A 224458-nucleotide genomic window follows, 5' to 3' on the forward strand; every position below is an offset into this window, starting at 1 on the left:
CTCCCAGCCTGAAAGGTCCCTCACATTGTGATTCATCCCATTCAAGAACGAGGTGGCATCCCCGAGCCTCATTTGTCCTTCATTTCCCTTCAAAGAGGGAAACGAGAAGCTTCAGCAGACTACTAAAGCGCTGCTTATTTAGCACCTAATCTTACATGCTCGCAAGAAAGACCAAGAAGTCACGGCCATCTTTGTGCCTCAGTCACTCGTACTCCCATCGCTGCTTGCTTCTGGGGCCTGGAGACTCTTTCCCTCTGCCACCCGGACTGACCTGTTTGCATTAGAGATGTAACTTTAGTTTTAATGCGAATAAAGAATAAGCAGGTGCAAAAATAATAGCTAGTTTTAAGGTGAACTAATTATGCATGGGTAGCTCACTACAGTTGTTTTGTGAAAACTGCGGAAGGGTGCTCAGAGTAATTTCTCTAGAGCTTGTGGAGATGACAGTCCCAAAGTGCTGCCTTGGTAGCACAGCAACTGAAAAGCAAATAGTTTTTATATGTCGGATTGTATATATTTCACAATCAAAGTAATGTTAGAAATTTTGAAATTCGTACTCAAAAGCATTTAATGGTTTCAGAATTAAATTGATTTAGGCGTGGCTAATTTGCCTGTCACTTTGCTATTTCAGTGCTTATCTTGTAGTTATATGGTGTGCAATACTTAAATAAACGACAAACATTTACATTTCTAATAGAATACATAAAGCATATATATACTCATCCACGGGACGTACTGTTAAGTTTCAAAAAAGCTGCCTCTTGCCATGACTCACAAAAGGAAAATAAATAATTATTCAATACACTGATATTGTCCACGTCCCCGAATCTGGAGGAAAAGCCTTGATCCGAATTTGTGTGTGCATGTGGTGTCAAGTGGTTTCATGCGTGCACTAGGAACTGTTTCCTTACTTCATGTGCTCAGTGTCTGGACAACTATCAGAAACAAAATCGTTTTTCTTTAAGGGCGTGAGGCTGGTAATGCGTTAATCATACGTTTGGAAAAATAGGTCATGTAAATTCCAGTCTAATGACTGTGTCTTTGTATTTTTAAGGTTGCCAAAAAAGAGGAAGAGAGAGGTTTTCAGTACGCTGGAGTCTGATAGCCTCCATTGAACTGCACTGCTAGTGGGGTGTTGCTGCTGGCACTTGATGCATGAAACTATGTTGTGCTTTGCCAGTTGTACATATTACAGTATTTGACACCACGAAAATGCCAGACTAATTTGGGTACTGGCAGATTTCTCCCTACCACAGTTAACACTTTAAATAGGAGGGATTTTGGTATCTAGATTATAATCACTGTAATAGAGGTTCTTTTGTGTGTCCTTTTTTTGAGTTTTCACACAACTTTTTCAAACATAACACAATAATCACCTATTATCTGCTATTGTTTTGGTTGTTTTTTTTTCTTATTTCATTCCTTTATCTCTCCTTATGTCTACAGTTGGCTTGTTTTTACTTGGAGTGGCTTGAGCATACAGCATGTAATCTGTGCTGTTTGGCTCAAGTGTTTAGTCTGGTCTTCACTGAATGCTGTAACAACAGATTTTCCATTTCAGTTTCTACAATGCTGCCTTCTCAAAGCAAAAACACTTCACTATGTTCTTGCTTATGTTATAACTCACATTAAAATAGTATTATTAGCAGAGTTGGGCCATAAAAACAAGGAAATGTCAGTCCCTTTTAATGTTTCTGATTATATACAGCCTAAGTCTACTCAGCAAATTGTGATTTCCTTTCTTCTATGCTCAAATTGTCTTTGAGGGTCTAAAGTTAAAAGAGATTAGATTTTGATTTGCAAGAACAATTTGCAGCTAAACTTTTGGTTTGAAGAACATTCTGGTATGGCAAGAAAGACATGTTTAACTTTGTCAGTTTTAAAGACTTATTTTTACTTACAGTAACATGTTGAATATACAATAATAAATACTGTAGGAAAATGCCTGAGAAATTAGGGTGCATTAAAAATTCATGCCTGCTGGCAGTAAATCTGAAATAAGTTATCTTTCCAGGAACTTAAGGTATACTTTTTATCATTATTCAGAATTTTACTTTGGACCATTAAAATATACAATCAAAGCCCCGAATTATCGTGGGTTTTTCCATCCTTCAAAAAGGAGAGATGAAAACAGCCCTCATCTAGTTCCTGCAGGAAACATTTTCATAAAAGTTGATTCAGTCCCTCCATGCTACAACCCTTCCTCTTCCTAAGGAGCCTTCCACATTCTGTTGCCAGCGTTAGGTTTCATTTACCATTGGGGGAAATAAAAAGCGTTAGCTTTTCCCTTTTTTATTTTTTCCCCCTAATGGATTTACCTTAATGCTGATTTCAGATGTTTAACTTGGCTTCTTGGAATGTATGTGTCTCCACTTTGTCCATGATCTTGGAGTTTGTGTTTCTACAAAAGATAACTCTTTCCTCAGCCAGAATTTGATTTCCGAAGTAGAAATTTAATTCCTTAAGTAAAAAAAAAAGGGGGGGGGGGGGAGGAGAGAAGCTTTATAAAAATAAATGTTTGCAGAATAAGTCACATAACTGTCTCTTCTCTTCCACTCATCTCCAGATTTAAGTCAAATGCACAGTGAATTGTGGTGCTTTATCTCTGTAAAGGAACTCCACATCTGGCTTCTATACTGGAAGTATAATGATCTTCTGTTCCACGTCGCTATTCATTCCACAGTTAACTGTAGAAACTGTCAGGTTGGTGTCACCACAGCAATGTTAGTTAATTCACATATGCATTTTTTTCATTCCAAATAGTGCATTTTTACTACACCTATATTAAAATAATGCTTTGATTCCCTTTATACAGGGTTCTATTTCAGCATTATTTTAAATGGGGAAAAAATAGTATTTAGAAGCAGCAAAAATCTAGATCATGGGGCAATTTTTGCCGCACTGAAGACAACAGCAAAAATTCTGCTGGTTTCAATAGGATCACATTTTTAGGCGAGCAGGTCACACTAATTCCAGCATTACCACTAATGAATTGAGAAGTTACTTAACAATCAGTACTTTGATTCACCTACCCATCAGTAAACTATCAAATCAGTTTATAAGGTTACTGCTGAAAGTTAATAGTTGTAAATTTTCAAATTCTTGTTTAAAGGCATTCTAAAGCAGTGCATTACTAGTCTCCATTTAAAATACTTATGCTTTAATGATATATTCCAGACATATTGCAGAACAGAAATAAAATTTGTTTATTCTACCTGATATACTAAACATCGCCAGAATATACAAAGATGCATGGGTTTTTGAAAAGGAGATGCAGAGACATGATGACAACAAATGTTGTAATCCAAGAAGTAAAGAATTACACTTAATTGTATCTTCCATTCAAGCAAAGAATGAGGTCATGCTTATATAGCTGACAGAAGCCTCACTGCTACAAGGACCTTCTGAATTTGGAATAAGCTCACACTTCGGTTTTGATTTGTGGTGAATCTAATTCCTGTATTGGATGTTCTCTGCTATGCTGTTTTTATCAATCCGATATGTCAAATTTCATGGGTATCAAAAATCTGTTTAAACTGCAGAAAGGAAAAACAAACGATGCTTAATATGCCTCCTTGGCACATGATAAAAAGTAATAAGCTGACTTTCATTGTAACTGTCATGTTCTTATCTGTTGAATATCACTGCCTTTATTTTTAAAAACTGCATTGATCCTATCCCATAGCAAATTTAATATCAGAGATCTTAGAGATCTTTGTATTTAAGACATGGTCTAAGAACAAGGCTAGCAGTAAAGCTGCATATCTGTATTATTTTTAAAAATCAGATTTAATTTATATCACTGCAGTAATTAGACCAAGCTTAACAGAAAAAAAAAAAAAATAATGTTTGACACTTCTGTAACTTTTACCATCCCCAAAATGTCTTGTAAAAAAACCCCCAAAAACACTATGAGGGATCCACTACATACATCACTTAGCTGAGACCACCTCTCAAACAAAACACAACAGCTGTTTAACTACACCATGGAATACCACAGAGTAGGTTAACAGACATCAATGTACTATCCAGTTGAAATTGTAGGAACTCTGTAAGCAGGCTGCTGTTGTCTGAACTGGAATTTGACCAGGATGTGAAAGTTTACTCACTCGTTTTTACAAAACAATTGTTGTATGCTGATCAAGAAAGAGGATGTTTCCAGGGAGCAGCATCATTAATGGCCTCCATTCATTGCTAAAGCCAGAGCTGTAAGAACAAAACTGCCCCAGGACAGAAAATCTCCAGGTTTCCAATCTGCAAGGTAACTGCCTTCAGGCAGTTGTTGTTAAGAGGACAGCCACAGCTGCAGAAGAAATTGCACCGATTTTGAACTGCGCTTAAGTTTTCTAGGTTAAGACAGAACTAATGTAATTCAGGAATTTGCAGTGAGACTTCAGCATTTTATTTTATTGGGCAGTTGAGCTTCTCCTGGGATATCTTATCCGGAGTCAAGTCCCTAAGATAAGTGATAGCTACTGAATCCGAATCATCCTATGTTGGACTTTGTCTTCACTATGGAAAAAACGGGGCAGAGGCAGAAAGGGAAAGAAGTTTGTTTCTTTTTCTTTTAGCTGGAACGATTATATGTATTAGAGGGTTCAAATAATCTTATGTTCCTACCTGTTTACCTTCACTGCGATAGCATGTAAAAACTACAAACTACCTTGCTCGTATTAGGATTTTATCACATTAAGGTATTCTGTATCACCTAAAGTAACTGTTTCCCTTAGAGCAAGAGAGATGCATTTCCTCAAATATATTAATGCCCAAGTTTACTTAATGTGACCGAGTCATAATGAGATGCAGAATTAAACACTTGAAAACAAACCATTTCTTGAAAAAGTCAATTTGACATTATAAAGAAAGGCAAAAAAAGCTATCAGTTATTGGTTTCTTTTGACTATGTAATATTATTTCAACTAAAATTTTGGCTTCTTTTAGTTTATATATTTTCATATTTTATGGGTTTTGTGATGTTAAAGGTTATCAGTCCATTTCACCTTACTAAAATACTGGAAAAAAAATCATTAAAACTTTTCAGTGATTCTAAATAAAACAGTATTTCCATTCTACTGGAAGTTTTGGGATGTCTATTGTTTGCTCCGATTCGGAAATTTTTAAATGTTAAAACATTAAACCTTGCTGCAGAATGGAATTTCTAAGTAGATCTAATGTTCAGTATGAGCCTGAATTTTAGGCAAGTTTCAATCATCTATTAATGTCACTTGAATGGACAAATGCTTTTACCTGTTAAGACAGACTCTACTCCACTGTCTGTACAATTAATTTACCAGAAGTTAATTGCTCACCAATCATAAGTGATTTATGAATCCGTTTACCTCACAGTGACTGACCTTCAATTAATAGAAGATTAAAAAAAAAAAAAAAAAATTTTATTTCTTTCCCCAAAGAGTTTCATAGAGGCCTTATTTCCAAGTACAGATCCTATCCAGACCGGTGTACAAAATTACAAAATTTTCTGATACCACAACTCAATGGCTTCAAAATTCTAGGATAGCTAAGTATCTTGCAAGGTGTCCTGCTTAGTGTCAATTTTCCTCATTCACCATTTGTTACACAAGAAGTGGCTAGCTACAGCAACCCTTGCGCTTGACCTCTGTTGCGAATGTCTGCAAATTACTCCAACTGCTTATAAAAATAAATTAGGGAACTTGTCATGGTCTAAACCCACTATCACTCATTTATGAATTAAATTTCACTAACTAGTTTCTAAACTTGAATAACTTGTATGCTGCATGTCTTATGCTCGAAACAAGAAGCCGGGAGGATGGGGGAAGGGAGCAGGGAGTGATGTGCATTTAAAAACAGCTGTATAGACTACTATTTTTTTTTAAGGAAATCCTTTGCTTGGTATGTGATTCTTTGTAACTGTCACATGATATAACCTAATTATTTAGATAGGAAGTCGAGTCCATGGCTATTTGGTCCCTGCTGAATGGGGAGCAGGGCCTTCTTTTGCTTTCCTGTAAATTCTGACCTCTTTTTTTGGTTGTTTTGTTTTGTTTTGTTTTGTTTCCTTTAAAATCCACCTATCACTTCTACTTTTTAACATTTCACACCCTCTGTCACTGGAAATGGGGCCACATTCTTTCCCAGTGAGTAACACCAGCAACAAAAGAAACTCAAATTTAGAAAGCCGCAGGCAGCTAAGGACCACCTTAGGGTTTCAGAGACATAAAACGACAGTCATGCCTTGTAACAGGGCAGTCCACAGTTTCCGATTTATTTGAGGACTAGGTAAAAATTAGTTAGCTGGGACATGCCAGTTCCAAGTCCAGAGAACGAGGGAGTCAGATCTTAGGACAAGCTCCACTCCACCCTGCCCTAGCTCATGATATTCAGATTGGTATCTGTAACCAGATTTAGCTCACACACACAATTCAGGATGGAGGAGAGGTGGTGTAATTTGGATCTGGGCCCATCTGTAATAGACAACTTATTAAAAAAAAACCAAAACAAAACAGTTGATAGAACCAGCATGAAAACATGTTTAAGCTTTCTTCAAATAGATGATCAAACACTGAACTCTTTCAATTACTTTATTCCTCTGTTTACATTCCCCAAAACCTGGAAGAAAGAACACATTAACTTAAAAGAACATTGAAACGTGAGTAGTTTATATTTTCTATGTAGTTCTTCAATTTCTGAGCTACGACTTCTTCTTCTGCGCAGTGGTGATGGTTAGGAGAGAACAATGTGTACCTCAAAACCAAGTAAGAATTTTATCTTTACATCAGTGTTTGTGATGAACTTGCCTATTTTCCACATACAAAAAATAAACTACATATACTACACTAGTGAAGAGTAGAAAATTAAAAGGTTAAATACTCAGCAGAAGAAAAAATTGCCAATTTTCCCCTCATCCATACACATGTTGGTAATTATTTTCCTCAGCAGCATTATGCAGTTTGTGATTCTGATGACTCTTAAAGGCAAATGTTTTGGGACTTTCCTAATTGTTGCTGGTTATACATCTACTTTCCAAATTCAGCAGTGATCAAAGGCACATACAAGTAAACCCCTATCTGGATTACATTTAAACCTATTATTGGGACTGAAAGAGAAAACAAACAACACTTCCATGATTTACGCTTGTTTCATTTACCTGTCAACACTCTGCACTGTCAGGTTCCCCACTTTGTGGATGGCAGGTTGTGTCACGCCCAAGTGCGACTGCAGCCACTGTCACGTATAATGTTCTTCCCTGGGCTCAGTGAAAAGACATTTACTAACCATGGCAGCATCAAAAAAGCAGGCAGGACATATGCACGCAGAAACAAAAGCTCCCAATATATTTTGATGTAGCTCTCCAGTTGACCTGGAACTCCCCTTCATATGTAAACAGGGGGCAAAAGAAATCCACGACCATCTCCTTTTTAACTTTGAATTTTAATAGTATGCTCTGTTTTTTAAAAATCTTCTTGCAAGTTTGTTCAGCTAGTTCTAGAAAAGATTATTTTTGTAGCTTCCAAGTATGCAAAGCCAAAATTGAACTTGAAAGGAGCCTTCGTGTCAGGTAAATATGAACTGTAGGTGTAACTAGTTTTAAGATATATAATGGAACATCTAATCATACTGTTCTCAGAATTTGGCTTCTCCAGTTCAGCTTGAATTTGGCAAAATTGTACTTACTGATCACAAATAACGATATTTAAAATGTACTTGCAATTCACTCAGGGTTATTTATTTCACCTTTTATCTCTGCATTTTTTGTTTGCTCACGTGAAACTCCCTAATGCTCGGCCAGCTGCAGATTCTCTGCCACATGTGTTCATCTTTGCTCCTTCCCATTTCTCCTGCTCATTCATACCTTTCCTTGTGTTCCCATTTCTCATATCCGGCAAGGGGCTAAGGGTCAAACCTTTTAGAAAGGAACACAGAGACAAACACCAAAATAAGGGTTTGGTAAGACAGACTAAATATTACTGCAATTTGCCTAAATTCAGGAAACTATAAAGCTCTTGGCTTTATTCATAGATCATGGCAGCATTTGTGTACTTCCTTTAGTGTTGTTTCTTACTTGCTATATGAAGCTGCTTCCTTAGGGGGTTTAAGGACCTATTGCTAGATAAAGTTTTTCTCTCCTGGAAGTAACAAACATTGTTCTGTTCTCTCTTACTATATTCAGAATCTGATAGACTTGTCAACGTATTTTTTCATTTACATCTTTTTTACTATGAAGCTGTGTGAGAGAACCTATTGTTACAGTTTTTGAAGCAAGGGTAAAAGCCTAACAGTGCATCCAGGCAGTGTCAAGCTAAATGATACTGAAAATGGATGAAAAAACTGGTTCACTCACGTTTTCTTCTCCATGTGCTGGATTAGAGGTGGCTCCTGAGCAGATCTTGAAGGAAGTTTAAAAAAATATTGATTAAATATAGATCAATGGCATTCCATAAGCAAAAACTGAGTACATCTAAAGTAGTGACTTAAATGTTCACATGCTGGCTAAAAGTCTTTGTCTGCCTTTTTAATGGTCTCAGATAAAGGAAGTTTACAATTTTAGCATGCACTTCCCTGAAAATATAAATGATTAGGTACAAGTGTGCAGTGTCTGGAAGATAAAAAGAACAGTAGAGAGATATACTTAAGCAAGCATTTATGTGCTTGATACAGTGTAGTTATAGTATATTACACAGAGTACACATGAGCTGCCCTGCCAAATTCAGATAGGATATAAATAGTGGTACTGGATGTTGGTGAAATTGTAAGTGGATACATATCAGTCTACTTTACAAGCAGTAATCCCTCTGCTGGCATTTAATATCATCACCTTCAGCCATCACTCTACTATCATGGACTTTTTTATATTCCATCATGGAGAATTTTTGGTTAGAAATCTGACTATTGTGAACACAGCTTTTGTATTACTAAGCATTCATGTTTGTCAAGAAGATGATTTTCTCATTCCTGTATTTGCTCTTGCCTTGTCTAGCCTACTTCTGGCTTTGTCTACTCAATACCTGATATTCTGTCCTCTCTTTAGACACCAATTCATGTGTGGTTTGTTAAATACCCATTCAAGTACTGGCTCAAATACCCTTAGTTACCTTCTCTGCTGCCACATGTCCTGAATTTATGCAAATCTTCTTCCACTGATACTCAGTATTCCCTGCTGCTGGATCGCTATGTTGTCAGTGTGCTCCTCTGTCATGCTGGCTGATGACCTGCGTGGATGCAAACATCCAGTGCGTTTACTGAACTAGAATCGTAAGGATGAAGTGACCAGAGCTGCACAACCCAAAGAAGTAATTTTATTTTGTAAATTCAAATGCAAATTGTTCTTTACAAGGGTTTGAAATTCCGACTTTCATATTCAAGTTCTGAAATGGTGGAGTGGTGTAACGTTTTAATGATTATCCCCTCAAGCCGTTCACAAAACACATTGATTGAATCATCATTAGTTGCTTTCCTAGCAGCATAAACCTATATGATCAATATATTTCCTGACTTTGTTCAAAGGCAAATTGTAACGATTCTATCGCTCACAAAGCCATGCCGAACACTTTGATGCTTTCCTGAGTTTGATAAATGCAACCCCTTTTTAAGCCTCTGAATAGTACACCACATACCTATCCATCACTGTGAAATGACCCCATCATTACAGTACAGCTCTGAGACTGCACATCCATTCATCAAACATCTTTCTTTGACCATAATGGTAAATTCCAAGTTCATATTCATTTGTAAAGTTTCATATCATCCTTTTCTTTACTGTGAGCAGCAGACTTATCTGTGAAAGAATTAGGAACAGCAGCATCACAAATACAATCGATGATACTTTTCACGAAGGAGGCTCTTAATCAGAATTTGTTAGTACCACACATCTTTTCATTTTTTAACAGAACATAGGACAGTTCTCATCTAATGGGGCACAGGGAGAGACTCTGCTCGTACCGTCTTCCCTCCAGTAGGCAGCCACCATGGGCTAAATATATTACCAAACTCTCCCAGTTTCCTCGGTGGTATTTCCTCTAAGCAGTCCCATACACTCAGAAATTTCCCAAATCTGCCTTGTTATTTGAAAAAATATCAAGCAAACATAAAGAGCCATACGCTACTATGACAACTGCAGGCAACTGCAGATTTCCTTGCAGCCTGGCTGGGGGAAAAAAAAAATCCAGGAAGGACTTTACAAAATGGAAAAGTTGAATTTGAAGTGGACTCCTTTTAAGTGACCTCTGGCTGACGATGTAACTTTCTTTGTCACAACTGCTTCTGCCGTGCGGCAAGTATTAGAGAGCCCATAAAAGGCTAATGAAAAATATAGGCTATTCTTGAATGTGCCATAAATAAAATAACTTTATTTAATTAATAAAAATAGACTATAAGCTAACTTCATGCTTAATGGTCTAGCTACAGAGACTGTTCATAAATTCAGTTACCTGGGATCAAATTTATCCAATCAAAACCTGTCCAATAGAAACTGGAAAAATTTGAAGAATAGTTGATCCATCCATGGCTTCCCTTATAAAAGCCTGAACAAAACATTTAACCTCAAAAAGTAGAAAGATTTGACTGGTGAAATGCTTAATTTTTTTCTGTAGCAACTTATGAATGTGAATTCTGAGAAATTATTGATAGTGACAGGAAGAAAATTGAAGCTTTTGAGATGTGGTGCAAGCGAAGACCCTTGCATGTCTCCTGGGCAGAAAAGATGATAAATGCTCATATTAAATATATTATTGGAGAAAAGTAGACTTGGTTGTCAGAAATGAATAGGTGTAAATGTATGTGCTTTGGACGCATCAGGAGTAGAGATGGAAATAACCTTGAGAATGTAATTACAGAGTGAATGGTGACAAGTCATCATAATAGAGAGCAGCTAGAAAGGAGGTGGGTAGATGGCACGCAGTAGGCTGCTGTGACTTCAGTTTCTGAACGCTCAAAACTAGCAACGGATCAAGGAGGCTTCTAAAAATTCCCCGATGAAATCACCAATATGCAGGTGCCAATAAATTGATTTTACTTCACTTGCAAGCAAAGGGAACAAGCGCAATTGTTCTGTCAAGACAGTACTTTGTAAATTACAAGCGTATACGCTTTTTCACAATGGCTTAAATATATTGACAATGACAATCCTTGTAATTTCTGAATGTGTCTTGATACCACAAAAGGCCGGTGGCGAGTATACCTGCCCTATCTCCAAGTATGACTCGGACTAAGGACATTTTCAGACAGCACCGGAGAAAGCCCTCCTTACCAAAACCAGAGCAAAATAACATTTAGACAGATTATGGCTAGGGACCAGTTTCAAAGGAGTGTACCATCCATACAGTATTTGGTCCTTCCCTTTGTTCAGAACTGGTGGTACTCCATGAAAAGTCAGCGAGTCGTGGGACTCCCTTCTCTTATCCAAGGACGCCCTTTGTGTCTCCAGCTGATGGCCTTCGTGAGACAATACACACAAGTCCTCCACCCTTTTACGGATTTGCTTTGTCAATGTAGATCACGGGAGGCACACGTAAGTCCTTGTTTTCAGGACAAAACACGCTTCTTGGTCTGTTCTTAGCTGGGAGTAATTTCACTGCAAATACCCTCTGGAATGGGATACCTTTTGGAGCTCTTTCATTATGGCAACCCACATCATTGTGAAGAAAGCCACCTTTAACTCAGGTGGGTGTAATCACTGCTCTCAATTTACAGCAGATGTAAAAAACATCAATTCTTTTATAAAAGTAAGTAGTTAAAACAATTAGGTGCTGTTATCAAAGATACCTTACGCTGCAAAGTTTAATTAGAAACCTCAGGGATATCTCTGAAGATCCAGTGCAGCAAACGTAAAGGCTATAATTGTAACTGGAGGAGCTGTGTGCAACTGCACGTGTGAGAGAATCAATAGACGGACAAAGAGGAAAGACAACCGGAAACAAGGACTAGTACCAAAGTCAAAAAGCAAAGAGAGAAAGCTTCTGCGCAAAACTGAGGACAAAAAATTATTTGCCAGGGTTTGATTTTTACTGAGTTCAGAGGAACTGGTGCATTGCAGGAAAAAATGTGTATCATTGAAAAAATAAATAGGTTTCAGCGGGGGGGGGGGAGGCGAAGGGAAGCATTCATTATTAGGAAGCAACCTGCCAGAAAGCAACCTGCTAGATATCAAAAACTGGCTAAATGCTAGAGTTGAAAAAAAGTAATTAAGCTTCCCCCACCCCTTGACCTATTTGACTGTGACTTAAATGATTTCATAGTGAAGGACCACACTCCACCACCTGGTTCTGCAAAGCAGGAGCTTTCAAGAGCATAGCTATTATTAGGAAGACAAGTGCTTTCCTAACCCACCAGATAGGATTTCTTACTTGCCTGCCCAGCTGACTGACAGATATGACTTATTCTGCAGTTCATGACACACTGTTGTCTCTTGATATAACTATTTAGTTCTTGATCATTATTACTATCCATGCTTACTGTACTAACAAAGACCTGAGGACAACCGTTAAGCTGTTCCTGGAAAGATGTGCGCATAGCTTAATTTAATCAACATGAATTAAGGGATTTTCTGCGCTTAAAGTAATCACTCCATACTCTCTTCTGTTTCACCTGAAAGCCATTTTGTTCTGAAAACCTTGTGCTGCGCTATTTCCCCTACCAGTAAAAACACCACATTCTTCTTTTCTTGGTACTTTCCTCTAACGTCTCCTGACGTGATACAGAAAGAGAAGACACAAGACTGCCCCGCCAGAGTGTTCAGCACCCTTTATTTCAGTCTGCTTATAAATTACACTTGCAGTGGCAGTCTAAAATATATTAATAAACAAACAGACAACTAACAGATTGGAGTAAATACATTCCAATAAAAATAATGGGAGTATAAGTAAGTAAATTCCAACATAAATTTGTCCAGGTAGGGAGTCAATAAAATCTGGGTAAAGACTAACGGACTGCGTCTTATTATTAGACTGAGCCATCCATTAAAACCCAAGGGGTCATGTGAACCTGGCTACAGCTGTACAAGAAGCAGAGTCCAAGTCAGTTCTCAGCTGCTTGCTGAAATTAGAAGGGTGAAGGTCAAACAAGCAAAGGCAACAAACCAGACACTAGCAGCTGTAATCATATCTGCGAGCAGATTTCAGGACTATTCAGATTAAGAGTACCACAGGTCAGATTATCTGAAGCTTTTATGTTTGCACATTCTGAAAATGCCATGCATATATTCAAGCTAATTGGCAGTTAAGTGTTCATTCATACCTCCCTTAATTGGGTGTGATATCAGAACCACACGCTTTGTTTTACCCCTTTAGAATTTCAAATGGTGCAGAAGTACAAATCCCGCTGCTTCTCCTCTGAGAAAAGATGGACCATTGCCTAATCATCCCATGATTACAGAATTGCACCTACTCCTCTCTCAACCACTTTGCTGATCGTGATTTTTCTAAGACTCATCCAAAACACCATATATCTGACTAACAGCATCTAAATTAATGGCTATCCTGAGAGCACTCTGACAGTTTTACACTAGCATGCTGGCAAAATACTCCTGCTGTGGACCTAGGGTATGTGCAAGCATACAACACAGCAAGGTTGTGTTGATACCAGAACCTACAGTCAGACAGCAAATTATACCAGGAATGGAAAAAGGCTACTAGTAGAAACTGCACCTGCATTTAGTAGCTAACAACTCCAACATTGACGCTGAGGGGTGGTCAAAATTTTCATACTGCTGACTAATCGTTACCTGTGAAAGCAGAAATCTAGTGTGAACCTCTCCTGGACACTCAGCTTTCTACTGATGTATTTCAGGACTTTTTCTATGTTATATTAAAAGATATGAAATCCTGAGAATTAAAAATCTTTGAACATTACTCCACAGTAATTGCCAGGTTCACTATTTGTCTGAAGTCTGCAAGAAGATAAAGAGATCTTGGTCCACAACCAAGAGTACTCCAGCATAGGGCTTCACAAACAACTTGCTCAAGATGAAACAAAATTTTAATTAAATGAGCAAACTTTGCCTGCCACTGTCAAGCGAAATCTTTGAACTGCCACATCTAACTACATCTTAGTTACAGTGTACATATGCCTTAGAATGCAAGAGTTTATCTTATTCTTCAGCGGAAAATAAAAGTGACTAGAAGTGCATACTAGAGGATCTGCACTGTGTTTGTCCTTAACTCAGACTAAAAACAAGTTGTGGGAGCGTAGCCCTCTACCTTGTCATTCCTATTCCTACTTCATGACTTGTTGTCTAAAAGTTTCTAGGTAAAGATGGTGTCACTTTGTGGAAAAACTTGTAACCACATGATTACAAGAAAATGTTACGACATTGTAGGTCACATTAATGATATACATAAAATACCACTTTTCAGTAACGAGAAAACAATACTTGAAAGTAAACATTAAAACCCAGAAAATTCAGAGACTTAGGTGAAATTTCTAGAATATGACATCCATAATACTTCAATTCTGCCCAAAGAGAAGCCTGCCTAATGTCTTCCTGGCTTTATGCTTGTGTCATAAAAAAACCTCAGCAAATGTCACTTCAAATTTATTTCTTGCATCATTTTTACTCACATTCTCTCTTTTTCTATTTAAATTGAAGACAGCTCATATAGGTTTTTGATACATACTTTCTTTTTTTAGTTACAGAATAATCTTCTAGGATTTGTTTCTGATTTATTGTGTTCATACACGTGTATCAAAAGTAAGGAATCTACACCAAATTAATTGCTTATATTAGTAATTCAATTTGGGAAGCAAAGCACCTAATGTAATTAGGTGTAAGGATACACCTAACGTAACAAATGTAAGAATATAAAACCCAAATTTGTTAAAAGTATAATAGTTCTGACAATACATATTATTTTATTGACAACAAATAAGAGCTGATAACTAGTCTGAGTACTTCAGCTCTAAGGCAAAAATCTAAACAGCCTCTAAAGTTTGGATTAGGAAGAAGATTTAAATGCTTGGTGTTGGCTTTATTCATTTATTAAATCAGTAGAACCTTATTAAAACTGAACCGCGTATCCCATTCTTATGGTCACCTGTCCGTTGTGAATGCCCCAATTCATCGATCCTTAAGCCTGGAGAGAATCATTTTATCTAAGCCTGGATTCGCAGCCAGATTTAAACACCTTGACTGGCGGTACCCATCTAGATTTCCAAATCAGTGTCTGAGATCTCCTAAGTGCTCCTTGCAACTCAGTTATTTTCACTGTAATACTTTTGAGCTGGTTTCACAGAGGCTATGGACATTCAAGGCTTTAGCTCCCCTGGGACAACACTTCAGGGAGACAAGGAACACAGGTGTACGAGAGAAATTTCCTACCCGCGTGCTATTACCCCAGAAGTACTTGAGAGCTCCTCAGTCTTTGTACGTTTCCCTCCCACACCTTGTAAATCTGGAATTTGGCGTACTTCACCATAATCTCACTTAAGTTACCCCCTTCCCACCCCCTCACTCTCCTGCATCTTTCCTGCGTGACTGGCAGGCCACGCCAGCCCCTCTGCTGTGCCCAGCAAGGCCCCTGCGGAGAAACCCGTGCCTCCACGCGGACTGGTCCCAGCCTCCCGCCTTTAATTTGCTCTATAGAAAATGCAGGAGAGATTTTCAAAACTGAGAAGAATGATACTTTTAGCTGGTTCGAGTAACCAAGAACAGTCAGCTAAATTAGTCTTGATCAGTTAAAAGTCATCTCTCAGTTGTCACACACAGGTTCTCTGAGCCGGGCAGGCATCTGGAAAACACCTTCTAGCCACCCATACTTCAGATGTGCAGGGCACGTAATGCAGATTCAAAACAGACAGATATATCCCACTTTGCTACTGACTTTCCAGACATACCCCATCTCTTGGAAATATGAAAGAATATTAAATTACACAGACATTTTGCATGGAAGGATTTCCTGAGTTGGCTGGCAAGGGCTCCTTTGGTCTGCACAGTCAAGTTTCTCTTGAAGATTTGTAACTAAATTAATGTTCGAGAAACTCATCTGCCAGCAACGAGGAAGAGAAATTTGGAGGTCGATGCGTGTATGCTGCTCTTCCCCCCATCTGCCTGAAGAAGGGCTATTGACTCCTACCTGCCACAGCACTCTCTGCGCCACCCCACACACCGTTTCCCCCCATTTTCCTACTCATCCCGCCGCCCAGGCCTCACCGCCGCCACCGGCGGCCTGAGGGAGCGGCCAGGCGAGACCGCGCAGCCATGAGCGGCCCGGCTCCGTCAGGAAGCACGAACATGTCCCTGCCCCTCCCGCGCACGGCGCTGCCGCCCTGCAGCCGGGAACCCGCCGGCCCCCTCCCCGGCGATCCCGGCCGCCGGCCCCACGCCGCCCGGGCCTCGCCCTCGGAGCCGGCCGTTGCCCGCCCGCCGCCCAGGAGACGAGCCCCGCGGGGCCGGGGCCGGGACCCGGCCGGAGAGCGGCCCTCAGGCCGCGGCCCGGCCGCTCCGGGGGTTTTGGCGCCAAGCGGGAGGCAGCGCTGCGGCGGCCGCGCCCGGTACTGCCCGCCGCCGCCGCCCTGCGCGGGGCTCGGCGGGGTACGAGACTTACTGGCCGGCCTCGCCCCTGCCCCGGGGCCGGGGGATCCTGGCTGGGCGGCGCCGCGGGCCCGGCCCCAGGCCCGAGGGCGGGCGGGCAGGGGGAGGGGGGCGGCGCGGAGCCTCCTCCCGGGCTGTTCTTCCCCGGCCGGACGGAGAGCGGCACTGTGTCCCCGCGGCGCACGCTCCGCCGGAGCCTCCCCCTCTCCCCGGCCGCCGCCACCGCCGCTGCCGCCACCGAGCAGCCTCCCCCTCCCCCCACCCCTCCCCGAGCAGGAGCCGCCGCCGCCGCCGCACCGCGGAGCAGGGAGGCGGCGGGAGCAGCCAGCGGGGGTGGCGGCGGAGCGGCGAGGACCACCCGGCACGGAGGCTACTCAATGCTGCACCTTCCGGAGCTGCATGAGGTAAAGGCGGCTCCGGGTCCCGCTTCCCTCCGGCCCCGCTCCCCCCGCCCCGCTGCCCCCCTCCCCGCCGCCGGCGGGGGTGTGTGCGCCGAGCCGGGGGGGGGCTCTTTGTGGGCCCGGCCGGGTGCGGGGCGGCGGGGCGAGGAGGGGCTGCGGGGCGAGGGGCTGAGGGGACGTGAAGTTGCGGGAACAAACGGAAAGTGGAGAGTGGCCTGGCCCCCTCCCCGGGGGGGCTCCCGCCGCCGCGGGGGGGGCGGGCGGGGGGCTCGGCGCCGGGCGGGGGGGCCGGCGGGGGTGTTTTGTTTGCGCTCGCCGCCGCCTCCCTCCCTCCCCCTCTCCTGTTGGTTTCTCTGCCTCCTGATAGTTTTGAGGCCTAACTGTTTAGGCCTCGGCTCCCGGCTCCGGGGCCGGTGCGCCGGCTCCGAGGCCCCCCCCCCGGGGCCGGGAATTGCACCCCCGGCCCCCCTCCTCGGGCCGTAAGGGGCCCTCGGCCCCGGGGCATCCTTCGATCGAGTCCGAAATTTCATTGTAAAATCGTCGGCTCCGAACTAACAGTGTTGGGCTGGAGCAGCCCCGCAATGAAAGGAGGCGCCGGCGGGGAATGGAGGGGCCGGAGTTGCGGGGAGCGGCGGCGGCGGCGGGCCGGGCCTCCCTCCGGCGCCGCCCGGGGCGGCGGGGGCAGCGGCGGGGGGCGCAGCCCGCGGGGTGATAACCGGGGCCTTCTGCGAATTGAGGGTGAGAAATGGAAAAAGAGGGTTAGAAAGTCGTTTCCATTCTGCTGAACTTTTGTTTTCTGACCGATAGAGGCCGGTAGAGGACTGTGGAGAAGGAAAGTTTATAACCAGCAGCGCCAGGATGGACTTCCCTGCTACCCAACCAAAACCTGCTGCCGATGGTAAAATCATCTACTATCCTCCTGGAGTGAAGGAAATTACGGACAAAATCACCAACGATGAGGTGGTTAAACGGTTAAAGGTGAGCAATCCTGACCACCATCCCCTTCCCTGCAACTTTTTCTTCTTAAGGTAAACGTTCATCACGGGAAAGGAGAACTGCCAGAGAACTGCTTCCTTGTCATAGTTGAAAGGTCTCCTTCTTGCCTGCAGACCTTTATGGGAATGCCACTTCCTTGCTTTTCCTTAAAAGAGGAGTCATTTTTGTAATTCGTGACTCTGCTCTTGCGCGTTCTCTCAAAGCTAGAGTCGATACCTTAAACTGCTAATTTGTACGTGAAATACAATACATCCACGGTTTTCCAGAGAGGTCTGAAGTGGAATCATAAGTAATAATAGCAGGATATGGTACCGAAAATTTTTGTTGGTAAGCTAGAAGGTTTTTGTGGGTTCCAGCACTTTGAGCAAGCATAGTTGAGGGGGGGAAGCACGTAGATCTAGTTAAGGGTATTCTTCACTGAAAAGATAGTACTGTTCACAAACAGTGAAGATGAATTTCTGGGATTTGTAGATGGAATTTTGAAATTGTTTCATATGTAGAACCTGCCTCAGATTTTGCAAGTTGATATACATATTGTTTCTTTCCTATTCAGTATAACTGGTGCTTGGCAAAGTTGCTAAATTTTCATAAGCAAAAGGGGCTGTTACAAAAGCATCTTCTCTGCTTGCTTGACAGCATCCTGGGGGACTGTGAGGCTTATCTCTGTTTTCTATTTTTTTAATCCCTTTTTCCACTGGAAACATGAAATACTACTGTGATACAGTAGTGTTATTCTTAACTCTATGCTGAAAATAGAGGAAGAAAGTTGAGCATTGATCAAATATTGGCACAGCTCGTTTGTTAACGCCATAGTCTTTGGACTAGAAAGTTGTCATAACCTGGGATTTGATCCTATGCCCAGGGTGGAGGTGCAGTAATAATTTTTTGGAGATCGGAAATACTCTCTCATCTGATGATCTGTTTCCCATCATAACAGTGACCCCACAAAGACTGAAAAATAGAAATCATGGTCTTGGCTAGGCAGTTAGTACATCGAAAAATGTCTTAACCTATAAATATGAAGAGAATGTAGGCTTTGTGCTTTGCTTTCAGAGCAGCAAGGCACATGTCAGTTATTTCTCTGAAAACGAGCCTTGTTGTCCAATTACAGTTCTGAAAATTATTGAGTGGACAAGTCCAGCCTAATATTTTCAAAACTCCAGTGGAATATTGCAAATTACAGGAGAAGATCCTAGAGTTTTGATTGTTTGGACAGAGACCTCGACTCAAAGTCTGTGGAATGGGGAGGAGTACAGTTTTGGGGTGCTCATTGAAACGGGTATTTTATTTTGTCCCAGGTGGAGAACTTGCAGTGGTGAGCTTGCTATTCCTAGATAACAGGAATAATAGAATTTCAAATTCATGCATATATGTTTTCCTGAATTCACATGTGTGTGTTGGTCAATTTTCAGTCATAATTTTCAGTTGGTCACAATTTTCAGAACGAATACTTTGTTAGTGGACCTACCATCGCTGAAACAACAGAGGAAGAATTTTCTTATCTTATTGGTACTGCTTAATCTGAATTTGAGGCATTTTTTTTGTCAGATATTGGCTTTACTGAAGTATCAAGAAAATTGGAAGCACTGTACACTTTAGAATTAAACCAACAAGTATTTTTTTCCTTATGTTTTTGTATAGATGTATCTATAATCTTTATTTATGAAATCCAAATCTTGATATAAACTTGATTTATAAAAACAAATTCGCTTTGGCATGTGGTATATTATGATGATGCAGTGCTTGGGATGGAAATGCTTGGAAAAGTTTTGTTCAATTAAAAGATAACTTTCCACAACTTTAAATACGATTTAATATTAAAAGCCAGCTTTAGCAGAGTGTATAAATTCAGGCATGAATCAATCCTTGAAACTGTAGGTTTTTTGCCGCCTTCTTGGCCATGCATAATCTAAAGATGCTTGGTGTCTGTTACAGAAGATGCGTGTGTAACTTGGTGTTTTGGCCACCAGGCTTTGGGTCAGTTCCTGCAAATTTTTGTTCTTTTGGCTTATTGAAGTCATGGTCAACTTAATTGGATACAAATTTGTGTCCTTATTAGCAACTTTTCTGATATCACATCTGTATTTTTGTGTCCAGACCTCTTCTCGTAATGAAGGCTTTTCTTATTATTGGAACTTGAGACGTTCTGGGCACCTGTCCCAGAGTGCCTGAGCAGCAGCTTTTGTGCCAAGGACTTTTAAAAAGAATGTTTTCCTATCTTTTCCCTCCTTCTGCCTGGGGTTGTGGGTAATAAAATGTAGGCCAGATTCATTTACAGTGTTTTGATATATCTGTATGATAACATTAGCACTGTCCTGAAAATGGAGGTATTGAGAATTTTAAAATCAGCATGTATCTTCTGAGCAATGTAGAAAGGAAGAGCCTCTGGATTGCATATGTATGACGAATGAAACACCAGTTCAGGTGCTTAAGGCAGTCAAAGGTGTTTTCTGGTGTGTTGGATTACACTGATGGGTTGGTGCCTTCTTGGAGTGGGACAGTATGTGATGTATAATTTCAGCTATTGAAAAAGTGATTTTTAACTGTGGTGTGCTATGGCTGGGGACAAGTGTCCATTTAATAGATCCAATTAAGTTTAACCAAACGAGGCAGCTAGCATGTAGCAGAGAGTTGAGGCTTACTGTACTTTGCCTACAGAATGACTTTTTTTTTTTTTTTTTTTTTTTGCTAATGTTCCTCTTTACAGTGCAGCTGTTCAAGTTATATAGTGATTGGTTTCAGGGCTGTAAGTCAAATGCTTGTCAATTTAGTAAGGCTTGTGAGGAGAGGTGATAACTTTCGTTTAACCAAGCGATAGAAGCAGAAAACAATTCTAAGGCACCCAAGTAGTCCTTCTTCAGTTCCAAAATGGAGCCAGCAACTAAATACCAGTTGAGAACAATTATACTAGCAATATTGTATTTCTTCCCATAAGAGAGTTGAAGGTTGAAAGAAGTTTTAGAAACTCAGCATCTGCTTTGCTGCAAAGCTTCTCTATGACTATTGAAATTTTTTCAAAATTGACTGTATTTTACTGCCTTGTCAAACTCCAGACTTGTATATTGTTGTCAGTAAAGTATTAAATCTCAGATATAACTTTCTTTGGTCACAAGAGAATATTTTGGTGTCATTTATATATAACCTTGTCACCGTTATGACTAAGATTAATAGTAGTATACTTAATTGTCAGATATACTAAAAATAACGCCATCAATCCAAAATGCATAGAGTTTCTGAGAGACTGACTTAAACAGCCTTTGTAGGCAGAGCCAGAACCGCCACTGAAAGAAGCAGCTCTCTCTGCTGCTTGTCCCAGCCGCTGTTCTGTATCCTCTCTACAAACATTTTGTTTTGCCACATGCCAAAACGGATGGGTGAACAGATCTTGGTTAAAACTTAGGAGGAAAAAAAACCCTAAACCTGTGTTAATTTTAGCCTGAATCATTTTCTTGCCTGATTTATCGTGAGAGCTCACAAATGCTTGTTCTGGCATAGGGGGGAAAAGCAACTTCTTTCTGTGGCAATCCTGTCTTAGACCGTTGAAGGAATTTCAGAGTCAATTTAAATGTGAAAGTTTGCAAATGTTATCTTTTGAGATAGTTTTGCAGAAGCAATGCAAAAGTCCCCATCTCTATCTCGCCTGCTGGATTTTTTTTAAGTAAAAGAAGTAATGCACGATGATGAATTCAGATATAGCTTTGTACCAACAACTATACAGTTTGGTAAAGTGTACGACAAGTCTGTAGAAAAAAGGAAAACATTTATAAGGCAGTGTTTTATTTTACCTATAGATATCAGTGCGAGCAATGCTAATTCATAAAATCTGTAAAAAACACATTTAATCAGACACAAAAGTACCAAAAAAAAAAAAGAGGGGACGTTTCTGAAACCTTCCAAAGGAAAAGGAGTGATAAATTAGGTTTCAGCATAGAGATTTTTAACAAAGCTTTAAGGCCGTGTAAAAACCTGTCTTTGTGAAATTAAGAGTTTTATAGGTTAGAATTTATTGAGGGCGATGTAGTTCTTTATCATAGCTGGGGTTAATATTCTGTTTTCTGGGTGGCTTTTTATGTTTGTTTTGGGGAGTGATTCTCCTTTTGTTTTTCAATCAGTCCAGTAGTCTTATTGCTTTTCCCACGGTGGCAGTCTGGCAAGGCATTTTCTGTAAAAATTTCTTTTGATTTCCGCTCCCCACACACACCCTTCCACCCTCTCCCCAATTCTCCCCCTGCCACCCCACCCCAAGGCCTAGCTTGTGATCATCTGGAGAAGTTAGCACTCCTAGTGTGCCTTGAAGTTTTCCTTATCTTGTCCCGTGGCATTTCTTAGTTATCTGATATGTATTTGTGCCAGAGTGAAACAAACACTCCCTCTCCTTCTTCCCATTGTCTTTCTGCATGTTCCTCTGGTTATTAGATGTTGGGCCTCTTTGTTGTTGGGCCTGTTGTGTCTTTATCTTTGGAAGATTATCCTAATATCACTAGAAATAGTTAATGCTAATAATTTATCATATTATGCACAGGTGTGTTTTAGGCATCTGTTACATAATGTTAAAATTGAGAAAGGATGCTTTTTTGCTACTTAAATGTTTTGGAGTAGGCTGGAGGTATGTGAGAGGAAAAAAAAATTGCTCTTTACTCACCCTGATATTTCTGCATAAGTTAATGACCACTCTCTGAGATTGTGTAGTTAAATGGACCTTTGATCTGACCTGGCTATGCTTAGGTAGTTATTTTGAAGGAAACTAAAAAAAAACGTAAATTAGAGTATCACCTGGGAGAAGAAAATCTATTTTATATTTTGTCATACGCTAGAATTTGGTATGCTTGAGGGGAAAAGGTATACGTATTAAGTATGTTGGATTGTATTAGTTAATAAATACAATTTGCTGGCAAGACTTAGATGACGTGGGTATTTTCATGGCTTAGACCTCTGACTTGCGTGTACTTACATGCTTACATTTAAGAATTGTAAGTAGTTTTGTGGATTTTCTATAGCCAGGTTACAGAAATGATCCGCAGTTAATTATTCTAACAATTTTAAAACTTCCATTAATTGTATTTAACTGCAGACTGCAGTTTGCAATGTTCTTGAGCTATTGCTGGCCACATAAGCCTAAAGCCAAATTTCTAATTTGATTTTGCTCATAGTTTAATCTTTTTAATTAGTTTGACTCTGGTAACAATCAAGTTTTTCATTAACTAGGACAGGCCACTAGTCAGAGAAGAAGAAATCTTGTTCTGATTTTTTTTTCCAATGCAATATTAGCTGTTTGCTTTGTAAATGTCCCAATTTAATCAATCCTTAGAGAAATAGACCATGTAGACTCACCCAGTTCACCCAGATGTTACTTAATTTCGAATTGATTGATGATGAGACCCTTTGTTTTTCTATCTGATAATTTTCTTTTGTTACAAGTGCATCACTAATTGATGGCAATTTCACATGTACAATATTATTCTAATGGTTTCCTGGCAACAAGAAGATAAATATATTGTGAAAGAAAAGAAGCCCCAATTTGAAAGGGGGAAAAATAGATGTTGCTGAATTAGAAATGATAACTTCCAATGACTGACCAGCAGAACGGACAGACTAGTTGAGAAGTCCTTATGCCCTCATTTATTCTATTATAAACCTTGAAGAATTATTAATTTTATTCTTGTACTAATGCTTTTTTGTGAGGTGAGGACATGATGTTAATCACAGTTCAAAAGATGGGGAACTGAAGAGCTACTGAAAGGAAAAAAACCAAACCCAAACACAAGAAAAAGACAAGCTGGCTTCATATGTCTGATTTGGCATTTCTAAAATGTGAGTTCTGAAGTGACTGTGCATTCTGTTGCACTTTACATGTTCAAACCACAAGTTCCTTTGATTTCAGTTATATTTCTGAGTGCCTCTAAACCAGGCCTCCTCATCTCTGCTTAAGAACCCGGAAAATGACGAACATTTTCTGTGAAAACTTTGTTATAGGCTGTTTAACAAGCATCGTATAGAAACTTTGTAATAAGTGGGAGGCTAGCATGCAAGTCTTCAGGCTTAACTGTTTTAAAACATGGCATAGAATATTCCTTTCCTGCAATGGTTTCCTTCAGTTATAGTCTTCCAGCTTCAATAAATAACAAAGGTGGCCTTTGGGCAATATGCTCTTCTACCAAACAGCCTTGAATAACTCCAGAGCAAGTCCTTTCTGTGGACTGAACGAAGTAATGGCTTCAAGTTTTTGGTTGGTTTTTTTTAGTTTTGTTTCATTTTTTTAAAGGAAAAAAAAAAAAGAAAGGTATGTAATCACTTACCGAATACCGTATTAACATGAGGATTGAGGAGACTGACTAGAGGTTTGAGAAGTATAGGATTGTGTACCTTGGGAAAGAGATGAATAAGTGTTGTTGTGATAAAAGCATACAAAATAACGAATGACAGATAGTAAACTAGGAGTTTCTGGGTTTGCCCCCCCTCTCCTGAAGAAAAAGCATTCATTGAAATTGAAACTTAAAAAAATGTTGAAGGTTAAATATTTCTTAGGGTTATACTGGAAGGTTGTGGCAGAGCAGAGCTGAACTGATGTTGTATTTAGTATAAGTGACATGCTTTAATCATATAAATCATTTACTTTAGGTGGGTATGCCTGTCAGTATGTATTTTTATGGTATAACGTGGGAGACTTCTTATGTATTCAAATATTTTAAATAAAATTTGGATACAAAATCCTTGACATATCACTGTATTCTTATGAGGAGTTTGTATGCATAAGTTTGCAAAACAGCAGGAGCCTTAGCTATGCTCAAAGACTCATAAACAAAGTGTTAATCTCACAACAGTGCTATGAAGTGAAAGAAAAATTATCCCTTGGTTTGCAGACAGTAATGCAGAGATGATTGATAGGAAGGGAAATCAAACATCATCTGAGGTTACTTTTCTTCCTTGTCTACTTGAATCAATTCATATTATTTTGTCTGCTTAATGCCTATGTGCATCTTTTGCTACCAAAAAGAAAAACAGCAGACAAAATAATTAGCAGATCATTCGTTCACATCATTCGTACATATTATAGATGGTTTGGTAGTTAAAGAAATGAAAATTTTGTCTAGTCCCCAATCTATGTTAAACATTCTTCATATATGAAATTTTTCCAGACTGCAATATCTTCTTAATCACCATTGTTACCTGGAAATGTAAAACACATGCTTATTATTGGTGTCACTCAAAGCAATGTGTGTTTGCTGGCTCTGCAGCTGCAGCAAACTAATGAACTGTATTCCCACTGCTGTGCTGACATCAGAATTTGGCTGTTGCAAAGATGTCTTAAGCATGATGAAGTACTGTTAAAGGTAAACAAAGATAAAATTGGCACAAAGTATGCTCCTGCTTAGAAAGGAAGGTTGAAAACTTTGTAGTACCTAGATAGCATAGGATATCCTAAACATATGTTTTATTTATGTGAGACAGATGATATGTACTTATCTGATGAAGGTGTCAGAGCTTGCAGTGTTAAGATCAGTTTTGCAGCCACAGTGGGGGGAAAAATCCGTTCAAATTTACTGTGAAGACAGGTCAGCATTTTTAATGTCTTAGTTATTCTCCAGTGAGTTCCTGGTTCTTTCTAGTTGTTCAGTAATATTCCCTAGTCTTAATGGTACTCTGTTGTCTTCCACGAATAGAGCCTGTCACCTTTTGCTGAAACACTGTTTGGTGTAGTCATTAGCAATTTTAGGCCTTATGTTTTTAGTGTTGTATTTTAATATCTTATGGTAGAAATTTGACATCTGTCTCCAGGAGATTTATCAAAACTTTCCAAACTGTTGAAACAGAGAGGAAGTTTTGTCCTCGCAAAATACATTTATAAGCATTAAAGAGACATATGTCTTTTCTATTTACAAATAATTTTTGAACTGATACAGACATTGAAGATGAAAGAGAAGGAGAAAGAACATTTTGGAAGGAGTTTGGAGAAATCAAATATTTCTGGAGTCTTCCCCCACCCCCTTCTTTGCTAGCTACAGCACCTGAAAAATGCATATGCTTAAAAAAAAAAAGTAGATACGTTAGTGTTTAGTAGTATTAGCATTTGCTGGCAGTCATTAAAGAATTCTTTCCTCTGCAATTGTAGTCTGTCTTTCTTATGGCTTTTTATGGAAATAACCTGATCAACCATCAGGGAATAGCTTTAGATCTGCAGGTTTACAATATTTTTTTAAAGAATGTGTAACTACTGATCTTTATTTTTATCATTGCATCTAACATGAGAGACCATCGAAAGACCAACTTCAAACTTGTACTTACTATGAAAATGTTATTACTGTAGTTTTAAGTGCCCAAGAATTAGTCTCTCAAAAATGGAAAGAAAGCATAGTTGTGTTTTTCAGCTTACTTTGCATATGTGATAGTGCTTTGTCTGGACAAATGTTTTTATCTTGCTTTTCTAATGAAATAAGGTTTTTATCTGATCAGGCAGTCTGATTTCTTTGTTACTGATCTTCCCTGAAGTTACATTAGTTCAAAACTTGCTGGCAGTTGAGCAAAGGTTTCAGAGATGCAAGATTTGTCAAATTGGTGCTGAGCAGAATAGAGACATCCGAATTCTGTTTATGCAAAGGAACATGGACCAGCACTGTTAAACGTTTCAAAAGGCAGCAGCCTGTGTGCTTGCTGGAATAAATTCAACTAATTCCCACACGGGTGTTTCAAATGTTGTAGGGGGACGTGTGCCCCCACCCCAGCTGTCCAGGCACGGCACCCAGAGGGGAGTGGGCAGGTAGTGCAGGAGGATGAGAGTGAGGGATGCAAAGGGAGTGAGTTGGCAGCCCTCTTGGAGGAGAGTGATGGGGAACAGACCTGTTGGAAACCAGCCATCGTTAATTTTGCTGTTTATGATAAAACTCATTTCTTATAGCAGCAATAAAGGAAATAAACAGCTAAAATAAAGCACAGAAACTTTTTAATACTCTCTTAACCCACAGACTGGTAGAGGGCTGTGCATGGTATTTGAAAATATTACTAATTTTTTAACTTAAAGTGGTGTTCTTTAACAACTAAAAATGATACCTGCGTTCTTTGATCGTCTTGATGAAAACTGTTTATGCGATACGCTATTACAGAAAGGGTAAAGCAAAAATTAAAGAAAAAAACACAAAAAAAACCCCAAAAAACCCCAAACAAACAAACAAACAAAAAACCCCCAACAAACCCAAACCACTTAAAAGGAGCTAAAACTTTCAAATGCCCATTACTAAGTTTAGTTAATGTTTTCTGTAGTATTTTTCTTACATAATTTGTCTTTTCTGTTTATTTTGGCTGCTTGGAATCATGATGGTGCTGCAAATGCAGAAGCAAAATGTGTGTAGTGAAAGTAGAGTTGAACTTAGGAAGTGCTTAATATAAAGAAAATTTGCAGTTTGAGCCTTATGGTGATGCCATAGTGTGGATGTGAAAAGGAGTTTATTAAAATAAGTTGTTCCTTGAAAAAAATAAACTGATTAACTTCACTTGTGTTACCAATTTAATGAAAGGAAAATGCGGTTGTATATTTCCCCTTAAAATTTTTACTCTACCTTCAGACAGAGTAGTCAAAGTCGGGTAAATCCTGTTATTTTAATATTATTTTGTATTTTAACTGTGGTGTTCTTCTTTTACTGTTTGAAAATATATGCATGTACTTAATTATCCAAAACGCAGTAATGGTTCTCCATAATAAACTCATTATTGAAATTTAATCAAACCATAGTCATAATTTAGTAGGGAATTATTTGAAATTAAATTTTGAGGAATATAAAAATTGTTCTTTTCTTGTGGTTTAAGAGTGAAACCTGATACTTGGTCACTTAACTCTCACTGACTGCAGTGCCTTTTGGTTGGCTTTAGTCCTGATGTCAGTTAGAAAGAATACAATTTTTCTTTAAAAACTTCGTTTATGTGAAACAGTGAAGAGGAATCATCCAGAAACTATGCCCCTTTGTTTGCGCAATGGTGCAATGTATTGTAGGATAAGTGAAGGGAAGTTGAATTCTTAAGCTGTTGCAGTAATAAAAGGAAATAAAGTAACCTCAATACTTACTTTTGATGGTAGAAACAGAATTCAGCATTCTGGGGGGAGGTGGAAAAGGTTACCCTATATGTTTGGGTTTTGACAGGTGGTTCTTCCTCAGCACTGAACTGCTGCAGCGTTAACATTCATTCACTTACGAAGCAAAACAAAGAAATGCAAGGCAACTTTAAAGCATTTTGCTGAAAATACATGTTTATTTAAATACCTTATTCAGTCATCCTTTGTAAATGTAGTTGGCATATGTCACTACTTCTGAAAAACTTATAATCCATCTCTTCTCTAAAGCTTCCATTTCTGCTATTGCCAGTAAAATTCCAGTGGCAAGAAAAGGAGTACTATTTTTGCTTTGTGTGAAGTCAGTAAATGAAGGTCTAGGAGTTGCATTCGTGAGCTGTTAGTGACATTTTTTCTTAGAAACTGCATGTAGAATATGAAAGTAGGCATAACTCTGCAGCCTAAGGGAAATGGGAAATCTGGAAATAAGATTTCAGCTTTGTCCCAGTTGGAACTGGTAGTCTAGACTGCTGTAAAATCATGAGGATTTTGCTTTAGGAAATGGGAGGGTTCACCAAGTACTAAAACTATATCTTTGTAGAATATATACGTGTTGGTACAACTGGAAGTAGGTCAGTAGAAAACCTAATAAGTTGTTAAAAAAAATCTCTTTGAACTGGGAGTGAAAACCAAGTTAAAGGCTATGTTTCTAAACCTCAGCTGGGAAAGTGGGGGTGGTGTGTAATGTTTTCCAAAGTTACGCTCTTTCAGTCCTAGCCTTTGTTTCCCTTTAAAGGCTAAAACACTTTCAGTCAGATGACAAAGTAAAAAAGCTGCCATTTCATTTTGTTTCATTTTGACATCTTTGCCTATTGTTCTTAGTTTAGGTTCTTGTGCAAATTGGAGCATTCTGACGGAGTTGGATGTATTATGTAGACTCATCTATATGTGCTATGTAGACTCATCTACATGTTAAAGCATACTCATCCTAGAGCTGCAGCTCTGTGTGCCACTCCATTTCTGATGCTAAAATTGGTTCCTCATACCCATTTACATCTGTGAGGATGGAGTTCTCCACTACGTTTTATCTAGCAGTGAAGCTGGTTTGAGAGACATCTTCAGGGACTATCTTAGACTGGCTCTGCCTCCTGAGAAATTGTGCTGTGGAGCTGTGCCCTAATTCACACCGTCATGAGACTCTTCAGAGTCACTCCGACTTCAGTCTGTATGTGGGCTGTGATGAGTTTAAGTTTCTGTATACTATCTGATTTAATGCCTGTCAACACTTTGGTTAAAAGCCTGGCATCATGCAATATCCTCATAAAATTAATTTTAAAACTAGCCGATCACCTCAACATTTTATAAATGAAGAAAATATTAATTGCTAACATTTTTAGAGGATTTGTTGAGGGTTTTCCCACTGCTTTTCATTATCTCTATCAATCTTCTGCTCAGAAACAAAACTGTAGGCAAAAATAATTTCATCAGGAAGGTGAAAAGGTGGAGGGCTAAGTAATGACAGGTTAGTTCTGCAGAGTATTGCAAGTCAGCTTAGTAATCTGAGCTGACCTGCGTAGCGGGTATTTTAACATAGTCAAAAGCAAGTTAGTTTATCTAAACATGAAAAAAAATGCAGTCCTCTTTACAGAGTGCCAGAGTTGCGTTGTGGAAGCTTGTCATCCTGACACTGTTGTACCTGACTACTTTGGGTACTCTGAAGTTGACGCTGCCACTGAAGGAAACAGTTTCTCATCTTCACCACTGCTGCCACTGCTGTTCAGGGAGAATAACGATTCAAAGTCATTTGCTGTATTTGAGTCAGCAGCACTCTCAAAGTTGTAGACACAAATCAAGTTTGTGAAGAGTAAGAGGAGAAGAGTAAAAAATAGAAGCACATACTGACTGTGGGCAAGGAGGGGGAAAGTAGTATAATTGGAAAGGATGGAGTTGCTACACCAGTAGCTGGAGGATTGCCCTGAATCAAACCCCGGTCTGCTTCATGCTACTGGAATGTGTGGAAGCAGAAACACCAAAGCCAGCGCTTTGAGCCAGTGAAGTACTCTTGCTTGCTTGTGGGCCATCCTTTTCCACATGCCAACGCAGGTGTGTCTGTGGCCTGCAGGATACTGGATTGTGGAAGTGATCCTATTCAAAAACACTTCTTTTTTTCCCAGGTTAGTTTCCATTTGGATCAGTGTGACTTAAGCAGTCACCTGCTACCCCCTCCTTGTGCTGGCAGAAGCTGTATGACAATCTTGGGGTGGCAGAACTGTTACTTGCAGTGATGGCTTAATTTGGAACACTGTTTATTGGGTTTGACCTTATTAAATCAACTTAAAGATTCATTAAACTGCACCCTAAGATTGGGCTGAAGCAGTCCCACCCTCCCCTGTGTGTTTTTACAATCATGTAGTGAGCTGGTTCAAGAAGCAGGTCTATCTGAAAAGTGGCCAGAAAAAGGCATTTTTCAGTAGCAACAGTCATCAGTCGCATGCGTGCTGGCGTAATGGAGGGACAGGTCTGGCAGATTTGGGTTGACTCACTGCTGTAAAACTGCACCCTAAGAAATTCTACAAGCATCCCCCACCCCTCCAGTTTGGTGAGGCAGTATCTGTATACAAAACAAAGTGTGTCCCTTGTTTCAGAGAGCAGCAAATGTAAGTGCAGTGAATGATATGCTACCCTTCCACATCTGAAAAAGAAACTAAGATACAGAGGAGAATGTTCTCTGGTTAGAAACAATTGAAATCAGTGCCGCGTTTATATGCAAATGTGTGGATCGTGCTGGTGCCCGTAATTTTGAGCTAATGTGAATGTCGTGGAATCCACAATGAATTTTCTGATGTTTTAGCTGAGTGGCTGCTGTAATAGGTCGTGCCATTCATACTAATAAATGATTGCTTTCAAAATAAATTGATTTTATATTGGAATTCAGAATTGGTGTGGTAATATTTAGTGAGAGGTACTTACATGCACTTCTCCTTTCTCTAGGAATGTTTGATTTCCTCTTTTTTCCCCTTATTGTCTTTCCCATTTGTACAGAAGAAAGAATTTGAGGTTTCAGTGTTTTTCAGGCCTCCTTAAGCCCAATGGCTCACAGTTCTGTACCAGTATTATGATTATAAGATGTGGTCTTTGATGTTTAGACTGGTCTTTTCCTGTTCTGCAGTCCAAACCACTGAGTCTTGTGCTGTGACTTGAACTACAGTGGGCGGTACAGGCCGGTGCTTGCAAACAGATTTGTCTTCACGCCAGCTCTCATTCTTATTTTCTTTTTTCCCCCCTCCTAATGCCTGCTGTAGTTGATTGTTCTTTAAAGAAACACTTGCGCTAACTTACAGGATGTATATCTGTCTGTAGGGGAATATGTATGTGTGCATACATACACACACATATGCAGAAATTAATATTTTATTTCCAGATAATCACACATTAAAAAAAAATTGTACTACCCAGCAGATAGGCACCATAAATATCTCCCCCCGCCTCCCCAAGCATGAACTGATAAAATGCAAGTAGTAGAATCTTTTTTTGTGTCATTGCAAAGCCAGCATTATTAACACTCCACAGGGCTCATAGCAGGGACAGACCATGAGTTTACTGTTGCACACGAAGCTCTTCCAGAATTATTCATAGAAAGTGGAAACCTCTCGTCTCTAAATTTTACTCATTTAACTCATATTTTACACTTCAGGGCCTGAGAGCTGTGCAGAATATATTGTTAAGGACTCCTTGATAGGCCAAAAATCTGGCTGCTGTTGAAAAATGTTTGAACATAATTTTGTTTATTCTTTGAAGAAACAGTGTTTACACAGAGCTTGCACTTTTGTGGTGGTGTATGCATCAAAATTCTGTAGTTGCCAAACTTCAGCCAGCCTTAGAACTGAATTTCACCCATTTTTCTAGTAGTGATTTGTTTGTATGTGGGAACTTCTATGAAAATAGCTGCATGGGAACATTGCCAGAAACTGTTGGATGAAGTTGTATGGATAATTTTGATTATACAAATCCTCACTTTGAAATAATTTGATTTCATCTCATGTTATTGAGTGGGTTTGTGGCTTGTTTCATTTTGTATTATTATTAAAGCAAATCTTTATTTGTAATCTTCAATTCAGAAGGCTTCAAGATAATGCATAAGAAATTAATGTGTGGATATGCTTTGCATATATTCACCAGGCAGTAGTATATTGGGATTCCTGGGGTTCAGTCTTTTTGTTTGTAAATAAATTCTGGAGACCTTAAGTGAGTCTTGATTCAAAATCTCTAACTACCTTTCATGTCTTTGATGATACGTGGAAAAAATTGTGAGTAACTGATACCCTTCACGACCAATGGATCAAATGTTCAGAGGCTTGACTAACACAAAGAAACTTAGGTACATTGATTCTAGATAATAATCATGTTGCAAAGGGAAGCTAGATGGAGGCTAATATCAATTTTACTATAAACTGACTTGGCACTGTCTTAATTCAGACCAGAATGCATGCAAAACTGTCATATTAAAAATGAAGGGGGAAGATGCTCTAGTTTTCCTGGGCTTCTCTGAGATTGCTGACTAGAAGATACTGTTTTCTCACCCAAGAGGAGTGATAAGCATACACGATACAAAATGCTTAAGTTGGAAGAGTATATTCAGTAATGGAAAAATACTTTTCTACCACTTGGCCTCTCAATGCCTGAATTTCACAAGAATCAACTGTCTTCTGAAGTCTTCCTTTTGACATCTGAAAGCAGCTCCTCAGCAAATTCAAAACAAATGTTGTAGACATAGTGTCAACCATATGCAGATGGCCACTACCTGATTTGTATGTTACCCCATGATTTTACCACTATCAAGACAACCCGGTGTGTGAGCAGTTGGAGCTCTGGCAAAAGACAGATGCTTGAAGTTAAAGCTGAGGAAGGCAGTGGTTTCAAGCAGGCAGCAGGAAGCATTTTTCTCCATCCTTCAGTTTCCTTTGCTGGGTGTTTCTCTTCAGTACTTATTTCTTTTTGGTCCTTAGTACAGGGCAGTATTTCCCACTAGTGAGGAAACTGCCAATAGTAGCATCTGGGAGTAACACCTTCTGGCCTCTCTACTTGGCTAGGAATTTCAGCCCTATCCAGATTACAGTTATTCACTCTACTCTCCACATCTGGAACAGAATTCTGTGATTAATCCCGTCATGAATGTATCAGTATTTTGGGACTACCTAATATAAATACTGAAGCGTTTTCCTCAATATAAGTTACTTGGGCAGTAACTTCTTATTGTCTCCTCCTGTGCTAATTTCCCATAAAATTCATAGTCAAATATTAGGTCTCAGCCCTTTTCTTTAAGGTGCTAAATAGCTTCGGCTTAATGCCTGAGTTTTAGGCACTAAAGATTATAGTTGACAGCTTTTGTTTCCTGATCATAAATCTTAGCCAACAGCATTTTTAGGATGTCCAGTGAACTCCTGCAGCTATTGAAGGCTGTTGCAAACCTCCACAATCTGTTGGCCAAAGTGCACTTTGGAAGTCTTCCTTTCTTGCTATGAAGATGCATTGTGGAATGTTTTGATTTCTAATTAAAAATAAAAAAACAAAACAAAAAACAAAACAAAACAAAAAACAAACACAAAACCCTGCCACCAATTCAATCAGAAAAAAATGTAACAGTTCAATATTTTAATTTTTAGGATGGAAAGGTGAGAAAACAAACATAGCAAGGTACATTCCACCATTTTTTTTGGAAAACCATTTTCAGTAGGCTGCTGACCTGCATGCTATGATCGTGAGGGTGATTTAAAAAAAAAATTAAAACACACACAAAAAAAAAAAAAACCAGAAAAACAACCTACAGTACATGAATGAAACTGAGTTTCATCCTGTTTTGGCTTTTGAAGAGTAAAAGCAATGGAATTTCATGTATTTTAAGTCTTGTATATGCAAGGTAAAGACAAACATGAGAACTTTATATGGGATTCAGGACCTGAAGGCAATAACTCTACAGTCTAGGTTTTTAGATAAGAAAAGTTAAATTTTGTGCTTATGTAATGTCTCATGTATACTTAAGAAAGATCAAGTGGTTTATTTTGACAATCATCTGGTCAACTCGTCGTTCTCCTGCAGAGTTTGTATGTGAGAAATCTGTTGTGTCCTTTTAGGGGTAACATTTCCCCTCCTTTTTTCAATTTTCTCAATCATTGTTTTTTATAATATTCCTTGGTTTAGTTGGTTTTTAAATTTCCAGCACATGCATGTGGACTACTGTTTTGAGGAGGTCACTTCAGCTGAGCAAGTGAAGTTGAGTGTCTGTTCAATTTTTGAGTCAGAGAAATAAAAACAAAGATCACTTTTAAACAATGAGGTGTAATTTTTGCTTGTGGCTTCAGGCCACTTCAGTCCAGTACTCTTGATGAAGTGTGCGCTTTCTTATGTGTTCTGGGCAATCGTCATTTTTTAGGTCGAGGGTTGCTGCCTTCTCTGTAAGCTTCTCGGATTTCTCTATGGCGCTTTTTGTCACAGATGCAGACATTTGTGAAATGACCAAATCCTCTGCCAACGGGTGCCAAATTTATGTTTATGCTTGGGGTACAGGTTAGTATTGTTGCAGGTGTCTGATCTTATAAAGGGAATCAGCCACATCTTCCAGCTATTTCAAGTGAAGGCAAAAGTTACTCACTGCTACAGTGTATGCGCTGTCTTGAGACAGTGGTACGGTTGTATTGGTAGAATTTACTGAATAAGTTCAAATAACTGTACTATGAGACTCTTAGAAACTGTAAAATTTAGTGGGTAACAAAATACTTTATTTCTAATAAAGTATTAAACTAGGTGTTAAAGTAATTTTAGGGCCATAACCTCAAGAAGTGGATTGACTCTTACGTTGTTTTGTACTTTTGGGGTTGAAATTTCTCAGATTTTGTCATGGAGAGGATAAGTGATTTTTCTGGATGAACATGACAAAGTGTTTTGCAAATACGGAGTTACTGTGCCTCAAGTGCTTTTTTAAGTATGTCGGACCTCTAAATATTTTCTGTGATTCCTGTTCTAGGCATTCTTTATGCAAATGTTGCTGGCAGCTATTTAAATGAGACTTAGTACTTGCAGGTTGCTGATTTCAGCAATGTAGTTTAGTGAAATGTTATTTTAATCTAAATTCAGCATGGTTAATTCTGACACTGAAGTTAAATAGTGTATTTAAATATATATATTAAAGATATTAAATAATTAAATAGTGTATTTTTTAATAAAAGTTGTATACAATGATTTTTCAGCCTTTAACTTTGAGAAGTCTGCCTGATTTTAGTTCTTCCTTGCATGTGTGGTTGTTTTTGTTGGGGTTTTTTTGGTTTTGGTTTTGGTTTTTTTTGTTTTTTTTGTTTTTTTTTTTTTGTTTTTTTTTTTTTTTTTTTTTTAGAAAATCCCAGGAAAAAAGCAGAAGTGAATATAGGGGTTAAAATGGGAAAACACTGCACAATGCAAGTGATGTCAGTAGATTCACCAAGAATAGTCTGGGTGCCTGATGTCTGGAGTGGGAGTGGGTCATGCCATGAAGTATTGATCTGAAGTCTTTTTTTAGCAAATAAAGGAAATTTCAGTGATCTTTATGATTTTTGGGACATTGGTAATCTTTACATATTTCACTAAGAAAATTTTAGTATAAGAGGACTCCTTATTGGAACTTCTTAAAAAAAGTCAGACATGTTTTGAAAATATTCTTAAAAAAAAAAAGTCTTTGCAATAACACCTTATATGTGGTATATTGCCTGCTTCTTATCTTAGCAGAATCAGTAGCTATAAAGCTGTGTGATTACATATGAGGAATGTTGAGGGACAAGTACAGCAGTTACGGGCATATTCTAGCTAGCCACAAGGCAAGAATTTGATGGAACTGATAGGCAAAATAGTTGCACAACTCTTTTGGAGGAAATCAGGAGTTACTTAAAGTTCTCAAAATACTAGAGAAGAATTCCCAGACAAATCTTTATTAGCCCAAAATTAAAACTGCAGAAAATCAACAAAACCACCACAACTCTGGGAGGTGACATATTGTCCTTTAAAACAGTATTGCTAATCCAGAAAGGTATAGTAGAGCTCTGTAAAAAGCAGTTTTCTTTCTTTAATTAGGCAAAAATAAAAGTCTTGGTTTTGGAAATAGAATACATATTTTGGATGGAGGATAATTTTCGATCAGCTCAACATAGTTGTACGGCTTGAAAATGTTATTAAAATGTTTAGCAAAGTTAGAACCAAGTGGAAACATAGTCCTGTGACTGGTGATTGAATGTAAACATTAAGATCCAACAAATAAAAGCAGATGAGATGGAGACATGAATGGGAAAAACTCTGATTTTTTTTTTTTTTTTTTTTTTTTTTTGTCTCTATCTTCCTTTCTTTTCCTCAGTCTCCTGCCTTTGCCTTTTCCTTTTTCATTTTTACTTTTTCCTTGGACATACAAATGCACCTCACTCCCATACCCAAAATAGAAAAGTCTACATTCTTGTGTGAAAATACTGTATCATAAAATGAACAGTAAAATAATGAAAAATAACATTTTTAATATTGTCATGTAAAGTCCTCCAAAATGCTTTCTGTAAATAATGTATTAAATTTGAAGTATTTCCACACTTTTAATATTGGCAATTATGATGGTAATATTACAAGTTGAATTTATTGAAGACTTTTCTTATTATTCTTTGCTACCTACATTACAATAAAATGCATAGGCTTGTCATATTCATTTTCTAGGCTTATTTCTCAGAAACTGAATAACCTACATATAATCATTATGTCTTTAGCATCATCCTGTTGCTGAGCACTGTGTATTTGACTTTCATATCCTTATGTCAGCAATACTGGTGCCTTTTATTTTTCCTTTAGTCTCCTACCCCATTTTAAAGAAAATTTTTAAAATGGAAAATTTCTTAAAAATAATTTTTTATTCTTTTAACATGTATCAGAAATAAGTCTTTATTACTAGGGATACTTGTCGTTATTCAGAGTAAAATAATTTAAACTTATTAACTGAATTCTACCAATACAATACTTGCCATGCGCTAATTCTACATAATTTTCTTCCTCCTTATTAAAGAATTAAATAAGACTTATAGCCAGGAAACCACTCCAGATATGTTTCAGGTCCAATTTTTCACACACCAGTTTTTTCCTGTACTTTAAGAATTTCCAGAAACTCTGCTTTTAATGGGGCTACTTAAAAATAAAATGAAACCACCAGCCACACGCAGAGTAAGCAAATTTCTGCATTTTGCCTTCAGGCCATTCTAGAGTGCCCTATTTTTGGCCTTGGTAGCTGCCTAAGGATAAAACTTGGGTTTGGTTTTGTTTTCTTAATAATATCAATAATAGTGCTCAACAGGTAGCAAAATTTTCTGGTAAAATAGTGCTTCATTGGAGAAAGCTAATTTGTCTGATAGAAATTCTTTGCAGAAGTGTGTCTGGCTGAAGTTTGCTGCAGTGAGATGAAGAGGAATGTCCCTGCCAGCCAGTGCCGTCTGGGGAGCAGGCTCTGATTTGGTGTGCCGTTGGTTAGGGGATTTTTGTTGTTGTTGCTGGTTGGTAGTATTAGTTTTGATTGTGAAATGTCAAAACTTTTTACAGTTTGACAATTCTAATTTTTGTCCAGCCTTTCACACGGGAATGGAAACCCACGTCTTCTGCATTCTAGATAATTGTCGTTAATATGACAGTCCTTTATTAAGGCTCCAGTAGATGACAGGCATACAGACAAAATTCTTCAGTGCAGTTTTGTCACTAGACATGGGTTCGTGCTAGGGTTTCACATGACTTGCCTCCTGATGTTCAGTCCTAAGGCTCAGTGGAATCTGGCTCCTAAAGAAACCAGAAAATGAACGCCATGGCTGAAGAGTATTTTCTTGTTCACCTTGATACCTTCTTGTGCTATTGAGTACGATGGTATTATGTGTAATTGCCAGTCATTGAATGAGTTCCATGAAAGAAATTTTAATTTCTTTCTTCTCTTGCTGTTGCAGACTGTGCAATCAGAGCTACAAGGTACAAATATTTTGCATAATTTTCTGCTTCAGTAGGTATAGCAAGTTTTCAACTCACCACAATTTACAAGACTGCTGAAATAGAAAACCGGTATTTTCTTAGAAAAAAATACCGTTTCTGTCTCATTTATTGGTTGTGTTGGAACACAAGCAGAAAAGAGCATGATGTGCTTTATACACACAGACATGCACCCACCCGCTTCTGGATGACTGAGTCAGGAAGACTGTGTGGTGTACCACGGGATGCACCTGCACCGTGGTGTAGAAATAGACATGGATATAGTCTTTAAAACATCAGTATTGCTGGAAGCATGGCCCTCTAGTTGTGTTTTAATGTGAAACTCTAACACATGTTTTTGTTGTGAGAATTGAGCCTAAATATTCACTTCAAAATGAACCCTTATAGTCAATTCACAGTATAAATGAAAATGCCATTGTTGTTCTTGTCCAGCACCACCTTCTCTTTGGAAGAGGAAAAGAATTATCACACAGCAGTGAGCTGGTTATAAAGAATCCTCTCTCTCACATCTGGAGGCTATTATCAAAGTACTTGAGAAACTTCATATGGAAAGAGAAACTCCTTCACCGTGGGGAATATGCTTTTAAGAATTTTTTGGGTTTGCCCCAGCCATATATAACACTTGCTGGTATACCTAGGGGAAAAGGACTATTTAATGAAATGCTTCTAACTGATGATGTCTTGAATTATCATTAGAATGTTTAAAGAATAGGCTCTTTTTAGTCCCTCTGCAAATACTGTTTTCTTATGTATCTATATATGTGGAAGCAAGGTTTCTGAGAACTTAGACGGCTTTCAGTGTTTTAATTTATGAACCTTCTTTAAGGGACTTAAACAATTGTTAGACTTTGGCAGGAAAATTGGAAAGAATCCCGTTACAAATCTTTCCAGTAATAAATACTAGATACTGCCGAAGACTGGATTGCTTTAAAAAAATAAAATAAAAATTGGTACTGTGGCACCACTCAAATCATGGATTTGTCATGCATCAAAAACTGACTGTAAACAAAAAGTAGATTTAAAGAAACAATTTTTGTTAATGACGAACCATACAGTGACCTAAGGTTAGATAGTACTCCGCACACTTGAAAACCTTTTAGCTGTTTGGGAAACAGGAAATATGATGAGGTGAGTTGGTCTGGTGGATCACAACCAAGGAGCATTTCACAGAATTCTTATTAAGTCAAATAATTTAAGTGAGTGGGGTGAATCCAGTGGAAGCTTTTAGGCTTAATGTCAGTAAAAGCAAGGTGAGAAATAGTGAGAGAAAGCAAAGCTATTTGCTGACTTGTAAAGGACTAAGCCAGGGAAGACTGATGCATCAGTCTAGGCTGCTTAGTGAAATCTTTCACTGAACAGCTTCTCTCCAAAAATCTAATAGAACTTAACGCTGGGTAAGGAGCCAAATGGTAAACACTATGGATGTTATGCTTCCCTTATATAAATTAGGCATATGTGCTTGTTTGAATACTGTGTGAATGTGCTCTGTGCAATACTGCAGTTCTAGTGAGCCTTTGCCTCCAAAGGTATGAGATGAGGATGTGATGAGAATAAGAAAAACCTGCAAGGCAAAGTAAAAGTGATGGTCTAGAAGGGTAAATGGGGAACCTCTGCTGTCTCAGGTCATGATACAAAACCAGGAAATATATCATTAAAATTAATAAATTAACTGATAGATTGGATACAAGGTTTGGAAATTACTGTAACAACATGCTTCTGAGACCTTGAATTTAAAATTATCAGTGATCACATCTTACGCTAGTTTCTAATGAATAATAATAAAGGTAAATTTTCTGGGGGACTAGTAAGATTCACATATAGCTGCCCATTTCGGGCTTCATGTGCTTGCCACTATTAAGGTTAAGAATTTGTGTCGCTATTAGGTTGGTTGTTAAGAGTTTAGGTACCAGAAGGGTATAAGTTCCTCTTCCCTCCTTGGTCTTGGCCATTGAATTCTATCTGCCTTCCCTTCTCCTGGCTCTGGAACATAACAGATCTATCCATGATCTAACTATGCCTGTCGGAAAACTATCTGGGACTTTTTCTGAGGAGGTTCTCAGCCAGATTAGTAAGTTAAGTTGACTCATGGAGTTATTCAACAAGTGTTGGGGCCAGTGCAAAATATGCAGTGGCACTGCATGGACAGAAGCAGGACAGGGTGAGTAATGGGGAAAAGAAGGAGGAGATGGTGGCAGCAAGTGGTTAAACTGGATTTCCATGTCACGTGGAACCAAACCATAGCTACTGGGAGAGGGGTTTGAACTGTGTACTGGTGTGACGCCTGGTTGGCAAACAGGTCTGAATTTCTGTCTGTCCTTCATCTTCCATTGGCATTTTTTACCCTGTCAGTGTGTACGGAACTGTAAGAAAGATAGTACTCCAGTCAGTTACAAGGGAAGTTCTGTTAAATTCCTGGCCATTAAAGCTGAGTATAATCTACTTTCTCCTTAATGACAAATTTTAAGGTCTTAAGAACAAACAAAAGCACAGCCTGTTTTGATGGGAGTGGTGGTTTTTTTTTGTTTTAGCAGCTTAAATAGTCCGTTTCAAAGGAGTGGAGTGATGAGAAAGATCTCATGTTGTTACAACAATGAATATAAATGAACTTATAGGATGTTCTTACATGAAGCATAGTGGTACCTGCTTAAAGACAAAAAAAATAGGCTTGGCTTTAAAGTATCATTTGGCTGGAAGGAAAAAGCACCTCACTATTACATACGGTAGTGAAGGAACTAGGGTTGTATAAAAATGGTTTTGAATCTTCAAAATCTTACTACAATAAAATTTTAAAGTCAACGATACTGTCTAAAATACTCAGTTATGAATAAGATGTTGTATTTTATCAAACTTTGAGTGATAAGGACAGGCATATAGTATTTTCTTTGCACATCATAAATCTTATTTTTCCCATGGGCTTGTTCGTGGTCAAAGAGTACAAAACTTATCACATGCAGTGATAATAGTATTAGGATTATCTCCTGCTGGGCAGGAAGGACACTGTTTAACTTCCTTTTGTGCTGTTGTAATCTTGGGAAGCATACTTTTTTGCCACCTTTCTTTGCAACAGTCCATACAAGTTATTATAATCAAGACGTCAACATTACGTGACTGATTTTGCAGGGCAAAATATTCCACCACTATTTAAACAGCATGTTCTAATTTGTGCTGTGAAAGACATTTTATATTAAGGCATCTAATTTTTCTCATTTTATTTGCCGTCCCTCCCCTCTCCACTCATCTGTTGCAGTTATGTTACTTGAGGAATCTTCTAGATTTATTCTAGATTTATAGCAGAACTGGAATTCTGCTGTGTGTTAATTATGGAGATACAACATGTGGGCAATTGTACAACATCTCTCCCAAATTGGTAACAATATTTGTCCTGTTTTGATTATGATGCTGTGTGTGTGTGATATTTATATTCATTATGTAGTTACTTAAAAATGCATGTATCAAGAAAGCTACTTCAAATAACTCGTGAACTGCTCCGTATACTGTTTATTGTAAGTAGTAGTCAGTCTCTCTGCTTTTTCATATGTCAAATTAATTTAACATCTGGGCTCCTGGAAAACGCTCTCAGAATTGCTTGATGTAAGTAAAATAATACAGAATATGCTGTTTTACCAATGTGAAGATAGCGGTAAATTATAAGTCTAAGACTTCTTTGCTCGTGATCTGGCAGCTGACCAAACCTCCAAAGAAAAGCCCAGTGTAGGTTAGTCCCCAGGGGAAGAGCAGCCAGTTAAACTGTTTGCCTAGTCACAGGGATATTACTGTACGGGCTACCATTACTATTCCTGCGTAAGTTTTACATTTCTTATGATACATCTGCAGTCACATCTAGAAACTCTGGTGATGGGCTTCACTTGGTGAGCAGGTTATAAAGAAGGAAGCAAATAGTCTTTGCCCCAGAGAGCATGCAATATGCTTTGTATAATCTTTTGTTCTACTTTTGGGGTTTTTTTTCTGAGTTATTCAGAGCCAGTTAAGTGTCCTGTCAGAGAGCACAGAGTAGAGATAGAATTTGTAGTGGAAATTGGGCAAGAAAATTTATTTTGCAGGAGTTACTAACAGTACCAGGAAGGGAACGCTACTTTTTGTTTTACTAATGACAACAGCAAAACTTCACAAAAACCCATCAGCTCCTTTCCAGTTCATTGTTTCTGTGATCACATATGCGCCTTGCTTAATTAGTGCAGCTACTTCTGTCTAGCTATGACTCTGATAAATGTGGACCCTGGAAAGGAATTGTTTGCCATGAAGTGAAGCCCTGTGAGAGGATGGTGCTCCAGAGCGTGTGCTTCTGCAGTCAGAAAGCAGCCCCAGTTCTCAGGCTAGCGATGCCGCTGGCCCATTTCTACCCACTTCTACTTGCAGTCTTTTCCCAGTGCATAGATGGCACTCCTGTATTTAAGACATATTAAAAGAGAGACCTTTGGCTGTTGTTTTGGTAGATTAAGCACACCACAGTCTCATCCCCTTACAAGAAAGGGCTTTTGAGACTCTGTTGGTAGCCACCTTCTGTACCTTTCCCATTTTGAATTCTTTTTTTTAATCAGTGAGGGTAGTCAGACCTAAGTGATGTGGTTCAAATCAGCAGTTAGTATTTTTAGCATTTCATGAGTTGTATTGCTGTTTTTTCCTTTCCTTGACTGGAAATACTTCTGTCATATCCTGCAATTGCATTTTCATTGTTTTCATGCACATAGCCTCTTGTTGGCTCATAATCTCTTTACAATTGCTTAATAAATGCCCATCTTTCTCTCCTGTTGTTTCCAGCTGATAAGCTCTTAATAGCACAAGTTCTTGGTTTTAAACTTATAACCATTGAGCAATTATTAATTTTTGGTATTTCTGTTCTTCTTGTATAATGTCCTGTCCTCTACTGCTGGTCCCTAACTGTTGTCATTAAGTTCCATTCCTACTTCTTGTACCACAGTTGTTTATAGAAATAGCAAATAGGGTCAATTATAACACCATTCTCCACCAATAAATTCATTCAGATCGAAAAGGTCCTGTCGGTTAGGAAGCTTCATCTCTTCCAACATCCTCAATTTCTATGTGGCTCAATGTGATGCTGTTCTTGACACTCAGACAAATTGCCTGTCTTGTTCTTCCTTGTCTAGAGAGTTGATTATCTTATCAAGGGAAGTTTATCAGGTTAGCAAAGTAATTCCCTTTTTATGTGTTACCCTGGTTTTCTTAACTTCTGTGTTTATTTAGCCTTTCCAAATCAGGTTTGTATTCTAAAATCCTGTTGATGTCAGCCTGTTGGATATGTTGGCAGGATGGTCTTTCTTGATTATTAGGTTGACAGTTGCTAATTTCTGGCCAGTTGGTATCCTTCTTGTTCAGGTGTTAGTTTGTGTTTTTTTGTTTTTGTTGTTTGTGTGTTTGGTTGTGGGGTTTTTTTTGGTGGGTTTCTTGGGGTTTTTGTTTTGTTTTGTTGTTTGGTTTTTTTTTTTTAAAGAAAGGCAAACAAAACCTCTGTTGCTAAGTCTTGTGATTTCATTTGTCAAGTATTTAAAGATTCTGAAATAACAATCATCTGGTCCTCCTGATTTGAATATTTTGAGATCTTTTTATTTTTGTTTCTATCCACACAATAATTTCCATTTTTCCATGTTTGTTTGGTGGTTCCGCCTGATAGATGGGGCTATATCTGAGGGAGACCAAGACTTATCATCCTAAATCTGCACCATTCAGAAGTTTTTTTTCCCAGATAAGCATGTCTGTGGATTTTGCTATGTTTTACAATTAGGTCTTAGTCAAAGAACATAATTTGTTGTTAATAGCTAATGGCAAGGGTCACCCATAATAATGCTTAAACCACGTGAGGGGAAAAGAAGTAAAAACGCTCTGATGGCAGAGTTGAACATTGCAGCATTTGGGTGTACTTCGATTTCAGCCTTCTCTTGACATCTTTCCCTGAGCTGTCCAAGCTCTGGAAGAGTCAGCTGGGCTTACATCAATTTGGGGAAGTTTTACTTCCAAATACCTTTTGTATTTAATCTTAATACTGAAGTTAACTTCTAATGTTATTCCTATAACAGTAAATGGTATCAAATTATCTCAATTGTTAAATTTCTTCTTTCGATGATTGCAAGGTGAATTTTTAAATACTGAGTATCTTTCCCTGGTCTTTTTTCAAGCCAAGGGTGGTTAAATGTTACTTCTTTGGAATACTATGAATAAGCTGTTGTAAGAACAGTAAAACAAATGCAACCTACACACACCTTTCTCATGCTATGACTAGCTTGGAGGTTTGTGTTTGCCCTGCCAACTGCAGCAAGGCTTTCCTACGCCTGCCTGCTTCTTCCTCTCTGCAAGTAGCGTCCTGAGTCTTTTCTCTATCTACACCGATTACCCTGTCCTCTCTTTGGGTTTATATAGCTCTCCTCCCTATAATACAGGAATCATCAATACGTTTCAGCGGTAGCTGAGCTTCCTGATCCAACAAACCATGCACCTAAGTCTACGTGATCAATAAACACAAACCAGGATCTGAACAGCAAAAAAGTTAGTATTCCCGTCTGAGGCATGGGTCTTGCACAAGAGCCACATGCAGCTGAGTCACATAAGGGCAAGCTACTATGCTGATTTACTGTCTTTGAAAACAGACCGCATGTAAACTGCGTATGAGGTGTGGGCAGACTGTGAACAACGCTTTGGCAACCTCTGGTGTATGTTTCAGTGCAATTGAAAGGCTGACAGTCTTTCAGTTGAAAGAAAAAAGAAAGAATTGAAATTGAAAGAAACTGCAGGTAGAGTTCATCTCACCTCATTTCAGGCATCCAGTCACACTGAACTGCTTTCATCGTCAGTGCAGAGAATTAGGCACTTCCAGGGCAAAGCTGAGCTGACGTCTGTAGATGTCATCATAGACATCTGTGCCTCAGTTCCGTCGTGCTCTGTGCATTTCTGCCCAACAGGTGAACGTGTAGCCCAGAGTGACTGGCTTGCACAGTGTGTCTTTTTACGGAGTCGGATGGACGCCTCCCTGAAAGATTTTAATTCTTTAATTTTCAGTATGTTCATGATGTGCTATTAGCAGTCTCAGTTTAACTGTTGTTCTCGCTAGTTGGAATGAAGGCATTTGCATTTCTGCGCCATCTCCAATGTTATAATCAGAGCATTTCACTTAGCTGTTTGCAGAGCCTGGGAGAGTAAAATCTTGGTCTGATAATTAGAATTTCAAGGTATTATGGTAAAAATGGCAACAATGAAAATTTCTAGAGTAGTTTTAACACTTCTATTTTTGCAAGGTAACTAAAGTACCAGTATGTGATAACTTAATGAGGATGCATTAAATCAAAAGCAATGCAGAATGAATTTAATTGTAAATGTGAATAGCAGTATCTTGTTTACATTTGCTAGCAATTAGTGTTTAAATTGAGTGCTTAATCATTTGGAAAAGAATGAATGATATTACATTAATATGTTTAAATAATACTGTTCTGTCTCCTGGTTTTTGCATGGAGGACAGTAACAATTTTCTGTGGTGGAAGCTACCAAGTCTGTAGGGTTTTATGTAATTGAATATTAGTGCTCTAGCTAGGGCTGTTTTGACTGTACAGCAAGACTTCAGTTAAACGATAGTACTGTAATTTGAAAAAGTAGTGAGTTCCTGTTACAGTTTAATCATTTTTTCCTGGAAGAAAAGCTGGCTTATGATAATAATTAATACCTAACTCTGAAATAACTACTTCATTCTGCTAGAGAAATATTTATGTAATGGTTGAACCAAAACTTTGGGAAATTGAGACTCCTTTTAGATCTAAAATGAAAACCTTAATACAAAGAGAAATTGGAGTGGATTTTTGTTTGTTTGGGGCTTTTTTTGCAATTAGAACAAGGGTAGTTAGGATGGATCAGATGACATCTTGAATGTGATTTGCTTTAATAGAATACCTATAATATGAATAACTTTACTAAAGAAGATTTTCTTAACATGCAGATTCTTGGAAAAAATAATTGTACTGAAATCTGTTGGGCAGTAGCAATTCATGTCTCATCTCTGCAATCATATTTTTTTTCTTCCCCCTGGTTCAATGAAATATTAACCACAGCCTTGAATTTTTGGGGGCTTACTTGCTTTGTCATATTCCCTCATTGTTGCATTTATGCATATCACTAGTTACATGAATGGTTTCCAGTTTGGGTTGAAAAATAATTTAAAACTTTAAATTATTTGGACCTTTAGTCTTTTGTATATGTAGTTTACTTCAGGTTTTCCGTTTCATTAGCAGATTCTTTTAATAGATCAATTTCTAGCTGTCACAATTAATATCAGTATTGCAGTAGTATGGCTAAAAAGTTTTAACTATGAAAATCTTTCTGAACCAATTATGAGCAGTTCTTCATAAGATGTTATAACTTCTTCATAAGATGCTATCAATATTTATTAGGCATCATGCAACTTGCATATTGTGGTTTTGGTTTTTGGTTTTTGTTTTTTTTTTTTTTTTAATTCTTCTGACAAAGCCCATAGTTTGTAACAGGAAACGTACAAAGAGAGCTATGGGAACTATGACTACAATACAATTTAAGAAAGATTTTTGGGAAGGGCTGGATAAGTATGCTTAGCTTTACATGTTAATATTTGTATTGATTCTGTGTATCCGAAGTGATACCAATCCCAGGTGATTAGATGTAACTTTTCTTTGTCAGACCTTAACACAGAAAAGAGCTTCCAGTATGTTGTCATTTTGTTTCTTTGTATTATGGACGTATTTGTGAACTATAGTCCTAGACCGAGACTTCGCCTTAGACGTGGTACAAACATGGGGGAAGGAAGGGAAATGAGTTCCTGTCTTAGAGGAAACAAGACAAGGGGTGGCTGCGGAGAGAGAGACCCGAGTACCCCGGGAGATCATGGAGCAGTTGTTGATCTCTGTGTTGTACTCGAGGTTATGCGGTTCTGTTCCAAATAAGTGGTTTCATCAAACATACAATATCTTGTACTTCTAAAGGTTTAAGTTGCTCTCTTGATTGTTCCTTGATAACTCATTTGTCAGTTGTGCTGGAGGGCAAGGGTACCAGTCCTGTAACTGCTGAAATTTTGAGCGAGTTCTTGGCTTCCTAGCGAGTGTGAAGAGCCAAGCGTATATTGTATTTCATGTCTGGAGGGTTTTTTTTTTTCCTTTTTTTCTATTTTAGCAATTAATCTCATGTGTAGATTAGCAGGCATTTGGAAATAATTCTGTTGTGTAATACCTTAATCAGTACCAGTAGTTGCTTGGCTATAGAGACTACTCCCAGGCTGTCGGATTTTTAGATATAGTTAATGGCATATATTCAAGAAATGTATAGAATTATTTTGTTGAACTGTGATGACAGTCGAACAAATTTATGGATTGTACTTAAATGCAAGTCTTCATTAATTCCCTTTTTCCTGAATCTTTTATGTGTCCTGCCACTAGCAAGAATTTACACCATGCTTTTAACCGTGGTATAGCCCTTTGTAGTTTGTTTATATATTACTTTCATTATTTGCATTATACTATGTATTTTGTGTACCCCGTACATATTATTCATTATTTGTATTGCTTTGGTATCTGGGATCCTAGATAAAGACCAAAATAGTATTCTGTTCATTTTTTGTGCATGCCATAAACAGAACGTCATGCACCAAAGACTTGATAATAAAACAAAAGACAACACACAAATACAAGCAGATATGGGACTATAAAGAAACAATGGAGGAAACATAGATCACTACGTTAAATAGCAGTTGCAGCTTGCCAATGGCCCAATTACTGCCCAAGTGTTCTTTTGTAATAGAAAAGAAATATCAAGGAGTGCTTTGCAGGGAAATAGAAAGAGGTTTTATGGATATTTCCTGGCAGTTTCTTGTGAATGCAAGAGCAACACAGGAAAATCTGTAAGGCTGGTTTGTTTTCAGACAGGTAAGACAGTGCCAAAGACTAGTTTCCTTACTTTAATCCCAGAATATCCTAACATTTTGTTACCAAATGGGAAAGTTTTGTGAGTTTTCACAGTACCATCCTGCCTTACCTTGTCTGTTTTTGACATATCAGAGAAGGGATATATGCAAGATTAATGCATGTTGTCATATGAATATGAGAACCCAAAGAAAGGTCTGAATCTAGGAGGGCGTTCTGGTTATGAAGCTTACGATACGCGTAGGGAGAAAGGAGATGGGGCTTATGAGAAAGATCAAAAGATTGCTTATATAGGTTATCTATAAAATTAGTAGAAAGGCTGGATGGAACTTTAGTGGGACAAGTTTATATGATACAGATAGAGTTTATCATCACTCTCCAGGGTAGGATCCACAGATCTTTTAGTCCTTTCTACCCTGTTCTCAAAGCCTTCAGTAATAGTTATCTGAATCCCATGCTGCAAGTCAAGGCCACTAGTCCTTGTCCTGCCACCAGCAGAGTGAGCATGGTGTGGTTTTCTTGGGTTTGCATCACGATGGTTTTTGGTTTGGTGGTGGCTTGGTTTGTTTGTCTGTTTGTTCGGTTTTTGAACCTTCCTTATTGAAAGAATATGGTAGGTTTTGAAGACTGTGTTATCTTCTTTTTTTTTAATTCCAGTGTCTAGGAAGGACAGGTGATGTGTGACACTGTAACAGACAGACCTGTGCTGTCAGTAGAAGGATGGTTTTGTCCTTTCAGCTAATGCTTCAAAATATAGCTTAAGAATCTTTTTAGGGAAGCAGGCCAGTGCAGGTAGAATTTGGATTTTTATGGGCCGTGGTTGTAAAGTTCTCTTTTGTTCTAGTGTTGTGTTGTGGTTTTTTTTTTCTCTGTTTCTTTATTTTTGGTTTTGCTGTAAGTTGCTTCACGAAGGAATGTACTTGTACATTTATAGAAATTGAGGAGGAGTTTTAAGTAACTTACTGTAGGAAAGGTTGCTGTCAAACATTTATTTTAATTTATAAGATCTACTGAGTTTAAAACTGGGTTCCAAAACTCAGGGAGGAGGTAAAGCTGAAAGACAGTGTTTTCATGTTGGAAGCGGGGGCATGCTTAATAACAGAGGAACAACCTTAGTATCACTTGAATGACACGATGACAAAAGAATTGTGGCAAGAGTAAGAGATGTGTTTATTAGCTGTGTGAGCTCAATCTCCTCTTGTGTTTTACAGTTAATATTCTAGAGGTGAATTTGACCCATCAAGATTTATCATTCTGTGCTTTCTCTTATATCTCTTTAATGTGTGTACTGTGTATACTGTGTGTGTAATGGGTATACGAAATCCTGCTGGTATGCAATACGGCTGTCCTTCACAATTGTAACTCTAAGGATGCTCAAGTGACATGGAGGAATGGGACACGAAGACCGATTTGACTAAGGTCATACTAAGAATCTGTAGCACATCTCCCGGCTCTGTGCTGACATCTTAGAAGTCATCCTCATCCTTTAACAAACGCTATTCCAAATGTTTAACCTGCAACTTTTTATTTCTTCAAACTAAATTCTCGCTTTCAGTTTTGCCAAATGATTATGTTGAGATGTTTTGGTTAACTGGGGTTGTATAATAATTAGAACCAAACAATTTTGATGGCGTTTCATAGGAATTAGTAGTTCTTAGCTGCGCTAGAAGAAACAAGGAAACCATGTGGGTTTTTTTTTTTCTTTATATAGATAAGGCTATAGATGCAGGTTTGAGTAGGCAGAAAGAATAGATCTGCAACATCAGACATATTTTACAAGAGGGATTAAATTCTTATCTGGTATCTAGCTCGTTTAAACTAGATAAAAGGATTGTGCGTATGTAAAGTAGTTCTTGAGCTCTGTGCCTTGATACAGGCAGAGCATAAGACTGGCCTCTGAGGCTCTTCTTGAGTCTTGGCATAGCTCTTAAAGCAGCTGCATTTTACTGTGGCCTGTATGTTAGGCCAGATGGCTTGCAGCTCCTCGTATTGTCCATACTGAAGCAAGTCCTCACTTTGAACTGGTCTGGGACTGCTTTGATGAAGAGATGCTGCCATCTCCAACCTCATCGGTGTGCAGCAGTTTCTGTGCTGCACCTCAGGTTAAGACTGGCAAAATAAGCAGAACCGCAAAGCATTTTTCAGTGTCTTAATTGAAAATACTAAGTTCAATAAGCCTTTAAGTATCAGATTAACACTTCTCTTTTTCTGATGTTTGTCCTAACAAAAAAAAATTGTGGTACAGTGATTATGCAGTGGAACATATATTAATAGCATTGCATCCTTTCAGAAAGTATTGTTTATAATTATGAATAAAAGCAGAAGGCACTCAAATGGTGTTTTTTTCTGTGTTTTTCAGATGGTGGTAAAAACCTTCATGGATATGGACCAGGACTCGGAGGATGAGAAGCAGCAGTATCTCCCATTAGCCTTGCACCTTGCATCTGAATTCTTCCTCAGGAATCCCAATAAAGATGTGCGCCTCCTTGTAGCATGTTGCTTGGCTGATATCTTTCGTATCTATGCTCCTGAAGCTCCATATACTTCCCATGACAAACTTAAGGTAAAAATGTTTTATAAAATAAAGGCTTTCTTCCTACCTCATTCTCTTACTGTGTAAACCTCCCCCCCCCCCCCCCACCAGCCACTCCCCCCCCCCCCCCAACCAAAACCAAACAGCAAAACCGAACTAAAAATTTTTTTTTTACTTGCACTTATACTGGTGTTCAGTTCTATTGGAAGAGATGTTGCTTTAGTCCTGTGAGTCAGTGTAGTACTTCAAGGGCCAGAGATGTGTAAAGGAATACTAGATAACCAGTATCTGTGTTGGTGATAGCTTTCTGTCAGTGCCTAAAAAAAGACAATTTAATGTTCTCATCTCATGAGTTTGTAAATGTGGGTAGATGTCACTACTAAAGGGTTGTATTTTTACTCTGCTGAATCAAGCTTGTAAACACTTTATTGTTTTTTGACAGGACATATTCTTGTTTATTACAAGACAATTAAAAGGCTTGGAGGACACGAAGAGCCCTCAATTTAACAGATACTTTTACTTGTTAGAGGTAACACAATAATTGTAACTTTCAGTAGATGGTATTTGCTCTGTAAGCCTAAGAAACGTAATCAGTCTTTCTCCAGATGTATGCCTGGGAAATTTCTTTTATTCTGTAAATCGCACCAGGGTCATTAAAGTTCAATGAGTTGCTTCTTTTAGCAGTTATAATTCTGTTTGCATTTAATAAGTTCATGCGGCCTATAGTTGAGGACATGTTAAAATGATTGGTATTTATTAACATTAAGCCTTTGTCTTACAATTCTGTACATTGCTTTTCGTATCATGCACTGTTGAGGTTATATTACCTCATGAAGAGAGAGAATTTCAAATGCTGGTTAAAATGCAAATCTGCTTATACCAGTGATGGGAGAAGGAATATAAGATTTTGGTTTAAAAACATGAGAAAAACCTACTCTTGACAAGAAGGGGGGGGGGAGTTGTCTGTGCATTTAGAAACAGTATCTTGTTTGTAAATCTTTTATTGATGTTTAAAACTATTGTTTCATAGCGTGAAGAAAAAAAATCTAGAAACATGGACTTATATTAACAATTTCTGTCAATCTGCTTTTATTCATAAAAAATCAGATTATTCTATATTTAGTTTTTTTCTGGATGTATTGAAAAGCCCCTTTGTGTTAAGAGCTCTTCATATGCAAAGCAAATATCCAGTCTCTTTCCCCAAAGGGTTTACAGTCTATTGTATAATATTTTTGCTTAAATAGAAAACATGTAACTAACACGATTATATTTATGTGACTTAATGTGAAGCTGTAATATCCTGAATATCCTGTTTTTCTTTTAGAATTTAGCTTGGGTTAAATCTTACAACATCTGCTTTGAGTTGGAAGATTGCAATGAAATTTTTATTCAGCTTTTTAGGACTCTTTTTTCAGTTATCAAGTAAGTTGAATTGCTTCAATTATATTAAACTGTCAAAATATCATCAGTTTTGGGGGTAGACTGAATCCTTGCATAGTCTAGAAATAAGTAAGTCTGAATAGAGCAAGTTTTTATTCCTCCAAACGAGGAGATATGGGGAAAGCAAATGAGTGCGAATTACTGACAATATGGAGGGGTGTGCGTCTAAAAGTAGATGTGTTTTAAAATTTCTTGTTCGTGTTACAGCATTATATTTCATTCTGACTCATTTATCTATGTTTGTATTTCCATGGTTGTTATTTTTTGTTTTGTTTCACTTCTTCAAGCAAAGCTAAGATGTTCTAGGTTTTTGAAGCTTTCTATAAGAGAAGAAAGGCACATAAAATAGTTTTGAGATTTGAGATGTGAAGAGTGTAAGGGAGGGCAAACTGGACAACATTAGACATTGTTTCTTAACAGTACTGTTAATATTTGTCAGGGTCTGAAAATTTAGTGTTGATAATATTCTTTATCATCATAGTAATAGCCACAACCAGAAGGTACAAATGCATATGCTGGATTTGATGAGTTCTATCATCATGGAAGGCGATGGAGTAACTCAGGAGCTGCTGGACTCCATTTTGATTAACCTCATTCCTGCACACAAGGTCTGCAAAGTAAAATATTATAGTAATATACCATTATAACAATATTTTTATTGCTTTTTGCTTGTTGTTTATTTCTCCACACACTTTAGCCATCACGACTGCTTTTTTTTTTTCCCCCAGCCTTGGTAACAGTGGACTGAATTCCTTTGGGAATTATTCGGTGGTGTTCATTAGCTGTGTCTAGATTATTCAGTATCAAGAGATTCTGCCTACTTGCCACCTCAGGAACTCTGTACTGAAACAGAAATTAAGTATTTTCAAGCAAATGTAATATGCAATAGGAAAATATTATATCTTAAGGGTTGTGGGTTGTTTGGGGGTTTGGGGGTTTTTTTTAATTGAAAAGATGTGAAGATTTTTTTTTTTTTAATTAAAAAAAAAGGGCTTCCCCAGGACTTCTGTGGTGACTTGCTGCTTGCCTCAGCTTGCCAGTCAGACAACCCTCCACCTCCCTAATTGGTGTCCATCCCCCCCGCCCCCAACTTTTCATTTAATAAAACCTAATTATTACCTGAAGCGTAGTACTTCTTTTTTCATATTTTTTTTTTCAGTTAGTTAGTTGGTTGCTTTTAGTGCTCCATATTCTTTTGAGTTCCATAATCTTTCTGCCCTTTGCAGAGTTCAGCATCCCTTTAACTCACTTATAAGTGACACCCCTTCTTCTAGCGGAGTCATATGTGAGCCCCTCCTACAGATTGCTGCTGTCATGCAGGTGTTGTCTTAGCCCATCTACACAGCTCTTTCCACAGGTTTTCCCCCTTTACAGTCAGCTTCATGAACTGTTGCTGATGCTGTCCTTCTGGTTTCATTGCCTGACTTAGTACCTGGTCACTGGGTCTGCAGTTGAGCTTTTGAAGTACCTTTACTGTAATGGCTAAATAAAGTTGAAAGGAGAATAAACACAAGTCCCTTAGCCGTGAAATCAGGGAAAGTGAGGTGCAGGCTAGTGTTGCCTTGCATTGACCAAGAAAATTCCCTTGCTAAAGCACTTGTGCTTCTTACTGAAAATTGTATGGAGAAGAGTAAGTTTCAATTATGAGCTACAGTAAATGAACTGTACTCTGATTACCGAGTATGTGTTTCTGTTTGTTCATTTATTAATTTAAAATAATGACAAAAATAAGGCAGCTCCATCCATGACTACATAATTAAAGTTAAATTAGCACATAAAAGCAGGGATTATTCCTTTGGTTACCTAAAGAGGGAGGATTCATGGAAATGTATAGCACAGGAGTGACTAAGGCGTGGCCATCGTCATTTACATGTGAAATCTCAGCAACAGGTGTATAAAAGTTATCTGTTCTCTGAGGTCAGGTTGCATTCCTTCTGTCATGACCATGAGAAGGGAATATCATTCTATCAGCTCGTTTTTAATTGACAGCAACAAGATGATGTCTTATTAAAACTGCTACCAGGAAGGGAAGCCTCTTATTCGAATCAATAGCAAAAGAGTCTTTTTGAAAATATGCTGTTCTTTGGTTGGAAGCAACTTAGAATGATAGGCAGTATAGATCAGGAGTGGAAATAGAGGAGTGGAGATGGGTACGTCAGGTGCTGGGTGATGCTGTTAACCACTGTGCGCATTGTTCTGAGGGTGCAAAGACCTGGTAAACCTTGTACAACTGAACAGTGTGTCGTGACTATTTGGTGTAGGCAAAGTAAAAGTGCTTATGCTCCTTTAGCATTAACATCATTAGCTTAATCATATGATTTTGCGTAAAGAAGGAAGTTCTCCAGCAAGGCTATGATAAAGAGGGAGGTAAACTTGGTGTAAATATTGGGTTGTACTGCATATTTAGTATGTCTTAGAGGACTGGTGGCCAGTCCTTACTGGCTTTTGGCCATTGTGACTGAGCGAATAATATGCTGTAGTCGGTGCTCAGTATCATACCTTGGTCAGTATTTTGGTCTGTTTTAACTTGTTTGTTTCCTGTAACAAGAGAACTTAAACTACTGCTTTACCATGGTAGTTTAGAAAGAAGAAAAAAAAAAAAAAAAACAAAACACCAAAAACCACACACAAACAAAAAAACAACAACAAAAAAACCCCAGCAACAGAAAGTTCTTTTGTCTGCTCTGCCTAGCAAAGTTTGACTGCGGTAATTACGTTCTCCTTTCATGAACAGATCTGCTAGGAAATTCTGTGATTATATTAGTTGTTTGTCCTTAGGTATGTAAATTGGAAGCACCATTGCTTGAAAAGCACAGTTGTATAATAACAGTACTTTTATGTCCGTGCAAAGCAATTGAATACTAGTCATTCTCTGCTGTGACATAATAAAAGTATCAGTGTGGCTAGACAGTTACACTTAATGGAAGTTCGTGTTTGTAAAGGAGCTGAAATATGTTGTTTGGATAATGTATTCTATTCCTTTTGGGGTTGGTGGTCTTTTTTGGGTTTTGGTGGTTTTTTTTTAAACTCTCTTATATTTTGTAAGACAATACTGCAGTAAAAAAAGAGAAATATACCAGTACCTGGACATGAAGTAGAGTCTACCTTAGCATCTAAATTATATTCATTTGTACCCCCTTTATCAGTAAGGTGGCTTTACTGTACATTGTTCTCTCTGTGCGTGCTAATGTGGCTCTCCTCTAGTAAATCCAGGTTTTCAATAGCAGTATGGCATGTCACATTTTTCTCAGACCACCTATGGCACCAACCTGTAGGTTTTTTTATTAACTTTAAAACCAGTGCTATTTAGTCAGTATTTTTCTTCACACTCTTACTATCAAGGTTATTCCTTAAAAACATACATTTCACGTATTTAAAATCAGTATTTTCTTCTGCATCCTCTACAGCATGGCCAATCCAGACCTTCAAGGATTTTTTTCTCCTAACACATTGATTATTTGTTTATTTCTTTATTACTTATTAATAGTTGATTATTTTATCAATATATATTTCCTTTCTAGGCTGTTTTGGTGTTTTGTTCTTTGGGGTTTTTTTGGTTTGGTTTTTTTTTTTTTTTTTTTTGTGTTTGGGTGGCTGTTGGTTTGGGTTTTGTTTGTTTTGTGGGTTTGTTTGGTTTTGTTTTTTTTTTTTTTTTCCCAGTTCTGGTTAGTCTGTCTAGGGGAAAAAGACCCACAACTTCATTGCAAGAAATCTTTGAAGCTGTATTCAAGATCCAAATAAAATATTTTTTTCTGTATGAGGTTGGCAGTCTTTTAGTTTAATACAGACATACCTGCCAACAAGATTTTAATCGTGGTCTGGTTTGGAGAGAAAGAGTTTTCTTTTGAATTTGAGAAGAGTATACATATCTGTCTGTCTTTGATAATGAGACATCAGTTCAGTGCTGTGGTGACTGAGGAGATACTTGTTTGAGCCTTTGGCCATTTGTTTCTCTTTCCTATCAGTTGATGAACTGTCTTTCGGTTTGTCATCTCATCAGCTAAAAGAACATGAAGGAGTCATTCTCAGTGTAGAATTGCCAAATACTGTCTTTCCAAGAATCAGTCATCCTTAGGCTCTACCTGTATTTTGTCTTTAGTCATTTGTAATTTTCAGGGCAATCAGCTAATCCACCTTCCTTCCCCACCCCACCTCTCCCATCCCCCCGCATTAATCCTTAGATAAGATAAGATACTGCATATTGGATTTTGTGCAGATTTGGACAGTCACATTTTTCAGAAGTGCAGTTACATTCCTTATCTTGCTCAACGGTAATAAAAACAATGTTCAGATTTGTTATGTTACAATCAAACGTTTTCTTGGAAAGTTTGCAGCTAACTATGCCCAAACATAGGCGCTTTCTGTGAGCTATGTCAGAACATACAGTACAGTCCATGGAGACGTCAGGGCACGGCTTTACCCTCTAGACAAGGCTGAACTTTGGTACAGGGTATACCTGTAATGAGTATGGGAGGGGGAAACAAAACCACATTTAAATAGTAAGTTAGACTAGTTCATTTTTCAGTGGCAAAATTTGGTGCACGTTAATTATCAAAGTATGGAGGTGGGGTAATGTTTCTTCAAAATTTTTAATGTGATTGCATGTGAAAACTTGTAGATATGAATGCAATGTTAAAGATGGCAACTGGAGCAATAAAGTCTTAGAAGAATGTGCAGGAAGTGATGGTTTTGGGTTAGATTTCTTTTAAGTGTGTGAAAAACTAGTTGTAAGATTTTTCAAAGTCTGTAGTTGTAGAATTAACGTAACTGAACTTAGATAGCTTTGAAAACAAATAGAATACCTTTTCTAAAGTCATGGTCTTTGAAGGTTGGGAGAGAAAAGTAAAGTAATCTGAAATAGTTTGTCTCTTTAAAATTTTATTATTATTTTCTTTATTTCAGAACCTTAATAAACAAGCATTTGATCTTGCAAAAGTCCTGTTGAAAAGGACTGTCCAGACCATTGAACCGTGTATTGCCAACGTATGTAAATTAATTAATCCATGTTACCTAAAAGTAACAAGTATTCTTGTTACTATCTTGATTTATTGGAGATTTGTTTGTTTGTTTAAAAATATTGTTTATAAAAGTCACAATTTGTAATGCAGCTGCAAGAATACCATTTTCGAAATAGGATATTATTAGCTTGGCTGTTAAAGAAGTATGTGAGGTGTTTCAAATAAGTGAAGAGGAAAATAATTTTTATCCATCTCAGTCTAAAGTTAAGCCTAAATCTAGGCTGTGAAAATAGGTGACCTCCAAAAAAATCCTGTTGCAACAAAAGGAATTGTTAGTACTTCATATGTCCAGCAACCAGACAGCCTCATTTCATACCAAGCTTTAAGATGAAGCATTTCAAACTACCAGCTCTTTACTAGATTTTTTTTTTCCCCCCGTCCTAAACTTGTTTTAGTCATAAAGACTTGAATAGTCTTCTTTAGTCATAAAGAATTGAATTTTTTACAAGGCTTCCTTCTACTATAATTCCTTTTGTTGAATGTCAACATTGTATGTTCTACCTATTAAAATAGCTACTACAGTCGTGTGGGAGATGTAGTCTGGTCCATTCTGTTGCCTTTCCTTGGTGCTGAAGCCAATAGAATTCTTAAAAGTCAGAGTAGTTTAAAAAGGGAATTAGGCAAATTCATAAAAGATTAATCAGTAAGTATTTAAAAGCTCAAGGAGTCTCACTAACAAGTACCACTTTCCAATTCCCCTGTTTCTTTAAGCTTTTGTAATTAGTCATAGCTGGAAACAGGATAGTACATAGACTGACCTTTGAGTTGATTTAATATTATTCTTCTTACTTTCTTATTCAAGTGTGTAATAGCTTTGTAGCATTTGCACTGCTCAAATAATATTAACCCACAGTATCTAATAGGAAGCATATCAAGCAGATTAAAATTTAACAAATCCAAAAGAAATCATTCATATTTTAGACTACTTTGGGTTTTTTTTCTGTTAGATTGCTAACAACCTTGATACATTACCGTCAAATATCACAAGACATATCATAAAGTCCTCTGACATTCTGTAAAATGGGTTAAAAATAGAGAAGCTTCTTTTTCAACATTTGGTGATCTTGAATTTGGATTGGTTTTAAATGACAAGAAAATTATAAATGAGATGCTAAATTTTTTTCTCAACTTCTATTGGATCAATATGCATTTTAAATTAACAATTTTTTAATTACCTGTTAATTTTGCTGGGGAGATGGTTATTGATATTTTAATTTATCAAATTACCATGAATTAGTTGATCTGGATGGAAGTAATAGAGCTGAATTATGAGGGATGTTTGTTTGTAATTTGCTTGAGCCAAAACCGTAAGGGTGAAATGCTTTGATGTAATGAAAAAATGTGCATTTCGTTAGAATTAAAGTATTAATGATACTATGTTAAAATAATTTTTAAAAATAGTGCTGCTAAATAATGTTGTTTGTATTCTAGTTTTTTAACCAGGTTCTGGTACTGGGAAAGTCTTCAGTAAGTGATTTATCAGAACATGTGTTTGACTTGATACAAGAGCTTTTTGCCATAGATCCTCACTTACTGCTGTCTGTTATGCCACAGCTTGAATTCAAGCTGAAGGTAGGTTACAGTGTAGCTTTGAACAAGTAATAAAATTTGTGTGGATATTATGGGTGCAGAGCTGTAGATTTAATGAGTGTTCTACTGGAGGGATAAAAATTTTATATTTATCACTTTATTTTAAAGATAAATGTAATATTAAAGGAAGGACACTGGAAAGTTGTATAAAATCGTGTGCTTTCTGTGCTTGCAAATGTGTATTATGCACACAAAATATATAATCATTATAATGATGGATTCATATGATCTAATGCAAAAGTTGTATGTACTTTATCTTCGGATTTCACCTGAAATTTATAAAGTAATTGGGCTGTGGTTGGTTTATCTCATGAAATGCAAGTTTGTCAGCTTCAGTATTGTTTTGCAGAATTTTCTTTTGTGAAATAATGTTTTAAAAATAGAGGAAGTTTTTCCAAATATTTTCTCAGATTTGTCATACTCAGCTAATAAGTCAGCTGACTACTTTTGAATCCTTGGAAACAGTTAATTTATCCTGATTTGGGGGGGTTGGGTTTTTTGGGGTTTGTTTTTGGTTTTGTTTTTTTTTTTTTTAATTAAAAAGCTATTTGTCTTTCATAAGATTGTAAGTGGACAAGAGAAATAATTTCATGTGTGTCCATGTACATACAGGGTATGGTGGCAACAAAGAAAAATAACCAAGAAATAGGTACTTGGTGATATTACATATATCTTTTATTAGTGCACATCTATTTAAAATATCTTAATTGGTGTCTTTTCCACACACATAAAATAGTCTTAAAGTATGTTTTAAAACAAAAATAAGATCATCCATTGTTGAAATTGTTAGGGATATACGTTATTCAAACTACTGGGGGGGGGGGGGGTATTCCTGAAAGAGAAGGAATTTTGAAAGCACAGCCATCTATTCAGTGGATGTAATATGTTAACTTAATAGGTATTTTTATATTTTTACTCATATTCATCTAATAATCAAATTAGGAAGACTGAGGAAATTATTTCAAACTCACTTTTTAATCTAACTTATAAAAGCAGAAGGAAAAGGAAGCCAGAAATTATTATTAAGATATTATGGATAATGATTTACAGTTCATTTTTCATGTTTTGATTTTTAGAGCAATGATGGAGAAGAACGTTTGGCTGTTGTTCGACTTTTGGCTAAACTCTTTGGCTCCAAAGATTCTGATCTGGCCACACAAAATCGTCCTCTTTGGCAGTGCTTTCTTGGGCGGTAAGAGAAACAGAGATAGAATTTTGAATTTCTATTCTTTTTGTTCTGAATTTTCTGATAACATTGCGTTTTTCATTGTGTTTTTAGGGGATGTAGCTGTTGGTTTATATTTGAACAAGTTCTTTTGTTAAATCTTTGAAGCAGAGAATTGCATGTAGTTATATTTTAGAATGAAGGAGCCTGAAGGACTGCTGCTATATTGCTGTCAGCTATGGAAGTATAGGTTAGGTAGCACATTACATACATAGCAGAAATTACACAATAGATATGCCAGCATTGTCTGAAATTTCATACTGTTCAGCTATATCTGCAACTATATCTGTTTTATTTGGCATTTACCTTTTTGAGTGAAGACATATTTGCTTTTAAGTAAATACAGAAATTTATCATTTTTTAAACGGAAATATTTTCAAATGGTACATGCTATATGGCAATTTATATTTTTATAATTTCATATGTATATATATACACACACACAACTGACAGTATATGGAGAATTATGTTCAAACGTCAATGGACAAAATCCATTGGGTCAGCATTTCATCCGCATATAGCATATTCATCCTTTAATTTTAGTCCTGACTTAATTTCACATGAAATAACATAAAAAATTGTATGATGTACATTATGGAGATAAATTCAAAACATTTATATTGTATTATTTTGCCATACAAAAGTATTCTAATAGTTAATGGAGTATACTATCAACACATGATACTATACAGAGAATAATCTTGATTTGCAAGGCTAATTAAAAATTAACATTCATCATCTTCTGTCCCTCTAGGTTCAACGATATCCATGTCCCTGTGAGATTAGAGAGTGTGAAATTCGCCAGTCATTGTTTAATGAACCATCCAGACTTAGCAAAAGACCTCACTGGTGAGATGCTCATACAGGGGTTTAGAATAATTTAAGAAATGAGCAAGGCAGAATGTAATTATTTCTGTACATAACAGTATAGTTCCAAAACGTATCAAGTCCAATGCTTGATGCTGGATGGAAGAGCCAACTACTGAGTAATTGCTTTCTGCTGAAGACAAGCGCTAGTTATTAGAAAGAGAGGAGTGTGTGACATTGTGTGGACTTTGTCAGAGTGAGTCTTTAAGAAGCTACCTATTGCAGAAATGAGTTTTAAAGTAATTTCAGATTGTAATGAAACTCTTGGCAAGTCAAAGCAAATATTGGTGCAACATCTTGATTTATTTTCAAAAAACAGTCAGTGTGTTTCCCAGTACTCTCTTCCACTGAGTTTAGAAAATGCTGTTGTGCTGATCTAAACTATGAAGTTTCTTCCTTCACTTCAGCATCATTTTAGCTGTGAGCATAATTTCAGACTTAACTGAAAATACTGTTCTTTTTTGATGCAAGCTAACCTACAGCAATTGTTAGTATTTTTCATTTATTATTTACACTCCTAGCTCTTTGGGAATGAGAGTCTCTGCTCTTTTCATTTCTTCTCACTCCTCCACCCCCCTTTATTTTCAATATATTCTAATTGGCTTTATTTTACTTCATTGCTTGTTGCAAATGAGGTTATTGTAAAAGCTATTCACTTTTATATTCTTCCGATATTTACAGTTATATAATTGTTTTATATTTAACATAGAAAATGCTGGAACAGGTGTTTCCTGTAGGCAGTTATATGTTTAATAGATTATATGGTTGTGATATGTGACTGACATTTAATTGTTTTAATATTATTAATAAATCAGAGTTCATCATATCTGCATAAAAAAGCCAAGCTTTTCATTGTTTCTGCTCGTAACAGAATATTTGAAGGTTAGATCACATGACCCAGAAGAAGCCATTCGACATGATGTTATTGTTACCATTATTACCGCGGGCAAGAGAGATCTTTCTTTAGTCAATGACCAGCTGCTTGGCTTTGTAAGGGAAAGAACGCTAGACAAACGGGTAAGTGTTAGTATTTTATTTTCAGGAATATCTGCTTCTAATGTAATTTGGTAAAAGTAAAACTGAAAGAAAAAAAAAAAGGCACAGAAACAGAGAATCTTAGAGTTGACTAGTAACTAGAATGCTGGGGGGGGGGGGGGGGGGGGGCGACAAGAATAATTTTCTTACCAAAACATATTAATGTAGATTCCATATTATGGAGGCACCAATCAAGTGTTGTCAAGCAAATAAGATCATATTGTAAGAGCATAAGAATTGCCACATATGTTTAGGCCAAAGGTCACTATAGCCCAGTATCATTCTCATAGTTGTCAGTTTTGGCTTCCAGCAATTTGTGATTCAAAGATTTCTTAAATCTGTTTGATCATGTTCATCATAGCTTTCAGTGGAACTTTATTCCATGAATTTATCAAGTTCTTTCTTGAACTTATTTGTACTTCATAAGCATCCATGGCGTCTGCATCAGTAAATTCAAGTTTAATACATGTGTGGAAAAAGTAACTTCACTTTTTTGTTTTAAACTTGTCTGATAATTTCACTGGGTATCTTGTAGTTCTTGCATTATGTAAAACAATATATATTCTTTGACCCACTTATTATTAATAAACATGTATGCCGTATCTTCTCCACTCCTTTGCTTTCCAAGCTAAAGAATCACCTGATTAAGTTCCACACAAATTGATTATGGCGTACATCTGGTCATTCTTGTCTTGTTGTTCTATATTCTGTTGGAACCAAGGTGACCAGACTTGGCCATGGCATTCAAGGTGTGCACCGTGTTGTGTACATACTTTATGATATTTTTTTTTCTTATTCTTCAACATTCTGTTTGTTTTCCATGCTATAGCTGAGCACTGAGCTGACAATTTTGGAAAACATCCATGTTGACTTCAGTATCTTTCCTGAATAATTTTAGATTATACATTGCCTAATACTATACATGCAGAATTAATGCAGGTGGAAAAACCTGGCCTTAATCTGAATTTCTTTCATTTCGTATTGTAACAATGCAGTAGCATGACATTTTTCTGCAGTTCTTCATTATAACGTGAGATCTGACTACTTCAGTAAATTTTATACTTTTCCATTCATTTTCTAATAATTTTTCGTAAGTTAAGTGTCACAGATTCCCTTCTGACTCCATCAATAGGTTTTCTTTGTTCCCTTCATTGTGAAAACCAGTCATTTATTTCCACCCATTGTCTCCTATGTTTTAGTTAATAATTAATTCACAACAAGATTTTTATTTTAAGATCCTCTGATGTGAGACTTTGTTGGACGTTTTTTGGGATCCTAATGCATTTTAGTGATGTACTTGTGGGTCTGCTAAAATTTATTCTTAGACAAAACTTCCCATTATGTAAAGTGTAATGACTCACTCCCGTAACGTCATTTTTCAGTAGTGTCTGCTCTTTGTTGTTGTTACTGTTTCGTTTCAACCTGTTTGCCCATTCAAAATCAGATGTTCTGGTGAGTGGCACTCGTTTCCTCTTGGGACCCTTTGGTTTCTTTCACATTTTCTGTGTTCAATCTGTTCATTGACGGATTGCAAAACCAGAATAGTTAGCATTTGCTGTATCATTTCTAAAATCCTGTAGAAGTCATGGATGGGATACCACCTGGTCTTAATGATTTTGTTACTGCTCATTTTATTAATTTGTTTAAAATGTCTTCTAATGACACCTTAAGAAACCTCTTCAGACCTCTCTCCTGAAATAAATCTTATTTGTCTTTCAGCCCTACAAAAGGGTCTGGAAGGCTTCTTGCTTCTGGAGGCTTTGGTGAAGATGTTTAATTAAGAAGCTTTTAATAATTTGGTTCTGAAACTTGGATTTACCCTTCAGCTTGCCAGAGCTTATACTCTTTCCTGTTTACACTCTTGGATGTGGCTCTGTGCTCTTTGAAGGATGGTGTTTTAATAGCAGACTTCAGTGTGCTGTGTAGCCATGTTGGGTTTTTTGTTGTTGTTCCTTTTTGATAGGAGGCATCCGTTCTGTAACCTATGTCATTCTAGCTAGTTACTTTAATTCTTTTAAAATAATTCTGTGTTTTTTTATGTTCCACTTTTTGAATGACAACGTTACTGTAATGGATTTTTGAGAAAAGGATGTTGTCTTTACACAAAGAGAAATACTGATTTTGAGTATGTTCACTATTATAAAGCAGCTCTTCAGTTAGTTGTACCTGGAGCTTCACCTTGCACATTGGACCAGATGATCCTTGAGGTCCCTTCCAACCTGGTATTCTGTGATTTCTCAGGAGTGATTAAGACCACCTTCCTTCTTTTTCAGCCATTAAACAAACATGCCCCAAAAGTCATTTATGAGATCAAAAAACTTAGTGTAACCACCGCTTCACACTGGGACTTCCACCTAGTCAGAACGGGATGGTTATTACTGGGCCTTTGTCGTGGTTTAACCCCAGCCAGCAACTAAGCACCACGCAGCCGCTCGCTCACTCCCCACCAGTGGGATGGGGGAGAGAATCAGAAGGGTAAAAGGGAGAAAACTCGTGGGTTGAGATAAGAACAGTTTAATAACTGAAGTAAAATAAATTAGAACAGTTAAATAGGCAAAGCAAAAACCGTGCACGCAAGCAAAGCAAGGAATTCATTCACTACTTCCCATGGGCAGGCAGGTGTTCAGCCATCCCCAGGAAAGCAGGGCTCCTTCACGCGTAACGGTTACTTGGGAATACAAACGCCATCACGCCCAATGTCCCCCCCTTCCTTCTTCTTCCCCCAGCTTATATATACTGAGCATGACGTCATATGGTATGGCATAGCCCCGTGGCCAGTCTGGGCCAGCCCTCCCCCTGGCTGCGCCCCCTCCCAGCTTCTTGTGCCCCCGGCAGAGCAGGGGAAGCTGAGAAGTCCTTGACCAGTGTGAGCGCCACTTAGCACCTATTTAACAACAGCTTAGCACTACTTAGCAAGAGCCAAAGCATCAGTGTATCATCGACATTGTTCTCATCCTAAACCCAAAAAACAGCCCCATACCGGCTACCAAGACGAAAATTAACTCTATCCCAGCTGAAACCAGGACAGCCTTCTACATAGTGTCTCTGTTCTTCTTTAGCATGTCGCCATCGGTAAGAGGCAATCAATTCTACAGCTGTAATACTCATTTCTACGGAGCTAGGGCTTTTCAGTTCGTATAGCCTTAAAACCAGTGTGGTACTTCTTAATGTTCCTAATATGTTTGACTCCGTGATTTCACACCAGTCATAGGCTTGATGATATATTACATTTCAAGGTTAGGTGCCTTTTCAGGCACTCATCAGTGAAGAATAACTTTACCTCCTAGCTGATGTTTCTCTTATAAAAATCTCTTGAGGGAACTTTAATGAAAATACATCCTGAGGAGAAATGAAAATTGAGGATTGACTAGAAATTACTACAACAAATACTTAGCATTTGAAGTAGGCCTTAACAATATAGCACATCTTTGTAAATATAATTGGTGTTATAAAGTGAATATCAAGGACTTGTAAACTTTCAGCATTTTTTTTAAGGATTTTTCTCCAGTTTGGGAGAGGGACATTGATATGTCCATGTAACTGTCTTTTATATTTTCTATGTATGATTTTTTCAGTTTCAGACACAATGCATTATACTTATTTTAATTATTCTTTTGCTTTAAAGAACTCTATTATCTTCTGCTGACTGCATTTACCCCTTGTAGCCAGGTTTCTGTTGGACAAATCTACTGCAAACTCCTAAGTGATCATTCATCAATTTGACTTCATCTAATTCTTTTTGGGCCTGCAATCATCTATCAAATGAGTATAGGTATTACAATAGAAAGAACACTTGTCCAACAGGCTGAAGTAAAATGCTGATTGTTTAAACATGCTAATCTGCCATTTCAATTCTGCCTTTTTTCTTATAAAACAATGTGGAATCTAGAAAACTTAAAAGCATGCTAACTATTACGCCATTTACTTGATCTGTTTTTTCTGCTGACCCTGCTCTAATTGGCACGGTATTAGTAAAGATAGCCCAATGACTTTTTTAGGGTAAAATATTTTGGCTAGAAGACAGTACTTCATCTTTTAAAAAAATGTCCTTAACTAACTCGATCTGTATGGGCATTTGCACAATGATTACAGCTATTAAAAAAACAAACAAACAAACAAAAATCCAAACACACATGCCCCCCGCCCCTCTTCTCATATCCCTCACCCCCACCTATAGTTTTCAAACCCATTTTTATTGGTCCAGTTGGAAAAGTAACTCTGGGAACAGATGCTTCCCAAAAACTGGAATCCAGTCTTTGATAAGAATTGTTCTGAAGAATTTTTCATTGGAGCACTGTCTCTAGGGTCTTTCCAGTGTCTTTGCTTTTCAGAATAATTAGTTTCAGGAGAAAAAAAATTTTTTTTTAAAGCTTCTAAAAATGGTTCAGGTACTTTTCCTTTATAATGGAGTAACCTTAAGAATCTGAAAAGTTAGAGGAGAGTTTTGACAGCTGACTTCTGTTCCCATTTCTCCCAACAGCTTTTGTGGTCTAGAGACTTAGTTGCTTCATGAAAGCAGACTTTCACATCATCAGCTTGAAGTCAGAAGCTATAGAATAAGGAGCCATAGGAGCAGACTCCCATTTTCTTTTTATGCATTTTTCTGCATGTGTTAGTTTTAACTCTTCCTTCTCTGTGTGTGCTAAAAAACATTGTGGCTTTTTCCAGACGAAGGAGAAAGATTTTAAGATTCTTAACTCTATGGAAGGAATAGGTTAGATATTCCAACAGGTAAGGGATTATCTTGAACTTTCAATAACAGGTGTTTGTTTTTTTTTTTAACTTAGCCCAGCAGTCTTCTGCAAAGGAGTTTAATTATGCTGGTTAACCAAGGAGGCTAAGGCTGTCAAAATTCTTTTGTTAATTAAATCAGGGTAGTACTTCTGTTACCTGTGTTTATTGATCTGCTCCCTTTGAAATTGATTATTACATTCCCCTTTATTTTCATTTGCCTTCATCTTTTACCCTACTGTATGCTATTTCAGCTTTAATTCTCAGTGGCACCTTGCTCTTTTTTTCTACCTGTGTCTCCTGTTCAGTGACTTGCTTCATGGTGTCTCAAAGCATTCTCTCCAGTGCCTCCCATCTTCTGCCTGAAACTGCCTTTCTGCATGCTCTGACTTCTACTCTCTACAGCAATTTCCATGATCAGAAATCTACTGACAATCCAAATTTCCTTTCTTTATAACCCCTTGTTAAGTACTCTGCTTTCATTTTAGGTGTAAATTTTCTAGAATTAATTTCCTGTAATCCTTCTCCGTTGTTGTCTGACAATAGTTTTGCTGTCCTTCCTGACTCGTGTAGGACATCTGATGAAGCTATCACTTGCATTGGAAGGGTATATCTGAATGCAGAAAAATATTCATACTTTTCTGAAAATGTTTCTCTTTCAGACCTTTATTTTCTTTAAAATGTGCTTTAGATCGCAATGGGTGTGAACAAATTCCTGCAGAGAAGTTAAACAATAACATCTATTTATATCTAAAATGTTTCTCTTTTGTCAAAACAAAGTATTATAGTACATACTGTCAAAGTCATTACTATCTTGACCTGTTACTTGTGGGTTTAATATTTAAGAAATATGTAGCAAAATACAATTTTATTTTTTCCATCTTCTTCTTGATACTTCTTACGCCAACAGCTAGTGATGTCAAAGACTGTTGTGCTGACATAAGCCATATTATCTTCAAGATTTTTCTTTTCTTTGCCTTTCAAGAAAAGGAAGTCACTCAGGAAAGCTATTAAGAAATTAAATGTGCAATATCTCACTTGGTGTTATTAAAACAAGCCCTCAGTTTAACAAGATTGAAGAAGTTACACACCGTGTGAATAATAGTATCTACATTTATGCTTGATAGAGTTAAATGATTTGAGCATTGTTAGTCCTTGGAGTTCAAGGCCAAAATTGGTATCTAGTGTGTTCTGGAAGAAATTTTCTTTTTCAGTCTGAATTTCATTCATTTCTTCTAAATGGTGAGGGAAAACAAGTGTCTTCTAATGCTTTCTGTGTAAATCATTCAGTGGGAGACACTATTCTCTCTAAATTACTCCTCAGTCTGTTCCAGTATGATTCTTTCCACAAGTCAGTGTAGGAGGGCTTATGGATCTTGTCTGTTAAAGTGTTCAATAATGGGATATTTCCTGTTTACATGAGGGGATAAAGTAGTGGCCATGAAAAGCAAGGATGAGAACCCAGGAACTCCATCTGTGGATGTTGCAGTCTGGCTTTTTCCTGGGTCCCTGGAGTCTTACAGCGATTATTTCAAGGCTTAAGCAAAAAGAGCCTCTCCCACTGTCCTGGAAAGTGGCCTAAGAGTTGAAGCCCTAGCAAGCTTAGCTAGGCCTAAGCTCTGGATCTCCCGTTTCTACACAAGTGTGCTGTAAGACAGTATAAGGCTGTGGGGCGAAAGAAGGCTGCCACCTCTGATTGGTGCCTGTCTCTGAATAGGTAAGTCTTCCGAATCCTGGCTCAAGAAGACACTTATTCAGGCATACAAGTTAAGCTGTACTTAACTTTTTTTATACTGGCTAGATCCTTGATTTTCTTTGCTCAGCACAGAGGAGTACAGGATTCCTCTGTACAGAAAATACTTAATCTGCATAGTACAGGGAAGAAAACCCTTATGTAGGCTTTACAAATTCTCATTTAGAGGCTCTAAACAGCATTTTTTCAGATTTTAAAGTGTCTAAATATAGGAGGTTGGAATGTGGCCGTTTTGTCTTTCACACTTCTACATCTTTACTGTATTTTTGTATATGTTTGATATTTATTTACCAAAATCACTTCTCCGCCTCCTTTTCATTTCTTCCCCCTCAAGTGGCGAGTGAGAAAAGAAGCTATGATGGGTCTTGCCCAGCTATACAAGAAGTATTGTCTTCATGCCGAGGCTGGAAAAGATGCTGCAGAGAAAGTGAGCTGGATAAAGGATAAACTTTTGCACATATATTATCAAAATAGCATTGATGACAAGTGAGTCAACTGAAGCCTTCCTAATTTTAATTGTATAGTGATAAGAGATACTCTGAAAATATGTGCTTATCCTGAGAAAGCTGTTACATCACATTCTGTATTTGTGGTTTTAAGTATGATATATTTAATTAATAACCATTAAGACATGTACTAAGATATCGAGGATAATTGTGTTATCTATTCATGTATGCATTCTATTTACGGATAGAACTAGATCTGTGATGATAGTGGATTATCATTAACTAGCTACTGTGCAGAAAAAAATGGCCAAATTTTGCATATACTATACCCAGTTCTTGTTTGCCTTTACTACTTTCCAGGGGCTAGCATGTTAAAATCCATGATCTGTGAGCATCGTGCATGCACGCACCACAGTACGTGCACAGACATCTCCTTTTGGTATGCTGTGTAGGAATGGACCTTTTAGGTAGAACAAAAGCTGAAGAAATACCAGGGGTACTTCCCCTGTTGTCTAGTCTTCCCTGATTTGTCACTCAGTCCCTTTAATTTTTGAAATACCACTTTGGCTTAGAGAAAAGTATCTTGGCCAAGGTTTTGGAAGATAGTTTTCAACTCTCACTATTAATTCTTTGTCTTTCACAAGGAAAGCCAAACTATGAGAGCACACAAAGACAGAATTTCAGGCTACAGCAGACTCAGAAATCAGCCATTTCTTTATAGTGTTTCTTAGCATCTTGCTTATACAGTATGCTGCCTCAGTATGTTTCATGATCTTAGTGACTAGACTGAATGTGCTAATAGCCTCCCTCAGTTGCCAGTTACGACAGTGAATGCCTACCGCTGCAGTGCATCTGGCTGATCATAAGTGGGCCAGAGTTACATATTTGATAAGTTGCCTTCTTTTTTTTTTTAAAAAGAGGATATGGTTATGAGACTGTACACACAGAAATTACACTGAAAGTCTGCTGAGGTACAAGTATCAAATAGTGAAAATTTAAGAAAACTCCACATAGTTTATACAAAGCTAATTCTGCATATGTATATGCATCAGATAGGCTTTAATTTGCATTGAGAGGTTCGTTCGTGGTTTTTCTAGCATGTTCATGTCACACTGTCAGTACACAGGTTTGATAGTGAGCAGGGAATGAATCAAAGTTCCATAGTGAATGGGGCAGATGTTTTCAATATTCCTGCTCACGGGAAATGCAGAACACTATCAGGGAAACAAGGCAAGGAATTTTACAGAAAGACTGTCATCAAAGCTGAGTTTCTTTCTCTGACGTTATTTCTTCTGAAAGTCTGATTAAGCCATTGAAACTGGTCTTTGCATGAATAGGCATGGATTGTATGCTGTTTGTTTTCTGGGTATCCACACTGAAAGATTGGTGGCTTGATTTTTCAGTGTTCCTCTATTTCAGTTTGGTACCCTGAATTTTAATTCAAATTCTAATAGTTTTTAAGGCTGACAATGAAGTTCTTGCTCAGTCCCACCATTGGGTTGGTTTCCCCATCTCAGAGGGGAGGAATAAATGCATTTCAATGTTGTCATTGTCAGAATTAGAAAGTTAGTACTTCAGCACCTGAAGAGCTGTAGAAATGCTCTGATCTTTAAGACAGAGTCCATCCAATCTTTTAAACACACAAGCATAGGTCAAAATTAGCTAACTCTGGCCTGTTTTCCTTCCATAATGAGGGAGGAGGATAAAAAGTAACAGTGAACAGCTGTCTGAGCCTTGGAGAATTTTCCATTATGTGCATGGGATAACACTAGTTCTTTCAAAAGATAATAGCGCAGTATCACACAGTATTCAAGCGTGAAGTGGAATAGAACGAATTTTCTCCGCACATCCTTAACTCAGTCACTTGATAATGTTTTTGATGTTACTTGACTATTGATGTGCATGTCTGCTCAAGACTGAGAACTTCCAGCTGTAAGAACAGCTTATCGCCTGTGTGCTCTGAGCTGCTTTGTTTTACAGCAGATGCATAGGGAATGGAGTACAATAACCACATCTTAAACGCTGCCCCGTTACCTGCTCCTTGATATGCTAGCCAGTGACTTTCTTCACAGGGGAAAAGTGTGTCTCAGAGGAATTCCCTATTTGTAAATCTTTACCCTAACCAACATGGATGAGGGGAGGCATGATACAGTCTCACCGTTAGCATTGACAGCTTTTCTAGAACGTGTATCTGTAGAGACATGGGCTAGAGCAATGTTCATAAATTAGTATACAGACAACTCTGATGTCTCCAAGCTCCTAGTACGATAAACAGAGATGAGGCTCCTGAGATCTGAAGATCCTGTTGCCCAATTTAGTTCTTGGAGTCATCAGTAGTAAAATGTACGTTTAAAGGGAGAAAGCCAAGTTTTCTTCAATATTAACGGGGTGCCTTGAGGTAGTTGTATCCATATTCATGATCATCCTTTTATTCCTCTGCCTTGCCATCATGTCTCTTGGAATTTTCTTTGACCTGCACTGCCTTCTGTGCTCTTTGTACAAGACACTCCCAGAGTACTTACTAGGAATCAGAGTGGAAAAGTTCGTAAATTCAAACACACAAAATATTTGTCCATAAATATCAAATTGTGTAGCTGAACATTGTGTGCAGCTCTCATTGCTATGGATTAAATTAATGTCTGAATGTTCTTTCATTGGGGGGGGGGGAGCTATAATTAGATGAACTGTACAGTCATATTTTGTAGTTCAAGTTTTGTATTTTATGTAAATCCTTAAATATGTATTATTGTTTTTTTAAAAAAGATATAATTTGCTGGTTTGTATTGCTCTCGCTTAGTTTCCCTTTTGCTTCTTTTGTCATCTATGTTTTGGTGTTCCTTTGTCTCCACCTTTTTAATGCTGATTTTTAGCTTCTATATTAGAATAATGAGTACTTTCAAATGTTTTGCCTTTTTTCCTAAATACTACAGTTTTATCTTAACCTTTCCCTCAAGGATACTTAAGATTTTTACTTTTCCTCCCTCTCGAGTTATATTCTTGTATTCTTTCTCATTTATTTGGGCTTTTTACTGTCTGTATCCCTTTCTCTTATGTATGAGAGTGAACAAAGGGAGATTGTCAGAGCCTAAAGAAAAAGGAGAATTTGGATGGTGACAAATAAAACAATTACTCCCTCTTAGAGGTGGAAATGAAAGAACATGGAAAAGCTCTCAAGAAGCAGTTCTTGCTAATCTTTCTATCAACAGTGGAAGGGATCTTTACAGATGAGAAAAAGACCATTACTTTTTTTCTTCTCTGTTGAAAAATCTAGTTTCAATGACTTCCTATATTTCTTGTTCTTTCAGCTTGTCTAAAAGGTATCACCACTTTTGGGAATGTAGTTTTTATCTCTTCTTTTCCTGCAGATTACTGGTAGAAAAAATCTTTGCTCAGTATCTTGTTCCACACAATTTGGAAACGGAAGAGCGAATGAAGTGCTTGTACTATTTGTATGCTAGCTTGGATCCAAATGCTGTCAAGTGAGTTTCATTTGTATGCAGCAAATACTTGCTTTCTCAGGCTTTTCCAAGATCTGTATAATCTTACTTGTATTATCAGGATTTAAATAAAAATATAAGTAACTGATGCTTAGCATTATTTGCAAGTAGTATTTCAAAACATTTCCCTTTTATATACACACTCTACATGTCCTTTGGACTAAAAGATACCTTGATGTTTGAGAAGAGTGGTTTTATCTATTCGTTTTCATTCGATGAAAACAATGCAGAGTTAAAAATGCGCAAGTAAGGACTTCTAGATTTGCTCTATATTAGGGTCCATGAAGATATCTATAACTGAATTCTGGTTGATAGTGGCCTGTTTTTTATGTTGAAAATGTTATTTTCAAGATAATCTGGGTGGTTGTAAGACATACCGTGGCTGTCCTGCATATGTGAAATTGTTCCAAGTAGAATAATAAGAGAGGTGATGTTCTGTAAAAAGAAAAAAATCGGTTCTACCTTGTTCAGAATGGTTATTTTCAATACTTGGTATGTTTTGCTTGTACCTAGCAGATGTTACGCTTGTAAGATAAATAAATAATCAATCAATCTTGTTTACTGGTACATCCAGCTTGTTCTTGTCATGAGCAAATTGGTAAGCTTTTCTTTTCTGGTTTTGCATTTTTGCAGAGCACTGAATGAGATGTGGAAGTGCCAGAACATGCTAAGGAGTCACGTACGAGAATTACTAGACTTGCATAAGCAGCCCACTGTACGGTTTTGAAAATATTAATACTTTATCCAATGGACCTGTTAGACTAATTTACGGGGGGGGTTTTGATATATTATTTGTTCAGTGTGACTTTATTATTCTGTTGATTTCTATATATATACGCAATGTTCCATTCTCATTAAGTAAAGATACTTTCAGTAATGCTTAAAGGTGTATAGGCTCCTTATGTTTACCATTATTTTATATTACTGGTCAATAACTCTGGAAAAAGTTTAAAAAAAAATTTTCCGAGTTTTTGTTTGCTTTTGACATACTTTTTTTTGTTTCTGATTTTATAACATATTTTGAGAGTGGAATATGTTGTAAAATAAAGCAATGATTTGTTTGTTTGAAAACAAAAGTTTTTAAGTATTTATACTGGAATTTTACTTCTATGTTCAAACTACCAGAAAGTTTAAATAGAAGGGGCTTGATGCGGGGGTGGGATTGGAGGAGTTGTTTTGTTCGGGGGGTTTTTTGGGGTCTTTTACCAACAATTGATTTTGATCTGTTATGTGACTTAGTGAATTTTTGCAGTTCTTTGATACTGCAAGAAGATTTCTTTTCCCCCTTTTTCTGTGTGTAGCAGCTGCTAATGATACTGTTCTACTATTCTAGTGTTTATTCTTAAAACAAAACCATAAAACATAAGATTCCAGAGTAGGATGAAGTGCTGCAGAAGAACTAACAGATCAGCTTGAAGGTATATTTTATAAAGGAGATATCGCTGATTTGGTTCTTTGTTTTTGCTGTTGTCCTCAGTCAGAAGCAAACAGTGCTGCCATGTTTGGAAAGCTGATGACCATAGCAAGTAAGTGTTAATAAGTGCTATAAACTGTTATTACAGCATTCCTGGAAATTGTATTTCTGTGAATCTTGGGCATGCTGAAGTGGCAAATTTATCTTATGTTAAATTGTGTTTAATCATACAGAAAACCTTCCAGATCCTGGAAAAGCACAAGATTTTGTGAAGAAATTCAATCAGGTTCTGGGTGACGATGAGAAACTTCGGTCCCAGCTTGAACTGTTAATTAGCCCTACATGTTCTTGTAAACAGGCAGATGTCTGTGTGGTAAGGAAATGGAAAACTTTTATGCCTTAAATATTTGTGCTTAAAACAGTTATTCAGAGTTAGTCGTCTCTTTTGGTACCTTAACATTATTTTTATATGTTTCCAATTTTCATAAAATACCTTTTTGGTTAACCTGTAGAGGTTACGGAAAATATAATTTATGATCATCATCTTGCTTCCTAAGAAAACATTAACTTTATTACTTCCTGGGATTATGAGCATCAAGCACAAAGACTAAAAGACTAGTTTAATTTTTTAAAATATTTTATTTCAAATGTCTCTCTTATGGTAAGGTTCCTAAACTGTCTTCTGACACTGGTTAAACTTCTGAGTACCAGCAAGCCAAATATTATACCATGTGCATATTATTAATTTCTTTTTCTTCCTAGAACGTTATTTTGAGATCAGTCTTTCTCTCATCTGTTTAACCTCTTTGATGAAAATACACACCTTAATATTAAATTGGACTTTTCCAGAGATTTACGGATTGTGCCAACAATCACAGATCTTTTTTTTAATTTTTTTTTTTTAATTGTGGTCCTAAAATAAAGTAAGCAATTTCATTGACAGAAATCACAACAGAGAGCATCAACAAACAAACATAGGCTTCTTGGGTTTTGTCTAATTGCTCTGAAATTGTCCAGGGAAGGGAACAGAGTATGTCTGCTTCTAAACTAGTAAATTTTGCACTTTGGGAATGCAGTGATGCGATGTCAAGAGGAAGGTTTCTTCCCACTGCCTGAAGATATTTTAGCATAACAGTTAGAACAATTTCCTAATTTGTAGGGTCTGCAGCATCCAGCACTTTAGGAGAAGGAAGGTCAAGTCGTCCTTTCTTTGAGAGGTTTTTAGACTTCTGTTCAAAACAAAAATTATCTTCTTATCCACCTTCTGCTGGTGTAATTGCTGCTGCAATTCCATAAGAAACTCTGAAGAACTCTCACTAGAAACCTAAATGCATCTTACATTTAAATAGTTTGGTAAAGTATGTGTGCTTTCAATATAATGGGATAAAGATAGATTTGGAGATAACAGCAGCCCCCTTTAAAATACGTTTCACTGATTATATAGACAATCTCTGTGGTTAAAAGAAGTGGCTATATTTAGCTTATTCAACATGCTTAAGAAGTAAGTAAAATGAGTATAATTCTTGTTTGTGTCTGACATTCTTGTAGAGAGAGATAGCCCGGAAACTTGCAAATCCTAAGCAGCCAACAAATCCTTTTCTGGAAATGGTCAAATTTCTTTTGGAAAGAATTGCCCCTGTACATATTGACTCAGAAGCCATTAGGTAAGTTTGAAAGATCATACTGTCTCACGAACGATTATAAAGATAATTTAAATGACACACCCAAAAAAAAAAAAAAAAAGATGATGTTTTGGGGATCTAGATTAGCCTGTCCTAGCAGTAAATATGCTTTTTTAAAAAAAAAACTCCTATGTAGATGTCTTCATTTCCAGCAGCCTAGAGAATGCAATTTGATTTTTTGTTTCTTCTACTTCTTTGCAGTGCTGTCTGCAAATGATTTTAAAAATATAGTATTTGTTCCCAGTGAAACTGCTACTTGTGGGGCTTAAGGTGAAAATGATGATCATAATTTTCACGTAGTTAACTGCAACACAGTCTTCTTATATAGCAGTTGAATTAATTAGCTTTTGTGGGATTGTGTAAGAGAATGTTTGGATTTCTTTTGAGACTTGTCTGGCAACCTAATTACATTCTGAAACTCGTGCAACTGTGTTGAGCTGAATGCTGCCAACATGGTGGGTTTGGTTGTTTGTTTTTTTTTTTCCTCCTAAAGAATTAATTTTACAGAAAGCTAAGTCAGAAGGAAAGGGAATAATGGAATAGCTTGATTTAAAAAAAAAAATAAAAATCAAAAGAACACCAAAATCTAAAACCAAAAACCAAACAGCACAACACCCCACCCCCACCCCCCCCCCCCGCAAAGGGCTATTGCCTTCCCTTTATTTATTGTCAAAACTTAAGTAATCTTGCTGATATCTCTAGCCTTTTAACATTGTACATTGTCACATTAATTTGCTTTTTTCTTTTTGTATCTCTTATTTCAGTGCACTAGTAAAACTAATGAATAAATCCATAGAGGGGACAGCTGATGATGAAGAGGAGGGTGTAAGTCCTGATACTGCTATTCGTGCAGGACTTGAACTTCTCAAGGTAATCTACATTAATGCAGCTATAGTTTGTAATGGAAGGGACAAAAGTTGTATGACTAACAGTTAAATGTTAGCATGGTTTTAATAGTTAATATTTAGCTAATTACTTTTTCAATGTATGAAAGTGGTTATTAATAATCACTTGAGAAAAGAATAATGAAAGAGATGTTTTTTTGGAAGAAGTATGTTTTGAAAAGGGTGCCAAGAGTTGAAATGCGCACATTAAAGCAGAAATTGGTTTCAGCTTAGGGAAGTCATATAGAAGAAGGTGCAGAGGTAAAGTGAGAGGAAGAGAAATGAGGAAATTAGGAGAGGCATGTTCTTTGGGGCCTGTATGATATTGGAAGGAAAGCAAGCAATAAACTTAAGCCAAGTTATGTAGAGGGAAATAAAAGGGGGTGGGGGATTGTGCTCTCAGTGGTGATGAGAAATGGCTGGGGGAGAAAGAAGGATTTGAAATATCTGGGAAACATCTGTGGTGGATTTGGCAGTTCGCTAATGAGACTTTATTTTCGATATGTTACAAAGTGTAGTATAAAGCATAGGAGGGAATGGAGGGGAAGGTTACATAATTAAAGTGAGACTTCTCAGAAGCGTGAATGAACGACATGGAGTTTATGGAGACATCGCACCAAATATGGTAATGCAGACCATGGTAGAAATAGTTATACAGAAGTACACAAGGAAGTAATGTCTGTTAGCTAATGTAGCTCAGAAAAGAAATCTGCCGGGGTTGAAGATTTTGTTGCTGTGACGTGGATATCTTTGAGAATGTTATTTCACACATTGATACTCACGCAAGTAGGCAACTCTGAGCGAAGAAACCAAGATAAGACAAATGCAAAGAATACACAAAATACATGCAGCTTTTCATTGTTCTCCCTACCGTATGTTATCTGAATGTTACTATACTTAATGTAGTTTTCCTTTGTGATAACCTTTTGTTCTCTCTTGCCCTGCCTTGAATCTCTGTATGCTTAGTTTCTCATTTGACGTTTCTCCTATTTAACAGAATGTGTTCTATTTCATTGGCTTTAGATTAGAAGGACAGTAATCTATGTTTTGTTTGTAGATATCTTAACCTTCTTGATTTCTGCTCACGGACTATAGATTCTGGAGAAATTAAGATTTCAGTTCAGTTAAATTAAGTTGAAAAAAGGCATTCTTAAATAGATTGGAATATAAATTATTACTCTTGAATAAGTATTCATTTTAATAAATAAGTTTACATATTCAAATAACGTAGTATCTTATAAAATATTTGGAGGAGGGGAGGAGCTGAAGAGCAAAGCATAAATGAATTTATTTCAAAATGCTTATATCACCTTCTCCAAAATGCAGTTATTGAATGTAATAATCTCATATGAGATATGTAATAGCTATTTATGTTGATGGTAGTGCTCATGAACAGCCATAACTTTTGTTTTCCTGATGATTCATTTACCATGAATAAATATACCTTTCTTTTAATGTGTATCTACAGGTTCTGTCCTTTACACATCCTACCTCGTTCCACTCTGCAGAGACCTATGAGTCTCTGCTGCAGTGCCTCAGGATGGAAGACGATAAGGTAGCTGAGGCAGCCATACAGATTTTCAGAAACACGGGTCACAAAATAGAAACAGACCTGCCACAGATAAGATCGTGAGTGTATTTCTTTACATGCTGCTTTTCAGACCTGGAATTTTGCCTCTTGATAGTTTATTCAATATGTTGCCTCTAAAATTACTTTATAGTCTTGTAAATATGAACATCTCTTCCATAATTTTGTATTCCTTCACTACCTTTCTGTCTCTTCATTTTTAAATTCTGCGTTCTTGCAATTTTTGTGTATTCATTGAAGATGTTAGGTACTTCTTAAAAATCTTCTTATAATAGACACATTAAAACCAGCGTGTAGCATGTTTCCCAGGTTACAAAATAAGCAACAGCAGAAATACAGAGAACATGTAATTCCTTGGCATCATTTCTACTCATATCTGTCCTTCACACAATTTTTCTATCTTTGTAAGGAACGAAAATATAATCGCTGATGGTTAACAGCTCTGTTTGTTATGAAACAAGTTGGAAAACAAGATCCACAAGTAGGCATGAATTTCTAACAAAGAATAATTGGCTGTCTATAAGTCGTCATTATGCAATTCATGCTTTAACTGCTGATTATAGCTGCATAATCTACTATTTAAAACCTTGTGGGTAACATCTAAAACCTTAAAATTAGCCTGTTAGTAACTAACTAATCCAGATTAAAAAGCACAGGTTTCAAGTTCTCATATATTGAAACAGCATCTCGGGTATTACCATGCTAAAAATGCCTACCAATGTACACCTTAAATTCTCGGTGAATTGAAGATGTAACCTCAGCAATTCTTATGGATTTTAATAAGATTTTGGGCAAAAGAAAAATGTTACAAGTGCATATATGAGACACCTTTTAAGACATTTGTAGGGGTGAAGAGAATGAAAAGCCCAGCAATCCCCATTGTCAGTATAGTTCCCAGTATAGTCCCAATGGTCTGTAGTTCCCTACTGGAGTTTAGTCAAGACTAAAAAAAAAAAAAGGGGGCTGGTATTGCTGATGTTTCTTTTGGCTTCGTGCCTTAGCCAGGTATTGCTGAAGTATAGTCTGGGCAGTCTCAAATAACTTAAAAATATCACTGTCAAAATGGAGATCTAGCCTTTGGCATGGTTGGCAAGCAAGTCAAGTTAACGTTCTGAAAACCAAAACCATGTTAGTGTTTACACTGACACAAAGAAAAAGAAGTCTGAGGACAAGTAGATGTTCCAGATTTTATATATTCAGAAATCTTTATCATAAATGAAAGATTTGATATAATCAGCAAGATAGTTTGCTTCAAGTGACCTGTTTTTTTTAAAACCGCTCGTGTGAACAGGCTGCCTGCTGTCTGTTGAAGTAGTGGTCACCAGCAGTAGCCCAAGTTCTTCCTCGTGTGGGAAACGACTAGGTTTGTGCCCTAGTCCATGGGCAAGGACTGCCACATGACTCTTGAGTCTGATGGAAGCATTGGCCATGCCCAAAGAGAGCCTGTGGACCACGTGTAAACTCGTAGGTGGGAACATGTAAAGGTGCATGTAAACATGTCGGGTTTCACCTTTTGCAGATTTATGTCAGTTGGGGTGTGATGAGGTATGGTTTGTAACTGATGCACCGTTGCTTGGCAAAAGCCCTTTAATGTGCACGTACTTACACTATGAAAACTGTACGTTAGGCATTGAAGCTTATTTTAGCTGTGGGTTTTACTGAATTCTTTGCTATTTTGGTTCTTATGTAATCCAACTTGTGGAATTTTAGCAGGTTTGAGAAGAGACATTCTCCTACTTCAGGATACTGTTAACATTTTTCTAGGGGTCTGTTGTTTGGGTTTGGGTTTTATGTGGTTTTTGAGGAAAATGTTTGAGACTTCATTCTTTCAACCCTGCAAGCTCTTCATCCATCTCTTGTTGCCGATTCTGATTATGTAGAGTGTGTCAGTGAAGGCTGCGTGCTAAATAATCCGTGTACTAAATGCTGTGTTGTTACTGAGCCCTTCAAGAAAGCGAGTTGGTTTTTTTTTTTTTTTTAGATGTTTGTGTGTCAGATGCTTTCTAGGCAATTTTGTTTTCTCGTGTCAGCTGCTCTGTGAGTTGCATGGTAAACCTCATGAGTTAGTGTCTCAGAGGATGACCTCTCGGGGGACAGGCCTGCCTGCCAGCACTCTCTCAGGAGTGGAGCCGAACAGCCTGAGCAGCCTCAGCCCGGTCTCTGGAGCGGCTTTGGCCCCGCTCTTTCCTTCGGTGGCCTCTGATCAGCAGATGGATTTCAGGGGACTCAAATGCAAAAGCTCAGAACAAAGCGGTTGTTCACTTGAGTGTACATTGCGATTAAAGACCAAAGTTAAGGTAGTAAAGACCTATAAGCACGCTAATGTTTAATGGTTATTTAATAAATTTTCTTCAGCTCTGTCACTTCCAAGCTTTGATAACAAGCCCAGGAGTTTACCCTAGCTGAACCTGTCAGGTTACCCCCACCTTATATTTGGCTTCCTAAACAGCCTTATTTTGATCATTATTTTCTTTCATGTTTGGTTTTTCCCTGTGGGCTTTTTTCTGCTTAACTGTGTACAGTCAGGTGTTCAACAAATATTACTAAATACAATTCCATCCTGCTTTTCACTATATGATTATGATCTTTCCTGAACAGACTTCAAAGGAATGCTTTCTTTATAAGACTGTAAGGATAGACTTGTATAGGTGAAGAGCTTTATTTTTTGTAGATTGCAAATTGCATTTTGAAGTATTTTGTTTAATGTTCACAGAACACTAATTCCGATTTTGCATCAGAAAGCAAAAAGAGGCACTCCTCATCAGGCAAAACAAGCTGTTCACTGTATACATGCCATATTTTCAAATAAAGAAGTGCAACTTGCACAGATCTTTGAGGTATGTCTTGCTTTTTTGTTTTTAAGATTTGTTTCTGTTCTTCTTAATTGATACTAGTAATTACCATTAATTTAATTCATACTGTTTATTAACAGATAACAATTTGTGAGGTCAGCAAGCCTACAGGTGCATGGTAGTTGAGATAAGTCATTAATTTTATAATAGCAAATTATTAATGTTTGTTTCTTACAGTCATGATTTTGTAATATTCTGGTGTCTGATAGATAAGGTACTCCTTTTTGTCTACATGGGAAAAGTTAGGGGGAAATAAACTAAATGTGCTAGAATGATCCACACGAAATCTCATGGGACACATTTAGCAGATACTAAATGAGAGATAACATCCTTTACTTTCGAACTGTATTAAATTACCATGCTTTAAGGTCTTTGCACATAGAGCACTTTCTCACTGAGGAAGATAGTGCAGAATAACTACTTGACTGTAAGCTCAGACTTTAACTTACTGCTCACTTACTGCTTGCTTAGACAAGTTATAAAGCAAAAAGTCACCTTATACAGAGCAGAGAGGTTATTACTTTTCACTGTAATCTCTTAAATAATATTATTAATCTGCACTTGTAAAATAGCTTAGGTTCTTAATCTTGGCTGTCTTTGAACCTATGCATAATTCAGAAGTGTGAAAAGCTTTGAATTAAGCTTACTGAGTTTGATCTCTGCTTGGACTTCTGTCAGAGTGCATGTTCCCTCGCTAATACCAGAATACGATGTGAGTGTGCTGAGTGATACAGCAGCGCAGAATTATCCTGGTGACTGTTAACTGGAAGGGGAATAGTGATTGCTTGATAGAAATGTCCCTGGTGGTTTCCAAGGTTTTTTTACCTGCTATTATTTTCTGCCATTTGCAGTTAGGATTCAGGTTTTCACAACTCCTGGATAGAAATGAGTCAGAGTTTTTTCCGTATCTCTCAGGTTTGAATGTGTTTCACCATTAAAATAGGAAGAGAATATAACATTCATTTTTTGCTCTTATCTCAAGTGAGATTTTTGGTTACTCTGTTAATTAGGAAATCACATTCTTTCTCCATTTTGATTTGCTAACCTTATTAATTCTTATGGAAAAACTGTGAAACTCATCAGCATTCCAGCAGTAAAATAAATTAGGCATGCTAACTTGCTTATCTGTAGTTGAATTCTGAATTTTTTTTTTTTTTTTCTTCTTCCTCAGCCTCTTAGTAGAAGTTTGAATGCTGATGTACCAGAACAACTTATAACTCCGTTAGTCTCATTGGGTCATATTTCTATGTTGGCTCCAGACCAGTTTGCTTCTCCAATGAAATCTGTTGTCGCAAATTTCATTGTGAAAGATCTCCTAATGAATGACAGGGTAAGATTTTCTTTTTTTGGTAAGTTCTTACTATTCTGTTTGCCTGTTATTAACTGTGTGGGAAATAGAGCTTTTTTTTGTTAAATGAGTCAATAAAGGAATGTTCTATAAATGGCTAGTACAGTGATATTGCATTATAAAAGCTCTTTGTGTGAAAGAAAGCTTAGTCCATGACTTTTTTCCATTTTTACCTCTATACTTTCTGTATGGGTTGAACCAGTTCTTAAACTTACATGAATGTCTGTAGTCAACAGGTGAGAAAAATGGAAAATTGTGGTCTCCAGATGAAGAAGTTTCTCCAGAAGTACTAGCAAAGGTGAATGATCTGCTGTCAATAATAATGTGTATATTTGAGATTAAAAATTTACTTTTTTCCAAGTTGTGCAGTGCAGAGTATTAGAATAAATCCCTTTGAGTACTTTTGTATTAGTCTCCTTAGAATATGCAGTGTTCTAGAGGTTTTGTGGATTATACACACAGTTATAGAACTGGTAGAAACCGTGCATTTTGCTGTCTTCACTTACCGATATTAATTATGCTGAATGTTGAGAAAATGAAGAGATTCAAAAGCTTTAGTTTTACTTACAAGAAAGGTAATTTGGCTTTACTGACTGTAAGCAGACTTGAAATAAATTGAGACCTTGGTGAATTTTATTCATTCATCTTTATAGGCTATTTATCATGAATCTAATTATGGCCATTTCTAGAAATGTTTATCTAGTTGCTCTTATTTTTAATCATGTAGCAAGTATCCTGCATCCTCTAGATGCACTTGTGAGAAGACACTGAACCATAGTTGAAATGCCCTGATGTCACCAAGACTGCTACTTCCTTCTTCACTCTGTAAATATTTACTGCTTCATTCTGTTCCTTTAAAAACACATCAGCTCTAATAAATAGGAGTCTATGGAAATTTCAGCTTGACAGCAGTAGGTTTTAGTGCCTTTTCAACTTTAGGAAGCAAGTTCATTGTTTATTTGTTCATGTTTGGTAGGTGCAAGCAATTAAACTTCTGGTACGCTGGCTGTTGGGTATGAAAAACAACCAGTCAAAATCTGCAAATTCCACGCTCCGGTTATTATCAGCTATGCTCGTCAGTGAAGGAGACTTGACAGAACAGAAACGAATCAGGTCAGATTTTGTTCCTTTCAGGCTTCCATCAATTGTGTTGTAGAATTTCAAAGAATATTAATTCTTTTGGACCTTTTTTAGAATTTTAAGTTGAGCACAGTGTTGGCTAATGGGATGATACAAAACAGATCTGATTGGAGTTTTAATTTTAGGAGTGGAATGGCTAGTACAAAAATATGCTTGATAATCCCTCTTTCTTGTAATTTACTAGTAATCTAACTCAGAACCCTGTAGATATCTTGATAGTAAAAGACATTCTAGAGAGTAAAAGACCTGCAGGAGTATCTTTGAAAACAATTGAGTGATGAGACTTAACACACTTAAAAGTTGGGTGATCTTGGGCGGAGCTTCTTCATTCCAACCATGAGGTAACTGCACCTCATCTTCATTCTGAGTATGAAGGAAGGAAAGAGAAAATCTGTGGCAGAAGTGTTGCTTTCATTTAGACATTGATACGAAAACAAGAAACTTGACTCTTCTCATTTCACTATTTTACTGGAATTAAGTTTTTTGTGAGGAAAGCAGAGCCCCTTATTTTCACAAATTTGGTTGTGTTAATTTAGTTTGATCTGAAGCTATAGAATGGTGATCTGATCTGACTGAGAAAAACCTTAATTGCTCATTGATCTTGTAAAAAGAAGAAATCGTGACATGCAAGTAATTTAAGGATAGTTGTGGAGAGTTGTGTTTTGGTTTTTTTTTTTCTCTCATGTTTGTATAGTAAATCGGATATGTCTCGACTGCGATTAGCTGCTGGTAGTGCAATAATGAAGCTTGCACAGGAACCCTGTTACCATGAAATAATTACCCCAGAACAGTTCCAGCTCTGTGCACTTGTCATTAATGTAAGTAACTGCATTTGAATTGAAGTGAATCTTAATTAATTGAGTTCAGGGTCCTTATATCTGAGCTTTTGTTGCTGCTACACTGAGTATTTTCTATTCCTCACTGCAGCTTTCAAAAGAGTTCTTGAAACTTCAAATATTTGTTGTGCTGCACCTGTTGATATTTTTAAAATGTCTCCTCATAATTCCACCTTAAATGCACTTTTTTTAATTTTTTTTTTCCAAGACCAGGATTTTTATGGTTGCACTCTTATGTTTTATGTTGCTGTAGGATGAGTGCTACCAAGTGAGGCAGATATTTGCCCAGAAACTGCATAAGGCACTTGTGAAATTACTGCTCCCTTTGGAATATATGGCAATCTTTGCTTTGTGTGCCAAAGACCCTGTGAAAGAGAGAAGAGCACATGCCAGACAGTGCTTGCTCAAAAACATCAGTATACGAAGAGAATATATTAAGCAGAATCCTATGGCTAACGGTTAGTATTTCAGTAAAATTGTTAAGAATACAACAGTCGAATACTAAACTGGAAGGAGTAATCATTAAAACTTAAGCAAATTGCTTTTGTAAAGAAACACTGGATAAGTTTTAATTTGTTTCCTCATCTTTATATTAGACACATTCAAATCTAAATTTACTTAGTTTAGCATTAGCATAAACCATAAAATACTTCTCTGTACATTGCTGAGAATTATACATGTAAAATACAATGCTGTTATTGTGGTAGTTTTACTCAAAAAATAAAATTTTGTTTTCTCATATTTTAGGCTTTATGATCTTCTTCCTGAAGTAAGACCACGTAGTTTTGGAGTAGTAAAACTCGTTCATTTATTTTTAATGAATCATTAAAATTAAAATTTGCAGGAAAAAAATGCAAGTTGAAATTTTATATTCCATATTTGAAAATTAATACTTCGAAAAAGTGTTTCTTGTGATGGATGTGTGTGTGTATAATACAGAGGTTATTTGTGATTTTTTTTGTTACTGTAGAAAAATTGCTATCCTTGCTGCCTGAATATGTGGTACCATATATGATTCACTTACTGGCACATGATCCAGATTTCACAAAACCTCAGGATGTTGATCAGCTTCGTGATGTCAAAGAGTAAGTGTCAAATGATTCTAGAATTGTTATGCTGCTAGTTTTTCTATGCTTGGAAAAAAATAATTAGGAAGAGGAACTCCTGTTCTATTTTGCAGTAATCTATTTTCCAAGTAATCTTGGAAATGCGTAATGCTTCAACCAAGGGAAGAAGGCATCAACAACTGCTTAGCAGTATATTCTGAAAGCCCAAATGGTAGCCTATAGGTCACACCATAGTATACCAAATTAGTGAGTTGTCTAGGCTTCTTTTAAAGTGAAGTAATGATTTTAGATTCTTGTATTTGTGCCTAGGAATACGTGTAGAATTTCCTAACACACTTAAGAGATGCCAAGTAATGTCGGTTCAAATATTTTGGAAATTAGAAAATACAGAGCTTCTCCAAAACTTGAAAATGTAATGCCACTGATGCTGGGTCAGAGTCCTGCTTCACTGGAAACTCCCTCTCCCATGCAAACCTACTAGAATTCATGCTAAGTTTGCTGCTGACTTATCATTTGCACTATACATCTGCAGTGCAGGCTTAGTGCTTCTTAAAGTATTCAGCCCAGATTATTGTACACAAGCCTGTCATACAGAAGCTCGTTCTGTACTGTTTCCAGTTTGACACATTGTATGCCTCAAGTAATCTTTCATACCTTAAACATAACTTTTGTATTCCTTTATGTCTTGTAATGAATTTTAAAAAATAGTTAAATGTTAACACTTCTTTTTAAATTGTTAAAGCATTGTCTGGTTCCGCTGTGACCTATGTCGTTTTGGTATTACAAAGGCATGTATAACCATATACTACAATATACATCATCAGAAAAGCAGTTCATTCTTGGCACAAAGAGACCAGTTTACATCTTAATTCTTTTTGCACCTTCACCTGTGAGAGTCCAAGTCTGATTCTTTCTTTAAATGAAAAACTGAATTTGTTCTGATTTCTGAGTTAGTTGACTCATACCTGGTCAGAACCTGAAGTCAGTGAAGATTTCTTACCTAATCATCAAGTCTACATTTTGTCCCAGGACTCCCTGTTCCTGGCAACATCTGAAAGCACTCTCCAGCATGTACTTTATCCAAAATGCATGGAACAAGTTCTGATTCGCAGTTGTTGAGTTAATACTTTCTCTGAGAAGTGCTTTCTAGTGCACAGAGCTTTTTTGGACACCCCTTGTTTAGCTCTCCTTTGTCGTCAAATTTCCTCCCTCGTGTTTGTCACAGGCTGGCTGAACAAGCCAGAGAGGACTGCTCCAAACAAAGAAATACTCTGTACAGGAATTTTGGCAGGAATACTTCTCTGAAGAGTCTCCTGAGATAAATGCAAAACATTTTTCTCATGTAATGCACTACAGTGTTTCTTTCAAGAGTTCCGAGAGTCATAGTGTTCACTTTAAAGTGTTAACATAGATGCTTGCAAACTCGGAAAAGCAGACTGGCAATGTGTTTCGTAGTTGTCTCCCTAGTTCATTTTGATTTTACATGGCCTAAATACAGTCATGTAAAGTAAATACATGCTTAGCAAGTTCCTTAACCATAATCTGTGATATATTTTCTTATGAAGTTTTTTAAGCTTGTCGTCCAGAGGCATGTTTTGAGTTTCTTCTTTGTCTTGAGACAGTGTCTTTTTCTTCCGAATTCATATTCCAAAAATATTGAAAGGGATACAGAGAATGAACGAACTTTATGTGACTGTGTTCTTCTAGGTACATATTCTTCTACATGGAATCCCACTGTTGTTCTGGAAAGGTCTTGTTCAGGATTGATAATGATTTATTTAATTTGTTAACTTAGTGAGGAAATCAAGCTATTGAAATTGTCATGTGTTAACTGGAATTACCAGCGTAAAATTTGTCCTCAATAGTAATCTTTGGACAACACAGGGTTTTGGAGAAGCTGGGTCAGTGTGGTACATTATCGGTCCTATATTCATCCCATTTAAGTTCTTGAGAACAGTGAATAGATGGATGTAAAGGTATTTAACACATCTATTTACTTATAGCCTTTGTAGCTCTTGGATACAAGTCAGAATATAGATGTCTTATTTTATTTGAACACCAGATAACTATTTAAGGGTGTTCATGGAGCACAACCCTCTCTGAGTTTCTGAGAGAACTGTTTCTTCATCTCTTGGATTACAATCTTTAATTTCTATCAGTTAAGAAGATTGGGGCTTTTGTGGACAGGGAATTCTAATGTTCAGTCATCCTGTTTTTCTAGTTTTTTATTAGCCTCTTTCAACAAGGTAATCTCTCTTCCAGAGCTTCAGAATTAAATTAGCTCCTGGCAAAGTCTGCGTTTCTCGGACTCACCCATATGTCTTTCCCTACTAAGTATTATTTTACTATACTATGACTGTTGTTGACCCTCTAGCCACATGCAGCTCTGAAGCTTGATAGCAAATGATAGTATGGATGGACCAGTTATGCTTTATATCATAGTTGAAAAATTCTTAAAACAAACTTTTAGTCAAAATATAATGGGTTCTCCCTATAAATAAACTAGATTTAAAGAAAGAAAACTGGGAAAGCTAATTCATTATTTCTATCTGTAAGGATGTATTTTCCTCCCGTATGGAGCATTAGCAAGAATCTGACCTGCTCCATTTTGGATCTTCTCTCCTATTTGAATTCCAGTATTAAACCACATAGTGTGGGTAACAGTCTAGCAGCAGTGTGATTTGTTTAAGCCTGTTTTGAGTGTCGTCATGGTACATTGTTGATAAGCACATAGACATAGCCCAAGGTAGTGATTATGGAATTTCATCTAGATGATGGTAGCACCAGAATTCTTGCTTCTATTCATATTTGGAAGATAAAAAAGTTGGTTGCTTGGGCAGTGTTTACAGGTATAATAGAGAAGCACAATAATTTGGCAGATCTATTCTGAAGAGTACGATTAAGCCTCTGTGTGTTAAAGGTCTAGACTCTATTTACACCCTCAGATGATGTTATCTGTTTATATCATCTTCAAATTGATTGTGGTTTCTTAAGAAAAAGCTAGTACAGCTGACAAAAATTTTTAAGACATTGCTATATGTGGGAACTGCAGTATAAAAGCTGGAATGTAATTGCTTGTGGTTTTATGGCTTTTTAGGTGCCTGTGGTTCATGCTTGAAGTTTTAATGACAAAGAATGAGAACAATAGCCATGCCTTCATGAAAAAGATGGCAGAAAACATCAAGCTTACCCGAGATGCTCAGTCTCCTGATGAGCCAAAGGCCAATGAAGTAAGAAATGCAATTCAGATAAGTGCTGGGTGATGGGCTAAGGGTTTCACAAGCAGTTGATGAACAGGATTTGCAGGAAATCTGAAAGCACTAGCGTAGATGTTTTTATGGTCTTTTAGAGAGAGGGCTAATTGCGAGCATTGTTTATATGTTATTAATCTCATTCTTTCAGAACCTTGCTGACCTTATCCAGCACACAATACCTAATGAAGTTAATAAACAAAATTTGTTAAATATTTCTGTTACTGCCTGCCTGCCTTATTTTAACTCCTACTGCCTAGTTTCCTGACATAAGTATCTTCTGGTGTTGGGGGAGGAAATACTATATTATATGGCTACTGTTAAACCTGTTAGTTTCTAGCAGAGATGAGAAACCATTTATGGTGACTTGATTGAGCAAGAGCTTCTATTGTACACCATAGGCCTGTAAAGTACTACTACTTTTTATTAAATAGTATCATATGAAAAATGGGGACTTCTGTATGTGTTTGAAGAGCCAACAGTATGGTTAATGATGTAATTACAAAATGTCCTTAGTGGTGGTTATTTTAACACATAGATTAAACTTCTTAAAGAACTACATTCTCTGTACACTGTAAAAACAGTAAGTAATTCCTAAAGCATACTTCTCTTTTTTTCTTCAGAAACTTTATACAGTATGTGATGTAGCACTATGTGTAATCAACAGCAAAAGTGCTTTGTGCAATGCAGATTCACCGAAGGACCCTGTATTGCCAACCAAATTTTTTACACAACCTGAAAAGGTAAATTTGTTAATTTAATTTCTGAAGTAATAAGGGGAAATACTTTGATTTTTATAACTGAGAGCTGGTTATCTCCATAACATAATATCATGAGGGAGAAAATGCATATATTATTGTCAGCAATTAAATTTTTTAACATTGGCTGTATCCTATGCTAGCTATGTCTTACGAATGTGTGCCAGAAATGTTTGTAACCAGGTGAGAGCTAATTAGAATAAATATTGATATGTTAGCATGTATTGCTAAATCATTTCATTAAAGTGTTTTACAAGTGCATCTGAATATATGAGAATATATGTATATTCTGACTGTATATCTGAATTAGGATACAAAGCAGACTAAAAAGAAAGAGGAAACATTTTTTTATGTTATCCGTGGTATGTTTATATCTGTCAGTAGCTGTTTGGCTAATGAGCTTGCTGTACAAGTTGGTCCTCTTATTGCCTAGTAATAGTCTTGGTGGGTACAGCTGTACTGTCAGCAATAGTACTACTGTTCTTTAAGAGGCATACTTCTAAAAAGCATGAGTGGAACCAAAGTAATTCTCTGGACCAGAGCTGATGTTTTGGTTGTACTGAATTTCACATTTTTCAGTGTCTTAGACTGTTAATTAACAGCCTTTCCAGAGTCTGTTTAAGCAAACTTTAGTTTGCTTATTTAATTGTGAAATGGCGGATGCCATGATGAGAGGGAGCTGGTGTCTGTGGCAGCTACCTGCATTCAAATTTAGTGTTTTGGTCTTCGTCACTCTGAGTACAGTTTACAAAGGTAGCAACTTTCAACTTGTTTAGAGAAAAGAGCACTTCTTTTCCTTTCTTTGGACTTCCCATTAAAAAGGTGCAAGTGAAAAAATAGGGAGCACAGTTTTGCTTTACTTCAAATGATTCATGACATTCAATAAGAAAGAATGTTAATCCCAACTTCAAGTATGGTATACTGTCATTCAGTAATGCTCGCTACAAATCTCCAAAATACTAGTTTAACCTGTCTTTATTAGATTGATCCATTTGTCAGCAAGTTGCATGGTGTGCAATATCTGTAGCCCTTGATAGTAGCGTCTAATTTGAGAAGTCAATCATGTATATCTAAAAAAAACAACAGCAAGATTGAGAGATCAAACACAAACTGGTTTTCTTTTCTTTTCTTTTCTTTTTTTGTTTTTTTTTTTTGTTTTTTGTACAGGATTTCTGCAATGACAGGAATTACATTTCAGAAGAGACAAGGGTTCTTCTTTTGACAGGAAAGGTACTGTATTTTGACAAGTTACAATTCTTTGAATATTACTTTTGATTTTTTTAAAATGTCCTGGACTGCTGTAGTTTAAAAATTGTATTAAGAGTTTGTGTACAATAATTTGTGATTCTTTTATTTGATGCCATAATTAATGCTTTTAACATACTACCTGGTGAGTACACAACACCAAGATTTGTTACCTGTGCACTGAGGCATAGATTCTTCATTAACTACAGCTTTTCACATAACCACAGGATTTTCCATTATTCAAATAAGCGTGACGTAAAGTTATGATGCAGATACTGAATTGTGACACCACTAGCATTGGAGGTCTTAAATTTTCAATCTTAGTATTTTTAATATAGCTGTTGATGCTGTTATGTTCAACTGCAAATGTCTACACCCTTTTGAATGTCTCATTTTATTTCAGACATAATTGGGCTGATACCTTCACAGGGGAGAGAGAACACCAAGTCTTTCGACAGGGGCGGGGATGCACCACAAAAAAACAAAAACAAAAAAACAGAACCTATTTTTACACCTTTTACCATCAGCTGTCCTTTCTTGGGATTCTGAAACTGTCTTTCCTAGGTTCTGGTTAAATTATGTTGAAATGCTTTTTAGTCTAACTCAAAAAAATTAGCTTTTTTTTTTTTTTTTTTAATTGAGCTTAGTGAAAGAATGCTTACTGACCTGTAAAATATAAAAATCTTGACAAGAGTGTAAGTCATGGTTTTAATATAAATTTCATGTGTGTGTATTGATTTTCATGTTCTGTTACTGCATTAGTTTCTAAAGTCTTCAGTTAGAGCAGAACTTTGTGGTAATTGTTCATTGTAAGAGACAAATGATCACTCTGTAAATAGCCTTAAATTAAAAGGCTTAGAATTCCTTCTTCTCACACTGATTTTTCATTTATACAAAAAGTTTCCACTGTCAGGGTAGTTCATGCGAGTGAGGTTTGCTCAGAATCCTGCCTCTCCTTGCTTCATTTTCACCCTGTGACACCAGCCTGGATGCTACTCAGTGAGCTGGGTTGGAGTTACGTTAGGAAGGGAGGAGGCAGACAGAAGACCACCTTCTTTCGCAGCAGCCAGTACCAGACTGGTGCTTTAAATATCCTCAGAAGAAGGTATCTGTCTGGTGCTGTAATTGTTTCACCTTTGACAACATTCAAATATAAATGCATTTGAAGCAAGTTTAGTTGGCTGTGTAAACTTACTACATTTCTTTTTTGATAAGGCGTTCAGCAAGGTAGACTAAAGCTGTGTCTTAACTAAACAAATCTTACTGGTATAAGACAGGCTTCTCTCCTGCATTCTGTTAAAACAGAGTTAGATTTGGGGGTGGGAGGAATGTCCCATACCAAGCTAGTATTATTTAGGTAATTTGCAGTGTTCTGGCAAAACAAATATTTATTCCATGCTCTAATAGAATACAGAAGCAGGTGCTTCTTTTTCTGCCTACTTCCATTTCAGAAAACACAGATGTGTAAGGATACCCCACTGACTCAGACCAATGGTTGTTTTGGCCTGGTATTGTTTTTCCAGAGGGACCAATACAACATGATTAGGGAGAGCGTGCAAGTCTAGCTGCTTTCTGCAGTACATTCCCCTTCTTACTCCCCCAGCATTCATAATTTTTATAATGGGATGCTAGACTCTGCATCTGTGCCTGTTGGTTTTGATATCTCCTTATGGACTTGTTCCCAAATGTCTCTGCTCTGGTTTTGAACCTCCTGATGTTCTGCCTTCACAACCTCTTATGGCAGTAGGTGCCAGAAGTTTGCAACCTGCTGGTTTTGCAGGAGTGCTTTCTTGTCTCTTAAACATTTTTCTCTCTCCTATTAGCTGTGCCGAATGCTTCCTACTTTTTATAAAATAGTCAGTAAATAGAGCAAATAAAATATTATATGAATAATATGTTTAAGTAAATGTTATGCAGTATTAGCACTAAATGATGCAGCTACTGAACATGTGCTCAGTAACAGGCCTTTTCTACAGAGATCACTGCTTTTTTTGCTAGCCAGATGTTTTCCAGCATCTGTGGTATCTCTCTCCTGCCTGCTCCCTCATAACTTCCACACATGGGAATTATTTTTTCTTGTTGGAATGTCTTAATAAATTAACTGGGTCTCTGAGGAAATGTAAAAGTACATGAAGAATGTGACATGCCAGTTATGAAAACTTCCTTGACTCCTCTCCAGAGACAAAATAAAAAACTTCCTGCTGCATATCCAGCCTGACCAAATCAGTCAACAGACACCAGCCATAGCAAGATCTAAAATACCATCACTGTATCGGAGAACCCCAGAATAGATAGATGGTGTTAAATACTTTTACACTAGCTTTCTGTATGGCAGAAGTGTACACATTTCCTGCTGTTGCAGTGAACGTAATTCTGCATCACATTTTGGAAAGCCTTTCCCAGAGGTGCTTTGGTTTGCAAATAGAGGATATTAGAATCAGAATATCTCAAGTTGGAAGGGACTCATAACGGTCATCAAGTCCAACTCCCTGCTCCTTGCAGGACTACCTAAAACTAAACCATATGACCAAGAGCGTCGTCCAGACGCTCCTTAAACTCTTGACAGGCTTGGTGCCATGACCACTTCCCCGGGGAGTCTGTTCCAGTGAGCGACCACCCTCTCTGTGAAGAACCTTTTCCTAATGTCCAATCTGAACTTCCCCTGACACAGCTTCATAACATTTCCTCGTGTCCTATCGCTGGTCACCAGAGAGAGATCATCAGCACTCCCCATCCACTGCCCACCTTGAGAAAGTTGTAGACTGTGATGAGGTCACCCCTCAGCCTTCTCTTCTCTAAGCTGAGCAAACCAAGTGACCTCAGACGGTCCTCACAAGTTTTGTCCTCGAGGTCTTTCATCATCTTGGTCGTCCTCCTCCGGACGCTCTGTAATAGTTCCATGTCCTTCTTATATTGAGGCACCCAAAACTGCACACAGTACTCGAGGTGGGGCTGCACTTGGCTGCCAGGGCACGCTGTTGACTCATACTCAACTTGCCATCAACCCAACCCCCCCACATCTCTTTCCGCGGGGCTGCTCTCCAGCCTCTTGTCCCCCAGTTTGTATGTATAACCAGGATTACGCCGTCCCAGGTGGAGAATGAGGCACTTGCTCTTGATGAATTTCATACGGTTGGTGATTGTCTAGCTCTCTATCCAGATCTGTCTGTAAAGCCTCTCTACCCTTGAGGGATTCCACAGCTCCTCCTGCTTTAGTATCATCGGCAAACTTACTTAAGGTACACTTGAATCCTGCATCTAATAAAAACATTAAAGAGCACTGGCCCTAAAATTGAGCCTTGGGGAACCCCACCAGTGACTGGATGCCAGCCTGATGTAAGCCTATTAACTATAACCCTTCAAGCCTGACCCGTCAGCCAATTGCTCACCCAGCGTGTTATGGTCTTGTCTAGCTGTGTGTTGGACAGTTTATCCAGAAGTATATTGTGAGAGACAGTATCAAAAGTATTGCTAAAATCCACAACCACCGTGTCTGCTGGCTTTCCTTGGTCAACTAGATGGGTGGCCTTGTCATAAAAGGAAATGAAGTTGATTAAGCAGGACTTTCCCCTTGTGAACCTGTGCTGGCTGTGGCCAATGACTGTGTTGTCTCTCAAGTGTTTTTTCAATAACTCCCAGAATAACTTTCTCCATAATTTTACCAGGCACTGAAGTGAGACTGACAGGCCTGTAATTACCAGGGTCTTCCTTCTTACCCTTCTTGAAAATTGGGACATTTGCCAGCTTCTAGTCGAGTGGGACCTCTCCAGACTCCCAAGACTGTTGAAAAATAATGGAGAGAGGTCCCGCAATGACATCGGCCAGCTCTTTCAGTACCCTGGGATGAATCCCATTGGGCCCCATAGATGTATGCGCATCCAGTGGGAGCAGCAAGTCTTGAACAAGGTCAGGGTCGGCTGGGAGTTTATCATCCCCCCAGTCATGGTCTTCCAACACAGCGCTCTGGGGGTCCCAGGGCCCATCATCAGTGTAGAAGACAGAGGCAAAGGTGGCATTAAATGTCTCCGCTTTGTCTACATCCCTATTTGTGAGGTGACTGACCTCCTCAAGCAACGGCCCAATGTTATCTGTGGTCCTCCTTTTACTATTAAAATACTATAAAAAGCCCTTTTTGTTGTCCTTCACAGTGCTGGCCAGCTTGAACTCAAGCTTTGGCTGCATGAATTTTCTCCCTACGGTGGTGAACAGCGTCTCTGTAGTCCTCCCATGTCGCCTGTCCTTGCTTGCAAAGTCCGTACACTTTCCTTTTCCACCTAAGTTCTAGAAGAAGATTCCTGCTCAGCCAAGATAGCCTTCTGCCCCACTTACTTAACTTTCTACACTTTGGAATTGGCTGCTCCTGTGCTTTTAAGAGATGGCTCCTAAAAAGTGACCAGCGTTCATGGACCCCAATACCTTCAAAAGCAGATTCCCAGGGGACCTTACTAACTCGCTCCTTCAGCAGCCCAAAGTCTGCTCTCCCTATATCCAGGGTCGAAGTTTTGCTGGCAGTTTTTCTCCTATTGCCAACGATTTGAAACTCAGCTGCTTTGTGGTCACCGTGACCAAGACGGCCACTAATCACCACTTCGCCCACAAGTCCCTCTCTGTTTACAAACAACAAATCTAGGAGGGCACCTTTCTTAGTTGGCTCCCTTAGTACCTGCACCAAGAAGTTATCTTCAACATGCTTCAGAAATTTCCTGGACCTGTTTGTCTCCGCTGTATGATATTCCCAGTTGATGTCTGGGAAGTTAAAATCACCCATAAGGACAAGGGTAGTTGATCTAGAGATATCCCTTAATTCCTTGTAGAATAATTCATTGGTGTTGTCCTGGCTGGGTGGTTGATAGCAGACTCCCACAACATCATCTGCTTTGCTTTCCCCTTCATCCTTACCCAGAGGCTCTCAACCATGTTGAGACTGAAAGGATATTGCCACATCCTTTCAGTCCTCTAATATTACCTAACGTTTTGGTGTTAGTTGAGACTTCTCCAGCTGCTGTCCTTTCAAAGCATGAGAGAGAGTGCAAGGCAATTGATGAAGTGCTGTTACATTATAAGAAATAAAAGTACGATAGACAGTGGGTTTTAAGTAAAGGTGAGATCTGTAGCTCTAAACTAACGGCATTGTGATTGAGACTGTTAATCCAGAAAAAATATTTTAAAATACTCAAGAAAATATTTTTAAAATTAAATATGTATCTGAGGTTCCCATTTTTAAAGATTTGAACATTTTCTTCTAGCCAAAACCAACTGGTGTATTAGGTACAGTAAACAAACCATTATCTGCAACTGGAAGGAGACCGTATATTAGAACTACAGGATCAGAAACTGGAAGCAATATCAGTGTAAACTCTGAGCTGAGCTCTTCTGCAGGAAACAGATCAAGGTACAGGAGTTTGAAATTTCTCTCATCAACTCTTTACTTCATGTTCTCCAGTGTGCTTGCATGTTTTAGGACAGGAGGTGATTTGGTGTGTGTGCTTATGTGTTTGAAGAGTGTTTTTTTATTTTGTCTGTTTTTAAAAAATATAATAGTTCTCTATAGGTAAAATCTCCATCTTTGCTTTTTGCTTTGGGGTTTTTTTTAGTAGACAGAAATTCAGTACAGTGTTTAGGTGTGGCCTGCCTGTAATTACATATAATACAGCAGCAGAGACACTATACTCTTCGAAATTTTGGTGGTTAATATTCATAATACCTTTACATCAGAAAATATATTAATTGAAGAGACCAGCCATAATTAATACTAAACAGATTTTGCAACTCACACATTTTTGATGTATAAATTAGGATTAATCCTGATTGGTAACAAGAAGCATTTTTGATGTAGATGACATATTGTGATCTATTTAAGATTCAGAACAATTAAAAAGAGCTTGCTGAAGAGGAACAGGATCTCAGTGGAAAGATGCAACATATGATTGTAATATTAGGTCTGTCTTCTAGTAAGTGTTATTTTTATGTGGATACAGAGTTTTTAAATTTGTCATAAATCTGGAGAAAGAGTTTACACTTTCAAATTTTAAGATTGTTTAATTTGTTTTGGAATTGATTAACTGGCTAAGATAAAGGGTTAAAGAAAGTAGAGAAAGTCAACTCTAGGTACTACACTTCATAAGGCCAAAGGGAAGCATAACAGTGCAGAATTTCTTCTATAAGTGCGCATGACATATGCTGTAATAATCTTGATTTTTTTTTTTTTTAAACTATTTTCTTTTAAAGCTTTCATACGTTTGTGTAAATGAACGTGAAGTTTGAGCATTGCTGGTCTTTATTTTTCTTTACTACCTTTGCCTATATCGGCTTTTTCTGTCTGGAAAAAGAACCCAGCCTTGTTTAGAGCATTGCTCTTAAGTTTGCAAAAAGAATTACATGGCATTGTGTCTATGATAAGAGATTTGGCTCAGTGACTAGCCAGTCCCTTTCAGACCTTTCCCAGTTCTGGGAAAGAAAATCTAAGTATGAACTCAGGCAAATTCAACTTTGTTAACTAATTTAGCCTGTCTGCACTGATTTTTTTTTTTTTTTTTTTTTTTTAATAATTGCAAACATTTTTCTTCTTCTGTTCTGTTCTGTATATTTTGGTTTTATTTTGTCTTCAATCATGCCACCAGGGAACAAAGTTCGGATATATCAGAAACCGGGGTCAGTGAAAATGATGAAAATCCCGTGAGGATTATTTCAGTCACACCAGCAAAGACAGAACCTGTGAAAAACAAGGTATGTCTGGGGATTTTATGGACCGTATCTCTATAATAAGCGTGGCATTGGGGGGTTATTCAGTACACATCACTGCAGGTGGCCTCTGAGGAACTGGTAATGTCCGATTTCATTTCATGTAGTTATATCACTTTCCTAGCCCAATAGCAGACCCCTTATTTTCAAAACTGCTATTTATTTTATCCATTTGAGCTCATGTGCTCAAAAATAGGACAGGCAAATTGGAAGGGGTTTCCTTCTTTTGTTCTAAAATTCCAGAAGATTCCCACCTTTATTCTGTGTTTTCCGGCATAAATGACAGTAAGGCTATGATTCAGAGTGAAGGTTGGCACCTGTAGCTTTAACTGAAGAAAAAACTGAAGGAAAATTTCAAGTAGTCCTCTTGCATGAAATAAACACCCAACTTTTGGATTGTGTCACAACTCAAATATTATTTAAACTTTGAGTATTTTTAATGTTTTTCCCTCCTTCCATTAGAGAGAGAAGATCATGCCTAAATCATAATGATCTTTTAACTTATAAAACATACAGTTGCATGAAGCTTAACAAAGGTAAATGTGAAGTCCTGCAGCTGGGATAGATTAAACTCAAGCAGCAGTACAACACGCTGGGATCTGCCTGGCCTGGGTGCAGGTTGGCTGAGAGGGGACCTGGGGGACCATCCCGGTGGACAACCAGTGGAGCGTGAGTCGGCAGCAGTGAAGGCAACCTGGGTCCTGGGCTGCATCAGCAAGAGTACAGCCAGCAGATTGAGGGATGTGATTATTCCACCCTATTTGGCATTCATTAGGCCACACCTGGAATACTGTGTCCAGAATATGATGTCATCCCCAGTTCAACACATATATTGAAAGACTGCAGAGAGCTTTGCAGAGGGCCACCAAGATGATAAAGGCTTGGAGAAGTTGTCATATGAAGAAAGGTTGAAAGTGTTGGGCTTGTTCAGCTTAGGGGAGAGAAGCCTTGGGGGGATCTAATCAGTCTTTCAATATCTAAAAGGTATTTATAGAGAAGATGGAAGTACTTTCTTCTCAAGGCTGCATGGTGACAGGACAAAAGGCTGCAGGCAGAAGTTACTTCAGGGGAAATTCCATCTGGATGCAAGAAAAAAAAAAAAATCTACATTGTGAGGAAAATTAAACATTGGAGTAGGTTGCCAAGAAAAGTGGTGGAACGTTGCTGTTCACGGCTTGGCTTGTCAAGGGCCGGGGATAAACCCTGAGGCCCTGCTTTCAACAGAAGGTTTGACCAGATGATTTCCAGAGGTCGCTTCCAACTTAGATGATCCTGAGATTCTAAAATCAAAATAGATTTTTGTAATAATGTAGGGATACATAGATGGTTCATGATGTACGCCTTTTAAGAAGTTATATGTCTACTCAATCTTTTTGATTAGATGAAATCAGAGTAGTAAGCAGGTGTTTTGGATTTGTATCATCACATGGAAAAGTTAATTTTTCTTAATCTTTTAAAATAACATCCACATGATATTCACACCCATGAGCTAATGAAGAAGAAAAAATCTTTCCCAAATCTGCAAGTATGGTTCCTTTTTTTCTTCTTTTTCCTGAAAATAGGGTTTTTCTGAAAAATTAGAGAAGTTAGGCAAAGCATTTATGAAATAAATCTTCAAAGATGCTTTCTAGGTTCTTGAAACCTGACTTTAGTTGAAATTTTCAGAGTGGTTATCTGTGAAGTTCTTATGAATAGAAGTTGTAAATGTCTGCCTTGAAGCTGCTAGAACAGTAATAAAGATTACAGAGACTGCCTGGCTTATTTAAACATTTAAGAAATAATGGTAGAGTATTTAACAAAAAAGGCCTTGGTTCAGACACAGCACTTACAATAGTGAGTGGCCTTAATTGGTGTGTTTGAAATTGCTAAGTCATCCCAGCCGTACTTCTTCAGTACCCTTTTCTCTGCCCCTCCTCCTGACTGTTTCGGAAGCCAGTTTTCAAATGAAGGTCCAGCATCCAGTTGCCTCCTCTTTGTTTCCATATGAATACTTTTCTGTGTAGAGACCTACATTGCCACCACCCTTTCTGTTTCACATATACAGACACTGCTTCATTAAATTTAATCACTTCCATTACCTTGTTCAGTGTAATGAGAAAACCATGCATGTAGGCCATACCTATTCAGACATGACAAAGAATTAACAAAGACAGCAAGTTTCATTTGAGACTAGGTCTTACTCCCTTTTATTGCCTGCAAGCCTTGTTTTTTTCCTTTTACTGGTTTTAGTAATCTGCACCTTTACTGAAGGTTGGTCTCAAAATTTGCATATATTGAAGTAAATATCATTTGCTGTACCAGAATCATTGCTCCTGCTCCTCAGTTCTCTCCTGTCAGTTGGCATCTCTCCTGTCAGTTGGCAAAGAGGCAGTAAAAGGAGCTTGTCCAGAAGAACCGTCATAGGAGGAGCTGAGATTATCAGTCTTGCTGTAATCTCGCTTTCAAGCAACTAAAAGATACATTGGGTGCAGATATTAACATTATACACAGTGTAGAAAATCTTTTTGCAAGGTTAATGTCCAAAAGTAGAACTTTTTTAGTAAAACTTTTTATTGGATCTAAGCCCATGTGATGTGTTTTTTATAAGAACCCTTACTTTCTGTTTCATAAACTCAGGTTTCTGTCAGAAGGAAGTAACAATTTGAGTTTGCCTTTGGGAGTCTTTTTTTTCCTTCACATTCATGACTTATTTTCTAGGAGATTAATTCTGATCAGGCTACACAAGGAAACAGCACTGACCGTGGGAAAAAAAGAACAGCAACGGCATCTGGAACTGAGAATATTCATCAAAAACCAGAAGAAAAAAATGTAGATGAAACAGGACCATCACTCGCAGCAAAAACCAGGAGAGGGCGTCCACCCAAACCTGAACCTCAGGGTACCACTGCAAAAAATGAGGAAACAAATAAACCACCTGTCAGGGGAAGGAAAAGGGCAGCAGTCAGTCAAGAAAGTCCAGGGAGTTTAGAGGCAGGTAACGCCAAAGCACCAAAACAACAAGACACAGCAAAAAAGCCAGCAGCAGCACAGAGACAAATTGATCTACAAAGGTAAAAATAAATAAATTTTTTAAAAATCCATGCCTGGGTGGGGTAGGCCTTTCCTGTCTCAAGATAGACCCTGAAATTGCAATTATAACAGATCTAGCATATGCTAAATGGCACAACTAGACCACAATGATTTATAAACATCATGATCCAACACGCGTTGTGTTGTGTTCTGTTCTATTTTTCAAATTTAAGTATCAGAGCACCTGGAATTGGAGAACTGAATTTGTTTGGTCAGAACATTATATTCTAACCTGTTTTCACCAAATTGTGGGTTTTTTGGTCTGTTGCATCCTGGTTGCCCTTACTAGCATTGCTATGTAAAAGAACTAAGAATTGAGACTATTTCAAGTGCATTCAGTAATGCCACGTACACAGGAATTCAGGTGCTCTGCTCTGCTTCAGTTCATTGATAACAAAGGCTTGAAAATTGACCATCTTTAATGAACAGAAAAAGTTGTAATTCTCACAGTAATTCTTTTTTGATATTTTGGGTCTGTGCTGGTTTACTGTTAATATTAAAAAATTTTTAATATATATATTTTAGGTAAAACAAAAGCAGAATTTGGAACTATGTAAACTACAAAACAGCTCTTGGATGATAATTTATTTTTCTATACTCCAGTGTTTAAATATGGTGATTTGATTTCCAATATAAACAAACCACAAACATGCATAAACACTGAGGAATTTGTTTAGCTGAATCTCATACGATAATAATTTTAATGCAAAAGTGTCCAGAGTTGTAGAGCAATAAGATATGGTCAGCAAACCAGTGTGTTGGAAGAAATCAATTTAATCTGCAGGAAGAAAGAACCATTAGAATGGTTTCTTTCTAGAGGTTTTGTAAATTGAAGGTCTTGCAGAGAACCTTGATCAAAAAGAATTACCTTTTCCTCACACAGCAAGGTTCATATACTAGTAAATGGTTCAGTCTTTCAAGAGAGTAGTATTTGTGTGCTGCCTTGCAATGCTTGTTTTATACATCACATTTCTTTAAGTCTTCATGACAAACTGCACTATCCATAGCCTTAAATAAGCCACCTGTATCAGATAGCGTCTTTGAAATATGTAATACCTCAGTGTTTCTTGGAAAAAATACCAAAACATTGTTAACGTTTTTCAGAAGCCAGGTGCTTGGAAGTGATGGAGATTCACTGTTGGAGATAGACTCAAGTCCAGAATATTCCCAAAATGCAATGGATCTTTTTAAGGCCTGTGGGAGCAGCCAGGAAGATACTGAGGATACAGAGATAGCAGAGGGAGGCTTCCTTAAGGTGTAGCAGGCATCTTATGTAGGACAATTCTGTGTTTTTTATTGTAGTTTATACAATAGGGAATCAAAGAAATTTTTCTCTCTTCTAGAAAAATGTATGTAAAAATAGCTGTGTCTGACAGGGTGGGTTTTTTTCTTTTTGCTTTTAAGTAGACCTGTACATGTTACTGTAAATATTTGAAAAACATTTGAAGTAGTGCTTGTTCTTAAGTAAGACAGGCTATTTTTATAAACCTGGGTAATTAAATACAGTTAATTAGAACAAGATACCATTCTTATTCTCTGATTCCAGTGAAAGCTATGGATAAATGTATTTTTATTTATGCTGAAAAATCATTACTCAGTTACACAAGTTGAATAATAATAATTCCATATTTCCAAGTTTATCAGGAAGTTGTGCTATGCAATAAGGAAATTCAGTTATATTCAATTAATTATGTAATCATTGAGAAGATACAAGATGGAGTTGGAAGAATCACAGTATAAAGAGTGTAAAGGCTAAAATGTAAATGATATAGGTAGGATTTTGATTCAGAATCAGTTGTAATTTCCATGTCCTTAAAATTAACTTTTTTTTCCTTTTCTCCCCCCAAAAAGGTAAAAAGAAAACTCGCTCGAAAAGGGAGGAAATGAAGGCCAAATAAAGGCATGCTCCAAGCTTCTGCAAAAACTAGGATTCAGAAATTTCCTGTACAGGAACTGAAATTACTTCAAAACATACAGCTTTCAGCTCTGAAACCAGAAGGAAAACTATGCTTCCCTTTCACATGAAATTAATCCTTCTCAATGGAAATGTAAAGCAGAAACTCTTGAGAAAGAGGCTAAAAGCATCTGTACTTATTTCCCCAGAGACTTTTTTTATGAAAAGTCAATAATTAAGCAAATTGCTTAACACTTGGTTCCAGTTCCTGCATTCTGGAGTTTAAAAGTGTATTTACACCATTAATTTTCATGCTGCATTTTTTTTGTTTTGTTTTGTTGGTTTTTTTTTTTTTTTTTTTTTAAAGAAAGTCAGAGGAGGTCCTTACACTGACATTGAAAATTCATGATCCTAGAGCCAGGTATTCCCATGTTTCACAGAAAAAGTAGAAGTCTACTGAATGGATTTTAAACAAGACTAGAGGAAAAAAAAATCACAAAAAAAGTTTTTTGCTTTACTTTTGGAGACTGTTTTATGTATAATTCTTTCTGCCTGCCTACTTTTCTGCAAAAATAAGGTGTACAGATTTCAGTTCCCTGCTATGAAAAGTCATGTGGTGGCAATTTTATAAATGTTGCTTTCTGATTTTTATCAGAGTGGGAAAGTAATCACTTAAAATTATTATTAATTCGCAAGTAGACATTTCATTTTTTAATTTTCCCTCCATTTTAGTTTAATATAATTTGCAATAAATGTACATATTGATGTTTGTTTTATAAAAACATATATCACTTTTAAGTGTTTTTACTCCTGCGGTTCTGTTGGAATATTCTAAATTTTAAAGGAGTAAAGACAGTCCAGCATTTGATTTTATAATGTTTGTCACCAGATTTTTATTATTGATGTAAAGAAAAAAAAAAAATCAATTTTTAAAAATAGTTGGACTTTGGCAGCTTTGTAAGGAAAGTTGGAAATGTTTAGGATTGCTCTCAATTTTAAGCATTGTGCTGATTGGAAGTAAGTCTGTTTTGCATTTTGTCTTCCTGTCCAGGCTCATTTTTTAATGTTTATTTTAGACGATTGTTGCATCAATATTATGTTTCCTGGCATTGTTCAGCATAGATACAGTGTACACTTTTATGTACACATGATCATATTTAAGTTTGTTGCATAAAATAAACGCTTCTAGGTGTCATGTGGCAGTCTTTTTTTAATTTTTTTTTTTTTTTATTTTCTTTCACAGAAAACTACTTGCTATATCTGTGCATGGTGTTGGACGTTCATAGAAATATTGTATTGAGCAAAGAAGTAATGCAGACAGGTACATAGTTAAAAAGATTTTTAGGTGAAGTTACAGTGCTTTATCTCGTAAAGCTGTATGGGAAGAAGGGGGTTGGGCTGCAGAGTGACAGTGAACAGGTCACTTTGTTTCCCTGTGCCTCAGTTCCCCCTTTTTTTTTGCAAATTGTTTTGAAATCCTTTGATGCATTATAGAAGAGCTGGATACTCTTGACGTTAGTTGAGGATTGCTTGCTGTCCTAAAATGGCCAGGGCGCGGTTGTGTGCTGTTAAACAATGACCAAGTCTCTTATCGAGCGTTTGACTGGGGTCACAGTTATTTTTCTTCTGTAACAGAGAAAATCAGACTCTTCACAAAGCAGTATATGCAAGTCTTTTTCTAAAGCAATCTGCGATGCTTTGACATGAAGGATTTGAAATGCTTTTGACAGAGGGACACTGGGAGATTTTAAAAGCATTTAATTACACATCCATCGGGGGTTTGATTTCTAAAACTGAAATAATTTCACAAGATGGATTTACTGATCATAATGTAGTTTCTTCTTAGTGTTCTGGTCAAATACTTCCCTCGTGCAAAAGTTACAGTATTTTGGTTTAAACCAATTTTAAAATGTTTTTGGTAGAAGTTTTTAGGTGCTGCCTAAAAAAGAAACTCTCTTCTAGAAATGAGCTGTGGTACCTAGTGGTGTGCCTCTAACAATGATTTGAAATCTGGACTTGCCAAATATCGCAAATATTCAGAATTTTTTCCAAAAGCTGTGATTTTTGTGAAGTGGGTAATTTGGGGGGGAGGGGGGGTGTTGGGTTTTTTTGGTCAGTTTTTTTAATCAGTTCAAATGTCAAGTTACTCAAGGAATCATCATAGAATAATTTAGGTTCAAAGGGGCTTCTGGAGGTTCAGCGCCATGCTCAGAGCAGGGTTTTCACTTGTCTTTTTACAAGCAGAGTTACATAGAGTTTCTTCTGTTTTCTTTAAGGGGACGTTTGAGTTGCCTCCGTATGTTGATTATCAGTATAGTCAAAGAAAATCGGTACATTCATGCAGCAAATTATGCTGGGCAGAATTGGCTGATGAAAAATGCAGCATACAAACTATATGAAAGGTCTACTGGTGGCCCACTGGTTTCTTTTCAGAACTTGCCCCGGACAAGGCTACGTACAGAATTCCTCTGCCTGTCCCCCGTTACTCCCTCGCCAAAGGCCCGAGAGCACCGGTGGTACGGTTCAGAGGGGCCTCGGCGACGGACGTCTTTCTGTAAGAACAGTATCCCCTAAGGCCAGGGGTTGTTACAGCAGCCTCGCTTGTGATAGCAAGTGGTTGGAACCCTCAGCCTTCATAACACATACAGGGAGGTACAGGCATAATTCTTATACATACATAATTTATGCATTGCTAGTACTTCTTCTGATGCTTTAAAAATAAAATCTATTAAAGAGTAATTGGTATAAAATGGTGGAATCGAAGGCAAATTATTCCAAAGAAAGAGGTGGGCGTTTTGTACTTGGCCATATATGAGTTTTTAAAATATTTTGCATAAGAATGGGGATTCTCTCATTGTAATAAGAAAACTGATGCTCAGAGTTTTTCACTTGTTAATGTGCGATAAAGAATAAAAGGAAGCCCGATAAAACCCAGTCTTTATGGCTTTTATGCAGTGTAGGATTTGAAGGTGCTGAGGTTTCACGTTCAGTTACGCAGTTAGAGCTAAGTTCTCATCATCTTTAAGTTCCCATCTTCATAAAAGTGTGGCTTTGTTTCTTAGCGGACATACATTTATTTCTGTTTCTTTGTGTCCTCTGATGCCTGGACTGCACGGCTTTCATAACAGTAAGACAGGAGGGCTGTTCTGAGAACATACTTTGTAAGGTACTAAATTAAACCTCCTCCACTCAACAAAATTAAACCTGAATACTTGTTTTAGACAAAATAATAATGTTTTCTAGAGCAATCTTAAACAGGAAAAACAATACACATTACAAATCTTTTCTGCACATACTGACAAGCCTTTAAGTTCAAGAACCAATAAATAATAAATCCTTATCTAAAATGTACTTCCAGCCATTAGATACTTAGCACACGTTGTTGGACCAAGTTCAACATCTGACGGGCTCTTGGGTTTCAGGTTAACTGATGGGGCTATCAGAGCCAAACTGCCTCCTCTACAGATCCCAAAAGATCTGGGATCACCAAACATTTGCAATACACAGGAGATTTGCTGCTTTACGAAATCATCCATGTGGATCCTGGTTTGCTTGCATGTGTGCTCCGTTATTATATTTATCAGCGGTAATAGGTTGGTTTGTGCACAGAAATCAAGTCCCAAATCGGTGCTGAAGGAAATAGCCCAAAGTGAAGAAGCTCGACTGCGAAGTCTGCTTGCCAGGCAGGCTGCAGGTGTGCATAGCTGATAACCAAGCCTTAGTCACAGAGTAGCTGGTCTCAGCCCAAGGAACTGCATCTCGGTGCAGGAACAGGTTTGCTTAGGGAATAGCAAGGTGTTAAGCAGCAATTAGCGAAGTTCGTCTGTACGGCAGCACTTGGTATGTCCCTTGAAGCCTTCTCATGCCTAAATTTCTGACGAGGAGGGAATCATCCTGCTGATGAGTACCAAAGGTCAGAGGGAAGCTCAAATAGTAAGATAAAATACTTCTAAACATCAAAGACCAACAGCAGGTTCCATTCCTTAAAGAGTTTTTAAGCCCAACATTCCCTGCATCCATTTGCTGCGGTTCCTGGAAGGCAGCAAACAAGGCAGGGCTTCCTCAGGAGCAGAACTTGGAAGCCCTGGTTCAGAAGCAGAGGCGGTGGCTGACAGCCTCTCCCTTCCCTGCTGCGCAGCCTGGGTCAGGAGAGGGGATCCAAAATTTCTTATTCTTGTAGTTTTACCACATGAGAGACCAAAGGGGGTGAGCGACCCCGTTTCTCCCTTCGACCTCTCGCTTGGTGATCTTCTGTTTCTAACTGAAGGTGGCCACGGCTCCCATCAGAGATTCCTCGGCACCAAGTCGCTGTGGTGACCCACAGGATGACCACTTTCACAAATCTGACTCACAACAATACTTTAAATTCAGGGTAGGAATATCTCTCACTCAAGGCAAGTTCCCGGCCTTATTTTCTGCAGTCTGAAAGGAAATGAGCAAGTTCTTGGCATTTGCAGCTGCTTGTAAAGAAACGAGTGGGACCGCAGGAAAAGGTCGGTTCAGGCTTGTTGCAGTTCAGACAACCTCCCCCTCACTCAGGCTACAAAAGCCAAAGCAGCAGCCCCACTTCCTCCAGCAACTGGTAGGAGCAGCGTGGCACCTGAACTCGGCTGGCATCACACGTGCCTCAAGACGATGTGAGCGCGTTCCTCGGGGCCTTGGCGTCGCTCGCAGGCGCTCGGCACAAACGGCACATGAAGAGTTACTGGAACTACTGCCTGCAACAGGCAGTGTGCAGGCATCCTGCCGTTGCCCTGGAAGAAGTCCTCCTGCTAACCTGGTGGAGAGACCTTTTGACCCGCAACAGAGCATCTTCTCTCTGCTTCTGCCTAGCGAAAGTCAAGACAAACTTTTATCAGGCAACAGTCAGAGTGTGCAACGGCTGGGTGTTGCGAGACAACAGGAGGAAGAGTCGGGACTGGTGGTGACCCCTTTAGCTTTGGCAAGAAATGATTCTGTGATTCTAAGGAGCCGTTCAACTTGGAGCCTGGTGGATTCATCACCAAGCACGCAGCTAGATCCACGGTCAGCAGAGCTGAGGCGTCCGTGGGCAGCACAGAGGGGCAGCGCAGTCGAGTCTTGTGTTACCTAATGAGGAGGGAGAGCCATCAGGAGACACATCTGCTTTTCAGTGGGAGCACAGAGGTTATCCGAGCTAACTTGTAACTCGCTGAAGTCATGCTGGCAGCAGTGTCGTCTCAGCAGCGTGTCCGCTGAGGCAAGACACATGACCAAATAACTTTGCATACACTGAGCGTCCTCCTCCCACGACAAGACTGTTGTTTCAACAGCCACAGGAGCTCAGATGTGTGTTCATAATGCTGCAAGGCAGGCATGCTCCAGAACAAGAAATACACGTTTTTGCTCCTTAAGTTCAGGCGTTTAATTCTCGTCTCATTGCCCTGGAAGCGGAGACTGATGTATGTTGACCCTGACGCACCAAAGCTTCTGAAGCAAGAGCTGGCGGGTGATTATGGCTGAGTTGCTTTGGTGTTGGGTCCGATTGCTGTAAAGCAGGTGGGTTATCACTGCGTGCTCTAGGAACTTCATAGGCGATAATCTGATTTCTTACCTTGGCATGCCATAGTTGCAACAGCCAGCGTCTGGCTGGGCGGCGGGCAGGTAGTCTGGCACCCTGCCCCAAGGAAAGCTGGGATGCTCAGAATATTTTGCCCTGCTGTATGGTGAAAACTCAAAATACCATTTGCTTGGCCGTATATTCAGGTGCCTCTGCATCATCCATCTCAGTACTGCCCCCAAACCAGAAATGGGGTGGGCTTACACTAGCAGCAGAGGTCTGAGCCATCAGCCTTCTCTCAGGAGGCTTACGTGCCGTCTCCAGAGCCCGCGCAGGGTGCCCTGCACAGACACTGCACTGATCCCTACACATGAGCTCTTTTCCACTTTTTGTGAAATGAGGAGAGGTTGTCACTGCCCAAGTAATTCATGCCATCACCTTTTGGTTGCTTCCATCCCTGAGTGTTCCCAGGAAAGGAGAGAGAAATCTGTAGTCTGGATAAATTACTCTGGATGGTGGTAGCAGCGATCACTGTCCATTCTTCCTCTTGCCCTTACGCCAGGACAGGACTTGGGCTGGGACACGGACGAGGAAGCCACTCTGCAGACCCTGGGAGTGGACATGACTGCAATGGCTCTGTACTTTTCCTTCGTGCCCTTTCCCATCCCCTTTTCTCAACCTTGCGGCCGCAGTACATCATTGCTTCCCGGCTGTTCTTCAAGGCCCTCTTTGCTGTATCCATCCATGCCCGCACATTGTGTCTCCTGCCTTACATTCTCCCTTTCCTCTATGTGAGCGTAGCTTCTAGCATAAAAGGATTTGGGGAGAAAGAGGGCTCCGTGCCGTGATTCGTTTCTCATGCTTCTGGGGGGATGCTTTCACAGTTTATCAGGCTCTGCTTTAATAACAAGATTTTAAACTCTGCTTTTCCCACAAGGACGCTCCACGTTCAGCGTAGGTGTCCTCCCTAATTCCGCACAGGTTGCTGCCGTTACTCGCTCCCTTCATCAGCTGGGGAGTTGTTTCTCGCAGCGCGCCTACCATGCGGATTCTGGCTCTGGTAACCTGTATGTTACTGTAATGTCACCCGGTCTATGAGCCACACAGAGACATCTCGGGAGCTGCCTGAGAGCCTGTCAACGTGCACTGAGTGGCCAAATCTCCAACTGCTTTAGGGAAATTTTCTGGTCATCTGGACTATTACAAGCTATCACAGGAGATCCAGCATTCCCCCACCCAAAAGTAGCGTGTATTTTTAATCCTTTCTGGTTTCCACAGGTGTCTGAAACACCAAACCCTCACAGACTGTACATACCAGGTCATGGGGGCATTTACAGTCCTGCTGTGTTGACCGTGCGGTAGACACGGTCATCTCTCTGGCTTTCCAAATTTCAAAGACATCTTCTTGGTAAGATCATCCGTCAGAGCGTATCACTGTGTATAAATACCTAAATGGGAGAGCATAAAGAAATGGAGCCAGGCTCTTCTCAATGAAGACACATAAAGTTGTGCTTGGAGGTACATCCCTAGAGAAATGGGTGGTGGATTTCTATTTGAGTATTTGGCTCCAAGTCCTCTAAAATGATGATAATTGTTTCCATCGAGCATTACTTGAGCTTGGTCTCCTATACACAAAGTTGTGTCAGGAGCTTCACCTCGCAGTAGGAGCTTTCCTCTCTTATTTTCTCTTCCTGCCGATCCTGGGGTTTTTGCCATGACAGTGGTTAATAACACCAAGTTCAACGTGTCAGTGGCGCTCGGATCTGGTAAGGACGGCACGTGGGAATAATGCAAGGGCTTTGTTGTATAATCTCCTGCAACCTTCAGGCACCGACCCTGCCGATGCACTGACGCAGCAGATGTTACCGAAATCCTTCTAAGTAGGATAATGGAGGGAGCTTTGACCTACTTACTTAAAAAAAAATTAAAACAATATATTTATTTTATTACAGTTCAGGCTGGCAGCAGCTTCCTTAATGTCCAAGCGGTTGTGCGCGTGGCAGAAGCTTTTGGAGCAGCAGAGCTGAGGCGGCGGGGCTCTGCTGTGGCCCAGCAAGGGCGGTGCTGCGGGGACGCATCGCGCGTAGGTGCCAGGCTCGGCCTACGTGCCACTGCATCGTGGCGGGCACTCGCCCCCGTCCAGGCTGCCGGGGTCTCGGGGCTTGCCTGGGCCCACAGTCCAACGCTGCCTGGCCTGGGGCTGGCTGGGGTCGCGGTGCTGGACGGGACCCGTGCCCCGCTTCGTCGCCTTGCGCAGAGGGAGCCCCGTGCCGCCTTCGCAAGTGACTCGGGGCAGAGAAGCACCTCACCCCCGCCGTGCCCCTCTGCATGTTTTTGAGGGCCTAAACAGGCGAGTGCTTATGCCCTAAGCCACAGATCCTCTTAGCGCGCGCTCAGCATTGCGGCCGCCTGAATGGCCGGGTGCCTGGTGGAGACCCAGGTCCCAAACCTCCACCTGGTGCTGGGGGCACAGGCCTGACCCGACCCACAGCAGCAATGCGAAGAGCCGCCCCTTCAGGGGAGCAGAGGGCTGGAAGGGGCCCCAGGGAGAATTTTCCTGTTTCCAGGCCAAACTTATTCCTGACCAATTAATATCAACCTGCGATCGCATCCCTTGTACGTGACCTGGCCACAGAGAAACGCCCATCGCTGCGCCCACCCGCTTGACTCATCGCCCCCAGGCTGGCTGCGGGCTGCTGCTCCCCGAGGCTTTTCCTGTGCCCGCGGGAGGGGGACGGGCACCACCGGTGCTGTGGCACCGCTTCGTCCCCACCACCTCCCTCCATCTCCTTCCACGCTTTCTCCAAGCGTGCTGGACACCCCTTTCCCATGTAACCATCAGGTATTAGATACTGTTTGGCCATTTTGAGGGCACCTGTGCCCCTCAGCCTTGGCACCCCCAGAGCTACGATCACAAGCTTCCTGTTAAATTTAGTAAGACAGACTCGACATCTTGTTCAAATCTTAAGAACTCAAATCTATTTGTTATTTGGTCACTCTTCAGCCTTGAAATCCCATAACGGCCCTGGTAACGCGCTCCTCATCCAGAAGACCACTCACCCGCTGTGCCCAAGCCCCTTCCCCCTGCCGCCCTCTCCCCAGGGAGCTGCACCGCACACCGAGGCCACTCGTTGCCTCTGCCAGGGAGCGAGGGAGGGCTCCTCCTCCTACGGCTCCTCCTTGCACACATTTTTCTTGAGGATGGTTTTGGAAGCTGCCCAAAACAGTTGGCCAAGATGATATCAGAATTTCATTTGACTCGGCATCATTGAGCTGCTTGCTTTCCAAAACGCCATACCTTTAAGCTAAAAATGTCTTTTTTTTTTTTTTTTTTAAATTTTTTTATTACGAAGGGGGCTTTGTCATTTCCCATCTACAGGATGCGGCCCTTTCGTGTCTGTTTATTTGCTTCTTTTGCAGAGAGGTGACAGGCAGAGGCCCCCGAGCCCACGGACAGCGGGCCGGCCCCGCGGGCCAGCGGCGCGTGCCCTCCCCACTGCTGAGCAGCGCGGCACGTCACCTCCCTCGCCCTGCGGGCAACGCTTTGCCTCACGCGGCCCAGGATGCCGTTTGCTGCCTTTGCCACGAGGGCAGGTTGGTGGCTCGTGTTCAGCTTGGTCCAGGCCCCCAGCCCCCAGGTCCTTTTCTGCCAAGCTGCTTTCCAGTTGCCCCAGCACGTACTGGTGCCCGGGGTTGTTCATCCCCTGCACTTCCCCTTGCTGAACTCCTCACAGGTGAGGAGAACGGCACACAAACACCACAAGGAACAACTCTTTCCCTCTTTGTTTTTAAGAACCTTTTGTTTTTTTTTTTTCTCCCACCTCGGCATCATCTGCCTTGGTCAACTTTAGGTAACAACTTTGTTCATACATGTCTACTTCCAAATAGCTCTCCCTTCTGACAAGTACGGCCTAGAGACAATTTACTGCTGGCATTTTTGATGTGGTTCAGGCCATTGAAGGACTTGAATGTGGAAGATGCTGTAATGGGGAATGTGCACACCGAGCAGAAGAGGGAGAACATCCCTCCCTCTTGCCCCCATCCCAGCGGGTCATTTGCCTCTGGGAAGTGCATACACAGGGTTCATTTCTCAAGAGTTTCCTCTTTAACAGTAAAAGCCATAAACATAAGGGGTTTTAAATCCATTTGAACCGACAGCTTCAGATCCTTTAAATCACTTTCTACAGAGATGAACCGCCTCACCTCCAACGCAGCGGCTCGCAGCGATGTGAGGACATGTTGGCCACCACTTCCAGGAACACCTGGGACCCACTCCCTGTCTGGCGTTTGTTCTTCAGCCTCGTGTTCAGGGAAGTTCAAACCTGTGGCGATGACACGATTTCCAGTGCTCGCTCTTCGTTAAAAATGCTGCTTATCTGCCAGGCTACCCCTGACTGCAGCGTGAAACGGACCAGCCAGTTCTAGGTCTGCCTTTTGAACCACAGCCCACCTTGGAGCATAACTGGCTCATCCTTTTTCGGGCTGTGACCAGCGAGGTGTTCCTGCCACGAAGAAGCCACCCTCATACCCGACTCTGCACCGGGGCAGTGGGTAGATGTTTAAAACGGGGACAGCCGGCTTTGCCCTGAAACAGGCAAGGGCTGCTCCCACGATCCAGGAACTTCCCAAACCTCTCCGACAGGATCCGCAGGAGCCTTGACTCCTCACCGCCTATCACGTTTGTGAACTGCCAGCTGTGAGAAGAGTCCTTTTGGGAAAGCCGGAGGGAGAGCAGGGCAGGACGGCAGGGCGCTGGCTGTGCACGCTCCCTTTTCCCACCCGCTGTGCGAGCGGGGGGCCGCCGGCCCGTGCCCTGCCCCACGCCTGCAAGCAAAGGCAGCTGCGCGCCCAGGGCCCGGTGGCTCAGGGAACACCAGCTGAGCAAAGCAGCTTCTCTCCCATCTTCCCCCCAGCAACATCCCAGCCCGTTACCCTTTACGTTACACCAGGCTGTCGCAAACCCACCTAAAGCCTTCACGTATTTCAACACAAAGCAGCCACTAAGTGAAGCAACGTAATTTATTTGACATTATACCAGACACGGGTGCTCCAGATCCAGACCCAGACTTGACCTTAAAACAATTTAAAATCCTGGATTTGCTGCATAGGCAGTATCAGAGGCACCTGCCTGAGAGCGAAGCGTGTCAGTATTACAGCTATTGGAAGAGAAAATTGAGCACAGGAGGAGCCGAGCTCGTAAGCACTATCAGTCCATTGCCACCGTGAACTCGCTTCCAGTTTTGGGGTGCTGGAAGAAATGACAAGGCTGTTGGACAACTTTGCAAGTATTTCAGTATAAAGCAGCTCTCAGTTACTCATGTCAGAGTAGTGTCTAACTACAAGAACAAGGGAATACGGATTTTTAAAAAAAATTATTCTAAGTTAGCGGGCAGGCTGAGAGAAGCAGCCCCCACCCCCAGCAAAGGGGCTGGGGAGTGCTCCCTCGCCCCTCTTCATGAATAAGGTACCACAATACAACATAGCTCCTGCCGATAGTAAATTTAAACCAAAACAAGAAAATCCCCCTTACCCCCGTTTTCACACCATAAAGCTGCGCAGCACTATCACACCTGGTAGAGCCTGCCCAGAAACCTGCCCAGCGACCACCACACACCTGAAGACGGGACATGGATCTGAGACAGAGTATTACAACCAGCTCCACTGCAACCTCCCCGGCCGTAGCTTCCGCTGGGCAGGCGCTACCTTTCAAACCCCTTCACCCCATTTAAAAAACGTTGACAAATGCCAAAAAAAGTGAATAGTATGTACTGGTGGCAACCAAATCCATGGTCATCGTCTCGGCTAGATTCTTCTACAGCCGAGACCCAGGGCAGCGTCACTGCCCAGCCGCGCAAGAGCCAACTGCAGTTTATACGAAGTACGTAGTTTAAAACGCACAAAGATGAGAGAAACGTGAGCGGTGCTGGAAAATCCAAAGAAAAACTTTTTCCTCTGTGAGTTACCGCCTCCGTTTCTTCAGACGCCGCCTTTGAAAGGAGAGACGTGGTGGTGTACATCTACGTGTATTTCTTAGGTTATCGCACGAGGCAGTCCTAGTTCAATGCATGCTTTCGTTACGCAGCTTGCAGTTACATGATTTTCTTCTTCAAAAAGTTTCAATGTGCATCACGACAATGATCATCCCTTTCATGACCAACATGGAGGCAATATACCCTGTAATCTCACAACAATCTGAATTACCAGAAATAAAATGAAAACTGTTTTCAGGGAAACATGCATTTATTGTTAAGCATTCCCAGTGAAAATCAACATCTTTTAAAATGTGTGTTTATTTAAAAAATCATTTGTGTACAAAAGTGTTTGTGTAGTTTTTATTTTCAAGACAAAAAACACTGATGCCTCATTCCAGCCCCCCCGCTCCTCCTGTACAGGAATCCTGATGCTCAGGAACCAACCTCCTGCAATATTTTTTATTGGTAAATTTTTATTTTTTTTTTTAAATTAGAAAAGTCAGAATTTAGGATGGAGAAAGGTAAGTGAACAGCAGGTTTCTTCAACACTTGACATCAGCATTCGTATGATGGCAGCCTCCTTCAGACACCACAACAGAGCACCAGCAGTTGCCGCAAATCGGAAAATGGACAAGTACAGCATTTTCACAGTACATTTCCTCATCTGTCGAGTCGTATATCTTAACTTACATTATCGATGAATGGCTCAGCACCATAAGCGATCGGCTAGCTATTTTGATGCCTACAAAGCAGGTAACAGCAGGGAAGGAACATCACATCACAGTACAGTGCAGATGACTTGCAAGAGTTTGTCCAGCGAGAACAAATCTGGAGTTGCTACCGACAGAGCGCTGCAGCTGGAATAACCGAGCAAGAAGCAAGATGCGTTAACGACAGTCGGCCTTGTGAGGCCGATGATGAATCAGCTGATGACACTAACACCACAAACGGGAAAAGCAAGCTACGTGATCTACTGATGGGTTTGGGATAGATCAGAAAACTATCAAGGAAGAAGCAATTGCCCCTTTGCCTAGCCACAGGAGAAAGCTGTGCCTGGAAAACGAGGCCGATGACAGTGAAAACATCTATGTGGTCTTCCCAGAAGAAGCTTTAGGCACCCAACGAGCATCTTTACTTTCACGCTTTAGTTCTGCGATGCGACAGACGGCACGATGAAATGCGCTTTCGCTATCTATTGTTGAGCCAATTGCTCATCAAAACCACAGAAAACCAACCACCTGATGACAAGTCAGTGGCCACGCTCATCGAGATGCTCCTCATCAACTCTATCAACAAACAGAGCAGGAGAGAACATCTCGTCATCTCCTCGTGTCTGCCGATGAGCAGACATTAAGTAAAACTAACTTTCACTGCTAAATTATTTAACGTTTCCCCCTTTGGGCAAGCCTCCAAGTCTAAGCTAGCCTTCGTTGGAATTTAGGAAGGAAACAAGGGAGACGCACACAGTCGGGCTTCCCCTTGCGCTGCAAATGGAGCGCTTCACCTTCAGCGTACGACCAAGGCAGTAAACAAGAACTCTTCCTTGAAACCGTGTTTTCCTTTCCCCCCCTCCCCTCCTCCCTTCCCCGATTAAATAAGCAATCCGTATGCTCTGAAGTGCCTAGTCTGATTCACAGCTGTTAAGCTTAAATTTGCATAGTTTAAATGTTTCTGTTACCCACACCATATAATGCAGATTTGGCGTTACAAGGTAAGCTTCTTTCTGGCTATTTAATTCCTCCTTTCAGACAACAACAACAACAAAAAAAAATCCTATATTCCTTATGACAGTGTTCCAATACTAATTTACTTGGAAAACAGTTAAATACAATGATAATTAAAAAAAAAGACATATTTCTACACCATTAGTACCTAATTGCTTGGATAAATACTACCAAACCAATTATAGTCAAGGCCCCATGTACTCTGTGGCAAGCTTTTAAAAAAAAAAAAAAGTTTGGAATATGCAGAATGAATAGCACTAAGTGCTTCATCTTTCCAGAAGGATATGTCCCTAAGCTTCTGTCTCCAAAACGCACCGGTTTGTCACGCTGAGAACACAGCTTGTTTGCAGAAGCAACAGGAGGCAGCTGTGAGTTTGGCAGTGGGGGTGGGATACGGTCAGGGCTTTTGGCACTCGGGGGAGAACGGAGGCTTTTGGCAACAGGAAAGGGCATTTCTCCGCCTTTGAACAAAGCCGTACCTTACTCTTTGAGGAACTGGACGAGATAGGAGTTTCTTGTTCCCCACCAATAAAACAAACAAGGGATAAACCACTTTGCTGGATGCACGTTAAAACGTTCAGCAGTGAAATCTGATTGATGCTCTGGCAATCAGTAAGCGTCGTTACCAATACCTTGTTTAGAAAAACGGGGCCATTTAGACTTCAAAACTACTGTTTCAAGCCATCTTCTTACACAATAGAGGAAGACAATGCAGGATTTATTTGTACTTCGAAAGCAACCATACCCATGTTTTATGTTCTTGTTGTAAGAAAGTGGTCAATGAGCAGCCTGAGTCCGCAGCTGGAGTGGACTGCATGGCAACTCCACGTCTGTGAATGCACAGGGCCCTGAATATAGCAACGGTCAGTCAGACAGAAAACAGAGCTACCATTTGGTATGTACAAACTCACAATGATAAACCGAACACTAACAGCAAAATTCCTAGGGCTCAGCCCCAGCTGCAGTTAAACTAACCTCATACAACATTATCCCTATATTCAACTCTGATAATTACCAAGAACACAAAAACATTCCTTATAAAGGACTCGTGTGTCAAAATGCAGAGGGACTTCAGACCATAGACGTCTCCTTAATGCTGGGTCATGTTTCCTTCCCAGCTCACTTCTTGAGAAGCTTCCCCCCTGCCAGCACCTGAGCTAGCATCAAGATATCTTTGCTACCAAGCACATGGATGGAGGGCAAAACCCAGTATCCAACATCTATGCATAAGGGGAAAGGGGAAGACAAGTGTTTTGCAGTAGAGAAGAAAATGAGGTAACTTCAGGAGAGAAGTAAAGCTTACCAGGGCACTGTTTCAGAGGTGGCCACGCTCACCTAAGAGCCGGTTCCTCTTTTCTCCCCCTCCCCTTTCCCTGGCTTCCTTTACCCCTTCACACACTGCTGGGAAAACCTGCTGTCCTTAGGAGACTAATCTTACCACGTTCAGAAGCCCGTAACTGAGAAATTTTATGTCCCCGACAATGACTTCCAAGTTCTTTCTTTTGATAAATAGCAGCGAAGAACAAGGGAAAGTAGTCAGCAATTTATAATTACCACCAGGGTAAAAAAAAAAAAAAAAAAAAAAAAATAGATGTTGATGTAATCAAGACGTTCTTAGCCTGTATAACAGAAAAGACAGCAACTTGAGATTAACACAAGTGGCATTTTGCCATAGTTTCCTACCGTCCCTGGTTTTCACCTAGCAAACCAGCTGAACAGTAGCAGCTTCTTGTTAAAAAAAATAAATAAATATAAGGAAAGACAAAACAACTCATTTCCTTTGGCATCGTTGCAAATGATTTACACTAACTCAAGAAAACTGATCACTGACTACACCTTAAAAAGCAGTAAGTATAAAGACTAAGCAAATGCATTTAGTATTGCACTGATATGAGTTCAAAGTATTTACTGTCTGTGCCCTGAAATACTTTAAGTCGGGACACGTCAGACAGAGCAGTACAGGGAACATCCCTGAACTAGCTAGGTCTCTACAGCTCTATTTTCTGGTCCTGTTCCCCTACCACTATGCTCCAGATATTTAACAGAGACAATAACGTTCCTGATTTCCTCTAGTATGATTTATAAACAGACTGTCTATGAAGTGTGAAACGATTTCAACTTGTACTTCATAGCTCCAGAAAAACCCCAAACAGACATGTATTTCCCCGCCCCATTAATCCACAGTTTTGGAGAAAAAACAGTCATGGAAAAGATGACTTATACAGTACTCCATTATCCACAATCCCCAGTCTCTAGTCTCAGGATTTCTCTGAACTTCCTTGTCAGATATATTCTCAAAAGTTAGCATCATATTCACAAAGACATTACAGCTCTCTTTAAATAGATGTACTAGTGTTTGAAGTTGCAAAACTAATAATTTTCAAGCTTTTGCACTCAGGATGAAATGTCATTTTAATACGAATAAAAAGACTGACTGTATGTACAAGCCAAGGTAAGATTTCAGTTCTCGTTTATCAGAAACATCAATCCAAAAGAAAGCTAAATTGAGAACACACTTCTACTTCTATGTGCATTTGAAGTATGTACAGTAAAAACACCAACACAGCCTCCATGTGTCAACTAGAGAAAAATGCAAGCAAGGATGAATTTTAAAGTACCTGGTAAGCAATCCTTAAGTTGAAGCCCAAAATAAAGCTAGAAAACCGCTGCAAAAAACAGCTGATTGCATCATATCAAGTACTCAAAGAAAAATTTTTTAATTCTCAGTACGCCAGAGAGTCAGCTTTTTCCTCCTTCAAACCCAGTGAAATCGTATTATCCAGAAGGTACTGAAGAACATTTTACATCTATTTAAGACAAAGAAAAGGAAAGAAAACCAGCTCCATCTTTTTGTGCTATATCGAGGCATAGTCCTTATGAGATTGTGTAGGAAACACAGTGGATGAGAATCATCACTGATAATTCAAAATATATTTTTTAAAGGGGAGCCTAGACTACTGTAAATGGCACACATAATACCCACGGATGATGAAACATAACCTAAGTGAGGATTTTCAGCTGTATGATGTAAGGGAGAGGAGAATCAGGTTTCCCAATTAATAAGCTAGAAAGAAACTGGTTCTGAATAGGTCACCATTTGGAACTTTGGGTAAGTCTTGAAAATCTTTCAGGAAAAAAGTTACAAGAACACTCGAGTATTTCAATGGTGCTCTCTTCAGCGACCCTACCTAATATGTCTATTAAGTACAAGCATGCAAATATAGGTCAATCCACAGGCACATAGGATCCATGTTAAAAACAGTAAGATAGCTGTGATGAGTGGCACCAACAATTTTGATGACTAACACTCAAAAATGTTGCTTTCTGAATTACTAAATCAAAATCCTGAAGCAAGTTCCTGCTAGTCCTCGTCACACTGCTAAACACTAAAGTAGGCATGTTTTTCCCCCATTATTTTAGCTGAGCTCAAAGAATTTTTACAATATTTAGTAAGAAAAAAAATTAAAGTATTTCCCCTTTTTAAATTTACACAGACGTTTAATTAGCTTTATTTACAAAGCGGTTTTTTCAGTCTCCAATAGTGCCTAGATAGCATCATCAGGCAAGAGTGCCAGTTTTAAAAGAGAATCTATATAGAATCCTAAAAATAACAGATGGTGATGCTCCTCCAGAAAGGGCAAGCTGGACTACCGAAGCAGCTCTCTCTACATGGCTCAGTTACTCAGGAGTAATTCTGTTGCAGTCTCTACATCCCATGATTTTGAAGACAAGGCCACTATTACTGCATTCTGCAATGAGAAAACAAAAGCAATAACATTTTCAGTGTGTGAATCTGCAGCTCTGAGGAGTGGAATGAAAAGTTCACAGATTAATCAGAACACGTTTGTTTACCATTTGTTAAATCCTAACTAATGATTTATAGAAAAATTGTTTCAGAAAAGGCAGCGGTAGTGCACAAGATTTACTAATAACGTAGTAATTTAGAACTCCAATTCTTAAAAATAGTTAGCAAAACAGAATGAGTAGACCTACAAAAGGTCATGGAAGTAGCAAGTCTACTTTAGTATACTAATGACTCCCTGTATTTATATACGTACACTTGCCCTGCCGCTACTGAAAAATATTTAAGTTATATATACTTACCCTATCAAAGCCCATAGCACAAAGGTTTTCTATTTTTTTGGTGTATTCTGGACTAGAAACTGGTGCTCCAGCATACACATGTGCCCAAAGTCGAGCTGTCTGTTTAAACATTTCTGGATTTTGTTTGTACTACACAAAAGAGAGAGGAGGGAGAAGGGGAAAGTTAAATCAACTCAGCAATCCAACCAAAAAGCAAGATGATATGGCAGATTCCAATCCATCATTCTTTCTACAACATATTCAACAGTGTTTCACACTGATCATACTGCTATTTTTTAAATGAAATTTGGAGGGGAAGATTACACATAGAGTAAACCTATGCAAGCATTTGATTTAATGTGTTTGCCTTTAGCTAAATTACGCACTATAGGTATTTTATGTGTACAATCAGGTACTGCTCTCAGTTGCACTGATCAAAAGTCAAGTAGCTATATTTAGCACAGCTACTGAAAATTTATATTCAGTGTGGCAGAGCACAAATTATCCCTATGTTAACATCTCCTGAATGTACATGCTGCATACTACTCTAATGTATTTCTCTAATCACTTAAAAATATGCCTGGTTTTATACACCGCAAGTAGGTCTGCGGTTTTTCAGTCAGGGCTGACATTTTACTACCAGGCTTCCTCCTGAGAATAAGGATATTGATAGCGTATGTGACAAAAGAAGGGTTGAAAAACGTGTGAGCGTGTGCAAAAAGCTAGGAAGCTGCAACCTGTTCATGCAAGCTATCATTTACCAGAAAAAAAATCATGCAGGGTATGTAAATATTATTTTGCACCAATCTCTTCACTAACAAGTTTTCTAATAAACAACAGAATGGACCTTAGCACAGAGTGTTTTCAGCCTGAGCCAAGAACTCAAAAGCCAAGAAAGTAGGTCATCTGTCATAAATTGTACTCAGAAAAGCAAGATGAGTTTCCTATTTTAGCAACTATTGTATGGAATATCAAGTTTAAGCTTTTTGTACTTAAAAAAAAAGAAATACTCTTTCCCTTAATTATTACACTTTAAAAATAAAGTAGGTATTCCCACCTTTAGATGTACAATACATTTTAGCACTAAATAATAAGACAAGATATTTGGAAATATATTATTCAAATACTTAGATGCATTTTAAGGACAGAAACATGGCTGATTATCATTCTAAGCATTTTATTCATACATGAAAACAATCATTAAATCTATAAAGCACTGTCAAAGTGAATACAATACTTTTTACCACTCTACATTTCATCTTACCTCTCCTATAGCAACGCACACCAACTACACTGCATTGTGTGCTTTGTACACCTCCCAGTAATTCTGCTCCACATGAAGTAATTTGTGTTTTTACTATCTGATTATTAAGGGCATTAAAACAAACATGGGAGACAATCTATTGTTGGAAATAACTCACTGTGTTATAAATACAGTGGTCTAATAAATTTCTTTGGTTGTTATGACTAGAAAAGAGGAAGGATTAAGTTAACCATCAGTAGCATTCTGAAGTACTATATTCTTCTGCTCTTACGAGATCTTCCCCCATATTTTTTTTAATATTTTTGAGAACGCTGCCAAGCCTAGAAAGCAACTAGCTGAAGTGCAAAGGATTAGTCATAGCTGCATAACTTCATTTTATTCAGAACTAGCTTTCAGTGTTCTATAAATAAAATTCCTTTACTTAGGTATCTGTAAATAATCTAGCTTCTCACTGAATTGAGAAAAGCCTAAAGGCACCTTTTACTGATGTCTCTATATCAGGAATCGGAGGCAGTTAATGTTGTACTTAAAAACCCAGCGACTAGCTGAAGTAGTTTTGACACCAGACAGCTGGTGTCTGAAAATACTGCCATTATGCAAACAGGAGTCCTCCCTGTGTTCTCCCTGGGATTCAGCTCAAGAGCTTGTAGGACACTGCCATTTCCCTGGACAGCTTAGTAGCCTAACACATAGTTTAGTAAATTAACGTAATGAAAAATGAGTGTGGAGGATAACTAATTCCTTGTGAATTTTTGTTTGGGGGAGAAAAAAAAAAACACAAACGAAACAAACTAAAAAAGACCCCACCACCAAATAAAACACATGAAGGAACTGGGTGTTTACCACCACATCTCTCAAAGACATTCTAATCACCTTCTACTTACATACACATGCTCTTAACTCAAGGCCAAACCCAGTGTAGTTTTCATGCAGGCATTTGCAGGGAACAGGAGAAACTGAATCCTCCCTGCATCGGCCATGCCACAGCCCCACAAGCACCTGAGAAGCAGCCTGGAAAATCGCACTTCAGAATCTAGGAAGTTCCATGAAGTTTTTTGCCCGAGAAAAAACTTTCCAGCTCAAGTGCTTCTGCGGGACTGTTATGATTCCCACACAAAATTCTACCACCAGGGCCAGAATGGGAAACACTATCCTTGTAAAAAAGGAAGAAGTGGGTTTGTTTAATAAAGGGAGAGTGTGACAGCAAGGGCATGCATCTGGCAAGAAGAAACGGTGCAGGGAATGCCTGGTGGCCTTGCTGGCCTCTGCAACAATTCTCCCTGCATAGAGCAATTCAGTCTGACAGAAGTGTTCGGGGACATTTGCCCAGAGCAGCCTTACAGTAGTACTGCAGAATCCCACAAGCAAGCCTTCGGTACTTAGCAGCAAACAGCTCTCCCCCACCCAGTGGTGCAATGGGCTACCTCCCATCTCCATGTTTCCCTCCAAATCCTGACAGGCTTGATAAACGGCTATCATCCTACACAGATTTTCAGAGGGAAGGGGTGCACCCTTTGTCACCCTGTCCTGGAGGGTCCTGACTTACAGGAGATACAGATGAGATTGTTGCTGGAAGAACCTTCTACTTGTCTTGTTCTTTTGTTACTGAACTATACCTTTACCACCAGCCAGTGGGGAAGCCAGGCCTTCTCTCTCTCTCTCTCTCTCTCTCTCTCTCCCCCCCCCCGCAGAGTAAAAAGGAAAACACCACACACATACTCGGGACTTTGTTGAAAATTGTCAGACTATGAAGTTATGGAATGACTGTTCCTATCTTTCATCAACACTTTAAATAGAACCATGTCAGTCCTGGTATGGCATAAGATCCAACCGACATTTTATTGTTACTACTTTTTATAAGTTATGGCTACTGTCTGAAAAGTAACAAACCCTGTTGATTACAGAATTCTACTGATACCAATTCAACCAGTGACTAAAATAGTTATCCCAAGTACTTGAAAAGGTAAAATACATAGGATGCTTCATTCAGACAAATTGCTCCTCAGGATTAAATGCAACAATAATTCATCTAAAGTCACTATTCATAAAGTTTTGACATTACACAAATACAACGCTCAACAATATTCATATTAATCTGAAAGAGGAGCTACATATCAAGCCAAATCCAATGAACACCATCAAGTTAAAACTCATTTTAAACCAATGCAACATTGCTTTCCTTATACTAGAAGCCTTAAATTTTAAAAGGCAAGTTATACTGGAATTCATTTTACTATGCAGTTATCTCCTGACATTTCTGACAAGCTAAATAAGGAACAAAACTATCAAAATAAACCTCCTGACATGGTAAAATAACTGCTACTTACTCTGGAATCCAAAGAGTAAAGAGCACAAAACACCATAGTAACTCACACTTACTGTAAGGCAATTTTCCAATAAATTCTTTGAAATCTTTATCTCCCCCAAGGTTTGGGACCTAATCTGAGTTAGCAAAGGTTACAGAAGCGTTACAAATTCACAGTCAATGGAGTATCTTACCTGGTTTGCCACTACTGCATCTTGTGGGTCATCTGGTTCTGCAGCTGCCAACAATGCTTGCAGCGATAACAACACTGTTCTTAGAGTCATTGCTGCTGCCCTAAAATTAAAAATTTGAAAATTACTTTACCAAATCCCATGCCTGTACTCACCTTTGCTGCTGTGCTAGTACCATAGCAGATATAAGAGTACATGTACAGATTGTAAGTCTAAGCACCGTAATTTTTAACTGCTGCAGCTTACAGGTATTAGAATACCATTCAATATATATATTTAAATAGGGTTTTAAATGTGGACTTTCTTATTAACAATGCTTTCTTAAGCTTTTGGAAAATACAGTCCTTGACCTACACATTTGACCATGCCCACTTAACAGAATTCATTTCATCTCGGGGGGTGGACGGCGGGGCAATTTGAAGTTTGTGTCGTCCTTCCTTACTACCAGTAACAGCACCTTGCGTAAGGTCTAGGTACTGAACTGGTAGCCCATGTGTGCTCCCTCTGCTGGCACTCTTCATAGCGAAATAGCATATACAGAAATAGTGACCTATATTTTAAATATTTGTAACAGATAAGGAATTTTATACATTAGATATGTTTTCCATTGCATCAGCTTTAATGATATTTTTCAATAAAATTTACATAGTAAATTACTACTATAATAATAAAATGGTTTGGCTACTACAGAATGTGCAATTGAAAATATTATCTCGGTGTCCTCTCATTTCAACCTGACATGACTGTTGGAAGCAGGAAAACATTCTGTAATCACGATGGTGCTGTAAAGTCAGTCTTTTGCCCCTGTGAAAGAACCCTGTTGAAGGTAGCATAGCTCTAGAGTCAGAACTTCTAAGGTTAAGTTCTCATCATTTATCTTGATCTCTAAGTATATTTAGAATAAGAGACTTCAATAATTTAGTAAGGGAAAACCAAGACTCAGAAAAGTGAAAGTATGAAATTGTTACACACTGTAAATCTAGAAAGTTGTAACACTTTAAATATACAGTTTCATTAGATTTTGATCATGAATACTATCTCTGATCTACCATTTCTGCTGGCACACGCTGGAAACCAAATAAGGACCCCACAGAATCTGTGAAAGTTCAGTATTTCAGCTGATTTGAAGAGTAGACTCTTAACTCTTGTGGTGAAGGCAAAGACAGATGTTCAAGCCAACACACAAAACTGCTTACTCTGCTTAAGTACTAGTAGAAAGGTAAGTGGGGAAAATGTGGCATCTTAGATTTGAGCAAAATCGTTATGGCACATGAAATGCCAGAGGAAAGTTGTGAAACACAGGCATCCAATTTCTTACAGACAAACTGTTCCGATTTTCAATCAAGAGAAAATATTTTCTTCTTTTCAGAAGACTGAAAGTAAATGCAGAGAGTCTGTTAGAGTGGGTGGGGAAGAGCTTGACCTGATGGTCCAGATACAAAGGAAACAGTTTGCAAGCCTATTTCTAGTCTCAGATTGCAGAAATGTATGTATTTTCCAGTACCAAGGCTCTGTATTGCAGTACTCTAGCAGAGTATACCGATGAACAGAGAGCAGATGCTGGTAAAATGTCAGAGGTGCATTCGTGACACCTGAATATTATATTCCTAGATGCTTACATTTACAGCTTTCCTGCTATGTCACTAACCATTCAAATATGTCATTCTTCCCTAATGGCTTCTAATTCTAGAAAATTTTTCCTTAGAAACTTTTTTTTTATTTTAGCTTGATAACCATCACTGAGCTTTCACAGTGCAGTGTTCTACATCAAAACGCAAGTGAGAAACATCCCAAGTGACAGAGATTTTAATTAGCACATATTGTCTCATTCCAACTGCCACATCAGCTTGAAGTCCCTCAAGCTGAACTTTGCAGACTTAAATCTTCAGAAAACCCTCATGCTTTTAGATCTGAATTCTGACAAATCACAAAACCTTCACAACATATAATTCTTCTTTGCCAAACCTATTCCTTAGTAACTAAACATATTTTTTTCCCCCAGAATTTCAGATTATCTTCCAGTTAAATTTAGGTATTTCAGGTTCCAAGCTGAATGCTTCTTCCAAGCCAAAGAATGTTTCTTTAATTTACAAACAAAGCTGGGGATTAACTAGTACTATTATACTTAATCAGATAAAGAACACCTAGTTGCTGAAACATATCCTCAGTTTCGTGATGAGAGCCTAGCTAGCACAGTAAACTCTAGAGTACAAAGCATCTTGTTTTTCCACGCCTAAATCACACACACAAAAACCTCAGTGAAAGAACACAGAAATATTTTTCCTTTACATGTACCTATGCTATTTCACTCTTATAATAAACTTCCTGTTCTTTGTGATCTCTACTGGTTTATATTGTCTTGAAATTAATCTATTTAATGAAATTAATCTAATTAATGTATGTATTGATGACATAATTCACAGTGGTATCTGCTAGTATTAAATGAACATAATGCAATGTGTTTACTCTTCCGACCTTTGGGTGTCACAGAAGGCCAAGTCTTTCAGGCCTTACCGCGCTCAAATGGATTTAACCATTTTTATTTTTATGCAGTGAATTTCAGGAACTACCACATCCACGACACATGCTATAAAACCTAAAGTCTTTTTTCCCAGTTAAGTAATTCTATTACACTATTTAGTGTAGTTTTAAAGATAGACTTAACGTGAAATATCTATCAACTGTAACTGATACTGTAGTTACTTTCACCAAATAAAAGCTGTTCTGCACTTTCCTTTACAGAAATCCTTCTACTTTAGAGACATCTGAAAATACTGACATTATTTAAAGTCGAGAAGACACTAAAGGGGTTGCGGCCACTTGTGCCACTTTTATATGCAATTTACTTCCATTTACACTGTACCTTCTAGGAGTGGAAAATACACCTTGGGGAGCAGGGGGCATTCCTAAGAACCAAGGGACCAGAGGTGCCATGGACACCTAGAACACAAGTTCTGTGCTGGCTCCAGCTGTCTCTGGCTTCCAAGACTGCTAGGCCCTTTCAGTCCCTGTTCATCTGTTATGTTTGTAGATTTTTATATAAAACATACTGGGACTTGAACTTCTGTTCTGACACTCCAATTTCAAAATGAGTAATAAAAATAAATACCTCATCCATTTGGATATACAGATGGCTATACGCTTAGAGAACTCAAATGCTAAAATAATAAGTTTATAGACAAGACTAGTTTAGCTACATATGTAAAAAGGCTTAAAAACGTAGTTTACAACTTATTTTCAAGTCTCATGTCTCAAAATGGCTTTCACATCTCATGCATAATAAGACAAAGTCTTCATTGAACACAAATGTTTAAAGAAGTAGTATCCTTAAATCATAAAAGAAAACCTGTTACAGCTTCAGCTGCTGTTTGTATTTAAAAAAGGAAATTAAAATTGGTGAATAATGGTAAAGAAAACCTGACGTATTTTGTCTAACTATTGTATACTCGTGTAACATCTTCTACCTTTAGGACACCAATTAGCTTTCCTGATCAAAGAAATTAAGAGAGTCTTGTTATTTTCTATGTAGCTTAGTCTTAATTTTTCAGACACAAATTAAGATTCCCAGATGAAACTGGAGGGACAGCTAAAAATAGATTCTCATTTCCCAAGCACCTTAAAAAGCTCTTCTTCCTTCCCATTACCTTCTTGTGGGAGAATAAAATGAACAGAGATGGCTGCCCAGAACTACATTTACAGACACTAGTAATGCAGGACCTGTTCCTCATCAGCGAAGAGCAAAAACAATTCTCGTCATAGCTCTGAAGGAAAATCTATGCTGATAGCAGCACAAAACTAAAAAACCCAACACATGCCCCCCTCCCCCACGACATCTCTACAAGCTAGAGAAAAATGTGCTGCAAAAAAAGTTGTTTTTCCCTTAAAATGAACTTCCAGTGGAAAGATACATGTGTCCTGCATTTTCCAGTGCTCCTCAAGGATTTATTTTTCCAGAATAGAATCGGGGGGGTGGGGGAGGAATATTTCCCTCTCTTCTTATATTTGAAGTTTATTTCTAGGTGCGGATTTATGCGCAACATCTCACGGAGTTCAAGCAATTCCCTTTGGTAACTCAAGCTAGCCGCATGCTCAGGGTTTAGGTTTTTTTCTCTACTCCTTGCCAAAGGCAAGGTTTTGCATCACTCCTGACAGACTTCTGTCTAATCTGTTCTTAGCTGGAGCCTCACAAGTTTCTTGGAAAATCTATTTTAATGCTTCACCATGCTTGATGTTCTGCATGCTAAAATGGCTTTCCACTCTTCCATTGCAGGCCATACTTGCTTAGACTATCATTCTTGTTACTTTACTCCGGATTTTTCCTATGGTTCCTGCCTTTCTTGGAATACAATGCTCAAAGTGGGTACACTACTCCAATGAAAGCCTGACCAATCATAAATAAAAACCAGGCAGCTTATATCATGAGTTTTGCGGGTAAAACTCGCTACATCCCAGCACCCTATTCGCCTTGCACATGACATTACATTGCCTTTGTCCCATAACATTATTGGCTCCTGTTTTCTCCTAAAGTCTACCCTTGACTCCCACTCCCACCCCAAAATGCTGCTTAGCCACTATGCCGGCTTGCAAGTTTGACATCTACAAAATGGGAGGAAAGGCCAGTAACATCCAGCAGTGAGCTGCAGAGAGCTCACTACAGAGCAGCACTGTCCCTCTAATAATTTCATACTAAAAGCCTCCACTCCAGACATCCTAAACCAGGCTTTCTATTGGCATTGCAGTTGTTAAACAATACAGGAAACCTGGAGTGAATCAGAACAAAGCAAGCTGATATATATTTTACTTACTTTTTTTTAGGTAATATCTTGGGGCATTTCCATTAAAAAAAGAGCACCCCTAGTCTGGATGAATATAGAGATAATATTAAAAAGCATGGCAAGCCAGCTGTGCCCAGCATGCCTGAGGTAAGAAATCTCTTACCTTTCAATGAGCTGAAAGAGTCCTAAGAGGATTATGAAACACTGCCAGTTTTTCTTTTTCTTCTTCATTTTTAAAGGCTAAGTAATTTTCCATTTAGGAAGTTTTTACTTATGTTCTGTACATTCCTCTCTGGAAACAATCTCTCTGCTTACTCCGAGAGGTAACCCAGCAGAACAATGGGAACAGCTGCGGCCAGCAGATTGCTGCTCCGCTCGGTCAACCAAACATGGCTGCTGGGAACATTTTTTAAAATTTTTTATTTTTTAAAATAATCTGCAATATTTATTCCGTTTGTGAAATAACTAAGCTTGTTAATCCAAGAGAAAAGCTCTGGGAACTTGTACCAAGGGCTTATGGCATCTGGAAGGAGGGAGGAAATGAATAAGGGCTTTGAGTGGAAGCCCGTTGTATAGTCACTATTTACAGGAGAAACACAAGACTGGGCACCCATTAGGGAAAGAAAAAGAGAGAGTAATAGAATAGCTTTGACATAGTGCAGGGGAGGGGGGGAAAGACAGCCTGCTTGCTGAAGAGTTCCCTTGAACAATGTTAATATTCTCTGCATTTTTCTCAAAGCTTTAAAGAGGCTCAGTGCTCCTCAAACACCCTGAACAAAACCCAGCACTTTCAGATGCCTGGAAAGATGATTACTACGACCTGGCTGTTGCTTATGTATCTATTAAAATTGTATTATCTCTTATAATAACGATTTCCGCATCTCGACTAAAACTGAAACGTGAATCCTCCAGTACAGCCACTACGAAAAACAAATTCTTATTATTCATTTCTATTTCAACTGTCAAAACCACAACAGCCAAGAGTTTTTTTGTAGCCACACACACAGCCACAACACATTCACTTGATAATCACTGCTCAAGGGATTTATGCAGAACAGCTTCCAAGTAATTTAGTTCTCAGGTTTCAATGAACAGTATTAGATAGATTTTATACTTAAGAATAAAATTTTGAGACAGAATACTAGCCTGGAAGACAAATATAGGCTACAGTAAGTGAAACCACATAACGAAAGTCATATCAGATCAGCATAAACAGTACTCCTTCTACAAAATCATATCCCTATTTTAATTCTACCAGCAAACAGTAGCTGTTTTGCAAACAAACTGGCATAACAGGTATTTACAAATGTAAACATGATGAAAATCCACAGCTGCAAAGAATTTCAGCATCAAGCATCTACTGTGGAGAAAGAATTTCATTAAACTCATTAAAAAATCATTTAAAGACATTACTTTGCAAACTGATAGAACCTCCTGCCAATATGCAGAACAATATCTCAACGATGCTCATTAGAATAGAAAATCATTATCATGGGATGGGTGAATAGGGAAGAGTGGTTTAGTTTTTTTTTTTATAACTATACAAACACATTAAAATCTTTGTATTCACCATATATAAATGAGTATTTTATCAGTTTATTAACTCTTTAAGAAATCCTACTAAGTCCCATAGGCCCAAATTCTGTCCTTCAACTCCCACTGACCTCACTGAAAATCACAGATATGCACTGGAATTTGAGACTTACATTTAAACCCAGCAACAAGAGCAGCACTATTCAGTTAAGAGCATTACAAGTCAATGAAGTGGCACTTCAGAAACAGAGCTTGTTACTAAAAGATTTGACAAGAGAGACTGTGGAACTGAATATATTTTCTAGAACACAGCCATTAGAATATTTCAGAACTGCATCTGTCCCATTTACCTAGTAAAATCCATTAAATATTGAATTATCAAGGTTGGGGGGTGTTGCTTGGGGTTTTTTTGTTTGTTTGCTTTCTAATTAAGCTATCATTCTATTCAAACCTGTTCAACCTACACATGCAGGAAACTTAAAACATGGTGATATGGGCATTTCTCAGTCTAAATAGCTAAAACAGCATATACCAAAGAACAATAAACAACTTATTTAAGCCATATGAATGGTTAATATTGTTTAGGAAGCTACTCAGAAAAAAATTCTTATCTATCACAATACTGAAATTCTTCAAACAAGAAAGGATGGAGGTAGCCACACCACCTTACTCTTCTCCAAAGGACCAGAGGCTTCGACAAGCACTTCAACAATGCTCAAGCCATTTTTACTTAGCATTCTATGATTAAAAAAAACACTAGAAAACAAAGAGATCACTACATTAAGAATCATTTGAAAAGGGATTATAGAATATAGGAAGCCTCCCCCTGCCACCACCAAGTTCTGTGAAATTCTTTCCTTAGTGCTTCCAAATGAAGACCGTGTTTCCGAGGAAGAGTTTAACAGTATGCAAGTGGCATAATATCAGTGCTCCCTGTGCCAGCCTGTTAAATGCACAGAAGCCAAGTTCTTGTTCCGATACACCTATTTTGTATACATCTTGTCAAAGAAAGTTATTAATGGTTTTTTTTCATCAGGCAGAACTAAGACACGGGTTAAGTTATCTGTGCAAGACCTAACTTTCAAAGATTACAAGAACGCAAGTCCTATCTCCTCTCCTGTTCTTCCTTTCCAAATCTCAATGGTTTTGACTAAAAAAAAAAAAATTATGTTGAAGCTCATGATTTCTTTAGGTCTTTATTGCCTTCTAGTATTTTATATTTTTTAGCTTGATCAGCCACTGAAAAGGCCAGAAACTTTCATCTTAAAGCTATTAACTGCTTCACTCTTAAAGCAGCAGTTTGGGGATAAGACTGAATTTTGCAAGACTGTTTCAAGTCACGATGCTTGGCAATGCTGAAAGACAACAGAAGACCTATTCCAGGGCTGGAAACCAAAATGTGGTCTCCTGAATCCCAGTTCATTGCTACAGAAGCAAGATCATCCATCCTTCTCCACAGAAAACACTAATTAGGGAATATATTAAAGTAATATAAAGATAACAAGATGATGTTAAAAAAAGCAAGCTGTCAAATTACTTTGGTTTTAATTCAGAATGTGATAAATAAGCATGACTTCTGGTAGGGACTGTCTTTTCCCAAAGTTTCTAGTGGAAAATGCCAGGTAAGTGTCATTTCTGAGAAACATGATGTTTTGGGTCTTCAGTATGGAAAGATCAGCCTTGAAGATACTTTTTAAAAGTCACAGACCTTGATACTATGAGTAAAGCAACTAGACAGTGCATGAAGGAGTACCAAAAGATGGCAGAAAAAAACCAAACCCTGAGCTTAAAAACTTTGGATAAATTCTTCCCAGGAGAGTATTAATGACACTCGCATGCAGTTCCATGTTAAGCACTTTTGCTGCTAGAAATTAAGAATTTTTGCCTTCCCATATCCTCACTACTTAAGCCTTGTTCTAAGTGATACAAGACTAGCTGGGAGAGCAGGTTTACGTGCTCTAGTTCAAATCAGTGAAGTGACCCCCGTTAAAAACACCCTCCAAAATCTGTTTTGCCGAAAAACCCAAACAACTCCAAGCCAAACAAACAAAAATCAAAAAAAATCCCAACACACAAACCAACCAGCCAACCTCATACCCATTCACTAATCTGGTTTACAGTATGAATCTCCAGTGTAATTGTAGGGTGGTATGAATAACTAGGTTCAGGTACAAAAGTGCACTGGCTTTACTGATAGAAATTTATACCATGTACCATGGCATGTATGTTGAAAGATTCTACTGCCTGAAAGAACACCAAGTGCTCCGAGACTTTAAGAAAAAATATGCAGTTCCAGAAATGAAAAAGACAACAGCTTATGATTATTACGATTTCATTTTAGTAATTTACACTATCCTGTGCGACATGATTTGCATAATCTTCTCACTCTGTAAAAGATGAATACACTGGATGTGTTACCTGCAAGACCTCAACTCAAGCTTTCTGCTCTAGAGTTTCTCTTTCAAACCCAACTGATGTCTGCTTGGCCAAGAGCAGTCTTGATGAAGTTGTTGAATTAACAAGCATTTGAAGCTTGTGTGGATTAGATATTATCTGCTGCAGAATTACAGTCCTATTCTTTTGGGGCAGACATGGAAGAAAATAACAAAGATGAATTCCATTCATGTTAGATATCATGTCTATCATACAATTGGTGCATACGATCTTCAAACCACATGAAATGTATCACTTGGAAAAACAAATGAACAATGAGTTCAGCTGTTACAGTTTGGACACTTACAGGTCTATTCCACAGATTTTGGCTACTAAAACTTTTTCAGTAACATTAAGTAATCAAAAGTCAGCAACTGACCAGCAACTAAAAGGCAAATGGTTTACAGAGGCACAAATCAAATATTATCAGTGATAACTGTGATGCAGAATCAGTACAGTCAGTCTCTTCTTTTCCCTTTCCTGTTGCTGACCGGTTATCTTTTATACTCTCAGATGCACTTCATACATTGTTTTACCTCTATCAGAACTAATTTTTATTTGGAAGTAGAAGTCAAGAATCACAATGAAGATAAGCACTTGGGTTTTTTCTGCTTACACCTCAGGAGGCTGGAAGGACAAAATTCAGGAGGCAATAGGTAGCATTTGTTAATGGAAAAGAACTACATAAATAAAAAAATTAGCTCCTACAAAAACACCCAAAATATCAACAACAATAAACCGTTCACCTCAACCCTAGTGTAAAAATTTTTGGAAAAGCTCTCTATGCATATAATATCTACTTAGTACTTTCCAAAGTTACCACTTAAATCATTTTATTTGTATCTTTTCAACTCAAAATACTATACTGAAATACTGTAAGCTTTAAGGATATCTCAAATTACAAATGCAAAGTGTGAAAAGCAACTTGAGCTGTTGCCTCCTATCCAGGACACTGGTATATTTGATTTTGCACATTTGTAGCCATATGGAATCTTACCATTGATCTTTCAGAATATCCAAACAAATGGCTCCAGTGACTGAGCTAATATTAGGATGCCATATTTTGGTGATAAACCGCACCTAAAAGACAATTTTTAGAAACAAAAATGGTTATTAAATGCAGTATATTAGTAAACATTTTAAATGCACTATTTCTAATAATAAAGAAATACTAATTTAGGAAGTATCAAGCTAAAAAACAGAACTAAGACACGCGATACCACGTATTTCGGGAAGCTTCAAGTTTGCAAGGCTATTTGTTAGACAGAGCCTTGCTTTACTCTAAAACACACTACTGCCCATTCGAGGACACCAAATTCATCCCTAACTGCTTTCCCATACACTGTCATGTGTGCGCATCCCTGCATCACACAAAGCCATTTAGAAATACCCTCCAGCAGTAGAGTGTTTCGACATAAGCAGATGGTCAAATACAGACAAAACTTCCAACATTGTAAATGCTAGAAACTTCCAATACTGTAAATGCTAGAAAGTCCACTTTTAATAAAGTGAAACAAGTCCCTGAACTCTTGACATAGGCATCGGATCTCACTGTTCAGCTAAAGTGCTGGTAGCTATAGAAGTATGATAAAAGTTTCCTTGGTGGATGCTATTACTTCTACAACCATCCATTCTCATTACCCATACGCACAAAGCTCTTCAACAAACCAAAACCTAACTAGAAGATTACAATTATTTTTCTTTGCTGTTGAAAGGATCTAGTCCCAGCATTCATTCATTGATCACGTCCATATTTTTACACTAAAATAAAGTGTATTCATGCCTACAAAGCATGAATAAAATCAGTTTGGTTTTTGTTTTGTTTGGGTTTTTTTTTTTTTTTAAAAGACACTGAGAAAGTTAAAAGCAGCGTTTTCTTTTAGAAGTCTCAAAACCCAAAGCTGTCCTCCAAAAGGAATATATACAAGCCTTTAGCAATTTCACCTTTATTTTCTTCAAAATCCTTATTTCAGGTTGCACTTTAACTGCCTTCTAGTGACTTTGACCTGTCTCTGTTTCTCATTTCTACCTCCTCACCCCAAACTCCTGACAAACATTTTACGTATAGCACAGATCTTTCAACTTTTGTCCCTGATTTGCAAGCAAATCAGTGCAGAGAACATGTTATTTGTCAGGCACTACAGCAAAAGACTGTACATGCAGGGCTATAATAAAATCAGTGCAATCATGGTGTATAAATAGGCAAGACCATAACAGTTCCACTTTCCAAGACAGAAAATAAGAGATCATGTCAGCTGGGCCACTTATTAACTACCTCAACTCTCTAAATCACTCTGAAAATGTAAAAAGCCATGTAAATACTAGGCAATTTCTCACAGTGAATGATGGCTAACAATGGCTGTCAAAGCACATACTGAACAAGATAAAGAAATCTTTCAGATGAAAGGCAGGGCCAGACACAAGCAAAAAGGCCTCCAGTTCAAGACTACAGACTCCAGAATAAGCAGTACTATGCTACAGTGCACTGAGCTTCTAACAGCTGTCTATAAGCTTTGGAAATGGAAACCACCAAGCCCTAAAGCAGCAATTAAACCATGGTCCATGGACCCATCTTTCAGTGTCTATGACCTGTTTCAGCTTGCCTTATTTTAGCTCCCGCCACAACACAAGCAGATGAAAGAACTGAAACCAACAGACATTTCATTAAGACTTTCTGTGTCTTTCACTCCAGCCTCAAGGAAGTCATTCAAAGGACAAGAGCCAAGGAGCTATGAGCTACTGGCACCTCTCCCTTCCTCCTCTTCCCCAGTTCCTTCCCAGTATTACATACCAGGATGAAAATAATCAGGATCTAGGACACGCTCTTAGTTCAAAGACGTCTTTCAGACAAACAGAAAACCAATCAAGAAGCTGAGTAAGACAACTCAGGAGTCTGCTGATTCATCAGAAGCCACTGAAGAAGGGACTAAATCAGGGCACAGGAATATACAGTTGCAGCTGCATATAGCTGGGGAGAACACTACTCAGATTGATCCGCTTAGGAGGGAAGTGGAATCACAAATTTAAAGTGCTAGAAAGATACAGTAAAGTTGAAAGGGCAATAAGTTGTATGTACGAGTGACTTTACCACAGCCATTTCTCTTTCTCATCCATGTGCACGTTTTATGCATTCCTTCAACAGACTTGCAGTAAGACCATTATATTTCTCTATTGGTTCTTCAAGTCACACAACTGTACACCTCACTATTTAATTATTACTAGAAACTTGGTAGGTTAGACCCAAGACTCTACTGAATATAATTTATGGAGCCCAAGAAATTAAAAGAATGAATAATTACCTATTACAGCATTTATTCAATGATACTGAGGGGGAGGGAAGATAGCTGTACTCTCTACATCAAATAAAACTATCTGAAAACTGTATTTATCTTGCCAAAAAAGAAGTTACACGAGGGTCAATAGTAAGGCACAAGCACCTCCCCAGAACTTGCCAGTTTGTACTTTAAGGAATAATCAGGAGTGTACTCCTGATTGGATACAGCTATGCATCCTGCATTATTTCTACCTAAAGATGAGAGCTCCAATGCCTGTGTAGAGGAGAATAAAAAAAAAAAAAAAAAAAAAAAAAAAGGAAGATGGGTACTACAAAGAGACTACACACACAAGCAAATAAATAAGAATACGCAAAAACAACTTGTTAGCAAAATTATTTTATCTAAAAAACGCGTTTACAGTACCTTAGGAGGATTAAATGGATATGTTTCTGGAATTTTTATCTCTAGTTGATACCTTCCACCTGCAAAAGACAAGTTAGAAATTAAAACAAAAGAATATTACTCAAGCTTTGTCTTTCATGCCAATAAAGCTTACGTTTCTAAATGGACAGGTTTTCAAGTCATTCAAATTTACTCAGAAGTATTAGCTAGAGGACACTTCTAAATTTCATATATTTTATAAATAAATGCATATAAAGCCAACCTAATAAAGTCATATTTGTTTATGCAAACCAGAATCTGTCTGTCTTAGGTATATTTAATGTGTACATTCTCCTATAGTTTGTTTCCAACGCTGTAATTTCCATGCTCTATTTCAGTAAAATATACCAAAATATGAATCAAATATCCCCCAAACAGATGAAACAATAGACCACAGGTACATTCAGGCTGAACATGGGATATTACATCATTTTTACTCCTTTCTGATACCTCATGCCAATAAATTTTCTTCAAATTACACAACTGAAATTAACTATATTTCATTTTAAACTTTCTGGAACTGAAGAACGTTCAACTGAATAATTTAAAAAAAGCTTCCACACTTTGGTAAAAAAAAAAAAAAAATATAAGGGACACTCCAATGTTACTTCTACGACGTTCTACATTACTGTCTGAAGTAGTTACTTCTATTCCACTTCCGCAAACACTTTGACACATTAGTACTATTACTATAGTTTGCAGGATTACAGCATGCAATAAAGGATAGTATGAGCTTGGTGGACAGAATCACCTCCTACTGCCCTTTTCTAAACACTTCTCATTTTTCTCTCCCTGTTACAGTATCATTACCAATGTCTATTTCAATTATAGTTTTGTTAATGTTCAAGTTTACTATCGATACTCATGTCTTCTGGAGTAATCTCAAACTATCTCTGCCTGCCCACTGAAGATCATTTGCCAGGCAGCAGTTCAATGACAAAAAGAACAGTGTAACAAAACATATACACCAGTTTAGACATTTAGTTTTTATAGAAACTGAAAGCATTTCTCCTCACTTGCAACTTTTTTCCTCATCCTACAGCTGTCCTTTCACAAAGAAACCTTTTCCCTCCCTCAATATACTTTGTTACAATTATAAATTTCCTTAAATTAAAGTTGAAGTATCTGCAATCTATTTCCTTTGGGATTTTAAGAGTGATTTACAGTGTTGCAAATCACTCTATACAAAGCCAGCTCTCAAGTAGTCTCAATATAGGCAGCAAAATTCACATGCAGGGGAAAAAAAACCTCAAAGGAATACTCTGAACAGTTATAGTCTATGACACCTTTTTATCTGTGCCAAAATGCATGTTAGCAGCTACTAACACCTCTCACTTTTAAAATGTAATTTAGTCTAATACACTACACCTGAAACTGGTTACTAGTTTGGTATTTTACACTACTTTCTACAGCTGGTTTTTCTCACTTAATACTACAGTAACTTGAGAAGATTTAACAGAAAACAGAAGAAAGGCCAATAAATCAAAAATTTATAATAGTTAATATTTAAGTTGATTGCTTGTCTGCTTACAGGACAGCACAGGCAAAATATTATTGAAGACACATACATCAACAACAGACCTTAAGTACGGTTGCTTTTCCTTTTGTCTGAGTTGAAGCATAATTCAGCATCAATTTTTCTTAAGAAACAGAACTGTTCCTGGACGGCAAAAATTCATCAGTCCCTGTATGATTTTACTGCCCCACCATTTTGTAAGGTAATATAAAGCCTGTCCTCAGGTACTGCCATTTCTTCTGCTTACTATTAAAACTTGCCTTTAAAAGACTATTGTAGGCTTCTGCATAACAGGCTGTTTAGCAGCCCATTTTTTCCACCTGGAATGTACAAGTCCAAAAGGCTTTAAAACTGCAGGGACTAATGAGTTGGTAATATTATTTATACAGTATTGCTGTCGTGCACTGAAGTTTACATTTAAAAATATAGACTTGAAGACTTAAACTGAACTAATCTGGATATTAATTTCCTTAATACTACATTTAAAATGCAACTGAATAACATACTAACTTCTGCATGCCAATATTTCTGCGGAATTTTTTACAAAGGAGTATGCATATGTATGGCTTTTTCATAGCTATTTAATACTTAAGATTGAATTAAACAGTAATGGCAGAATATTCCTTCTGTATTCCTACCAGAGCATATGTCTCATAATAGAGTTAGAGCAAGTTTTAACTATTTTCCTTGAAGAAATACCCTATTATAAATTTTGCAGTTACTGTGGCTCACATGCAAGCTTGGCTTGAAATTAGTACCATGGTTACACAGGGTTTAAAAAAAAACTCAACAAAAAAACCAACCAACCTATCTACTGAAAAACTCTTGAATCAAGTAAGACCCAGCAGCTATTAATCTAGACTTTCAAAGGTCCTCTCTCCAAACATACATGTTTTAACGTGGGATGCAAACATATTTCAACTGAAGTTGTGTCTTGCAATATTCTGATAATTGATCAATAGGAGTTGACACTACTGACAGAAAAATAAAAGCTGTAAAATTTGTCAACAATAGATGGCATTCTTCCTCTCAGTCATAAACCAATGTCCCAACATCACCTATGTAAGAATTCTGCAGCAGCAGTTTGTTTTCAGATACCTCACCAACTGCGATCAACAATAAATATTACTGTTCTTTCACTTCACAATGGTCCTGGCATTCCTTCCTGTATCACAGAATTGTCTGACCTGAACTACTGCATTAATTAGCTTTTCTTAATAAAGCACTTCTTGCCGTGTCAATGTTCAGACTATAGATGACAGCAGATCAGTCAGTAATTATGCAGCACGCATTGCTGCGTTAATCATAAAAAGTAAACTATTATAGACACTGGCAAACCCTTCATAATTACATAAGGGAATAAACGCATAAAACCATGTTACAGAGATATTAAGGTTTCAAAGTAAATTACTCAAGCATCAGGAAATGCCAGAAATTGGGCTGCTGGTAACTTTCATTTTGCTCCTTGGTGCATATGCCTTCTAGATTAAAGTAAGCATACGAACACATTGCTGTTCCACGAGATCCCTGCCATAATCAGAATACTAATAGTTTTAGCCCCCTAAAAGGGACATTTACTTTATCCTCATCATTGAATGTACTCATATATATGTAGGTATGCATGCATGCATTTCACATCAACAAATTCCACACTAAACACGTATTGCTGATTTTCATTAGCAGGATATGCTGAATATGTGAATACACAGTGCTCAGCTTTTGAAATTTTGGTCTAGCTGAATTATCCGTCATCACACAGAACCCAGTTCTGCAGACAGGCATTCCAATCTTTTTTTACCCTCTTCATGAACTGCTATACAGTTTTTAACTTTTGTGACACATGAATACATCTTTCATTTCAAATAACTCTCAATACAGTCTCCAAAAAGGGTCCATTTTATAAGCCAAGGTAATGCTGACCTGGAGGGGAAAAAAATGGCAAGCCGTGACAAACCAACTCACCCAAGGGGGATTAATTCTGTTTGAACGGAAAAAAAAACAAACATGAAAAAAACCCAAACCAACACCCTCCCCCCACCATTCAGATGTTTCCTAGTATCCAATTACTTAATATTGCAACATCTTAACATCTGTATATAAGACTTGGTTTTACAGGACCAGCTTTATTTGCAAAAGAACTATTACACTGAACAGAATGATCCGCTTCCAAAGAGGTCACCAGCATGACTATGCATTTTAGGTCCACAGCACAGTTCTTTTAAATTGAAGGTACATGTTATAACCAGAAGAGGTTATGTTCTTTCCAGACGTTATCTTCTGTCAACTAAACACTAGTGGCTGGTAAGATGAGGAGAGACACACACACGGGGGAAGGCAGGGGGGAAATGGCCATTATTTGCTAGACAGCAGAGGAACTCTGGGACGCAAGTTCTGGAGGGGGGCATCCTTATCATTACAGATGCTTCTACTCTTATAGTCTCTCCCTTCCAGGCTCATTTCCTTTCTCCTCAGCGTCTGACACCTCCTACCCCTGCTGCCCAGTGTTCTCCAATGTCAACCTCTGTTCGGCTGTTTCCTCGTCCTTGATCTGCCCTGGGCACCAGCGGGGTCGAGGGGGGTGGGCACTGGGGAGACTCTCCCTGCTCTCGAGTCCCATGCTGCTGCACCAGCAGCTCCCAGCCCAGAGGAGCAATCACAAGAGTGTCTGTCCTCCTTAGCGAAGATGCAACAACCAGATTTTCATCAGTAGCCTCTAACGCTTTCGAGTGCATATACGCCTGTACCTAACACAACAATTTTCAGATATTCTCCCCACTTGATGAGAATTTATTTTTCAAAATAATAACAAACAGCATGTGTCTGGTCTCTGGATGATACTCGAGTCCCACTCTTAGCTCCAAGGCATGGAGCAACTAGAGCAGCTGAAAACTTGGAAAACTGTTTTAATTTCCAACAAAACCATTTATTTGCCTGTAACATTCATCGAGACTTTTTTTTTTTACTAGAAGTTCAAATTCAAATCAAAGTAGATACCCGGCATGGAAAATTTGAATAAAACACCATTTAAAAGTAACCAAAAATGTTAAAAAAAAAAAAAAAAATCCTCATTTATCATCGAGGAACATTAACAGAATGTGTGTCTGCCAGCTCCATGTATATTACACACCAACAGAAAGTTTACAAGTACCAGCACTATTGAGTAATTTGGTATCTCTGATGAAGTATGCTATATTAGCTTCTGTTAAAGCTTCTATATGTAATAAGTTACCTTGCTTTTTCCACACCGAAGAGATGCACAATTACTTTACCAGCTTTAATAAACCAGAAAGTCAGTAAGGTGTAATTTTTGTAGAGAGCTATAGACATGAAGTTCTTCTATAGAGTCCCCCATTCCAGTATAAATTAAGCCTTGGGACCCATGGATGCCTGAAATTAATCCCAAATTTAACTTGCAACGGCATCTCTCCTTGAGATAGAAAAATGCAACTTGTTTTTTAATGACCACCACATTAGATCACAGAAATACACATACAGTTAAATTAGATTCTGAAGCTGAATTTCCTGATGCTTCACGGCTAAAGAGCTTAAACTGTCAAGGTGGTAAACAAACAACTAAAAGTCAGAATTATACCAATTGCACTGCACAGCTCATACCTGTAAATGAACCTTTGATATGGGATAGTCTATCCTACTGTAGAACAGATCTGTCTTCAGGCACCACAGAAGTTGAACTGAAATATTTTTCAAGCTTAAATTTGTATTTAAAAAAAATGAGACTATTTTAAAACACATAGCTTGACATTTTTATGCTGTAAATTAATTTTACAAAAAAAGCATCTCAAGACACATGATTTGAAGTGTACAATGATTGCATACACAAAAACATTACTTGCCTTCATATGGTGTGTCCGGAGGTCCTGCTATTTCTCCTCTTAATTCTGTAAAATTCTCATCTACAAGATCTACTTTAATTTGATTTTTGCTCGTCTTAAAAATAAACAGAGAAACAAAGAATCATAAGTAAGCATTTGACATAGAGATTTCCCCCAAAATATTGTATTTTAAATTTTTAGAATAATAGTTTTTTTAAAAAAATATATATAAATAAAAATTTTAAAGTATAGTAACCTAAAGCAAATAGCTATCTTCCAGTTGGAATTTTACTTCATTAAAAACAGACTATTTGTGAAGCATTAGAAGTTAATAATATTATTTATACTATCACTAAATAAGCAAAGCAACCCAGCAATATAATATCTAAAGTTGTATTTTTAAGTTGATTACATTCTAAAAAGACCGTGGTCTTTCAAATCAGCTATTAATTTACATATCTTAAACTATAAAATTAATTTGACAGAGTCACACATTGGTTTTTTTCTTGTTTAGAGCAATTTAATTAATAATAGCCATGATTGTCACTTTCACTGGAATACAGAAAGACTTCCCCAAATGGAGTGCTCACTATTTTTAAACAATACGATGATTTAAACAGAATACTGTAGTCTTGCTTAAGATCATGTTTATCTTTAATATTTAGGCATAAAGGTACAATTTATTTATACACTTGAATTTCATTGTCACCTCCTCAACATTTTTCACACCCCATATCAACTTGCCTACAAAATAAAAACACTGTATTTTGATACTGGAAAAAACATATGTTTTCCAGAAACTCATTCTCAGAAGTGTTTAGCCAGAGATACTCATTCCATTGAGTTTGCTTTCCAAGTCCAGAGAGCAGTGTTAGTGAACTTCATACAAATCTTTCAGCCAGTAACTTTTTTGGGGGGAATCAAAGCAGAATCTCCTTTTAGAAAGATATACTATGAAGTTTTTAGAGGTACTTAATTACAGGTTTGTCCATTCTGCCACTTCTGTATACCATGCACACTGACTGCAATACAGATTTCCCAAATCCCATGTTATTTGTTTCAAGAACTCGTATCATCTTCCCAGATCCTTTAAAATTGTTCCAACTAGTTCTATGCCAAAAAGCCCCGTGCAGCTGCACTTCTCCCTCAGAGTAAACCTGGCTGCTGACAGCTATGAGAGAAGAGTTAAATCAGATAAAGCTGATGGTTGCCATCAACTGGTTCTTGGATCTATCAATGATGTGAACCGTTCAGGATGCAGAAGTCAGTGAACAACAGCTGGGAGATTACCTCTATTTCCTTCCTGTAAACGTTCTATAGATTCAGTCCGTCCATCCATCCCCCCCCCCCCCCCCCCCCCCCCCCCGCAACAAAGAGGGTGCTCTTCTGACCAGAGGTGCTCACAGATATAAAGAAAAATCAAAGTTGAAGTAAAAGTTTCACCATGGAAAAGACCCTTAAAGTTTCACTAAATTATTCCAATGGTGATTTGGGAGCTTTTTACATCTATAATTACACACATTTGTCTTTAAAACTTGGGTAAAAATCCTTCAGCCCATACAAATGAGGCAGCACCTGCAACTGCATAACTGAGGCCAAGTACTGCACTTCAAAAAAACCAAAGATTGAACCACGCTACAAATTAAGAACACACCATGCACCTCCAAAATCAAAAGCCAGTTAAATACTAAATGTAATAGTTCTGTTTTACTGATTTATATCTATAAACTAGCTTTTTTTTTTTAAGCTCAGCATCAGATCTTGTGTTGTCTTTCACCACCTTAGCTAAGACATCACAGAAAGGCAGTTATTAATAGAACCGATAAAATTATGTTTTTAAATATATTTTAGATTTCTTTCTTGTTCCTGTTCATACAAGTTGCCTAACCAGAGAGCAACTGAAACAGTTTTCTTTCAAAGCTTTGTTTCCATAATACTGAGCAGCAGAAGGACAGACTGTCCCAGCAAGACAGCCCTCCCCAACAGCCAGGCACTGTAAGAAACTCCCTCTCTGCATCCAAACTCAATCATAGGCAACACATCCTCCCGCAAGCTTTCCAACCCCCCTTGTAAGGTTTTTGCTCTCACTATTCCAACTGGCAGCTCATTCCACAACCTCACAATTGCTAAAAGCTTTCTAAACTACAATTTAGGTAACGTTATAATCTATTTACGCCCACCTGTGACAGCATTGTTTCCCAGCTTCAAGAAGTTTCTTTGTATCTCTAGTATTTATTCCCCTCGCAAAATACATGGCATTTATACTGATTTCCCTTTTCAGCCTTAATTTTGCTCTAAACAAGCTGTAATTTTAATCTCGCCATACTGATTTTTTAAAAATTTCTGCACTCTACATCCTATGATCACCTAACTAGCCCTACATAAAGAAATTTAGATGAAGTCTCGGAATCAGTGCCACGAACGCTCTGTTGCACTCACTGAAAATACATCACGACCAGCATAACCTAAGATCAAATTTGTCTTCTTCCATGGCAGCATGACACAAGGCTGCGATCAAGTAAGAAGGTCCCAGCAAGGCTTCCTATGGAAGTTTTTGTCCTCCAAGAAAGCACAGTGCAGTCACTGAAGAGGTGCTGCCTCCGTGCATTACCTCTTAGTTCACAAAGCAGCACATTGGTTTAAATAACCAACACAGTTAACAAGTCACCAGAACTACCTGCTCAGGTAATGCAGTCATTCTAAGGTCTATTCAGGTTCTCCTGCTCTCCCTCCATCAACTTCACCTGGTAGGCTCCAAGCTGACAGCAGGAGCTCTTGTTCTTTGCAAGTAAACCCGTAACTCTCCATCTTGAGGACTGAAGCAATAGCAAAAGGGATGAATTTCAATTAGACAATCTATGGTTAACCCATGCTGCAGCTTGCTTAATTTTCTACTTTTCTTCAGTGCCCTGCACACTGTTGTAGCAGCCTGGATAATCACCTTCATATTCAATTAGTACCACACTAGGTGTTTTTCACAATAAAATCCTTCCTGACTCCATAAATCTGGTAAAAAACAAACAAACAAACCAAAACCCTATTGCTAAGCTCAGTTTCTTTCAAGAGTCGGGGATCCTGGCTCCCCCATTTGAGATGACTGCTTTTATTACTACAGCTGTAGCCATCTCCATACCCTTATTTCCTTTGTACAGAACCTTGAGGAAAAATGGCAGGCTACATTACACTGTTTCAGTGTAAGGATTAATTTAATTTCGGGTTCATGCTTAAATTCTACCATGCCCTCCATGTAACAAATGCATTTTTTATTTAGATAGCTAAAGAACCTTTTTCATGCTATTCGGATAGACTTTTCAAGGTGCAACTCAGCTTGACCTTGCCAATTCTTGCTTTTTCCTTCATCCCTGGAGCAATAACTAACATGTAACTGTACTGAAGTGATTATTCACCCAATTAAATCTGGAGTGTTTTCCTACAATATTTCCCCTTAATGAGGATCACATAGGATAAAATTACTTAATTTTAGCAGCTCTAACAGAATAAATCCCTGGCCTCCACCGTAATCGTCTGAGCTGTCTCTAAAATGTCACCAACAGCAGAGTTCTCCAAAAGCATGCCTCTGACACCAATGATCTTAGCACAGAATTTATTTCCATAACCTCAAAGAAGTTAAATTCTGTAGCAATACAATTCCCACTAGCTTTTCTCACCAATATGAGAAAACTCCACTGGCACCAAAATCCTTTTCTAGGAATCTACAAGTCCAACACTACACCTGCAGAACTTCCCATCATCACACCTGAAAATTATTTTGATCAAGACTGACAAAAAAAAAAAGAGTGTTAATGCAACATATTACACAATGCATGATGCCATTCCCTCATCTCTCTTTCTTCATATTCTAGTTGGATTACATATAGCCTTTTTTCCCTTTTTAAACGCATCCCCTGCTTCACACTAGGGCTCTAGTCAAAAGATTTGTCACCTTTTAGACCATCCCAACTGCTGAAACTCTTTATGCATTGCTATAGTCTTGTTTACCCAATTTTATTCTGCCCTGTGGAGATTAAAGTAAAAGCGTGAGGCAGAAAAGTTGGGCAAGATTCATATAAGGCACTTTCATCCATTACAAAAGCCTTATCTCTAAAGAGAAACCCAAAGGAATCAATCCTGCATGAAGAGTCATTCTGTGAGCATCTCCCAAAGATTCAATCACATTTATCACAGTAGCTACTGATCGATTATATTTTGACTTGTCTTTGCCTGACTCCTCTTTTAAAAAAAAATAATCCAGAATTACGCTGTCTAGTTTTATATCTGAATATCTTCCTTGTACAGAACACACAACCCACTCCAGCAGAAACTTTGAAGAGTAAGTTCTGCCACTGTGAAGACTTTATCACACACGTCTTTTCCACTTCTAAAATCCTTTTAGAGACCAGCTCTGGATGTAAAACTGTAATATTACTCTCAGCAGACAACAAGCTCTTCTGTACTTTTTATTCACCATAGTCTACAGGCCTTAACAAGGAGTCCGTCATTAGAGGGACCTGCCTTCTTTCTGCAGTTAATCCACCCTTCCTCCGGAGCCTTCCATGCCACCTCCTTCTCTCTTCTCCAATCTGCCTTTAAAAAACTCTTTTATTCATGTGTTATTCATGGCCTATTATGTTTTTAACCACTCCAGTACCTCCACTCTTAAAAATCAAAGTTTGCTTTTTATCTTCTGTGATGGAAAAGAGAGAGCCAAGACAAAACTATAACATATCAACATCACAGGAGCATGTTAAGACAAGGTGATAAAAACTGCACTGCTCTTCTAAACATTTCTTTCCCACATATAAAATACTATTTACTACATAAAAAAGAAAATTATATATTCCAAGTTCGATCTTGATAAGTCTACTTCCTGAAGACTGAAGGTAGATGAAATGACTTTTTTGGGGGTTTTTTTTTGTTTGTTTGTTTGTTTTTATAAGATGTAGGAACTACAAGTGCATCGGAATTTTCTATGCTTTCCAAAAAGCCTCCAAATTCTACAGTCATTTTCGTAAGTAGGCTATCAGAAAAAAGTTAACCTCAAGTAACCAGCATAAAAATGCCTGTTATCAGAGCTGGCAATGTATGGATAGACACTGGTAGATTTAACCAAAAATGCAGGAATAAGATGTTTTTAAATATTTCATTTTTTTTAATTACATGGCCAGCAGTTTTTGACATCTGTGTTGAACCCTCTCGAGTAGAAGGGGAAAAAAAAAAACCAAAAACAAAAAAACACCAAACCAAACCCCAACCCCCCCCTAAAATATCTCACACTTTTGTATCAGCCATGGCTACAAAATATATTATAAACTTAATAACAGATGACGATGGCATACAAGAAAGAAGTGAAGTTATTCTAGAACCAACCAGCTCTACTTACTCCCCCCATGACATTATCTTAACATTACACCTTTGATCCTTGCATAATAAAATTACTGTAAAGAAAGGTAACAGGCTAAATTCTCCACTACGCATGCATTAGCATACATACTATGTTTTAAACTGTTGTGGTCAGAACAAAAAAGGAAAAGAAATTATGTTTACTAGCAATATTAATAGCTTCAATTCAGCATGTCACTTTCTTAAAAATAATGAGGTAGTGTCAAAATGAATTATTACTGGTATGTTCTAAGTGTATCTGTCTCACCTTACATATTCAGATACCACATGCAAAATTCATATCAAATATCTTTGGGTATAAATGCTGAGATGGTAAACAAGGATTTATAAAAACAAAAACAAACACACACAAACAAAAAAGAACCCTACTTTAAACAGAATTAGATTTGGAATTTAAAATCCAATCATTACTTCTGAATAACTCTGTGCATAAAACAAACAAACAAAACAAAACACAAAACCAAACCACAAAATCCCGCTATTCCATACAGCAATTCACTATCTGCAGTCTGTGATTTTATAGGTCCCATAGCATGATCTTCCTCCATCTTAAGGGGAACATACTGTATACTGGATAAAGTACTAATATTTTAATCTACTTTGTTTTTACAGAAAATAACTCATAGAAAACTCTAGAAACATAAGTATACAAAAAGCCCCCCAAAACCAACAGAAAAACCCTAAGCTGAAAAGGCACATATGTAAATTATAAATTAGGTGTACAGATAAACAAGTCTAGTTGCAATAAAAGGTGCTAAAGTATTAAAACTCTGTAACCATTTAGTGCTTTAAAGACTAGCAACTTACACGTTAAGAATAAGTTTTAAGAAGTGACAAAAATGTTAAGAATGTACATGCCAAGATTTCAGCAAAGATTAAGGAATAAATTTGAAAAATTTCCCCAGAATTTTCTCAACCAAGGACAAAGTCCACTAGCTTGTGAGGGAGGGCATGCATGTAAAACAAAATGTTTTCTATCACTAATTATTTCCCAATCGCACCATCAAAAAATTACTTTTTTATTTATCTTTCAGACACAATTTTTAAATTGATTCCTCTATGAGGTAAACTGGCAATAAACACTTCTTAACCTACCTAAAATCTAATCAAAATTTAGTTACTTCTTTAATAGAGCTACAATTTACCAATGTAAAGTAGGTACTTTTGAACATCCAAACATTTTATACTGATGCTATAAGGATCATTATTTAATAAGCCAAATGAAGTAAGAAATAATTCACCCTAATCTGAAGCCACGCTAGCAAAATTAATCTATGGTACTATAACGTTACCAGTGTCTCATAAAATTCTTCCTACCCTCCCCTCCATTTTATACTCTAACACAACGGTCCTACTCTACACCAAAATCTAGCATGAACATACCTCAACAGAGTTATAGAAAAAAAATCCTCTGATTGACTATCATAATGAAATCCACATAACGCTATTTTTGCAAAAGGCCATGAGTAGTATTCTGAGTCAACCTAAGTGTTGAGCAGAAAACTCCAATCTTTCAGTAGCAGTTTACTCCATTAAGCAATTATTTAAATTAATAACTTAAAAAACAAACCCAAGTTCATTCTTATTCTATTTACCAACCCCTTGCAAATAAATAAATGTGGATAAATATTAAAAGTAATTTTGTTTTGCCCTAATTGCCACATTATTTTCTTATACTCTTTTGATACGATACCATTAACTCTCTCAACTTAGTCCAAATGATTCAGCTCTCTCCACTTCCCTGGTATGCCAGAAAGGGAGGATCCTAACAAAAGCCCACCTCTTAGGCTGCTGTCTAAGAAGTCAGCTACCAGCCTCGCCTCTCCTCTCCCCGGCCTTACTTCCTTTCAAACCAACAGTCTACCTTCTTATCCAATTGCTACCCTGGAGTAGCTCAGGAGAAGTACATTGCATCCGCTTAGCTCACTATTGTGCAAGAAACGGGAAAACAGCAAAAAGGCAGGATATATCACTCTACTAGGAAGCAAAGTGCAGGACACTGTCCTGCAGCAAAATGGCAAATTCAGCTTCGAAAATACTGAGGTCTGTAAAATTGTTGGGTTTTTGTTGGTCCACCCCCCCCCCAGTCACAGAGCTACCAAAGCAAGAGGGAATAGTTCTATACTTTGCAAGTATTCCTTCAGACTCACTCCAGCTTAAAAGCCAGAATCAAGTGCACCTCCAGAGCCTGAGCTTGTTATTATTAAGAGAAGCAGAAATGTCAGGTAATTACCACAGTCACAGCTACGAAGTAAACGCACTGCACTGTCAGTTGAGATCAGCAGATCACATTTGCATTCTGAGAGAGAGCTCTTGCTGACCTTCAAAGCACAGAGCAACGCTCATCTGTGAAATAATCAAATGTTTGGCACAGGGCAAGGAGAAGAGAGGGAACAAGCCTGTCTAAAGCACATTGAAGAGCAGTTTTCCTAGATAAGAAAACGTCAATACAAAGAAACGCATTTTCTTAAAACACTCCCACATTCTTTGACCCTCCTATCAATTTCAGTCTTGAAGTTCTTCCACATTTCACATTCTATTTCATCTCACTATATTCACATGTATCTTCTAGAGTTATGCCCATTTTAGTAAAAATATGTGAGATTATTTTTGCATACTAATTTTTTTCATTTACTGATCAATAGACTATGTTACTAATATGTAACTTGTGTTTTAATATATCTAAGGAGCTACAAATATGAATACTGTGTGAATTCTGTAGTACTGGTAATAGACCCACTGCTTTACTTTTTAAATGCATCTGATAAGACTCTAATAAAATATCTTAACAAGAGACTAAACCTGTGCCAGCCTTAAAATTCTGTATTATTACACGTGTTTACATACAAGAACAATACTGAGCGGGACTTTTTTTTCCTGTCAGAACACAAAACATCTCAAATACTAAAAATGTCTTCATTTTGCAAGAGTTAGACCTGGAGCATCACCAAGTTTTAGTAAAACTTTTTTTATTTAAGGTATCTAAAGACCTATTCTTGCTAATGTTCAGCTGTTAAAACATCACTCTACCAAAAAATGTAAGAGACTGTACTTTCACAGCAACTTAAGCCAGTCTAACAGCTGCCAAGGTCCTAGTTTCCTCCTGGTCCTCGTAGAACTAACATGAAGGAGGGGGCAGGATTTTGTGCAAGTGTTCATACAACTGCACAGCAAACATCTGAATTAAAGCAAGAACGTTCTTCCATTTTAACCCAACTCCTTGATTTGATTCACCACAAACATTGCAAGTAAGAGAAGGAGCACAAAAGTGGGAAGAGGAGACCAGGCTGCAGGAGGAATGTGACACTGCTTCTTGGTACTGCCTTAGGACAACTTAAAAGGATTTTGAAACTTCAGATCTAGTGTCTGTCTAAACTATTTCTGACAAAATCATTGCGTCAGTCACAGAGGTGTAACTGACACACACAGCTATGCTGGCATAAGCCCTAAGTGCAGTTATACAATCACTGCTTGTCCCACTAAGGGGTAGTGTGGTTAAGCTGGTAAAGCTATGCCATGAAAGCTGTGTACATAACAGAATACTTACACTCCCGTCCTGGTGTAAGGGCCCCTACACAGTCACAGGGTACATCTAACTACACAAGACATTTACAGTACCTAGGAGCATTAAACATGGGCAGGAGTTCCCCAAACCTAATCCGAGTGCCACTGAGATACTCAACATCAGAATGGGCACAGTGCAAGGGACTCCTGGTCTGGATAACCCTGCTCAGGAAAGCCTAAATGAACAAGCAATTTTGCAGGAACACAAGATGCATTTTCCTTATCTTTTTATGCACAGTTCTGTCTTTGATGCAAAACAAGTGAAAAACCCTGAAGATAAAGTATGCTTTAATAATCAGTTTGAACCATACTTGGAATTAGTCATTCTATAAACACACAAAACTGTTTGATGCAGATTCTGCAGTCAATTCTGTAAGTCTACCCTACTTAGGTTGCCAGTAATTCTACATATAAAGGAATCACAGGATTCAGCTCATTTTAAATCGATTATGCTAATTCACTCACAGTCCCCGAGCTTGAAGACTTGCAGAAATAGCTCAGAACACTTTTTCTGTACTAGCTTCCCACATGGACACCCTTATTCCAAAGTGGAAGGGCTTAACTAAACATCATGAAGGCTCTAAGAGTTTCCAGAAAGGGAGCAAATACAACACAGCTACCATGATTTCCATCTGTATATGCTAACTTATTTCACAATAGCCTCCTGTACTTAAACACATCCTAACACACCAAAAACTTAAAAAGGCCTTCTCACAGTTCACTTTCAGCTAAAAATAAAAAGCGATATATATTTGGCTTGAACTAAACTACCTATTTAAGTAAAACATGGACTAATGCATTTGTGGGTTTGTTTCTTTGTTTTTCCCCTTCATAAAAAAACTGTACAAACATATTTCAGAATCTGAAAGCACGTCACCTTAAACTTTGATTTTCTAAAGTAACTAGACTTAGATAACCATTAGCCTTCCATTTCCCAATGAACCGTTGATCTTACTGACTAATAACAAATAAAAATGAAGAAATAATGAACACAAATTAGTTTCCTGTGTGTCTTGTGACAACAGACAAAGGCAGACAGGATAGCCCCTATTAGCATCCCCAGAGAAGAATGATACACAGTACGAGCTCAGCTCTCTTAGACATAAGCATAGCCAAACTGGAGTTATACCATATGACTGACTGAGTTTTATGGTGTCCAATAAAGCATAAGTGCTGAATGAAGCTTCTTCTGTAGCCAGGGATATTCACATCACTCACCTGTGCGGACACTTTGATGACTAGAAAGGAGCAATCCATGGCCTTAGTACAATTCCGTTACAATATACTAGAATAACAGACACAGATCTGGTCCTCAAACAAGGTTATTTTTGCTGCTCACAGAGGTACTTTATTTATTATGCAGATACTATTTTATGAAATACTCATGGCAAGCACATTCAAGTGCTCCCAATTCAAATATTACAAGTATTAACACTGACACAATCTTAAGGGAAAATGCTAGATAAGTCAGGAGTGCAAAAGTGGACTACATCCCTAGAGTGCCTTACAGAATGCTATTTCTCAAAATTCACACTCTTTGCCATAAAAGAACTAAATTGCTTATTTTCCTTATCTACATTGCAGCAAAGTTTTACCTAGTTTGTCAGAGACAAAAAGATAGTCTGCATATTAATGATCCAGTTCAAACAAAAGCATTTTCTCAATTTAAGACCAGCAGCAATTATTAGTGTAAAAGTGATGAAGTATAGTAATGACAACAATCCTTACTAGGATTATGAAACAAGATAGAAACCGTTTCACAGGTGAATAATTTAAGAACTACACTAAGTACTTGCACTAGTTTAACAAGTTTAATGCAACTGAAAGACCATTAGACAACTCAGGACTGGACTGTTAGCCAGCACTTTCTTGCAGTTTATAGTTACACAAATCTACTATGATAAAACTTTATTTAAACTTTATTTGAAGTTCATACTGAGCAAAGTGAACTAACCTTAGGACTCGTACACTTCTTTCCTATTAAAGCCAAACTCCTGGAAACAAGCACAGAAGAATGAATGGGAGACTGGGAAGGTTAAAGGATTGGGTAATTCCTACTCTCCCTTAGGTCCACGAAGAGTTGTGGTCAGAAGGTACCATCTGGTAGCCGCAGCCTAACCCCTAATCCTAAACTGACTAACCCAGTCCTGTAACCAGCGACTGCTCTCTTTCCTCGGGTTTTTAAGAGATTACCAAAGACAACCAAATGAGCCTGACTCCAGTGGAGACCAAGTTTTTTCTGTTTTCTACTTACTCCCAAAATCTTTACGATTCTGCCAACTGACATGTGGACCATTCACTAGAAATCTGGACTCAACTGGATACATGTTAACATGAAAAAATGCCACTAACTGAACACAGAAACAAGCAATAGATCTTGCCTTCCCTGCACAAATACTCCCACTACCAATACTTGGCCAACTCATAGGTCTGGTCAAATCATCACTAACATTATATGTTAAGTATTTTGAATCACATATTTAAGTAATATTTATAATACTAGTGCTTATTAGTATCTACGTAATACTGATCTTAAAAGTGCAATGGTATATTCATAGAACTTGAAAACCAGCTACATGGTTCAGATAAACAGGCATAAAACTACAAGTAAACTAATAATTCAGAAAGATCACCTTAGAAGTGAGAATAATAAGCAGTTTTCTTAAAACTTCCTAGTAAATGCATTTTGTTCTGAGCCAACTATTCTTTAGTTATGTCGTGGTTTAACCTGGCAGGCAGCTAACCACCACACAGCCATTCGCTCGCTTGCTCCCTCCCAGTGGGATGGGGGAGAGAACTGGAAAAAAGGTAAAACTTGTGGGCTGAGATAAATACAATTTAATAGGACAGAAAAAAAAGGGTAAATAATAATAATAATCATGATAAAAGAATATACAAAACAAGTGATGCACAATGCAATTGCTCACCACCCGCTGACCGGCTTCCAATACAGTCAGCTGTTGGGATCCCCCTGTCACTCCAAAAATACCAATGGGTTCTGCCCCTTTATAGCTCGAGGGCATTAGGGTACACTGCGCATGGGTGTCCACTAGAGCCTTATACTCCTGTGGGGCTGATGTGCCAGGCCATCGAATCCACACAGTCCAGTAAACTGGTTGTCCCTCTCCTCCACCTGGCTGGAGGCAGGGCCCCTCTAGTCCTGGTCATAGTATTCGCTACTCCTTGTAAATACGAATCAGAAGTCCCTTCATTAAGATCAGAAGTGAGATCAGCCCTTCTACTCTGTCTGCGGAACTGCCCACCGGAACCTGGAGCAGCCATTTTCCTGGAAGAACCCCTTCTGTGATTGTTTTTCCTTGTAACTCACATACTCGTGCCTCTAGGGTCAAGGTAAGTTTTCCATCCCACTTCCTCATGTCCTCTCCGTGGTCACGCAGCTAAAAACACAGGGCGGCCCATGGTGTGTATCCACTATATACCCTCTCCTGAGCAGAGGCATGCTTACTCCTAATAGCTGAGATACTGGCCCGTACAGGTGTGGTGTAGGACATATCCTCTGAGTTGCTGGAACTCCCAGGACAGTTTTTCCACAGCTGAGACGCAGGCCCGCAGGGAAGAAGAGAGACTTTCTTTGTTTTGCCAGAGTTGGCCAGCCAATTCATCCACCATTTGTCTCCGTCTTTCCAGGTCATTACTGCCAGTGAGCTGGCATACGACGATGGTGCACTCCATACAAACTTCTGCCACATGGGTTGTGTGCATCTGACTTCATCTGTATCTTTGGATAACTGCTTGTTGTCCAGGTCATCATAAATCACCTCCAGCATGGCTAATTCCCTCAGGTGCTGGATACCTCTCTCCATGGTGGTCCACTTGCCTGGGTGACACATAACATCTTCCTTGAAGGGATACCCTTCCTTCATGCCTGACAGGAGTTGCCTCCAGAGGCTGAGGGCTTGTGCCCCTTTTCCAATCGCTTTGTCAATGCCCCCTTCCCTAGAAAGGGATCCCAGCCGCTTGGCTTCCTTACCCTCTAATTCCAGGCTACTGGCCCCATTATCCCAGCATCAGAGCAGCCAGGTGACAATGTGCTTGCCTGGATGACAGCTGAAATCTTTTTGCATATCTCAGCTCACTCAGGGATAGGGATCAGGTGGTTACCATCTCATAAATGAGTTCTGTCTCTTCTTCCCCCTCTTTCATGATGGCCCTGTTTCAGAGTAGCCTGCCTTGTCCAATCCTTCCTCCTTCCCCTTCTTGGTAGGAGTTTCTTTCCTTGCTGAACAAGTGACTTTCACATCCAGTATTTCTTCTTGTGTACAGGGGTGACTGATACAGGCACGGGTTGGTTCTCTGGTTCAGCTGCAGTGCCTGCTGCTGAGGTTGGAGTAGCCGCAGTGCTTGTCTCTGTTGTCAGATCGAGAGACCTTCTCTTCCCCTTGAGGGTACGGAATAGCATTGAACAGGGCCCCATAGACGTGGGCCAGGCCCGAGCACGTTCCAGTGATTTGTGTCTCTGGAATTTCCAGGGTGACAGCATATTTTTTCCAAGTATTTTACTAGTTTTTCAGGGTTCTGCACTTGTTCAGGGGTGAAGTTCCAAAGCGGTGGAGGTGCCCACCATCCTAGGTACTTGCCCATACTATCCCACACACCCTGCCGCTCATCCAGCCTCGGGGCAGATCTCTGGGTGGTCTTCTTAAATAGTTGTTTAACCTTAAACAAGACCTGAAACACATTCAGGAGACATAGCAATAGGAACATGCTGGTTTGAACATCCCAAGGATATTCAAAATTCTCAAGAGCTACTGTAACTAGCCTGGAAGAGAAGGGGAAGGAGCAGAGCAAAGGGTCCTGCTTTGTCTCCCCCATAAATTGGCTCCCCGAGGAGAAAAGGTAAAGAGTGTAACTATTAATAGTTTCTGAGAGATGGTTCCCGAAGTACGGAGATGACGGCAATGCTGAGTACAAATACCAGATTAGCCTCAGGACCAGTAATTTTATCATATCATAAGCCAGTGCTACCCAGTACAGCAAAATGATAGCCTTAATCCAGGCCCCAGAGATGATCAACAGCACAAGACGGAACACATACAGGAAGTAAGGTGTTACATAGCACGGCTCTGAGAACAAGCACAACAGCTCTGAGAGCAAATAAATCAACACTGCGACCAGTAACTATTAACCTAACAATAAGTGCTTATAACAAATTTGTTTTAACACACTCTGGTCAGTTCTGTCATTATCTCAACCCTTCGAGCCCCACACTGGGCGCCAAAAAGGACTCGTGGTTTAACCCGGCAGGCAGCTAACCACCACACAGCCGTTCGCTCGCTTCCCCCCTGCCCCGTGGGATGGGGGAGAGAATTGAAAAAAAGGTACAACTCGTGGGCTGAGATAAGTACAATTTAATAAGACAGAAAAGAAAGGGTAAATAATAATAATGATAAAAGAATACACAAAACAAATGATACACGATGCAATTGCTCACCACCTGCTGACCAATGCTGAGCCAGTTCCTGAGCAGCAGCCCTGCCCCTCCCCAGCCAACCTCTCCAGTTTTTTGTTCAGCATGACATCATATGGTATGGAATCGCCCTTTGGCCAGTTTGGGTCAGCTGTCCTGGCTGCGTCCCCTCCCAGCTTCTTGTGCTGGCAGGGCTGTATGAGAAGCTGAAGAGTCCTTGACTTAGAGTAAGCACTGCTCAGCAATAACTAAAACATCAGCATGTTATCAACATTATTCTCATCCTAACTCCAAAACACAGCACTCTATCAGCTACTAGGAAGAAAATTAACTCTATCCCAGCTGAAATCAGGACAAGTTACCAAAAAAGTTACTTATGGACAAACTCATTTGAAGGCAAAGATCTACAGATCCATTCTGCATTATTTTCCAGTACAAACTGGAAGATATAACCAAACACACCATAGATGGAATTAAGAAAACCAAAGATGCACAGTGGCATTTCAGCATCCTTTTTATGTAATTATAGGCAACAGGTGTAAACTTTGTCTTGCCTAAAATCATAGGCATGGCTTGAAATACACAGTAGACAAAATTCTTTTTGGCAACATACAAAGGATGTCACAAGCAACTATTTAAAAGTTAATATGATCTTCACATTTCAGAGAAATGCAGCTTAAAGAAGCATTATGGATCTCCTATCTGTTCTACCTTCAGATTTCCACCCCAGAACTTGTTCAACCTAAAAACCCTGACAGCTTTGCATCTACCAGAAAAACCCGGCCTCTGATTTGAAGAGGAAGAGGATTCATTATTGTCTTACAATAGCGGAAACTTCTGAACTAAAAAGAAAAAGTCTACTTTAAAATTCTTCAATTTGTTTACAGGGTAAAGTTTTATGAGGTGTGGCAACAGAGTTGGAGCCTCTGGCTGTATGTTTTCTTTCACAAACAGAAAAAACTAAGTAACTAAAAACCAAACTCATATTAGAAATATAAAATCATGTAGGAAGAGGCACCTGGGTGGCCTCTAGTCCTACCTCCTGCTCAAAGCGGGTCCAATGAGAGCAGGTTCCTCAAGAACTTCTTGAGTTTTGAACACCTCCAAGGACAGAGATTCCACAATCTCACTGGTCAATCTGTTTAAATGTTTGACTACTATCATGGTAATTTTTTTTTTTCCCAGTGTCCAGTCAGAATTTCCCATGTTCCAGCTTGTGTCTGTTGCCTCTCATGCTATCCCTGCGCACTTCTGAGACAAGTCTTGTTCTTCTCCAGAGCCCCTCATGAGGTATTTATGGATGACAGGAAGATGTCCTTTTGAACAGTTCTCTCACCAACATCAGTTCTCTCACCCCCTCACTGCACATCATGTGCTCCAGCCCCTTAACCACCTTGATGGTGTTCTGCTGGGCTCCAGTATACCAAGGTTCTAGCAGCTTCTCACAGAAGCCACCCCTATAGCCCACCCCACTACCAAAACCTTGCCACGCAAACCCAATACCACGTCCTACACCAGAAAGCCCCGAACTGGACACAGTACACCAGATATGGTCTCATAAGCAAGGAACAGAGGTGAAGAATCACTTCTCACAGCCCACATTCTTGCTAATGCAACCCAGTACATGGTTGGGCTTCTTTGCCACAAAAGCACTGCTGAATCATGTTCAACTTGCTCTCCACTACACTAGGTCATGCAGGTCTTTTTCTTTGTTTCCAGTCAGTCTCCAGTCTGTATGTACTGATGCATGGCATTATTTCCTCCCAAATACAGGACTTGGTACCTATCTCTGTTGAGCTTCGAAAGGTTCCTGTCAGCCCATTCATTTCTCCAGCCTACTAAAATCACTTTGCATAGCAGCCCTGAGCTCCAATGCACTGACATCCACCACCACTTTTTCATCATATGCAAGCCTTCTGAGAGGCTGAATAGAGACTTGCACCAATATAACAATGCCAGTTTAAAGTTCTCATCTTTACACCATTTAATTAACTAGGCACACTCTAGCTTTATTCACACAAACAGTCCCACTGCATTCACTAAACCTCTACTGACTTCAACGAGGCTATTCTCACAAATCAAAAGTTAAGCATATGTATTAGCAGAAAATGGACACTGTTTAAAAAAAATCTGTTGCTGATTCAGGAGCCATGATAGAAGACATCTTATTCTTATATACCTGCAGTGGTTCTGATAAATGGGAAGAAAAACAAGCAACCACAATTTCCAACAGGCCCTTTCCAACACTAAAGCACAACTACTCCTAAAAGCTTCCATCTTAGTGAATTCAACTTCCAGCACCCAAGACTGCCCAAATATAAACAAACCAAAGTAATGAAGTTTTTCTGAGCCTGAAGATTAAATGCTTATGGTTTTTCCAAATAGCAAGAAAATTTCAGAGATGCCACTTCGCATCTTACTATGAACTGACACAAATCACAAGACCACTAAAGGCAGTGATAAAAGCAAACACCAGAGCTACTCACTAGAACTCTAAAAGCCTAAGAAGGGACATGGTATGGGAGATTACCATTACCTTTCCCTTCTCCCTTTCTCCTGTAAATAACAAAAACACATAGCGGACTCCAAAACAAATACCCACTTCCTTCTTGGAAATGAAGTACTTCAAATTTTGCCATTAGCCTACTGTCTCTGCTTGAATGCTATTTTGGATTCAAGCAAGTTACAAATTTTAACTGCTACTTCAGATATCTGCTCATGCAGCTATTCGTATTCTGTAACTGAGCTGAGTTTAATTTATTCTCAGCTCTATCTGGGTTTACCTCCCATGCAGATAAACCCCTGCCTCTTGATATTTGTAAGAGAAGAACATTTTGTGGTAGAGATATCAGCAACTCTCTTCTTGCTAGGAGGAAGCTATGTTTCCCAATGTGTTACCTTCAGTACCAGCGTAGTGGTTTCACTGTAAGGTATCTATTAGCCTCTGACGTACAGATGGCCAGAAAACACCTTACATTTCTACATGATAAAAGGAACTGGGTGGCAAATTAAACATCGAATCCTTCAACGCTAGTATAACATAATTTCTTTACAGTGTAACACCAATGCTCTATTGAAATAGGAAAACAAGTCACACGTCGTTTAACGTACCTGATGAACTACAACCACTTCTCAGCATCACTCTTTAAGTGACCACAAGATTTTTCAACATGTTTCTATTCATTGTTAAATGCCAGACAGATTCTTCCTCTCGTAAGATAGCTGCTTATAAACAGAAAGCAGGTAAGGATTTGGCTACCTACTGCAGGATTCCAGTAACTCTATTCTGAAATAATACCAGCTAAACTTCGCCAAAGCCTTCTCCCACTTATCAAAAGTGGGATACTGTTCTCCCCCCACCTATTTATTGGTTTCTCCATCATGCTGCAGCCTCACACTTCTGTCCAAAATATGTTTCACGTCTCTAGAATTTCAGCCCATAAAACCCAACAAGATAACAGACTAATGAAATGATGGAACAAGAAAAGAGATAAAGTTGAGCGACTGATGCCTTGCCTAGACTAGGATTTGGAGTGTGATATGATTTAATGTACTGCTTACTAATTTTAGAATTTTAATACAAGCATAGTACAGTACCCTTAATACATATTTAACCAGTCAAGTTACTACCTAGACTAACTTAACAGCTTCATCTTTGTTAAAGATGCAGTACCTCGTCTACCTTTGAATTTTAAAGCTCTTTCTACACACACAAGTAAAAAGTTTTATTTAAATCATACTTTGGAGAGCACCCTTGACAAAGAAATCGTTGTTAGTTTCATCTATTTAATTCAAATATTAAAGAGATGCAAAGTTACAAGGATCTCTCTTCAATACACAATATCCCATTTCTTAAGTTAATGTGTAGGGCTTATAATAAAACTAGAAATAATAAAGCAAGCAGAGCAAAAATGCTTCTGCTGCTCAAGTGTGAAAAGACTTCAAATGTTTTTTTCAAAATACACAAGAAGCCCCAGACTCAACTTAAAAAAATTAAAAATCCTTCGTTGCTTATCTGTAAACCAGAGAGCAAGATAGTCTAAAATTCACATTCTAGTGACTTCCCAGAAATGCTATTTAAGTCAGAGAAACAGAAAGCACTAAGTAATATTAAAAGTATATTTAGTCATATGAATAGCAAGGATCCCTAGCATCCTTGTCCAAGGATCCATAGATCCTTCACCGTGGCAAGGATAAACACACTTTTCAGAACTCTTTCTTCAGGGATATTTAGAAGTGAGATGTGGTGCTTCCAATACATACTTCAACTGCAGAAGGAACTAATTGCCACCCAGCTGCTCCCTTTTAAAAACATTTCTGGTTCCACCACTCTATTTCAGCCCAAAGGTGAGTACTAGAAGAAGACAGAGAACAAACTTCCTATGTACTTTTTCCAAGTGTGCCTGCCTCCTCCCCCAGGCACTGGTGTTCATACTGCATCTGCCAGGAAACAGGGGGGCTGCTCTTCATGTTCAGGTGTAGCTCAAAGCATCAAATCAAGAATAATTTAAATGCAAATAATGTGAGCCACCTTGCCCCCAGAGGGGGACTTAAAACTTCTAAATAAGAAATTTAGCATCACCATTCATGAAAAAAGTTGTGGGTTTTTTTTTTTTAAAGAAACAAGGTTTAATAATCATTTTAGTACACAAATCACATACAAAACATTTTTTCCCCTCTGTGACTTGTAGTATTTAGCTATACCTCCATTCACCATCTCACTCCATATGTTTTCATGCTCAGTGGTACTGACATCATAGTTTGACTGCCTCTGAATGCACAAACATTCACAGAAAACTTTGCTTGCAACTTAGACAACCATTAAGTAATGCTGAAATTTTGCATTCAAGACAGGGGAGTTAGTATATTCTGTAAACAGCAATTTTATGAATACTGCTATATCAGTGTAACACGCATACGTAGCTTGCTAATGGCAGGAAAAAGAAGAAATATCAAACCCTTCTGTACTGTAATTTTAAAATTCCATAATTTTCGTTTCATAAGAATTGTGGTCTTATTTCTGGGAAGCTCTAGGCAGCTTAAAGGCTATTTCATAATATTATTTATTTCCAATGTTCTGTACTGAGCCCTTCAATGCACAGACTAAAACAGGAATAGTGAAAAATGTGCTCACTAGATCCAACCTTTACAGGAAGAAAATTTAGCATGGATCTCCCCCAAAACCTATGTAAGTTTAGGTTTCTTTTTCCTATGTAAAGCAAAGGGAAAGGGTCTTGAAGCCTTTAGACAGCACTTTCAAATAAAGACTTCTTTGTTCCCACAATATCAGCTGGTTATATGAGGTACAAGGTCTAGATTTTCTAGCTTTGATATAAAGATATCCACCTAGAAATTTCTCTTAGTTTACATGCAATTCTCTATTTGCTGATGAAATCAGCCTGGGCTCTGAAGGCAGCTGTAAAACAAGGCTGTAAAACATTTTTCTAGGGGCTAGTTCAAGCTGCATAGCAACACTTAAATTAAAAGAACATCAACTACTGCTACCCTAAACACGTTTTCCTTAAGTCATTAGTATCTTTCAAAAATTATCCTCTTGATTTTTCCTCCGTGAATATGTCCAGATTTCTCAAACACCAGCTTTAAGAGTTACATACTCACATTAATATTTCACAAGCATCTAACCTGCAACATCATCCCAAGTAGGACGACAATGACGACACAACCATTAAAACCTATCTGGCTGACGTCCACCAACTCAGAGAGAGAGAGACAGCAAAAGCTGTACGGATGCAACCCTGCAAACGCTGCTATGTATTCCCCCACACTGATCAGAACTTCTCTAATGTGCCCCGAAAGTAGTCAGCTTCTCTTACGGGCCACCACATACCTCAGAACATACTGTTCAGGAAAAGAGATAACGTGATTGAAATGAGCGAGGCTTTAAAAGCATCCACCTGAAGGTGAGTAAGCCTGCGGTGGGATAAAGGGAGTTCTGTATTAAAGTAACCTAAATAAATAGGGATTTACTTGCAGCACTTTAAAAAAAAAACAGGTTAGGACCATACCCTGCGGCCTCCGGCGGGGGCTGACCAGGGGGGACGTGTGAGGCCCGGCTCCCCCCACCTCGGCCTCCCCGACTCCCTCCATCGCCTGCCGGCCCGCAGGCAGCAGCCTCTCCCGGCGGAGCGGCGCGTGGGCCTGCCCGCGCGCGGGCGGCGGCACCCAGGCGCGTGCGGGGGGACGCGGGCCGGGGGCGCCCCGCGCCGGGCAGGCCCCGCCCCGCCGCCTCCGGCCTGGCAGCGCGCTCCCGGGCATCGGCCGCGGGGACCCTGGCCGGGGGCCGGCCTGCCCGCCCGGCCTCCCCGGGCCGCGCCCCCCGCCGCTGCCGCCGCCGCCGCCACACTTCCTGCGCCCGGCCCGCCGGCCCCGCTCCCCCTTCGGGCCGCCGGCGGCTCCCGCTGGGGGAGGGGCTCCGCGGCCCCCTCCTCCCCCCTCCCGGCGGCTGGCGGGTCCCGTCTCCCCGGGAATCGCCATTCCCCTCCCCGAGGCCGTGGGACGGGCCCACCCCCAGCGCGGGGAGGTGGGGCCGAGGGGGAAGCGGGGTCCCCGCGCAGGCCGGCGGGGCGCCCGCAGCTTCCCCCGCTGCCCGCACTCACAGACAGACACAGACACACACACGGGGAAGGGTGGCGGCGGCGCGCCGGCGGGAGGGGGGAGCGGCTCTGACCTCCTCGCTCTTCAGCACCTCCTTGAACTCCCGCTTGATCCTCTGCACCGCGATGTTGGCCATCTCCGCAGCGGGCACCCACTCGCCGCCGCCTCCGAGCCGGGCCCAGCGAGCTCCGCCGCCGCTCCCGCTGGATAACTCCCGGCCCCACCAAAATGGCGCCCGCGCCGAGCATGCGCGCTAGGGCAGCCGGCTCTGCCGCCGCCGCTCAGGAGGGGCCGCCGTGTGCGCGGAGCGGAGCGGGCACCGGGGCTCCCCGACGGTGGGGGCCGAGCGCTGGCCGGCGGGGGCGGCGGCGGCATGCGCGCCCGGCCTCCTCCTTTCCGCTGCCCCCGAGGGAAGGATGCCACCGCCTCCTCAGGAGGCGCGGGCGTTTCGCCCCGGGAGACGCCTGCCTGCCGCCGCTGGCCGTGTCACGGGCCGGGCGGGCTCCCGGCGGCGCCTGGCGAGACCGTGAGGAGAAACCTGTGCAGGCAGGGCCCTGCCGCGGGCGGGCCCCGGGGCAGCGTTAGGGCGGTTGTGTTGCCATGGCTCCCGCCGCGGGCAGCGCGGCCCTCCCGGCCTCCCCGGCCCGGCCTTGTGCCCGCAGCGCGCCGCAGCGGGGAGCCCCGAGGCAGCGGCCCGGGGAAGGGGGTGCAGGGGTGCCCTCGGGAGGGCTGAGCCGGCGGCTGGGCTGGGCTGGGCCGGGGGGGTCCGAGGCAGCAGGGGAGAAGTCTGAGGCGTCCCTGAGGAAACAGCCGGCTCACGGAGCCGCTGACGTGTCTTCTGGTGAAGCCCCGAGCAGAAGTAACCGGGGGGGGGCGGGGGGGGTTCACAGGGCTTGAGAATCTGCTCAACCTGCCCATACAGCAGCTCCCATCTATTTTTTTCCCCCTTATGCTCGCTGGAGAGAACTGCAGTTCCTTACGCATCTCTGTCCTGGCCCAGCTCCCTGCCCGCTTCCCACCCTCGCCCTTCCCTTGGAGACGCTGCTGCCTCCTCACAAGGGACCAGGGGGACTCGCAGGCCCAGCAGCAGGCAACTCTGAGGAGGCAGCGTAAGGAACTGTTTCTTTTTATGGATTCTGCTACAAGATTTTAAAAGTGGAGTGAAAGGTGAACATCAGTCCTGTCCAATGGACTGTTACGTTTTATTGCAGAAGCAAACGCGGCAAGCCACAGATGTTGCTCTGTCTGGAAAACTGAAATGGGGTACCAGTAACCATCCCTGCTAGCCTGAGGTACACAAAATACGGTACGGTATGGAAGAGCATAGATAGATTTTCAGAGGGGAACATGACATTGCATTTACAACTGTTGTTTATTCAGGAACTGGAGGCTTTCAAGACATTAAGGTCTAAAGAAAGATTTTATAGTGCCTCCTCTTAATGGTGCAGTGCAGGACAATGTACAGCATAGACATTTATCTCAACAAATGTCTACTTCTGGTATGGCTGCCATCTGCAAGTGCTGTTTATTTATCTCCATTAGTATACACAGCATTTTGACTATTATATACACAATAAAAAAAGTATAGGCCCAACTGGTAAAAAAAAATCTGGCAACTATATACAGATGCATATAGTCCTTTTTCTGTGTATGTTTACTTTTCCCCTGTGGTTTGACTGGAAAAAGTCCATTTTCCTGCAAGAATGTTGTACCATGTGCATCTGTTCATCGAATTAGGTCTTCTTCAGACCAAAACTTGTTTTTACTGCACTACACAATGCAGTTTTTCAGCTGAAGTTTTCAGTACCTTTTTGAGAAGGACCATTTTGCATTAGGCCTGATTTCTTTTTAATGAGTTCTAGTGTAATCTCGGGCCTTCATGTTCAGAATAATTTAGACATCTAAGTTCCACTGATGTGTCTTAAGTTCCTTTTGAGGAGGTAGGCTGTGGCTTCTCTGTGCCTCCTCTATGCTTTAGGCTCTCCCCTGTAAAATAAGGGTAATAACTCTTCCCTGCCTCTTAGAGCTCATAGATGAAAGTTAGGTTTATGGTGTGCTGAGCTCCTATTGACTACTATAGACAAAAATTATGAAGGTAGTACATAAAATCTCCGGGTTAAATGCCTCATGTCTTTTCAGACAGCTCATAGAAAGAAGCCAAGCTTCTAATATTCAGATTTTGCTCTGAATGGAGTGGAAAACATGACCTTTATCAAGTGTCAGAATCCTTTGTCTTCCTGTGAGTATGCTTGTATGTTACAGGTAGCAGGCATCCAGTAACAGCCACAGTAAAAGGCAATGATTTTGCCTGGTTTGTATCTAGGTTCATTTTCCTGTGCTCATTTGGATTACAAATGTCAGTCTGTTACTGCAAAAAGCAAATCAAATTAATATGAATTACTGTATCTCTTTTCCTTAGTATACCCCATTCCTTTCCCTTGTCCTTAAATAGGTGTCTTTCACTTACCTCACAGCTGTTTCATATTCACCATATACTCTGTTAATTTTCGCTTTGGTAAAAGATAGATATAGAAAGGCTTTTTGGGGGGTAGAACAGAGTAGTGGTGAGTTTTGCCAGGATTAAAATACTGCATAAAAATCAGTACCTTATGTAATCAGCACACTGGGCTTATCATTGTATACCTCCTATACTGTTTTACGCTTTACTGTAGTTCACTATTTTATAGAAGACTCTACAGGGTTTTAGGCCAGAACAGGAAGATAGACTAGCAGTCTTTGAATAGGTGTTTTTGTTTTGGTTTGGTTTAGGGTTTGTTTGGGTTTTTTTTGGTGAAATAAGAAAATGCTTAGAAAAAATTAGAACATAGCCTCTTTCTGTGATTTCAGTGACTTCTCTGTCTGACTTCATAATATATTCTATAGTATGTTGATAATACAGCCCTGTGCCTATCCTCTGAATTAAGTTGTCATTAGTCTTTCACCCTTAGAAAAATCCATACACAAAATGTAAAAGTGTAGTCCGTTGAAGATAGTCAGCTTACTTTTTGAATTACAACATTTTGGCGTTTATCTGATTTCAGGAGATAGTTCTTTCATTGATCCCATCATCAATTTAGCCTTATACCAAACAGTTCTTACAATAGCAGCTTTCACAAACTGGCTGCAAATTGGTCTATACTTTTGCTCGTTGGTGGTGATCATAACTAAGAGGGTGCTGCTCGTAACTAATAGAGTGGGATAAACAATTCTGGATATCCACTCATTGTGTAGTATGTTTGGCATATTGCTTTGAAATACTTCTGGAAGTGGGAGTAGGAAATATGGTGTATTAAATGAAGTTCAAACTATGTAAGATTACTGTGGGGGGAAAGTTTATGGGATCAGTGCCTATAAAGTAAGATGAGTGGTTGTAGGACCTCGGCCCAAGCTCTCAATATGGAAAGGCTGCCAATATTCATTAGCCAATGCTAGGACAACCAAACATCCTAAACACTATATTATTTCCCATGTAATACAGGAAGTATTATCTATCCCTACAACTTATCTATAGGAAAACAATTCCCCGCATTTTAATGGAAAAGTGGCTGTTGTTCATGCACAAATTGTGCGTGTTGGAGCCACTTGCTGTACATACAGTGCAGTCACCATGTGCATGGTTCATCTGTCTGGGACTATGGATGCCCCCCAACCCCGGTATACTGCCTGGGGACTCCAAGATGCTTATGACAGCACTAAGTATGATTAAATTTCTTTTCTTCAAGTTAAGATTCTTGGTGATCTTTTTCTCATTTCCATACACTCCTAATTTTATTCTGTTCATATCAATAGGATATTTTTCTATCAGAATTACTCAGAGAGAATTTGGAATTATTGCAATTGTTTCCTGTGATTGGAAGAAAATGTCATTTTTGAAACTATAACTTTCCAGCATGCAACATTCTGTTCCTCTTTTGCTGCTTTGTGTCTTGCAGAACAAGACTTCCCCCCTCCTCATCTTGGCCTCTTTAGTTTAGAAAAATCAAAAATGCCAGGCTTGGTCTTCTCTCATTATTGCTGGAGGATTTCTTATTGGAGAGGTGAGCTTTCTCAAGAGCTCTGTACGTTGATTTCAAACACAGTAGAAACAGGGGTTGAACCTGTAGCATATTTTTAATTCTTATTTTGTTTATTTCATGAGGCATCCATACGAGGATTAACTTCACAGGCTGTATTAGATATAGATGGTATGCACCTTGCATTTAAATCTTCATATGCTTATTTATAATAATGCTTTATTTAAAAAAAATCAGCAACAAATAATATTCATAAAACTAGGTTATTTTTAAATTTAACCCTAATTTTCCACCAAACTTACACTTACAGCTCTCTTTCTGTCATCCCAGCTTTTAACAGAGAGGCCTGCATGCCAGAAGTTGTCTTTTTTATCTGCGTATCATTTAGCACATTTCAGAGACTATGAACATAAATTTAGCCTGCACGTTTATTGTCTGTCATATTGTGTTCCTGTTGTGGCAGCGTCTAGATGACTCAACTCATGCCGAAGATCAGCTTTATCATAAAAATAACTAACTGGTTGTGCAAGTTGACCGAGTTTTAAGCTGTCATCTTAACTTTCCTGTTCCTCCTATCCGTGTCCACGTCCGGTTGTGTGGACAGGTGTAAGAGTGCCCTCTCCCGGGTGGAACAGGGCAGATTGGCTTGCTCGTGTCCGACGGATCCCTCTGTTGGGGAGCTCTTTGCCTGACAAAGAGCTTCATGGCACTGCTACTGCCTTCTCCAATCTTTCCTGTAAAGGTGCTGGGGAAGAACTTGTAGGAGTTCGGCAGGCAGAAATGCTTAAAACAGTAGAGTAGAAATTGTTTGGTGTTCCCAGTACAGAGAGGCGGTATTCACTCATGATGTCAGCACTTTCCAAATTGTATTTTTAATGTCATTAGCAGCTTAAATATATATGCTTAAAAAGGCAGTAAGTGTACTAACTAAACATCAGAGTAATCTGAAGTCATTCAGTCTGAATTCATATGATGCAATTCATTTGACTTAGTGGAGTTAGGTCGGAAATTAATTCAGCTATTGATTTTACATCAATCAATCTATGGCTTAAACAAGATTTAGCAAAGTTTTCATTAAATAATGCATGTGCAGCAATTTTTGGTAGTTTAATAATAACACCCTGTTGTTCTTCACTTGTTAAGGGCTTTTATTAGAAACTGACAGGACGCTCTGGACTTTTCATTAATTTGGTCACCTAGCAATATCTGCTAAATTAATGTTACATCTGAACCTGATGTTTTAGGTTGGAAAACCTAGACACAAACAGCCCCAATGCTTTTAAGTTTGTTAGCAAAATTATGGCTTTTTTTTAAACTTCTGCTTCTTTGTGGAGGAGTGATTTTCAGCTGGTGGTAGATACATCTTGGGATCTAAGGGCCGTTTCTTGTGGGTTCATGAAAGGCAAAAAAAAAAAAAGAAGAAGAAAAAAAAAGCGGGTTCAGCTATGAGGCAGTTCTTGTAATTCTGCAGGAGGTCCCAAGTTTATTAATATTCTTAATGAGCGGGCATCTACCTTGAAAAATTTGGCTTCAGCAGACGGGCAAGTTGACCACAGGGAACTAAAAGCATTTCTTATAAAAAGGTGTAAAGCTATACTCCTTTCTTCCTATTACAAAAAGAAGATAGCAATCTTTTTGAGGGTCCTTTCAAAATGGAAGCAAGCTGGGAATACAGAAATAGATTTCACAACTTAACATGGCTATTATTATTAGTTTTATGAGTATTAGAGTTATAAGGGAAGAGAGGATTTGGCCAATAATGTAAAGCATACAGCCACCATGCTACGTTGCTGGTATTTCGTTTTCCATTCAGAAACATTTTCTACCTTGAGTGAAGTATTTGTACCATTTTAAGCATTTTGTATTACCATCTATTAATGTAATAACTTATAATACATTATCAAATCTATGTAACTCTATTTAATTAGATATGGCAGTCTTCCTTTCATAGACAGGTACAAAAGGGACTTAAAGCTGCTTTAAAAGGGCAGCTGGACAGCTTTTCCTGGCCAGCTGGATATCATCCTCTCCTCATGTCCTTAGGATTTGTGACTGAGTAACAATCCCTGCTGTTTAAATAACTATAGGGGCTGAAATCAGATTCAGGCTGATGCTCAGAAAAGCTCCATTTCATAAATGTCATCAAGACTGAAGTATATAGGACCTTGAAGGTGGACACTTAAATTTGTTGTTCAGTGCAGTGGTAGCCAGGGAAGTACCTGAATCCAGCGAGTAAGTAAGAGAAGAAGATAAAATGGCATTAATATTTTGGATTGATGGCCTGAGGGTGGACTTAGGGTCTCTCATTAGGAGAGCTGAGTTTAGAATTAGAACTGGAACAGCAAATTATTGTGAAGCATTAAAAATTGAATGAATATGGGAATCCAGAATAAATACAAAATAAAAACACTTTCTGTTAAAGTAAATTAAGTAAATGCAGTCACAGCCTAATTGCACAGCATTGGTAGTGGTCTTTAACTGCCAAAATATTTTCATATTCTTGAAAGTGTAGTTAAGCTAACTGCTGGAAAGCTCATTGTATACAAAGTGGTCCAACTGACAGCATGTAGATATAATTTGGGTCTCAAAGATGCTTCCACCTGGCTTCCTCCCTTTTCGTTTGAGGAGACAGACAACACTTATTCAGGGAGTGTATGTTGCAAACTGTCCTCCTACATCACTGCCTTGTCTTCTCAGGAGAAAAGGATGTGAGTGGACACCTTTTCCTCTTCTTGTTTGTAACCTGAGATGTAGAGCCATCAATGCAGGCTTGCAAAGAGGTATACGCAAAATGGAGATCAAACTCCTGCAGGCGATAGTGTTACACATGTGGTCCCAACTCAAAAAGGTTTCCAGCTATAAGAGAATATGGATTAAAGATGTATGAATAACCACAATATAATACAAGAATATATGCAGTAAAATCAGAAATCTACTAGAAGCCAAACCACAGAGAGAGCATGCTCCAGTATACTTTGCATCATCAATTGTTACGAATCCCTTCAGTGGTCTCTCTGTTTTGTAAAGGACAAGACTTTTTAGGGATCCTGAAAGGTAAGAAAATATCATTCCTTTTAATAAAAAAGAAATCTGGAGCTCTTGCATTCAGCTGTTATTGCTTGATCTAGCAATTTCAGGATTCTGAGGCTTTTTTAAAATTCTAACTAGAATTTTAACTTATTTCTAATGACGGCCATCTTGCTAAACTACAGTATAATCTGTCATGACGGGCACCAAATCTATAACTGATGGAAGTCTTTTGGAACTGTCTACAATAAAAATTTACAAAATAGTGAAGTTTGTCAGAGATCATCCAAAAAGAGCTCAACCATGACAGATGGGTAATTTATCAAGCTGTATTGCTGTTGATACCATCCTAAAATATCTGCATTTTGGAGACTAGAACAATTTTGTATCAGGGAAAAAAAAACTTTTCTATTGATCTTACTACAGTAGAATACTAATTTAGGGCTAAATTATTAAGTCTAAATCACTAGTCACTGTTTAGACCACAGTCATGTAAAAAGTTAATTGAACTCCATTTGAAGTCATAGAAACTGGTAAGGACCAATTCAAGAATACAAATTAAGACAAGCTGGTTCTGTTGTTTTCCTAATCTGATTGTCTCCCATTTGGCCATGTGGCTAGCAAGAACATAGGATCTGGCAAGTTATTAGATGAGAAGTCAGGTTAAACAAACAAGGCTCAAATAGTGTCCTATCAAGTAACGTACAATTTCCCTGAACACAGCAGAAGTAAGCAATTTCTCTGGTCTTTGGATCTCTCTCAGGCACACAATGTTTCACAGAACATTATCTAGAAAATCCCTGGTATTCTTTGTGTCTTTGTTTTCAGTAGTAGCATATGCCTTTGTTTAGGTGGAAGATCTAGTTTAGATGTAAGGAGCTTCTTGTCTTGTACGTTCTTCTCAAATGAGGGGTAGCAATTATAGCAGTTTCAGTGAAGTATAACCCATTGCATAAAATTCCCTGTTACAGCTTTCCCACGTTCCTGACAGTGCAAAAAGATTACATGCTAAATTGGACGTTGTCACCTTTTAGAAGGCAGTATTCTAGACTGTATCTTTCCCCAATTAGAGGTTAGTCATGCTGGGAGATATTCAGTCATGCTGTATGATTGTCTTTCAGGATTTTGCAGATCCTAACTCTTAGTCCTAGGAACGTTGTGACGTTATGCTGTTGGTCCCTTCCCCAAACATACAGCAGACATTATGCTAGCCACATAGCTATATACACGTAGTGTATATATATACAGTGTCTTCCTGCACCGATCTTTCCAGGTGTCTTACTATCCATATATTTTAATATCACCCATCCCATATAATTTTACTCCCACTGAAATTGTGGTGAAAGTGCTCTGCAGATGTACCTACTCCTGGGTTCCCTCTTGAGTGGCACAGCATCACAGAACCACAGCATGGTTGAGGTCGGAAGGCACCTCTCGAGATCATCTAGTCCACCCCTCCCTGTTAAAGTGGGGTCAGCCATAGCAGGTTGCCCAGCAGGACCATGTCCGTTTGGATTTCGAGTACCTCTAAGGATGGAGACACCACAGCCCTTCTGGGCAACCTCTGCCACTGTTCAACCACCATCAGAGTAAAGAAATGTTTTCTTATGTTCAGCTGGAACGTCATGTGTTTCAGTTTGTACCCAGTGCTCTTGCTCTGTCACTGGCCACCACTGAGAAGAGTCTGGCTCCCTCAGTAGTTTCGTTACAGAGGAGTTGACTTCTGCTAAAATACAGCACTGGCTTCAAATCTTTCCAACTTTTTTTTCAGTAATTAGCCCCAGTTTTAGAGACAACATCTATGTCCAATTTTGACCGTAGTAGCTTAACACAAAGTAACCACAAGAACCCATTTAATTTAAACACTGAAAATATAAATTCACACTCTTGAACACTGAAATGGTTTCTCTTAATCTGTGCAGTGTTTTTGCAAGATTTGTAAACTGTGAAGTGTGAGCTGAATACTACAGAATTCTTTTTTTTTCCTGACCTGACAGTGGTATCAAGTTCTGTAAATCCTAATTTTCTTTCTTATACCAAACCACTTGTAGGGTTTACAGCTCCTGTTCAACAGGTTTGACATACTGCAGCAAACGTCCAGCTGCATCATACCACATCCTCAAACAGCAAATGTACACAAGCTAAAACCTTTGCATTATGTTCACACAGATCTTGGCCAGCTGAGAAAGCAGTCATTTCTAGTTCACTTGTCAATACTCGTGTTCTAAGATCCAAAATGAAAAGCATGGTTGAATGTGCTACAGAAACCAGAGTATCACTTACAATGGTAACAGATTAGATTATTTTCAAACAGTTTGATTTAGTTCTCTGTAGTCCATACAGAGATGCTGCCACGTTTTATGTGATAGAACACTGATCTCCAAGGACTGGCTGGCAGAGTTATGCCTTTTGATACACCTCCTCAGTGATGTTTGAAATGTCTTCTCTCTTTGTTCTCTCTTTTTTCTTGGTAAATAATGCCTTGGCTTTTTAATAGATGATTACTCTTAAGTTTCAGTCATATACTGAGTGCTTAATACCAACTGCAAAACTGCATATATCCATTTCAGATCAGAGTAATTCCCAGTTCCTGACCAGAAAAGTTTGACTCTCTGCTGCTTCTTAGTTAGATGTAGTAAAGTGTTCCAAAAAAATCCTTTGGGATCTTATTTTCATTTCCTTCTCTCACATTTTCTTCTGCACTAACATTCATCAAATCTACCAGCTTGCATTTTGTGCCTGTGGTTCGTCTATTAGATATGGCTGCTTCTATTAGATGTTCACTTGGAAAATGAACAGAGATTCATTTTTATTTCAAGTCTGTGAGAACTGTAACAGTTGAGGGCTCTGACTCACGTTCAGAGGCAGTTTCAGACTGAATGCTGAAATGGCTCTCTCAACATAGAGAGAGGGTGACATGAGATGTGTTTTTCCCGAGTGGCAGCAATTTTCAGATGAATATAGCAATGTTAGCTGCTAGTAAGTTTATGGTTGCAGATAGCTTATGACTGTGAACTACAGTTGCTAAAGAAGCAGCTCACACTGTTTCTCATCTTTTCTTTGCAAGAAAGCCACCACAATTGTGCAGCTGCTATTATGGTTTCTGCCCCAGAGGAAAAACAATTTGTTAAGGTTATACCAGTGTTGGTTCACTTAGACCGCATTTTTTGAGGGGATTTCCCAAAGTATTTGCAAAATATGTTCCTGACGCTGTTTGCATAATTATCAATCACAATGAAATTTAGTGGACCTTTGTCTCATTAACTTGTGTGGTTACTGAGAACTTAACTGTTCTAATTCTACAGATCCATTTCAGCCTAGTTCAGATGGTATATCTTTACCAGTGAGTGTTATCATTAACAATTTGTTAGTTCAGATCTTAATTCTCTTTTTTATGTTTTTTGCAAGCCTGATCTTGTAAGTGCCCCAGTTGGCCTGCTTGCGTTTCATAGTTACTGTAAGTTGCTAGTTGGTATTCTAGTTAAGTGTAAAATAATCCCTGTCATCCCCTCAACTTCAGATTTCCTTCCTCCATTTCCTAGTCTGGAAAAGTTCATTGGGCAGCTGTGATCTGGCAGCATTGCAGCAATCCTTTGTGATCATTTCCCCTGGACTGTGGCTAATTTATCTCAGAGTCTGTGTTGGTGTGTTGATGCTTCAGGAGCACAAAAGCCCTCCATAGATCCTCTGACAACTTCAGTGGAGTTTCTTCTTTCCACCGGGCTGTATTTTTTCTGTAAGTCCTGACAGCTTAGGTTGTGGTTGGATGTTCATTAAGCTTTCATCTGTACATTGACAGAAAATCTGGCAGTATAAATTTGGTTCAGTGGTGATCACATGACTAAATTTCTGTTAAATTAACCCAAGTACACAATATAATCTTTGTGCCAGCTAATTCACAGGCTTGCTGCCTAGTATCCCAAAGTGCTTTGCAATTCTCCAGTGCTTTGTGAGATGCCAGCCCAGCTGAATTCTAGGAATGTTTGTGAGCAACTTTTCTAAGGACTTGGCTTCTTTTTCCAAAATTAGATCCCTCTTTCCAAAAACCCAGTGTTGCTGCCAAAAGGCCACTCCTACCTTGCTACTGCAAGGGTACTTTATAATCTTTCCTTTCCACTTCCTGGATGCCATTTTCAGACCATGCTGCAGACATCTTCCAAGTGGCTCTTCAGTATCAAAATTTGCAGTAGAGTTTCATGTAGATTGCTTCTGGGAATAGCATTATCATCTACTCATTATGGACTGCATACAAGAAAGAGGGAGCAGACAGAAAAGGAGTTACATTAAGAGGATTTGCCCCATTTCTAAGTCATTTTTCAGATCTGATGAACCTGCATGAATGGCAGATGAAGAATTTCCACTTCACAAAGTATCTGCATGTGAGCGATACAATGCTTAGTGGTATGAGTTATGCAGCAAAGATGAGAAGAAAGCAGCAGAAAGAGAATTTCAGAATGGGAAAAGTAATGTTCTTGGGTATCTGTAAACAAGCTCATCCATTATTTGGCAAGTTATATCACCAACAGGACTCGTGCTTTTCCACTACCTATCAGGGTAGAACAGTTGAAACCTAGGACTGTGATGTGGAATGTGACATCTGCCTGTTGCTTTACAAAGTGCCCAATCCACACTACTTTCAGATGACAGATGTAGAGAATGTCATAGTAAGTTTTGCTCAACTCCCACTCTCCTCCATTGTACAGGGTTATTGGTAGAAGGAACATTACCGTCTTCTGCCCTTCAAGCAGAGTTGTTTTCATAGTTTTAGCTTGGCAGTGGGAGCACAATTCTTTTTAGTGTGCCAAAATCAATGGATTTACTATTCCGTCCTTGTTACTAGCTGATCTTGAATGCATCTCATGCCTTTGTTCATAAAGTAGCCTAAGTCATCACTGTTTTCATCAAGGTTTGACTGCCAGAAAGGAGACTTCACAGAGTGAGTCTGAAAACAGCCTCCATATCAGGATCTCGTTTTACTGCTGTATCGTGCACTAAATTTGTGAGTGTAAGGGGGAGCAGATGGCTGAAGCCTGGAAGTGGGAAGCTGAGATAGAATCAGTGCCTGCTATGGCTTGTTCATTTGCCCGTGGGAACCAGGAGGGCCAAATTCTGAGGGATGCTCTGGCAGAATGTTTTATGCAAAATACCCAGCTACCTTCTGCTTATATAGATGTACTTGCTGATTGGAAAGCAATAAGCTTATGCATTGTTTCTCTTGTTCCTGGTCTCTACTTTTTGTAGCTCCTATTGCCTGCCCCTCTTCCTTGACAGTTCATAGTGTGAAGTTTCATCCATGAGGATCACCCATTCACAAATCCATCCTTCATTAGTGCCACTAGCTTCCCATATTTCCAAGAATGCCAATGGAAACGTACATGTTGAACGAAGAAAAATAATCAGAAAAATAATTGCTATTTTCCTGTCAAAAAGGCAGCGTGAATAATGCAGAGTACAGTACTGAAAAAAAGCTCAGCTTTTTACCAAGACCAGTTATGTAGAACTATTTACAGATATGCAGAACTTTGCAGTAACAACAGGGGAGGAAGAAACAAGAGTAGGGAGGGGCAGCTGCTTGGTGTGAGTGCTTGCATCTCACCTGGAGGGCTGGCTGGCAGGCCAGATAGTGCTGCTTGCACGCCTCATCAAGGGACAATTTCAAGAGATTACCAGGCATGATGCGAGTTCCTGGATGAGGCGATGTGAGAAATGAGCCAGAAAGATGTGATGCGCCGAGTTTTGAGGAGGCTGCATCTGATTCAAAGTAAGAGAGGAAGACGTCACAGCTTTAGCTATGAGTGCCATCATTGCATACTGCTTTCTTGCAGATCACTCAGTCATCATCCCCATCAGCTCCTGCTTCTCCTTTACAGATGCTTTGCAGATTCGTATTATTTCTGACAAGGCATCTGAGACTGCCTGTCTAGCTCACTTAGTCTTGCCCTTCCAGTTCTAGGATTATACAAATTCAATTCTCCAAGAATCAATCATTATGAGACTCTCTTTCCAGTTGCAACAGTTGGCCCAAGTATGCTTGCCACCCTTTTACCAACAGCAGGCTGTTTGGCTTTACCCACCGGCAAGCAAATGGAAGTGTTCAGTGTTCCTGCCTCCACTTGATGGGAGGAACCTTCCTCCCCACTACTGCGTGGTTGCTATTGCTCTCCTCTCTTGTGTGAGCCAGGACAAGTGGTTAGCTGTGTCTGTTTTGGGGATTTCAGGATCTCGGATCCATTTTCTATAACAACGACTAGCCCTGCGTGCCAGGGGTGGGAGACAGATGGGCAAGGCTGCTTAATGGTGTTGGGAAGCTGTCTCTGCTTGCTTCTAGGATGGCTCGTTCCCTGATGAAGGGTTAGGAGGATGGCCGAGGGAGAGGTGGGAGGAAGGACGCAGCTACAGTTGATCATTCTGCTTATGACCGCCCTCTGACACCGTGGTCTTGGATAGCTTTGTGTTTGGCTAGGACAGCCAAAGTATACTTCTGGCCAAGCATATCTTGATGTTGCTGATGTTCATGGTTCCTGTTGCACTCTGAACTCCTGGACAGGCTGTCAAGAATCCTGTTCTCCCAGGAAACACTATAGGGATGTAGTTTCGTATTTCCAAATTAAAGATAAATTTTAGCATCCTTAGTGCCTTACCAGATGTTCAGTTCCCTTGGTTGAGGAAGACAAGACGACACGAGCTCTGCATAGTTTAGCTTTTTTGTGTGATGGCCTGGCTTTGTGTCAGTGCCTCGATTCACTTTTCGGTATTGCCTCTCTTTAGTTGGGCACTAACGCAAGAGAAATGGCTGAAACATGGGAAAGGAGAGGCGAGATCCACAGCAAGTCAGGGCTGTGTGGCATGGCTGGACAAAGGCAGCCTGCCCGCTGCCTCTCAGGAAGCGGAACGTCACGGCCAGGGCCAGCCCTAAATGAGCAGAGTTTGCCTGCCCGCGTCTTACAGGGAGAGGTGGCTCTGCACGCCAACGATGGCTGGACGTGCAAGGCTGCCAGCTGGCAGTGCACCCCCGACTTGGCAGAGTAGCGTAGGCTTGACACCCCAGGATAGAGAAAAACTTTCAGAAGAAAACTGTAGCCATGAAAGGAGGTTTGAAAGCCCCATGGCAACAGCAAAGAGCGATGCGAACAGCCGAGGTTGTCCCCACATGTGGGCCATATCAGACTCTATGAGGCACTGGTGCCACGAGGAGGTACTGACTTGTCCGAACTCGCAACTCCTATCCAAACCTACTTTCTCCCTGAAATTGCAGCACTTTCCTTGTTTTCTGGCTTGGAGGAGGGGAGCCACCCTTGGAAATATTGGAGGACAAGATTTTCTCCCCTGTGTAATCCCATTGCACGATGGCATAGCACCACTGTCCCCAGGACAGGACGTGGTCCATCCAGCTCCGTGGCTAGGCACGGGTGAACCCAAGCGGCTGGCGTGAGAAGCCGTGATCTGAGATTTTCCTTTCCAGCTTCATTCCACAGCATCTAAATGCATATTTTGAGGGATGCTTTAATTGCAGGGAAGCCTTGTGAGTCACGAGCTCCTAAACAGGCTTTAGATTTCCAGGGGAGAAACTACCCTGTAAATTCCCTCGCACTTCGGGGGTGATGGCTGGGGGCCAAGCCGCCGACGTGACCGTATTTCGGACAGGGGCGCAGAGCCCTGGCCGCACACCAGGCCCCCGAGGAGCCACCGCTGTCCTTGCGTCTTCTCAGCCCTGACTTACTGCGGCTTTATTTGAAGGCCGATGCGTTGCCTGAAAATGACAGCGCCCGGCGCGCCGGGCTACCGCGGCCGCCTGCCCTCCTGCCCGCGCAGCGCCCGAGCCCGCCTGCGCCGGGCGGCGAAGGCCGGGACGCGGCCGTCCCTGCCGGGCGAGCCGCCCAGAGGCGGCGCGGGCGGCCCCCGGGCTCCCGTGCCGGGCTGGCGGCCGCCCCACGCAGGGGAGGGTCGGGCCGGCCCGCGCCGCGCCGCGGAGGGGCGTGCGCGGGGGGCGGGAGCCGCGCGGCGCCGCCCCGGCCCCGCCGCCGCCGCCGCCGCCGGGAGCCGGCAGATCCGGGTCTCGTGGCGCGGGCTGACGTGTGAGCCGGCCCGGAGCAGCGGGGCCGAGCCGCGGGGCCGCCTCTGCCAGCCCGGCCGCCCTGCCCTGCCCTGCCCTGCCCTGCCGCGGCCCGCCAGAGCCGCGCCGCCCGCCGCAGCCCGCCGCAGCCCTCCGCGCCCCCGCGACGGCGGCCAGAGCACGGTGAGCGGGGAGGCGCCGCGGCCGGGGGGCGCCGCGGCGGGGACGGGGAGGGCGCGGGCCGGGCAGAGCCGGGCGGGTTTCCGCGGGCACCCCCGCCCGTCCCTCCCTCCCTCCCTCCCTCCGCCGGGCGGCGCGGCCCGGGGGGTGGCCGGGGAGCCCCCGGCGGGCGCTGCGGGGGTGACCGCAAGCCCGTTGAGGTACAGAGACGGCCCCGCTGCCGGGCGCTTCGCCCGGTGCCCGGGAAGGTAAACACCGGGAGAGCCGGAGCCGCTCCGCACGTTGTTAGGCAGCCCCCCTCTTTTTCCAACCGGTGAAGCGTCCGCTCGTCTGCTTTACAGCTGTTCTGATCTGGGTTTTTCTGGTTGTCGGGGTTTTTAGTGCAAAGTGGCACTCCTCTGTCGAGTCTCTTCTTTTTTTTTTTTTTTTTTTTTTTAAAGGATCTCGGTCTGATACTTTGAGCCAAAGGGTTTTAGTTTTCTCTCTTTAAAGAAGCTGGAAGTGGCATGCTGACACCAGGGTGTGCGCTCCCAGGCTGCTCCCTGCTTTTTGAAAAGCGCATGCAACTAAAGTGGGAGAAATTGAACAATGTCTTGTGAAAGATAAGATCAGGGAAAGGACAGCGTCACGCTGCCCTTAACGTATTAAAGATAGGATTCCTGCCAGGAACTCTTCGTATGCGTGCGCCAAGATGTGATTCGTAGCGGATTACAGCAGGGAAGGGGTATATTGGCCTTGGAGACCGCCAGATATTGTCCATGGTCATTTGTCCGCAGCTGTCACGGTGCCGGGTTCCCCAGATGTCCTGCCCTGCAGCCCAGCCACTGCCTTCCAGGGCAGTTCGGAGGCCTCAGCTAACCACCGCTTCTACGTGAATGTGGCACATGACCTACATCAAAAACTTTCGTTTCCCAGGAAACACCTGTTTGGCTAGTCAGTCTTCAGGAGTGTCTTTTAGATTATGGATTTGTTGGTGTAGGGACTGTTTGTGTTGTATATTGGCTGAACATCCATGTCTATGCATATAGATAAGTCTTGAAAACCATCTCCAGTTTTTAGAGGTGAGGACATCTAACTTTTTAGCCTTAATAGCTTATTATGTTAATGTTATTAGTGTGCCTACTGGGGAAGGTATGTGTCTGCAGTGAGCATTAGTGGGTTACTCTTAGAAGTCTTTACATACTTAGCTATTAGAGTGCTATCCACCTTTACTCATTTCTGTTACTTTCCAAAAGCAGACCTCAGCTCAAAAAAATCAAAATGAGAAAACCAAAAGAAATCAATCTTACTTTTGATTTTTTCCTATATACAGTGAGAGAGAATAAATCCTTGATAATTCCGTCCAATTCTTGTGACCTGTCGAGATGAAAGAAATCAAGCTATTGTTGTTGATCATTGATTTAAAAAAGTGACCCTGTCACTGACAGCGTGGCTTGAAATGGTAGAAGCAGTTGGCAAAAGAAGCGTGATTGTAACGTTAGCAGTACATTAGTCAGTTCAGTCCTGAGCGCTGTTCCTTCCCCTGCTGCTGAGGTGGGCGAGTCCCACCTTTTTGGTTCTTTTTGCCCCATTTTGTAAAATACAAGATTTACAATTTTTGCCTGACTCTAGAGTGGTATAGAGTTCTGTATTCTAAGTGGTTTAAGATAATTTTGTATAAGGTGCTAAACAAGTGCAAGGCTGTACTGGATGTGTAATTTGGTCATTCCACAAAGTATTGTCGCGTGTGCTTCTCTGGCAGGCAGGGATGTCCCTGACCTGCTCAGGACCGTGAGCCAGGAGGGGCTGCTATAGAACTGAGGTGGTGGTAGCAGCCGTTCTGTAGCTCTTATTTTAGCCTAGCTGGATATTATTTTGCTGACTATAGAAATAAATGTAATGCACATGGTTCTGTGAAATTCCCTATACCGTGCAGATTGTGATGGTTTTGCAGCACCTTACCCAAACTACAGTCAAGTCCATTAATTCCAGAGTGCATGGCCCAGTTACATGGGGAACATTCTGCAATCCATGTTCTTCCCTCGTTCTAACGGAAAAATAAGAATAATACACTTGTTGTTAAAGAAGTAGTCTATATAAAAACAATTTCATAATGCATTATGGTTTTAATCACTTTGTAACTATTGTACCTGCTTTCAGAAGGTCAGTATTTGGGTTTAGAGAAAGTTAGTTTCTAACCGACTTCTTGTTTTGTTATTAGCTTCTCATTTTCTACTTTCATATATTTAGACTCCAGAGTTAGTGGTGTGTGAATGTTATTTGCATAACAGATGTGTAATAAAGCAAAGTCTATGTTCGTGTTTCAGAATTTTCCCTCCTAGATATTTTAGGTACTTGACGTATATTCTTAAAGACCAAATTTTGTCTCTGCTGAAGTTCGTCATAGCAGAATTGGGCCTGACAACATCACGAGTCTTCACGGGGCCAGTACAATGAAAGTAGCAAGATCCTCTTTTTCTTCTTATAAGCACATGTGAATGGAGAAGGTGTACAGTGCCCCGCCTGACAATACCAAGTATCAGATTCTTACTCTGTATGTTTTGAACATTTATCAGATTACTCATCACAACAAACACAAAAATATTTTGGCAGATGCATGTATACATAGAAAAATTGATGTCATTTGTCCATATTCTGCTTGGGAAGCAAATCAGAGAGCCTGTGAGCCTGCTTTGCGTACATGCTATTACATACATGCTTTGCATACATGCATTTACATACATGCTGTTACACTTGATGTCAAGCACGCTTTCCGTTTTAACTTCCTAGGTTATAGATTCAATTTATTAATACGTAAAGATCTATCTAGTTGTTAATGAGGCACCTGATTCTGCAAGATGCTGAGTACTTCTCGGAAGATCCAAGTGCTCCTAAGTCCTCTGTAAGTAGTGAAAGCTAAGAAAACTTTGTAAGGTTATACCACAGAGTCAAATTTTGCAGTCCTTATTCAGGTAAAAAAAAAAAAAAAGAGGGAAAAAGAAAATGGAATTGTTTTCCCAGAATAGCTCCTTCAGCCTTGACTCATGAACAGCTAGCTTCCCCAGTTCCCAAGGAGCTTCATTTGAAGAAAGACTCCTTAGCTCCTCATTGTGAAGGAATACAGTCAGAGATACGAGAAGGATCAGTCTGTGTTAGCTGTGTTAGTCTTATTTCTGCTGGACTTCAGTAGCAGTGCAGTGGAGAAGTATGGTCCTGTCCTCCTCTTTCCAGCCCATCACCTATTCCACGGTGTTGGCTGGGGCAAGGAAAAAGTCCCTTAGTGATGATTGATTTGGCTTTTCATGCAAGATTTGAAGATGCTTGGGGATCAGCCTCTGGCATGATTGAGTGGTTGTACATTTGCATGGTTATTAATTGAACAAATATGCTTCAGAGGCTTTAGTCAAAGTGTCTAGCTGGTGTTTTTACAGATAATGGAACAAATTAGTCCCATTTGGGTGGGAACAGATAGAATTACACTAGATAAAAGTTTTCCTCATTAAGATTAGTTCTGATTCTTCTGCATCTTTGCATGCATTAAAAACCATGGCTTTCTGGAGCTAAATATAGTTTCATTCTTACTTTATAAAACTGCTAGACAAATGTCAGATCCAAAGCACTGAGCTTTCCTAGGAAAGAAAAGATTTTTATCAGAACAGAAAAGCTGTGAAAAAATGTAGCACCAGCCATTTACATGATATAAGCAGCTGCGATGCTTTATTTGTCGAATCTTTGTCAAATACAGACCTCTAGTAACAGAGCTTTCATCTTTTTTTGTTCATATATTCACATGCATATGTTCATATATTTCCTGTTAGTTAATCATAAAAGCTTTATTTTTAGCAAGGCAATATTTTTAGAGAACTTGATTAAATAGTTTATGTCAGTTTTCATACACTAAAAAGTTAGTTTAGGGAAAAAACAGCTGTCCAAATGAAATTATATGAAGATGTGAAGCAAAGTTGGGGGTTAGCTCTTCAAATAGTTGGACTAAATCAAGTGTGAAGCAAAGCTTCCTGGTGGGAGTGGCCTTAGTTTAACAAGAATTCTTGCACAAGTGGTTATGGTGTCGTCAGGGGCTTATTGCTTTCATATCTAGGTGGGACTGATTAGATGGCACCTGTCATTAAGCACCCCTGTTTGAAGTTACTAGATAGAGTTTTTATTGGAGAGCTCCATGAAACATAGAAATATTCTTATACATAGACTTTTCTTGAGCCACAGAGATTGTCAGGTGCTTGTTTCAAGTTAGTACGTAGAACAAAAGTGTCTAAAGATGAAAAATACCTACTTTCCTGCGGGAAAACTGTGGAGCCAAAGGTGAGATGCGTGTTGCATCCTGATCTCGTGAAATAGTACCATAGATTTTCTTTGTTCAAATTAATGTAATAGATTTTAAAATCTGTTGCTAGGAGGTGCAGGGGAGACTTGTATAATTTGCATAGCACTTTCCTTTTGATAATCTAAACTAGTCTGTGAGTCTGCTGAATTAGATGGATGTTATTCTCTGGTAAAAGCTGGGTTGTCTTTTAGCTAAACATATGTAAATAACCAAGCCCAGAAATCCTATTAATTGCTACAGATTCCCTCTGGTATAAGTACTGATTAAAAATATTCTAATTGATAAGCTTCAAATTGTTTACTGCAGGTATGTAGAAAACCTGATTCAACTTCCATTGAAGTCAAAGACAGGCACCCGCTAGCTTCAGATAAAATTTGATCTGGCCTAAAGGGGTTGGGAGTAGGGCTGCCAGGGAATAGAGCTGCTTTCATCTGAAATTGAAAATCCTGCTATCTTTCTCAGCATGCTGCTACCCTGCTAAATCTGTTTGCTCAGTGGCAAGTTATTAGAAACATATGTCATCCCTGGAGAAAAAAATAATGAAAATATTCCAAAGAATTTCAGTATAATTTTGTGGTTGGAGTAACATTAAGGAATAGTGTATTTTTACAGTTTTAAGGATTTTTAAGGTATTTTATAATCTAAACAATTGTACTCTTAATAAAAACAAGTCTCAAAAACTTCATAGCTCATGGTTCAGGGCTGCACTTGCTGGCTCAATAGAGTGGGAAAACTTTCATTTTTATTTGTTTTGAAACTACGTTTTTTTAAAGGAGTGAATAAGAGAATTTTTATATGTTTATTTTTGCAAAGAGATGAAATGTATTAAGAATTCTCAATGATTGACTCTCAAAAATAATTACTTCAAAATAATGAATTATTGTAGGCCATCTGAGCTTCGGTAACTGCGTGGGTGCTCACCGTTCACTTGGGGCAGCTCTGAAGTGTCTCAGCTTAATATTTTTCTCTTACAGACTAAGCAAAGTCACGTTCGCTCACAGTTCTCATGGGCGAAGAGCATGTGTGGGGACTGTTGCTCCAGCTCAGCTGCTGTGCAGTGGCTTTGTGACACCCTGGTAATTTGCTCATGAGTTTGAGCCCTGACCCTCGCTGGGCGAGCTTTAAAGTTGGATCTGCTTTGAGGTCTCAAGTTGCTTTGGTGCACTTGAATGTGTTAGTCATAATTTTGATTCATAAATTCTGGAACAACAGGAGAGGTGTTTTATGGATAGGTTACATAGTTTGTTATAGGAACGTATTCTTTTTCCATACTTAGTCTTTTAAAGTCAATGATTAGGTTTGTATTATGAAGCCTGAAAGTTAAGTGCAAAACATCTCATGGGCGGGGTAACCAACAGCAAAGGCAGTTTCCCTGTTCTACTCCCATGGGGAGGCTAGTGCAAGATGCTCACCTCCGCCGTTTTCCATCTGCAGGAAGTACCCTTTATTCTTGCCTCCCTGCAAAAGTCTGCTCCCTGCAAGGCCAGCTCTTCTTTTGTGTGTAGCCGCTTGCTCAGAATCAGGCCTGCCAAAGCATTGCAACACGGGCCTGTAGCCCTGGTTGGCGTGGCACAGCATGGGTGTCCTCTCAGTGCTGGTGCAGAAGTGCTCTTGGCAGGGATTTCAGATTCAATATGTGTTGCTTCCAGCAGTAATGCGTTGCTTGTACAGCTGCAGGGGTGCTGAATTTAGGAGACTGGCAATTGTTGCTGGGGAATGGGAAGAGGAATGTCCACACAAGCAGTGGGGCAGTCTGTAGTGCCAGAGACACTAACCAAAAGCAGGAGAGTAAGCAAATTTGCCTGGGAGCTGGCTCTTCTACTCACCACTCAAGCGGAAAATCCCGTTAACGTTAATTAGAGTTCTTGCCTTACTGAAGACCACAGGAGAGGCTCCCAGTTTACTCTGTAAACTGGTTAAAATACGTGTTAGTAATTTTACAGAGGATAGCTCACCCTTTTGCGTTAACTTATGTCAAACAAAATGCTTAAATAGCTATTAGTCATTCAGTGCAATAATTTTGTTGTCCTAGACTATTGTCACGGTGTCCTACACTAGAAATCAATGTTAAAGTGAAGCTGAAGCATTTACTTAGCAGAAAGAGGGTATTATTCTTGGACAAAGTTCTGTGTCATTGACATCTTCTCTTAATTAGCTCTCATATTCCAAGAGATTTCTTTCAGCAAAATGTCATCATTTTAACAAAAGGATGACCAAATGCTGACAGCTGGAGTTTGGCAATAACATTCTGTATGAAATATCAGTAAATGAATTCTAAAATAGCTGGACTGCTTTTTTGGTCCACGACTGGATGTGCATAATTAGCTCCATTTCAAGTGTTTTGCCCAGAAGAAATGTTAAGCCACCTGCATGGGAATAAGTAAATGGCTTTTTTAAAATCTTGGTGGGTCTTATTTAGCTCCCCTTGGGGAATTCAGTTTTGATCACTAACATCAGCCTTAGAGCCTTAAAGCCTGAAATCTCTCTCTCTCCTCACGTATTGGGGACTAGCCATGAAAAGGAAGGTGGGGAACAGTACTGGAACAGTGGGGTGTTTTAATGTATGGGTTCTTGTCTTCTGAGAGTAGTACTTGACACTGACAAGCCTCAATTAAACTGAAAGAAGCGTCTGTGTCATCTTCTGTATTTCCCTGATATACCATTCTGTGTCGAACTGATGCACCTCAGCTAACCTTGGTTAGCCTCGTCCACAAATAGTAAGTTTTCTACCAGGTTCCTACTGCATGCTACACCCTTTAAAGCAGTGTCAACTTTTTCACATACTTCAGTGAAAGAAGAGTTGTGATGCTTGGCTGTGAAAGGGCTTTGACGATAATTGTAATTAAGTGCTCATGCTCTGGTTCCTGCTTCGCTGCTCTAGGTGCTAGCGCTGTTGGCAGAGTCACCAGAAGAATTTCCTGACCCACTCAGAGCAAGTCCAAATGTCCACATCGGGGTGAAAATGCGAGTGGCCCAGCAATGCTCACAATGCTGTGGTGGTCACACAGTGGTGGACTTGTGCTGTGGGGACAAGGGATGTACCAGTGCTCCAGTAGTCTCGTGAGACCATCAGAAAAAAACATCAGGAAGATACTTAGGACGCATTTCTCAGTTCTGAGCCTGTCCCTGCTCAAAAGCTCCTTCCCTGATTTTGGCATGTCACTGTAGCACCCTTCAGTGGCTGGCTAAGCATTTCTTGGTTTCTTTGGTTTTGTTTCTATTTTTAAGGAGTTGTTTTGTATTAAATTAGCATTTGTAAGAAGCACTAGATGGATGACACTGGCAAATTAATTCATAATTTACTTACCAAATGATTTGTGAGACGGTAGCAAAGTTACCCGCTAGTATGCCTTGAGCTGGATGTGGCTGGGTGAGCAGCTCTCTTGTGGAGCTCCTGCTGGTCTTGATGGCTTTCTTGAAACCAACAAGAACAGCACCAGTTGCATACATCTGTGTGCATGGTTAAGCACTGACTTTTCCATGAGGAAAGGAACTGGCTTAGCTTAATCTGCATTGAAAAGTTCATCTTGGATCTTGTTAATTACCCTGAGAAAAGTTGCAGTGCAGAAATACGCTTGCGAACTCATTAGGCTGCAGCTGGAAGTCCGGGGAGACGTGCTGATGCTTTCAAGTACAAAATCAGCTGCTTTTCCCCCCACCCCCCGGAACTGTAAGGAAAGAGCGTGGAGAGGATTGCTTTCTACTCTGAAAGCGTTGCGATGTCTAGGAACCCTCTTTGGGTATTGTATCAGCCATCAAAATCATTGCAGCTCTTTTCCCTAGAAAAGCTAAATGCATGATCTGAACTGGGACAATTAGTTGAAGAAAGCTGTAATTGGAGCCACACTTTACTGTGGCAGTGCTCCTTCTGGCGGGACCCACATTTATATCCTGCTGTTTTGCTTTTGCTGCTCCGTCAGCCAGTTGGTTTTCTTTTGTCCTGAAAACTCAATTTTATGTCCAGGAGGAGGCCTGGTAGAAAAAGATCATCAGTAGTCCTCTAGGGATCTGTGACCTTGCAGAACTACTAGATCCTGGTCCACTGAAGCCAATGGGAGCGCTGGTATTTGTTTCAGTAGAAGTACAATGGAGCTGTAAATGTGGAAGACATGATGGGAGAGAGCTTCTCTTGCGCTGTTAATAAAAGGGATTAAAAATTACCATTATAAAAAAGCTAAGTATAATGTTGCAGTGTTTCAGACTTGAGTTCTATGAGGGGATATTAACTTGAACTATCTAAATTACAATAATAGAGGAGAACAGATCCTTGGAATGTTTTAATTGGTATCAATTTGTATACAAGATTCTTCTTTTTTACAGAACCTATTTTTAGCCTTGTTTGAACTGAGGAAGTTGCTTTGTAAAGGAAGTTTCCTTAGAAATCTTCAGGCTTATTTTTGCCAGTTCTGTAACCCCAACAATTTAAAACTCTCTCATAAAAATTGCATACCACCTCCACTGGATACTTATGCCAGGCCCTTGGCTTCTGGATTAATTTTGATTTAGTGCGATATCCTCCCCTATTATGCATCCATTAACTTCAGGCAGAATAGCATTTATTTATATTAAAGTATTGCTTATTTTTCTCTTTATTTTCTCCCTATTTCTGTAGTTCCTTTTGTGATGTTTCTTCCCTATTCAGCTACAAATGCTCTTATGTTCTTACACTGTCCTGTAGTTTTGTCCTGTGTTTAGTTATTCCCTTCCTATGCTTTTTTAATGGCTCTGTTACCATTTCTGCTTTGTTCCTCCTTTACATTGCTCTGGTGATAGGAAATGTGCTGCGTTTCTGCTAGTAGCAATTGAAAAAACCTAGAAATTTCACAAAGATCTTTGCAGGTGAAATCAGCCAGTCCTATCTACACATATCTCTGGTTTGCTTTTTTAAGAGAGAAATCCCAAATCCATGCATATTATTTTTCCCCTCGATGCTCTAACCCAACCTGAAGAGAAACTTGATGCAGATATCAATGGATAAAATTCCTGGGCCTGTCTTACTCACAAAGTTTAGCTATACAACTGAAATCATAGGAAGTTAAATAATAGACTAGTAAGTTGGATATAGGTAGTTCGTCAAAAGACTAACAAAACACTCAGGATTCTGTGGGAGGGTGGATGTGCATGAAGTACAAATATTATAGAAGATGGAAATCAACAGGAAAATGCATTATATAACAAATACAGAAAATTCTGAGTCTGCCTGGGTTTCACTGGATTTGAAAGTTTAGGCTCCTCTTGGTTGGTTGGTCACTAGTAAGCAATATTGCCCCACTGAAGATACCTTTATCTATTATTTTACTGTCTGCCTAATTGATGTTGAATTGGACTGTGTGTGACTGGGCAGGATTCAGTGAGTCCAGTCCCTAGAAGAAGCAGGATTAGAAACAGATTTTGGAGTAACCACTTGTACAAGAGGCATTTTGAAGTCCCCAGTAACGAGTCAGCTGAGGTGCCTGTGGCCCCTGGAGCACTGATGGTACCCAGGGGGACAGAGTGGCCAAGGAAGAGAAGAAGGAGTCCTACAAAAGCAGTGACTAGGAGCTTTATGAGGAGCTGATCGCAGCAGTCTCTTCTTGCTTTAACTGAAGCAAATTTCCACGCCCTGGGTTAATGGGTACTATGGTCACACAGCCCCAGTGCCTGGTAGTTTCTCTGGGACAGGATTTCATGTGCAGGATTGCAAGGGTGCTATGCTATGCGAGGCCAATGTACAGGATGTTTTAGATGCTAGAAGAGAATCCTTGGAGGTCATTTGGAGATGGGTAAGATGATACAGAAGAACCAAACTTGGAGCGTGCTGTGAAGAAAATAATTACAGAAAGGGTCAGATATTGTAAGAAAACATAGATACTAAGATGGCTTAGGTGCAGGTAAAAAGGCAAGAGAACAAATTCTTTTTATGGAAACCTGGATCCTTTAGGAGATCATGGAAGAGTATAGGAGGGAGGGTTTCTGCCTCCGACAGTAAGATAAAAATGAACATTTTATCTTTGGGGCAGTGAATTGTTCATGCTTTGTGTATGGCTTTTGCTATTTTAGCCCTTTATCATTTTTTTTGAATGCCTGCAGAGGCATAACAAGTCATTTGCTTTCTTTCTACATTTTTATTTTAAAATTTATATGTGTTTTCATTTGTTCTGCCACACTTCTCTCAAACTGAAAGCAGAAGCAAAATTAACTTTATGGCTTGTTAGCGATATTTGACAATTGTGCTTTGAGTTATTGCAATTGGCTGAAAAACAGTAACGAGGAGCTGAATAGGGTTTTGTTTCTCTTTAAAGTAACGTGGAAAGATTCTGTTACTTGTCTGCTGTACTGTGAGGTATTTTCCTCCCAGGGATTTCTTGCCTTCAATCTTTAAGAAAATAGCAACACAGCAAAAATAGTTCCTAGCGGAGGAAGTCTTCAGCCATTGTATGTATCGTGTGTGTGATAGTCTACTTTTAAAAAGTGCCTGGATCCAGGAAACATAAGAGTTAATGGGCTTAGAGTTTTGATGCTGAAGATGCCAAGTTTACTCCATGATAAATCTGCAGTGACTCCAATTTGTGTATCATATAGAGTGCGTGTTTCTTTGAATACTGGAATTATAAATATTTTTACACACTCCTTTATACCAAGGAGTAGAGATCACCAGTATGTGCGCTTTGACAATCTTGCTAATCAGCATCGTATTGGAGTCACATTGGAGAGCGTCCAGCACATGGAAAACTGACAAAACTTCTTGTTTGCCTTCATGCTAGAAAGGAATTCAGTTTTGTAATGATTAGGGTGGAGAGAGGCAGAGTATAATTTCTGTCTCCCAGAGCTCACCAGCTGCCTGCAATTTACTCGAGAGGTGTTGCTGGATTGGGAAATAATGTATAGTCGTTGCAATAATTTAAAATACAGAAGAGTCTCCAGGTACAAAAAAACAATCAGATTGTAGCCATAAAGATTGCTTTTTTGATAGTAGGGTGTATAAAATATAATACACAGCTGTAGGGCTGGGATTGGGGAAGATAATAAAAGAAGAAACGATTTGCAATAATTACTATAACTGAGAATGCTATTTTTTAAATCATGAGAGACTAGAAATATTTTTCAATATGGCTTCATTGCCTACAATTTCAAATAGATGCTCAAGTCGAAAGGTAATGGTGGGCTTTTATTTCTGTCTTAGATCATCAGAGACCGTCCTCCACTTTGCTCCTGAATTATAGTAATTCCGGCTCTGACTACAGTATTTTAATTTCAGTAGTACTGTTTATGATTGCCTCTGTGGGCCTCTTTACACTGGAAAGGTCATATTGGCTCTTCGATGGTACATCATATTTGTCCATGTTTACTAATTCTCTCTTTTATTATGCTCTCTATCAGTTTGCTTAGTCTAGAGGCCATAATATATACCTTCTCAGCTGTTACCAGTGAGAGCTTTGGCATATTTACCAAATGTATCTTCCAGCTGCTTGTAAACCCTGTGAATTAAATACTGTGCTAGCAGTAATATGGCCAAACCAAAATACAGTAATTTTAAGTAGAGTAAGAGTAACTCTCCCAGTCAGAGTACTTGCAGGTATTTGACATCATAGCCTTACCAATTGCTGTGGTCTTACCAGTTACTCTATAAATTCCAAGAAAAACAAAGTAACAATAAACAAGAAAGCATACAGAAAAATAACTGAGGTAAAATAAAATAAAACTACAAGCTTTTTTTTTTTCCTTTCTCCAGGTCATGAGGAAAAGAACGGAGCACATCCTCCCATTTTCTGTGATAGATTGTATGTAGAAGAACTGTATTTGCAAAAGGTGGAGAGCTGGTGTGACTCACAGCAAAGAGGTCAGAGCTGGGCAGAAAAAGTTAGCCGCTGACGTGAGATCAGACAATTGCAATTACCGGGAGGCAGACAGGAAGCACATTGCAATTCTGGAACAGGATTTTGATACGAACGGGCTGCCTAAGAGCACACAGTGGTGCCAAGGAATCCTGCTCCACGATACATAAAAATACTAGTCTCATTTACCAAATCTTGCACAGGGTCACAGAACATTGATAAACTTAGGGATCTGATTACAGAGCTTAGTTGATATTTAGTACTTTATGCATTTGAAGTGTATCACAAATGATACAATTATTAAGCCAAGAATGTTTTAATGAGGAATACAGACATGAGTGTCATTTTACAAGTGAAAATCATCATATAGTATAGGGTGGTTCTCTTTTCTTTATAACCGGTCAGCCACATATAAAATCTCTGTTTCCTCTGGTTCCTGACAAAAAATAATTGCATAAAGGGGGATTAGTTACCTGGGGTTTTTTAAGCAATAAAATAACCCAAGTTTAGCATCTTTATCGGGGGAAAACCTAGTGCTGTTCCCAAAATAGATGGTCTGTCTTCGGTGCTTTGCTGATGAAAGAGCTTGTTCTAGGCTTGGAGGAAGGAAAGATAAAGGAAGATTCCTTTCAGCATCATGTGAAGGTGAGAAAGCTTGTAAGGGATCTTTTGTTGAAAGCTTGGATAGCATTTTACTTGGTGACGTGTTCTGCTTTATTTTAGTTCATTAAGGTACTTCATCATGTACAATTCAGATGCCTTGGGGTAAATTCCTTCTAGCGCACCTCCACTTAAACTTATGATGTTATATGACAGATTAATTTTCCCCATTTATTGTCTAATCTTTTTCAGTTGTATGCTCTACAAAGAATGTTAGCCTGGTTTCATTGGTGATGAGTCTTATCTGATGTTTTGATTTGTTGTAGTCGTACATAGATTAACACTCCTCTATTAATTGCTGTGACATTGCTAGATGTTACTGACTCCTAAATTCTTTCATGTTGCAATTAACTATTGTTTTACAACTTTACTGGTTCAAATACTTTCTTTTGGATGTCAGTGTTATGTCCAGAGAAACCATTTTGCACTATTTAGCAGTCAGTGCTTTTATCTGTTCCTTGCGCTAAACTAGTTTTAGAAAGCCTATTCTGGTTGATGTGGCATATCATCCAGAGAGCTTGTGTAGTTAAGAAATTTCTTCTCTTGTTGTTGTGCAGTTCTAGTGGTTCCGAGATAACTTCAGGAAAGTTAGTGTAGTAGCTTTACAATTAACTCTCAGAAATAATCATAGATCGTCTGCTGTGATCTCCTGTATATTGGAGGACATTATAAGAGGACTAAACTTGGGTGCTTGTGTACTTTACTCAGTAACCTGTATTTGGCTGAAGCATGTCTGAATGTATTGAGAGATGGGAAAGCCGTCTTTGGCAGTTTGTTGCACTGGTCAGTTACTCTAATGGTAAAAATGTATGCCTTCCTTCTCTTTTGAATTTGGTTGATTACAGCTTCCAGTCATTGGTTCTTGATCACCTCCTCCTTGAAGAACTTCTCAAGTCAGGTTTATTTTTCTCTCCAAAGGTACTTGTACGCTACATAATCAGGTCACCTCTCAGTCATCTTCTCAGTACATTGCCAGATTACTCTTTCTTAGTGTCTAGGCAAAAAGCCTTTCCTCCATCCCTTGATATTTTTTTTTCCTCTTTTTCAGTTTTCAGTATTCTTTTTAAAAAGTGGAGACCCTAGCAGATAAGGGCGCTGATGTTCAGACTCCACAATGAAGATACGGATATCTCTTACCTTCTTGTCCTGTCTGGCTCTGTCCGCCATGGCAGAGGATAATACAGAAGAGTGGTAGGCATTGGGAGAGCAAGGACTTCTGAAATGCATTTTCTTTTTTCCATTTCTTTCTTCCCCCAAGAGGGAAAAACTATTGTGGTGATACGTTCTGTTGAATGAAGATATCTTATAGCCATATGGGTTATTCCTCTTTCTTCTAGTAAGGTTAAAACATTAAAATGCTTATGTGTGATCAAGGCTGTAAGTTTTTATAGGTGATGGCTGCAGAGCACATCTGCTGGTTCAGCACATGCTTATCAAATGGCTGGCGCCTTCATAAACTACTTGTTTTAGGAAACTGAGAGGATGTGTCTGCTCTACGCTGCTGCATTTATTAAGTTTGCCAGTTACCTCACATCAGGGCCCTAGTGCATGCAACACAAACACAGTCTGAATCTAGCTTTATTGATGCCAAGTTAACAAAAATATTTTGGAAGTATCATTACGCAGAACTGATCTAATACATCATAAGAGTCTTCATTCGAGAGAAACCAATCCCTGATTTGACCACAAGGGTAGAAATGCCTAGCAGTCTGCTACCCATTTTGACCATCAATTAAGTCACTGAGAAGCTATTGGTAAATAGTAAAGATACGCTTGTATATGCTTGACATGTCTGGTGTAAGTGGTTTTAGCAGGTGAATAACCTAGAATTGATTCCCGTTACAGCTTCTTTGAACTTTCTGTATTGCTAAGTGAATGACCTACTTCTTTGATCTAAAATTAGTGTGTGCAGCTCCATTTTTAAAGTGTTTCCAAGTACATCCACTCTTGCACCCCTGCTGCTTGCTTTCATTATACAATAAGGATGGCCGTTTCTTCCTTTAGCAAAGAAGTTACTGGGTTTTAAATTATTTTCCTGTACATTGATCCAGAGGAAGAATGCCAGCAGTTTGTTAGGGGTTTAGGAGTACAAGTTCCCCTGACTCTTCAAATTGTATTCATACACTTAAGAGTCCCACTATGCAGATGAGAGACCAGAATTTAATCTTTGTCGTTCTTGTTTGTTAGGATGTATGCGAAGAAAAAAAAAAAAAACAGGGGAGACACACAAATTCTTGCAAAAAAATTATTTGGCTTTCTAAGGAAGCCTGTGTGAAACACTGCTTTCAGCAACATCAAAATGTAACTGCACATACCAGACTTCTTCATTCATGCTGCCAAAGGAATAATAGGATTACCCTGCTTTGTTTTGCTTTTTCACCCTGGCATTAAACGAACTGAAACTTGATGTGTGAGTGTCCGGAAAATAAGGTCAGTTGAAAAAGAGTTCATTGTCCTTTTATTCTTGTTCTTAGGTGTTCACAGACCAGTTCAGGTTTATCCAGAGAACCATGGCAGAAGGTGGATTTGATCCTTGCGAATGCATTTGCTCGCATGAACATGCAATGAGAAGACTGATTAATCTGGTAAGGATAACATGAGGATGTTTGGAAGGGTGGTTATTCAGACATTACTTCAGCTCTTGCAGACTTGCAGTTACTGATGCTTTTGATTCTGCTTATTCAGTTGCGTATACAGTTAGAATCTGTGTATCTGACTTTCTGATGAGCTTTTGAATAGTTAATACAAGTGGTAGCTTTCTGTTATTTCCCAGGGCATTTTACAGCATTGACAGTGTTTCTATTGAAATGTTTCTCTGTAACCCTTTTTTAGTCTGCATGAAAACAAAGAAACTACCCTGCAAACTCTTTGAGTTCTGGGTTCTGTTTCTTGCTATGTCATTGATATGGTTGAGCAACTTCAAGCAAGTTATTTTACATTGCTGTAACTGTGACCTGTAAAATACCAATGATTCTTAGCCTCCGTATGGAACTTAGTTCAATGTCCATTGAAAAAAGCTACAAAGTGCTAATTACTTTTCCTAAGTAAAAGTATGTAGTTTTTTTTTTTTAAATAACACTAACAATTGTGAACTGTGAGCAATTAGGTGAACTTGATTACAACTCTAATTTGGTTAAACTCTTTTTTAAGATCACATTTTACATCAGCTTAATTTGGTGTACTTCTGCTTGTTGATTTGCATAAATTTGTTTTTATCCCATTTTCTTACTTAGGGCCTAAATTAATGTCCTTTTAAATTACTGAGTACATCAGCTGCTCAAGGCAGTAGGTGTGAAGAGCATCCCTCTCTAGGATCAGGCCCATCTTCAAGAGGTTTCTTATCGGTATTTTAGGAAGATTATCAGGAAGATACGGCACCCACTAGCCTATGATAAGAGTGGGGCTAGTGTGTAAGTCCCCAAAGAATGTATGTCTGGGAATAAGGAATCCATTTGTGTGCTTGCCCTTAAAATAAAACCACTTCCATGTGCATACATCCACAAAAAAACAAAGTTGTTTTGAACAGCACTTTGCAGGAAGTATATATAGCTTGTTCTTGCAAATGCGTGGGTTGCACTCATATAGTCCTGCTTCACCCTGAACATAAAATCCTGAGTGTCCACACTTTCTTAGCCTTGGAGTGCATTGTTACACTATCTCCTCTGGAGTGCCAGAGGAAGAACCTAAAGCCAGGCAGATGCTGTACCTGTGTGTGCTCTCAGGGAGCTTGGCAGATCCCGTTTTGCAGAATTACTCTGCTCAGAGTAAGCATAGTTCACCACACATGTCCATAACGCAGCACTGCAGAACCTGTGTCATCGTGTTCTCACATTGCACCCTTGGGCCTGTGCACACAGAATGCCCCTCAAAAACACACAGGCCACACTGGGAGCCAAAATACCCCAGACCAGGCTCTCTCAGTGGGAGGGCTACATCAGTGGCTGCAGCAGAAGGCAAAACGATCCCCCACAAGGACAAGGGAAAATGACAAGCACTTGTCATCTCACAGGCCACAAGACCCTTGGACTACGCATCAAAGCTGGAGTTGCCAAACAGCCCACATTCATGTAGTGGCCAGCTGCACCAAGGTCCAAAATGACACCAGCTAAATAGAGCATGTCTGCATAGCCAATTCCATGTGCTTTATGGGCCTGATATCATTTCCCTCTGGTAGTTCCCAAGTGTGGTGCAGCCAGTGCTCTCTTGAGTGTCACAAGTCATTAGAGGTTGACTCACTTTCTTACTGCTGAACAGGCAACAGACTTGTTTGGGGGATGGAGGTACAAGAAGTGAAAGGGATGTGTGCCCATTTGGTGCCGTTATCAGAATTGTTCAGGGTGGAAGGGACTTCAGGAGGTCATCTAGGCCGACCTCCTGCTCAAAGCAAGGTCAATAGTGAATTCAGACCAGGTCACTCAGGGCTTTCGTACCAGCTGAATCTTGAAAACCTTTAAGGACAGCAATTCCGCAGCCTCTTGGGGCAACATGCTCCAATGTTTGACAGTCCTTGTGGTAGAGAATTTTTTCCATCCACTGTTTTAGTTGAATGTATTGTACCCTCTGCCATACAGTGCTGTGAAGAGCTTGTCTCTGTCCTCTCAGTAACCTCCTTCTCTGGACTGAACAAGCCCAGCTCCCTGAGCCTCTCCTTACAGGGCAAGTGCTCCAACCCCTGGTGATCCTCTGCTGAATTCACTTCAGTCTGTAAATATGTCTTGCGTAGGGGAGCCCGACACTGGATGCAGTATTCCAGTTATGGGTTGAAAGTGCTGAGTACAGGGGTGTAATCGCATCCTTCAGTCTACTTATGCACTGTTTAAAGGTCAATGCTGTTGGCACAAGGGCGTAGAAAATTGAGGCTTCTGTGGAGAACAGTTGTCTCTTCTGTGGAGCCTTTACGTCAGGGCCCAGCCATCCTAGCTCACGCTTCCCAGTTAGAGGCACAATTTCAAAATATTCTGAGCTCTACCTGCTTCCCCCATACGGATGCTCATACACATGTTCTTTCCTAAGAAAGATTTTCCTCTTGTTCTCAACATGACATTTGTGCCATGTCCCACAGTTGTATTGATTCTGGACCTTGAGGCTTCTGGACACGTGCTACATTGGTGACAAAGGAACCCCCAGGAACAAGCTTCAGGAAGTTGGGAGGGAGAAAGGAGGCTGCGTGTTGGCTGCTCTTTCCTCTGAGGCTTGTCAGATGCAAATCTGAACCAGTATGGTTCAGACTTTCGACCTCCATTCAGCATTTTTTATCTTTTCCTTTTTTGCTTGAAGATACTGATGGGCAACAGCACCAGTCAGCCAGTTCTCTTTGTGTTGTGGCTGGAGGATTCTAGGTATGAATGATGTAGGTGAGCTGTGTCCAAAGTCAGAAGTAATGCCACAAAAGTCTGTGAGATTTTGTTCCTGGGCTGCTCCATGCAGTGTAAGGTGGGTGCAAATGGATCATCTGGAGGCACACTAGTTCCTGCGTTGTGAATGTAAACAGAGCACATTGTAGGTGCACCCTCTTGGGCAGTCACCAAGACCAGTCTAACAGTGTTCCTGTGTAGGTGCAGGAGTGGAGTCTATTGCTCAGTGTCCAGCTTCCAAAAAGATCATACAAATTAGCACTTGAAACTGTGACGAGTAAGGGGAAATGCCAGATTTCATCTATCCTAAAAAGCAAAACAGATGCTCCTAAATATTTATAAGAGCAAATCACTAGCTGGGATAATCCAGCAGAATCTAGAGAGGAAAAGTCCCAAAAGTCCCGATCAGCAGCCAGACTATCCTCAAGTAACCTGTTGCATGATTTTAGCAGGAGACTTGCTAAGCCTTCATTATTGCATCTGTAACTTTCATGCTGCAGTAAGAGTTTGCTTTCTAAGTTGCTGTTTTGTCACTCAATCTTACACAACATAAGCAAACAGGAATTTTACTATTTGTTTTAAAAGGAACCCTTGGACATCAGTTCTCAAAGTTGCTGAACCCCACAAGTCTCAATGGAGACTGGGCGCCCACTGCCTCTAAAAGTTGGATCCTCAAAACCTTTACTCCAAAACCATTGTGATACAAGAAAGCTAGGCAGTCTGTAGTTGTTCAGCCTGTGGGGGAAAAAAATATCCAAACATGCTGTATAGGCAGAATGGTTCCCTATACCTACTTAATTGTTGATTCTTTTTAACCTAGATAGATATAAAACACACCAGAGCACATTTGAATGGTGTTATAGCTGGGATTTTGGACGAAACTGTATAACAAGTCGATTGTAATTACCTCCAGACTGAGCATTGTAAATCCAGAAGTTCAGAGTTGAGATCAAATTTAACAGAATAACAGCGTGATTATAAGAGATGCCCCAGTGTGGAAATGTACTTTCAGGATTTTTCAGTCCAGTAATGACATTGTGCAAAAACCCCGTGATTGATGTAGGCTTTAATAACTTGCATTTGCGTTGAAGTAAACTAATTTTTACAGACTAATTTGTTTATACCTGTATAGAACAACACTGATAAGAATTAAGGCTTCTACTAATGAAAAAGGCATGATGTATTCAGTTATGACTATTACATGTAGAGTTAAAAATACATATTCAAATACACAAGTTTTCTGTTAGAGTTAACTGTATGGGAAATTTGAATGACGCTGCTATGCCAAGGTCAGAAGGAGGTCAAAAAGTCTGACTTTACAACCTGAAGTTCTCCTTTTAATTCCTAAATTGTTACTTTTAATCTCTAATTTAATGGATGTATTTACTTTGTAATTCTTAGAAAATGTATTTGGTATTCAAAGTACAATTTGTGGATGAATACATTATATTTTTTTTATATAGCATATAGTTTAAATCTCTATTTGAAATGCAGACTTCAGTTCATCTTGTCATTACAACTAATGCTTATACAATGAAAAAAAAAGCTATTGTCATTTAAACTCTTCTTCCTCTCTGCTATTAACAACACCACAGAAAATTACAAACAAGCAAAGCTGTTTTTAAAAAGCCTAACTCTTACTAAGCTACTTGGCTTGATTATTTTTCTGTCCTTCATTTTGCTTGACTAAGCAGGGGTTTGTTTTGTTGAGTTTTTTTCTTCTTGACTCATAATACCATGAAGATTTTATAGACAGTGGACTGTGCATCTCTAATGCGCATGATATTTTTAAAAGATTTTTTGCTGCTTATTAGGTTAACTGGGAGATATTGTTCATACCCACGGCTCTTATAACTTACATATACATACTTAAGTGGCATTGAATTCTCTTATGCTGAATGTTCTATCATTTTCCTGAAGTGGATTTTTCAGGGTTCTCCTTGGTGTCAAAACGTGAAAATTTCGCACATGGTAAATTTCTGTGGTATGGCCACTGTAAATAATAAGCAAATATTATGATTTCCAAATATTCCTAGGAAACAATAGAAATCTAAAGTCTTCAGCTGTGACTTCATAAATGTCATTTCTAGTATGTAATACCCATGGCAACATCTGTTATGATTTGGTGGTGTTATGTAACAATTTGACTGTTGTATGTTGGGCTTACTATTTACTCTATGGATATAGCAGATAATTGGGAACTTCCATAAGAGGAAGTAAGCATAGAAGAAAAATATCACAAGACTTTCCATCCTCTGCAGATACACAAGAGTTGCCAAAAGACAATGACAGGTCTGTTAGCCTGTATGATTTTATCTCCTGTTCAGTCTCCTCCATCTGCAAAACTTATTTTGACAAGAAGAGCCAAAGTTCAAGAATGAAGAACAACAAACAACATCAAGTACTTTAATGGGGCAGAATCTGTCAAACAAGAGGGCAGTTGTTTGAAAGAGTCACGGTGAAGGACATTCTGTGGTATCCAGAGGAAATGGCTCCTGTCTTAATTGTGGCAGAAGATAGCAAATCTCTGGATAAGAATGATGTTATATTTAAACCTTTTTATTTCCCTTTTTTACTTCTTTGGTAAAATCTGATAGCACTATGTTATTCCTCCAGACTTCGATGCTCTCTGAGTAAGCATGGCTGATTCATGGAGTATCTTAGCCCAAGGCTCAGTTCAAGTCTGAAAACTAGACTGAAAACACAGTGTATGTGGTGGTGGGGGATAATTATGCATAAAGCATCCTCCATGAAGCCTGAGACCTGTGTATGGTTACTTAGTGGCTAGAAATGTCAAAGCAAGCCAGTAACACACATAACTTTGTATGATGTAAATGTCCTTTTTTTTCCCCCCCCTTCTGATACAGTATTATTTGCTTTACAGAAAGTGTGACTTTAGAATTCTCTCATACTAGTTTCTGGGGAAAATAAGCAATATGTTCTTTAACAGAAAACATTTCTAATTCTGTAATACAAAAGGACCTATTTTGATGAACTGCCAGCAGTTCTGCTGTAGAGATTTGATGGCCTTACAGACCTCTGTGGGAATTACAACCTTGTGTTTTGTTCTTCTGTAGCTAATTGCAAAGTAATGGCCCATGTCTAGTTACGTTGCTATACCAGAAGGTTTGAATGTCTCAGAAACTCTGGGGGATACAAAGCAAATCATTCTTTATTTTAATCTCTGTTGTATTTTGAGGTGTCCCTAGATTTTTATAGCAAAAGTTGCAAATTCTCAAACTATTTCAACACAATTGGTTCAAACACTCTTTTGTCAACCAAGTTTCCACATAATTCTCTTGGCCAGGTCATTTTAGAGTCTTACTATTATAAACTGGCATAGTCTGAAATAGTATCCAGCATAGCCATGAATCTTGGCTAAGGGAGACCTTGTGCAAACAGCACAGAATAAACACAGATGACTAAAATAGATCTGCGTTGTGTGCTGCAAATGGTTGAAAAGCTCTCAAGATGTCAGCACAGCCAAGCCCGACTTAAATAGTCCCTCAGGCAACCAGCAGAAGTGAGTTACCCTACTGACGTGGCCTTCTACTGAAAGCGCAGCACAACTATACTGAATACATTTGTGATGAATTTAAAGTGACCTTCTAAATATGGAGGTTGCCCTGGAGACTTCTTACACATGTTCCATGGCATTTGCCTTCTAATTTTTTTTGTAATAGCAATTGCTACTGCTTCTAGTCTATGGCCCTTCTTAGCCACCCACCCCAAGAGCAGGAAATTGCATTTTGCTCTCGCCCATTTTTTTTCCAGACCTGGGCCTTCAATTCCCAATTTCTTGGCATTCAAGCCAGTTCAAAAAGGACCTTTCCCAACAGCTGAACCTTAGGTTCCTCATTAGGACAAAGAAGCTATCGTCCTTCTGAGATGCCTGGGAAAAGACTTGATGCACCTCCTAAGGCATTGGGCCAAAACACAAGGTTGGAGTGGCAGGGTGTGAGCCTGTTCTTGAGCGCTCTTGCTCCACTGACTTTCATTTTCCTGCCTTCACTGGGTGCTCAAGGTGCTGGCGTTGCACAGGTTAAGGGCCCAAAACTGTATCACAGAATTCATCCACTGCTAATGGTCTTTAAGCTAGAAACTAGCTCTAGATCAAGCAGTTTAAATGGAGACTATTGTCTAGACAGGTAAGTGGATGTTTAAAAAAAAAAAAAAGAAAAAAAGCCATGAAAAATGGTGTCCACTCGGGTCTATGTCCCATGAAGACCATTTTTTCCTATAAGGGGTTAGGTATCAGGACTTAACTGAAAGTTGAAGGTGCCTGTCATTCTTTGCATTTCTCATTCCTGAGCTTTGCTGGTGCTTCTTAACCAGTATAGATTAAAAACAAAACAAAACATATAAAAGAATCTCAGTCACGCCTCATGACCACCTCAAAACATGCATAGTGTGACAGTATTGCAAGCAGTGTAGAAAATTATGCATTGAAAATTCTGTCAGCTTGATATTCCAGAAGTTAATTAATAGCTATAACCTGTATTATGAATGGCTGAACTGTGTTTGATGAGCAGAGCTGTGTTGTAGCCATCTCATGCGAGGAAAAAGGAGAAAATTGTGCTTTTTCTCTCCGGCCGCATGTGGATGTAATCAACACTTAGAGCAAACTGTACTTATCTGTTGGAACTCCTAGTTCTAAGCCTTTTCTTCAAGGCTGTCTACGTGGGAGTACCCTTGTCATTTGCTAATGCGCATCATTTTGCAGAAGATACTCAACTGTTTGGTCAAAAAACCCACATGTATTCTGGTTTTGTATTTTAAGTATAAGTTTGCTAATGCCCTCTTGGGAGATCTATGTATGTTGTTCATGAATGTTTTCAGATGCCTCTATAGTAATACTGTGTAATATTCTATTTCATCCATTTGTTGTCTAGTATTTCAAGTAGTCAGAGGTGCTGTGAGCTCCTTGTAATTATCCTGACTATCACACTGCTTCATCTTCTTTTCCCTGACTCTCCCTGTTCTGCTAATTCATTCTGCTTTGTGCTCACTAAAAGTAGGATGCCAGGGGTCCTGGCAGTAGGGATCCCTCAGTAGGGATGTCCCAGGTCCTCAAGGCCAGCAAAATTGTAAAATGAAGTACCAATAAAAGTCATACAATTGGAGGAATGTGAGGGAAGTATGGAAAAGGAGGATCTATATGACGCCGAGGTGAAACGGCGATCCCAAGAGAAATGAGAAAATAAAAGGAAGAATGAGTTCTTGCCCGAATCAGGGCTCCTGTTTGCACAGTGGTCCCTCTGTTGCATCTTCCTCCATAAAATTTCATGTCTTTCAGTATGAAAGTTAATAATGTTCTCCCTCTGTCATAACTGGCTGATGGTTCTGAGTCTTAAGAGTTGTTTTGTAATCTAGGAATATTATTCTGAAAGGTACAAACCATCCTTCTCTCTCATTTGCCGTGGGAGAGAAAATTACTTGTCACCTCACAGGACCAAACTCTGTATTTTTATTGCAGACTGTTATTCTGTCCTTGTATGAACAATCATTTCTTTTATTATAATTCTGCATATGCTCATAGAAGATGTAGGAGTGGGGAAGGCAGTGTTCACTTTCTCCTTGTTTGTTCCTCTAAGAGAACGTAAGGTAGTTTAAGAGACAACTCCATCAGTATGCCCTTCTTTTCCCCTTATTTTCCTCTTATTTCTGTTGGCCAGCTTGTAGCAGAATAATGCATGTAGGTGTCATTTTTTGCATCTTTAAATCTGAACTCTATGGATAATGCTACAATTCAATTTGCATCTTGGCTTGTATTCAGGACTGGCCTATCCTACCACAGCAATTTATTTATCATGTTGTTTACTAAATCGTTTATATACTTTGGACAGAACAGATGTGGCTGCCAACAAAGCTTAAACAGTGATATCATTACCCAGAAGCATGAGAAGGCAATCAGGAGTATGCCGTGGTGTTGTCATCTTCTGGCATCGTTGGAGAGAAAAAGCAGAGCTTACAACTGGCCTAAACTGCAAAAAAGTATTTTCACAAGCGACGATATTTTGCCCTTGTTATCGCATAAAATTTTCTATCAACAGCCTTTATGATTCCATTTTAAATTTACTTTTATTCATGGGATAAATGACCATATGAAGTTAGTTATTTGTCCTTGCTTTCGTACTTATCTATCCTTTTCTTTTCATTGCCACCATTATCCGTTTCTGCTCTCTTATCTTTGTACCTAATTTATCTGTTTCTTTCACACATTTCTCTGGGCTTTCTTCCATCACAATTTTTTGTATGGAGGTCTTTTCCTGACCTGGCTCATGAACTTGCTAATTTCTCATTCATGTCTTTTCTGAGGACTTATTTCTGCTTTGAGCTGTCTCAAAAGTTACTCTAAAAGGCAATTACTTTAATTATCCCTACATAAATAATTTATTTTCATCTCATCTGCTGTTCACACTAGACTTCATTGATTATTGTACTGTGTTCCTGCCACTAGTCCTGTCTTCTTGTTTTGTTACGTCTTTATTACACCATTTCTGGAGTTGGAAAGTGCTTTTGGACAGGGATTATGCCATTATTTCTTCTGAAAAATGACAAACTGGTGAGCTGTCTGATCATTGCTATCTTCCTGATATTTATATGCTTTGTCTTTTTATTTTGACTCTCAAATGATACACTTCACTCTTAAAAACTGCTCATACTGGATAGGAACTCTTAATCTTTTTTCAGGCAAGACGCTGTTGACTTTAATAAAAAAAGATACATTTGTCTGAGCAGAGATCGCAGGACCAGTCCCAGGGTTTGTGAGACTGTTGAACTCTGGAGTAGCAAATTCTGAAAACTCATCTGAAGAGTTTCAGAAAACTCCTCTGAAGAGGAAGCAAGGGAATTGACACAAGAGCAAGTTACTGTGAAGGTAGGCAGAAGTCTGAATTTCCTTCTCCACAGTAGCTATCTGTGATGAGCGGTAAATGCAAAGTAGCTTCACTTCTTTCGTGGGAAGACTGAAGTGATCCCAGTGGCTGAGGTCACTGTATTGGAAAAACAAGTTCTCTGTTTAGCTAGATGAAGCTGTTTCACTGGGCTTACTATTTGACTTGGACTTCAGTGATTTTGTGGAGCAGCTAACATGCAGTAAAAGTTCACACCCTGTTTTCACCACACAGTGGCATGTTTGTGTGCCCATAGTAGGTTTGCACATGAAGAAATAGAGATTTTACTTAATATAGTGACTTTACAAAAAAGTTTCCAGAGGCCGATAGTGGTGTCCCTTTACTGTGATTGTTCACATTTTGTTCACAGCTGGGGATTGTGGAAAGTGGTGGCTCTCATTGCTAAAAGCTGTGCAGACTCCTATAAGAACATGGCATCTGTTGTAGGAGTAGCAGCAGGAGACAGTCGGGTTTCAGGTACGCTTGATGGGTAGATGCTGTTGATCCACAAGATGGCATGTTAAAACTGTACTTTATATATAGTGTCAAAGGAGCAGGATCACTGCTGTGATCACAGGATCACTGTTGTGTTAGTGTGAAGTGGGGCTAAAAGCTGTGTCTTTTGGAAAAAGAAAAAAAAAGGAACGAAGAGCTATTTCAGATTTGATCTGGGAGCCATTTTAAATGTGCTCTTTTTACGTTTGCAACACAAAATTTGAGTGTCTTGGGGAAAGAGCGAGGAAGAGCCCTTGTCTCACCACTAGAAGTAACTCAGTTTCTTTTCTTTTTGGCATTGTGTTTGGTTTACATTCAAAATATGTCAGTAAGTGGACACTGATTTGCTGTAATTCAGCCACTGTGCCTCCCAGTTCCAAGAACTTATGAGGGGCTCCATAGAAACCAAATACTCATATTGACCAAGAGTTCTTGCGGTGTGGGGATTATTAATTTGAATTATTTTAACTTAAGCTATTCAAGATTTTAAATGTTCTTGGAGGGAATTAAAGTTCACAATTGTATTTTAAATAATGTGCATTTATAATTAGTATTTTTACTTGTAGTACCTACAAGTTTGCACTGTATTAAAACTGAAAATTTTGGAGCCTTTTTAGGTTTCTTTTAGCTTTCATGCTGTTTACAATTTGTGTTTACTTCATTTTGGACAATAAAAGATAAATTTTTTGGCTCACATGCACTAAGCCATTTATTGTATTTGGATGACAAACTGCACAGAGAATGTTAAAATTCAGATATAATCCTCTTCATTTAAATGGAAAAAACCAATTTCTGTAAATATTTAGTTTTGTAACATTTTGTACTCTCTTCTTCTTTTGTTGAATAAGCCCTGATATTTCACTCACCTAATTTCTGTGTTCTTTTTAAGGGCCTGTTCCAGAATATACTGAAAAACATGAAAAGGCTGTTGCTGACTTTAGCAGGTGTCAAATCAGGCACTCAGCTATTAATCTTCCACTAAATTCATATTTTTGACAACAGAAAGATCTCTGAAATATTAATAAAACCAAAACCACCATTAATAATGTTGCCTTTAAGTATGTACGAGTTAATATATTCTAAGAATTCCTTCTCTATTGAGACTTTTCTCATCCAATCTGTAGTGTTCCCAGTCTGAAAAACATTGAGTTTATTTGAGAAGTCGTTTTGAGGGTTTTGTTAAGAATAGGGAAGGTCTGGTTTGACTTTTTACTATTACTCCACAAACTTTCATCCAAACTCCCCCTCCACATCGGAATAGGAAATCTGAATACAAATTATTTCCAGTCCCTGATAATTGCTCTTTTTTCAATTACCCGATGATTGAAATATCTCACATTCAATTTTTTTTCAACAGTTGCTATGTCCCTTAAGGGTGTAGTTATCAAGAGAGAGCTAATTGGTAGAAGCAGCGTTCTTGTTTCAGCAAAAGGCATTACCTTTCCCAGCCATTCAGCTTACATAAGCGTTTCATACACGTGCCAGAATCGTTTCTCGTCTTTTGACTAATTGAATGACCGCAAGGGATCAGATTTGTGTTGAGTTGCAGAGTTAGGAACTAGTTCACCCGAGTGAATGGAGAAAAACCTGTTTTTACGGCTGCTCATTTTCCGTCATCTGCTGTGTTTCATCCCAAGAGAACAATATGCAGCCTGTCACTGAGCTGTTAAAAACAGATTTGTTACCTGGCTCCCTGGCTTACAGAGCCCTCCTAGCGCTTCTGCTCGTGGACTACTGAGGTTTTGCATGTGCTTGTAGTCAGGAGGGGAAGTGAGCACGAGAAGATACTTGAGTGTGTTTTTTATCATGTGATCCATGGCTTCTTAAAACCTGTTTGAGTCTGTGGGTGGTCCCATTTTGACCAAATCTTCTCCAGCATGAGTAGGTTTTATAAGAAATTTTTGTATTACCTGGAATAGTTGAGAAATATTTCTAAGAAATATTTGTATTGCTGGATATGAATGTAGCAGAGACTATGAAGTGTAATTTTTTTTAGGTGGGATCTTTAAATCTGCGTGATTATATGATTATGTATTGTTTTCCATTTAGAGGAATTTCATACAAATTATTAAAAAATGCAGTTTTTTCATACTTTTCTCTTGTAACTGTTTCACAACATAATTTGAGGTTTCTAAACCTACCTTGTACAGTTAGGTTCTAAATCCCCATGAAAAAAAATTGAATAATTGTTATCCAAGCCCTCTGGAAAGCACAGCCCCATTATCAAAGTACAGATGGCTCTGTACTTTGTAAAGGTTCCTCTGTACATTATTCATTATTCCTCCATACATAAGCAGACTTTTTTCCATATTGGCAGGATATAATGTAATATAAGAGCATTTTTTCAGCAGAGATCTGTAGAGCAGCTCCTAATGGTATTTTTTTTAAGACTGCTTGCTTACTGTACTATTTCTATCATTGGTGTTTCCAGCAGTACTTTTCACTCTAAGGTCTTGGAGCCTGTCCTGTCTTTTGAGAAGTCACCAAGGATGCCCATAGGATAAAACTCAGTATCTGAGTGCACCCTCTGGGCACACAAAATCCCCAGGATTTAATACTTATTGTGCCTTAATCAGATGGCCTCCTAAGTCAGCAGGCATTCCCAGACAGTGTGTAGGCTTTTCATGAAGAAACGGTCAAGGTGATGGTGAACGAAAAAGCATGGTGTGATCGTGGTCACCACTGAGACCGCTCTCCAAGAAAGGTATAGCTGTAGCCAGCTGTATCTTTCTGTTGTTATTAAACAAGCTTCTCTGGTGGTTAATATATTTATGTCAGTCAAAGCTGGAGCTCCATCTTTTTTTTTTGTGCTAGCAGTGGAAGTCCGTCTGGTAGGCAGGTGAAGGAACAGGATGTTAACAGCAACAAAAAGTACATGCACTGTTTTTTGAGATGGCTTTTATAGAAACGTTAATTACATGGTTTAAAAAAGATGTATTTGGACAGAGTGTAACACTTAGAATGGGAGATAACTAATACTGTGGCCAGAACACCCCAAGGCAGTGTTACCTATCTGGGCAAACTAGATGCGCTGTGTGAGTACTAGCCATCCTGGGGACAGAGGGAGAATTAGATGCTATATGCTTGTTGACTTGTACGGTGTTTCTGATCATATAACTGTTACCCATTTTAATTCTGGGCATCATTCCATGTTGAAGAATACCTGTAAACTGTGTTTTACAGAGTAGGGATTATAAATTAAGCCCCCTCCAGAATTAAACCCTTATGCAAACAGAAGATAATTATGTTGCTGATCTCTTTAAAATGCAGGTATAGCGATATCCAGTTTTCCCAGTTCAGGAATCTCTCAGTGTCAGATATTCCAAATTGGTACTATTGCTAACGTAAAACCTCCCCTTTGAGAATGACTTCCAAAGTTTGAAAATAAAATCAACTTTTGCTTTTATATAAGAAGGGCAGGAAATATGCATAGTTTGATAGATTTTTTTTTTTTTTAATAAGGTAAGTAGAAGTCTTTTGTTTGAATTTCCCCTGCTGTTGTTTTTAACTATAGAAATAGCTGAAAGGTTAAATCCAGCCTTCCCAGTACTTCCTAAGGAACTTCTTTGTAGTCTCAGTAAATTCACTAGCAGATCTTAATATATTAATGAAAGAATGAATAGATTAATCTCCAATTACATTTTTTTTTCTTTCTCAACGGCGTCAGTCATGGAAAATCATTATGATAAAGGAGGGAGCTTAAAGTTTTCCAAATGTCTTCCTCCTTCGGTTGCTCGTCGGTTTCCGTGATGTGCTTTGCATAATATTATGACTACATACAGTAAATCAATTACGCCAATACAAGGGGAAATTGGGTTTGTAGAAATTATTCGCATATTTCTTTCGTAAGAAACATCATCTTCTCTTCTACATTTGTATATTTACACTGATAATAAACAGATTAGCCTGTTGTGACAAGTGTTGGGATTTGTGACACTACTGTGACATAAAACCTGTCAAAAAGCAAATGTCAGTTCTAACCAAGGCATTGTAACAATTCTGTACTTTTTAAAACTTCTATTATTAATCCATGTAGTTTACCTAAGCAGAGGATAGAACCTATTTCCATAATACAGCAGATTATATCCCATCCATTTAACCTCTCTGTGCCTGATAAAAAATGTGATATTTGTCTTTCTTTTTTGACTCTGTCATCTGTAAAATAGTTAATACTGATTTGCAGGTTAGCCAGTGTTGACTTTTCTTGCAGTTGGCAAGCTTACCTAGTCTGTAAATACAAATAGTCATTACAGTTGCTAAAAGCACTTTAAATTTTACCCATTAGTAAAGAGAAAAAACAGTACAATACATATAAAAATCTGCTTTTAAAAGATCTCAGGTGGAAAAAATAGTGATTGCTAAGTTTAAATATGAAATTTGAATTCTGCTTCTCTGTGCATAACTGTTATCACAGTGTGATCATTTATTATTATGTAATCACAGAGTATTTTAATGTTACTTGATCTAGATAACAATAGTAACACCTATCCATGATAAATCCCAAAATGTGTATAGAGAGTAAATCTGTACATAACAATGTCTGTGTCACTACAGATTTTTAATTTGAATTTTAGAAAGCCATAAAAGTGGCTGCAACCTGTGTGGAAGCAATAGCACTTTAGTAGGATGATTTAAAGGTATTATGTGAATAGTGTTCAGAAACTACCTCCGTACCTAGGGTTCTTCACACACCATAAGCCAAGTGCGATACAGTAAAGGATTGGTTATAATCTTCCCTATCTTGAACTTGTGCTCTGACATTACACTAAACCATGATTTCGGTAAAAGCTGACCGAGTCTCATTGCTAAGTGTCATGCCTTTCTTTTTCTCTGTTTCAGCTGAGACAATCCCAGTCGTACTGCACAGATACAGAATGCCTTCAGGAATGTGAGTAACTATTGAGATCAGGCGCATGGAAATAAAATAAACGGTAGTAACTAAAATACAGTCTGACTGGTCTTGAAAATGCAGCAGTTGATTTAATGTCATAGGAACATATTACATGAAATAAAATCCTACAGTACTAAAATTGTTGGGGGGGGGGGGGGATAATATTTTCTGAGAATCTGTGATGCTGATGTACGTTGGAAGCATTGTATGGAAGCGGCAATGGTGAGCAGGCTGGAGGTATCAGTATACCAGCATGGCCATTGATCGGGCCCCAAGCATTAATGACTCTTACCATTAGCCTCCAAATAGACTGATTTCAGTTTTTCCCTATGGAGAGAATTTGGGGGGGGCTTTATTTGTCCTCCTTGCAGCCATAGCAGCCTAACCAGTGAAGACTGGATATTCAGCACAGACCCCCACATGTACACGTGTTCACGGCCGGGGCTGAGTGACGTACTGCCAGTGAGGTGAACGCTCTGCTTCACTGTGAGGCAGAGGAGATTCCCTGCCAGCTCTGACTGATAACTTGACGTACACCGTGGCTGCATTTCTGTTTGACTCAGTGGCTGCGTAGTTAACAAAGCAGAGTACTGATGTGTGCGCTTCCTTGAAATTTGCTGTGAAATATGTGTAAAAAATTCTCCCAAACAGTGAGCATTACTAGGACAGTCAAATATTACCAGCATCTGCAGGGAAGCATGGCTGTGCGGAGGTTATGCACTAATGTAAGCTTGCCCTGAGGCGCTCTGTTTACACTTCTCATGGTCTAGAGGGAACATCGCCAAATGCTTGTAAATAAAAATGAAGTGGATCTGTTTTTCCTATATTGCTTTACCAATTGAGCATATGAACTCACTCATTTGGCCTGCATCGGGAGTACAGTAATGCTCAGAGGGAGCAGGGAGCACCTGAGCAGTGTTCCTGGAAGCAAGAGCTGCTGGTGCCTGTGTCTTCTAGAGGTCTAGGAGCAGTGCAGTCAAGTTTCCAGGATCTTGGGAAGAGGGCATGCCTTTGTTCACTCTCATGTTCCTCCTTCTTCACGGCCCAGTAAAACCTGTTTAGAGATGGGCATCTAGCTTGGACTTGCACTGTGCCCTCCCAGCGTGAAACAGTCCCAGATTCATTGCTGCATTGGGCTGAAGGGGAAAAGCTATGAGCTTTCCCAGATAACCCCTGAAAAAGAGTGGGGCGCACGTGTGCCATAACAGTGCTGCTGGCTTTACTCTTTCTTTTTGGGCTTTCCAAGTTATGCTGTGTGTCTGTGACTTCCAGCACCCCTCTTCTCCCAAATATACCTGTCCTAAGGCAGACTTTTTCGTCTCCCGTACCTTAGACTTCTATGTGTGGGGGTTTTTTTAAATCACAGGCATGTAGGAGAGGGAAAGAGGCCGGTGACAGGAGACAGTATTTTCTGTGTTAGAAGTCGGCACAGACAGGCTGTGAAGCTTTCTGAGCTTTAGTCCGTGGTCAAAACCAAGCGATGGTAGGTCATTCTCACTCAAGCCTCGGGAGCCTTGGCTCGTCAATATTTATGAAGCTGTTAGCCTAAAGACTGTGTAAATGAGTAAGTTCTGTTATGTGTGGGCACAAAGCTTGTGGGATAGCTTTCATGCTACCAAGCTATAGTACAGTGGGGATGTGAATGGTTTGCGGCAAATAGCTTTCCATCCTGAAAGAGATCCTTGCAATAACTGTCTGTGCAGATGCAAGCAATTTGGCAGCAATTGTTCCAAACCAGTGGTTTGTTTCAAAAACCAAAGCAAAAATTATAGACTAAATCCTCTCCTGCGTTATTATATTGCCTTAAATTTAGTTCCAGCAAAGGTATTTTTCTGCTGATGCGATGACACTGACTGCCTATTTGTCAGATTATTTTGTGATGCTTCTGTGATTCTGTGCTTGGGCCAACATGAGCTCTGTAAGACTCCCAGGAGTCAAAGGCAAAAATAAACAGATTGAGCCTGGAGAAGCTTCTAGACATGTTTTCAGAGACAGATTAAAACAATTCTGGGCCAGTCTTCTGTCCATTGCTTCATCCCGTTCCGATGAGCTATACCGTGATGAGTTTACGTTTGAGGTGGGCCTCCTCTTCCCTAGGTCCCACGGCTCCATTTCCTGTTACTCGCTGACTTTGATTCCTCATTTCAGGACCTCGATGTGAAGAAGCTTGTTTCACTCCCACCCATTTGCTCATTCCCAGGATTTGGTCTTCCTTCTGGAAGCGCAGCTGGGAATGTTGTCATACACAGATTCTTAAGTTGCAAGGTTGTGGAATAAGTGATGAGATATATGCGGTTTTGTTTCGGGAAACGCCAGGGCTGTGGTTCAGCCAGTGTCACAGCAGCGTCATGTGTTATGCTGTTGCTACCAGCTGGAAGTTCTCAGAAACACCCTGCGTTGATTCTTCCTGAGCACACTTTGTTTTCTCAACCCTTGATTTCAGATCTTTTTTAGATTTTTGGAGCCAGATCAAAGCAGTAGCACCAAGGCTCCCTCATTCGCATTTTTGTGTTATTAGCTCTGAATTTTTATTTATGGTTGTTGGTACCATTATATTGTAGTGACTACCCTGCGGAGAGCTTCCTGCCAGGGTCAGGACCAGTGCTTTCGGATTTGTACTCCTATGTACAGGAGGATATGAGCACCACTTCAGAGAGCATTTGGGCACTCTGATGCCTGTTCCTCTGCTGAGTCTCCGTCAGAATATCTGCTATGATGGTAAAGCATGCATCAGAGTCTGATGACTGTTCCCTCCGTTTCAGTGGGTGCCTTGGAGAAAAAAGGCTGCAAGTTTTGAATATGCAACACATTTAATATGCTGTTGGGATTGTTTATGCCCAGCAAATCAGATCTTACAGTTTACCTTGAAATGAGGAATAAGAGCGATAATTCTTTTCTGAATTCTGTCTAATGCAAGTGGAGCAGGGAAGATTTCTCTGAAGTGTGTTGCAGTTGCAACATCAGCGGTTCATCCAGCCCAGGGAGGATCCCCAGCTGGTACTGAGCTGCTCCAATGGCTCATGGCCCTTCACAGTCAGCCTTCCATGTCAAAGGAAATGAGGGGCCACTGCCTGAGTTTTTTCTCTGTGTTCTAGCAATTCCCAGATGTTGTGACCTGGATTTACCACACTCATATTTTCAGCACTATTCTCAGTGCTCTACTACTTTGTAATATGGTCAGAGATGACTGTCTCAAATGTTGTCTACTCCCAAATTTTTATGTATTTTAAAATGAATGCATATCTGTGATTCATCTTGAGTTGTACTCATCTAGGGGAGTCACAGCAGCCTAACCTAATGGCAAGAAATGTCTGCCAACTCTTCCCTCCCTTTTCTGGTAATTCCCTTCCCCCTTCCTCTGCTCAAGTCCTTTTTGGCTTTCTTCAGTTTCCTTATCCCTGCCTTTGAGAGTGTCAGCTTGCAGGGATTATCTGCTGAAGTCCCACAGGCTCTTTGTCTTCTGTGAGGATGCATCTCTAAGATACCTCTCTTCGTATGGTTTCCTGCGTTTCTTTCACAGAAGAGGCAAGGCTAAAAGCACTGTGAAAAGAAGGCAGCGCAAGTCAGAGAGCATGCTTTTGCCTTCCCACATGCAGATGTTAAACAGTAAAAAGCTGAAGATCCGAAAGGAGATATTTCTACCATGAGAGGGCAGACAAAAAGCACCACATGGCATATACTTTTATAGTAAAAGAAGTGCAATCTTTCCTCATTTTCTTTAGAGTAAAACCTCACTCTGAATGAAAAATAGCACTTTAGGAGGAGAACTAAGTTCATGTAAGGAGTATTTAACAAGGGCATTTATTAATTTTAATACTGTATTCTTGAGATTTCAGTTGCACAATGAGGAGGTGGTTGACCTTTAATCTTTAGAAATTATTTTTACCATCATTTTAGTAGCTTTTTTTCTCATTTCTCTCTGAGAGAAGACTAGTTTATGTGGCCTAGTCTGTTTCTATATGAAAAAGCAAGCGAAAGAACTGTATCTCATATGTGGAGCAACAGATAGGATTCACCATAGTCGTTAGCTCCCATGGGAGTTCATTCCACAGTCTCAGACCAGCCCCCCATAAAGCCTTCTCCTGCATGGAGATAATTCAGCCATGATGTGGAAAAATTCCAGGTAACCAGAGGGGCAGAACTGCTCACAGGTTTCATTCAGAGGTCTGGGGATATATAGGTATGCTGAGCCCAGGGGACCAGATACTCTGAAAGTAAAGACCTTGGGCTGGATTTGGTGTTATGTGGAAAGGCAGGTTAGAGACTGTAAGTTTCATTTCACTCAATGAATTACCAGGAGAATATGTACTGCTACATTCTGTACTAGTTGGTGTCTCTCAGGCACTGGAGATTAATAACCAGATCCATCCATCAAAATGGGTGGTGGCAGGGACATTCATCTGTGAGGTCAGAACAGGACAATCTTCTAGCCATCTGGAAATATTAAAAAATATCATCCACATGTGCTCTTATAAGATAGCCTTTATTCTTCAAGGAATCAAAAAACCCACTTCTGAATTACCTGGAAAAATATCAATTATAAGTAAAAGCACTGTGGCTGTGAACTCTTAAAAATAAGATCTGTTCTTCTGCCCATCAGCATAAATTCCATCCTGCTTGGTTTCAGCTTCACTCAACTGTTCTTTATCCATAAGCTGGTCTTATCTGATTATTTTGTGATCTCAGTGATGAAGCTCTTTGTAGCAAAAGATTGTCGTCTTCTACATATTATTACTCCCAGTAGCTGAAACAGCTTCTTGTCTGTTCTCTTGATTTGTGATGCAAAGCTTTGAAAAGTGTGATTCACCCCAGCTATGTGAGATTTTGCTTATCCTCATCTCCTTATGTTAAGAGATTAAAGTAACAGATTCTGAAATATCTCATGTCCATGTTAAAACACATGGTCATTTTTGAGAGATGTGGGTTTAACGGTACTTGAATAGCGTAAACAGTGTTGTGGCTGTTTTAGTATCCGGCATGCTTTGAGTAGGTAGTACAGGGCCAAGCTGTTGTCTTGCTTAACTTAGTTTAGAACATGTTTCAGCACATTTGGTTCTATCCAAACCGTATTACAACGCAGGCTGAATAGAAATTGTGTCTTGCACGAACGCCTGTGGTTTCCCTCTGTGGTTCCTTCTGCTCCCTTCCCTGACCTGTAGCATGAGCTGACCTAGCAGTGTTTATTTACCCCAAACCTTGTTTAACCCTGGACCCTAAGTGCACTATGGTTCAGCAAAATTTACAGAAGGCAGCCTGACTAGTCCCTGTTTCTCTGCATTGTATGGGGAATCCAGCGTAACAGGGGATCTGAATTTTCAGTGTTCTACTGAACATATGTGCCAAAGCAGGTACCTAAGGCTGTCTTATGTGCTGCTGAAGGTAGTCTCAGGGTGGCTATTAATGTTGTCTGGAAGACCCAAAATAAAGCAGTTGTTCTTTTCATGCCAAATTATATGCTAGTTTACTGGATTGCATATATAAAGGTCATCCAAGATTTAAAATACTGGTCATGTTGATAACAATATTTTCCCTCAACGCAATTGCAGTCTAAACGCTTACCTGCACAATTCCATATGCTTTCTGAATCAATTACGTTCTAGAATTTAGTGAATTAAAGGCTGTAGCATTCTCATTTATTTTCTTTGCACTGTAGCTTCTTCTCATATACAGCACCATTTATTCACTCAGATCTCCACAAGAATTGTCACTTGTAATGGTATATACTTCTAGCCATAAAATTCCTCTACATTAGCAGCTTCTTGAGTTTTGAAATGTCTATATTTTGGACATTTAAAAGGCAAGAGCTGTGTGGCAATTTCGTTTGTTCATACGTGTTAATGGTTTCGTTGGTACTGTGAGAAATGTGAACTTCTATAATAATTTTTTTATTCATCGACATTTTTGAGTGCATGTGATGTCGGTAAGGAATGTTAGTCCAACAGCCCCGACTCATGAAGTCTTATTCCCAGAACAGCAGTGTTGTGAATGGAGTAGCTGTAAGCTTCCCCACAGTGCCCCTCCGCTGTGTCTTAGCTGTGCTATGAAGAAACCACTTTCATAGAAGAGCCTCTGTTAAAAATGCTACCCGGTGTGACAGTGGTGAGGACGGGTCTTTGGGATCAGCGTTAACCTTCGAGGAAATAACCGACTCCAGCAGTTCACTGGGTGTAAGTTAGCTAGCAAATGTTAAATAAGAACAACTTCCAACCGATACTGAACCCAAACTTGATTCCATCACGAGATGATCCAAATGGGTTGAGACAACTGGAAAATCCGACAGATAAGAGTGTCCCTGTGGAATTTCCCCGGATATTAAAGTTTTCAGCTTGAGTAGTAAAATAGAATAGCTCTTATCTTTCTGAAGGTTGTTCATTATAGCTTTGTATTAATTGCTTATCCACATCATTAATGAAGATGTTAGGTCTTTAGATACTATTGTAAACGGGGCCACGTAAGTACCATAGGTACTTAACTATACATTGGTTTACACTTTAGCTGACAACATCAGTTACAATTTGATCATCTGAAATTATGTTTCAGAGGAGAAAAGTTGATGTTTTCAAATGTGCAGGTGTTTGCAAGACTTTCTTGATCCAAAAAGACTAACCAGCCATTTCCAGTCTGAGGGGATTTTCTCAGTTTTATTTCCATGCTTTGATGTCTCAGCCATTTTGTATGGAAATTAGGTGTACAATTTGTGTATTGTATTCCTCGGTTTCACTCTTTCATGTATCTCCTCAGCACTTTTTCCCCTTCTGACAGATACATTTTCCTTGATGCTGTCAGAAATACCACATGACCTGGATGACCAGTCATGGAGATCTGCTACCTTGACACTGACACTTCTTCAAACAAACTCTCAATAAATAACTTACAGTAACCAACAGATTATAACCATTATTTTGCTCCCTTCTTGCTAGAATTACCTTGTTCTCTGTGTGTAGGCTAACAACAGAGTCTAAGCTTTCATCTCTTTAGCTTCATTTTTGTATTTGTGTGAGGCAAAAAACACGATCATGCAGGTGTGGATTTTTTTCCCACATAAATATATTCCCGGGTTTTTTTTGCCTCAAGTTTGATTTCTTAAAAATCAAGTTTGATTTCTTGAACACAAAGTATGTGTTTATCATCTCCAGGTCATTAAGAGTTAATGATGTGAAGTAAGAAATATTCATGATAATTCTGGGAATTCCAGTGAAATCTTATGAGATAGATTCTTTTTTCAAAGGGATAAGAAACGTGATAAAAAAGCAGTGTAACACTAACCAAGAATTACTTGTCTTAAAGCCAAAAGGAAGAACTAATCTGAAAAGTCAATTGAAAAATATTTCAGTTTTTTTTCTGAGACTTACGTTGCATTTTTGTTTTCATCTTGAGAAAAGAACTCTGCTGTCACTCTGGTTTGTAACTTGAGTTTTCCTTGTCTATAGTGCCAGGACCAAATTCCTCCAGTGACAATGGTGTCAGCTTTGCCATGATAATGATGGCCTGGGTGGTGATTGCACTTGTCTTGTTCTTACTGAGACCTAGTAATCTGAGAGGATCCAACACAGCCGGAAAGCCAACCAGCCCACATAATGTAAGTGTGTCTTAAAGTGCCCTGCAGAGAGACTTTACAATAGTTTAAATGTATTTGGTGTTAACACAGACTATCTTACAGTCATTTTTTCCTTACTTTTTTTTTTCCTGTATTTTCTTGGAACAATGAAAATGAGTAAAACCAAAGTGCAAGTAGAATCACGAAGGCCACCTGTGAGGCCTGCCATGGGATGGAGCAGGCACAGGTGACTGAGTGTGGGTCATAATGTCCTCTGGACATTGGCTGTCCCTGGTTGGAACAGCCTCCTGCCTTCTTATGTGCAAGGGGAAAATCACAGCTTTAAGAGAAGTCAGTAAACAAAATCACAGCATGACACTGGGAAGGTGATCTTTGTCCTGGGTGTGGGATCATGGGAAAATCCCTATTGATGCAGGAAACGGTATTGTTCTTTGATGCTCATTTACTCTGAATATTGAAAGAGACATTGGAAGATCTTAAAAGAAAGCACAGTTTAACTCTTCCGCGTTCTTCTTTTATTGCTAAATCCTCTTATGTGAAGCACTGTTTCTAATCCTGTACGTGTTTTTTTTCCCTTTCTTTTCCTCCTTCCTTCCCCCTAGGGACAAGAACCACCAGCCCCACCAGTGGACTAGAGCGTTCGGTATTGGAAAAGTTCAGCAGCTAAAACCTTGCACGACCAAATGAACGAAGTGACCAGATTACTCCTAAACCCCATTCAATACTGTTTTCTTTTCTCATTTATATAGAGCAGAATTATCATTCAGCAGTTATCTTCATGAACTGCTTTTAGTGACTTCAATTTTAAGTTAATTTTTGCTTTGTATGTTATTACAATTCCTAGTAGATTGTAATTTGAATAATGATAAGGCGTTGCAGAGGTTTTTCAGTTGTTACCGTTACTGTGGACATTCCACTCAGTCTCTTTCGGTTATCTTAATTTCTTTGCAGTGATTTCTGATATGCATTGAAAGAAAAAGAAAATCCCTGTGCATCTATAATAATGGAAGGTTACTGACCTTTCTTCAGATGAATCCATATTTTTTCTCCAGTATGCTTTTGAGAGTTATATTATGGTTGCAACTATTAGCTTAGTTACGTGGTGAAAAATTGAAATTATTTTATATTTGCCCTGGCTTCAGAGCAGCTTTTAGTCTGGTCTTTGGACCACTAACATAGTTTTCAGGGTTGTTGGCAAAAGCACGGATTGTCCTCTAGAATTATACTGTGCGTGTGTGTGTGTGTTTGTGTGCGCACGTGTGCGCAAAGAAGTGAATGTGATAATTGCCACTGTCAAAGCTTTGACATATATATTGGGAACTTTACACAAAACATTATACCACCAAAACCAAAATTAATTTAATCTTGTTCATTAATAAATTATATATCTTATTCAATATATTGTCAAAAAAATGTATTCCAAAACTGGATTTGTTTACTTACAGACTTTATGAAAAGAGAAATTTAGCAAGAAGAACTTGGTAGAATTTTCTGTCCCGGTATAGTCTTTTAATAATCGGTATCTTAACAAGTTTTTAGCCATAATGTAACGGATATTGGACAGGATGAGATCACACCAAGAGGTTACTGAGGTTACCAACTTTTGCTATACAACATATACTGGATATTCAGGTTTTTTCACCTGTATGTTATCAGCAATTCTTAACATTTCATCCTTATCTACTGGTTGTAATTGCAGAATAACAAACTTGCAGGTGACTACATATGGCATGTCTTTTCCCTCTAATATTTGTGTGTATGTGTGGCGTGTTTATGTGTGCGTATGTGTGGCTGTGCACGTACCTGTGCACATCTCCCATTGTAGCAAATGGGAATGACTTTTTTATGTACATTAATTTAAGAACATTTTAAAGATGTACAGAAAAGTGACACTGTATATTTTTCTTGATCAATTTGAAAAACTGATGAGACTAATGTAAAGAACATTTTTATGTTACCAACATGAAGCTTCTTTCCGTAAAGGTCAGTAGAACAGACGTATGGGAATTCAAAGCCTTACTCCACAAACCTTTATTTCATGAGGGCTTCAGTTACGGAGCTGAGGGGACTAACCGTTAAGATGCATAAAGGTTTGTATTAATGGGCTGTAACAAAAATCTCGCATCAGATCCCATGGTTGACAGACGTAGGGTTTTCCTCCTCAGGGTAAATGGCAGGCCAGCTGAGCCTCCTTGTAAAGGTACAGTGTAGACCTGAAGAAAGGCTTCTGTAATTTGATGTAATTGCCCTTTGAATTTCTGTGGAATAGTATGCTCCCAAGCATAGGAGCATGTGTAAAAAATAAAAAATGAAAAAAAAAAAATGAAGAAGATTGGGCCAGGTGCTCTCAGTGACATCAGTGCAGTGCCATGTAAAGCAATGGAGCTGCAGCAGAGAAGCTGAGAGAATTTGCCCTATTGTGTCTATGGTGTACAGGCCACAAACACTGTGTGAAGACGTCACTGGGACAAGCAATCTGACTGTGCTTGCTTTTTGCCTTCCGTGTACATTTCTGTTTGGCATACTGTTTTGAACAGAACAAGTAATAATTTTGTTGAACCAACAAGAAAATATATATAATCTCCTACACTGACCTTTTCTCCAAGAATTTTTGGCCAGAATTCTTCACTCTTGGATGCGTAAAACAGGCTTCCAATTGATTAAAAAGCCAACTGAAACGGGCTTCATTTCAGACAGAGTGCCACTTCTCACTCTATTGGAAGTCGGGGAGATTTACAGCTCCTCGCTTGTGAGGATCAGTCTCGCTTTAAATGTCTGTGTATGTATTTCTAAAACTCACCATGTGTACCCAGCTCTAACAGTCTTGGCAAATGAACTTTTTGTTCAGAGTAATGTTGTGGTTTACATTTAAATGAACTGTCTTTGCTTGAAATTCCTCTAAGTAATTGTCCCAGTGATTTTATACATGTATGCTTTCCTCATGTAAATTGCTATTTTAAATTTTCTATGTAAAAGAAAAAAAAATTGGAAATATTTTATTGTAAAATGTTTTACTAAAGAGCCAGGCCACTATCCCACATCAAAATATATGCCTTTTAAATTCAGATACTCCCTCCAAGATATAAGCTTCAGATCACCACTCTTAATTAAAATAAAAGTAAATAATTGTAGGACTGTATTTTGCCACTCTTATTCATGTTAAATAGTGCCTTATTCATCAAGTAGTTGCACTGAAGTTTGTGGGACTACTCTGAGATAATGTACTAGTAGCAGCTTTAGTAAGGGTGGCAGAAATCTGGCCTTTAGTGATGTGGTTTGCGATGAAATAATTGTATCATGGTTACAGATGTTCATGGTAAATGTTGAGAAGAAGTGTGGAAGAGAGTAGTGGTATGTGAAACTTCAGGATACGATTAATTCTGTAATGAGGGTTTTAAGCTCGGTTAGCAAGAGATGCAAGTTGTAGCAATTGGGAAATATGGAGGGAAGTTTACAATTATACCTTAGCTTAGAACTTTGTTAAAACAATAGTATTTTTAGAGTCTGCTTTAACACAATTATTATATTCTGAAATGAGAAATCGTATGTACTCATGTATTGTCTGCAGATCACTTAGCCTTGTAATGTTCATGATTGAAAAAGGAAGAGTGATGATGTGATGTACCTAATGTAAATCGGTGGTTTAAAATGTCTGAATTATGCCAAACAAAAAAATCATCTGTGCCATTTGCGGTTTCCTAGTAATCTTTTACTGAGTACTTGGATTGGGATAAAGGGCTTGTACTATGCACTTTTTATTGACTTAACAAAATAAATAGCAATCATTAGTAGCCTCTTGTCTTTCTCTGTTAGTCTTTGTACAAGATCTAAGACTGCACCAACCTATCAATTTCTAAGGTAATTTGAAATCATCTAAAAATAAGTATCAGTAAAAATAGCATGTCATCTGTGTAACTTTTAAAACGTAAATTCTAACTTTTCTAATGGACACTTGCCTTCTGTATGTATCTCAAGCTAGTCAGAACAAATTATAAGCAGTTCCCAAGGTTTAAGATACTTCGATGACCAACAGGGACGTCTCTGTCTTTTGCTCTTCAAAGTAGTTATGCAACCTAGGAAGTTAGAAATACCATAGTAAGAAAAGTCATGACAGAGACCAAATATGCCAATTATGTTACTTCATTTTAGATCAAATCCTACTACTTTGGGATTTGCAGTCTATTTTCTTCTGGTCCCGGTTCTTGGCAGTGTTGGATGCAGAGCTGCTCTGAGGAAGAAGGATGCTCCAGTGGATCCGAGGCAGCATGTAGAAGTAGCAGAGACCTGCTGCTTCCTCGCTGTTCCTATGGCGCGCAGTGCTCTTCTTCCTCCGGCGGCAGAGCATGAAATGCTGAGCGCTGCCTCAGCAGCAGCTCAGATCCCACGTTAGGGGTCCCTGTGTTAATCCAAGGAAAAAAAGGAAAACGCCAGGAGAGCATTAAGGTTTAAAATAATACACAGCTATCCAGAGATAGTGGTAATAAACACCAGAGAATCGGAAACAAAATCTGAATTTCTTTTTAGTAATACTAATAATAAAATAATAATTTAATAACAAATGCTTTAGGGATTTGAGTCAATTTAGAAACAGTATCATCTTAATCAGAGATCATTAATGCTTGCTTATCAAGAGTTACCCTTTTACTCGAACATGAGGTTATAAATAACCCCTAAAGCTAAACTTTACTTATAAGTATACTTGTTAAAACATTTGCCAAGGACGCACATGCCTATTATGAAAAGCGATGCAGAAAGGAAATTACCACAAATTTAAATTAACTATGTTGAACGGATCTGCATGAGGCCTGGCTGTTCAAGACCACCAGGTAAGTGGAGAAGACTGCTCTGTCCCAAAGCCTGAAAAAAAATTGTATCCCATCTGGGATGTTTGGGAGGAATACATCAAATCATTGCAGCAAAGTATTCCGTGAACATGAAGTGGGTTCCTTGCGAAAATGGACAACTTGCATTCTTTTCTCCTACAACCCTTACTTGTTCAGTACCAGCCAGCTGCCTGCAGGGCAATTCACTGCATGGAGGTGGACCTTGGGGTGGGGGGAGAGGCTGACACTGTCCCACGGTGAACCACGTCCTCACTCGTAAAACAGCACAACTCTGTTGCCTTCCAGGTTGTTACGCTCGTCGACGACAGCTGAAGATTTGTCTTTTTTCATACAAGAAGAATAACTGAACCTATGTTACTTGATCTTGTATCAGAATTATTGCCAACTCCCACAGCAGGCGCTTCATAATTAAATATAATAACTAGAAGAACCTGGCTTCCGCATTACCTTTTTAACATCCGCAGATAAGAGTGCTGGTCAAAGAGGGTGTCTGAAACAAATGTATTTCGATACATGACAATAAATATTAATTCACCATATATATGCAGCTTTTTAAAGGTTTCATTCTTCTTGCTTGCATGGAAAGTGATATTATAAAATATTTTATACAACGTTAATTGAAAATATAGCAGTAATTTCTAATCAAAGATCACAAGTAGCAAGCTTTAAAAAAAAAGTCTTTCACATTTAAGGGTTTTGTTATTACATCTCCCAAGCTATAAATGATGAAACAGAGGAATAATTTCTGTGACTATGTAGTTTTCAGACTTATACCTGTTTTAAAATTCTTGAAGGTTATTAATTTCTTCCGATGTAAAAAATATTCTTAAAATGTAAGAGAAGATATTAGAGCCGAGAAAATACGTTTCTCAAGCAGGTCAACAAAAAATCCCCACCATTGTACAACATTCTGAAGGCCACAGTCATTGCTTCGATATAAAAAGTCAATCTTAGAAAAGATGTAGGAGCTCAGTTTAGAGCAGAACTTGTAGATGAAATGATAAATGAGGAACTGAATATGATTACAAGAAAATGATTCACAGAAGCCCCCACAGGACTGGACATTACACCAAGCACCGCGTGTACACATCAAAATCTGCTTTGTCGTCGTGGTGATGGCGAGTAAAAATCCGGTTTCTTCAGCTCTCCTAGTTATTTCACGCAGCCTTGTTTTCCATCCTCAGTTTCATATAGATGAAATAGAAAATCCAAATAATCATGTTTCCCACTACGTCAAATGCTAGCTTGCAATTTGAATCACAAGTGCGTCTTGCCTCTGACACCCCCTCTGGCTGTATGCTTCTGTTGGGCTTCAGTATGTAGGGGAAGAGATTAAGCCAAATTTGCTTTTAGCTATTCTGTAAGAGTGGAGCAAATCTTCACCTTATTTTATGTGAACAAATGTTAAGGCAATGGGACAACACAGCTGAGTAAAACCCTTCAAAGAAGTCGTGCTACCAGACGATTTCTCTCCAGTGGGGCTGTGATGAAAAGCAGTGCCTTATGTGGTTGTTCTTGTTTCCATTGCGTTAGTTTTAGCATCTAAGGCTTCCTTATTGTTTTATTGAAATGGCTGTTGTGCCTGAAATGGCTCTCCTGTTGGGAGACGTAGTATGCTCCATGTTCAGAAAAGCAATGCTGCTGCCCACAGCACTGCTTCTGAAGGAACGGCTTTGATCCCTGGTGTAATGCGTGTCGTTTCCAGAAGAACATCAGAAGGGTAAAAAAAAAGAGGTATTTACTAAACAATAGATAAGGCCGTCAAATGTAATCATGCCTGGGAGGAAGTGTGAATAATTTCTGTGTATACCGAGAGATTTAAATAATCTAATTAGAGGAAGGTCATATACTGAAAAACAAAACATTGTCATGCACAGCTAAAGGAATAGGGTTTGAGAGGACATCCTCATCAGAGTTTTCAGGGTGGCCTTCCTTTGATTTTTAAATGTTTTTATCCTGCGTGGCTTTTGGTTTCTATTTCTATTGCAATATTGTCCATGAATCCCACTGAAATTATTGTCCAGACGTTCTGGGCCCTATACAGGCAGGCACGTTGACCCTGACCAAAAGCTCTCTGCATTTTAGGACAAATTTTACCAATAATTGCAGTTTGGGGTGCTGGTTGTCACTAACAAAAATATTGTATTAATCATAAGCTGTTTGGGCAAACCGTCTGACCAAACAGCAAAGTCGAAGTTCTGGTGAGCCAGAGGCAGAGGTGAGGAGAGGGCATAAGCAGGGACATGCCAGGTGGAAAATGTCTCTCATTAACAGAGGCTCTGTGCAGTTAACTGTTGTGCTTGGCTCTGAGCGCACGTAGGAGCTCGGGCACTTGGCTGCCTGTGTCCAAAACTGGCGTATGGCTTGCTTTATGCAGCTGTTGGAGCCTTTTCCAGAGGAACACGCATGCCCAGTCCCACACGTCCCTGTGTAATCTCTTTAGCTGCGTCTCCTTCCTTCCTCTTAGCATTGTAAAATACAAAGCACAGATTCAAATACCGATCCAACTGGTCTGCGGACAAATCTTCTGGGCACTTTTGTGCCTCAGCCTGGGGCTGTTGCCGAGTAGCTCAGATTTACTCGTTACGCGCGGGGTTGCCTCCTGGTTGTGCTGTGTCAAAAGTTAAAGAAAGGCTTGATAGACAATGGTGGTTGTTGAATCTGTGTCAGATGTCAGTGTCACAAACTGATTACACAAACACAGCTGCCTTTAGTTAACGATCAGCTAAATCTGGTGGGGAATTAGCCTGACATTAAGCACTCCTTAGATACGATACAAAATGTCTTTAATATCCAGGGTTCCTTGCCGGCTTTTCCTCTCACCTCCAACATCAGGGTGCCAGCCAGGAGATTATAAAATCATGCACTCACTTGCTCTTTCTTTTCTTCCTTTCCCTTCCCATCATCCCCCAAATCCTTCATAAATCATGATTTCTCCCTTGCGTAATGGAACAGCTTGTGCACTAGAGGTGAAGAGTGCCCCCTCCACCCACCGTTGGCATTCGGATCGCCCCTTTGCTCCGTGGTTTCTGGAAAGGCGGAGATAAGGCCTGGAGCCCGCTCCCCTATTTTCCACACAGAGAGGAGAACGTATGTGCTCTAGCCATTGAGCTGTTATATTAAAAAGACATTACCACTTTCCTCGGCCAAGCTTTTTGAATGAAGCAGGCTTAAATCTTTGGATTTCATGCCGCTTGATCCTGCTGGTGTTAGCCTTTGCCTGAGCACACATTAAAGGTCAGGTCTACGAGAGAATATAGCAAAGGGATGGCTCATTTTCAGGATCAGATCAAGATTAGATATGAGGCAGGCAACTGAACCTCTCAGGCCAGATTAGAGTGAGGCAGATGATGTACCTTTAGGTACCTAAGGAAATGTATTGTCAAAACTTAAGTATCTTTTGATTTTATATACCATTTGGAATCCATCCCCTAAGACTAGGTTATTGACTAGGTTATTAACTCTGCCCTGTGTGTATCATCTGTAGCCTAAAATTTACAAATACCTCTTGCCTATTCTCCTCAAGCAGGTGTGTATGAATTACGATAATCACCTTTCATGGACACGGATGCTTCCATGAATTACAGTTCAGGCTGTATAATGTCAGGGTCTGAAAAGACGAGCTCCTAGCAGGATGTGTAAGTGAGCGGTGCTCTTGGAAGCATAGATTACTTACAGGTAAATTATGATGCAAATGACAATCTTTAAAATGTAAAATCCTGGATGAATGGCACAGTGACTCATCAGTCCTACCAGTAGCTGTCTCAATTTTCATTCCAAAATAACACACATAGGAACTTATCTGAAAAAAAATTAACACTGAGGTGAACCCTGTAGGGAGACTTCTGACCCAGGCTGCAAGGCACAAAACTTGGTTTGGAGAGTGGCAACCCTTCACTGATGCTGTTGTTGAACTGAACGGATGCCCTGCTAAGATAACTTTCAGCTACCAGCTGGGGAGTATTTTAGTTAAAATCTTGCATAACATACGTATTAAACTCATAAATATGAAGCCAAACTGGACTACTATGAACATTTGTTTTGACATCCATGGGATTTGTACTAATTATTTATTTTTTGCACTAGAAAATATCCTGGACCATCTCTGAATCATTTCAGTGGTTACTTATCTTCACTATTAGAAAACATTGGTCTTGACTCTGAATTTGTCAAGCTTCAATTTTTATACATTATGTTTTGCTAATTGGAAGGAAGGATTATCAACATTCTGTCCCCGCAAGAAACGGGCATTGCAAAACTTCGTTTTACTCACCTGATTTTTAGGCATTTCCCAGAAGGGACTCTATAGCCCTGAGTTAGGTACAGAAAAATCCCCACACGGTGGGAAGGAAAGGCTGTCTCGGAGTGAGGTCCGGACTGACCAATACGCTGGAAGAAGGATCCGTCTGATCTAGTCAACTGGCAATGCTAAAGAAAAACATACGCCTGAAATCCCATTCCTTGCGTTAAGTTACTGACCCTGCATTGCGAAAGGATTCATAGCCTATCCTGAGCCTTCAAAAAACGGGAGCAGAACTCACACTTTTATTTAAAAACACGGCCTCATCTGCTTTGAAGCAGCACAGGGCTGCGTTTCCCAAGCAGCGTGCTTCAGGAGGTTCAGTGGTGTGCCCTGAAGCCTTACATAAGTTTTATTGCCTCTGTGCAGTGTTGTAAAAAATTCTATGTAAATGATGGGTCTGCCTGAATAGAAAA

General features: G+C 39.3%; 3 protein-coding genes and 1 long non-coding RNA gene across 9 annotated transcripts; 2 read left to right on the top strand and 2 right to left on the bottom strand.

Moving 5' to 3' along the window:
* Positions 1 to 7172: 7172 nt before the first annotated feature.
* LOC309592741 lies at positions 7173 to 16597 on the bottom strand. Its single transcript, XR_014228682.1, has 4 exons — positions 16515 to 16597; positions 9072 to 9188; positions 8321 to 8365; positions 7173 to 7882 (listed from the first exon to the last, which is right to left on the bottom strand). It is a non-coding gene; the product is annotated as an uncharacterized lncRNA (long non-coding RNA).
* Positions 16598 to 16755: 158 nt separating this feature from the next.
* PDS5A (PDS5 cohesin associated factor A) lies at positions 16756 to 102961 on the top strand. 4 transcript variants are annotated; one of them, XM_082316536.1, is made up of 33 exons: positions 16756 to 16905; positions 17710 to 17880; positions 50222 to 50425; positions 50838 to 50924; positions 51720 to 51817; positions 52317 to 52443; positions 56738 to 56818; positions 58285 to 58425; positions 59520 to 59635; positions 60423 to 60517; positions 61407 to 61552; positions 68389 to 68540; positions 71866 to 71979; positions 72631 to 72712; positions 73475 to 73523; positions 73645 to 73784; positions 74960 to 75075; positions 75858 to 75963; positions 77446 to 77606; positions 80279 to 80402; positions 81589 to 81747; positions 81995 to 82063; positions 82742 to 82878; positions 83600 to 83723; positions 83995 to 84199; positions 84712 to 84826; positions 87906 to 88038; positions 88683 to 88802; positions 89985 to 90047; positions 95309 to 95454; positions 96683 to 96788; positions 99501 to 99853; positions 101724 to 102961. In XM_082316536.1, exons 1-33 carry the CDS (start codon positions 16879 to 16881, stop codon positions 101725 to 101727), a joined length of 4071 nt encoding a protein of 1356 aa, XP_082172662.1. In that variant the 5' UTR covers positions 16756 to 16878; the 3' UTR covers positions 101728 to 102961. The 4 variants fall into 4 exon arrangements, with proteins under 4 accessions (XP_082172662.1, XP_082172663.1, XP_082172664.1 ...); XM_082316537.1 differs by lacking the exon at positions 71866 to 71979; XM_082316538.1 differs by lacking the exons at positions 81995 to 82063; positions 82742 to 82878; positions 83600 to 83723; ... (7 more) ...; positions 99501 to 99853; positions 101724 to 102961 and adding an exon at positions 79547 to 79862 and having other exon boundaries at positions 81589 to 81714.
* A 10241-nt stretch (positions 102962 to 113202) lies between these two features.
* UBE2K (ubiquitin conjugating enzyme E2 K) lies at positions 113203 to 161904 on the bottom strand. Of its 3 annotated transcripts, XM_082316002.1 has the most exons (7): positions 161710 to 161852; positions 140651 to 140744; positions 135263 to 135321; positions 132562 to 132644; positions 122827 to 122926; positions 119085 to 119213; positions 113203 to 118729 (listed from the first exon to the last, which is right to left on the bottom strand). In XM_082316002.1, exons 1-7 carry the CDS (start codon positions 161770 to 161772, stop codon positions 118655 to 118657), a joined length of 603 nt encoding a protein of 200 aa, XP_082172128.1. In that variant the 5' UTR covers positions 161773 to 161852; the 3' UTR covers positions 113203 to 118654. The 3 variants fall into 3 exon arrangements, with proteins under 3 accessions (XP_082172128.1, XP_082172127.1, XP_082172129.1); XM_082316001.1 differs by lacking the exon at positions 140651 to 140744 and having other exon boundaries at positions 161710 to 161904; XM_082316003.1 differs by lacking the exons at positions 132562 to 132644; positions 135263 to 135321; positions 140651 to 140744 and having other exon boundaries at positions 161710 to 161812.
* Positions 161905 to 176746: 14842 nt separating this feature from the next.
* Positions 176747 to 218800, top strand: SMIM14 (small integral membrane protein 14). Its single transcript, XM_082315757.1, has 5 exons — positions 176747 to 176912; positions 192179 to 192289; positions 207289 to 207337; positions 214771 to 214919; positions 215501 to 218800. The coding sequence occupies exons 2-5, from the start codon at positions 192215 to 192217 to the stop codon at positions 215531 to 215533; spliced, it is 306 nt and encodes a 101-aa protein (XP_082171883.1). The 5' UTR covers positions 176747 to 176912; positions 192179 to 192214; the 3' UTR covers positions 215534 to 218800.
* The last annotated feature ends 5658 nt before the right edge of the window (positions 218801 to 224458 follow it).

The sequence above is a fragment of the Platalea leucorodia genome (genome assembly GCF_965183815.1).
Source record: "Platalea leucorodia genome assembly, chromosome: 6".
In the NCBI taxonomy this organism is placed as follows: domain Eukaryota; kingdom Metazoa; phylum Chordata; class Aves; order Pelecaniformes; family Threskiornithidae; genus Platalea; species Platalea leucorodia.

Bases quoted from the DNA above. Each gene is read 5' to 3' on its own strand.
- SMIM14 (XM_082315757.1), top strand. From the start codon at position 192,215: ATGGCAGAAGGTGGATTTGATCCTTGCGAATGCATTTGCTCGCATGAA. The intron at 207,338-214,770 runs GTGAGTAACTAT...CCTTGTCTATAG, and splicing joins TACAGAATGCCTTCAGGAAT to TGCCAGGACCAAATTCCTCC. The intron at 214,920-215,500 runs GTAAGTGTGTCT...CCTTCCCCCTAG, and splicing joins AGCCAACCAGCCCACATAAT to GGACAAGAACCACCAGCCCC.
- PDS5A (XM_082316536.1), top strand. From the start codon at position 16,879: ATGCTGCACCTTCCGGAGCTGCATGAG. The intron at 61,553-68,388 runs GTAAGTGTTAGT...TTCCCCCTCAAG, and splicing joins AAAGAACGCTAGACAAACGG to TGGCGAGTGAGAAAAGAAGC. The intron at 96,789-99,500 runs GTATGTCTGGGG...CTTATTTTCTAG, and splicing joins CAGAACCTGTGAAAAACAAG to GAGATTAATTCTGATCAGGC.
- UBE2K (XM_082316001.1), bottom strand. From the start codon at position 161,884: ATGCTCGGCGCGGGCGCCATTTTGGTGGGGCCGGGAGTTATCCAGCGG. The intron at 135,322-161,709 runs GTCAGAGCCGCT...TGTCTTTTGCAG, and splicing joins AGGTGCTGAAGAGCGAGGAG to GTGGAAGGTATCAACTAGAG. The intron at 118,730-119,084 runs GTAAGTATATAT...TTCTCATTGCAG, and splicing joins GTGCTATGGGCTTTGATAGG to AATGCAGTAATAGTGGCCTT.